At 43.0% G+C, this 288,358-nt stretch overlaps 2 protein-coding genes across 3 annotated transcripts; one reads left to right on the top strand and one right to left on the bottom strand.

The window, feature by feature from the left end:
- Positions 1-125,846: 125,846 nt before the first annotated feature.
- Positions 125,847-250,852, top strand: pde5ab (phosphodiesterase 5A, cGMP-specific, b). Of its 2 annotated transcripts, none has more exons than XM_055640523.1 (21): positions 125,847-126,282; positions 165,101-165,674; positions 167,278-167,367; positions 170,498-170,569; positions 172,882-172,971; positions 177,577-177,714; positions 180,535-180,602; positions 184,620-184,728; positions 184,848-184,932; positions 201,936-202,111; positions 206,421-206,480; positions 211,695-211,841; positions 217,717-217,842; positions 220,416-220,510; positions 224,491-224,578; positions 228,513-228,613; positions 235,466-235,543; positions 242,106-242,169; positions 245,069-245,143; positions 245,472-245,555; positions 248,011-250,852. In XM_055640523.1, the coding sequence occupies exons 1-21, from the start codon at positions 126,185-126,187 to the stop codon at positions 248,140-248,142; spliced, it is 2,550 nt and encodes an 849-aa protein (XP_055496498.1). In that variant the 5' UTR covers positions 125,847-126,184; the 3' UTR covers positions 248,143-250,852. The 2 variants fall into 2 exon arrangements, with proteins under 2 accessions (XP_055496498.1, XP_055496491.1); XM_055640516.1 differs by having other exon boundaries at positions 184,617-184,728.
- A 16,849-nt stretch (positions 250,853-267,701) lies between these two features.
- mad2l1 (MAD2 mitotic arrest deficient-like 1 (yeast)) lies at positions 267,702-275,491 on the bottom strand. Its single transcript, XM_055640505.1, has 4 exons — positions 275,310-275,491; positions 271,580-271,700; positions 269,901-270,004; positions 267,702-268,795 (listed from the first exon to the last, which is right to left on the bottom strand). Exons 1-4 carry the CDS (start codon positions 275,371-275,373, stop codon positions 268,623-268,625), a joined length of 462 nt encoding a protein of 153 aa, XP_055496480.1. The 5' UTR covers positions 275,374-275,491; the 3' UTR covers positions 267,702-268,622.
- Between the last annotated feature and the right edge of the window lie 12,867 nt (positions 275,492-288,358).

The following is a 288,358-nucleotide window of genomic DNA, read 5'->3' as shown; positions in this document are numbered from 1 at the left end:
TGTCAAGGGTTATGGGGAGAAGGCAGGAAAATGGGATCAGGTGGCAGGGATCACCCATGATTGAATGGCAGAGTAGGCTCCATGGGCCAAATGGCCTAATTCTACTCACATAACTTGTGAACTTGTGAACATGACCTTTGGCTCTTTCCTATACCCTCACAGAATATCTAACCCGTCTCTATACTGATTTTCTCGAACTCATGTGATTCAGGATGACCTTCTGAAACCCTCATCCTCCCTTCTGTTTGGCAAAGACTCCAGCTGCTCCTTAGTTCATGGAAGTTTTAGTATGGCCGATACAACACAAGTTAATTCCTCCACACATGACTGTGAGATCACAAGATGCTGCCTTAGGTCACTACATGGGAGACTGGTGGGGTGGATTTGGAGTTTGGACTGTATGCATCTTCTGCCCTGGGCGAACTCAAACTAGCAAACTGTTCGGGTAGTGAACAATTGTTGGGACCCGAAGTCTGCTGTAACCTGGGGAGGATCCCACTCTTCATTTTTTTAACCTCATCTTATTAGATTCATCTTTAAGTTATACAATTTCCAAACTTGCGAAGGTTTCAATGGTGCTTCATTATCACTGGGTCAATATCCTGCATCTCCCATCTTAGTAATGTTCAAATAGCTTCTCTATAAGAGCTACAAAAGTAAAATAAGTTACCAGCACCATGTCCTCTTGGGCCATAAGGAATGGGAACAGAACCCAGACTGGCTAGCTTACCACATAATACACGATCATGGTCATATTTGTCAATTGATGCTTGGAGTAGTTGTGTGTCTTGAGAACCATCCTTCAAAGATGGTAAAAGAAGGCTGTTTTGTATGCCTGGACTCCTAACATAACTATTTTCATAGAACACATCATGCTGGAGTAATGCAACGGAGCAGGCAGTATCTCTGGAGAATATAGATAGATGTTGATTACATTTCAAAATGGCCAATAAGCTAACTTCATCAAAAGATCATTGATAAATGTCAGATTTAAATGCAAAGAACTGCAAATACTTGTTTACCAAAATGCACACAAAGTGTTGGAGTAACTCAGCAGATCAGGCAGCATCTTTGGAGAGCATGGATATGCGAAGTTTTTGGTTGGGACCCTTCTTCAGATGACAGAAAAGGAGTTTTAACTCGAAACATCGCCTATCCATGTTCTCCTGAGTTACTACCTAACCTTCAAGTTACTCCAGCACTTTGTATCTTCATTGTTAAAAGTCAATCATGTTAGCTTTGGGTTTATTGACACTTATTATCTGGCTGAAATTGGTTGCATATAAATAGAAATGAAAACAAAATTCTCGAAAAACTTAGCAAGTCAGGCATTTCTTGTATTTTCTACTTTTATTTGATACTAGACCAAGTAGGACCATTGGGCCCCATTTCCCCAATGCAATATTCCATCACTCACATTTTTTATGTAAATGTGATTGGGGCCCATTTTGACGTAATTGTGAATGTAAATGGACGAATTTGTTTTTTTTGAAAATCAGGATCTTTTAATGTAAATGAGATTCGGGATTCCATTGTGACGTCATTGTGAAATTGAACGCGGCTGATGGGCACGGCAAATGAAAAAGTAATTTGAAGAATGATTTTTGTAAAGCTTAAAATGTTAATAGCGTAAAATAACCATCAATCTGAATGAAACATGTTTCATTCACATTACTGGATATTGGTGAGTAAGGTTGGCCAAAAGTTGCAGCGCTATCATGTACCATCTTGGCGGGGTTTCAGGATCTCACGCACACGCACGTATACAAACAAACAAACAAACAAGATGAGAGTTTTAGAAATATATATAGATATAGATATACAGCAATGTAGTTTTTTGATTCTGACTTTTTGATAATAGATAGAATTGGTTAAGTGCAGTCACATGCAGCAGGATGATGGAAGAGAGGCACCAATGCTGCATCCTGAGCAACAATATCAAAGGTTGCATACAAGTTGAGAAGGTCATGGAATGAGGATGGGGGTGGAATTTGCTTACAATATCTCTGAGGATCACATTAGTCAAATTGATTAAAGTCATTGAGTCTGAAGAAGGGTCCTGACCCAAAACATCACATGTCCATTTTCTCCGGAAATGCTGACCCATCAGATGAGTTACTTCAGCATTTTGTATCTATCTTTCGTTAGAATCATGTTGGTCCTATTGCCCAACTAGGTCTGACTGCAGCACTTTTAACACTGTTCTGGGAAAGATGATGCCAAAATTTTCATGAAGAATAAAGTTCATGTTTAATTATGTAACTGAGCATTGTTTCAAATAGTAGTGTTGCCATGTTTGAGCACATTTGAGCACTTTAGGGGAAGAAGGGTGACATATTTGTATTGGCGAGGGATTTATTGGAACAACATGATGATTTCAATCGGGTGGGCACAATAACCAAGAAGAGGAAATTGTTCATTAAATCAGGTTATACCAGGATCAGGAAGGGGACCTTGTTTGTCTGCAGTTCAGTCAGAGCATGGTCAGGGGAGCAGGAAATGTATTTCAATTCAGATTAGCTCAGATAGGGCAATAGGAGAGAAGAACTGGAGAAGGATGTGGCTTTGAACTGCAGGAGTAGGGCTATTTGGTGAGAGGTGGGTGTTACAAAGAAACATGAAAAGATTGTCATATTTAGTAACAGAGAAGTCCCCAGGATCCACACACTTGTGGAGCTGTTGGGAGACCCAAGGCTTGAGAATGTTTGCAATAAGACAATCTTAAGATTATGAGTAGCCACTCAGTTCACTAAAAGGTAATTTATCCTTCTATGCATTTTACACATCCTCCCTTCAGAATTTGGCTAACCTACTGTTTGCCTTTAGAGATTTTTTTAAATTGTGAATCTACAATTTTATTTTAAATTAAAAACTGTCGCTGACGTAATTGTACTTGGCCCTAAGACTTGGGGCAATTTAATAAGGAAACAGTCGTGGTTCAAGGTGAAAAGAAACATGGATATATGCTAAAAAAAAAATTGGCATCTTTTGCTGTCCAGCCTTTATTTCTACTGCCAAGATAATCATATATAATTGACTAAAAACTTGTGTTACATTCATTGCAGTTATATGAGTTAGTACGGTAATTAATGACTAGGGTGCTGGTTTAAAATGGTTTGATGGGAGGTTGTTCATTGAGCCAACATTTCATTGTGTCGGATCCAGGACTCAAAGGTGAATATTCCATCCACACAATTAGGTCTTTGTGTTCAGAGAAGTACCAGAGAGGACAAAGAGGCAATTGTTGTAAAGGATACTTCTGTAGTTAATAATGTGGGCTTCACTTAAAATAAAGTGCACAACTGCATTTTGTAAATTATTAAAAGATAAACTGAAATTCTGTGTCTTCCATCAGACTAATGAGTAAATGATACAAAGTTAAGAGCTGTGTCTAATTTCACATATCAGCCTGAGATTAAATAGGAAATGTGTTTGTTGGGCGATGATGACACCGGGCTCAACTGTGTTGCATTTCATTCATTGTTGAACAACGTGTCAGGCCAGCCAGGAATACCTCCTCTCTTTCCTTTGTTACAGTTCAATAGGTTGAGAGAGCAACAAAAAATCAGACATATTTGGAATCTTCTTAATGAAAATATGAATAGAATTGAAGACATTTTCAACCTGCAAATGCCTATGAAGGGGATGTCTATTACATCAGGCTTCAACTCAGCTTGGGATTTCCTTGGCCAATTGAGTGCTATCACTCAGAGACAAACCAACAATATGTCCAAAAAGGTACTGGTAGGGTTTGTACAGGGGCTCTCGCTGCAGTAGAAGGTCCAAGGGATATTTGGTCACACCACAAAGATGTCCAATGGCAGAAGGAAACTTTATATTTGCCCCTTTTCCATGTGCTCATGGGCCCCAGGCCTTTTGGCTACTGATTGCAAACATCTTCAGCTTTCATCCCTTTATCCACGTGGGACTGTCAGGTAGTGAGCCTACACGAGGCAAGGCAGAAGCCCAGCATGTTAACCTTCCAAGAGAGGGTTCTGGCACTTTATGCTGTTCAAAGGCACAGAGCAACTTAAAGGAACTTATCTGCCTAGACACTGGGACTCAATGGGGATAAAAACAAACCCAGAAATTAGTCCACTGCCGACCTTTCTACCTTCACTACCTTTCCTGCCGTGACCTAACATCGTTAAAAATGTGTTCTGGTACAATAATGCATGGAAATTCAAATATTTCTATTTTACTTCAGAAAAACACCTCAAAAAATGTTATTGCATTCACAGATTGGACAGGGTGCAACTCGTTGGAAGAGGGCTGATTCCATCAAAGCTTTCATGTTAGTCTGTTTATTGTAATACCAACCAATTTATGACATCTGTTATTGGTAGCTGCCTGGAGTGACAGGATTTAATAGTTTGTAGCCACAGCTTTAACAGGAGGTGTGTCTGTTGTAAAAAATCCAATATTATAAATCTGCATTAATACTGCAAACCCAGCATTACTGGGATGTCCCACAGCCAGTATTTCTGGCCTATTAAATGTTATTACATGATATTCCTATTAAAAGTCTGATCTTGGATGTGTGGGTTCGTGTGTTTGTTTGTGTATGATCACATCTTCGCGAAAAAACGACACGCTGACGGTAAAAACTCCCATGGAGTCCGAAATCGCCTTATCTGAAAATGTCATGCTTTATTTCTCGAGTTATTACTGAAAATGTTCAAAAGTCGGACAAAACTTTGAGATAAAAACAACTGTCTTTTGCTGCTGACGTCACAATGGGTCTGCTTGGTGCCGTCTTTCTCACGCTGCGAGTGACGTCCCCCTCCCCACCTCCCCCTCCCCCCCCCCCCCCCCACCCCGTTATTCAAAAGACGCAGAAAGAATGAGCAAGTTGGGCTCTGCACTCAAGCCGGCGAACTCGAAGTCCTTTGGTCTCCGGCCGGCCACGCCCCCCTCACTCGGGGTCCTCGGGTCGGCACATGGTGGGGAGGTTGTTGCTGCAGATTGGACCTGGGAATAGCAGAGCACAATAACCGGCCCTGTGGCCCACAATGTCTGTGCCATGCGTGGTACAATGATAACATTTTATTTACAGCCACGTAATCCATATCCCTTCATTCCTTGCACATGTGCTAAACCATAGTCTCCAAAATGCCACTATCGTTACCCCTGGCAGAGCATTCCAGCCATCCAGATATTCATCGTCCTCTGGGTAGAAAACATGCCTCTCACAACTTCTTTAAACTTGGCCCCTCTCTTCAAACTTATGAAGATTAATTCTAGACCCAAAATGTCAGCTCTACATTTTCTCCAGATAGAAACATAGAAACATAGAAAATAGGTGCAGGAGTAGGCCATTCGGCCCTTCGAGCCTGCACCGCCATTCAATATGATCATGGCTGATCATCCAACTCAGTATCCTGTACCTGCCTTCTCTCCATACCCCCTGATCCCTTTAGCCACAAGGGCCACATCTAACTCCCTCTTAAATATAGCCAATGAACTGGCCTCAACTACATTCTGTGGCAGAGAATTCCAGAGATTCACCACTCTCTGGGTGAAAAATGTTTTCCTCATCTCGGTCCTAAAAGATTTCCCCCTTATCCTTAAACTGTGACCCCTTGTTCTGGACTTCCCCAACATCGGGAACAATGTTCCTGCATCTAGCCTGTCCAACCCCTTAAGAATTTTGTAAGCTTCAATAAGATCCCCCTTCAATCTTCTAGCGAATACAAACCGAGTCTATCTAGTCTTTCTTCATATGAAAGTCCTGACATCCTGACATCAGTCTGGTGAACCTTCTCTGTACTCCCTCAATGGCAAGAATGTCTTTCCTCAGATTAGGAGATTAGGAGACCAAAACTGTACGCAATACTCCAGGTGTGGTCTCAGCAAGACCCTGTACAACTGCAGTAGAACCTCCCTGCTCCTATACTCAAATCCTTTTGCTATGAATGCTAACATACGATTCGCCTTCTTCACTGCCTGCTGCACCTGGCCCTTAACTCCAAGAAGACCAAGGAGCTCATTGTAGACTTCAGGAAGTCCAGAGGCGGCACGCACACCCCCATCCACATTAACGGGACGGAGGTGGAACGTGTTTCTAGCTTCAGGTTCCTGGGAGTCAACATCTCCGATGACCTCTCTTGGACCCACAATACCTCTACTCTGATCAAGAAGGCTCATCAGCGTCTCTTCTTCCTGAGGAGACTGAAGAAGGTCCATCTGTCTCCTCAGATCCTGGTGAACTTCTACCGCTGCACCATCGAGAGCATCCTTACCAACTGCATACAGTATGGTATGGCAACTGCTCTGTCTCCGACCAGAAGGCACTGCAGAGGGTGGTGAAAATTGCCCAACGCATCACCGGTTCCACGCTCCTCTCCATTGAGCCTGTCCAAAGCAAGCGCTGTCTGCGGAGGGCGCTCAGCATCGCCAAGGACTGCTCTCACCCCAACCATGGACTGTTTACCCTCCTACCATACGGGAGGCACTACAGGTCTCTCCGTTGCCGAACCAGCAGGTCGAGGAACAGCTTCTTTCCGGCGGCTGTCACTCTACTAAACAACGTACCTCGGTGACTGCCAATCACCCCCCCCCCCCGGACACTTATTATTTATTTTTTATTCAAATCGTTTGCTATGTCGCTCTTCTAGGGAGATGCTAAATGCATTTCGTTGTCTCTGTACTGTACACTGACAATGACAATTAAAATTGAATCTGAATCTGAATCTGAATCTGCATGCCTACTTTTAATGACTGGTGTACCATGACACCCAGGTCTCGTTGCCTCCCCCTTCCCTAATCGGCCACCATTCAGATAATAGTCTACTTTCCTGTTTTTGCCACCAAAGTGGATAACCTCACATTTATCCACATTATACTGCATCTGCCATGCATTTTCCCACTCACCCACCCTATCCAAGTCACCTTGCAGCCTCCTAGCATCCTCCACACAGCTAACACTGCCCCTCAGCTTCGTGTCATCCGCAAACTTGGAGATGTTGCATTCAATTCCCTCGTCCAAATCATTAATATATATCGTAAATAGCTGGGGTCCCAGCACAGAGCCTTGCGGTACCCCACTAGTCACTGCCTGCCATTGTGAAAAGGACCCGTTTACTCCTACTCTTTGCTTCCTGTCTGCCAGCCAGTTCTCTATCCACATCAATACTGAACCTCCAATACCGTGTGCTTTAAGTTTGTATACTAATCTCTTATGTGGGACCGTGTCGAAAGCCTTCTGAAAGTCCAGATATAACACATCCACTGGTTCTTCCTTATCCACTCTACTAGTTACATCCTCGAAGACATGATTTACCTTTCATAAATCCATGCTGACTTTGTCCAATGATTTCACCACTTTCCAAATGTGCTGCTATCCCATCTTTAATAACTGATTCTAGCAGTTTCCCTACTACCGGCATTAGACTAACTGGTCTGTAATTCCACGTTTTCTCTCTCCCTCCCTTTTTAAAAAGTGGAGTTACCCTCCAATCCTCAAGAACTACTCCAGAATCTAAAGAGTTTTGAAAGATTATTACTAATGCATCCACTATTTCTGGGGCTACTTCCTTAAGTACTCTGGGATGCAGCCTATCTGGCCCTGGGGATTTATCGGCCTTTAATCCATTCAATTTACCTAACACCACTTCCCGGCTAACCTGGATTTCAGTCAGTTCCAACTCATTTGACCTCTGGTCCCCTGCTATTTCCGGCAGATTATTTATGTCTTCCTTAGTGAAGACAGAACCAAAGTAGTTATTCAATTGGTCTGCCATGTCCTTGTTCCCCATGATGAATTCACCTGTTTCTGACTGCAAGGGACCTACATTTGTTTTAACTAATCTTTATCTCTTCACATACCTATAAAAGCTTTTTCAGTCAGTTTTTATGTTCCCTGACAGTTTTCTTTCATAATCTATTTTCCCTTTCCTAATTAAGCCCTTTGTCCTCCTCTGCTGGACTCTGAATTTCTCGCAGTTCTCTGGTAGATAAGCAGTTTGGCCTGCTGAGTAACTCTAGAATTTTGTCTCTATCTTTGACCCTCTGCTATTTCATTTTTCCATCCTGGGAAAAACATTCTGACTGTCTGTTCTATTGATGCTTCTCACAATTTTATATATTTTTACTGTCTCCCAGCAACCTTCGGTGTTTCAGAGAAAACAATGCAAGTCTGTCCAACCACCCACTGTAGCTAATACCCCCTAATCAAGGCATAACTCTGGTAAACCTCTGCTGCACTCTTCTCAAAGCCTCCACATCCTTCCTGCAATGGGATGACCAGTACTGCGCACAATACTCCAAAAGCGGCCTAACCAGTCCTATAAAGTGACACCATGACTTCCTGACGCTTATACTCAATTCTCCAACCAATGAAAGCAAGCATACCACGTGGCTTCTATATCACTCTATCTACTTGTGTTCCCACTTTTAAGGAGTTATGGACTTGGACCTCAAGATCCATCTTTACATCAATGCTGTTTATGTTCATGCCATTAATTGTATATCTTATCATTACATTCAATCTCCCAAAGTGAAACAACTCACATTTGCTTGGATTGTATAATCTGCTACTTCTCTACTCATTTCTATACCTTGCTGTATACTTGTGTCATCTGCAAACTTACAAACCCAGCCATCTATGTTTTCATCCAAATCATTTCTATACTGTATATCACAAACAACAGAGTCCCAGCACAGATCCATGCAGAGCTCCACTGGTCACAAACCTCCAGCCTAAATATTGTCCTTTCACCACACGCCTCTATCTTCTATCAATAAGCCAGTTCTGAATGCATATGACCAAGTCACTGTTAATCGTAATATTTGGCATTGTAATATTCTGATCAGCCTACCACAGGGAACTTTATCAAATGCCTTACTAACATCGATGTATACACCATCCTCCAGTCTACCCTCAACGGTCAACATAATCTCCTCCTCAAAACACTCAATCAAGTTAGTAAGACATGGCCTGCCATGTACAAGGCCAAGCTGGCTATCCCTAATTAACCCATTCTCTTCCAAATGGGAGTAACTCCTATCCCGAGGAATCCACACCAATAGTTTCCCTACCACTGATGTGAGACTAACCAACCGATAATTCCCTGGATTCTTTCTACATTCCTTCTTAAATAAAAGAACAATATTAGTTACCCTACAGTCATCTGGGATCTCACTTGTGGCCAGAAAAGATGCAAATAACTTTGTCAAGGCGCTTGCAATCTCATCTCTTGCCTCTCTTAATAATTTGGGATTAGATCCCATCAAGTACTGGGATTTATCCACCTAAATGCTCTTCAAGAGCCCCAGCACCTCCTCAAATACCCTTTCATATTAGTATTCTTCACTCTGATGTTGTTGTCCTCCATGTTCTTCTCCTTGGTGATAACAGAAGCAAAGTACTTGTTTAATACCCTGCATACATCCCCAGATTCCAAGCACAATTTTCCTTTATCCAGAAACAGTTCTACCTTCTCACTTGTTCCCCTCTTGTTTTAAATATGGGTACTGTATAAAAAGCTTTAGGATTCTCTTTAATCCAAATTGACAAAGCCAATTTGTGGCCCCACTTATCAGCCACGACTTATTTCCTTCTTCCTTTATATTCCCCAAAGATCCTGTCTGATTCCAACCTCTTAAAACTTGCATATCATTTATTTCCCTTTTTAACCAAATTTGCAACCTCAGTGTGTAGGAAGGAATTGCAGATGCTGGTTTAAACGAAGATAGACACAAAATGCTGGAGTAACTCAACGGGTCAGGCAGCATCTCTGGAGAAAATGAATGGGTGACGTTTTGGGTCGAGACCCTTCTTCAGCAACCTTTGTTCATACAAGGTTTACTTACTTTGCCATCCTTATCCCTCCTCCTTACTGGAACATGCCACGTCTGATTTTCAATCAACTGGCCTTTAAACACCCACATATAATATGTGGACTTACCCAATAACAACATCCCCCTGTGTACCATCCCGAGATGATGAGATCCTGCTCAATAACCCCGTAGAATGCCTTACTCCAATCTAGTATCTTCCCAAAAGGTTCTGGCGTCTCCCTATTCTAAACAATCTTAAAACTGATGGACTTTTGGAGTTGTGACACAACATTTCATTAGATTTGCTAATGAACGCTATAGGTCACAACAGCATGTATTGGTATTGATTTATTATTGTCATTTGTTCCAGGACACCGTGAAAATGTATGTCCTACATACATTATAACTTTGTTGGCAAGTTTATTGAGTGTTTGAATTGGGAAATAACTTTAACTTACTTGGTTTGGAATATTATTTGCTTACTTATTGCAAACTATATTTTTATGTGGTTATAAAAAAACACTGGCTAATTTCCAACTGTTTCTGAATTCCTGTGTTTAACTAGGTATGGTTTAAATCCAGCATAATGCTAAAGTAATAAGATATAATCAGTTACATTACAAATGTCATTAACTGTAATCATTATGGCTAGTCACAAACGAGTCTACAATTTTGAAATTTTGTTGGCTTGAACAATTTTCTCTTGTCCAATACCTTCTTGTGTTACACTGTTACCATGGATATGGAAGTCGTGTATCGTGAACTGAATATGAAACAGTTAGATAAAGAACTGAAAAAAGACCCATGTCAGAAAATGGTGAAAAAGCTCAGCTGGTTTAAACAGAAATAAACTTGCACTGTTACAATGAGACCCGATATTGACTTAATAATTTGGGATTAGATCATTGACTATAAACTTGCACTGTTACAATGAGACCCGACATAAGCTTGAGGAACCATACCTCATTTTATGTCTGGGAATGTTGCAACTTGGAGGGCTCAATACTGAAAACTATAATTGCAGATAAGTTATTCTTTCTTTCTATTTTTTTTATCAGGACTGGCCATTTGTACTTACCATTCATACCTTCCTTTTCAATATTCATATATTCTGGCCTGCTGGGCATGTCACACTAGGACAGACTACAACATCACCAGATTGCAACAGATGACACAGACCATTGAGTTTAGCTGTCTATTCAATGGTGATTCATTATTTCATCCAAATACAGATTGGATTTTGCGGCATGGTGGCACAGTGGTAGAGTTGCTGCCTTACAGCGTCAGAGAACCGGCTTTGATCCCGACTACGGGTGCTGTCAGTACGGAGTTTGTACATTCGCCCCGTCATCACACGGGTATCTCCGAGATATTTGGTTTCCTCCCACACTCCAAAGACGCACAACTTTGTAGGTTAATTGGCTTGGTATAATTGTGAATTGTCCCAAGTGGGTGTAGGGTAGTGTTAATGTGCAGGGGTCGCTGGTCGGTGCGGTCTCGGTGGGCCGAAGGGCCTGTTTGTTCACCATATCTCTAAACTAAAAAGATATTCTCTTTGTTCCATCCATTAGCCTCCACCATCATCTCTGCCACTTTATCTAACTTACTCTTTCCCTTTCTCAGTTCTGTTGAAGGATCTTTGACCAGAAATAGAGTCATAAAGTCATACAGCGTGGAATCAGGCCCTTTGGCCACACTGGTCAACATGTCCAAGACACACTAGTCCCACCTGCCTGCTATTGGCCCATATCCCTCTAAACCTGTCTTATCTATGTACCTATCTAATTGTTTCTTAAACATTGTGATAGTCCCTGCCTCAACTACCTCCTCCGTACATCCACATCCTACGTGTGAAAAAGCTACCCCTCTTCTCCCCTTCACCTTAAACCTATGTCCTCTGGTTCTCGATTCCCCTGTTCAGGGCAAGAGACTCTATAGCGTCTACCCAATCTATTCCCCTCAAGATTTTATACACCTCTATAAGATCACCCCTCATCATCCTGTGCTCCAAGGAATAGTGTCCCAGCCTACTCAATCTCTCCCAAGAGGTCAGATCGTTGAGTCCTGGTAACATCCACGTAAATCTTCTCTGCACCTTTTCCAGCTTGGCAATGTCTTTCCTATAACATGTCCAGAACAGAACACAATACTCTAAATGTGGGCTCACTAATGTATTATATAACTACAACATGGCCTCCCAATTTCTGTACTCAATACTCTGACTGATGAAGGCCAATGTGCCAAAAGGCTTTATGAACAACATATCTACCCGCCTTCCAGGAACTATATACCTCCACTTCTAGATCCCTCAGGCCTGGGAGATTTGTCTAACTTCATACATGATAATACTTTCAGCACCTCTTCGACCACAATAATGACAGTTAACTGTTAACTGTTCTCTTTCCACAGCTGATACCTGATCTGCTATGCATTTCTAGCAAAAAAAAAGTTTTAATTGCAGACTTCCATTTCACCCACAGTCTTCCCAGTACAGAAAACATACCGTATATTGGGTATACATGCAATGGGCAGCACAGTAGAAAAGCTAGTTAAGATGCTGGCTCACAGCACAATAGAACCAAGTTCAATCTAACCTTGGTTGTGTCTATGTGGAGCCTGTATGTTTTCCCTGTTATCTCATGGATTTCCTCCAGCTTCTCTGGTTTCCTCTGACATCCCAAGGATGTACTGGTTAGTAGTTCAGTGGCTGCTATAACGTATCCATGATGTGTAAGTAAGTGGTAGATTAATGATCAGGTTGTGAGAAAGTAAAGTGAATTAAAGAAAAAAATGGAATTAATGTAGGATTAGTATAAGAGCATGACTGATGGTCAGCATGGACTTGTTGTGTGAAGGGTCTGTTTCTATGCTATATCTCTTCATGACTTTGTGACTCCATGATGAGGTTATGAGGATTGTAAAGATGGAGTGAATGAAGGTGAAGATTGCTCAAAAATGATTGACCGACCTAAATTGGCTTGCTATTATGGGTTGCAACGGCTCAGCGATGCCCTTTTGAGGAAGGACCAACATTGGCCATTCCTCTGAACAATGTGACCTAATTTCCCAGACAATGACTGTTGAATGTACACAAAAATGCTGGAGAAACTCAGCGGGTGCAGCAGCATCTATGGAGCGAAGGAAATAGGCGGCGTTTCGGGCCGAAACCCTTCTTCAGACTGATGGGGGGTGGGGGGGGAGAAGGAAGGAAAAAGGGAGGAGGAGGAGCCCGAGGGCGGGGGGATGGGTGGAGACAGCTCGAGGGTTAAGGAAGGGGAGGAGACAGCAAGGGCTAGCAAAACTGGGAGAATTCAACGTTCATGCCATCCGGATGCAAGCAACCCGGGCGGAATATGAGGTGCTGTTCCGGTGTTGCTCACTCTGGCAATGGAGGAGACCCAGGACAGAGAGGTCGGATTGGGAATGGGAGGGGGAGTTGAAGTGCTGAGCCACCGGGAGTTCGGGTAGGTTATTGCGGACTGAGCAGAGGTGTTCGGCGAAACGATTGTCCAACCTCCGCTTAGTCTCCCCGATGTAAATCAGCTGACATCTAGAGCAGCGGATGCAGTAGATGAGGTTGGAGGAGATACAGGTGAACCTTTGTCGCACCTGGAACGACTGCTTGGGTCCTTGAATGGAGTCGAGGGGGAGGTGAAGGGACAGGTGTTGCATTTCTTGCAGTTGCATGGTGTTGCATTTCTTGCGGTTGCAGGTGTTGCATTTCTAATGCATTGACTGTTGCAAAACAATGACTGTTGAATTACTGGCATGGAGCGATTCCACCCAGTAATGTTTGTAATTGCAATCTACTCCAGAAAGAAGCAATCTTCAGTTCCATAGAAGTAAAACAAAACTACACACTCACAGGCTAAAACCTTAATGATGTTTCAGTGCAGAGACTCTCAGAGCAAACCTAGCAGCGCAAACCTGATTTCACATTTAATTGCGCATTATTCAGTAGTCAAAGGTTTCTGTTTATTATATGCTTAATTGCTATTGCCTCTCCATTATTTTTTAACTTCACAATCCAGGCCATCATTTGGATGCACCATTATGATAAGAGTTGGATGCACCATTATGAGGAAATGACTGTGTTGAGGAGAGTCTGTGTTGCTGAATACCATAACGTATGTTTCAGGAGTCTGAAGTAAATTTGAAAGACATGAGTCTCACACAGCCAATGGAGCAAAGAACTTCCATGTAATTTGATATTTAATCCCCATGTGCCAAAAATCATTTTACTTTTGGCAATGTTTTTTATGGACTTTATAAGAAGGGTTGAACATACTGGATGGTGGACAATTTTCCATTTCATATCTTGTGAAAAAACATGCACAATTCAGAAATGGTACAATGTTAGTATTATCTGTCTCATTTAACTGATCATATAAAAATAATGTCCAAAGTTTGGGTTATCATCTAATGCTCTTATTTTCATTTTTGAAGATTGAATCTGAGAACTTGCAGCTGTCCAACAATGCAAATTACCTTAAAAGAACCATGAAATCTCTGTTTTGTGAAAATCAAAAGAACCATGATGCTGGAAACCTGAAATGAAGCAGAAAATGCTGGAAAATGCAGCAGATCAGCAACACAGCAATCAACATTTTGCTGTCAACATTTCAAGTCTCCGATACATTGTCAGACTGGGAAATATGTTGTTGGAGAGAAGCTGAGGGTGGGAGAAGCGATGCAGAACAAAAGTAACGTCCGGGACAGCAGGGACAATGTCACATAGGTAGAGTTGCTCCCTTACAGCACCAAAGACCCGAGTTCGATCCTGACTATGAGTGCTGTCTGTACACTGTTATTAAGTTCTCCCTGCAACCGTGTGGGTTTTCTCCAGGTGCTCTGGTGTCCTCCCACGCTCCAAAGACGTGCAGGTTTGTAGGTTAATTGGCTTCGGTAAAATTGTAAATTGTCTCTAGTGTGTGTGCAAGATAGTATGCAGGGATCGCTGGTCGGCATGGAGTTGGTGGGCCAAAAGTCCTGTTTCTGCGCTGAACTAAACTAAACTAAACTAAACTAAACTAAACTAAACTCTTTCTAAACTGCTCTAAACTAAACTAAACTAAACTAAACTAAACTAAACTAAACTAAACTAAATACAGGTGGAGTTGGGATAGCTTAATGGCAGGGCTGCCAACATTGGGTGAGAGTTGAGAGTGAGAAATTGCGAGGGAGCGTAGCGACCGATGGGGGGAAGGGTGTGGGAGTGGGTGTTCCCCCTCCCATAGTAGGCTCCGGAGGCGACACCAACGCCCCCACTCACCCGGTCCGCTCCTGGCTCCGGGCCAGGGTTAAAACTCCATGGGCTGTGGACAGAGCGGTCGACGGACATAGAGCCGCCGGAGGTGAGGGTAGGAGGTGTGTGCCGTGCCTCAGGGGGGAAGGGGGAGGGGGGTTGGTGCTGGGACCACCGTCGCCGTGTCTCACCTATCACACCATCTGCATGGGAGAAACAAAACCACTTTTTTCCCCCCCAATATCATCCCGCAGACCGGTAGTTTGATAGCCCTGCTTTAAACCAATCCCCTAGTGCTTGAATCACATATCCTGGGAAAAAGACTATGCATTCACCTGATATTCCCCTCATGGTTTTTACTCAAGTCTAAAACAATTTTTGCTTTATTTTGAACTTTCAGCACCCGCAGATATTTGAGTGTGAGAAATTTTGTGATCAGCGTGAGAGCATGAGAATTTTGTGAAATGCATGAGTCTCACTGCGTGAGAGTTGGCAGTCCTCCTAATAATGCAAACATTTTATGCAAGTTCCAATTGTTTGGACAAAAATCACTTATTACTGCTTTATAACAGTTAAGTTACTTTAAGACCATTTCAGAAATGATGGCACTTAATAAACAATCAACTAACAAATTAAAGCAAACTAAAAATAAATAACATGTTCCCTTTCCTGACTCGACCTCATAAGTACTTTAACGCTGTTAACAGACCAAAGGGATATTAATCTCAAGAATCAAAATGGGGAAAGTGGGGGCAATTTTGCTTAAATGGTCATTCTAAGCCCATTCAGATCTTCATAGTCAGAGTTATACAACATGTACGTGGCTGGCCCAATTTGTCCATAATGATCAAGTTGGCATTCTGCGTGCCCAGGGACTGGCTGCCATTCCCAGATCAGCTTGTGTCCCAGGGACTGGCTGCAGTTCTCAGGTCGGCTCGCCTGCCCCAACCCTGCGAAAACAGATTGAAAAAAAACGTGGTTTTTCGGGTTACGGGGCGGATTCAGCCCGTGTGCCGTAGGTTGCTGTGTGTGTGAATTCCGTCTTCAGCGTGAGAATTGGCTGAAATGCGTGAGTGTCACGCTCAAAGCGTGAGAGTTGGCACCCCTGTTAATGGGGACATTAACCAGCACATTAGCTTCTTAGTTTGTGTAATGTGATGTTAGGCCAGACTTGGATAAGGTGGATAAAGGAAAACAAACCAACATGAGAACAGAACAGAAAATAGAAAATGCTGAAAAACCCCACATAGAACATAGAACATAGAACGTAGCAGGCCCGTATGAAGCTTTTCAAAAAGGAGGGTGGCATGAGAGGATTACAAAAATATTATGTGAAATAATGTGCGCACAGCGCACATCATAAGCACTAAGCCCCTCGCTGCCGAGGTCCAGGGGCCGCTTAAGGGCCCTGGTAGCTCTGGGGATTTAGATGCTCGCTGATGCATTCTGAGCCTTATTTTGGAGCTTTTTTGCACCAAATTTATGACCAATATTTCAGAAATAATTTTGGTAGAGTCAAGAGTAATGAGTGGGTGGAATGGGATGATTGGGGTCATTGTTGTATACATTTAAAAACATCAAGAATTGAAGTTGTCCTTGTTTTAATAATCAAGTTGTACTGTTGTAAAATGTTATGTAAAATGTTATAAAGGGAGCATGCAAAAACTGTAAAATACTGTGTTTTTGCAGTAAAGAAAACTTTTTTTTAGAAAATGATTTGGGTGTTGATTTGATTGCCTGTTACTGTTAGACTATGTTAGTGTGTGCAGTGCACCTTTAATGGTCCTCCTGAACAAACAACTTCACATCACATCAATTTCAACATGGAATAGTGATGTGAATACAACATTTAGTTCAACTTCAATTTCCATCATGAAAATTGAAGTCAAACTAAATGGTGCATTTACATTATTATGATCGCTTTCAAACAAACATATTTTACTGTCATACTATTATTATAACAAATTCTAGTTCCATGAACATAAACAAGATCACAAATCACATTTTGAATTCTCAAGCATAATGCAATTGTGAATAATTGCAGAGCTACCAAGTTTGGCTGAGCATTTCCATATTTTGATGGCTGAAAATCAGTATTGTGTTGGGGAGATCGGTATTTATCACATGAAAGCAATAGAACACATTACACAGAAATGGGATTTTTGAAAATGAGTATTTTGCATGCAATCTCATGTATTCTCAAATATCAGTATGGAATACTGAAAATTAGTACTACTGAATTGTGAATCCATTTTTGAAATGTGAATTTATAATTCTTGATTGTGATTCCATAACATATAAAAATATATAATAACATAACATAAAATTCACAATTCATCATATAGTTTACCAAACAATCAAACATGCTGGCATGATGCTGCATAATCATTCAGTTGCTCCTGGTAAATGTCACATAAAGGTGAGTAGCATAGTAAATACAATTTAAAAAAGTAACCCAGTGATTACTATACTGACTAGCATGACTATAATGAGTTCTTAGTTCACTGTCACACAGCACTCAGCATGCTGGCATGATGCTGCAAAATCATTCAGGCGCTCCTGATTGTATATTGCCATTCACCACTATTTCTACTAATGCAAGGGCATTTGTTGGCCTTAACCTATATGCCATCCCTGGTTCCATGAATATAGCACCTCAGACCAGTTTATCTAGCATGGCAGTCCTCAGTTTGTTAATGCTGTCAAAGCATGTGTCGTTCCACAGTACACTGATGTAGGTGGCTCTACTTCTACCTCTTCTTGCAGTGCCCTGCTTGGGCTCCCAAAGTGTGAGGGGATTAGCAGACAGTTCAGGGTTCCTCTCACAGACTTTGACAACACTCTTGGCAGACCAGCATATATTGCCATTTAGCCATAAATCACATTTTCCAGTTCCATTTTCCGAGAATGTAACTGTGCAAACCTAGTCACCACTTTATCCAGGTCATGGGCAAAATCATAGTGAATGTGCATTAAGGCGAGTGCATACAGCCTGTCATTGCTCATGGAAGTCCTGGTGTAGTGATGCAGGTGATGGACACTTATGGCAGACCTGCATATATTGCCATTTAGCCATAAATCATGTTTTCCAGTTCCATTTTCCAAGAATATAATTGTGCAAACCTAGTCACCACTTTGTCCAAGTTATGGGCAAGGTCATAGTGAATGTGGATAAAAGCCCTGTCCCACTGTGCAAGTTCACCCAAGAGCTCTCCCGAGTAAAAAAAAAATCAAGTCATACCGTAGTAGCTCGTGAGATTACCGTAGTAGGACCTGGTGTCCTATATCACTATTGTACGTTCATGATGGAAATAAGAATACTCAGTATATTCATTACCTTTGAATTGTAGTTTTGTGTAATCCTCCCATAATTTCTGAGATCCATTTCACAATATCTATCAGACATACAGAATATTGCAAGGTAATATTTTGCACAAACTCAGTTGTATCTTTCTATCTCAATAAATATCACAAAATATGCCATTGTTTCAGCCACATTGTGACAAAATATAGAATGTAGGTTATTTGTTATCAGTCACCCCCTTCCAGAAACAACAGTACTTAAAGAAATATATTTGTTTTACTAATTTACAAGCATGTACCATACATAGTCCGTTGATCCATATCCAGCATAATGCTGTGATAATTGCATAAAAGGTATTATTGTCTAAGAAATTTGGTGTGGAATGATAATCCATCTCAGTACTCATTTAGGCAAGTCCCAAGCTAAAAATACTTTTCCACCACCCCCAATCCCCCTCGCCCGATCTTCATTGAACCTACCATTTGACCAATATTTTACTCAGCTGCTGTAACATTTCCTTCCTATCAAATACTGTTTTATAACTCTCCCACCTGTCCACGTGGAAAGCTTGACTGGTTGGAGATGCTATCTAAATGCAATTTCTTGTTATTGACTAAGATAATTTCTTTGCTTTTGCAGAATATTTGTTCTGAGAAAATTTGAAAGCAACATAATAATCAATATACTAATCGCGTTAAAAAGGTTGGATCCAGCAAATATAAATTAAGATTATCTTGTATTCGAGGTGCATTGAAACCATGTTAAATGTCGTTTAACCTGTCATATTCATTAAACAAAGGAGTGATCTTTCACAAGTGATTCAACCGATGTGCAATTAACAACCTGCGTTATTGTGACATGATGGATGTCGTTCAAGTCGCTAAGATTTCGTTCGCTACAAAAATTTTGGAGCCCCGCGCGATGTCGCGCACAACTACAGTTTAGTTTAGTTTTAAATTACAGCATGGAATAGGCCTTTTGCTCTACAAACCCATGCCAATCATTGATCACCCGTTTACACTAGTTCTATGCCACCTCACATTTACACCCTACAACAATCCACATTCACTATGACCTACATATTAGTGACAATTTTATAGAGGCCAATTAACATATAAATCCACATGTCTTTGGGACACATGTAATACAGTATAAAGGCAAACCCATTATCTCTGGAACTGGTGCAGTGATGCTTCAGGGCACTCCCTTTATAGCAAGTACAATCTTTGTCAGGTAAAAATACTACAATTGTTCACAATACTCCAGAGGCAGTATCACCATGGCTCTGTACTGTTGCAATAAGGCTTCTTTGCAATTTCTATTCTTCTTGCAATAAAGGCTAACATATAATTTCCCTTCCTGATCATTCATTGTACCTGCATGTTGGGTTTTTCCAAATGGTAGGGCCCAGCGAGTAATGAGGTTAAGAGGCAGCTCGGACAATATTTCAATGCTACCTGAAGACAGCAGAACAGATTGATAAGCTGGTGAAGTAAGCATGCAGGATATTTTCCTTCATTAGCAGAGGCTTGTAATGTACTGTAAGCGTGGAGAGGTTATGTAAGGCCATTGTTGGAATATTGTGCACAGTTCTGGCCACCACATCGGAAGAAGGATGTGATTGCAATGTGAAGGGTACAAACAAGATTCCCCAGGATGCTGCTTGGGATGGAACCTTTGAGTTAATAAGGAGGGATTGGATCGGCTGGGATAGGTTTGGTTGGGCTGGATTGAACGTGTTTGTTTTCTTTGGAATGGAGAAGGCTGAGTGAGGACCTAATCGAGGTACATAAAAGTATGGTAGTACACAACCTTTCCCCAAAGCCAAGTACTCTGGATTAGAGTAAGGGGAACGAGAATTAGAGAGCAGGAATTTGTACTCTAGGTGGTATTTGGAATCATGCAAAGGGCCTGTTTCTGTGCTGTATATTTTTATGAATCAAAAATCTGACCATGAGCACAGGTTCCTTTGAACATCTACATTGTCCAAGCATTCAGCATTTTAAAAATGCTGTTCTTTTGCTCTATGCACCAAAGTAGATATCTTCAAATGCTTCCAAATTATATTCCACTTACTATATTCTTGCCCACTCACTGTAACTATTTATCTGAAGCCTTTTTTTGCCTCCTTCATATTCACAATCCCACCTAATTTAGTATCAATGGCAAATATTAAAGATCTGAGTCAGGTCATCCTTCAAGTTCCAAATGTAACAGAATAAATGGTAAGTTTATGGAACGCTATCAATATTCATACCCCATTATTTAACTGTTTAAACTCTAACATTCATCTGGTAAACACGTGTCGATGGTGAGATATATCATCCCCGAAAATCAGTTCCCAAAACCAAACACAGATCTCTAAATTGGCCTTGAATAAAAGTTTGCAAACTATTTTCTCTTTCTTGGATCCAAAAAGAATTATATCTTGTTTCCTCACTATATACGTCATCTCCAGCAATGTTTCTCACAAACTTAATCTATGTCCTTCTGTAAATTTTTACTCCAGTCTAAACAGAAATTTCTGCGCCTCCAAAAATGGTATAATCTGCAGACTTGGCAAAGGCTCTCCCTGTCTTCATCCAGGACATTGATTAATATGGTCAAAATGACAAGACTTCACTACCATGGGAAAAAACTTTATCATATCTCCTAAAGTGATGTTCATATTTTACCAACTCAACAATCAACTTCCCAACCAGTTACAAGCCAGCCCTGTGTCAGTCACAATCTAATGTTAAACAATTACCTCCAACTATCAGAGTTCCCTTTTCTGTTAACAATCTTTTCCATGCAAACTTATGAAACATTATCTGGAAATCCCTCTAGACAAATACATTGATGGGTATTCATCTAATTCATGAGCCAATAATTTACGGGAGTGGAAAATTGCTTTCACCCATAATTAGAGCAGCTCGGGCTAAGGTAAGATGTGATCAATCAAGGGGAACAAATTCAGAAGATTTTTGATAGCGGAAATAAAAAAATAGAACATTTTCATTTCCATTGGCTGAAGGTTGAGGAAGCAGAATTCCGATTATTAGCAAAAGAATAAAAAAAGACACAAAACTTCCTTTTTTAAGCATGTTCTTTGATAAGGAATGAGCTGCTTGAAAGAAGATAGACACAACAAGCTGGAATAACTCAGCAGGACAGGCAGCATCTCTGGAGAGAAGGAATGGGTGACATTTCGGGTCGAGACCCTTGAAAAGATGGTTAGTTAAATACTCAAAGAGAGAAACATTGGGTAATTTTGGGGGAAAGTTGGATAAATTAAATAGCTCCCTAAAGGAGCACACATAGGCAGGATGAGATGAAAGACATCCTTATGTGCTCCCTTACCATAAAAATAACCAATTATGATGCATTATTCATTATTAGATTTAATTCAGACTGTTTCCTTATCATTTTAAAACCCATTGAGGCCAAATTTAGGGTCAGCAGAAAGCCAGTTGTATTGGTTGTAAACCTTTAGTAAACCTCCCACTTCACATATTTCTCAGTGGGAACCTGAAAAATGAAGTCAATCCCATCACTTGATCTGTGAGGTAATGGAACACATGATAGGGCGGGACAGGCTCTGCTGCTAAGCCGCTGAAGGAAACTTTAACAACCTGCTATCTGAAGAAGGGTCTCGACCTGAAACGTCACCCAACCCTTCTCTCCAGAGATGCTGCCTAATCCAACATTTTGTGTCTATCTTTGCTGTAAACCAGCATCAACAGTTCCTTCCAACACATTTTGTTTGAACCTCACAAAGCTAGCTGTCAAAATGAACAAAAACAGCCAATGTATCTGATGTCTAAACAGTTTCAAAAATAAATAAAATATTCAACCTATTTAAAACATATTGAACAATTTAAAAAGCCAAATATAATTGCTAAAAATACTTAAACAAACTCAAGTAAACGATGGTACCCCACAATTAATGTGTTGACAATATCATCACATCCAGAAGTATTTCATACAATATGAAAAGGTTTTTTTTTAATTACATTTTATTCTATACATATTCAATATTCGTTTCCTTATCAGTGTTTTGGCGAATAAGTTTGGAGACATCACACTGTATCACTAGTGGTGCTGTTGGTAGCTATATTGCATAGCACTGATCTAACCTTTTAGACAAGTCCAAAGACTTACAAGAGTAAAAGATTTCACCGTCTCTTTTGGGACAAGTTGGATGATCTCATTTGAGCTCACAATGAACCAAATGCGGTCTGACCAATCATTAAAAGCCTCCAGAGAGGGTAGAACGCCGGCAGGGGGAGTCCATGAGGAGGAGGAGGAATGTTCAAGATGGGAGTAGGGGGGCATTATGGGAGGTTGCCAAACAGACAGGAGGCTGAGACGAAGGAAGAAGAGCTCAGAATCATAACGTGCTCGGGGGTACAAAGTTAAGGCCGCTGTTGAGGACCGACAGAGAGGGGAAGGGGGGTCATGTGGGATGGTTACAAACCTGACAGGAGGCTAGGGCTGGGGGTCAGACTCAGGCTCTGAGGAGGCAGAGTGGGAGGGGGAAGCATCACAAGTGGTACCATGGAGGGAGGATGGGAGCTCAGAGGGGAGAGGTTGTGAGAGGAGCTATAGAGGTGGGGCATGGGAAAAGCTGCGGTGTTAGCATAGGAAGAAGGGCAACAGACCCAGTGGTGTCGGTATTGTTCCCTGGCTTGAAGGGGGGAGCAGTAGGACCCAGGGGAAGCAGTGTGTCTGGCAGTTGTGAGGCATGGCCTGGAGATGGGCCTGGAACCTAGCTACATTGATGACCCTGGCATGCCGACAGCCAGTTTTCCCCCTTCTCTTCCCTGTGGCCCACCCTGATGAACACCCACTTCTCCCACTATCCTGCCTGGCTTCTTTCCCCTTCCCCAGTCCCCTTCCACCCATATCCCCTCTTCTGGCTTCACATCAAATTCCTCTTCTCTCCTTTTTTACAGCTTTTACCTCTGGCCTTTTCCAGCTTTCTCCCCCTAATACAATCAGTGTGAAGTAGGGCCTGACCGAGTATCCATGTTTATTTGAGTTTAGTTTCGATTAGTTTTGACCTACAGCACAGAAATAGACCATTTGGCCCATCGAGTGCAAGCAAACCAGTGATCCCCGCACATTAACACTATCATACACACACTTATAACCATATAACCATATAACAATTACAGCACGGAAACAGGCCAACTTGGCCCTTCTAGTCCGTGCTGAACACTTATTCTCCCCTAGTCCCATCTACCTGCACTCAGACCATAACCCTCCATTCCTTTCCCGTCCATATACCTACCCAATTTATTTTTCAATGATAAAATCAAACCTGCCTCCACCACTTCCACTGGAAGCTCATTCCACACAGCTACCCCTCTCTGAGTAAAGAGGTTCCCCTCATGTTACCCCTAAACTTCTGTCCCTTAATTCTCAAGTCATGTCCTGTTGTTAGAATCTTCCCTACTCTCAATGGGAAAAGCTTATCCATGTCAACTCTGTCTATCCCTCTCATCATTTTAAAGAACTCTATCAAGTCCCCCCTTAACCTTCTGCGCTCCAAAGAATAAAGACCTAACTTGTTCAGATCTTATTAAAGATGGGATAGCAGCACATTTGGAAAGTGGTGAAATCATTGGACAAAGTCAGCATGAATTTACGAAAGGTAAATCATGTCTGACGAATCTTATAGAATTTTTTGAGGATGTAACTAGTAGCGTGGATAGGGGAGAACCAGTGGATGTGGTGTATCTGGACTTCCAGAAGGCTTTCGACAAGGTCCCACATAAGAGATTAGTATACAAACTTAAAGCACACGGCATTGGGGGTTCAGTATTGATGTGGATAGAGAACTGTCTGGCAAACAGGAAGCAAAGAGTAGGAATAAACGGGTCCTTTTCACAATGGCAGGCAGTGACTAGTGGGATACCGCAAGGCTCAGTGCTGGGACCCCAGCTATTTACAATATATATTAATGATCTGGATGAGGGAATTGAAGGCAATATCTCCAAGTTTGCGGATGACACTAAGCTGGGGGGCAGTGTTAGCTGTGAGGGGGATGCTAGGAGACTGCAAGGTGACTTGGATAGGCTGGGTGAGTGGGCAAATGTTTGGCAGATGCACTATAATGTGGATAAATGTGAGGTTATCCATTTTGCTGGCAAAAACAGGAAAGCAGACTGTTATCTAAATCTAAATAATGGTGGCCGACTAGGAAAAGGGGAGATGCAGCAAGACCTGGGTGTCATGGTACACCAGTCATTCAAAGTAGGCGCAGGTGCAGCAGGCAGTGAAGAAAGCGAATGGTATGTTAGCTTTCATAGCAAAAGGATTTAAGTATAGGAGCAGGGAGGTTCTACTGCAGTTGTACAGGGTCTTGGTGAGACCACACCTGGAGTATTGCGTACAGTTTTGGTCTCCAAATCTGAGGAAGGACATTATTGCCATAGAGGGAGTGCAGAGAAGGTTCACCAGACTGATTCCTGGGATGTCAGGACTGTCTTATGAAGAAAGACTGGATAGACTTGGTTTATACTCTCTAGAATTTAGGAGATTGAGAGGGGATCTTATAGAAACTTACAAAATTCTTAAGGGGTTGGACAGGCTAGATGCAGGAAGATTGCTCCCGATGTTGGGGAAGTCCAGGACAAGGGGTCACAGCTTAAGGATAAGGGGGGAATCCTTTAAAACTGAGATGAGAAGAACTTTTTTCACACAGAGAGTGGTGAATCTCTGGAACCACAGAGGGTAGGCGAGGCTAGTTCATTGGCTATATTTAAGAGGGAGTTAGATGTGGCCCTTGTGGCTAAGGGGATCAGAGGGTATGGAGAGAAGGCAGGTACGGGATACTGAGTTGAATGATCAGCCATGATCATATTGAATGGCGGTGCAGGCTCGAAGGGCCGAATGGCCTACTCCTGCACGTAATTTCTATGTTTCTATGTTTCTATGTTTCAACCTTTCTCTGTAACTTAGTTGCTGAAACACAGGCAACATTCTAGTAAATCTCCTCTGTACTCTCTCTATTTTGTTGACATCCTTCCTATAATTAGGCAACCAAAATTGTACACCATACTCCAGAATTGGCCTCACCAATGCCTTGTACAATTTTAACATTACAATTTCTATACTCAATGCTCTAATTTATAAAGGCCAGCACACCAAAAGCTTTCTTTCCCACCCTATCTACATGAGATTCCACCTTCAGGGAACTGTGCACAGTTATTCCTAGATCCCTCTGTTCAACTGCATTCCTCAATTCACTACCATTTCCCATGCACGTCCTATTTTGATTTGTCCTGCCAAGATGTAGCACCTCACACTTATCGGCATTAAACTTCATCTGCCATCTTTCAGCCCACTCATCCAAATGGCCTAAATCTCTCTGTAGACTTTGAAAATCTACTTCATTATCCACAACACCACCTATCTTAGTATCATCTTCATACTCACTAATCCAATTTACCACACCATCATCCAGATCATTGATGTACATGACAAACAACAGTGGACCCAACACATATCCCTGTGGCACCCCACTAGTCACCAGCCTCCAACCTGACAAACAGCCATCCACCATTACTCTCTGGCATCTCCCATTCAGCCACTGTTGAATCCATCTTGCTACTCCACCATTAATACCCAACAATTGAATCTTCTTAACCAACCTTCCATGAGGAACCTTGTCAAAGGCCTTACTGAAGTCCATATAGACAACATCCACTGCTTTACCCTCATCAATTTCCCGAGTAACCTCTTCAAAAAATTCAAGAAGATTAGTCAAACATGACCTTCCAGGCACAAATCCATGTTGACTGTTCCTAATCAGACCCTGTTTATCCAGATGCTTATATATATTATTTCTAAGTATCCTTTCCATTAATTTGCCCACCACTGACGTCAAACTAACAGGTCTATAATTGCTAGGTTTACTCTTAGAACCCTTTTTAAACAATGGAACAACATGCGCAGTATGCCAATCCTCCGGCACTATTCCCGTTTCTAATGACAATTGAAATATTTCTGTCATAGCCCCTGCTATTTCTACACTAACTTCCCTCAATGTCCTAGGGAATATCCTGTCAGGACCTAGAGACATATCCACTTTTATATTTTTCAAGTGTCAGTACTTCCTCTTCTTTGAATCTCATAGTTTCCATAGCTACTCGGGTCCGGTAGGCGGCGCGACTCTCGTCAGCAGCGGCCTCTGCAGCCCATCCGCGTTTTTATTATTTTTTGTCTATGTTTATATGTAGTGTTTGTTTTCTTTTGTTGGGGTATGTGTGGGGGGGTGGGGGGGGGGGGGGAAGGAGGGGGAAACTTTTAAATCTCTCCCTGCACTGGAGACCCGACCTTTTCTTGTCGGGTCTCCGTTGTCGTTGGGGCTGCAATGAGGAGCGGCCTCCAACAGAAGAAGCCGGGGACTCTGGTGCCGACTCACCTCACCGTCGCGGAGCTGGCCGAGTCCAGAGCGGGTGGAGCGGTGGTGGAGCGCTGCGCTGCTGCTGCTGCTGCTGCTGCTGCTGCTGATTCGGAGGCTGCAACTGCGGGTCTGCGGACGGCGGCACCGGGAGCCCGCGGGTCCCTGGAGGGAGACCGCTTTTCAGGGCTCCTGCAACGGCGACTTCTCCCGCCCGAGTTGCGGGGTCGGAGAGCTCCTGGAGCGGGGCCTAACATCACCGCCCCGCGCGGCTTGGAATGGCCGCGGGACTCTGCGAGCGCACGCCGGGGGCTCTAACACCAAGACCCGGTGTGCGACCTCGCACCACCCGGCGTGGCTTTAATGGCCACGGGACAATCGCCATCGCCAGCCGGGGGCTTTGACTTTGACTCTGTCATCGGGGGGGGGGAGAGTGCAGTGGAGAGATAAGTTTTTTTTGGCCTTCCATCACAGCAATGTGATGGATGTTTATGTAAAATGTAAATTATGTTGTGTCTTGGGTCTATTTGTTTGTAATGTATGGCTGCAGAAACGGCATTTCGTTTGGACCTCAAGGGGTCCAAATGACAATTAAATTGACTATTGACTACTCTAGTTGTTTCCCTTACCTCACATAATTCAATATTGGTGAATACCGAAGAAAATAAATTGTTCAATATCTCCCCCATCTCTTTTGGCTCTGCAGATAGCTGTCCACTCTGACTCTCTAATGGACAATTTTATCCATCGTTATCCTTTTGCTATTAATATAGCTGTAGAAACCCTTTGGATTTACTTTCACCTTACTTGCCAAAGCAACCTCATATCTTCTTTAAGCTTTTCGAATTTCTTTCTTAAGATTCTTTTTACATTCTTTATCCTCCTCAAGCACCTCATTTACTCCAGGCTGCCTATAATTATTGTAGATCTCTCTCTTTTTCCCAACCGTGTCCAATTTCCCTTCAAAACCAAGACTCTTTCCAATTTTTACTATTTCCTTTCAACCGAACAGGGACATAAAGATTCTGTACTCATAAAATGTCATCTTTAAATGGCCTCTATTTCTCCTCCGCACCCTTCCCATCAAACAAAATGTCCCAATTCACTCCTTTTAAATCATTTCACATCTCCTCAAAATTAGCCTTTCTCCAATCAAAAATCTCAACCCCAGGTCCAGTTCTGACCCTTTCCATAATTATATTGAAACTAATGGTATTGTGATCACTGGACCCGAAGTGTTCCCCAACCTCCACCACCTGACCTGTCTCATTTCCTAACAGGAGGTCCAGCACTGCCCCTTCTCTAGTAGGTACCTCTATGTATTGCTGCAAAAAACTATCCTGCGCACATTTTACAAACTCCAAACCATCCAGCCCATTTACAGAATGTGTTTCCCAGTCTATGTGTGGACAATTTACAATTTTACCAAGCCAATTAGCGTACAAACCTGTACATCTTTCGGCGTGTGGGAGGAAACGGAAGATCTAGGAGAAAAACCACACAGGTCACGGGGAGAATATACAAATTCTGTACAGATGGCACCCAAAGTTAAGATCAAACCCGAGTCTCTGGCGCTGTAAGCTATCAACTTTACCACTGCGCCACCGTGCCGCTCCAAGATGCTACCTAACCCGTTGATTTACCCCAGCACTGTGTGTTTTTTAAAATCATACAGCAAACAAAATTAACCCAGTCAGAGTCTACTATCTATATCCATCCATTCTGTAAAACTTTCCTTCTACATTCTACATTCTCCTTTCTAACCAATCTATATTACTAAAAGTCTGATCTTGATCGCATTTGGCACACTGTGCTGCGATTTCCGAGAGAACGCCACCATCTATGGCCGTCATTGTTGGCCACCTTGCTCAGAGCCCCCTTCCGCTTTCCGGGACCGGAGGATTTTTCCCACTGATGAAAAATCAGAGAGATATTAATGTTTTTTAAATATTCCCCATTCTCTCTGCTGCCCCCCCCCCCCCCCCCAGCGGCAGGTGAGGGGGACTATAAAACTCAAAAGTGTACTCCCTCACTCAGTCTCTGCCAGACCCAGGAAGCGAGAGGGTCACAGCTCTCTGAGCTGCAAATAACACTGAACGCACGTCCACTCCATAGTGAGTCCCCTCGATGCGGCTGTAAAGTGGCTGCTGCCCAATTGCCTCGCCTTTTTTTAAAGTTTATGTTCGCAAAATGAATTTTGGTTGTCGGGTGGCTGCAGCTCAATTGTTTGCCTCGCCTGTTTAACAAGTTTGTGTTCACAAAATTAATTTTGGTTGTCGGATGGCTGCAGCCCAATTGTTTGCCTCGCCTTTTTAACAGGTTTGTGTTCACAAAATGAATTTTGGTTGTCAGGTGGCTGCAGCCCAATTGTTTGCCTTAGCTTGGCTTTTAAAATCGTTGCAACAGTTGGATGCCAGCCCAAGAATCCATTCGGCTCACAACCAGTGGAAACCAGTATCTTCGGCCCGCAAAACCCATACTAGCGCAACAACACCCCCCCCCCCCCCCCCCCCCCCCCCCCCCCCCCCCCCCCCCCCCCCCCCACTGGCAAGCAATACTGGAATTGGTGGAGAGGTGGAATATTGCGTTGGTGACCAGCCCTCCCGTGTGATGCTGGGACCCAGCGGGTCCCACTTAGTCTAGTATTTATTATTTTGCCATCTTGACTTGACACCATGCACTCTAGCATAGAATTGTAGAGTCATAGAATGATACAGTGTGGAAGCAGGCCCTTTGGCCCAACTTGCAACATGTCGCAGCTACACTGGTCCCACCCGCCTGCATTTGGTCCATATCCCTCCAAGCCTTTCCTATTCGTGTACCTGTTTAATTGTTTTTTAAACGTGGGATAGTCCCAGCCTCAACTACCTCCTCTGGCAGCTTGTTCCATACACTCAACTTTGTGCGAAAAAGTTACCCCTCGGATCCCTATTAAATCTTTTAGTCTTCACCTTAAACCTATATCCTCTGGTCCTCGATTCCCCTACTCTGGGCAAGAGACTGTGTTCATCGACCTGATCTATTCCTCTCTTGATTTTACACCTCTATAAGATCACCCCTCATCCTCCTGGAATAGAAAAATGTTTTGTTTTAGGCTGCAGAAAAGTGTGCAGTTCTGGTCACATTACAAGAAAGATGCGGATGCTTTGTAGAGGGTGCAAAGGAGGTTTACCAGAATGCTGCCTGTATTCCAGGGTTTCAGTTATAGGGAGAGGTTGGATAGATTTATATTGTTATTGCTGGAATCTCAGAGGTTGAGAGGAAACTTGATAGAAGTATATAAAATTATGAGAGGCAGAGATAGGGTAGACACGGAACCTTGTTCCCAGGGTGGAAATGCCAACACTAGAGGTATAAGGTGAAAGTTTAATGGAGATGTGTGGGGCAGGTTTTTTACATTGAGGGCAGTGGGAGGCTGGATTGCATTTCCAGGGATGTTGATGGAGGCTTTTGGAAAGGGACATGGAAATGCAGGGACTAGGGGGATATGGATCATGTACAGGTAGAATAAATCAGTTCAGCTAGGCATCATGTTCGGCACAAAACATTAAACGATTAAAGGGCCCATTCCTGTGCTGTACTGTTTTATATTCTATATTTTATGTAACAGAAAAATCTGGGAACACTGGTAAATGATGGACAGAATGGCAAAGAAGGCTTGCATTCCTTTATTGGGAAGGGCATTCAGTACCAAAGTGGGGATGTCATGATATAGTTATAAAAGTCGTTGATGAGACCACACTTGGACTACTGTGTACAGTTCTGATCATGAAAGAATGTCATTAAGTTTCAGAAGAGACTCACCAGATTTCACCTGGACGTTGGGTTGAGTAATAAGGAGAGGTGGGTAGGCTGGGAGGCTGAGGGGTGATCATATTGACATATACAAAATCATGAGGAGCATGGATAAAGTGAACACTCATCACCTTTTTCCGAGAGTAGAGAATTTGAAAACTTGAGGGCAGAGGGTTATGATGAAATGGGAGATATTTAAGCAGGACCAAAGGGGTAACATTTTCACTCAGCGAGTTTTAGGAACAAGCTGCCAAAGGAAGCTATAGAAGCAGATACAATTACAACTTTCCAAAGATAATTGGACAGATACAGTACATGACCATGGTACCACTTCTCATGTTCACTATTCTACCATACACTGACCTCATCTATTCTGAGTGTGTTGTCCTCATTTTGGGTCAGGTCTGATTGTCCTAGTCTCTGTCCCCATTTGACTCAAATGGTTCTAGTTACTTTCCAAACTATGCACTGCATTGTTATCCTTCTGGTGTAGGTAATACAGGTAGGATATATTTGTTGCATATGCACCTGCGCAAATATGTAGGCGCATGCACTCACACGCACACCCACACCAACATACATGCGTGCACACATGTGCAAACCTACACAAATACCCATACACATGCACACCTGAATATACACTAAACTTACCAATCGCCTGTCGTAGACCAACCACATTGAAGTGACAGCCAAGAAGGCACACAAAATGCCTCCACTTCCTTAGGAAACTCAGGAAATTTATCATGTCTATGTCAGATGCAGCATAGAAAGTATTCTGTGAAGGAAGGAACTGCAGATGCTGGTTTATACCACACATATGCCAAAGGAAGGGGTCTGATAGCCAGATGATTGGACAAAGGCCAGAAATGAAAAGACAAATGGTGTAAAATCAGGATAAAAGAAGTGGGAATTGTGAAGCCTAAGGAAAGAATATAGGTGAAAGGGAGAGAGGGTGCAGGAGGCAGCCTCGAAGCAGTCGTCAATGTAGCAATGAAAGAGGGGATAGTGCCAGTGTACTTTGCAACAAGGACTGTTTAATGTGACCGAACAAAAGGCAGGCAAAACTGGGGCTCATGCAAATGCCCTTGACTACACATTTAACTTGAAGAAAGTGAGAGAAGTCAGAAGAGAAGTTTTTGAGATTGAGGACAAGTTCTGCAAGGTGGAGGAGATTGTTAGTAGAGGGAAATTGATTGGGTCTCTGTTCAAGGAAGAACCAGAGTGACTTGATACCTTCCTGGTGGGGAATGGAGGTGTAAAGGGATGGTAATGATGAAACAATGGGAGTTGTCTAGAGATTGAAAGTTATCGAAGAATTAAAGGGACTATGAGGTGTCTCAAATGTAGGTAGGAAGGGACTGGGCAAGGAAGGATAAGATGGAATCAAGGTATTTGGAGATGTGATCTGTGATGAATGAACAGGCAGAAACAATGGGGCTGCCGGGCCGTTCTGTTTGTGGATTTTGGAGAAATTGTAGAGAGTTATGGATGTAGCCCAGTCCATCACATTGATTGGAATCCCCACCATTGACTCTATCTACACTTCACTCTGTGTCGCAAAAGCTGTCAACATAATCAAAAGCTTGTCCCATCCCGGTCATTTCTTCTACTCCCCATTCCTGTTGGGCAGAAGATACAGAAGTTGAGAGGGCGCAACACCAGACTCCCCCCTCTAATATTAGGCTTCTAATCAGTCCTTCCATAAACTAGGGTACAGTCAATAGACAATAGGACCGAGATGAGAAAATCATTTTTTACACAGAGAGTGGTGAATCTGTGGAATTCTCTGCCACAGAGGGTAGTTGAGGCCAGTTCATTGGCTATATTTAAGAGGGAGTTAGATGTGGCCCTTGTGGCTAAAGGGATCATGGGGTATGGAGAAAAGGCAGGTACAGGATACTGAGTTGGATGATCAGCCATGATCATATTGAATGGTGGTGCAGGCTCGAAGGGCTGAATGGCCTACTCCTGCACCTATTTTCTATGTTTCTATGTTTCTAATAGACAATAGGTACAGGAGTAGGCCATTTAGTCCTTCGAACCAGCACCGGCATTTAATGTGATCAGGCTGATCAACCCCAATCAGTACCCAGTTCCTGCCTTCTCCCCATAACCTCTGACTCCACTATCTTTAAGAGCCCTATCTTGCTCTCTCATGAAAGTATCCAGAGAACCGGCCTCCACCGCCCTCTGACGCAGAGAATTCCATAGACTCAGAACTCTCTGTGTGAAAAAGTGTTTCCTCATCTCCGTTCTAAATGGTTTACCCCTTGTTCTTAAACTGTGGCCCCTGGTTCTGGACTCCCCCAACATCAGGAATGTTTCCTTCCCCTAGTGTGTCCAAACCCTTAATAATCTTATGTTTCAATAATATACCCTCTCATCCTTCTAAATTCCGGAGTATACAAGCCCAGCCACTACATTCTCTCAGCATAGTCCCGCCATCCCGGGAATTAACCTTGTAAACCTACGCTGCACTACCTCAATAGCAAGAATGTCCTTCCTCAAATTAGGGAGCCAAAACTGCACATAATACTCCAGGTGTGGTCTCACTAGGTCCCTGTACAACTGCAGAAGGATCTCTTTGCTCCTATACTCAACTCCTCTTGTTGTGAAGGCCAACTGCCTGCTTTCTTCACTGCCTGCTTTTTGCTACCATAAGTGTATAAACCTCACACTTTTTTTCCGACACCATTTTAAACTTCATCTGTTTTTGCCATGTGGATAACCCACGCATTAAACCCAGCCTGTCCAAGTCCACCCTGCATTCTCATAGCATCATCCTCACAGTTCACACTGCCACCCAGCTTTGTGTCATCTGCAAACTTGCTAATGTTACTTTGAATCCCTTCATCTAAATCATTGATGTATTTTGTAAATAGCTGCAGTCCCAGCACCGAGCCTTGCACTACCCCACTAGTCACTGCCTGCCATTCTGAAAAGGACCCGTTAATCCCTACTCTTTATTTCCTGTATGCCAACCAATTTTCTATCCATGTCAGCACTCTATCCCCAATACCATGTGCCCTAATAATGTGGGACCTTATTAAATGTTTTCCGAAAGTCCAGGTACACTACATCCACTGGCTCTCCCTTGTCCATTTTCCTAGTTACATCCTCAATAAATTCCAGAAGATTAGTCTAGCATGATTTCCCCTTCGTAAATCCATGCTGACTCAGACCAATCCTGTTATTCAATCCAAATGTGCCGCTATTTCATCTTTTAATGATTGACTCCAGCGTCTTCCCCACCACCGATGTCAGGCTAACTGGTTTATAATTCCCTGTTTTCTCTCTCCCGCCTTTCTTAAAAAGTGGGATAACATTAGCTACCCTCCATTCAACTCGGATTCAACTCCCCCCCAGTGCGAACATTGGACTCTGTCTATGGAACTGGTTACTATAATGACGCAAACTATATTCTGCACTTTTTATCTTCCCCTCTGCTCTACCTACTGTACCAGTATTTGACTTGGTTGCATTTATTTATAGTATTATCCCATTTGATTGGCTAGCATGCAAAACAAAGTTTTTCACTGTATTCAGTACACAAGACAATAATAAACCTAAATCTAATCCTAACCTCTTTTTTCACCCTGGGCTTATTATCTTTTTAGGTATAACACTTTAGTCCCCTACATAGATCACATTAAGGTTAGATGTACCTAAATGGCTAACCTTGTAATGTAAATCCCAAAAGAGGATTAGGAAAGAGCAGGAACATAATGTTAGCATTAATTGTCAAGGTTGAATAATGGTTTTACGCTCATTACCTTTGACTTCAGATAGCTGACCAGACTAGTAAAGGACATTTATTTCAGGAACATCCTTAAAGCCTTTTCTGCTCCAGCACTCTAACTTCAGTTAATTAAAATATGGTAAGATTTACTGAATGAAGGTTAAAATACTTTGTCCAGAATTTGAACATAAAATCAGTTTAATAGTGGCCGGATTGGATTGTCTTCATTAAAAACATGTTGGCGTTTCTATGAAATGACATAGGTCCTGCTGAAACCTGCTATTGCATCACTGGGAGATGATAACATCTTGGGAGTAATGACATGCACAACCTCTGGCTCTCCTCTCTCCCCAAGTAAAGACAGTTTTTCCATGAACTAAGTAAGTGTTCTTGTAAATAAACTGAAGAATTTACAGATTTTACTTCTTAAGCGAAATCTTTATAAACTATCTTCCCTTTTAACAATTTAAACAATTCTCCTTGGTTATTTTAACAGATCTGTTGATAGATTTATTTTAAGAACATTAAGTAAATCAGTTAAATTAATGGAACACAATGTCATGCAAATTATGCAATAAAACTCAAACATCTTAATTCTGCAATTTCTAGGCTTATATGGTAATGTCGTGCTCATTTTCGGCTAAGACTGCTTGACATCATTCCAATATTGGAAAATGTCAAAAGACTCATTGATTTCTTAATCATTGAGATGGAGAAAACCTATTGAAAGTGCCTACATTGTCCTGATCCTTCAGACATAAAAGTTTTAAAGCCCCTTCTGTCTGCAATACCTCGTTTTATCATTCTGTCCTGATCTTGTTAAGTTTGTTTTATCAATAAAAACTCCTCTTGCTTCATTAACTGTGCCATCACACCATTGTCCTTTTCACCATCTGAGATTCACTCAAACTCAGTCATGTTCTCCTCAAGGCCACATTTATCATTCATCTCCTCAAAACCCCTTCCCCTTGATTTTTCAATTCTTAACAAATATCATTTCATCTCCAACCTCTTCCATCCCCTTGAAGGACTTGGAATGCACATCTGGTATAGAATGCCCCAGTGGTCACTAAGGATGTTTTTATACTGAAATTAATGCCTGCAAAATGATTCCCCATTGTGGAGCTTGTAACAGGGCAGTAACTGAAAATTCCTGGATGAATTAATTCATTATTGTTTCAACATTAGACTAATGTCAAACTCACAGTTTCTCAAAGAAACTAAAATCTCACGAACAAAGGACTTTGAAGCATGATGACAATTGACAGCTCTGTGTCAGTTGTCCATTTTACAGCATTCAGTTTTACTCTCCAACAGCTGGCATTTTTATTCCTGGAGTAAGTCTGCAGCCATAAAATTCTGAAAAGGGATATATTGTCCTTCAATAGAATTGAAAATCTGATGATTATATTGGGAGATGAACCAATATTGTCTATCTAATGATTCCATCTTTTTGAAGTCCAATACCAGATTCATGAACAGTTAATCTAGGCTCCTGTGCAATACCAAGGGAAACATTAGATCATATCTCTTTTTCAAAGTGGATATTAAAAGCATCTCAAATTGACATTCAAAGGGAATATTTCCTAATAATCTGGCCAATCTCCCGAACGATAAGTAACACATTTACTCAGCATTTATTCCTTTAATATTTATGATATGTACGTCGGCTAAATAATTATTGCTTTCCACAAACACACCTATAGCATTTAATTAGCTGAAAAGCACTTACAAATATACTAGATGTCATGAAATGCCTTATATAACCAAATAAAATATGAAAACGAAAATAACCGAAAAGAGTTAAGGAAGACAATTATTCAAATGTTATGTGCCTGGAAATAGATTATAAAGCTTTTATTTTGTTTTATTAGCTTCCAACTTCTCTACTAATAGCTGGAGGAATGACGACGATCATTGTTTTATTTTGATAAAGATTATTTTTTAAGGGCATGCATCATGAGCAGTTTTACAATGTGTAGTGATCACAAGAAAGCCTATTATAGACCTAATAGAGCAACAGTTCAGAAATCAGAAAGTGCAGCTCTCCATCAGGGACTTTGTTGCCCTGACAGAAAACCTCTGTGGTGCTCACCTATTTTATTTGCAAAAGTGGTTGTCAAGTAAATCACACAGAGGATGGTGGGTATGTGGAACGAGCTGCCAGAGGTAGTTGAGGTAGGTTCCATAACAACACTTAAAAGGCATTTGGACAGGTACAGTACATGGTACGTGGATAGATGAATCTCCCAATCAACCTTTGACTATGTAACCACCGAAGTTACAGAATCATGGAGTCATGCAGCACAGAACCAGGCTCTTCAGCATGATTTGCCCATGCCGAACAAGAAGCACCACCTACACTAGTCCCACCTTCTCACGTTTGACCCATATCACTCTTAACATTTCCAATCCATTGCGAAAGATTTCAACTAAATTTGAGACCCACAACGTAGAATAATTCACATCTGCAAATGTTGTATAAAATCCATTTGCAGCAAAAAAGTAATTGGTTCTAAATAAGGAATGAATAAGCAAATACAGATATGGCTACTTAGAGTCATAGAATCATAGAGTGATACAGTGTGGAAACAGGCCCTTCGGCCCAATTTGCCCACACCGGCCAACGTCCTGGCTACACTAGTCTCACCTGCCGGCGTTTGGTCCATATCCCTTCAAACCTGTCCTATCCATGTATCTGTCTAACTCTTTCTTAAATGTTGGGATAGTCCCTCCCTCAGCTACCGCCTCTGGAAGCTTTTTCCAAACCTCCACTCCCCTTTGTGTGAAAATGTTACCCTTCAGATTCCTATTAAATCTATTTCCCATCGCCTTAAACCTACAAAGGTCAAAGGTCAAAGGTCAAAGGTCAACAACTTTATTTGCCATTTGTGCTTACACACATAGGAACACCTGTGCGGCTGTTCAGGGAGTCAAGTCAAGTCAAGTTAAAAAGACACACAGAAGACACATAATCTATAAAAACATATACTTCTCTAGAACCAAAAAAGAAAGAAAATGCCTAAAACCCTATGTAAAGGGGAAAGTGAGAGCATTGTAAATTACACAAACCCTATATAAAAAGTGTCGATTGCATTGTAAAATGCACAGGCCCAGGAGACAATATAATATAATACAATATAATGTGCTATGAGGTAGGTCAGGACATCAGTTCATTTTGTTTTGGCCAAGAGTCTCACTGTGGCAGGGAAGAAGCTCTTAAAAGAGCGTGTTCTGTTTGTGACGATGCTGTCCGCTCGTTTGTGCCTGAGGTTGTATGTGCAGTTTTTGTGTTTGAGCAGGGAGTGAGCTGGATGTAGTTTGTCTCTGATGATTCTCTCTGCTCTTTTTTGACAGCGCTGTGTATAGATTGTATCCATGGAGGGGAGTTCCGTTCTGATAATCCTCTCTGCAGTCTTTGTGACTCTTTGCAGAGCATTCCTCTCTGTCTGTGTGGTGTTTCCATACCACACCGTGATGCCTGTGGTGAGGATGCTCTCTATCAGTCCTTTGTAGACCTGGGTGAGAGGGCAACAGTGCAGACCAGCTTTTCTGAGCAGCCTGATGAAGTACAGTCTCTGCTGTGCTTTTTTCAGTTCAGATCTGATGTTACTTGTAATCCCAGGTATCTGTAACTGTCAGCCCGCTCCACCACAGTCCCCTTGATGATGAGGGGCTGCAGGGGGGGTGGATTTTTCCTGAAGTCCATTATTATTTCTCTTGTCTTGTCTGTGTTGAGGCTTAGGTCGTTCACCTCACCATAGGCAAGAATGTCATTCACCAGACTCCTGTAGCCCGACTTGTCCCCTCCCTTGATGAGGCCCAGGATGGTGGTATCATCCGCATACTTAATAATGATGGTGTTTTCCTGGGTGGAGACACAGTCGTGTGTGTACAGGGTGAAATGTTTGGGACTGAGACAGCAGCCTTGTGGTGATCCTGTGCTGACGGTGAGCTCTGCAGACACCCTCCTTCTCATCCTCACCACCTGTGGTCTTTCAGTCAGGAAATCCAAGATCCAGTTACAGGTGGGAGTCGGGACGCCGAGGTCTGTCAGCTTCTCAGTCAGCCTGCCCGGGCGAATGGTGTTAAAGGCCGAACTGTAATCCAGGAACAGCGTTCTGACGTATGTTCCTCTGCTGTCCAGGTGTTGCAGGATGTGGCGTAGAGCAATGGCCACTGCGTCGTCCACTGAGTGGTTGGGGCGGTAGGCGAACTGGAGGGGGTCGATTGTGCCCGGGACCATGTGATTGATATGTGTGAGAACCAGTTTTTCTAGACACTTTATGGCAACTGGCGTGAGTGCCACTGGCCTGAAGTCATTCAGGGTGGATGGGTTTGGTTTTTTTGGAACTGGTACAATGGTGGAATATTTAAAAATACGGGGGACCACTGCTTGGTTTAAAGACAGATTGAAGATGTCTACATACACTCCAGTGAATTGTACTGCACAGGCCTTCAGAACTTTAGGAGGGACGCCATCTGGACCCACAGCCTTGTGGGGGTTCACCTGCCTCAGAGCTTTCAGGACCTGTGTGGGTGTCACCTGAAAGACAGTGTCCGTGGGGTTGCAGGGGGCTTTTGAGGGGGTGTCTGTGTTCAGTCTGTCAAACCTGGTGTAGAAGGTATTAAGGCTGTCTGGGAGGGTGACATCCTGGGGGTCTGTGGTTGGTACTGTATTCTTGTAGTTTGTGACTGCTTGGATTCCCTGCCACATACTGCGTGTGTTGTTACTTAGGTAAAAGCTTTCAAGTTTTTGGGAATAAGCCCTCTTTGCAGCTCTGATGGACTTCTGTAGCTCATACATACATTCTCTGGTTCTCGATTCACCTACACTGGGCAAGAGACTCTGAGCATGTACCCAATCTATTCCTCTACTTAGATGTACTATATCTTAATTGTTTAATCGACTTTGTTATTTTTTTCCTCCTTAACTCCACTGTGTGAAGAATACATTGGAATAGAAAAGGGAGGGATGGTCACTGAATTACTCAGTGGAAAGCACTTCAGAAAAAAAAAGTATTGATAGGACATTACACTATTGCCCGGCTTAGAGATTATTAAATTATGAACCTAGCAGAACATAAATAACTTGACAGAACATCCAGATACATCAAATACTCAAGCTGAGGACAATAATTTGCATACTTTCTGATTATTCACAAATGTTGTATAGATCTTCTGCAATTTAGAGGATTAACAAACTGACGAGTGAAATTAGATATTAAACAATTTGGGTTTCATGCTTTGATGTTACTGCGGTGTCTTCAGAAGTACCACTGATAGATGTTAATCAAAAAGACACATTGTGAATCGTTATGCAAAGTTGTGTCTTAGTCAGCATAGTCACAGAGCTATTTAGCATGGAAAGAGGCCCTGTGGCCCAACATGTGCACGAGGTGGTCCCATATGCCTGCATTAGGCCCATATCTCACTTAACTTTTTCTATTAATGTATCGGTCCAAATGTATCTTTGTCAAGAATAGTCTATCAAGGAAAGCAATTTGTTGATTCTCATTATTACATCAATACCATTAAGAGGCACTGTAATGGCAGTGTGTCAGTGGAATAAAATCTGACATTCAGACGCTTTAATTATGCATCCCAATCTGTTGTCGCAGGTTTCTTTCAAGGAATTAAAACTCTTCAAAAATAATTGCACTCCAAAATGAATTCACTTTGTTGATGTGGAAGTGCAGGTGCCAACAGATGGCCGGGGAGATTGTCTTCTGCTGTCTCTGATGCCTGTTTTCCTTCATATATTTTCCTCATCATGCAGAAACATAAAGTAGAGAAAAAGTCAGCTGTTCCTAGGATGATATAACTTTTTCTCAATCCAATGGCAGTAAAGCGAAAGGGAGCAAAAATATATAAATATTCATGGCAAAAATGCATTGGAGCAGAAATGTGTTTCCATTTCGAGTGAAAAAGTATCTTCACTTAGTATATGAAGTCAGCTTTCACAAGGCGGTTCATCAGACAAATATGAAAACTTCAATAGAAGTACAAGAAACTACAAATGCTGGAACTAGAGCAATAAGCAATCTACTTGAGTAATTCAATGGATCAGTGAGTGTAAAAGAATGGAGTGGAGCAGAGCCGACCTTAAGCCGATTGGACCGATTGCTCCCAATTGGGCCCCGCGAGTAAGGGGACCCCGCGCCACTCTCGGCTCGGGTAGGTCTCCCCTGGGTGGAGGGGGGAGAGATGGGCGGAGAGAGAGTAGAGGGGTGGAGGGGGAAGAAAGGGGTAGATGGGGAGGGGTGTATGAGGGGGAGTGGAGAAGGGAGAGGAGGAGGTGGGACGGTCCCTGACGGTCCCAGGGCAGCGCTCCCGCCCCTCCAGTTGCCGTGTTTCACGCACACAGCCCCGGCTGCAACCCTCTCTCACCCCAGGGAGACACGGTGAATAACACAGGGAGGGCCGGGCCGGGCCGGGGGTTGGAGCAACGTTTACAAACATCGGCCTCAGCTCACACCCGTCCGCCCGGACCCCGGTATTCGCTCCTTCCGCCGGCCCTCTCCCTTCTCTCCTTCTCTTCTTCCCTCCCTCCTTTCTCTTCTTCCCTCCCTCTTTCCTCTCTTTTCCCTTCTCATTCATTCCATCCCTTCTTTCTCTCCTTCCCTCCCTCGTTTCTCTACTTCCCTCCCTCCTGCCCTTCATCCCTTCTCTCCCTCTCTCCCCTTTTCCCTCCCTCCCTCACTTCTCTCCCTCCCTCCCTCCCTTCTCACCCTCCCTCACACACATCACTCACAGACAATTAACACACAAATAACTAAGTTAGGATGGGGTAGAAGCCCAAAGGGTAGGATGAGGCTGAAGCCCAAAATATAATGCCTGGACTGTTTTTTCACCAATGGTTATTGGTTTTCCAGGATCTATTTAATTAAATCACTTTTTTGTTCTCATTTCAGTCAATAAAACAAGGGGTATTGTAACTATGTACTTTTCAGAGGTGATCTACACATTTTCTTTGTTACTTGTAGGCGTACATATATGCAATTTTATATTAAAATGTAGCTTAGATCTGTTTGGTCCATTAACTCGCAGGTACTTTTGAAGCGCACATTTTGATTACTTTCCATTCTACCATAGAGATATAAAGTCTATAATAGACATTAATTATATTTCTATGAATCTACAGACCCTGGCTGGGAACTTGGGGCTCACCAAAACTGATCCCAATTGGGCCCCGCACCTCCTAAGGCTGGCCCTGGAGTGGAGGGAGAGTAGTGGAGTAGAGAGCTGGAGGCTTGTAGATGGATGCATTCAGAAGAGAAAAATAAGAGGTCAGATGAAGCCCAGTGAGGGGAAGGGAGAGTGAAGGTGCAGACAGCTGTTGGAGGATGATAAGCAGATAAAGGCTGCCAGTTATTTTACTGTTTAGCATGCTTATATTCATATGTTGTATCTTTGTTTGGTTAGCAACACAAATTTTAGGAACCCTTGCACTTGAACAATGGTTGGTCGCTTGGTTGTTATGGTAGAATGAGGGATATGCTTTTCTTGGCTTTATAGACAAAAATGGAAATCACGTCTACTGATGCTGAAGGCCCATCGCTGTTCGATCTGTAGCTAATCCAGTTCATCTTCAATATTTTTGGACTATATTAACTTTGAGGTGCATTGGCTAAGTTAACCAATTTGTAGTTTTATGTGAAACTAGACCAAGTGGGATCGTTGGGTCCCTGTCACACGGGAGGGCTGGTCACTGAACGCAATATTCCACTACTCACACATAGCCCCCAACTGCGCATGCACGGCTGACGGGCTCCTGTTGTGATGCCAAAGATCCCCGTTGTGACCCGAGTCACGGCAACCCTCCCCTAATGTGCCACGCCATCCCTCTTCCTACCCCTATCCTCCTCCATTCCACCTCATCCCCAGCACTTCCACCCCTCCCTCTTCTTCCCCATCTCCTCCTCCCCTCCCCAGTCCATCACTCACCTCTCCATCCCTCTCCTTTCCCCTACTCTCAGGCACTCCCTCCCTCTCTCCATAACCCCTCTCTCCTCCCTACCCCCTTGAAGTCATTGTGAGGTGGAAGCTGCTGTGTTTTTAAAACAGAGTTTTTTTAACGTGAATGAGATCTCATTGTGATTTCATTATTGGGTGGAACACTGCTGACGGGCAGTTTATGTAAATGAGATCCTATTGTGATGTCACACACTGCTAACGGCCAGTGCAGATGGAAGTGATATTTGTCAAAGTGGTTTTTGTAAAGTTAAAAATGTGAATAACCTGTAAAATATACCATCAATCTGAATGCAATTTGCCACAGCACACCACAGGATAATGATGAGTAAGGTGGGCCAAAATTGTAGCGCTCTTTGGTGAAGTTTCAGGATCACACTCATCACGCAATCACAGACACACACACATAATAACAAACAAGATGAGAGTTTTAGTAATATATAGATGAGTTATTATTGGGGGTACGTGCATCTTAAACTTTAATCAAATAAACATTATTGGTTGAAAGATATGGGACCATGTTCGGGTAAGAAAATGCAACAAGCAGAAGTTTGATGTTAGTTTCCTAAAATTAGATGAGTCATCAACTGGACGTACCTCTTCTGCAAATGCCTTAAGGAAATGTTTAAACGTCAGCCATCAGCAATTATGTTATTGCTCTGTTCATTTGGACAGATATTCAACAATTGCACAATTTGTATTATGTTTGCCTTGAAGCTATACAGTTTAATGAAACCCTCTTCCTCCTCCTCCCAACCACCACAAGTGCACAGGGTTGGAAAAATCATCTTCCCAGGAATTGGGCCATTCCTTGCCCCTCTGATGGTTCTCTGAACCATGTAACTCCATGTCCTATTCTGGATTTCCCCACACCCAGCTGGAATCCAAGGTCATCATTTAAACTGACTTTTGGAAAGACAAGCTGTCTTGCCAAACTCTGTTGAGTTAAAACTTGGCTGGAAACCCTAACTTCCAACTTTCCCACCCAAAACGCTGTCTCTTCCTATGTAATCCTCTTCTGTAAATATTCTGAGTTTTGCAGTAAAAACATGTTTTAATTGTGAAGTGATGAGAATGAGTAAATTCCTCACATTGTGCAGAGTTTGCTGAAGGCTATGGTATCTTATGATCTGTTTGCTGCAATCCCACCAATATCAATAGCACACATCGTCCAGGTTCTTAATCCAAAACTATGGTGGGCTATGGAGATAGCAAAGATTATGGTCAGGCAAGGTTAAAGAACAGAGCATAATTGGTCCTGAATGGTTGGAAAATGAGGAACCTTCAAAAGATGATAGAAGCCTAGAAAATGATGAGGGAATTTTATAGTATAGTGATGTAAAATGTATTTCTTCCAATGAAGGAATTGAGAACAAATGGGCATAATCTTAAATTTAACACTAGAACCATTTTGAAGTAAAATCAGGAATCATTATTTCATACAGAGGTTTGTTAGCAATTGGATTTTGCTTGCAAAAACATTGAGTCAATTCCAATTTTCAGAGCAGAACTGAATAGATTTGAAGGGTAAATATGTTAGGGGACATTAAATAAAAATGAGTCAATGGAATTATTATAGTTGAATGGTGGAAGAGGCTAAACATACTGTGTGGTCTCCTACTGTTACAATGATCCCGCCAATTTTAACTAGGTCAGTGGCAAACACTGCCGCTTACACTTGGATCTATGTTCCCCATTAGTTCCTTTTCATCAAATGTAGTAATCATGAGTTAGCTTTGAGATATCAATACCGACTGTCCTTAATTATCATGTTATTTCAGGAGAAATAGTAATTTTAGTTCATGTTGTGTTCAAAAACTGTTCAATGGTTAATAAACTGAGCAGAGTAATTATACAGCTGCCCTGTCGACCTCTGAACAACTTCCACATCAAATTAGTAATGTTGATGCAAAACACATCTATTGATGCTCCTGAACACATCATCAGTGATGTAACCTGGGGTCATTGGGTGCTTTGGGTCTTTCAACATCAGACCACGACTTGTGTTCAGTCGGCATTCGCTCCTCCCCATGGACCTTCTCTCCTGATCCAGAGCCACCGCGAGGCCTTCTCCGCTGCCTCTGTGGTGTTCTTGATTACTCTTCTCCTCTCCATTCCGTTGATGGCCAGCACACTCAAGGCTTTGTAGAGCGATTGCCCTGCAAAACCTCTGCAACCAACCACGATGGGCATACACCTTACCTTCCAGCCCTGCTTACGGCAGTCTATGACCAGCTCTTCATAATTGGTCATCTTCCTCTCGTGGGCCTCCTCCAGACGGTCCTCTCACGGCTCTGTCAGTTCCAACAAAATGTTATTTCTGGTCGCCTATGAGACCAGGAGGATGTCTGGCCTCAGGGTGGTCGTGGCAATGTGCTGTGGGAACTTCAGCTATTTCACCAGGTCCACAGAAAGCTGCCAGTCCTGCGCAGTCGCCAGGATTCCTGGCTGATTCCTGGCTACTTTGGTTCTTGGCAGCTGCACTCCAGCCTTCACGAAGGTGATCATCTGGGTGGTGGGCCGTGGTCGTCTGCAGCTGCAGATTCCAATGCCGATGGCTCCTGCAATGGGTTTAAGAACCTGGTCGTGATGCCAGGTGTACCGGCCCTGCCCAAGAGCCTTTGGGCAGCAGCTGAGGATGTGTTCCAATGTCCAATGTAATTATAATGTGAGGCCATAAGGTTGTGTTTGACTTCTGGCACCTACCTAACATATTTGGCATTAAGCACATTCTTGGTATGAGGTTGAACTCATTTTCCTTGCTGCTACTTAAATCTCTATAATTATCTGATGTTGGTATCGTCGCCCTCATTATTTCTGCAGCCTTCTGTAAAGAAACAGAACATTTTTGTATTTCTCTACCATTCCTTCAAAATATATTTTGTTTTGTCCTCATTTACTTATTTAAAATGTTTTTTTTTCAGCTTTTATGTATTTCATCTTCTGTTATTTCCATTTAGGTTACGTTTCTTCATACCCTTTGTGATATAATTAGTGTTTGACTACAATAGATTTTTATGTGGTTTGATTTTTCAGTCTGATTTCAACCTTTTTGTTTAAACCCATATTTTAATTATTCTTCTCCTTGGTGATCCCAAGAACTCAAGGCTTCGCTGCTCCGCATTTGTTAAATTATATAGATACAAGCCCATCCTACAGGGTGAGGTGCAAGAGACACCTGCCACCAACTTTACCAAGTAAACTGCTTCTTGGTCTTTCAGGACTGGTCGTTTCAGCACAGCTTTCAAGATTGGTTTAAACCAAGAAAGAGTCTGTTATGAAGCTTGAAAATTAACTTGGATATGTTGGTAATTGGTGCAGGGAAATATTAAGGATTCAAAGACATAAACAGTAATTCAATTTGAACGGAGAATCAATAATCACTCTGGCTTGCCTCCAACTCATCATGAAAATGAAAGTAGACAATGTTGATCCTATATGTACAAAAAGCCTGGGCGATCTTTCTGCCACTGTGGTAAGCAAACAACTACAATATATATGACAGAGATAGGCGGCAGTAGTTGTCTGAAATGACCCTAAGGCTAGCTGTTGAGAGATACAATTACCTTAATATCCATAACGAGTGTAATCAAGGATTGTGAATATTACTTTGCAGTCCCGCAGAATGTCACATATCTGAATGATGCCTGGCTTTGAAAACTTGAATCTGTACACACTTTGTTCCTTAGCTAGGGATGATTTTGTGTCTGAAAGTTCTGTGCATTTGGTCTTCAGAAGTAAACAGTTATGTGTCTCATGTTCCAGGGACCCTGACTCTTCCATAATCACCTTCAATGCTTTTGCACAAAGCTTCCAGTACGATAGTGCTGTCAGCTGTTGATCACTGAGGCATTGTGAAGGATTTGCTCTGGAGTTTATGTTGCTTACACATTGCATATATAAGGTATTGCATATTTAAAGAGAATACTGCAATAAACAACCCTTGCTGGTTTGAGCCCTTACTGAGAACCATGAGAAATGTTACAGCAGTCTGAAGTCAGTTTCAGACTCTTCAGAGTCTGATGTCTGCTGGCTGAATATTTTAAATAATGCAACATGCTGTGCTCCTTGTTTATCTGTGATTATCATTGAAAGGGAATGAAATATGTGTCGTGCTATAACTTTGTTTGACATAATTAAATGTGTGCCTGGTGCTGGACAAATTAATATGGATCACAACTGTGAGTGCCAGTATTGTGATTTGTACAATTTCACATGGAAATGTTCTTTAATGCAATTTCCTTTGGATAAAATCGACCTAGTATTACAGTGTGCTGAACAAGGAAACAGCAATACGTGATTTAAATTCTCAATAATTGTTCTTTGTGTACTAGTTCTGATTTTGGCAAAAAAAAAAAAATGATGATCATCTGGTTTGTAACATTATCACTGTGATTAATAGCAAAATTATTTTCACATTACCCAATACATATTTTTATAAAACAATGGAAACTAAACAACTGAAAGAGCCCAAAATATTCTTGTTATACTGTCAACTTTAGCACAATACACCATTTGAGTGCAAAGTTGACATTCATCAGGAATGGAAAGAGTACAAAGAGGATTTACAAGAATATTGCCAGGACTTGAGGCCCTGAGCTGTAGGGAGATATTGAGCAGAGTAGGACTTCATTCCTTGAAGGGTAGGAGGCTGAGGGGTGATCTTATAGAGGTGTATAAAACTATTATAGAGGTGTATAAAATCATGAGGGAAATAAATCGGATGAATGCAGTCTTTTACCCAGTGTAGGGGGGAATCAAGAACCAGGTACAGTGAAAAACGTTTTTTGTACACAGAGGGTGGTAGGTATATGGAATGAGCTGCCAGAGGAGGTAGTTGAGGCAGGTATTATAACACCAGTTAAAAGACATTTGGCCGGGTACATGGATAGGAATTCTTTAGAGGGATATGGGCCAAACATGGGCAAATGAGACTAGCTTGGTGAGACATTTTGGGTGGCATGGCCAAAATGGGCAGAATGGCCAGTTTCCATGCTATATGACACTATGACTGTAATGGCCATCCAGCAGATGGTTAAGCAGTTAAATGGCTCTGTGTTGGTATTGATTGAGGGTGGTGCATGTGAGTTCAGGTCAGCACAGTAGTTCAGCAGGTGGTCAGTCTGAAGAAGGGTCTTGACCTAAAACGTCACCCATTCCTTCTCCCCAGAGATGCTGCCTGTACCGCTGAGTTACTCCAGCATTTTGTGTTTAGCTTCGGTTTAAACCAGCATCTGCAGTTCCTTCATACACAGTTCAGCAGATGGTGCTGTCTCATGGCTCCAGTAGTCCAGGTTCAATCTGGGAAATTATTTAGCAACTTTAATTAGCATACGTAGTGGCAGGAGATTCAGGCTGAAGTTGATGGTTATTGGGAAAGAATAGGTTACAGGGAAGTAAGTGGAGGAATGGGATTGATGGAATAGCTCGGAGAGCTAAGATGAACTGAACGCTTTCCTTCCATGTGGTAAGAAAATACAACAAATATGGATATGCAGGGATTGAAGGGAAATGGATCATGTGCAAGTAGATGTGATTAGTTTAACTTGGCATCTTGTTCGGCACAAACATTGTGGGCGGTAGGGCCTGTACCTGAATTGTACTGTTCAAGTATCAAAGTTCTAAGAGAAACGTCATGCCACTTAAAGCCTAGTTCAGCTCTCAATGTTGCCGATAGAAATCGTTGGACAATGGTATGTCTAAAGAGGTTTTTCGTGACCCTGTGAGACATTGGAAGACATTCTTGGACAATTTGTCAGGATCTCACTTACATTTTATTACTATTTTTCTTGGATTGTTTCTCTAACATTGCCTAATGACAGTGAGTGTCCTTTGGACAGCTTGTGATCGTCTACAGGAGCATGCTCTTTGCTGTGCATGAATGAAAGGAGGAGAAAATGAGGAAGGGTGCCTGCAGGGGAGGTTTGGAGGGGAAGGGTTGGGTACATGAAACCTTCTGTACTGTACACTGACAATGACAATTAAAGTTGAATCTGAATCTGATCTGAATCTGCAGAAGAGGCAGGATAATGAGGAAAGCTTTCAGCAAGAGAAATAATTCACTCGACTTAGAAGATTTTGGGAGACTGCCCTTCACCATTAAATCCATTGTGCCCTGTAACACAAGAGTAAAATAAAAAGAGCAGGAATGGACCAATAAGAACTACGTCACTACTCAAAAAGATTAGGGTTGATCAATCTTGGCCCCCACACACACTTCCCACAGTCTTCCCTCACTCGCTGACTCTGGAATTTTGTCTGGAATTTACTCAATAACTTGGTCTCCATAGCTCTGTGGGATAGAGAATTCTAAACATTTGAAACCTTCTGAGTGAAGAGATTAATCTTTCTTCCCATCTCAAATGGCTGACTTCTTATTATGAAATTATGTCCCCTTGTTAGACTTGACTTTGCTTTAGACTTTAGAGATGCAGCGTGGTAACAGTCCCTTTGGCCCACCGGCTCCATGCTGATCAGCAATTACCCCATACACTAGTACTAGATAATCCAATCCTCTCAATGTCCACCCTGTCAGTCCCTTTCAAAATATTCTGTGTTTCAATATGATCACCATTTAATCTTTTATATTTTCACGAATATAAGTAAAACTTCATTTCATACATCATTTCATACATTAATACATTTCATACAAGATTTCATACATCTCATCTCAGGAGTAAAATTAGTTACACTTTTTTTCCCCACTGCATTCAGTGGAAGAATATCCTTCCCTAAATTGTAGTCTAAAACCATCCACTATATTAGATCCAGTCTCAAGGATGCCCTGGAAAGCTGTATTAAAACGTTCTTACTTTTTACTTCATACCCTATACCAAGTTTTTCTAATTACTTGCTGTGCCTGTGTGCTAATCCTTTATGTTACTTGCACAATAATACGTAGATCCCTTGTATCAATCCACTTAAATAATAATTCATTTAAATAATAATATTCTTATACATTCCTACTCCAAAATGGTTAGCTTTGCAATTTTGCCACATAATACTCCACCTGACAATTTCTGCCCCTCTCTCCTTAATTATCTCTATTTCTTTACAGGTTTTTTTGCATCCACCTCACAATGAATTAACCTGCTTATTATTTGCATCATCAGCAGGTTGGCTGCAGTATGCTCAATCCCTTCATCCAAATCATTCACATAAATTGTAAATAGTTCAGGTCCTGGCATTGAAGTTGATGACATGCTCCTGGTTACTGATGTCCAATCCAAAAATGTCCCACTTAACCTGGCCTTCTTTTCCTGTTACAAACATTGAAATGCTGGAAATGCTCAATGGGTCAGGCAGTATCTGGAGGACATACATCAGACCAAAAATTATGCATTAAAATTGTAAAAGAGAATAACAAGTTAGTTTTACATTACAGTGTGTGTGTGTGTGTGTGTGTGGGGGGGGGGGGGGGGGGGGGGGGGGGGGGTGGGGGGGGGGGGGGGGGGGAGATGACTGGACAGGACAAAGGGAATATTGATTTTCACACAGAGAATGGTATGCTCGTGGAACGCTTTGGCAGGGGTGGTGGTGGTGGCAGATGTTTTAGTGGTGTTTAAGAGACTTTTAAATAGGCATTTGGATATAGAAACATAGAAACATCGAACATAGTTGCAGGAGTAGGCCATTCGACCCTTCAAGCTTGCATTCAATACGATCATGGCTGATCATCCAACTCAATATCCTGTACCTGCCTTCTCTCCATACCCTTGATCCCTTTAGCCACAAAGGCCACATCTAAATCCCTCTTAAATATGGCCAATGAACTGGCCTCAGCTACCTTCTGTGGCAGAGAATTCCAGATATGCCAGAGATGGAGGGGTATGGATCATGTGCAAGCAGATGAGATTAGAGGAGGCCAGAGGAATAAAATGTTGATGAAATTATTCACAGGTAATTGGTGGTAGTTAGAGAAAGAAAACAAAAGAGCATTAAAGCATGTTCAGCATGTGGATAGTGCTGGTGGAGAGAGAAAAACAGATCCATTATTGCTGCTGCACCCGCTGAGTTTCTCCAGCTTTTTTGTGTAACCTTCGATTCTCCAGCATCTGCAGTTCCCTCTTAAACTCCATTATTACATATGGATATCCCTACAGTGGAACTGCCCAATTCGGGTGCCTTTCGATAACTTGGATTAGGCTGCATTTGGAATATTGTACATAGTTCTAGTCGCCCCATTACTTAAAGGACGTGGAGACTTTGGAGAGGATACACAAGAGGTATACCAGAATGCTGCCTGGATTAGAGCGAATTAAATATAAGGAGAGGTTGTACAAACTTGGATTGTATTCTTTAGATTGCCTGAAGCTGAGAGGAGTCCCAATTAAAGTACATACAAGTATGAGGGGCTTAGAAAGAGCAGTCATAAAATATTTCCCAGGGTGGAGCATCAAAGGCTAGATAACTTTAAGGTGAAATGGGCAAAGTTCAAAGGAGATGTCAGGGACAGGATTTTTACACAGAGAGTTGTGGATTCCTGTAATGCATTGTCAAGGGTGGTGGTGGAGACAGATACAGTAGCGGCATTTGAAAAGCTTTGAGACATGCATGTAGCTTTGCAGGAATGAAGGGGGTATGGATTACGTGCAGGCAGGTGACATTACGTTAGTTTGGCATCATGTTCGGCACGGACATTGTGGGCCAAAGGGCCTACTCCTGTGTGGTACTATTCTATGTTCTATGTAAATTGAGAAAGTGAATTACCTGAAGTTGGAGAATTCCATGTTGGTTCCAGTGGGCTACAAGGGGAGGTTTATACTGTGTAAAGTATCATGGACATCCATGTTTATACTGTGTAAAGTATCATGGACATCCATGTCTAATTGGAAGTGGGAGTGGAGAATTAAGGTGGCAAACAACTGGAAGCTTCCCTGAAAACTAATAATTGGCGGATGTCTTATCATATACTGTAAATGCATTACCTACAACTGTGCAATATTTTCTTATGCAGTAGCTTTACAAGTGGAACATTATTTATCAAAACCCAGATATATGTTACTTCTACCGGTTCCCCTTTATCCATTGTTAATTATGCAATAGCAAAGTTGTCAATCACATTTTTCCCTTTCATTAAACCAAGTTGACTGTGCTTTACCGTATTATGGTTTTCTTAATTTTTGGCTCTTACTTCTTAATAATAGAACCCAACATTTTCCCGATTAAAGATGTTAGGCTAACTGGCTTACAGATTCCAGCTTTAATCTCTTCCCTTTCCTGAATAGTGGGCTTCTTTTTATGAATTTCCAATCCTTTGGAACTTCCCCAGAATCCAAAGAGATTTGGTTGATTAAAACCAACAAATGTTCTAACTCTGCAGTTACCTTCTTTAAGACCCTTGTATGTCAGCCAGAAGATCCCACCGACTTGCTGGACTCTAGCCCTATCAATTTATCTCATACTTTTTGATTCATTTACAGAGATGGCTTTAGGTTCATTTCTCTCCTTAGTCCCTTGACTTTACGTTGTTGTTGGGATGTCTGCAGTGTCTATTGCTGTGAAAAATGATCCAAAATAATTATTTAGAGACTTTTCTCTACTGCCCAGTGTGGATTCCGCAGTCTCATCCTCGAAGAGCCCAATGTTTATTTTGGCTTCTCTTTTCCTCTTTGTAGAGTTTGTAATGATCTGTTTTTAAGTTATTGCTAGGTTACTCCCAAGTTCCATCTTCTCTCTCTATAATTGTTATGATCCTTGGCTGACTTATAAATATTTTATAATCATCTGGCCCGCATCTAATTTTTTTTACAAATTTGTATGTTTTCTTTCAACTTCTTTAAACGGCTATAGATGGTGTATTTTTCTCATGGTCCCTTTCTTTCTAATTGAAATATGGCTTTGCAGAGATTTGCAAAACATCCTCTGGCCATTTACCCTCTCCCTCCCAAATGCCCTTCAGCCATTCAGTGACATACCTGACTTTGAAATCAGGGTAACAACTTACCAAGACACAAAGTGCCCTAGTAACTCAATGAGTCAGGCAGGATCTCTGGAGAACCTGGAAAGGTGACATTTCAAGGCGGGACCCTTCCAGCATTGTGTGTGTTGTTTTGTAAACTAACAATTGCAATCTCCTGTTATCTATATTCTCCAGAGATGTGGCCTGACCTGATGAGTTACTCCAGTACTTTGTGGCTTGTTTTGTAAACCAGCATCAGAAGATCTTAATATCTACAAGCAACATACCATCCTAGAGTCATATTTGTGGCTGCAGATACGTCTGTTTACTCCCCTGATTATTGACTCCCCAATCTTCATTGCTCTTCATCTCCTCTTCCTTATATTCCTACCCAAATGCCCACACCCTTACCTCCTGTGCTGCTGGGCCGTCCAATATGAGGCTGATGTGGATCTGGCTGCCCAGAGGAACCATTGCTCTCACCTGTACCCTGCAATGAACAAATGTGTTATGACTGCATTGTCTGTGTTAGTTAAATTACTTGTAACACTCATTTTGTACACTGCAGATGAGGTAAGAATATATTTCAATATTACTTGCATTTCAACATAAGAAGGGCTGGAACTCCTCAATCCCAGAAGCATACTCACTCTGTACTCATGACTGCGTTGCCGGACATAGTGCAAACTCCATCATCAAGTTCACAGACGAAACCACCGTTGGGGGATGTATCACTAATGGGGACGAGTCTAGAAGTGAGTATAGAAGTGAGATCGACCGAATGACCAAATGGTGCCAACGCAATAACTAGGCTCTCAACACCAGCAAAACCAAGGAACTGATTGTGAACTTCAGAAGGGGTAGGATAGGGTCCCACAGTCCTGTTACTATCAATGGGTCGATAGTGGAAAGGGTAAAGAACTTCAAATTCCTGGGCGTGCATATTTCCAAAGATCTCTCCTGGTCCCAGACCACTGCTGCAATCATAAAGAAAGCACATCAGTGCCTCTACTTCCTGAGAAGGTTACGGAGAGTCGGTATGTCAAGGAGAACTCCCTCAAACTTCTACAGGTGCACAATAGAGAGCACGCTGACCGGTTGCATCATGGCTTGGTATGGGAACCTGAGTGTCCAGGAGCAGAAAAGGCTGCAAAAAGTTGTAAACACTGCCCAGTCGATCATCGGCTCTGACCTCCCTACCATTGAGGGGATCTATTGCAGGCGCTGCCTCAAAAAGGCAACCAGCATCATCAAAGAGACAAACCATCTTGGCCACACACTCATCTCTCTGCTGCCATCAGGTAGAAGGTACAGGAGCCTGAAATCTGCAACATCCAGGATTCCAGGTTCAGGAACAGCTACTTCCCCACAGCCATCACTATTAAACACAATTTCAAACAAACTCTGAACTATAACGGCTTATTGCACTTTATCTGTTTATATCTGTGTGTATATATATATATATTCTATGGTATATGGTCACACTGATCTGATCTGATCTGTATTTATGCCTACAATATTCTGTTGTGATGCAGCAAGCAAGAATTTCATTGCCCTATCTGGGACACATGACAATAAACTCTCTTGACTTGACTTGACTTGTCTATGCCTCGTTCTCTATTGCCAGAAAATGCCAATAAAAGAGAGAACCAAAATTCAATAGGATTGGGGATTCCAGGACTTATTAACTGTGTTTGCACGAGCTGCTCATTTAAACTCAATTGTATCTGGGACAGATTACATTTTCTTTTGCATTTACCATGGGTGTCCAAACACCAAATCCAGTTGGACCAGGCAGTGAATGTTATTGTATCATCACTTATATTCCGTGCCGGATTTACGTATAAGCTAGATAAGCTTAAGTTTGTGGCCTCTTGATCTAGGGGGGGCCTACTCACCTCGCTGCCTCACTGGACCCATCGAACCTTTGTCCCCCTCTGTCCCCACCTCAATGAGTTCCGCGCCCGCCGCGATGTGGAGCTCTTCTTCCATCGCTTCCGCCTCACACCATTCTTCCATGGGAACGAGTCCTCGCCCCCATTGATGATCCCTTTTCCCATCTCCAACGGACCCCCTCCTCTTGGACCCCATCATGGCCATTGGTACAATGAAATTTGAGGGTCACCATCCGATGTTGGAACTGGAGAACATTCTCAGCGGCTTGGACTTCCGAATTGGCCACTTCCTACCGGAGACTGCGGCTCCCGAAGTCCACAGGCTGAGCTGGGTGGAGATTCACGCTGGCAGTCCTTGGCAAAGGGTTCCCAGGGCTCTGCGATATAAAAATCAGCGCTGCCCGAGGCTGGGAGCTCCGCAAACCACAGTTCCATGATGTTGAAGCAGCAGGCCCAACACTCCAGAGCTTCAAATGGCAATCCAGGTAAGGCATCGCCCCCTCCGCGGTGAATCCAATATGTATTTTAAAACCAACTGTTTAATGACAACATACAGTAGGATCTAATAGTGTCACACAGTCACAGTCGGATAATCATGGTCCTCTAGTTGTGGGGGTGGGGGATTGGGAGGGAGGGGGGGCTCACAAGTGAAATAGCTTAGGGCCTCTCTTCATCTAAATCCTGCCCTGCTTGTATTGTGATACTGACTTCAAGTACTTAAGATAGGAGAGTTATTCTCATCTGAAGGACCATGACACATAGTTAATCATCACATTGCTGTGAAGTGTTTTAGTTAAAACCTGCAAACCATGGACCTTTCCCTGTCCTTTTCTCAATGTGTTAATCACAACACATCAAGGCATGAAAGATAAAATATACGTTATGCTGGTGAGAAAAAATGGAGGTGGTGAAATCACATGGGTACATATGGAATCTTGGCATTGTAATAAACTGCTGGATGAGAGTAAATGAACATTTTCATCAGTTATTTCTTCAGATTATTGCAGCTATGGCTTAAAATGCTCTTATCCAATACCAACATTTTTAAATGTAAAAATTTATTTCTTTTTAATACAGGCTGGCTCTGATATTAATGCAATATCAACTGACGAATTAATGATTGAGATTATTGCTTTTATTGAACCATGCTAGTTTAACTTCTACAGTCGTCTCACAAATATTGAACTTTAGCAATGCGCACTTAGTGGTCTGCATGAACAACTCATGATTATATCTTCACATGGTACTGTCAACAATGTATTTTGTAAACCTTGCACATGGTATTGTTTCAGCACACCAATACATTCAATGGACCAAGAATATGAAAACCAGTGCAATTGTGCGTTCAATGGACATAACACAGAAAAATGTAAATGTCTTCCCTGTGCCCTGATTGGATGTGCACCCATTTCTTCCTTTCCCCATCCCCCATCTCCTTTCACATATCTTCCTTTCTCTGGCATCACAATTCAGACCATTTCTATCCTTATCTCCTATCTCGCACATTTTGTCTCTTTATCTATGGCCTTGGTCCAAACATCTGCAATCAATAACCCCCTCACTTGTATCTACCGATTACTTGCAGACTTTTTCCTGCTCCAACCTCACTTACAACTTTCTCCCCCATATTACAATCAGCCTGAAGAAGGGTCCTGACCCAAAATATCACCTATCCATGTTCTTCAGATCTTGGTTTGTAGGCTGGAAAAAAGCTTTGCAGCAGCCAATCAAGTTAGGATGCCCAGTGATCCTGGATAGGTGGCTGTGTTTGAGGAGGGACCATAGAATTATTGTAGAAATGATCGTGACCAAGAATGATGTGGTACAAATGAATGGCAGGTGCAGGATGGTTGATGTTTTATTCATTTTATTCATCTTTTATGTCAGAGAGGATAGAAAATTAAATTGAAGTGCAGAGTAAAAGAGATGTTAATGAGAATAAAAAAAGACCTTCAGAATCCAGAATAGGTGTAAGTAATATACAAAGCACACTTGTACCACTGAGAAAGGGAAGAGTGAGTAACCTGTCAAAATGAAATTTGTAAATGCACCCTGTATATTATGATCACAATTTAATTGTGTTTCTTTGTTTTACAGTAGTGGTTCTTTTAAAGGGAAAGCAGTGGGATACATTGGATTGAGACACTAACTGGCAGGTTAGCTGTGACTTTTCAGGTTGATGGGTTACTATCATCTGAAGGGCTATGTCACATGGTTAATCTATGCAGAAAGTTTATACTGTTCTTGCAAATCTCATTAAAATAGAACTCAGGGGTAAAAGACATTCTCCAATCATCCTGGCCATGGTGACCTATATGTTAGCTAATGCACACTTCACCCAGTCATTAATTACATCATCCGGAAGTGGCGGCGCTGGTGAACGGCTGCGGCTCGCCTGCAGTCCGTTTGTTTTTACTTTTTTGTGTTGTTTTTTTCGTTTTGTCTAGTTAAGTTTTTGGTTTTTAGGTTGTGTTTATGTGGGTGGGGGGTTGAAACGGGGCTTGCTGTCTCTCCCTTCGGGGGAATGCGACTTTTTTGTCGTATCCCCCTTCTCTGCCTCTGTCTGCGCTGAGGCCTAATGGCGGAGCTGGCGACCTCGAGACTCCGGAGGCAGCCAGTCAGGACTCACCCTGGGCTCGCTCCCGTGAGGGCGGCCCAGCTCGGGGCTGGAACGGCGCTCCCGTGAGGGGCTGTGACGCTCCCGTGAGGGGCTGTGGCGCTGGCGAGTGGCTCTCCCATGAGGGGCTGTGGCGCTCCCGTCGGAGCAGCCCAGCTCGAGGGTGGAACGGCATTCACGTGAGGGCGATCTGGCTCGGGGCTGGAAGTGCCCCATCAGGACGGGTTCTGGCGGTGGGACCCGAGTCCGGGGTTCAGGAGCGGGCCGAGCTGCGAGGGACTGGAACGCAGCTTCGACCACCCCGGGCCGGGCGATCTGGCCCGTTTGCGGGGTTGGAGCCGGGGACTGTTTGTGCCATCACCCGGTGGGGAATCGCCTCAGCGCAGAGGGAGAAGAGGAGGGAAGAGACTGCAGCCCTAAGATTTTTGCCTCCACCACAGTGAGGAGGTGCTTGGAGGATACACTGTGGTGGATGTTAATTTGTGTTTAGTGTTGTTTATTATTGTATGATTGTATGTATGACTGCAGGCACGAAATTTCATTCAGACTGTAAGGTCTGAATGACAATAAAGGAATTCAATTCAATTCAATTCAACATTGTCCTATCTGGGACACATGACAATAAACTCTCTTCACTTGACTTGACTTGACTTATCTTCAGTTGTTACCTGGGAATTGCTGTAGCCCAGAGAACAAGAATGAATTAATAATGTACACGCCAATTATCAGAACCTCTTGGTGCAAACTTTCAACATGCTTTTGTAGTGTCCACTCTCATCAATCCCACTCCACACGTACATTGACCCAGTATATGCTATAAAGAATGCCAGAAAGAAATGCTGAGAAATTGCTTTATCTCAGATTTCAGATCATGGCATGGACCATTAATATAATGTGTTCATGGTTCTGTATATCCTATTTGATTATCTTTCTGCCTTTGAACTAATCCCGGATATCCATTATTTATCTGTCATAGTTAACACGCAGAGGCTGTGATTAAATGAGCAAAGAAAATTCAGACTTTGATGCACATTGACTTAGAAGTTAAGAGAGGATGTCTGCTTATTCTAGAAATGATCAGTTCATTTAATTAAATGTCTGGCATCCACAATAAATGTTTTTGGTCGAACCTTTTGTGCTAATGAACGTTTGGTCGGGCCAATCTGTGATAGCAGAGCCACTGCAATATGGTTGATCTTAACCTAGCAAGACATTTAGTCAAGGGTAATCAGAAATAGACAAAAATAATATGTAAAATGGAAGCAGGATTAGGCCATTCATAATAATCATCACTGATCTACCGAAGCACCACTTTGCTGCACTAAACCCCTATCCTTTGATTAGCCTAATGACCAATCAATGATGGTCTTCCTATCAGTGCCTACATTTCCTGAATGAATAAACAGTATCATCTAGCAACCCTGATGTGTCATTTTAATTTTCAATGAGCTGATGTCTCCAAAGAAACACAAATAGAAGCCACAAATGTATTATTTATTGGTCTATTAATTCCACTAACTGTGTTTCATAAAAATACAATAGGATTGTTATCGTATTTTCAGGTTTAACAATATTATTTATTCGTGATACTCTTACCATCTTATGGGTTAGTAAGAACTGTTTGAAAACCTCTTAAAATGTAACTAGTGACAAAATTAATTAATATAGCAAAATGAAAGCAATTGTATTAAATGATGAGACCTTAAAGCACTAGGTGGCCTATCATCTATACAATTACTAAAAGTCTCATCTTGACCACTTCCTGTCCACGTTGTAAATACATTTTAGAAAAAACGCTACCCTATATTGCTATGATTTTTTCACCATCTTACTCAGCATCCTCCTCTCCTCCAACCGCCCCAAGGTTTTTTCCGATCGGTGAAATACTAAAAAAGTTATGAATGTTCAAAATAATCGAAAGATCAACAGATTGGTCTTCTCACCTGTCATTCACCATGATGAAGGTAACGCCCCTTCCGGGGGGGCCAGGAGAATAAAGCCTCGGACGCCGGATGTGAGTCACTCAACCCAGAAGACCGTGAGGGAGAGTTGAGTCCAGAACTGTGAGTCTACGCCGGGAGTGAACTGAACTGTGGGTCTGCATTGTGCTGCTTGAACTGAATGGAAGGGTTGGGCTGCACTGTGCTGCTTGAAATGAATGGAAGGTTTGGTCTGCACTGTGCTGCTTGAACTGAATGTCACACTCATTCCAGATGGCCCGCTCACTGCGGAAGTACCGCTCCCACGCTCAACCATGTGAGTAGATTCAAGAGAGTTTTACTGTCATGTATATGTTGTGTGTGAGTATATGAGAGTGTGTGATGGATGGTGTGAATGTGTGTGAGAGATGGTGTGTGTGTGTGTGAGATGGAGGGTGTGTAAATGAGTTTGTGTGTGTGTGTGTGAGATAGAGTGTGTGTGTCTGAGAGATAGAGTGTGTGTGTCGTGAGATAGATTGAGTGTGTGTGATGGAGGGTGTGTGTGTGTGTGTGTGAGATCGAGGGTGTGTAAATGAGTTTGTGTGTGTGTGTGAGAGATAGAGTGTGTGTGTGTGAGAGATAGAGTGTGTGTGTCGTGAGATAGATTGAGTGTGTGTGATGGAGGGTGTGTGTGTGTGTGTGTGGGCCCACCAGCCGTGTGAGTCAACTACCAGCCCACCAGCCGTGAGTGAGTCAACTGCCAGACCACCAGCCATGAGTGAGTCAACTGCCAGACCACCAGCCGTGAGTGAGCCAGCCTGCCAGCCCGAGTGACCACCAGCCGTCTCAGTGAGTCACCTGCCAGACCAACCAGCCCTCTGGAGTTAGCTTTGCTGCCAGCCCACCATAGTAGCAGTGAGTTGGCTGCCAGCCCACCACTTGCCCCGAGTGAGGTGAATAGCTGGGGGACCATCCCTCCCGTGTGAACATGGGTTCTACTTCCGGTGGCGCTGGTGCCAGCAGCCTCCACCTACAGCCCAGTGAGCTTTATTTAGCCCAGAAAGTGTTAAGTGACTGAGCTGCCGGGGGATACTGTCCTTCGGCCCCTTCCTGGCCAGAGTGACTATTATTCTAGTCGCGTCCTCGGAGCTCCCCCAAGCCTACCACCTGGATTGGCGCCGCCTGTCTGCCGGGATCGACCAGCTCCAGCCGGTGGGCCAGCCAAGTGACTCGCGGAGCTGCCAGCCCACCAGGCCAGAGTGACTGAAGCTGGACCTGCAGCACCGACATCAGGCATGAGTGACTGAATGCGGGCTGCCTGACTAACAACGCGGGGTCCTGTGACTCTGCCCGGCTCGGACTGGGCTCAGGAGCTGCAGACTCCCACCAGGTGATCTCAGTGACTGAGAGGACCAGCCCAAGTATCGGGGTTCGGCGTCGGCGTTCCACCAACGGTCTGAGGGCCTGAACATCGGGCCAACCCGGGGCGGCGACTGCGGGTGCTCAGAAGGCCCCGACCATGGATGAACACGGAGGGGAGGCTGGCTGGACTATGGTGCCTTCCTCACCTTGGTGCCATTTATGTTATGTTGTGTCGTGGACTTTCTGTGTTTGTGCTTTTTTTAAATTCAATTTCAATTTTATTTTTAATATGTTTTATTATTTATTTATCATTTATTTATTTATTTTTTTATTTTTTTATTTTTTATGATACTGCCTGTAAGGGAAATTCATTGCGTTGTCTCAAATTGAGACACTGACAATAAATTTGAATACAATACAATACAATAAAATACAATGGGACCTAACGGGTCCCACTTAGTCTAGTATTATATAATTCCATTCTCTGGATCTTTCCTATAAGGTCTTCAGTGAGATATTAATATTTTCAAGATTGTTTTTTTTTTTAACCAACAGTAGCTCTTTGCGCACTTTTCTGCAGCCTAAAACAAAACATATTTCTATTCCTTGGCGCGCAAGAGTATAAGGGGTTATCTTAGAGCTCTTAAACATAGCAGAGGCAGGGGCTATGGGGAGAAGGCAGGAACGGGGTACTGATTGGGGATGATCAACCATAATCACATTGAACGGCGATGCTGGCTCGAAGGGCCGAGTGGCCTACTCCTGCACCTATTGTCTATTGTCTTATAGAGGTGTATAAAATCATGAGAAGAATAGATTGGGTAGTTGCACAGATTCGCTTGCCTTTGTTTTGTTTTGTTTCATTCCGCTTACATCTTTTGTAATCTGTTTACTAAATTTTGTAAGGTGTCCTTGAGAGTCCTTGAAAGGCGCCCATAAGTATAATGTATTATTATTATTATTATTAGAATAGATAAATCGAGAACCAGAGGTTTCAGGTGAAGGGGAAAAGATTTAATAGGAATCTGAGGGTTCACTTATTCACACAAAGGGTGGTGGGGGTATGGAACAAGCTGCCAGAAGAGGTAGTTGAGGCAAAGACTATCCCAACGTTCTAGAAACAGTTAGCAGGTACATGTAGGACAGGTTTGGAGGGATATGGATCAAACGTGGGCAGGTGGCCGGTTGCAGGTGGCATGTTGGCCGGTGTGGGCTAATTGGACCGAAGGACCTGTTTCCACACTATGACTATATAATTATGACTCCGTGACTCTAATTTGTGAATCTACAGTAAGTGTCCAAATCTAAATTCGAAGTCTTTAAAAAGTTATTAGTTTCTTTTCAGAGACTGAAACGGGTGGGTTCATAGGTTTTGTAAGTGATCATTTAATTTCACATCAATAGTGGAAATGCAAATAGATTACCAACCAAAATTAACAGATATTATCTGCCCTTGTAAGTCAATTGTTGGTAGGAATATAGTCATAAAAGGATCCAATAATTTTATAAGATAAACCTCTACATTTTGTTTTCAGAAAATGTGCAACATAGAACATAAAACATAGATCATAGAACAGTACAGCACAAGAACAGGATCTTCAGCCTACAACGTCTGTGCCAAAGATGATGTGCCAATGTCTGTGCCAAGACCATCACTGATCAACCTGCACATATCTCTCCATATCTCTCCATTCCATGCATATGCATGTGCCTTTCCAGAAGTCTATTAAATGCCACTAACAAGTCTGCTTCAGCCAACACCTATCCAGGCTCTCGCCACCCTCTGTGCCATGCACATTTCCTTTAAACTTTGTCCCTCTCACCTTCAAACTAGTATTTGATTTTTCCATCCTGAGAAAATGGTTCTGACTATCTACCATATCTATGTCTCTCATCATTTTATATACCTCTATCAGGTCTTCCCGCAGCCCCCGGCAATCCTAAGAAAACAAGCCAACTTCCTCCCTGTAGCTAATAGCTCCTAATCCAGACGTCATTCTGGTAAACCTCCTTTACTCACTTTCCAAAGCCTCCACATCCTTCTGGTAATGGGCTGACCGGAACTGCACACAATCCTATAAATGCAGCCCAACCAAAGTCCCAATGAAGCTGCATCATGACTCCCTGACCTTTATACTCAATGCTCTGACCTATGAAAGCAAGCATGCCACGTCTTTTTTACCACAATATTTATTTCTGTTGCCACTTCCACGGGGTTATGGACTTGGACACCAAGATCCCTCTGTATATCAATGCTGTTAAGGGTCATGTCATTAACTGTATATTTTCCCCTTACATTTATAAAGTGCAAACCTCACAATAGCTCAGATTAAACTCCATTTGCTATTTCCCCACCCATTTCAGTAGTTGATCTAAATCTCACTGTATGCTTTGACAGCCTTTCCTCAGACTTTGACTGACTTGTGCAGTCCCAGCCCAGATCCCTGCAGAACTCCACTGATCACAACCTTTAATGATAAATGATGATGATAAATGCAGATTCGCAAACTTTCCTTCAAGTTTGAAAGCATCTGTGTCTATGTGTAGCAACAATTTCCGATGTCGACTGCAGTCTGCCTCCGTTTGTTGTCTATGCATCGGCAATGTTTAATTCATAGATTTAAGGCTGCATTTGAAACCCTGATTATAAATAATTGTAAATTGCAGAGAGCAATCCAGCCAAAGTGCTGTTGCACATATTTTTGGTAAATAAAATAAAAGCTGCATGATTGCACTTTTCTAAAATAATGGTGCAACAGCAAATTAAAATATCTTCAGTGATGAGCTTTAAACAATTGTTAATATTGTGGGGAAGAGGCCCAGGTCCTTTCTCCTCACTACTATGTTTGTTTAAGTAATAATGCATTGCTCCAGGACTAAAGTGGTGGCGAGTGAACAATGTTATTGTCAAAAGTGACAAAGTGAAAGTCTGGAAGTGACAAAGTGCATCACGTGTTATATCTCAGTTTGAGGTTTACATACTGACTGACCTGATTCTGTCACAAAGGATTATTTTATTTTTTTCTAACTTAGGCATGAACTCAGATAAATGTCTCGGCACAGTTAGGTTTGCTGCATGTTGAAATCCAGAGGAATTATTTCCTCTGGCAGTACAATGGATAACATTGTTGTGTAAAATTCTCATGAATATTTAACAATTTAAGTTCCAATTATTACAGAGACATTTCAGTATCATAAGCAGGTCGAGCTGAATGGCCTTTAGCAGTTATATTTATTTCTGACAATTTTTCTTATATTATTTAAAATGTTAATTGGGTTAATAGGTTCAACAGAATACCATGCACCAAAGTCGTACACAAGGACATTTATCAGGTTAAAGCCAGAACTCTCCTTTAATGCAGATCTGGCTCTGTCTGCATCAATGGGATGGAACTGCAGTTTAACGTGAAATCTTGGTGTGAGCGCCTGTATAGTTAGACCATAAGACATAGGGGCAGAATTAGGCCATTCGGCCCATTGATTCTGCTCTGCCATCCAATCATGGCTGACCTATCTTTTCCACTCAATGTTATTGTCCTGCCTTCTCCCCATAGCCAAAGACCTATCAATTTCAGCTTTAAAAATACTCAATGACTTGGCTTTCACAGCTGTCTGTGGCAATGAATTCTATAGATTCACCCTCCTTCGGTGCAATAAATTTCTCCTCATCTCCATTCTAAAGGTACATCCTTTTATTCAGAGACGTGGCCCTCTGGTTCAAGAATCTCTCACATTCTCTTTAAGTCCATTCTATCTCAGATACTCAGACCAAGCTAGTTGAGAGCTGGATTGTAAAATAATGGAGGCCTAGCTAAGTTTAGTTCTATTAAATGAACCATGGTATTATAATTTCATGATCACACCAGGACAAATTTCACTCGATAATACTCACTAAGGAACACAACATTCTCAATGTCTGGCAGCAACAAATACATGAATAAACATTTCAGTGGTTGCAGTAGGGAGCTGTGACTTTACATAGCTTCTGTTTGAAAGCCTACACTGGCTTGACTCCTTACTGCAGGAAATATCCAAAGCGGTTCACAGATCTGTGTTCAAAAATGGAAGCTGAGACAAAGAAAGGCATGCAAATAGGAGAGACAACTAAACCCGGTTGCTGGACATTTTAACTCCCCTTCCCATTCCCACACTGACCTTTCTGTCCTGGGCCTCATCCATTGTCAGAGTGAGGCCAAATGCAAATTGGAGGAACAGCACCTGATATTTTGCTTGGGCAGCTTACAACCCAGCGGTATGAACATTGATTTCTCTAACTTCAAGTAACACTTGCATCCCCTCTCCCTCCCTCCAATACCCTAATCATTGTACGAGTTTCATGGCATCCTGATGAGTTTCATTGTCTGTACAGCTCGTTTTCAACCAGCCCACAGCTAACAATGGACTTCCTCCTTGGTCATCGTCACTTTTTTACATATCTTTCATTTCTTTGTTCTATATCTCTTTATATCGTCATCTATATCTCTCGTTCCCCTTTCCCCTGAATCTGAAGAAGGGTCTCAACCCAAAATGTCACCCATTTTTTCTCTCCAGAAATGCTGCCTGACATGCTGAGCTACTCCAGCATTTTGTGTCTACCTTCAATGAAAACCTTTGTCAGGAACAGGTGTTTAAAGGCGGGGGCAATGATGGAACAGTTTAAAAGGAGGAGAAAGAGGTGAGGGCGAGACACTTATGTAACTTAAGGCATTGGAGCTGGGAATGAATTGGAATTGTAGCAGAATTCAGTGGAATTTACAGAATGGCTGGAGAAAGTTAGAGATAGGAAAAGGGGAAGACATTCAAAATACCTAAAATGATGGATGAGATTCTGAAATATAAAAGAATGAGGAATGACAAGCTTATGTGAATCAGCAATGATGGACCTTGGATATGGCTTAGATATGGGCAACAGAGGATGTGAGGTCAGCCAAGTAGCAAAGGCAAAAATTGATTTTGAAAATAATGAGCAATGAGTAAAAGAGAAATAAACAGGCATAATGATAATATTTATTGATTTAAACCTCATCTCTGATTCAAACTGGAAACTGAGGTTTGTGCAGTCTGATTGATTATCTGAAAAATGGCACCAATTTATACAATGGTTTTCATTCTCCTGATTCAATGATCACCATCTAAGTCACTTATATTGTGCAGATGTTAAAGTGCACAGATGACATGAAAGTGGGTAGCATCATAGACAGAGAAGATAATTGTCTAAAATTGCAGCAGGATCTTGATTAGTTGGGGAGGTGGGCTGAGGAATGGGTAATGGTGTTTAATGCAGATAAGTGTGAAGCATTGGATTTGGGGAAGGTCAAACCAGACTAGGGCCTACATCGTGAATGGCAGGGCTCTGGGGAGTATTGTCAAGTAGAGGGATCTAGGAGTGCGGGTACATGGTTCCTTGAAAGTAGTGTCACTGGTAGATAGAGTAGGCTTTCAGCACATTGGCCTTCATCAGTCAGAGTATTGAGTATAGAGTTTGGGAGCTCCTGTTACCGTTATACGACATTGGTGAGGCCACATTTAGAGTAATGTGTTCAGTTTAATGCGAGCTGTAGGTCAGCTTCAGGTGGAAATTATGGCAGGGCCGTGTGTAGCTAAAGCTCCCAGAGCGAGGATGGAACAAGCTAGCAGAGGAGGTAGTTGAGGCAGGTACTGTCACGACATTTAAAAGACATTTGGACAGGTACATGGATAGAAAAGGTTTAGAAAGATATGAGCTAAACACAGGCAGGTGGAACTAGTGTAGATGGGGCATCTTGGCCTGTGTGGGCAAGTTGGGCCAAAGGGCCTGTTTCCATGCTGTATGAGGCTATGACTCTTTATGACTGTATTTAACAGGCAGAAAGTTCAAGGCAATTACTTTCATTGCAAAATTTGACATGTTCACATCCTTGAATTGAGGCGAACAGACGCCACATAACTAATTACAAGGGCAGCATTTTATATCCTTCATGAATTGTCCTTGGAAGATTGGTGGTGTCGAGTTTTTTGAAGTAAATTAAACCTTTAGCATGAGGGTCCAATTTGATACGAAGCACTGGAATTTTAACCCAACTATTGCATCATAATATTGGAAGAATCGTTAACACAAAGTGCAAGATTAGAGAAATGGAAGAGAACCTGGAAACAAACATGGATATATTTGCAAAGTAGTAAGGTGTGTAGAATTGAATGTAGGCAAGTAGGTTTGTTACCCTTGTCCTTCGGGGTAGAGTCACAGCTGTGGGAAATGTAGTTGCGGATTTGGTGGTATAGACAATAGACAATAGGTGCAGGAGTAGGCCATTTGGCCCTTAGAGCCAGCATCGCCATTCAAGGTGATCATGGCTGATCGTTCCCAATCAGTACCCCGTTCCTGCCTTCTCCCCATATCCCCTGACTCTGCTATTTTTAAGAGCCCTATCTAGCTCTCTCTTGAAAGCATCCGGAGAACCTGCCTCCACTGCCATCTGAGGCAGAGAATTCCACAGACTCACCACTATCTGTGAGAAAAAAGTGTTTCCTCGTCTCTAAATGGCTTACTCCTTATTCTTAAACTGTGGCCCCTGGTTCTGGACTCCCCCAACATTGGGAACATGTTTCCTGCCTCTAGCATGTCCAAACCCTTAACAATCTTATAGGTTTCAATGAGATCCCCTCTCATCCTTCTAAACTCCAGACTGTACAAGCCCAGTCTATCAGCATATGACAGTCCCGCCATCCCAGGAATTAACCTTGTAAACCTACGCTGCACTCCATCAATAGCAAAAATGTTCTTCCTCAAATTAGGGGACCAAAACTGCACACAATACTCTAGGTGTGGTCTCACTAGGGCTCTGTACAACTGCAGAAGGACCCCTTTGCTCCTATATTCGATTCCTCTTGTTATAAAGGCCAACATGCCATTCGCATTCTTCACTGCCTGCTGTACCTGCATGCTTACTTTCATAGACTGATGTACAAGGACCCCCAGATGCCGTTGTACTTCCCCTTTTCCCAACTTGACGCCATTTAGATAGTAATCTGCCTTCCTGTTTTTGCTACCAAAGTTGATAACCTCACATTTATCCGCATTAAACTTCATCTGCCATGCATCTGCCCACTCCCCCAACCTGTCCAAGTCACCCTGCATTCTCATAGCATCCTCCTCACAGTTCACACTGCCACCCAGCTTTGTGTCATTCTCCAATTTGCTAATGTTACTTTGAATCCCTTCATCCAAATCATTGAGGTATATTGTAAATAGCTGCGGTCCCAGCACCGAGCCTTGCGGTACCCCACTGATCACTGCCTGCCATTCTGAAAGGGACCCGTTAATCCCTACTCTTTGTTTCCTGTCTGCCAACCACTTCTCTATCCATGTCAGCACACTACCCCCAATACCACCATGTGCCCTAATGTTGCCCACTAATCACCTATGTGGGACCTTATCAAATGCTTTCTTAAAGTCCAGGTACACTACATCCACTGGCTCTCCCTTGTCCATTTTCCTAGTTACATCTTCAAAAAATTCCAGAAGATTAGTCAAACTTGATTTCCCCTTCGTAAATCCATGCTGACTCGGACCGATCTAGTTACTGCTATCTAAATGTGCGACTATCTCATCTTTTATAATTGACTCCATCATCTTCCCCACCACCGATGTCAGGCTAACTGGTCTATAATTCCCTGTTTTCTCTCTCCCGCCTTTCTTAAAAAGTGGGATAACATTAGCTACCCTGCAATCCACAGGGACTGATCCTGAGTCTATAGAACATTAGAAAATTATCACCAATGGATCCACGATTTCTAGAGTCACTTCCTAAAGTACCCTTTGATGTAGACCATCAGGCCCTGGGGATTTATCAGCCTTCAGTCCCATCAGTCTATCTAACACCATTTCCTGCCTAATGTGGATTTCCTTCAGTTCCTGTCACCCCAGATCCTCTGGCCACTACTATATCAGGAAGATTGTTTGTGGCCTCCTTAGTGAAGACAGATCCAAAGTACCTGTACAACTCATCTGCCATTTCCTGTTCTCCATAATAAATTCACCTTTTTCGGTCTTCAAGGGTCCAACATTGGTCTTAACTAATTTTTTCCTCTTCACATACCTAAAGAAGCTTTTACTATCCTGCTTTATATTCTCGCAGAGTATTTTGTAGATGTTATAGACTGAAGCTGAAAGAAATTAACGTTTACGGTTTCATGTTTTGATCATGAAAGGAATTAACATTTAAGGTAATAGACAAGGTAACAAGTGTTTAGTATGTTGAGTGTTTGCCTCTCTTCCAGGCAAATAAGCAATTTCATTCCTATGAAATATTACAGATGGTGGAAAGGCTTTGGGAGTGAGAGGTTCTGTCTCTCACTGCTGAACATTCAGAATCTAACATTCTCTTGAAGCCAGTTACTTAGAGTCATAGTCATACAGCAGGGAAACATGTCTTGCAACCCAACTTGTCCAAGGCGACCAAGATGCCACATCTCAGGTAGATCCATTTGTCTGAGTTTGAATCAAATCACTCTAAACGATTCCTATCCTTCTATCTGTCCAAATATATATTTTAATTTGGTTACTGCACCTGCCCCATCTCCTCTGGCAGCAGGATAGACCCACCACACTCCATGTGAAAATCCTACCCGAGTTCTGATTAAATTTTCCCTCTCTCATCATAAACCTAATCCCTCTAGTTCTTGATTCCCCTACCCTGGGAAAAAGACTGTGCTCAGTCACCCTCTGCACCTTATGATTATATACATCTTTATAAGATCACCCATCAGTCTCCTACACTCCAAGGAATAAAGTCTTAACCTGCCTAACTTCTGTTACGAGTCCTGGAGCATTCTCATCAATTTTTTCTGCACTTTTTCCAGCTTAATGTCATCTTTACTGCAGCAGGGTGACCAAAATTAAACACAATACTCCAGGAGCAGCCTCATCAGTGCCTGCAACATAACATCCAATTTCTGTACTCATCTGCTTCACTGCTGCTTTAGATCCCTCTCCCCTGCCAATCTAGTTTAAACCTTCACAACTAACACTAGAAAATCTGCTTGACAGCATATTGGCCTCCCCCCAGTTCAGCTGCAACTTTTCCCACTTATACATGTCACTTCTGGCCTGGAAGAGATATGAATACTTACCCTCTGCATCAACTCTCCATCAACACATTCATCCATCCTCTCTTCCTGTTCTTACCCTCACTAGCATGTAGCACTGTCCAGAGATTACTATCCTTAAACCTTTAGCCAAGCTCCCTATATTCACTCTGCAGGACCTCATCTCCATTCCTACCTATGCCATTTGTCTTCTGACCGCTCCCCCTCCCCCTTCAGAATGTCCCGCAACCACTAAGGGACATGCCCAACCCTGGCACCAGAGAGGCAACACACCATCCCTGGTGACTCATTTGCAGTCACAGAATCCCTTCTCTGTCCCCCTAACCATCGTTATAGCCCTGTTTGGGTTATATAATGTTTGGTCCAGGGGATTCCAAATGTTCCTACCTGCTCCCTTTACCTTTCCTGGTGGTCACCAGCTGCTGTCTGCCTGCATGTCTGGTGCGACCACCTGGCTGAAAATCCCATCCACTATGCTCTCAGCATTCCGGATGATCCTGAGGTTGTTGAGCTGCAGTTCCAGTTCTATCATGCCATCTGTCAGGAGTTGCAACCGGACACATTATTCACAAGTGTAGTCATCAGGAACACTGAGAGATTCTCCGATTTCCCACATCCTGCAGGACGAGCATACCTCTGCCCTGAATCAACTAATATTGCTTTGAGAAAATAGATTCTCCGAAATGGTGGCAGCAAATGCGGACAAATTTGTTTCAGAAATATACGTAAGCTCCAGATGAGATGTCAGAGAGAAGTAAATCTACTGTTCAATGGTTCACTTCTGCTTTTATTGTCACATGTGTGAAGTGCAAACACACAGTGAAATTCACTTCTTACAAACAGTTCAGTAAAGTATTGCCATACCCAAGCACATCCCCGATTAGTAAATTGTACAGTTAGTGGTCTACTGATCCTGCATGCAAGAGGCACCATGTTTTGGCACCATTTTCAAAGCCTAGTCCTTGCTCTATTTCCTACGGGCCTATGGCCCAGGCAAATCCCAGGTGTTGTGGGCCTCCAGCCGTTGCCTTCTCTTGGATGTGTGGATCGACCAGTGAACTGACATCCTCTTCTCGCCCATCCACCTTTGTTCCCCAGGGGTGCCTCCCGCAACCGACCTCAAGGGTCTCTTCTCCTTTTGGCCTTGCTCCTTACCAGTTGTGTCCATCATCGTCGCTGGCTCCATCCTCCTGGCCTCTGTTTCTTCATGGGACGAGGGGGGAGCCAGCTCAGCGGGCTCCCCCTTCCAGGCCATGGTCCATGGGCCTATGAACAGGGGACTGGCTCCGTGGCAACCCAGCTGGCCCTGGTCCGCCGGGGATTGTGTTCGTTTGGGAGGACCGGCACGGCAGCTTTTCCCTGCAGGCTGCAGCCCTCTGGAAGCTTTAGCTGCACATGGTCCTGGCGGAATTTCCACCCGAAGCCAACCTACAGGTCATATTAGGGGAGTGGTAACTAAACATAGGGATGGAAGATGGAGGCTAGAAATTAAATAGAAAACAGTAACAGCGACTGATGTTCACTCAGCAGGGCTTATTCGGTCAGTAAAGCAGCATTCTGGTTTGAAGCAGATGTGAGACCCTCAGGACAGTGGGCATATTACCAAAGTGCAAACTCACATTAAAGAAGTTTAGACACAAAGTACTAGAGTAGCTCAGCGGGTGAATTTATTGGCAAATACATGTAGGAATGTGGGGATGCTAATTTCGTCCACATTATTATTTAAACCAGAGACTTTTTTTTTCTTTTGATAAAGTCTGTCCAGTATTTTTGAAACTACATTGCTAAAAGCATGAAATGTTTAAATACAGCTCGTAACTACTTGTATGCAGTACTTAATTCATTCACCACAGACTCGCTACATGAATCCTTCTTTAAACTATCTAACGTGCACAGCAGTCAAATCATGTTGAGACCAACTCAGCTGCTATCACTGATCGGCTTGGAATACAGATGGAGGAAATTTTGACTCATCTGCTAAATATCAGGCTGGCATTATCGGCATAAATATGAAAGCTGATTCCATACTCCATTATCCAAGCAATTGCTTTGGGATAACATAGAAAAATAAAAGTAAACTGTAATTGACACAATATTTCATGCTGCCATGTCCCCTAATATTAGAACCAAAAGCACAATTTGAGTTGTAACTTTTCACACAAGAACTGTCACAGAAAACATTGGGGTAACATCACCAAAAAATATAATTAATTGAAGATTGCATGCTGAAGTATAATCATAATAAACATAATCATACTTTATTGGCTAAGTATGTTTTGCACCATACGAGGAATTTGATTTGCCATAAAGTCATAGCAATAAAATGCAACAATACACGTGATAACTCCCTAAAGGGCCTGTCCCACTTAGGCGATTAAAAAAAATGTGATCGACAATTGATTTCAATAGACAATAGACATTAGGTGCAGGAGTAGGCCATTTGGCCCTTCGAGCCAGCACCGCCATTCAATGTGATCATGGCTGATCATCCCCAATCAGTACCCTGTTCCTGCCTTCACCCCATATCCCCTGACTCTGCAATTTTTAAGAGCCCTAGCTAGCTCTCTCTTGAAAGCATCCAGAGAACCTGCCTCTACCGCCCTCCGAGGCAGAGAATTCCACACTCACCACTCTCTGTGAGAAAAAGTGTTTCCTTGTCTCCATTCTAAATGGCTTACTCCTTATTCTTAAACTGTGGCCCCTGGTTCTGGACTCCCCCAACATCGGGAACATGTTTACTGCACCTAGCGTGTCCAAGCCCTTAACAATCTTATATGTTTCAATGAGATCCCCTCTCATTCTTCTAAACTCCAGAGTGTGCAAGCCCAGCCGCTCCATTCTCTCAGCATATGACAGTCCCGCCATCCCGGGAATTAACCTTGTAAACCTATGCTGCGCTCCCCAAATTAGGGGACCAAAAATGCACACAATACTCCAGGTGTGGTCTCACTAGGGCTCTGTAGAACTGCAGAAGGACCTCTTTGCTCCTATATTTGATTCCTCTTGTTCTAAAGACCAACATGCCATTCGCTTTCTTCACTGCCTGCTGTACCTGCATGCTTACTTTCATAGACCTATGTACATGGACCCCCAGATGCCGTTGTACTTTCCATTTTCCCAACTTGACACCATTTAGATAGTAATCTGCCTTCCTGTTTTTGCTAGCAAAGTGGATAACCTCACTTTTATCCGCATTAAACTTCATCTGCCATGCATCTGCCCACTCCCCCAACCTGCCCAAGTCACCTTGCATTCTCATAGCATCCTCCTCACAGTTCACACTGCCACCTAGCTTTGTGTCATCTGCAAATTTGCTAATGTTACTTTGAATCCCTTCATCCAAATCATTGATGTACATGCTTCATTGATTTCATGCTCAACTCTTTCTAATAAGACTCGAATTGCTCACCATTGTGTTGGGACACAAAAAATAATCCATTGTCAGAGATAATAAACATTATTTGTAAAAATAGACCAAGATGGTATCGCGTGCACAACACAAGGCTCTGCGTCTCCACAGTTTTTGCAAGTTAGTAATTTTCTGGTTAATAATTACAGTAGTTTTCGCTCGGAACAGTCGAGCAAAGACTTCGTATGGCCGTCAAGAACCACTGGATCTCGGTCTTCTCTGTACAACCAGTACACTAGGCGACTTCCAACTACTGCCGGAGATCACCAGGACACCGCAGTCTAGTGTGCCAGCTCCGACAGGAAGTGCCCGGAGGCAGCGCAGAGACCACAAACAAAGACGTGGGAAGCGGGGAGGCTATCGGGCTCGGCTAAAGCTAAACCCTCACCAGCCAGCTCTGCCCAGCATTTTCCTCGCCAATGTTCATTCCCTGGTGAATAAAATCAATGAACTACAGCTGCGGATCACCTCACATAAACGGATCGCTGATTGCAACGCCATGGTCTTTACCGAAACATGGCTTAGCGACAACATCCCGGACAACGCCATCGAGCTGGATGGGCGCACTGTCCTTAGGGCCGACAGAACAGTGGAGGACTCCGGTAAGACCAAGGGCGGCGGGCTGTGCATTTATGTGACAATTCATGGTGTACGGACGTTGTTATGATTGGTAGTCACTGCTCTGCTGACCTGGAATAACTGATGATAAAGTGCAGCCCTTCTATCTGCCCAGAGAATTTACATCGATTGTTATCACTGCAGTCTATGTACCTCCGGACGCTAATGCCAGGCTAGCAATGGAAGAGCTGCAAGCTGCTATCAGCAAACAACTAAATGCACATCCAGAGGGGGCTTTTATTGTTGCGGTTTAACCACTCCAACCTTAAAACTGTACTCCCCAGGTTCCATCAACATGTCTCCTGTCCAACCAGAGGTCAGTCTGAAGAAGGGTTTCGGCCCGAAACATCGCCTATTCTCTTCGCTCCATAGATGCTGCTGCACCCGCTGAGTTTCTCCAGCAATTTTGTGTACCCCAGAGGAGACAATATTCTGGATTTAGTATACACTAATATTACTGAAGCCTACAAAGCCCTCCCCCTCCCCCACCTGGGACAGTCTGACCACCTCTCTCTGTTCCTGCTCCCCAAATACACACCTCTCATCAGACGTGTGAAACCAACCGTGAGGACATTGAAGGTTTAGCCTGAAGGGGCTGGAGTCTGTTTGCCACTCAGGCCACCTTTGACTCTCAAGTGGATATTAACACATACACCTCATCCGTTTTGGACTACATAAAATCCTGCACCGACAACGTCACAACCCACAAACAGATAAAGACCTTCCCCTAATCAGAAGCCGTGGATGAGCAGAGAGGTCAGACTCTTGCTGAAGGCTCGCGATGCTGCTATTAGATCAGGCGACGCTGAGAGATACAGCTCATCCAGGGCCAACCTGAAAAAGGGAATCAGGAGCGCAAAACCCAAATACAAACGGCAGATCGAGGAGCATTTTCAAAACAACTCCAACCCCAGACGCATGTGGCAAGGCATCAAGTCCATTGCCGACTACAATAAAGTTAACACCCCCCCCCCCCCCCCAGACAACGCCTCCCTCCCTGGCGAGCTAAACTACTTCTATGCTCGTTTTGACCGGGACAACAAAACTCCAGCCATCAAAGCTGCCCCACCCCCGAATTAACAACCCCTCAGCCTCTCCACCTCTGCTGTACAAGGCGCACTGAGCAAAGTGAATGAGCACAAAGCTGCCGGCCCCGATGGCATCCCCGGGCATGTGCTCAGGGCATGTGCTGGACAACTATCCCTGGTCTTCACTGACATTTTCAATCTGTCATTGGCCCAGGATGTCATCCCTACTTGCCTCAAGACCTCAACCATTGTGCCAGTGCCCAAACAGTCAGCTTCAGGGAGTCTCAACGACATCCGCCCAGTGGCACTCACCACCGTCATCGTGAAGTGCTTTGAGCGGCTGATCTTGGCTCACCTCAAAGCCAGCCTCCCCCCCCACACTGGACCCCCATCAGTTTGCCTACCGGCCCAACAGGTCTGCAGAGGACGCCATATCTGCGGCCCTACACTCTGCCCTGACCCACCTGGACAACAACAACTCCTACATCAGGTTGTTGTTCATCGACTTCAGCTCCCCATTTAATATTGTCATCCCCGCCAGCTTGATCACCAAACTCAGCGGACTTGGCATCACCACCTCCCTCTGCAATTGGACACTGGATTTCCTCACCAACAGACCACAGTCTGTTAGGATCAACAGCCTCATCTCCTCCAGTCTAACACTGAACACCGGCGTGCCACAGGGCTGTGTGCTCAACCCTCTCCTCTACTCCCTCTTCACCCATGACTGCATCCCTAAGTATGGCTCCAACGCCATCATAAAATTTGTCGATGACACCACGGTGGTAGGACTGATCAGGGGCAACAACGAATCAGCCTACAGGGAGGAGGTCCAGAACCTGGCACCCTGGTGTGCCAACAATAACCTCGTCCTCAACTCTATGAAGACGAAGGAAATCATCGTTGACTTCAGGAAGACCAGAGGTGGCAGACATACCCCCATGCACATAAACGGGACTGAGGTGGAGCGCGTCTCCAACTACAAATTCCTCAGGGTACACATCTCAGAGGATCTGGCCTGGTCCCTCAATACAACCAAACTGATCAAAAAGGCGTAGCAGCGCCTTTACTTTCTGAGGAGGCTTAAGAAAGCCCACCTGTCCCCCCAGATCCTGTCCAACTTTTACCGATGTACCATCGAAAGCATCCTGACCACCTGCTTCACGGTATGGTACAGCAGCTGCACCACAGCTGACAATAAGGCACTGCAACGGGTGGTGAAAACCACTCAGCACATCATCGGTGCCCCGCTCCCTGCCATGGATGCCCTCCACCACAAACGGTGTCTGAGACGGGCCGGGAAAATCATCAAGGACCCCTCTCACCCTAACCATGGACTATTTGCCCTCCCCCCATCAGGGAGGCGGTACAGGAGCCTCAGGTCTCGCACAAGCAGGATGAGGACCAGCTTTTTCAATAACACCATTACACTGCTGAACTCACAGTCCCGTCGCTAGCTATCTTTTATACTCACCCATTTGTATACATTTATTTAACTATGTACCAGTTTAATTCATCCACAGTCCACACATTGTTAACCAGTATTTTTATTTCTACTATCTTGCACTATGACCAGACGCTAAACTGCATTTTGTTGTACCTGTACTCGTATTTGTGCAATGACAATAAAGTTGAATTGAATTGAATTGAATTAATTTGCTTTCTCTCTATTTCTACTGATACCAGAAAGTTCTTTGAGGAATGTTGTATAATAAGAGGTGTCATTGCAAGTAATGGGATCTGTAACATTTATTTTTATTGCAGGGATGACTGTCATTGAAGGTCCCCCACAAAATCTACCACTCACTTAGATGCTAGTCACAATTTCTAGAGGTCAATTACCCTAGCACATCCCACGTCTTTGAGATGTGGGAGGGAATCGCAGCATCCAAAGAAAACCCATGCAGTGAATGTGCAAACACCACACAGATTGCACGCAAGCTCAGGGTTGAACGAGTTACTTGAGCTGTAAGTCAGCGGCTCCCTGGACTGTGCACTGTGCTGCCCGACTCCAGACTCCTCCGATTGGGAGGTCAAGTTGCAGTTGTATAAGACATTGGTGAGGCCACATTTCGAGTATTGTGTTCAATTCTGGGCACCGTGTTATAGGAAATATGTGGTCAAGCTGGAAAGGCGACAGAGAAGGTTTACAAGGATGTGGCCAGGACTAGAGGGTCTGAGCTATAGGCAGAGGTTGAGTAGGCTGGAACCGCAGCAGGATGATGGGTGATCTTATTAATGTGTATAAAATCGTGAGAGGAATAGATCATTTAGATGCACAGAGGCTCCTGTCCAGTGTGCGTGAATCAAGGACTGGAGGAAATAGGTTTAAGGTGAAGGGGAAAAGATGTAATAGGAATCTGAGGGTTAACTCTTTCACACAAAGGGTGGTGGGTGTATGGAACAAACTGCCAGAGGAGGTAGTTGTGGCTGGGACTATCCCAACATTTAAGAAACAGTTGGACAGATACATGGATAAGACAGGATTGGAGGGATATAGACCAAAATCAGGCAGGTTGGACTAGTGGAACTGGGACATGTTGGCTGGTGTGGGAAAGTTGGGCCGAAGGGCACGTTTCCACACTATTATTCTATGACTCTATGATTCTTATTTTAAACTTATCTAATGCCCTCTCCCTCTGCAGGATGGGAATTTGGGTGGGAATGTTCATGTCATTTTTCTCATGTTATTTTGTTTAAAAAAAACTTTATTGGTTCAAACAGTTATAGTACAATTGCTGACACCGTTGACTTAACAAAGGATTTATGAATTACTAGACCAAGTGCAGACCCGTTGGGTCTGTTCCTGCAATGCGCAGTTACGAGGGGAGGGGGCAGCCTGAGCCGTCACACACACACTAACCAACCTCGCAAACACGGGGGGGGGGGGGGGGGGGGGGGGGGGGGGGGGGGGGGGGGAGGAATGGAGAGCCGGGCTGCCAAATGAAGAGAGAGAGAGAAAGTGGCTTGCCATGTGGGCATTGTGACGTCAGCAGCTGGTAAGAGCTGTTTAGATTTTTTTTAATTGCGCTTTGTTTGCATTTTGTGATCAATTTAACTCAAAATCTGTGGAAATAATTGACCAAGGAGTGGATGTGCGAATGTAAAAGAAAAATCCCTAGAAAAATGGAAAACATGTTGACATTTTTGGGTCTGGTTTTCGCCGAGTAACGAATCAAAGACAAAATGCCGTACGCCGACACATACAGAGAGTTTTAAAAGTATACTAGATCACGTGCGGGTTGTGGGGGGGGGGGGTGAGGCGGCGGCATGCAGCGTCACACACACTAACTATCCCCCCCCCCGCACTCACGCTAATTACCCCCTTTGATATTATATTAATATATTAATTTGCTCTTTTTACCCCATAACCGCCCTACCTACTGACGCATAGCCCCCAACTTGCAGTCACATCTAGAGAGGAGGGGGGGGGGGTAGAGAGTTAGGGCAGAGAGAGAAGGGGCAGAGACAGAGACACAGAGAGAGGGGCAAGAGGGAGAGGAGGATGAGGAGGGGGAGAAGAGGGAGGGTGGGTGAGAGGGGAAAGGTGGGGGTGGAGGGGAGGAGAGAGAGAGGATGAGAGTGAGGGGGGAGAGAGGGGTGGAGAGGTGAGAGGAGGGGGTGAGAGAGGTGAGGGGGGGGGGTGAGAGGGGGGAGGTGGAGAGGTAAGGAGCAGGAAGGGTGGAGGGAAGGGGGTAGGGGAGTGTGGAGGGCAGGGGGGTTAGGGGAGGGAAAGTGGGGGAGGGGATGGAGGGGAGGAGGGGGGTAGAAAAAGAGGGGAGAGAAAGAGAGAGCGGGGGAGGAGGAGAGGAGGAGAGGGGGAGAGGAGAGCTGGGGAGAGGAGGGGGAGAGGAGAGGGGGGAGGGAGAGAGGGGGGAGGAGAGGGGGGAGAGGGGAGGGGGTGAGAGGAGGGGGGGGAGGAGAGAGGGGTGAGAGGAGAGGCGGGGAGGGAGGAGAGGAGGGGGGGAGGAGAGGAGGGGGGAGGAGAGGGGAGGAGGGGGGAGGAGAGGGGGGGAGGTGAGAGGAGAGGGAGAGGAGAGGAGAGGGGGGGGAGAGGAGAGGGGGGGAGGAGAGGGGAGGAGAGAGGGGGGTTAGGATAGGGGGGGGGAGAGGAGAGGGGGGGAGAGAGGGGGGGAGGAGGAGAGAGAGGGGGAGAGGAGAAGAGGGGGGGGAGGAGAAGAGGGGGGGAGGAGAAGAGGGGGGGAGGAGAGAGAGGGGGGGAGGAGAAAAGGGGGGGGAGGAGAAGAGGGGGGGAGGAGGAGGGGGGAGGAGGGAGGGGGGGAGGAGAAGAGGGGGGGGGGGAGAAGAGGGGGGGAGGAGAAGAGGGGGGGAGGAGAAGAGGGGGGGAGGAGAAGAGGGGGGGAGGAGAAGAGGGGGGAGAGGAGAAGAGGGGGAGAGGGAGAAGAGGGGGAGAGAGGGAGAAGAGGGGGGAGGAGAGAGGGGGGAGAGGAGAGGGGGGAGAGGAGAGGGGGGAGGAGGGGAGAGAGGAGAGGGGGGGGAGGGAGGAGGGGGGAGAGGAGAGGGGGGGAGGTAGAGGAGAGGGGTGGCAGAGAGGAGAGGGGAGAGAGGGGGGAGTGAGGGGGTGGGCTGAGAGGGGGGTGAGGTGAGGGGAGGGGGAGAGGTGGGGAGCAGGGAGGGGGAGGGGGGGGGTGGAGAGGGGGGGGGGTGGGGGGGATGGGGGGGGGGTTTAGGGGAGGGACGGTGGGGGGAGGGGATGGCGGGGGGAGGAGGGAGGAGAAAGAGAGGGGAGAGAGAGAGGAGGGGAGAGGAGAGGAGAGGAGAGGAGAGGAGAGGAGAGGAGAGGAGAGGAGAGGAGAGGAGAGGAGAGGGGAGAGGAGGAGAGGAGAGGAGGGGAGAGGTGGGGAGAGGTGGGGAGAGGGGGGGAGAAGGGAGGGAGGGGAGGGAGGGGGGAGGGAGGGGGAGAGGAGAGAGGGGGGGAGGAGAGAGAGGAGGGGGGAGAGAGAGAAAGAGAGAGAGAGTGCCTTTTTTTATTTCAACCCAAAGCCCCCCAAACAACCATTTGCAGGCAGTGCTTTTTTACTTTAACCATATTTTCATTTTCAAACCACATTATGGGTACTTACTCACAGTGGTGTGGACATGTGTTCAGTTTTATTCACAGCTCAGAGAAACATGACCCTCTGCCTTCCTCCATCTTGAAGAGACTGAATGAGGCACACCACTTCCTGGTGTTATAGTCCCTCCCCCCTGCCACTAATCAGCAGAGAGAATGGGGAATTTTGTAAAATCATTAATATCTCTGTCATTTTTTCAACGACTGGAAAAATCCTTGGCGCACATGCGGCGGAGGGGGGCTCTGAGCGAGGTGGCTAAAAATGACGGCCGTAGGTGGCGGCATTCTCTCGTAAATCGCAGCACAAATCGCCAAAATCGGTCAAGAACAGACTTTTAGTAATATAGATTCTGCATAGATCTGCATAGGTGTGAAAACCCCCAAACCATATTCAGGAGCTATTAACATTGAAATAATGTTTCTGCAGATTAACAGGTGCCATGGAAATTACATGTACACAGCTCAATTTGTCAAGGAAAAGCTGTATCAATCATTTTGATAATATACCAATTGTAACTTGAAATGAACGAGGTGTATCAAGAGTCAAAAGTGACATTCTTACTTGTTGCAGCTTTATATTAATGGAATAGCAAATAAATGTACAATAGACAATACAATAAATTATCAATGTGTAGGAAAGAACAGCACTTGCTGGTTTAAACCAAAGAGACACAAAAAGCCAGACTGAAGAAGGGTCTCCACCCGAAACGTCATCAATTCCATTTCTCCGAAGATGCTGCCTGACCCGCTGAGTTGCTCCAGCTTTTTGTATCTATTTCACAATAAATTATCAATTGCACTTGGTAATGCAACCTATTAAAAGTCCATAGTAATATGTTATAGTTAGGATTGTGCAGTGTGGACCATGGGTTTGATGGTTGATAGTTCTGATGTGATGGTATGCCAGTGCTGTTGGCAAAGTAGAGTTACTACTTTAAGTACACACATTTCATTACTGCTCAGCTGCAGCCTGTAAATATAGCTTACATTGGCATCTCAAGAAGGGTACATTTAACTCAGGGTCATTGGTTAGATGTGAGTGGGGGCAGTTTAGAGAGTTATATAAGACAACTAGACCAAGTGCAGACCAGTTGGGTCTGTTCCCCCAACGTGCGGTTGTGGGGAGGGGGGAGGAGCGGGGGGGGTAGGAGAGACGGGGAGGGGGAGAGAGCGGCGGGGAGGAGAGATGGGGGGAGAGGAGTGGGGGAGGGGGGGGGGGAGGAGAGGGGGAGGGGGGGGGGGGGAGCGAGGGGGGAGGGAGGGGGAGGGAGGGGGGAGAGAGGGGGAAAGAGGGGGGGAGGGGGGGGAGAGGGGGGGAGAGAGGGGGGGTGTGCGTGAGAGGGGGGTGAGGGGAAGGCGAGAGGTGGGGAGCAGGGAGGGTGGAGGAAAGGGGGTATGGTGTGTGTGTGGAGGGGAGGGGAGGGGGGTTTAGGGATGGGACGGTAGGGGAGGGGATAGAGGGGAGGAGGGGGGAGAGAGGAGGAGGGGGAGGGGGGGGGAGAGGAGAGGGGGGGAGAGGGAGAGAGAGAAAGGTGGGGGAGAGAGAGAGGGAGAGGGGAGGGGAGGAGAGAGAGAGAGAGAGGGAAGGTGGGGTCGAGAGAGGGTGGGAGAGAGAGCGGAGCGAGAGGGAGCGAGGGGAGAGAGAGGGAGAGAGAGAGAGGGAGAAGGGGGAAGGGAGGGAGCGAGAGAGAGAGAGAGGAGGGGGAGAGAGAGAGAGAGCGTGCCTTTTTATTTCAACCCAAACCCCCCAACACCCATTTGCAGGTATTGCTTTTTTACCTTCTATCCATATTTTCATTTTCAAACAACATTAAGGGTACTTACTCATAGTTGTGTGGACATTTGTTCAGTTCTATTCACAGCTCAGAGAAACGTGACCCTCTGCCTTCCTCCAGCTTGCAGACTAATTGAGGCACACCCTGGTTTTATAGTCCCTCCCCCCTGCTGCCAGCAGGGGCAGCAGAGAGAATGGGGAATTTTGTAAAATCATTAATATCTCTGTCATATTTCATCGACGGCAAAAATACTCGGCACACATATGGCGGAGGGAGGCTCTGAGCGAGGTGGCCAAAAATGACGGCCGTAGGTGGCGGCGTTCTCTCGGAATCGCAGCACAGATTGCCATAACCGGTCAAGAACAGAGTTTTAGTAATATAGATAAGTCAAAGGATCAGAATTAAGCCATTCGGCTCATTGAGCCTGCTCTGCCATGCAATCGTGGCTGATTTATTTTTCTATCTCAAGCCCATTCTCCTGTCTCCTCCCGTAACCTTTTTTGCCCTTACTAATCTAGAATCTATTAATCTGCGCTTTAAAAATACCCGATGATGTGGCCTCCTCTGCCATCTGTGGAAATGAATTCCACAGATTCACCACCCTTTGGCTAAAGGAATTCCTCCTCATCTGCATTCTAAAGTCAAGTCAAGTCAAGTCAAGTCAAGTTTATTTGTCACATACACATACGAGATGTGCAGTGAAATGAAAGTGGCAATGCTCGTGGACTTTTGTGCAAAAAGACAAGCAACCAAACAACCAAACAAATTATAAACACAATCATAAACACACATATTCTTTTACATAATAAATAATGGAAGGAAAAACGTTCAGTAGAGTTAGTCCCTGGTGAGATAGGCGTTTACAGTCCAAATGGCATCTGGGAAGAAACTCCTTCTCAACCTCTCCGTTCTCACCGCATGGCAACGGAGGCGTTTGCCTGACCGTAGCAGCTGGAATAGTCCGTTGCAGGGGTGGAAGAGGTCTCTCATGATATTGTTGGCTCTGGAGTTGCACCTCTTGATGTATAGTTCCTGCAGGGGGGCAAGTGAAGTTCCCATAGTGCGTTCAGCCGAATGCACTACTCTCTGCAGAGCCTTCTTGTCCTTGGCAGAGCAATTCCCAAACCAGATGGTAATATTCCTGGACAAGATGCTTTCCACCGCCGCTGTGTAGAAGCACTGGAGGATCCTCGGAGACACTCTGAATTTCCTCAATTGCTTGAGGTGGTAAAGGCGCTGGCTTGCCTTACTCACGAGTGCTGAGGCGTGTGATGCCCATGTCATATCCTCGGAGATGTGGACTCCCAGATATTGAAAACAGTTCACCCTATCCACAGGATCCCCATTTATCCTCAATGGAGTGTACGTCCTCGGATGATGTGCCCTCCTAAAGTCCATGATCAGCTCTTTCGTTTTTTTGATGTTCAAGAGGAGGCTGTTATCCTGCCACCAGAGTGCTAGATGAGCCACCTCCTCCCGGTAGGCCTTCTCGTCGTTGTCTGAGATCAGGCCCACCACCACAGTGTCATCAGCAAACTTAATTATTGAGTTGGAGCTGAACCTAGCCACACAGTCATGTGTGTACAGGGAGTACAATAGGGGGCTGAGGACGCAACCCTGGGGCGATCCTGTGCTCAGGGTGAGGGACTTCGATGTATTCCCTCCCAACTTGACTACCTGGGGCCTGGCGGTGAGAAAGTCCAGGACCCAGGCACACAGGGAGGTGTTGAGCCCCAATTCCATTAGCTTCCCGGCCGGTCTGGTGGGGACTATCGTGTTGAAGGCTGAACTGTAGTCTATGAACAGCATCCTCACGTAGCCCCCCCTCTGGCTGTCCAGATGGGAGAGAGCGGTGTGCAAGACCTGGGAGACCGCATCGCCCGTGGATCTGTTCGGACGGTATGCGAACTGCAACGGGTCCAAGTTCCGAGGGAGGAAGGCGCAGATGTGTTTCTTCACCAGCCTCTCAAAGCATTTCATGACTACCGAGGTAAGGGCCACCGGACGGTAGTCATTCAGACAGGCTGGGGAGGCATTTTTTGGTACCGGTACAATGATGGATTTTTTGAAGCAGGCAGGGACCACGGACTTGTCCAGGGAGAGGTTGAATAATGTAGTGAGCTCTGGAGCTAGCTGCATAGCACAGGACTTGAGTACTCGCCCCGAGATGCCATCGGGGCCTGCAGCTTTTCTCGTGTTGACCCGTGTCAGAGCTCTCCTCAGGCATGTCCTTTTATTCTGAGGCTGTGTCCTCTGGACCTATACTCTCCCACTACTGGAAATATCCTCTCTATTTCTACTCTATCTATTCCTTCCATTTTTTAGTGGGTTTCAATGAGGTCCCCCCTCGTCCTTCTAAACTCCAGCGAGTCCAGGCTCAGAGTCTTCAAATGTTCCACAAACATTAGTCCAATCATTCCAGGGATCATTCTCTTAAACCTCCTCTGGGCCCGCTCCAATGCCAACACCTCCTTCCTTAGATATGGGGCCCAGAACGGCTCACAATATTCCATATGTGGCCTGACCAACATCTTATAAAGCCTCAGCATTACATTCTTGCTTTAATATTCGAGTCCTCTCAAAATGAATGCTAACATTTTATTTGCCTTCCTTACTACCAACTCAACCTGCAAATTCATCTTTTGGGAACCCTGCACAAGACTCCCAAGTCCCTCTGTGCCTCCGATTTCTGAATCCACTCCCCATTCAGAACATGAGGGGGGATTGAAGTGCTGAGCCATCAGACAAATTCCACATTGTGTGCACTTCCAATCATCAGGAGTTCTAGTGAATATTGAGGCAAGATTGAGCACCATATTTGGTTAATCATTCAGATTCTACATTTCTGTAGATAGATATGTATCAAATGGTTTAATTGCTTTTCTAGTTAAATTCCTTTTATTGGCTAATTTCGAAATAGAACCTTCCAACTGTTGTGCTTTCATCTGTTTTATGAGATCATTCTGGCTCCAGGCTGCAGGGAGTTTTGGCAAGTCAGACATATCAACAGAAGTAACACATTTTGAAGTGCACTCAGCACTTCACACTGGCCAAAATACCCCAAAAGTGGTTCAATAAACAGTTTTTCCATTGTATCAAATTTCTTTAATTACTTAAGGGTCAATTTCAATGTCAATGCTGCATTCTGCATCAACACACTAATGACTCCAAAATGGGGTGAATGAACTCAATGGTCAACTCAATGACCAGCCCCAATGCCATTTTAGAGACAGCAGCCTTTGTACAGTCATACGCCCTCCTGTTAAACCAGCAGACCCTCTTTGCTATTCCAACTCCCATCCTCTGACATTCCTCTATCATTGGGAGCTCCACGTTTCCTCAGTTATCGATGCAGTCCCTGCTCTGGTCTGCACCTTCCCAAACCTCAAGTGTCCCCCTCCCTGATTCTTAGTCTGATGAAGGGTCTCGACCCAAAACATCACCTTTACCTTTTCTCCAGAAATGCTGCCTGACCTGCTGAGTTCAAATTCAAGTTCAAGTTTAAGTTGATTGGTCACATACTCAATTATACAGGTATAACCAGTAGTGAAATGCTTAAGTGCCTGTCCAGTTGTGCATGGTTCCCCACTTACACATAACCCACATAAAACAATACCCACATATAACACATAATAAATATGTACCCCATAGATACCACATAACCCACATAAAACAATACCCACATATAACACATACCCCATAAATATACCACATAACAAGTAGTGCTGTTACAAGCAAAGTGACAAGTGCCGTGGAACTCCTGTGATGACAGCATGTTCCATCCAGTTCAGTCCCATGTGTGTGTGTGTGTGTGTGTGTGTGTTTGTTACTCCAGCATTTAGTGTCTATCGTCTCCCCATCTAACCATTAATAGCTTAGATGGGGCATCCTGGTCACCATGAACGAATTGGACCGAGAGGTCTGTTTCCATGCTATATGACTCTATGAAAGCAAGTTTAGGATGGAACTGGTTGGATTGCAAGTTGAACCGATTAAGAGCAGTTTAATGGAAAGTGGACTCCAAAAATACATTGAAAAAATAAAATGTATGCTTCTATAAGTGAGGAAAGAAGCAGTATTTACCCAGACTTATCCTCTGTATTTGACCTGATCAATATTGTCCACAAGTATGTCTGACAAACTGCATCTAGTACTTACTTTGAAGCTGCAACTTGTCAATTCCACTTAATGGCCATAACAATCTTGTTGGCCCAAAATTAAGATTGATACCTACATCTTTCCTTGCACTATCCTTCTCAGTGATAGTAGCCAGCTAAGACAGACTTTTAATTGTTCAGCTTTCGTTGTGTAAATTTTCCAATGAAGTGCACAACTGAATTATATTTGAAGACAGGACCAAAAATCTGCAATTTTAATTTAACTTTTATTCTCACTTCCCCCTTCTGAAGAAGGCATTTGACTCAAAACATTAAATGTTTCCCTTTCCTCTGATGCTGTCTGCACTGCGAAGTGTTTCCAGCATTTACAATTTTGTCTATGATTTCCTGCATCTGCAGATTTTTCATTTTACATTTGTCTCCTCAGGCTTCATTGCGGCCACAACTTATTCAGCCGTTAGAAAATATTATTCCCAATAAAATTGCTCTTTTCCTTAATTAAATCAGTAAAAGTCCACTTATCTGATCTATGGCAGAAATGTGTGCATAACTGAAAGAAAACAAATTAAAGGTTGCAGAATCACTGCAAATTATATATTAAATGTAAATTTTTTCACCTTGGTGATTTGACTATTCTGGTGCTCATATCTAATTTGCCATTGGTTTAAGTATGTTTACGCATCGGTCCTCTTATGTCTCCATGTTACTCCCTCTCTCGGTCCCTAGTATACCTTGTTACCATCCAAATCCGAATCTTCCATACTCACTAGAATGTTTACTGTATGAGTAAAATATTATTGATTAAAGTGCGCAATGCAAACAGCTTTCTCCAGATAAACAGTAATTATAGACGAGTCAATGAAAAAATATTTTCATGTATTTTTTTAAAGAGTTCTGTTGGAAAGTTTGCAGCAATCAATTAAATTGAAATTGACAAAATATGATTTTATGTGCCAAGATGTTCATAATATGAAGTAGATAAGCACTCTAAAACACTGCAAGATCAAATGTTGAAATACTGAATGGGGAATAAAATATAATTAGTTTTTATTTTCAGGCCAATTAATTTTTTGGAGAAGATGAATATTTGTTTAATAATATCTTTGCCTGGCCAATTTTTAAATATATGAATCAATGAACCTCTAAATAGTTTTCTTTTCAATTATGATAAGAATCCCCAGAGTAAATGTTTTTTCTCATAGCTAATATGCATGTTCCTGCAATATTGCTATGATTCAAGGCAGTACATGGTGCAATTAGGGATTTTAGTTTTCATTTGGAGATACAGAGCGGAAATAGGCCCCAGCTATCCCCACTCATTAACACTATTCTACTCACACTAGGGGCAATTTATATTTATACCAGGCCAATTAACCTACAAACCTGTACGTCTCTGGAGTATGGGAGGAAACCAAAGATCACGGAGAAAACCCACGCGGTCATGGGAAAACGTACAAACTCCTTACAGATAGCACCCGTAGTTGCAGGCATAGTTAATAAATGCTGGTCACCTGGCCGTACCTAGATCCTAAAACATAAATAAATCATTGCAATTATGAGGTTATGTATATATATCTATATATCATATACTTATTAAAAGTCTGATCTTGTACTGGTGTATATGCATGTGTGTATGTGTGTGTATATGTGGTTGTCCTTACATCTTAGCAAAAGCACTACGTGGTAACGATTACATTTTTACATATTCCGATTGACATTTTTCCCGTAAAGCCCGGGACCACCTTATCTGAACATTTCATGCTTTATTTCTCGACTTATTCTCGACACATTACTGATTAAAAGTCTAAAAAAAGTCAAAAGACTTTGAAATTAAAACCACCAGCTTCAAATTATGACGTCACAATGGCTCAGCTAGTAGTGATCAGCCTCACTGAAGATTTCAACCTATATTTGACACGTTATTCGCGATTAAAGCTTTAAAAATGCCAACTTTCACAAGATTTTTACATATTCTGATTCACAATTTTTCCCCTCGAGGAAGAGATCACTTTCACTGAACATTTTTGCTTTATTTCTCGACATTATTGATTAAAGGTTAAAAAATCAAAATACCTTGATTTTTAAACAGACCAGCTTCAAATGATGACGTCACAATGGTTCGACTAGCAGGGGGAGGACAAATTGTTATTGCAACATGCAGGGCAAGTGCAATTGGATTTTTTTTTTAAAGATCATTGGTGAGGAAGGCAAGGGGAGTGCTGGAATCTTACATTCAGGAATGGCTTGAGTTGGAGGACCATACCTCCCGTGGGGCTACGGTTAGGGAACTGGTGTGTTGGGGGAGCAGACTGCACTTGGTCTAGTACACCTCTAAAACTCATATCTTGTACGTGTGTATATGTGTGTGTCTTTACATCTTTGCAAAAACACTACGCAGTAACGATAACATTTTTACATATTCCGATTCACATTTTTCCCCTCTAGGCAGAGATTACTTTCACTGAACATTTTATGCTTTACTTCTCGACATTACTGATAAAGTTTAAAAACATCAAAAGACTTTGAGTTTAAAACTACCAGCTTTCAATGATGACGTCACAATAGCTCTGCTTGGAGGTCTCACACACAGAATCTTCCACGCGCTTCGAGTGATGTCAACCCCTGATCCCCCGGGTTATTCACGATCCCCCAGGTTATTCGCATACACCCCCTCCCCCCCGGGTTATTCACACTCCCACCCGCCCGGGTTATTCACACCCCCCACATCGCCGAAAAGGTTGCCGCCGGTGGAACAAAGGACGAGCCCGGAGATGAAGTCGAGGCTATTGGAGTGTTTTTTTCCAGGCTTACGTTTCGGAGAAAATGTGTGAGACCAAGCATCGAAGCAATGTTGCTGAGGAGCTATGATGGCACAACAAACTAATAGGTCGCAGCTTCAGTTTCTCTCTGCACTGCCAGCGCGGAACCCCAGCTCAAAAAAGACAGCAAAAACCCACCTCCCCCCCCCCCCCCCCCCTGGCAATTCACTTCCCCCCCCACCCCGGGTTATTCACACTCCCCTCCCTTGCGGGTTATTCAGACACCCCCGCCACACCCTTCCCACCCCCCCACTGCCATCACCCCCTCCTTCTCTACCCCTTCACCCTCCCTCTCTGCCCCCATCCTCTCTGCCCCCCCCCCTCCCTCTCTGCCCCCCTCCCACTCTGCCCCCCTCCCTCCCTGCCCCTCTCTCTCTACCCCCACCCCCTCTCTACCCCCTTCCTTCACTGCCCCCACACCCTCACTACCCCCCCTCCTACCCCCCCTCCCTCTCTAACCCCTCCCTCTCCCTCTCTAGCCACGCCTGCTCAGTGGATAGGGTGGGGGATGGGGGAAAAGGAGCAAATAAATAATATTAATATAATATCATGGTGGTCCCACGGTCTAGTATCCAAGCTATGTATGTGTGTGTGTGTGTGTGTGTGTGTGTGTGTGTGTGTGTGTGTGTGTGTGTGTGTGTGTGTGTGTGTGTGTGTGTGTGTGTGTGTGTGTGTGTGTGTGGTGTGTGTGGTGTGAGTGTGTGATTGTGTGTGTGTGTTTGTGTGCGCGCGTGCGTGTGCGTGTGCGTGGGCGTGCGTGTGTGTGCGTGTGTGTGCGCGTGCGTGTGCGTGTGTGTGCGTGTGTGTGCGTGTGTGTGTGTGTGTGTGTGTGTGTGTGGGTGTGGTGTGTGTGCTGTAACCATCCATTTATCCCTCATGTGTGTGTGTTGTTTAAATCATGTGGGTGTGGTGTGTGTGTGTGGTGTGTGTGTGTGTGTGTGTGTGTGTGTGTGTGTGTGTGTGTGTGTGTGTGTATGGCAGATTCGGCCTTTGATTCCTTGGTCAGCCAGCACCACACGCTGAATCTCCGTCATTTTTTCCATTTCGCTAGCTAATTCACTTTTACATTCACTCATGCACTCCTCAAAACATTTTGACTTTTTTATGTACACTGTTTTTTAATAACATGCTCCCCCATTCACTCATTTTGTCGCCTCCTGCTGGCCAGCGACCATAACGGCTGCTGACACCCAGCTCTGCTCGAAAAACGCCAACATTTTTCCCTACCACTGGTGCCCGGCTCCGTCACGCTGTCTCAAGCCAAACATCGGATCTTCAACCGCTGCTTTTCGCCCTTGGCCGAAAAGCAGCGGGGGAACAGCCAGCGTGACAGAGCCGGCGTGTCAGAAGCGCCGAGGATGCCAGGCCTCACAGTCTCTGATCATTTCACAGTGAGTTCAGTTTTGGTAATCCAACACCCCCCCCCCCCCCCCCCCCCCCCCCCCCCCCCCCCCCAATGGTTAGCTTTAAAGAAAATAAACCATACATTTAAAAAAAGATATTCCTTTAAGGCACAAAATGTAATAGTGATTCATCTGTAGTTGATAAAGGAAATTAAAGTTATTGGATTAAAAGAAGAGACTGATAAAGTTTCCAGATGTAATAGTAGGCCGGAGGAGTCTGAGGGGTAACCTTTTCACACAATGGGTGGTGGATGTATGGAACAAGCTGCCAGAGGAGGTTGTTGAGGCTGAGACTATCCCAATGTTTAAGAAAGAGTTAGACAGTTACATGGATATGACACGTTTGGAACGATATGGGCCAAACACAGGCAGGTGGGACTAGTGAAGCTGGGACATTGTTGGCCGGTGTGGACAAGTTGGGCCGAAGAGCCTATTTCCACACTGGTGAAGATCAAGAATGTGTGGATGACACAAACGTTGGTAACATCTAAAAGAGGATGATGAATACTTGGCAATCACAGTTGATCTACTTGGAGGGGTAATTAGCGGCATGACAACAGTGTACATAGCAACAAAAAAAGCAATGGCAGAACAGTGAGATACAGACAGGGCAGCTAATGATTATCTCTATTCATGGATGTGTTATCATTACTCTTGTTACTGCCTTGTATAATGTATGTACACTTTATGCATCATTTATGTTCTGTGTAATGTTTGAGTGTGTGTGTCGGCGAGCAAGCTTTTCATTGCACCTGTACTTCATCGGACTTGTGCAACTAACAATAAACTCCACTTGGCCTGACTCACTGATAAATCTTGCCCTAATTGACGAATTTTGATTCCTGTTTCTCAGATGCCTTAAATTAAGAATCTTGATCCTAATGTTAAACTTCCTACAAAGCTACAATGTTTGCAATCTCTTTAAGCCCAATGACCCCCATGTGCGGACGTAGCATCGAAGGACGAGAAGCCAAAGCAAAGAATTAGAAGCCAAATAACCGAACGGAAACAAAGCCAAAAAGCCAACTAACCGACAGCGTACAAAGCCTAAAAGCCAACTAACTGAAAAGGTGGGATGCCTAAAAGCATACTCACTGAAAGGCTGCTTTTTCCCGAAACGCCAACTCAACGAAAGGCTGAATCGCCTACAAGCCAACTCATCAATTGGCCTCTCTGCCGAAAAGTCAAATAACGGACAAGAAGTTGCCGAGGGGGCGGGGCGGGACTTGTCAGCGATTGGTCCAGACTCCCGCGTCCATCACATCACTGGCCGGTGACGTCAAAGCTCCACTGTGGGGCTTAAGGTCAGTCCGAGGAGGCCCCCAGCTCCATCGATGGTAGGCTGCAGAACGACTGGAAATGCAACCCGGAAAATAATCGCATCTCCGGCAAGGTAAGAAATTGAAAAAAAAAATCCACCTCCTCCATCCCCCTCCCCCCACATAAAACAAACCGGACAACACTTACACAGACTTTTAAAACGTACTAAAAAAATTTTTAAAGACAAAAAAATAGGCAGATTGTTGGCGGGGCTGCCAATCGTTCGGTGCCCCTGGTGGTCAAATCATGTTGGTTAAAGTGACTGATTCAATGTGAATGATGTATGACATAAAATCATAGGGCTGCAGCTTTGCTTTATTTATGTATTTATTGTGGGAGAGAATCAGCCACAGTATGTCCAGGTCAATTCAATCAGTTCTATCGTCTCTCCAAAATGAGTGATATTGAATGAAGATGAAGTATTTCTCCAATTACTTAGATTTAGAGCATCTTTGGCCTACAGGAAATAATGTAGAAAATCTGCGAGTCATTTGAAACCTTTATTCCAAATTATGTTGATGCGGAATCCTGAAAAGGACAAATTAAATTAAATTCACAGGAAAAATTCCAAAATATGAGGATCATTCGATCATGCTGTCATTTGTGTCATCAAAAGTGAGTCATGGAACCTCTTTGATAATTAATTAGAGATGAGGAATTGTGTGACTTGAAAACTTGATTGTTACAATGATATATTTTGTGAACAAAGGTTTTATGATTGTAAGTCTTCTCAATGATTTATTCATTTTTGAAGTTAATTAACATAGCAAACATGTAATAAAGAATTAAAATGGCTTATGTATTTATTTCAAATGGAAATTCAATAGAGATTTAACCTTTTACTAAACTAATTACTTCTGGAAAATTCTGCCAAGGACTGTGGGAAAGGGTAGTATCGAGGAAGTCCTAAGTACTTTTAATGGAGGAAGAGAAAATAGTGATCTAATTATGTCATATTAATAAATAAAATGTTAAAATGATAGCAAAATAAAGAAAAAAAGTTTAATCTTTTTTTCTTTATTTTGCTATCATTTTAACATTTTATTTATTGATAAGGACCAAAGAGGAGAAAGAAAGTAATATAAAATTCATTATTTATTCAAAATGTTAAGGGAGGAGACTCTTGACCTGCAATTGTGATTGAAAGGTTAGTTAATGATTAGTTATACTACTTATTGTTCAAAAGTTTATTCAATTGTATTAATTGCCAAAATATATCAAGTTTCTAAATAAAGGAAGCTAAGGGCTGGGTGAAGCGGCGGCACAGTAGCACAGTGGTAGAGTTGCTGCCTTACCGTGCCAGGGAACTGGGTTCGAACCTGCCTACGGGTGCTGTCTGTACCTGGTTTGTTCGTTCTCTCTATGACCACGTGGCTTTTCTCTGGGTGCTCTGGTTTTCTCCCACACTCCAAAGACGTATTGGTTTGTAGGTTAATTGGCTTCTGTAACTTATAAATTGTTCCTAGTGTGGTAGGATAGTGCTAATGTATGTAATGCTCGCTGGTCAATTTCACAAACCTGGGTAGCCATAGCAAGTTCACCATATTGTGTTTCATATTAAGAATTCAACTATGCACTGCCTGAGTTCAATTGAATTGATTTAAACTCAGGTTTTATCCTCAAGAGGAGGGGCAAAGAAGGAGTGAAACAGAGGGCATAACATTTCCCCACACAAGCAGCTTAACATTTTCTGCCAAAGCTCAGAGGGCTTATTGGGTTTTTGTGGACCTTTCACCAAAGCTATGTGAAATGAGTGGGAGGACTATTTGGAAAATAATGTCCTGCTGTTTTGAGTGCATTGGACAGAGCATTTATTTTCACAAGATATTCTCAAAAAGTCTGAATATATTCATGGACTGCCAGATACCTAAGCCCACCTTGGCATTGCATTAAAGTTATATTCCACAAGATGTCAAACGCAATTGGTGTGACATGGCCTACATGAGTAGAACGCATACATTTACCTGGAATCGGCTTTTTGCTCCTTCAATTAAATGTCAAATTTTAGCTCACTACAGAGGGAAATTTGCATCACCGTAGAAGTGGAATAGATCAGTAACATGAGAGTAAGCAACTAAAAAGATTATAAAGCTAATAAAGCTACATAAGCTCATTTTATCCTGTTCAAGAACAGAATGAAATGCTACACTTGAAGAATTTCTCAGGCATTTGTCCACTGAAAAGCATCTGATAAAGAAATAAGATATAGCGCGTGGACTTTTAAACATGAGCAATGGATATTATTTAATGCATATACTTTTATTTTGAGTCAATGTTATGACATCAGGTTTTATTGTTATAACACTCATTTCAATGGTGACATATACTGACTAAAAGCCAACATTGGTTCCAACTGGAAAAAAGGCAAAACTCCTTCAACCCAATGAGTCACTCAAATTAAAAATGATTCAAAATACATGTAGCAATAAAAATTATTAATATTTATTAATGCTACAGTGCATGTTCTAGCATTGGTTGTGATTTAAAACTTTAAATTGTGGGAGAGATAAGAATGCATACACTTGACTGATTAATGAATATAGGAAATATATTGTCAAGCTTGAAAGGGCTCAGAGAAGATTTATGAGGATGTTGCCAGGACTAGAGGGTCTGAGCTATAGGTTGAGTAGGCTGGGTCTATATGCTTTGGAGTGCAGGAGGATGAGGGGTGATCTAATAGAGGTGTATAAAATCACGAGAGGAATAAATCGGGTAGATGCACAGAACCTCTTGCCCAGAGTGGGGGAATCATGGACCAGAGTACATAGGTCAAGGTGAAGGGGAAAAGATTTTGAGGGGTAACCTTTTCACCCAACGGATGGTGGATGTATGGAACAAGCTGCCAGAGAAGGTAGTTGAGGCTGAGACTATCCCAATGTTTAAGAAACAGTTAGACAGGTACATGGATTTTAGATTAGATTAGATTCAACTTTATTGTCATTGCACTTTTCAGTACAACAAAAAGGTTTAACCTTGCAGTCATAACATAGAATAAATAACAAAAAACACACTCAACACAGTTTAACATTCACCACAGTGAGTCCACCAGGCACCTCCTCACTGTGATGGAAGATAAAAGTCCCAAAGTCCTTGTCTCTTCCCTCCGTGCTCTCCCTCTGCGCTGAGGCGATCCAGGCTTCCGATATTGTGACCCCGATGATATGGCAAGTTTGGAACGATATGGACCAAACACAGGCAGGTGGGACTAGTGTAGCTGGGACATTGTTGGCCGGCATGGGCAAGTTGGGCCGAAGGGCCTATTTCCACACTGTATCACTCTATCTCGAGGACTCTAGTCCACTGCACTCGTCGTTGCTCAGCCGAACTCTCAGGTTCTCAAAATGGTTTTGAGATGACACCTACCTGATCATGACTCATCTTTATCTGAGCATAATGTATTTACTCCTCATCCCATGATTTCGAGATATACATGATCACAGAAGGTAAGTAGGTGCTGAATTGGTCGATTATTGAAACCAGAATAAAATATGTCACCATACCGATTCCATACAGGCAGCATTTCTACATAGAAGGAATGGGTGACGTTTCAGGTGGAGACTCATCGCCCTGACAGTGAATAGGTTCTGAAGAAGCTCTGTTGAAATATGTGAAAAAATATATCTATTAATAAACTAATCATTTTAAAATTTCTTGGAAAGGGAGACTAATATAGATTTTTTTTTACCAATCCCATCATTACTTCAATGTAGTAAATTATTTTATTTCCCACCAATCCCTGGAATAGAGACATAAAGCGCAGGAATAACTTAGCGGGTCAGGCAGGATCTCTGGAGAACAGGGATGGGTGATGCTTTGGATCAGAACTCTTCTTCAGACTGATTGTGGGGGGGGGGGGGGGGGGGGTGGGGGGATGGGTGGCAGGGAGAGAAATTTGGAAGGGGGGAGGGGAAGGACAAAGCTCGGCAAGTAATAGGAGGATACAGGATAGGGGGGTTATGCTCTCACTGCTCCCCCTCTGTGATTCCTGCTGCTCCTCTCACAGTTTGCAACCCTTCAATCCTTTTGTTAAGCTAATTCCTTTTTTGTTTACCCATTATGTTTCGTTTTTTCTGTATTAATTTGAGCTCCCAAAAGTGCAAGCACTAAGATATAATGTCTTCCATTCATATTTTCATATTCCACTTCATTTATTTCAACTTTAGGACTTTCCATATCTTCAATCATCAATGCTGGGGATATTTTTAAATAGCTCAACGGGTAACAGTGTAATTTCCTCCTAGTTGTTATAAGTCTCCCAATGTTTGCACCACTTTAAGATTTAGGTTCTATTTTCTACTTCTAAGATTTCATATGGTGCATTGGAAGACTTGACGAAAAATGTCGATGGGATTTTCTTTCCTCCAGAGCCTAAAATTTGGCAAAGTATCAATTCTATTTTACCCATGGAAAATCTGCTGGGATAATTTTAATCTTCATTTATGGTTGAGAGTAAGTTATTTTCTTTGTTCTTCGTATTTTTTTCCAACAAATAGGACAGATGTCTAATTACCTGATCCTCTTGCAGTGTTGGGTGTTCCAGTCTGAATTGTGCCATACATTCTTCCAGGCTTGCTGCCGATTATCATTTAATGAGGTTACATGCTTCATGCATCAGAGCATTGATGATTGAGTTATTTGACATAAATTTCCTGCTGTTCTTTGCAAATTTCTTGAAGGATGTAATTTCATCCGATCATTTTACCAGCCATGAGTCCAAGTGGGATTGTCTGGCTTGAAGAGATGTCAATTTTTTTCTTAATTTAGTTTTTGGATATTTGTGGTGTATTCAAGCTCATGCTCAATTCGGTCCTGTTGTCATGGTGATGATGCAACAGCAATGAAATTGGTTAGGAATTTCAAGAAAATTGAACCACTCTTGAAAGTGCAGTGGCTTTTTTCCATTATGATGCTGCGCGACTTCACAGAAGATAACATAGCATTGCAAATCCTATCTTTCCCAAGGGTAGAGCCAGAAGGTCTGTTCAACATGAGTTTAGAAGTTGCAGGGTATCCTAAAAATAGTACATTCTGCAGGTAAAATGTGCCTGTGGTTAAGAGAATGGATATTAAGTTAAGTAGCAGTTTGGTGTGAAGCTTCTTGGCTCCACCACTGCAGGGGTATTCATCTACATTCCTGCTGAAAGCCTTACATAAAGTGGTGAGGGGTGGCCCATTCACTCCAAAGTACCCAGCCATGAATAGTCCTTGTTGATATGATATTGGCATGATTAAGGTTTTGGTCAGTTGTGACTGTCAGCTTATTAATGGTGGAGGACATTGCATGACCTTAACAGTTATTGAGCCTTTTCTGGTTCAGGAAGGCCAGAGTCAGACATCAATGTAGCATTCACTCCCTGCTTAAAAGAATAACCCAACTTTAGAGGAAAGTCATTCACAAAGAAAATGAATGTCATTGAGTTTGTTTCCCTATGGAACTCTAACAACAATATACTGGGGCTAAATAACTGATGGTTTGCAAACAATAATCTCGTCCTTTGAATTTGATCTAATTCTCACCAATTACTGATATTTAGTTACCTTGATTTGGCTATGGTTCCTTGGCATCACAGTCACCTTCCTACTAAAGCATATGGCACAGAGAGATCTCATCGGACACCCGTTATCTCCTCTGACATAGATTGGAAAAGTGCAGAAATACTAGTTTTGAAATAACTATGTCCTGATAAAGTAACCCAATTAGTGGTGCTGTAAAAATACCAAAAATCAAAAAACTTCTGCAACACAGATTCATGCATGCTGCTTGGGCATTAGAAATACTTAGCATCTCCCCAAAAATCATTAAACGCTATTACAGATGCTGTGGAATGTAAATATTGTGGGGATCACATGTTGTAATCAGTGAGTGGGCCAACAATCAACAAAAAGTAATTGGGGTTTATATCTTGGATCATACCCTTACTTAAAGTTCTTCTTTAAAACTGTTCACAATGTGATAAGGAAGATGATCAATGCTAAGGAAGAAGATATTGATGAAATATTGAGGTCAAGACAGGCATTTTGGAAAACCAAAATGAAAATAAAGTTTTGCTCATTTAAATTGCTTTCTCTCATTATATTATCATCTGCTGAATGCACTGTCAGCAAGTTGCCTTTCAACAGCTGTTTCGTGGCGGGATGTTTAAAGAGAGAAAACTTCTCCTGAAGGGAGATTTCATCAATGAATTCTGGTATTGCTTCTATTTCAATTTCTCTTGTGATTGTTGCTAAAAATGGTTGAATGAAAAATAAATATTGCCCCCAGGCTTTTATATGACTCCCTGGAGGTGCTGCTGGCAATGATCAATGTGAGGAGGAAGAGAAGCAGTAAAGGACACTCAAATAAACCTCCATGAGAGAAGGCAATTTAAGTCAATTCTTAAAAGATGGAAACAAGCGTCACTGTTGTGTATGCCTTATTATGTTTGGTACAAGAGCAAATCAAACTGGTCCTTGTTTGACTGATTGACTACCGATATGCCGTTCTATAGGCAATAGGCTGTACTTGTTCACATGTTTCTTTGTTTATGTATGTGGACACCTGGTTCACGGGTACGTCAATTTTAAAATCACTTTTTAAAAATCATTGAACATAGAACAGTACAGTACAAGAACAGGCCCTTCGGCCCACAATGTCTGTGTTGAGCATAATGCCAAGTTAAACTAATCTCCGTTGCTTGTACGTGATTCATGTCCCTCTATTCCCAGCGTATCCATGTGTCTATCCAAAAGCCCTTAAAATGAAAATATCGTATATGCCTTCACCACCAGGCACCCATCACACTTAAAACTTTATCCCTTTCACTTTAAGGGCCACTCTCTGAATCCTCCATATTCTTCTTGTAATGGGACAACCAGAATTTCACACAATACTCCAAATGTGGTCAAAGCTGCAACATGACTTTCTGACTCTTTAAGGGCCTGTCCCACTTGGGCGACCTAATCCGCGAGTTCTGGCGAGTTTGCCCTCGACCCATACTCGCAGCATGGTCGACACAAGGTCGTAGAAGGTCTTCGTAACTCTCCTACATGCTCGAGAGTGGTCTCCGTGTACTCGAGGCCTCAGCAAGATCGCAACGTTTTTTCAATATGTTAAAAAATGCCCGCGAGTAAAAAAAGGTCGCCATGGAAAAAGTAGATACTTTTTTTACTCGTAGGTTTAGTCGTAGTAGGTCATAGTAGGTCGGCACGTAGGTAATCTAGGGTAGTCAAAGGTAGTCGAAGGTAGTCGTAGATAGTCTTCATCATAGTCGAACGGAGGTCGAAGGAGATCTCTCCACTATTCGGTGTTCAATTTTCCCGAAGTTAGTCGTAGCTTGTCGTAGCTAGTCGAAGCTGGTCTTCAACATAGTTAAAGGAGGTCAAAGGAGGTCTTCAACATGTAATTCTTTCAAAGTCTTCTAAACTCGCCAATTAGGTCGCCTAAGTGGGACAGCCCTGTAAGATAGATATAAAATGTTGGAGTAACTCAGGAAGCATCCCTAGAGCGAAGAAATGGATGATGTTTTGGGTTGAGACCCTTCTTCAGACTAAGAGTCAAGGATGAGTGAGACTAGAGATATGGAAGCGTATAATTTGAAAATGACAGATCAAAGCAGACGTTGAACAAGGAAATGTAGAATGGGTCATTGTGAGATGAGGGAAAGATGACAATGAGGCATACAATTGGAAAAATTAATCGGAGGACTGTGAAACTCATCAAAGAATTAAGGTGAGGGAGGGATGGAGAGAGAGGGAAAGCAAGGGTTACTTGAAGTTAGAGAAATCAATATTCATACTGAAGATAGACTCAAAAAGCTGGAGTAACTCAACGGGACAGGCAGCATCTCTGGAGAAAAGGAATGGGTGACATTTCAGGCCGAGGCCCTTCTTCAGACTGGTCATTAATAGTAAGATTAAACGAGAACTTACCAGTTTGAACCATTTTATGAGGAGTTACGATGAGCGATTACGTGAAGAAGGGCCGTCCGTCTGCATGCGCGTCAATCTTCAAAGCAGCGGTGTTAAATCACAGATAAAAAGAAGACCTGAGAATAGTAAGATTGTGAAGAAACTAGAACTTCCATATGACCTTGATAGTATGAGGGTGGGAGCGGTGGGCACGTAATCGCTCATCGTAACTCCTCATAAAATCCAGACCAAACTTCAAACTGGTAAGTTCTTGTTTAGTCTTACTATTTTACTTCGGAGTCACGTGAGTGACTACGTGAAGATTTCAAAGCTCTGTGATTTTACGCAGGTTACGAATCCAAGCGTCACACACTGAATGGATTGACCATGGATGCGTGTAATCATTAAAGCATTCAGACATTACGTAGTTAAGTAAAGACACTGATGCTTTAAATAAAGAAAAGTTTTTTAAAAATAGTTACCCCTCCCAACCTTGGGGGGAAACTAAGGGACAGAACTTAAAATGGTACGTGCAAACACCCCCAGTCCGGTTATGGGTTTGTTATAAAACCGGTGGACCGTTGTTTCATTCGTCCATCCTGCAGCCACTAGGATGTCGTCAAGGGGCACGTCCATAGCTCTTGCTGCCGACGTAGTTGCAGCCCTGGTGGAGTGAGATTTAACCATATAAATGTTCACTGCTGCTACCTCCATTACCTCCTTTGACCATCTGGAGATGGTTTGAGTTGACATCTTCTGGTGTTTTTTTTTATGGCTGATGAGGACCGATTGTTCTGAGCCTCTGAGGTTCTCCGTAACTCTCAGATAGTGGTGTTAGTATGTTACCACACACACAACCGTTGGTCCTCTGGATATGCCAAGAACTGGATCTTCATCCCTGGCGGCATTCCTGGCCTGCTCTGTTTTATCAGGTTCCTGATTACGAATGTTATGTTGTTCATATTGGTGGTCATGTAGTCCAACCGTAGCTTTTGCAGTGTCTGGACTCTTTGTCAGCATACCACCTTCAGGGTTAGTTATAGGCAGTCCCCACTGTCAAAGTAGGGTTAGTACTATGCTCACATCCCATGTGTCCGTGTACCTTGGCCTTGGAGGTATTAAATTGTAAATTACCTTCATGAATTTTGTTGTAAAGGGGTGCGTTCCTATCGACCCGTGCCCTGCTTCCAGCATCAGATAGGAGGAGAGTGCGCCTCTGGCACTATAGATTGCACTATAACTTTGTTTATAGTTATAGTACAGAGTTGATAGGAATTCCAAGACATCCGTTATCCGAACTGTGTTGTATTTGTTCGGACAGTCCTATGCCTTGAAATGGCCTCCTCAGAATCTGCAGACCAACAAGTTAATACGTTCATGTAGTGGATGATTACTCCCTGTAATTGCTGAGTCTCACGTTGCGAGTTGACCCAAGAGGTACTCCGAGTTAATACTCGTGGTAATAACGTACGATTAACGTATGGAACTCATGGACACAACCTAGAGACTCGTGGCGCTAACGGCAGGTACTCGTGAATCTTGTCAACTCTTGCAAAAAATCAAACATGTTTAAAATTTTCCACGAGTCAATTTTACTCTTGTGGTTAAGAATTGAAACATTTTAACTCGTTGTAAGAACGTAGTGGCCTGTGCGTTTACCTTAGTGTATCGTGAGTCTACCATGGGAACTCTTTAACTCAGCGGGCAGGCAGCAGCAGATTGTCGCTCCCTTCAGTTTCCCAGCGACAATCACCTGCCATAATGCGAGAGAGATCATGCACTGTTGTAGGTCTCCTTTGCACGTCGGTGTTTCTGTCTTTCTCCACTCATTGTTGGCCCTATCTGTCACCGCCCCCACCTACACCCCTCTGCTTCCCGGCCATGTGTGTGACCCCTTCCCTCCCCTCTCCAGCTCCCTGCCCATTGCACCGGCGTGGGGGCTTTGCACTGTCTTCACGTCGGCAATGCCAGCAGGTCAGTGCCAGTCGCCCCGGGACAGTCACTCCCTTCAGTTTCCTAGGGGGTCGGGACGGGACTGGAGTTGGGAGGGAAAGGTGGGGGGGGGGAGGGGATGGGTGGGTTAGGTGAGCAGGAGAGTGGGGTTGTTTGCAGTTGCAGAGGGAGGGGGCAAGGGCCGTACAGTTCCCAGTCTCAGCTCCTGTCCAGGGGGGTGGCCGGAGATGTCAGGACCAATGGGACACCAACCCCCAGGCCCACTGCAAGCACGGAGAACCCAGAGACCCACAGCCAACAGCAACTCCAGTCCAGCTCCAACTCCAGAGGAGGGAAGGGGTCACACACATGGCCAGCAAGCAGAGGGGTGTAGGTGGGGGTGGTGACAGATAGGGCCAACAATGAGTGGAGAAAGACAGAAACAGCAACGTGCAAAGGAGACCTACAACAGTGCATGATCTCTCTCGCATTATAGCGGATGATTGTCGCCTGCCCGCTGTTCCTGACGCTAAAGCCTTGGGATCGTTGCCCTTTGTGTTGGCGTGGAGGGGGAGGGGGGTATTGTGCTGTTTGATCGCCCCCTGCTATCCCAGGGACAGGGAGACACAGCGGCTTTTGAGACTGGTGGGCAATCACTTCCAAAGTGTCTGCCCACACAGTCAGTACACCTCTCCTACACTTGTCTCCCGCACTAAGATCATCCCGCAGAGAATGATCCCAGCCTAACCCAAGAGCCATGTCACCCCAGACAGATTAATGACGCCCCCCCCCCCCCCCACCCCAACCTCTCTCAACCTCAACTCACGCCTGGGCAAAAAACAGCTCAGGAGGCGAGCCCTGAGCTCCGTCTTACAACAATCTGATGTGCACATCCGTCCACATTCAAAGATTTAATTTCCCGTCTCCCCGCAGTGTGTAGACATGGCAGTAAATTCAATTAAAACATATCAAACCTGTGTGTTTCAAACAAATCATAAGTATAACTGCTCTGGCACTGGATGGTGCGCATTTTCCCTTTGTAGATCACATCAATAGATGCGGCCGCGCTGAATTATATCTTTAAAACAAAGCCACAGGATGGAGAGGTCTTCTTTATCACTGTTGCTTATTAAAACAAACTTTCAATCAGGATTGGCTCAAGAGTAACTTGGGAGACGAACTTGGAACATCGTAGAAATGACAAGTAAATGGCAAACTTGTCATACCCGTGGGAACTCGGTTAAACTCTTGATCATACACTTGCAATCTCGTACACAACCACGAGTCTTTCACTCGGGGTACCTCTTGTGTCAACTCGCAACGTGAGACTCAGATTTAACTGGGTTCACTAGGAGGTCCCTGCTCTTGGGTACAGCCATAACTGGCTGGACTATAGTTCCAAAATTTTTTGGGGATCAGGCTTGAGTAGGCCAATCTGGCACTACCAATATGCCTGTGGCTTAGTCTTGCTTGATTTTGGTCAAGCATCAGTTTGTGAGACAAATTGGCGGAAAACATACATAAACATTCCGCCCCAATTGAGGGAGAAAGCATCCACTGCCTTTGCTCCTGGATCCAGCTCGCAGGACACGTATCTGGGTAACTGATGGTTTATTCTAGATACAAACAGATCAATTTCTGGTATGCCAAATCGTGTAGTTATTTCGTTAAATACTGTTTGATTCAACATCCATTCTGTGTTGTTATCAAACATTCGTGATCCAGCATCTGTCACCGTGTTATATCTACCTCGTAGATAGACCACTGATACCCAAATATTCCTCTCGATACACCAGTGCCAAATGAGTTTCGACAATCTGTCGTAAGATACAGATTTTACACCACCCTTGTTAATGGATATATGCCACCGCAGTGGTGTTATCAATCTGAATTTGAACAAGCACTGGTTGCATATTGCTACAGAAAACCTTGAGTCCATATTGTGCCCCCAACAATTCTGGGTAATTGATTCCATGTGTTGGGGAATTACAGACTCCTGCTCATTCCATCTGCCCCCCACAACTCTAGACTGTGTTGGTGGCTTCCCATCCTTAGCCGCTTGCATAGGTCTGAAGAACCACCGATGGCTTTCGAGCAAAATTTCCCTTGAGCTTTCTCACAATCGTTATCCACCATAGTTATTCAACAATGGTCTCTGCTGGCAATCCATAGTTTTGCCAATTTGGCCTGCATGGAATTTGAGTGTTCATTCCTTTGCTCGCTGGAAATTCTGGTAATGCAAAGGCCCGTGACGTACTGCTGGGAATGCAGCAACTATTTGCCAATTACACTCGCTGTTTTCCTGATAGATGGCTAGTATTTGGCTGTCAGGTCATAGCAGGCTTAATTAAATATAGTTGTTTGCCCCTATGCAAAGTCACCAACATATTTACTGTTTTTGATAGTAAATTCTAGGTAATCAATTACCCTTGTAGGTGTCAATTTTGATTCAACTGGATGGATGAGGTAACCAATTCTTTCAAACAGGTTTTTGGTTTGCTTTGACTGATGCTTCTGCCAATTCTTGGTGACTCCAAAATGAAAATGTCCTCCAAATATGCATTTACTATGTGGTTCTGAGACCTTTGTAGACCCAGAATTGGTTTCCGTAGTTTAGTCAATAGTCTAGGAGCTGATGTTAATCCATTTGGCAGAGCCATGCCATCCAGTTAAACTTCAAATATCTCCTGTTCTTAGTGAATAGACACCGAATAGTATGCATCTTTGAGGTCGATGCATGCCATGTGACCATTTATAGGAAGCTCATATAAAATAGTTGTTAGACCATAACAAAAAATTGTTGTTCTGAAAGTCTGTACTGCACAAATGAGTTAAACCTGGATGAAGTGACATTCTCCATCTGTCACCTGGCCTGAAAGGCAATCCTGCCCATAATACTGGGTCTGCCTTGAAGACAACTCCGGTCCGAGTTCCAAGTCTCCAAACCTATGTATGTTGTGCAGTAAAAATAATCACATGTTATTATCTGTTTTTTATAACCAGATCTGAAATTCATGTTATTGTCATTTTGAACAAAAACACAAGAGTAAAATTACCAACATGTAACTGGTCCACAATCCCTTGTTTCAGTAAATCCAGACCCACCTACCTCCATGGCTACCGGTGGTCTTGTGGTAAGCCCAAAGGTCCCTGATGCGGGTTCCTTTTCTCTCCTTGATTGGGAGTAGGACTGATAGGAAGTGTGGATTCCATGTTTCTCCTGACCTCTGCTTGGGTCTTGGTCTGAAAACCTCATCATCCTGAGCCTGCCTTGTAGAACAATTCTGGCCATAATTCTGAGTGCCTTGAAAGACGACTCTAATCATATTTCCGTGCCCAGCTTTCAAGCTACCTCCGGCTTCAGTGAACCGCTTACCCCCTATGGAGGTGTGGGGTGTATTGTCACCTACTGATGAAGTTTTGCTTGTCGTTGGTACCTTGATTGGTCCGACAGCTTTGCTTCCTTCTTCTGGTCTTACCTGAAGAGAGGATTCAGCGGCTGGTTTCTTCAAAGTCACCCTGATAGCGCTGTTCCCTTGCCGGCATTTGTAGCGTGCGGATATTCTGCCAACTGCTGGCTCTTGAGGCCATATGCATGTGCTTCAGTATGTTCATACTTTAAATTCGAGATCAGTTACCTACTGATCACTCACACTCCCCTCCACTGAGAGTGAGATTTGTAGGCAGCCCTGAAAACAGATGCTGCCGCAGGCCCCTGAGGATACCTGCGCTGACATGGCCCCTCCAGCGGACCTAAATGAGATTCTTGCTTTGGGTCAGACTGAAACTGACCGTGAATGCTCCTCTCCTCAGAGCAGGAGACATTTGCTAGATCTCTATCCAGGGAAGCACCCAGTGGAACCTGGATGATTGCAGAAGTACTTCTTTTCTTTTGTTTGTATGGGAGCTTATTATTCATTTTATGTAAAGCACTTTGGTGTCAATGCGAGTTAACTTAAACAGTGCTATATAAGTAAAAGTTACTTACTTATTTCCTTTCTTCTGCTTGTCCCTGGGAAGCTCCCCCCCCCCCCTTCCCCCCTGCTTTTGTACTCTGATTCAGAGTGGTTTCTTCCATATGTACTTCCCCCTCCAATGGGGAAGACATTGGGCTGCCCCATGTGCGAGGCTCCCGGTACTGCCTGCTGTAGGCCCGGGCTGACACAGCTCCCTCCTTTGGAGCAGGTCATTGTTGGAGCAACTTCTCCAAAGGTTTGCTCCATGTGGGAGAGTCGTCCTCAGATGCTCTCCGTTGAGGGAGGGTATCCCTTTTCCCCGGACTCATCTGAGTCAATGGGTTTGTAAGACTTGCGGGTGGATTTTACGTCCCCCGGGACCACCACGGAGCTCCTCCTCCTGCTCGAAGTCTCCTGCTGGTTTTGCTGCTGGCGCTAATGTCGGGAACAAGACCGTCGCCCACTACTGGGAATGCTGCGGTCTTCGGCAGCCGACTTCCCTGCGGACCGTCTCCTCAACATCTGGGCCCTGAAACTACAAAAAGCTTCAAGCCCGAAAGAATGCAGGTAAATAGTTCAACTTTCCTTACCTGCCGATCCCGAACGGCTGGGAGGACGCAGTGCCTCTGCCAGTCCGTCGTGCGCGTTGCGTTCATACGTAATGACGCGCACGCAGGCGGATGGCCCTTCTTCACGTAGTCAGTCACGTGACTCTGAAGTAAAATACAATATTCATACCGCTGGGTTGTAAGCTGCACTTAACACTACGAAGGACAATGTTAACAAATGCATGGAATGCCTTATCTCCATATTTATCTTCAAAAGCATTTTTTTCAAGTTACTAGTCGGCTCTTCTGTCAAATTTCTTAATGGCAGTTGGGGCTGATGCATATGGGAGAATTCTATATGAATGTCGTTCCTGAATAGCTGCTTTCACAAGAGTGATTCCAATAAAATAATTACTCTCCAGTGCACTGACCAGAAATGATGACCTGCCTAGAGTCCTTCCCCCCCCCCCTCATATAAAATTCTTAAAGGATTGGACAGGCTAGATGCAGGAAAAATGTTCCCAATATTGGGGGAGTCCAGAACCAAGGTTTCCGGCAGTTATATTGATTTTCATTTACTGCTGTGCTCGTGATAGCCTCTTTTACCACCTTTGCTCAGACAACCTGAACCTACGATCTCCGGTTGTTAAACACTTTAATTATCCTTCCCATTCCCACACTGACCTTTCTGTCCTAGGTCTCCTTCATTGTCAGGCTGAGGCTAAATGCAAATTGGAGGATCAGCATCTCATACTTTGCTTGGACAGCTTACAGCCCAGTGGTATGGATATCGATTTCTCTAACTTCAAGTAACCCCGACATTCCCTCTCTCTATCGCTCCCCCAGCAGTTGCACTAGCTTCTTGTTTTCACCCAACAAACAGCTAACAATGGCCTGTTTCCTTTATCATTGTTACTTTTTTGCATATCTTTCATTCATAGTTCTTTATCTCTCCACATCATCATCATCTATATCTCTCGTTTCCCGTATCCCTAACCTATCTGAGGAAGGGTCTCAACCCGAAACATCACCCATTCCTTCTCTCCTGTCCTGCTGAGATACTCCAGCTTTTTGTGTCTATCTTCTTTACATAGTATTGTTGGGGAATCCTTTCTACTATACAATGAGCATACTTCTGTGTGAGTTTAGAAAAAGCATCAGATGGAGTGTTGGCTGCCATAAAGACAGCTTGTCATAAGGTATGCATTTTATGCCATATTGCCTCCCCCGCATACATCAGCAGGCATTATTCATGGATATACTATTACCTTCACCAACTTAGCATCTGATATAAATGATAGCACAAAAACTTGAATTATTTTAAAAATAATTGATCATTCAGAACTCGTCAGAGTCCCTCAATATATTTAAACCACATCCTAGGCTGTATTATACATATAGTTGAAAAAAACAAAACATATTTGGATTTTTAAAATCCCTAATGCAAGGAATAGCTTTCTCTGGATCTCCTTTTGTAGGTCATGGCACATCATTGTATGTCAGACAGAAAATTTTAAACGTGAAGCTCAAAAGGCACAAAACTGTCTGTTATTCACAACGAATTCAGTGTGGAAATTCATGAAATATTGCACTTTTGGATCATAATTCCTTTGCTGGCACATAAAGTGATGGATTTCAGCATTATCTCAATATAATAAAAATACATTGCTGATAATACCTCTGTTGGATGATCTATTTGTTGAAATTGATTCAATTTTTCTTGTAATCATGTCTCAATGCATGGTCATTCCAGCAAATACACTCAAATTAAAGTAAATTAACTATTCTTAAATTTATGAGGTTTTTCTTTCTTTCAAACATTTAACATCTTTACAAAATTAAATCTCGATTTGTTTAGCTTTGTTCTCAGAAAACTATGCTGTTAGTGATGTAGAACAGTGCTCACCAAAAGGAATGCAACATTTAAGGTGCCAATTCCTTTTCTTTCCTCGAAGCAAGAAATCTTTGCAAAATTATCAATGTGATAGGTGTCACGGGAATTACATCTGCCTGAAATAACAAGTGTCTGATCCAAGTACGAGGTTGCATTATATAATTCCCATATATTTTGTTATGTTTTATGATCCTAAAAATTTATCTGATATTACAAAATGCTCTGGTTAGTTTAAAGAGAAAGTTTAGAGAAAACGTGCTTATATGTTTTATGACAAGTTTAATCTATTGTTTGTAAACGTCACAGATTTATATCCTCTAGCAAGTTTGTGTTAAGACCAAAGCTTCTGGAACACTGAGTTAACCAAACTGCAGTGTCCATAATTCCAAGTTTACCTGTTCTTGCATAGTTTTCTGAAATTGCTACCTGATCTATTCCTGTAATTGCTAGCTGATCTGGTTGATTAGCAATGACATCCTGAATAGTGATTGGTGACAGCCTCATTCCTATTTCTATAATAAATCGAGCAATTGACTGGAAATTACATTGAACCTCAAAGGTGCCAGATCCACAGAGAACTTGTTTCCTAGTTGCCTTCCCATATTATGAATATATGGGTGCCAGTATCCACCCCTGACATGTTTCTCAAATGATAGGGGATGAGTTTGTTAAACTAGGAATGTGTGCGAGAAGAAGAGGGAAAAGAGGGAAAACAATACTACAGATGTGGAATATGAAATACCGGCAGTAAAATATTGAGGGAATAGGTGGCGGTGGGGGAATGGGAGGAAGGTGGGGAACAAATTAGAATGGGGACTGTTAAGACCGTTTTAATACCAAGTGTGGGAACAATCCCTATTCTTTAATCTAGTGCTTCCACATTGAATTCCACATTCCAAATTCACGTCACTCTTCAGTTAAAATGAGTTCACGGAAATGATCAATTGCAGAGTTTCTCTTCCAACCTAATTGTTGCACTATGAATGTTTGGCATACACGTGGATATCCACTTAGTAACTTAGTTGATCAGGTTATGATTATGAATTAAAGACTTTGTATTTGACTATAGTTGTCTTCGGTCACTATTTCAGCTTTTCTCAAGATACAGCTAAAGCAGTTGCTGAGATGTGCAGAAAACTGCAGGCAAAACTTCACTTGTTCAAAAAAATGATTATAAAATCAGATGAACTATGCAAAATGGGAACAAGTACCACATTAATCTGAGATCTAGCAATGGGCTTTGATTAAATTTGGAAGGATTTTGAGTTTGCATCAACACATACTTTATCATTCAGATTTATCTCCATAACCCAATTAGTAATATATCCAGATATTAAAATGCAAGTAAGAATAATAAAGTAAAATCACAAATATCAATGCCTCATTTCTTTCCATGAGGGATGCTACAGATATGCAACAGCTGTGAGCATTTACAATAATAACATGCAAGCAAAACAAGTAGTTTTAACCTCTTGATTTGTGCAGTTATTAATAAAGAAAGGTGATACATATATTGCATGGATGAGTTGCCAAAGGAAGTTGTATGATAACAAGCTTATGCTCACTAGTTTTAGAGGCCTCTACTCTGGGGAAAAGACTATGAGCATTCACTTTATCTATGCCCCTTAGAATTTTGTATACTTCAGTAAGATCAGCCCTCAGCCTCCTATGCACCAACAGATAAAGGAAGGCAGGTAAAATGACAGCATGCAAAAACATTTCAACAGTACATAGAAAGGAATGTTTAAATATATTTGGTTCAAACATGAGCAAATGGAACTAGTGTGTATGGACATCTTGCATGGTGTGGAACAAGTTGGACTGCATGGTCTGTATGACTATGGTCTACTGCAGTGAGAGTAACATGGGCAGCGAGATAGGAAGGGTGTTCCAGCCAGTGAAGCACTTCTAAAATTTTGCAATTGAGGAAATGTTCATGGAAATGGCGTACCCTAGCAAGTAATTATATTGCCAGGAGGAGTATCAAGGTAGTATCGTCATGAGAAGAGAACAGGTATTGTGGTAGCGCAAACAACAGAATTTGCAGTAGAGTAGTGGGAGTAGCCACATAAAAAAGACAGCAAATGTTGGAGTAACGCAGCAGGTCACAAAATTTCCATAGAGAACATGGATTGGTGACATTTGGGATTGGGGCAACATTTGAAAATGAAAAAAGATTAATGAAAACATTTTAGACATAAAATATGAATTCAAAAAATTAACTGTATTCTAAATTGTGCAGCAGAATTCAAGAAGCTCTTGGCTAGGCACATGGATATGCAGGGAATGAAGGGATATCGATCACGTGCAGGCAGAGAATTTGGTTTAACTTGGCATCATGGACATTGTAGGCCAAAGTGCCCGTTCCTGTACTGTACTGTTCTATGCTCTATTAAGATGTAGGTTTTTGGGAACTCTTCATAATGTATTCACCTTATTATTTTGGCAACTTCTCTGTTAATGTGAGTTCCTGAGCAACCTCTGTTACCATTCATTGTTGATTGTTGAATCAGCATTTGTTTCTCAACACAACCAATGCATGCCCATAATGGTAAATCTAATCTCTTAGTACTTTGTGTCCATTAATTTAAATGTGTTTAGTAGTTATTGACTTCCCAGCCAATGGAAATTGTTTCTCAGTGTTTACACTACCAAAACCTCAACATCATTATTGCAGCATCCTCTCTAAAACCAGCACCCACAACTGATCGAATACACTGTGCTTTAGAATAGCTACGTTTTCAACAAGCTCTGGGTCAGTTGTGAAGGGGAGCTGAGGAATGGCAAATGGAATTTAAATCTGACTAGTGTGAGGTGTTGCACTTTGGTATGTTAAACTAGAGCAATGACATTATAAATGGCGGAGACCAGGAAGGTTTTGTAGAACAGAGATGTGTAAAGGTGCATGGTTCTCTGAAAATGTCAGTTCACATGCCTAGAGTAATGAAGAAGGCTTTTGGCATTCTTGCCTTCATTGAGTACAGAAATTGGGGCAGTATGATGCAGCTGTACAATTCATTTGTGAGACCACACTTGGAGTACTGTGTACAATTCTGGTCACCTAGCTGTAGGAAGGATGCCATTAAGTTGGAGAAGGTGTAGAAGATATTCACCAGGATGTTAGTTCAACTTGCGGGCTTGAGTTATAAGAAAAGGCTGGATAGACTGGCACATATTTATTTACAGCATAAGAGGCTGAGTGGTGTCTTATTGAAGTTTACAAAATCATGAGGGGATTGGGTAAAGTGAATGCTCATAATCTTTTCCCCAGGGGTAAGGATTGTAAAACTAGAGGCTTAAGGGGAGGGGGAAGAGATTTAAGAAGGATCTCAGGGGGCATCGTTCACTCAAGGGGTACTTCATAGTTAGACCAAGGTGCCAAAAGAAACTAAAGAAGTAGATACAATTATGACTTTCAAGAGACATTCGGACAGATATATGGATATGAAAGATTTAGTGGGATATGGTCCAAATGCAGGCAAATGGGACTAGCCCAGAAGACTAATTTGGTCAGCATGGACAAATTTGGCCCATGTTTCCATGCTGTATAGCTCTACGACGCTGTGCCTTTATTTAAATATTTTGATCACAGTAGCTTAGAGATGGAACCAGATGCCAAAATCCCATTCTTTGAGGTGATAAAACCATATTGGGTTTGCCTACATGCTCTGATGTTTTAACTTCATAGAAAGTATTTTCCACACCATCTCCCTCTCCTGCTGCCTCTGCTGCATGTGTGGACCAATTATCAAAGGTTTCAGGCAACGTTCCAATCTTGGAGCCAATCTCCAGCTACGGGAGGATTTGATGGAAGGAGTCTAATGTGGCCAGGGATTTGGGGAGCTTGAGGAAAAACAGAAGGCTCATATACAATACCATAAAAGAACTCACTGATTCTTCATAGCTGCCTTTCTTCTTCAGCTGTGTAAGAAGGAACTGCAGATGCTGGAAAATCGAAGGTAGACAAAAATGCTGGAGAAACTCAGTGGGTGAGGCAGCATCTATGGAGGAAGGAAATAGTCTGAAGAAGGATTTCGACCCGTAACGTTGCCTATTTCCATCGCTCCATAGATGCTGCCTCACCCGCTGAGTTCTCCAGCATTTTTGTCTACCTTCGTCTTTCTTCCTCAGCTCTGGATTCATGCATCCTAGTTTCATTAATTGACCTAATTTTCCAACCCACTTCCTTGAGGCTGGTTAATTGCCCACTGATTTCCTATCTTCTAAAGTGGTTAAGCTGAGACAAGTTGGTGCAGGTTTCAGTTTTCAACATCTCATTGGACTTCACCCTATCAAATATTTGAGGATATAAGTTTACCCAAAGTCAAAATGGCAGATGCTGGATAATTGAAATGATAATTTAAAAAAAGAGAAGGCAGCTGGTAGAACTGCTGTTTCACAGTGCCCAGGTTTGATCCTGACCGCGGGTGCTGTCTGTATAGAGTTTACATATTCTCCCTCTGACCGCATTGGTTTCCTTTGGGTGCTTCGGTTACCGCCCACATCCTAAAGATATAAATGTTTGTTGGCTGATTGACCTCTGTAAAATCGCTCCTATTGGGTAGGGAGTGGATGAGAAAATGGGATAGCATAGAGCTAGTGTGAACAGGACTCAGTGGACCCAGTGAAGGGCCTATTTCCATGCTGTATATCTAAAACTAAAACATTTAAAACTAAAACTAAGACAGTGATGAAGATTTGATCTCTCTGAATGTTCTGTCCTTTAAAATCATGCACATTGTCCTGAATGCAATGGGATTTTCAAGGAGTGGGCCCCATGACAATCACTGATACATCTCACAGTCACGTTCCAATGTATTAAATACAATTCTGGGTTATTTTATTTTAAGTTTAACAGCACATGGCATTAAATGGCTTTATATCCCTGAACTGCACTTGAGAATCCTGATCCACAAACTATGCACTTGCGTGTAAAGTTAGTACCTGCCACGATGAAGAACCACTTCTTGGACGATACGAAAAGTGAGAAGCTAACATGGTCTATACTGGTGCCTTGTAATGAATATCTACATCAGGTTAATCTCACCATTTCACCTTGACAATCAAGGACACTGCCATTACGTATTCCTGACCAGCAATATCCCAGAGGTCACCACTGACCAAAAACTAGCCTCGACTAGGCCCTAAAGCTGCAGAATGTCAAAGGCTGGTATTTTTCAGTGAGGTATGCAATTTGAAAAGTCATTTTACCATGTACAAAGCACAAGGGCAGTTCTCTACAGCTCTTAAGGTGCTATGAATGAACTCTACTTACATCTTTCAGAATACTTCAAAGTCACTGAAGGAATCAGAGGACAGGGCATCATGGAATGGGAAATTAAGGATTAGTATGTCGAGATATGAAATCTCTGGAAGAAGTTAAGAGTCCTGAGGAAACAAACAGGAAGGGAGCAAACACCACTGAGCAAACTTTAAGGAGAAATTTCCCACAAATCAATAGCTAAAACTGGTGTTCTAATGCAAAACTGAAACACACCTCGGCTTTCAGGCTGCTACAGTCAGACACAAATATGTAAAATAATTTGACTGTGATATTTGACTGAGAGGTGCTTTACATGCTCCTTGCTACCAATTGAAATACTCTCTGCCTCAATACATTTGCATATCTTAAGCATGAAGGATTCCCATCAGATTTTCTGAAATATGGTCTATGGTCAGCCATGGTTATGTTAAATGGACACATTTTAAATAACATTCATTAATATAACATACAAAATCTTTGAGCTACTTGGAAGAATTTTAAACTGCAATATTCTGCAATTTTGTGGGTTTCATAATTATATAAATAGCCTTGACACAACAGAAGTAAAATTTACATGAAATTAACTGAATACTGCTTGTTCTTAACAAGGTGCAGCCCAGTTAGAAGAAGATGAGACTGGATTTTAAAACAATGGATGTGGTTACTCTGAACCAAGCCATCCAAAATATTATTGTTGTACGAAGCTATAACAAAAAGATCCTGTAAACTCTGCTTAGGTCATTCAGCACGGAAACATCATCCCATCTTGCCCATGACTCTATGACTCTAATCTATCTATGCCTCATCTATGCTACACCCAGGTTTGATCTATATTCCTCTAAACCGTACATTTTTGTCCAAATGTATTTTAAATGTTGTTATAATACCTGATTAATGACCCACCATCCTCTATGTGAAAAAGTTCCCTTTATGTTCCTATTATATCTTTCCGTTCTTGATTCCCTTACTTTTGGTAAATGATTATCCATTCGTCCTATCTATCCCTCTCATGATTTTATACTCTGTTCCTAAAAGCTCTTTCATGGACCAAATGCCTGAATTCTGCTTGTGTTTACATTGAATATGGCATATGGTGGAAAAATATTCAATGCATCATTTTTAAAATATGTTATTACTTTATTTCCTGACAAGATAGAAAGTTCGTCAGACCATGGGGTTTCTGCCAATTTTGGAGCAATGTCATAGATCTCATTTCCCAATTTACTTCATTGTCATCTGTTTTCTCACACATGACCATGAACAGCTCTTCCAACCCTTCCAATTCTCCTATGATTACAACAGCCAATTCACCTGATGACCAGCACATCTTGGAGAAGTGGGAAGAAACCAGAAGACATGGAAGTAATAAATATGGTCTCAGAAAGAGGGGCGGCATGGTGGCGCAGTGGTAGAGTTGCTGCCTTACAGCGCTTACAGTCAAGTCAAGTCAACTTTATTTGTCACATACACATACAAGATGTACGGTGAAACTAAAGTGACAATGCCTGCGGGATGGTGCAGAACAACAGAACAGAACAGAACCAGTATTTACATTTTTTTTTTTAAAGACACAACAGTAAATTAGTAAATTAGTCCCTGGTGAGATCAGAGTTTACAGTTCTGACAGTGCCAGAGACCAGTGCCAGATATGTTAATTAATGAGCTGTTGAGGATTGCCAAGAAATTATTGTCACGATGCAGAAATTAGTAACTCTTTGAGAGGCAAGATGTGGAATAATGTAAAGTTGACTATTACTCCCAGATCACAAAACCTAAAAATCCATGTTTTCGAACAGCACTTAGCCTCTGATATGAGAGTGCAGGAAAAGTGATCTCTGAAGAGGAAAGAGGACACAATGAGGCTCCATTGTGTTCAAGACAACTTGGGTGAGTATGCTGGTAGAGTCAGGCATGAATTAATGTGACCTTATGCCATTCAGCTCTGAAAACAGAAATTTTTTTATCTAACTGATAAATTGAAGAAAGTGGGGTACACCAAGATCGGGGCATCCTTGAACACCTGTCGACGAATGCAAATATTCAGACACAGTGAGAAGTTAGGAGGGCACAGGGCATATTTGGCTTCACTGTAAAATTAGTACTGAGGCAAGGATGAGCTGCTGTACAGGGCTTGGTTGTGACCCCATGTTGAGTTATGTTTATAGTGTGGATCTTCTTTTCTGAGGAAAGATGTTCTTGCCATTAAGGGAGTTCTATTAATATTTTCTTGATTAATTCCTGGGATTTTAGAACTGATGTATGAAGAGAGATTAGATTGATTATGACTATACTGACTGGTTGAGAGGGGCTCTCTTGAAACCTATTACATTCTAACTAGACTAGACAGAGAGAATGACGAAAAGAGAGAATGTTTATTTTGGGTTGAGAGTCCAGAATCAGGGGTCATGGCCTTGCAATTCAAAGTATACAAATAGAACCAAGATCTGGGTATCTTTCTTCAGCCAGAGGGTAGTACGTTTGTGATATTCTCCACTATGGAAAACCACAGAAACTTTAAACGTTCAAGAAGGAGGTAGAAATATGTATTCATGCTAAAAGAATCAAAGGATATGGAGAGTAAGTGGGAACAAGCCATTGAAGTGGATGATCAGCCATAATTGTGCAGAATGGTGAATGGCCCTCCCCTGCTCTGTTTCCACGATATGTTTTTAATGCCACAGATGATGAAAATCTGAAATAACAAAAACAATGATAAGGCTACGCAATGGAAGCCGAGTCCATCTTGAAAGAAGTCGTTTCAGATCATTGACATTCGATCAGAACCGGAAGAAGTTAAAGATACCCAACAGACATAAGAAAGTACCAAAGTATGTGCTTGTGCATGGGAGCAAATGCATGCATTTGCTGAGGGTAGGGGTGGAGGAGAAAGAAAATATGTGATAGGGTGGAAGACACGAGAGATTAAATTGACCAAAAAGATGTTAGCACATGACTTAATGGGATGGCAGGAGTGCCAGAAAAGAAATAAAGTATAGGTCATTATGGACTGTATTTGGCAGTCATGGAACCATTATTTGGAACAGATGTAAAATAAAAATAGTGGTCACAATGACATTTTTGAACTCATTGTTGAGTCTAGGAGGCTGCAGAGTGCCTAATGGAAAAATAAATATTGTTTCTGAAGTTTATGCTAAGCTTCTGTGGAACAATGGGAACAGAATGTTGGAGATAGAGAGTCATAGAGTCATAGAGTGATACAGTGTCGAAACAGGCCATTTAGCCCAACTCGCCCACACCGGCCAACAATGTCCCAGCTACCCTAGTCCCACTTGCCTGCGCTTGATCCATATCCCTCCAAACATGTCCTATCCATGTACCTGTACAACTGTTTCTTAAACAATGGGATATTCCCAGCCTCAACTACCTCCTCTAGCACCCCTCGGATTCCTATTAAATCTTTTCACCTTCACCTTGAACCTATGTCTTGTCCTCGATTCCCCTACACTGGGTAAAAGACCCTGTGCATCTTCCCGATCTATTCCTCCCATGATTTTGTATACCTCTATAAGATCACCCCTCATCCTCCTACGCTGCATGGAATAGAGACCCAGCCTACTCAATCTCTCCCTATAGCTCACACCCTCTAGTCCTGGCAACATCCTCGTAAATCTTTTCTGAACCCTTTCAAGCTTGACCATATATTTCCTATAACATGGTGCCCGGACTGAACACAATATTCTAAATGTGGTCTCACCAAAGTATAATACAACTGCAACATGACCTTCCAACTCCCTTTTTGACCACCTTATCTATCTGCGACTCGACCTTCATGGAACCATGCACTTGTACTCCTAGATCCCTCTGCTCTACAACACTACCCAGAGGCCTACCATTTACTGTGTAGGTCCTGCCCTTGTTTGATGTCAAGGGTTAGAAAATAGGATGCAATCGTTAGATATTTCCTTGGGTTGACAAGATTAATCACATGCTAATCACATCATTGACCAAACTGAAGTGCAAAGACAAAAAAATTGATATTCTTCCTTTCCTTGTTGACAATCTTTAATACTTGTATGTTCTTGAGTTCAATATATAACACTTATGATTTTGCAATATTTGTCATTCTTGGCTGTATATTAGATTTCAAATGCTTTAAGCACAAATAAGTATCACTTCCCGAAACTGCTATTCATCTGTCATGTTGGAATTTTAAAGCATTGATTCTTCTTTGAAATACTCAGGAAACCACTTTACAAAGATTTTAACATACCATAATCCTATGATATTGACTAAGTCTTCACCAAGCCTAGTTTGACCAGGGTATGTCCAACTTTTCTATGATGCATTCAGTTGGCAGCAGAGTGTGACAATAATAACTATTGTGGCCTCACAGCTTCAGTGATCTAGGTTTGATGCTCATCTCAGGCATATCTCTCATGCTCAGACATGGACATGTGGAGGTTCATGTTCTCTCCATAATCACACGGCTTTCCATAAGTTACTCTGGTTTCTTCTCACATCACAAAGTTGGACAGTGCTTGATTATTGCAAGTTATCCATTGTATAATAGGTATCAAAAGAAAAAAAGGGGATTGATGGCAAAATAACTTGCAGGGTACAGGGAAACAAGGAAAGAGGCAGAGTAGGACTGATGGGATTGCTCTGGTGGACACGATGGGCTGAACGACCTTCCTCCGTGTCAAGATAAATGATAATGATTGTCGAGGATGAATTTATTCTGCTATTGAGTGGGTCAGTTGGGACCCTGAGAAATCCCAACACTGTCTTGCTGAGTGTTGTTTTCAAATCTGAAGAGAAAGAAATAATATTATTTTAAAGATTGGATTAAAGAACATTGCAATGTGGAGCTTCATTATAGTTAGGTCATCTTGGAAGCTTGCCCAACTGACAGAAAGTATTCACTTGCAAAATGGTGAACTGCTTCTTATAGACAAATTGGGCATTGAGAACATGTAATCCATTGCGATGACAGTATGTACAGACATCTTGTAAGGGCATTCAGAATACACAATGGTGGCTATTTGTAATATCTTGGGCCCTGAAAAAAATCAGACTCTTAAAGAAAATGACAATGTTGTCTTGTTGGTACTGAGTACTCACAAGGAAATAAATGAAACAACTAACACTATGAGAGCAAGTGTGTTTTACTTAACCATATAACCATATAACCATATAACAATTACATCACGGAAACAGGCCATCTCGGCCCTACAAGTCGATGCCGAACAAACTTTTTGCCCTTGGTCCCACCTGCCTGCACTCGTACCATAACCCTCCATTCCCTTCTCATCCATATGCCTATCCAATTTATTTTTAAATGATACCAATGAACCTGCCTCCACCACTTCCACTGGGAGCTCATTCCACACCGCCACCACTCTCTGCGTAAAGAAGTTCCCCCTCATATTACCCCTAAACTTCTGTCCCTTAATTCTGAAGTCATGTCCTCTTGTTTGAATCTTCCCTATTCTCAAAGGGAAAAGCTTGTCCACATCAACTCTGTCTATCCCTCTCATCATTTTAAAGACCTCTATCAGGTCCCCCCTTAACCTTCTGCGCTCCAAAGAATAAAGCCCTAACTTGTTCAACCTTTCTCTGTAACTTAGTTGCTGAAACCCAGGCAACATTCTAGTAAATCTCCTCTGTACTCTCTCTATTTTGTTGACATCCTTCCTATAATTTGGCGACCAAAATTGTACACCATACTCCAGATTTGGCCTCACCAATGCCTTGTACAATTTTAACATTACATCCCAGCTTCTATACTCAATGCTCTGATTTATAAAGGCTAGCATACCAAAAGCTTTCTTTACCACCCTATCTATATGAGATTCCACCTGCAAGGAACTATGCACGGTTATACCCAGATCCCTCTGTTCAACTGTATTCTTCAATTCCCTACCATTTACCATGTACGTCCTATTTTTGATTTGTCCTGCCAAGGTATAGCACCTCACATTTATCAGCATTAAACTCCATCTGCCATCTTTCAGCCCATTTTTCCAAATGGCCTAAATCACTCTGTAGACTTTGGAAATCCTCTTCATTATCCACAACACCCCCTATCTTGGTATCATCTGCATACTTACTAATCCAATTTACCACACCTTCATCCAGATCATTGATGTACATGACAAACAACAAAGGACCCAACACAGATCCCTGAGGCACCCCCCTAGTCACCTGCCTCCAACCCGGTAAACAGCCATCCACCATTACCCTCTGGCTTCTCCCATTCAGCCACTGTTGAATCCATCTTGCTATTCCTGCATTTATACCCAACAGTTGAACCTTCTTAACCAACCTTCCATGAGGAACCTTGTCAAAGGCCTTACTAAAGTCCATATAGACAACATCCACTGCTTTACTTGATGTCTCTGAAAGTTTTGTATCTAGTGATGGATTCATACAAACATGGGGAACAATGCAATTGGAATAAGAGCACACCATTAGATACTCTGCCTCAAATCTACTTTCTTGGCTGATCTCCTTATCCACTGAAAAGCACAAAGAAACTGCTGATACTGGGAATCTTAAATAAAGTCAGAAAATACTGTAAATACTTTATAGAAGAGGTTAACCAGAATGCTGCCTGGATGAGCTATTAGGAGGTTGGATACATTTGGATTTTTTTTTTCTCTGCAACGTCAGGTGCTGACAGAAGTACATAAAATAATGAGAAGCATAGATAGGGTGGACACTCAGAACCTTTTCCCAGGGTGGAAACATCAAAGACAAGAAAGCTTAGCTTTAAACTGAGAGAGGCAAAGTTTTACAAATGTTATGCAAGCAAGATGTTGTTTTAGGCAGGGAATGTCAGATGCAAGGAACATGATGCCAGGGGTGGTGGTGGAGGCAGACACAATAGTAACGTTAGATGGTGTGGTGTCGGGAACACTGCCGGGTTCGACCGTGACCTCACTGGCACTTGCATGATATATTTTATCACATGATCTAGTGGTAAGAAAGCCCAAGACCACATGGGGGCACTGTCTTTCATTATCAAGGCACATGGGTGGTGGAACTGACAGTTGTTCCAGCAGCCTAGGCCTAGTCTTTGAAGGGGTAGCCCTGGCAATCTCAGGCTTCTCCCCGCAGTTCACCCTAGACTCAAGAGGAGGCGCTGGTGGTCTCAGGTTTGTCAGAGTACTCTCAGGTTTATCCTGCCACTCAGCTTTGGGCTTGGAGGCAGCCCTGGAGGTCTCTGGGTTATCCTGGTGGCCAGGGCCAGTCATAGGAGGTGCGGGGCCCAATTGGGAACAATTTTGGTGAGCCCCAAGTTCCCAGCCAAGGTTTGTAGAATCATAGAAATAGAAATAAAGTCTATTATAGACTTTATATCTCGATGGTAGAATGGAAAGTAATCAAAAAGTGTTCTTAAAAAGTGCCTGTGAGTTAATGGACCAAACAGATCTAAGCTATATTTTAATATAAAATTGCATACATGTAAGCCTACAAGTAACAAACAAAATGTGTAGATCACTTGTGAAAAGTGCATAGTTACAATAGTTTTAGTGACTGTGAAATGAAAAAAAGGTAATTGAATGAACTAGATCCTTGCAAACCAATAATTATTGGCAAAACATTTCAAGTTCAAGTTCAAGTTCAAGTGAGTTTATTGTCATGCGTCCCTGATAGGACAATGAAATTCTTGCTTTGCTTCAGCACAACAGAACATAGTTGGCATTGACTACAAAACAGATCAGTGTGTCCATGTGCCATTATATAAATATATACACACATGAATAAACAAACTGATCAAGTGCAAATAACAGATAATGGGTTATTAATGTTCAGAGTTTTGTCCGAGCCAGGTTTAATAACCTGATGACTGTGGGGAAGTAGTTATTCCTGAACCTGGTCATTGCAGTCTTCAGGCACCTGTACCTTCTACCTGAAGGTAGCAGGGAGATGTGTGTGTGGCCAGGATGGTGTGGGTCTTTGATAATAATAATACTAATACATTTTATTTTCGGGCGCCTTTCAAAGTCTCAAGGACACCTTACAGAAATTAACTGAAGAGAAAAAACATATAGTCGGAGAAAAATAAATAATAAGGACACCACCAGTACACAAATTAAAGACAGAAATCGCTCCAAAGACAAAAAAATCAAAAAACACAATGTGAAGAGAGAGCAGCGGCAGCTAAAGCACGCCAGCGTCCACTCTCCCTTCCGACAGCCATCTTAGATACAGACTAACATATTAACTTACACACAAAAAATAAATAAAAATCATCCCCCCACAGTGGATACCACTGTGGGGGAAGGCACAATGTCCAGTCCCCATCCCCAGTTCACCCAAAGTCAGGCCTATTGAGGCCACCGCAATTGCCTCCACGGAGGCCCGATGTTCCTGGCCGTTCTGGCCGGGTGGTGTTGCCCCGGTGTCGGGAGAGTCCTCACAGCAGCTGGGCCACCCGGAACGGCCGCTTCCCAGCTGGGGACCGCGGCTTCCGAAGCCGACAAGGCCGCGCCGGTTTGGAGCTCCCAGGCTCCCGATGTTAGAGTCGGCGCCGCCCGCTCCGCTCCGCAGACCCGCAGCCCGGAGGTGTTGATCTCGACGGTCACAGCTCACCGGAGCTCCAGCGCGTCGATCCAGTGCGGCGACCCAGGCAAGGCATCACCCGCTCCGCTCCGCGATAGCGCCCCAGCGCTGTGCCGCCAATGAAGCCAAGGTGCTGGGTGGTCCCCGCCAGGAAACGGCGCTCCACGCCCGCTGGTAGGCCGTGAGGACGGGTCGACGGGGCAGACTGGAGAAAAAGCTGCCTCACCGACCAGGTAGGGACCTAGAAGTAAGATTACCTCCTTCCCCCCACATTAAAAAGTCCATTTCTCCAACAGACGAAGCTCAGGACTTACTAAAAACTTTAAAAAAAAAAAGAATTGAACGGACGGCTGCTGGTTAGCAGCCGTTCCCCAAGATGGCTCCTCCTCGGTTGATGATACTGCCAGCCTTTTTGAGGCAGCGATTGCGATAAATCCCCTCGATGGAAGGAAGGTCAGAGCCGATGATGGACTGGGCAGTGTTTACTACTTTTTGTAGTCTTTTCCTCTCCAGGGTGCTCAAGCTGCCGAACCAAGCCACAATGCAACCGGTCAGCATGAACTCTACTGTGCACCTGTAGACGTTAGAGAGAGTCCTCCTTGACAAACCGACTCTCCGTAATCTTCTCAGGAAGTAGAGGCGCTGATGTGCTTTCTTGATAATTACATCAGTGTTCTCGGACCAGGAAAGATCTTCAGAGATGTGCACACCCAGGAATTTGAAACTCTTGACCCTTTCAAACATCGACCTGTTGATATAAACGGGACTGTGGGTCCCCATCCTACTCCTTCCAAAGTCCACAATCAGTTCCTCGGTTTTGCTGGTGTTAAAAACCAGTCCAGGCATTAAATTTTGGGCTTCAGCCCTATCCCACCCTTTGGGTTTCTACCCCATCCTAACTTAGTTCTGTGTGTGTGTGTGGGAGAGAAGGGAAAAGAGAGAGAGGAAGGAGGGAATAAAGGAGAGAAGGGAGGGGGGGAAGGAGGGACGGGAAGAGGAGAAGGGAGGGAGAGGGCCGGTGGCGGGAGTGGATGCCGGGGTACGGGCGAACGCGTGTGAGTTGAGGCCGAGGTTTGTAAACGTTGCTCCAACCCCCAACCCGGCCCTCCCTGTATTGTTCACCGCGTCTCCCTGGGGAGAGAGAGGGGTGGAGCCGGGGCTGTGTGCGTGAAGCACGGCGACTGGATGGGGTGGGAGCACATTTCTGGGACCGTGAGGGACCTCCCCCTCTTCTCCATTCCCCCTCACACCTCCCTCCCCGTCTACTCTCTTTCTTCCCCCTCCACCCCTCTGCTCTCTCCACCCTCTCTTCCCCCTCCACCCGGGGTAGATCTACCCGAGCTGAGAGTAGATTACTCCAGATACTAGAGCGGAGCTTTGGATTACTATAGCGTGGGGGCCCCCCTTAGGCGCGGGGCCCAATTGGGAGCAATCAGTCCAATCGGCTTAAGGCCGGCCCTGCTGGTGGCTCAGTCCTTGCTTCTCTGTGTGGGCACAGTACATATCCATGGACAGGAAGATGCTTAAAAAGTGGGATAACATTACCTACCCTCCAATCCACAGGAACTGATCCTTAGTCTATCGAACATTAGAAAATTATCACCAATGCATCCACAATTTCTAGAGCCACTTCCTTAAGTACCCTGGGGTGCAGATCATCAGGCCCAGGGGATTTATCAGCCTTCAGTCCCATCAGTCTATCCAACACCATTTCCTGCCTAATGTGGATTTCCTTCAGTTCATCTGTCACCCCAGATCCTCTGGCCACTACTATATCAGGAAGATTGTTTGTGTCCTCCTTAGTGAAGACAGATCTAGAGTACCTGTTCAACTCATCTAATAGGACCCAGCTTCAGATGCTGGGTATTGGCTTCTCATGATCAGTTAGCCAGTGATAGGGATCCGAGTGACACCCAAAGGAGGTGACGTTGTCACAATAGACACATGGATATGCAGGGAACGGGTGAATATGGATCACATGCAGTGAGAGAAGATTAGTTTAATTTGGCATAATGTTCAGCATGGACATTGAGCCTGTTCCTGTGTTGCACTGATCTATGTTTGATGTCATTTAGTATCAAAGGCAAAATAAATTCTGCCTTGCTCTCCATTGAAAGACTGGGTTTGAGGAATTGTTGTGCATGAAATGTGTGTATGCAGAGAGACAGTCAAAAACACACTAAAGGCAAGCACATAAGGGAATGCAGAACAATGGTGGTTGATGTTTTGGTCTTGGTTGGATGCATAAACATGTTCAACATTTTCAACCGTGGTTAAGTGAATAACAAAATGGTTAGAAACAAGAGATGGATGAAATGGGAACTGTAACCGAATGAGGAATTAGGACGATTCATATCCAATATATTTTTTCAGATTGCCCAAGTGAAATACTTTTCTCATTCTCTCCCTTGACATCCTCAAGGAAGTACCAGCTGGTGTGGGTCCTGCTGGTTACCCCAGGACCAGAGAACCAGAGAGGAGGATGGGAGGAGCCGGCAACAATGGACATAAGAGCAGGGGCGGGTAAAAGATGGAACCCCGGTCTTACCTTCCGTGCCCTCAAGGTAGGGTGCGGCAGGTACCCTCGGTCACAAAGGCGGAGGTGGCCAGGTGAAGACAGGGATGACTGTTCCAGGCCCTACAGCCTGGGATGTTGTATGTTCTGCTATATGTCAGCAGGCTAGTTGAACATTCAGGGAGTGCAATCCCTTGCACCAAATGAAAATCCCTTTACGTCTAATTCATAGAATATACAGTACAGATGCAGGCAATTAAGCCCAACTATTGGTGCTCCTGCTCCACACAAACCATATCCTATCCTTATAATCCAGTCTGCATAAATTTCTATTCCCTTCTCCTTCGTGCATCTAATCACCTTTATATCCATTCATATTATTTGCCTTGTGTATTCTTTGTGATGTCTTAACCACTTTCTGGGTAAAAGATGCTTTATCCATCAAGCCCTTTCATAACAATAAAGAACCTCATCATCCCGCTAAAGAAAGGCTTTATCCATTAGTTTCCTGCTGCAGATAATTTAGAATTAGTTTATGAGACTGAATACCAAAGTAAAAACGAGAAGGTCTGTAGTAAGACCAATTACAGAAGTGAAAGATAGCCTCCAATATTATGTTACTTGGAGAATATTCTGTAAATGTTGCAAATTGATAATCTATGTATGTACAAATTGTTTGAACATGTAATGAAATGGCAAATAGAAACTAATGGCATAGTGACCAAAAGTAAAATATCTAACTACTACGATTACTACGTAATTTGATTTATTCATATGTCCCTATAAGAGTATTTCAGGATTGGCCAGCTGGCATTCATGAATCACATATGTCTTTCCGATAGCGTGAAGTGTTGCCCTTTGCTTTCTTTAGCTGTCTCGTTCAGCTGTCAAAATTCCAAAGATGCAAAAGCAAGAATGCATACAAAGGCCATCAAAGAAAAGATTCCTACCATTCCCATTGGGGCACTCATATATTAATTTATTACAAAATATATGCAGTATTTCACACAATATATGCAACATATCCTATTGTCTTCACAGTTAAAGTTATACAACATAATGTTGAAATCTCAAGTAATGGCTGGTCATTTCACCAGTGGTTGCAATGAAGTAAACTATTTCATTGACAGTGCTTGACTCGAAAGATCGATAAAGTGTTTCTTACTAAACTCTATTAAAGTGTAACTGAACTTTACAATCTGAAATGATCTGCAATAATCGATGTTTTTGGTTTGTTTGCATTTATTTATTCTTTTTTTTTTCTTTTTTCCTCTCGGTAGCATTAACAAAATTCTGTGGTACAAAATTATAATCCATATCTTAATTGGATGGATATTTGAAAAAGGTTCCGATGAGTAATGCGGCCGATTTTATGGGTGAGATCCTCCACCATCTTCCCGATAATAACAGAACGGTCCGTCCTATCTTGATACCTGTCTCCCCACAATTAGTGTTTAAGAATAAGTCTGAAGGGTTTCGGCCCGAAACGTTGCCTATTTCCTTCGCTGCATAGATGCTGCTGCACCCGCTGAGTTTCTCCAGCATTTTTGTGTACCTCCCCGCAATTAGCCCCCGTTGTCTGCAATTATGTGCCATCTTGTCCTGCAAAAGAATCGGGAGCTATAACAATGTCAGTGATCTGGCTGTCAACTTGTGACCGAATATTGTCGATCACAACTGTCCGGTGTCATTGCCATATGGGTGTTTATCAACTCTCCCGGTCTCTTGACAAAATAATACGGCTCCTTCTTTCATCCCCAGCTTGCATTAAAACTGCAGTGCAATGTTGCAAAATCTCCCCTTAGTAGAGTCATGATTATATCATGTATCGAGAGCACAACGCACGTTTCCTTTAAGGGGTGCAGGTTCCTTTCAGCAGTCCAGGCTAGCTTTGTGTTGCTGCGGTTTGGAGCTACCCACCGGCAGAGTCAGTGCTCGCTGCATGCCGCAGTCATGCTCATTAGCAGACGGCATCATAAATAACGACCACAGGTTAATCCCACATCGCAATGTGCACGCCGTTTTCGGGGGCTACTGAATTTCATTCTTCATATCTATTTGTTGGCTGAGAGGTATTATTCATCCCATGGGCCTTGTACGATGCAGCATAAAATATGTCAAGGAAGGCGTCTGGGAACAATTACAAAGTTTAATCAGTCTTTATAAAAACATTAAAAACATATTATTGGCGAAAACGACACTAGCAGTTGAAACCAATGTGAAAAAACCCAGCATATTTATCAATGCAGTCAAACATGTTAGTAAAGTAAATATTACTGGAGCAAGTTATTTTCTTATAATACTAATACAACCAAAAATACAATACTTTGTTAAAAATGGCCGCTGTGTATAAGCATTTTTGTAAGAAAATGCAATAAAGGGAAAAATTGAGAACTCCTACGAGTCGTTGACTGGTATCGTTGCAAAGGTCTTACCCATGAACTGTTTGAAATGAACAATGATTGACAAATCAGAACAGTCACACTGTATGGAGTGCAGGAGGAGATTGGGGTTGACTGTGGAGCGAAATTGCCAGACGTGTTTTGGAGCTGTTCCTCGCTCTGCTGCTGCCCGGTGCCTTCCAGAACTTCTCTAGCCCCGGGCTACCCACCATCACGGAGAGGGGAGTGGATGGGAAGTGCCCCGGCTCCTGCGCTCGGCCGCGTCTCTGCAGCAGCGGCCACTGTGACTTGGGACTGGCTGCACAGGCTGCGATGTAAACTGGAGCAACCGGGGAGAGACTGACAGCCGGCGGCTGCTCCGGGCGCGAAAGGGTGGATGCCCTGGGGAGGAGTGGAGTGGAGGGAAGGGCAGCTGGTGGGTGGGGAGTCCCGAGGAGAAGAGTGACAGTCTCGGGGGAAATGGTTGCAAACCCGGGGAGAACGGCGAGAGAGAGAGAGAGGGAGTGTGTGTGTGAGTGATAGTGCGGCAGGGCAATGAGGGTGCGGGGGAAAGAGCGCCGGGGAGAGCGGTAGACCCAGAGCAACAAGGCGGGCGGTGCAAGTTGCACACCCGGCGGGAGCAGTCGGTGCGAGAGTGACACTTGAAGGAGTGCAATAGGGCTGAATTGAAAAGCAAACTGGACCATGGCGACGTACAGCCCCACCGACTACGAGCGCACGGAGGCTTGGCTTGATGATAATTTGGACTTTGCACATTCATACTTCGTTCGGAAGGCGACCAGGTAAGGAGAGCAAAACGAAAGACCTGCGTGCCTTTTTGTTGAAGGGACCCAATGCATGCGATCGGACGGGGAAGTGTGTTTCTGGAGAATTGCGTGTTGTGGAGCAGCATTATACTATATTAATTTGCATGTCCTTTTGGGATTGTTGTTGACAAGTTGATACGGAGCGCAGTGAAGTGACAACTTCATAAAGTTTGAACGGCCTTCGGGCAATGAAAGGTCACAGAAGGAAAATGTTGGGATTTTCCGAATCGATAGAATCGGCCGAGAAAAGAAAAGCCGAATAAGTGGCAATTAGTGGACAAACAGCCTGTTATTTGTCGCTTCTATTTGAATATAGGTTTTGGCGGGTACCAGTCGTGCCAGCCGCACAAACACAGAACGTACTTACTATTTCCTTGTTGTGTCGTGTGAAAAGTTGGGATTGTTTTACTTAAGCGAAGTATGATGATGATAACTGCATGTAATACAAAGGAGTCATCTTTCACTTTTTTAAACGGAAAACAGCTGCCATGTTAGAGTTAATAATACTTGGCAAGAATAATCCACGACATACTGCTGTTGACAGACTAGAATAAGATATATTGCAGTCGGCGCAACACGTCAAATTGAAATATTACATGATAATTGGATAAATTGAAAAACAAATGCAGGACGGTAATCTGAAATGAAAATGGAAATTGCTGTAAACACTCAACTGGCCAGACAGCGTGTTCAGATAGAAAACTTTGTAATAGGAAAAATCTTCCATCTGAAATATTAGTGGTGTCTCCCCTCTCCATAGATTCTACCTGACCACATGATGAAATTATATTTATATTTATTATATGAAATTTTACAGATGTAGGAAAGAGTAAGAAAGTTGATAATAATCATGCAAATAGTTTATGAATTAAAGTGCTAAACTCATAAATATTGTTCCAGAAATTATCAGAGCATTGATTTTTCTGACAGTTCAAAGCATATTCCTCAAATTTAAAATAATGTGCTTAGTTTACAAAGTTATCTTTTGTGATCTTATCAAATCGTATAATATTTGAACATTTTAAAACAGCAAAAAAGACAGACATTTGTAAATGGTTTATTCCCCGTAAATTGATTTTAAAAGTCTGCCATCTGATTCACAATTATTTTGCCCAGAGAACAAAATTATTACTGCTTTAAATATTGTGATGCTAGATGGAAAACATCAGCCCCAATATGAGCTGTCAGATAACCAGTTGTGTTCTCCAAGGTTTGGTGGTAGAAACATTGCTTTCCTTTAACATATTAATGTCCTGGGCAGCATTTCAAAATCTGCAGTTGGTACAAGGTTTTGAAATGTGGTGGACGTTGAGGAGAAAGAGGAAACCGACATGCCGATGGAATAGGTAGTTATGTGTTAGGATGGAATTTAATATGGGGGGGGGGGGGGGGGTGCAAGATAATATATATAGATTCACGAGGAAAATGTGGAGTGTGTTATGAAAGGACATCAGGTTCAAAATGACTTGCATATATTTGTGAATAAACTTGAATTTGGAAGGACATATTCAGAAATCTGTTAAAATGCATTGGACTCCTAGGCTTTATAATAATGGCAGATTATACAAAAGTAAGAGTAGCGTTAGTTTAGGCCGCAATGGGAGCATTGCACCCAGTTCTGTTTGCTGTACTATTCAAAGGACTTGAGGAGACCCTGGTACAGGACCAAAAAAATTCAGTGGAACACCCTCAATGACACATACATGGATAGACTGGAGAATTTGGAAACATTCTCCTTAGAAGAATTTGAGAGGTGATTTGATAGACATTACATTAAGTGAATTAAAAGGTGTGGTTTCCATTGGCAGAAGGCAGAGCTCGTGGCTTTAAAGCAAGTGGTAAACGAATGAGGGACAACATTAAGAAACGTTTCTTCAGGCAGCAAGTGGACTGAGTTGCTATTTACTGGCTAAAGGTTGATGGAAGCAGATGCTATCATGAATTCCAGAAGGAATTAGAAACGTATTTGAGGGGGAGAAAATTATGAGTATTTAGGAAAGAACCTGGAGAATAAATGTGACTGGATAGAAGTATCACCTGAAGATTGTTTATGGGTCAGGCATGAATGACACCAAGGAGATGAAGAGTGATTCAGTGGAAGTTCTTGATAGCACATGGATGAATTCAGAAGAAAGGGAATGAAGTATGGGGTAAGGATAAAGGTAATTGCTCCAGTCTTTGTTTATGTGGAGGGAACTACTGGAAATGGACCAATTTGTCACCACATGCTGCCAAAGTAAGGACTGATGGGATGATTAAAGGATCTGCCTTCCATAGTAACGCACCTGTGCTTCAGGAAATTATTTTCTAACCCGCCAAAAATTATATATTTTTTCTGTGATGTGGGTTTGAAATGTTGTGCTATAGACAAATTTTTGAACCTGATCTTATAAGGAATCTAAAATAACATTAGATAAGCTAATATTTCATTATACATTCTGGCATGGTCTAATTTTTTGCTCTAAGCCTCAGAAACTCATTTAGGTCATCAGCAGCAGGAATTTACATTGATAGAAAGAAGTATGCAAACGTGTATAATTCTTTATGCTGCAAGTAGTATGAGTAAGAATTTTAATTCGGAACCTGAATGATGCTCTTCAGAAGAAAGATGATGTCTGGATTTATCACGGTGCTATTAAACATTATGAAGGAAGTAGTCGTTGATAATACAAAATAGAATTATTTTATTTACACACCATGAATATCACAGCGCAGTGCAATTATAGAAGCAATTAACTGAACATCACTTAAGAAATTACATTTTACACAGAATTATTGGTGATAATCGTCTCTCCAAAGAAAAGTGACAAAAATGAATACAGTGTGTGTGTGTTGATTTTACAGTTCCTGATCATATTCCCTATTGAAATCAATGAAGAGTAAAATTGGTTTGCATTTGCTGATCAGTGAATTTTTATTAAATGATACCACTAAATAGATGTAGATGAAAATATGGGCCAGGGATTGGAAATGTGAAAAATAGTACATTATTATTACCTTGTGGGCCATTTAAACTCTAAGTCTTTGCATCATCAATTTGGAAAGACAAATAAATCATCACCGACCATATGGCATTTAGAAGCATTTTGAATTGTTTCTTGTACCTATGAGATAACACAGGACAACAGTGACAAAATAATGATATAGAAATCGGATGACAAAGTGGTTATATGAATGTGTAAACAGTTTTACCCAATATTCAAGGAATGCAATATTCAGTGAAGCACAATGAGACAGTACAACAGGCATTCCGTATATTCAAAATGTTTCAGTATCGAGAGTAAACAAAAGTGCTAAGATTTTCTCAGCAACTATTTGAGATTGAGTTACTAATCATGAAGTAAGAGCATAATCAATAATAGTTTGTGAAATTCTTAAGCATGGTATCGCACAATTGATAATTGGAATCAGTTAATGAACACAAGCAGAGAATAAGGTAAACAAGTTTTTCAAGTTCTGTGTATAACGAGGTACCGCACTTGCTCACAATCCACATCAATAATTTGGACGAGGGGATCAAGTATAATATATCTGAGTTCTAGTTCAAGTTCAAGTTCACGTTCATTGTCACATGGATCAATTGGTACAGTAAAATTTGAGTTAACATACAAAAAGTGAATACAGCCATATGAATAAAAAGAATACAATACACAATAGAATTTAACATAAACATCCACCACAGTAGAATCAACATTTCTCACTGTGATGGAAGGCAATAAAATTCAGTCCACTTCCTCTTTGTTCACCCGTGGTCGGGGCCAAGAACCCTCTGCAGTCACTGCTACGGACGGCCCGATGTACAAACCCTCCGAAACCCTGGCGTCAGAACGGATCAGAACACACTCTGCGGCTTGGAGCTTCCGAATCGGCCACTTCTTACCGGAAACCGCGGCTTCTGAGACCACATGTCCCGCTGGACGGAGCTCTAATGCTGGTGATACTCGGCAAGGGATCGCCCCACTCCGTGATGTTAAAGTCAGCGCTGCACTCGCGGCTAGATGCTCTGCAGACCACAGCTCCACGGTGTTAAAGTCAGCAGGCCCAACACTCCGGAGCTCCAACACTGGCGATCCCGGCAAGGTATAGCCCCACTCCGCGATGCTAATTCCGCGTTGCCCCTGCTGCTGAAGCTCTGGGCCGGTCTCCGGTAGGAAAGGCCGCGCCAATCTAGTTGGTAGGCCGCGAGGGGAGAGGGAGGGGGGCAAAGATGTGACATTGAGAAAAGACGCATCTCTGTCCAGGTAAATGATTGAAAAATGGTTTCCCCCTATTCCCCCCCCCACAACCCCCCACATAAGATTCCAAAGGGGCTGTCCCACTTGGGCGACCCAATCCGCGAGTCCAGAAGACTGTCTTTCGACCTTCAAGCTCGAGGGCACCTGCCTGGAAAGCCTTGAGCTGGATCGACCGTCAGCGTTGAAACTGCACACACACACACGCACACACACACACACACACACACACACACACACACACACACACACACACACACACACACACACACACACACACACACACACACACACACACACACACACACACACACACACACACACACACACACACACACACACACACACACACACACATCGCAATGGTGGGGGCCAGGGAAAGCGGGGGAGCGCTGCCTGAAATTCACACCCGCAATGAAGAAGAAGGTAAAACGCTGCACAGTAATGGTAAGTCCTTTAGAAAGCATGGGGTGGGGGGGAGAGAAGGGGATAGAAGCGGGATAGAAGGGGGGGAGAAGGAGTGGAAACACTTTTAAGAAGTTTAATAAAGTTTAGTGGGCATTTAACCTACCGGTAGGTCTTCCTTGGTCCTGAAAGCTCCAATGAGCCAATCAAAATGCCCGGTCAGCGAAGGAGATTGCTTACGGCTGCCCTCGACTGCCTGTAACTACTCTCACTTCTGGTTCACATGCTGAAGGACCTGCTTCAGTGCTGTATCTTGAAGGCATTCTGAGAATATTATTGAAGTGCTACTTTGATGGTACAACAGAACTGCTGCCTCATGGTTCCAGCAACTTTGGTTTAATTCCGACGTGATACTGTCTTTATGGAGTTTTCACATTCTTCCTATGACAGTGTAACCTCTAGCTGCTCTGCTTTCAACCTACATTCCAAAGACATACTGGTTGTTAGGTTAATTGGCCATTGTAAATCGTCCCTAATGTGTAGGTAAATGGCAGAATCCGGATGGAGTTAATGGGAATTAACAGGATTAATTTAACTGGGTGCTTTATAGTTATTGCGGTCTGAAGAGCCTGTTTCTATGTTGTACATCTACACAATTCTTTCATATGAATACTGTATTACGTTTGCTAAATAGGTTTTGCAGATTCTGTTTAGAATACAGAGATATGGTGCTCTGTACAGCTTTCATTAGGACCATTTTTGTGACATTAGTTCAGTTGTTCATTTTTTAGAAACTTATGTTAAAAAACACCGTGAGCCTCAAGAGATTGAAAAAGCAGCAACAAAAGTTAACACAACTTGGGATGCAGGCATTAAATATCACCACCAAAATAGTTATTGTAATTAGGTAGAACATTTGGATAAAGAAAATATTAGGTGGTAAAATTAGCACAACAGTAATCTCACAGCATTGAAGTTTTCATATAAGTATGGGCAGTCTTTAAGAATGTAATACAAACATCTTCATTCTGCAATCCAGATTTCCATACATTACAAACTGTTGTTCTCTAACCATCTTCATTGGCCTGAAATCATCCAAAACTTTGATGCCCATATCCAAACTTATGTCCTTTACTGTCAAGTGCTTGGATGCCGTACCTATCCAAATTCTTTCCCTTATTTCAAATCCTTGTTTGGCCTTGCTCCATTCTAAAATTAGAACCCCTTCCAGCATGATCACTTATCATGGTATGTGTTTTGCATTTATAATTTCTTCCACATTTCGTATTTGAGTTGCTTCTACGTTGCCAAATGTCCCTCCAGCTACAATACTTGCGAATTCTCTGCCTAGACCTCTACACCGCTCTAGCCCATCTCCTCTTTTAACACCCGCTTAAAATCGAGATTTTGATCCAGTTTTGTGTATCTAACCTGATGTCTCCTTCTGTGACTTGGTGTCAAATTATTTATTGATAGAACTCATGTATGTTGGAAGGTTAAGTTAAACGTTGTGTATGAATGCCTGTTGTTGAGTCTGGGGACTTACATCAGTGAACGAAAATGGTGATATGTTTTATGAGCTCTTATGACTTTTGGAGCGGATATATATTTTAAAAATGTTAGGAATCAGTTTTCTCCCAAATTATGGTGTTGAATAGACTGCCTCAAAATATATTTTCAGTCATGAACTTTGTGTCTCAAAACAAGTATAGTTTTTCTCACATTGTGATAAAATGCCTCAGTTGCAAAGTAGTTGGCACAACAGAAGCATCTTGGACCATTTTGCAAGGATGCTATAATTCGGTGTGACACTGGGGAAGTGGGGTGTTGGGACACTTTGGCAGAGTGTTGGAGGCTGCCCTTAAAATGACTCTACTCCAAGTTGTAATAAATCATAAAATAAGAGGCAGAGAGCAACGGACCAGAGAACCTCTTGCTTCATGGACAAAGACGCCTAAATAATAGTTGGGCAGTTCAGCAGGATAGAGTGGTGTATGCAGGGACCAGGACAATCCAGGTACATCTTAAATTGGGTGACAGTGGAGTTCATTTCTGGAACCAATCACTCACATCAACCCCAAAGAGCCATGCTTGGATGTAAGATGATGATGAACATGTCGCTGACATGGCTTTGAGAGGCATTCTGCAACATTCCATTTATCATAGAACATGGAAACATAGAAAATAGGTGCAGGAGGAGGACATTCAGCCCTTCGAGCCAGCACCGCCATTCATTGTTATCATGGCTGACTGCCTCAATCACAAGGATGTCCTTCCTCAAATTAGGAGACCAAAACTGTACACAATGCTCCAGATGTGGTCTCACCAGAGCCCTATACAACTGTAGAAGAATCTCTTTACTCCTATACTGAAATCCTCTTGTTATGGAGGCCAACATTCCATTAGCTTTCTTCACTGCCTGCTGTACCTGTAAGCCAACTTTCAGTGACCGGTGTATAAGGACGCACAGGTCTCGCTGCACCTCCCCCTTACATAACCTAACCCCATTGAGATAATAATCTACCCCCTTGTTTTTGCCACCAAAGTGGATAACCTCACATTTACCTATATTACATTGCATCTGCCACGCATCTGCCCATTAACTCAACCTGTCCAGGATTTGGCAACCTCCTAACATCCTCTTCACAGTTCACACTGCCACCCAGCTTTGTGTAATCCGCAAACTTGCTGGTGTTGCTCCTAACTCCCACTTCCAAATCGGTAATATATGGTAAACAGTTGCGGCCCCAACACCGAGCCTTGCGGCACTCCACTCGCCACTGCCTGCCATTCTGAAAAGGACCCGTTCACTCCTACTCTTTGCTTCCGGTCTGCCAACCAATTGTCTATCCATGTCAACAACCTACCCCCAATACCATGTGCTCTAATTTTAGTCACCAGTCTCCCGTGCGGGTCCTTATCAAAGGCTTTCTGAAAGTCTAGATACACTACATCCACTGGCACCCCTTCATCCATTTTACTTGTCACATCCTCAAAAAATACCAAAAGATTAGTCAAGCATGATTTCCCTTTCATAAATCCATGTTGACTTGGACTAATCCTTTTACTGCTATCCAAATGCCCCATTATTACCTCTTTAATAATTGACTCCAGCATCTTTCCCATCACCGGTCAGGCTAACTGGTCTGTAAATCCCCCGTTGTCTCTCTCACTCCTTTCTTGAAAAGTGGGATAACATTAGCTATCCTCCAATCCAAAGAAACTGACCCTGAATCTATTGAACAGTGGAAAATGGTCACCAATGCGTCCACTATTTCTAGAGCCACCTCCTTGAGGACCCTGGGATGCAGCCCATCAGGCCCAGGGGATTTATCATCCTTCAGTCCCATTAGCCTACCCAATACTATTTCTCGCATAATGAAAATTTATTTCAATTCCTCTACCCCCATAGATCCTCTGTCCTCCAGTACATCTGGGAGATTGTTTGTGTCTTCCTTAGTGAAGACAGATCCGAAGTACCTATTGAAATCTTCTGCTATTTCCTTGTTGCCCATTATAATTTCACCCGTGTCTGCCTTCAAGGGACCCACATTTGACTTTGCTACTCTTTTTCCCTTAACATATCTAAAGAAGATTTTACTGTCCTTCTTTATATTCCTGGCCAGTTTCCCTTCGTACTTCACCTTTTCAGCCCGGGTGCCAGGCTTTTATCCTTACCAAGTGCTAGCTCACAAGATACAAGATGAATTTAATTGTCACGTGTGCCAGATGGCACAGTGAAATGAATTCCCATACAGCCATACAATAAAAATAAACAGGACTCAACACACTATAGAATTCACACAAAACATCCCCACACAGCAGAACCAAAGTTTCCCACTGCGTGGGAAGGCACCAAAGTCAGTCTCTTCCCATTGTTCCCCGTGGTCAGGGTCTCCCCAAGCCCTCCACAGTTGCAGCTACGGGCGGCCCGATGTCCAGGACCGCTCGCCGGGATGATACAAGTCCGACGTCGGGGCTGCGGGACGTCCTCAGCGGCGTGGACACCAGAGTCGGCCCCCTCCTACCGGAGTCGGCGGCTTCCAAAGTCCGCAGGCCGCGCCGGGTGGAGACTGCTGCTGTAGGCCCTCTGCAAGGCGCCCCAGGACTCCACGGTGTTGTTCAGCGCCGCCCGCGTTGTAAGCTCTCTGCACCAGAGCTCCACGATGTTGCAGCAACGGCCCAACGCTCCGGAGGTCCAAACGGCGACCCAGGTAGGCATCGCCCGCTCCGCGTTGACTCCAGCGCTGCGCCGCCGTTGTAGCAGCCCTGGTCCGGATCCCGGTCCCCGGCAGGAAAGGCCGCTCCGATCCAGCTGGTAGGCCGCGAGGTGGGGGGCGAGGACGCGACTCGGAGAAATAGTCGCGTCCCCGCCAGGAAGAGACTGGGAAACGGTTTCCCCCTTACCCTGCCCCCCTCCCCCACATAGAAAAGTAAAAGTTTCCCCCTAAAACAGACTTTGGAATAACTAAAAATAATAAAAAAGATGGAAATGACAAACAGGCTGTAGGTAGAGGCTGCTGCCAGGGCAGCGCCCCTAGTGGAACTTCTGGGACAGTGAGGGAAAACAGGGTTACAGGCGTCTGTCGCATCAGGTAAGGCACATAAAAGGAGTTGCCTGCTTTTGGGCAGGAGGTAAAGAGAAATTGTTGTGGCAATGACTCCATTCTGTAATATTTTCCTGAGGAAATCACCAGAGGACCATGAGAGGTAAGATTTAGGAGATATCAAATGGGAGTATGCAGCATAATGCCTAGTGCCTTGTCTTGATTGTCTGATCTGTCAGGGTAGATGTAAAAGATGAGTGTGAAGGTGGAGCAGTTCATTTAACACAGTAGATGGTGCCAATTCAAAGGAAGATTGCTACTAATCTGGAGTTGACACAGGTGCATACCAACCATTATCAACACATCAGCAACACAGAACCTGATGGGTTAGATTTCTGGAATCAAAGAATGAGGCTATTCAAAGGCACTGCATCACTATGGGGTCTCAAGTTGAAAGCTTTGGATCTCTGCTAACCCAGAGGGAGTGACAGGGTAGCGTTCAGTTCCTGTTATCCAGCAACACCGTGTTGTCTCACTAGACTAAATTGGAGTCATGAGTGCGTCATGTACTGGGCAATGTTCCTTTCAGTTGGCAGCTATCTAGTGGCTAATGCTGCGGATATACAATCTAAGTCACAAACTATTGGTACACCATCATCTATTTAGTTCTTGAAGAGACACAACAGCAATTGGCGGAATACCATAGTCGGAGCCAGCAGAATCTGGATAATATTCTATCATTAGTACCATCATGGCGATCTGCCTCTCCCTCCATGGAGAGATGGAAATTTCACAACAACCAGGCAGAAAACACTTGAGAGCACTGCAAGGCAGGGTAAGACCCTTCAATCCAACAAATTATCCAAGACAGATTTTTAAATTATATATTTATATTAAATGTTGCATAATTTGTTTTATATATATATCTATATATATATAATGTTGCACAATTTGTTTTATATATTACTAAAACTCTCATCTTGTCTGTGAGTGAGTGTGTTTGTTTGCCAGCTTTTCATTATTTCAACTACGCCTAAATTGTGCATGATAGCACTACAATTTTTGCACCACCTTACTCACAATTGTCCTGTGTTGTATTTTCAACACGTTTCGTTCAGATTGATGTCATATTTTACAAGTGATCACATTTTTAAGTTCACAAAACCCCCCTTTGAGAAAGATTTTTTCCAATCTGCACTGGCAGTTACCAGCTATGACGTCATACCTTGCGGTTGTAGCCCTGCCCGCTACAATGTTACTATCCCAGATCACTGAGTCCTTTAGCAAGTACAATTGCATTTTGTTTAAATTTTACAATGAGGAAGGGTGAATTGGGGAAATGAGCTGGCCTGCATAGTCGGGGGCTATGGCTGAGTGGTGGAATATTGCATTGGGGGAACGGGTTTGCTTTGGAGGAACTGGTGAGTGGTGGAATATTGCGTGTGGGAACGGGTTGTGTTGGGGGACCAGGCCTCCCGTGGGGGCTATGGGTTCCAAATTAAAGGTCTCATATAAAAACATTAGTCATCTTTATTCATATTTTCTACAAAATAAAGCATATTTTAAATTTAAAATTTCATACGAAATGAAGAAACTGCAAAAAAAAAGGGTGGCCATGTTCAATATGGAGTGAAGAATGCATTGTACAGTAAATGATAACTGCGTTAGAATACAAAGCAGCTTTTTTCAGCTCCTGCAAAAACTGAAACACGAGTGCTTATTCTGCTGCATTCAGCATAATAATATATAAGGCCACCTTTCAGCTTTGAGGACATATTATGGTCAGTATCACCGGAGAATCATTGAATGGGGTGAGGGGGTGGGGAGAAGTGGAACTATTGTGTACTATTCCAAAGGGGTATAGATAGTTGACAAAGCTCACAAAATGCATTATATAAACATGTATTTAAATAAAATAAGATAAGGTATCAAATCAGTGGTCCATGAGTCACCAATCACTTTCAATGTAATACTGTGCCCCCACACCAGTGAACACACTGAGAGATCATGTTTGATTTTAATTTCCCTTGCATATCTTGGAACACACAAACCTTGTGGCTAGTTCTGGAGGAACTCAGTGGGTCAGGCAGCATTTGTGGATAGAAACAAATATTTCTGGCTGCTGGGTCACCCAGATATATGTAGTAAATTGATTGGCTTTGACTAGCTTTTCCAACATCACTGCCCCATTATTTTGTGAGCTGCTTGGAAAAATTACTAGATCAAGATATTATTAAAAATCAAAAAAGCTATTATGCGAGAAGTCTGAAATTAAATAGAGCAGGAAATGATTATAACAGGCAGCATATGTGGAAAGAGAAACCGTTACTTCAGGTCATAGACCCTTCATCAGAAAGTTACAAAAGAAGCTAATAGTTTTAAATTGCAGGGCGGATGGGAGAAGGAAATATATCTGGTCGGATAAGACGTGAATTGCCAAGATGTTCCAACATTTTTGCGTTGCCGTCTGATTCGTAAATTCATGGGGTAAGTTGGAGAGAAAATGAATAAACAGAGAGAAAACCAAATTCACAGATTATCACCGATACCATCTTTGAAAAAAGTCAACATTTGTACATGAAAAACGCCATATTACTGGGGCGGTGCGGTGGCACGGCGGTAGAGTTGCTGCCTTGCAGTTCCAGAGAACTGGATTTGTTCCTGACTACAATGCCAGAGAACTGGATTTGATCCTGTCTGTATGGAATTTGTACCTTCTCCCATGACCACATGGGTTTTCCCTGTGTGCTCCGGTTTCCTCCCACAACCAAAGACGTGGAAGTTTGTAGGTTAATTGGATTTAGTAAACATTGTAAATTGTTCCTAGTGTGTTGGATAGTGCTAATGTACAGGGATCTCTGGTTGCTGTGGACTCAGTGGGATGAAGGGCCTGTTTCCATGCTGTATCGCTTAACTCAACTTTAAACTAAAACTAAAACTTGATTAAAACCACTATAAAGATTAATTGTAATCTATCTTTAAATGGCTCGTAAAACCTCTGATTCTTCTTTTAGTTTTTTCTCTCCTATTTCTATTTATTTTAACATTTATTGTTGCAGATAGTTCTGAATTATTTGGTAATCTACTGCAAATTATTAATGTACACCTACAAGATAGACATTACTGATATACAGATTCAATTAATGGATGGTGTTGGTACCTTGATAGAGGGTGTCTTGACAGCTGCTGTCTGTCAACTTTAGCAGAATCTTATTCAGCTTCCAACATAAGATGTTGTTGCACGCATGTTTATACTGTAATAGAAATCACATTTGCTTGCACTAATCACCGCGACAATCTTACTTTGTCATGAATAATACTAGGTTAAGTTTTACCGCATAGATGTTTTGCATAATTTCCATATTTTTTGAGAATTCAAATTTAATTTCTCCTCATTCTTTTTTTACTATGCTGCCTTTCTGGCTTTTTGTTTACCAAAAGCTTTATTTGGTCTTAATTTTCGACTGAATAAGGAATTATGACAGGGAGTTATCTGCATTAATGTTTATTTCCACCTTTCTGACATGTGTTCCCGTTCCCATATGTATTGGCAATTAAAATTGCTGCCCCACAAATAGAAGCAATTGTTCATTTTCATGACAACAGACACAGATACGGATATCTGGATTGCTATAAAATTATTTCTTGCTTTTCAAGAATCATAATTGAAAATGTTTCTGCAGCATTAAAAACAATTAGCAGCAAGCATAGGCCAAATGCCCACACAAACTTTCTCAACCATTCAGTGAGATTACGTATAATTGTCCGAACTCATGTCCACTCTCTTAGTTGATTCACACGTTCCCTGACTTTCAAAAGATAATATAACTATTGGCAGAGGGATGTGTAGTCAGAATTCTGAATGTTAATCTTGCACAGAGTAGGCTTTATTTTTTAAATGTAAGTTTCACCAATAAAGTTTTTGAATTTGTATTTTGTTTGCTTTTAAAAGTCACGGAGAAAAAAAAACTACTGGTAACAAAGTGCTTAAAAACTGATGCTAAAACTCCCACCGAACACGGTGGCACAGCAGTAGAGTTGTTGCCTTACAGTGCTTGCAGCACCACAGACCCAGGTTCGATCGTGACTACGGATGACTGTGTGAGTTTTTCCGAGATCTTCGGTTTCCTCCCGCAATCTAGGTTTGTAGGTTAATTGTTACAAGTATAAATTGTCACTTACAGGGTAGTGTTAATATGCGGGGATCGCTGGTCGGTGCGGACTCGATGGGCAAAGGGCTTGTTTCTATGCTGTATCTCTAAACTAAACCAAACAATCAGGATGCGCCGTAATAACTAAGGTTCCTTGCATGACCTATTATTGATCACATAATTATGCTCAGCTTTCCCAATACAACTCCAAGGTTTCAGATATAAAAATATATGTACAAATTCAATAAAAGGCTCAACAGTATTTTGTTAATGAATCAATCATGATTTATTAAAAAAAATGTATGCAATTTATATTTATTTCAATTGTAAAAACAAAAGTATCAGATTTGTGTTGGAAGCCTCATTTTTTTGTGGGAACCAGAATAGAAGGTCAGCAAATGGAAGGACTGATAGAAAGGGAGGGGCTATGACCAGCAAGTCACAAAGGAAGGGAAGGCGGGAGAGGTAAGGAATATGGTGGAACTGATACGCTGAAGTGTGTTTATTTCAATGTAAGGATTATCGTAGGTGAAGTGGATGAACTTACAGACTGCATCAGTGCTTGGGTCTATCATGTTGTGGTCTTTACGGAAAATTGGTTGTGAGAAAGAAAGGACTGCCAACTCGATGTACCAGGGTTTCAGTGTTTCAGACATGATATGGAGCTAAAAGATGTGGAGGAGTTGCATTACTAATCAGGGAAGATGTCATGGCCATGCTCAGGGAGGACATACTGGAGGGATTGTCCTCTGAGGCAATATGGGTAGAGCTTGAAAATAAGAAAGGTACAATCATTCTAATGTGGTTATCTTACAGGCCTCCCAGTAGCCAGCAGATGAAAAACAGACAAATTGTGTAGGAAGGAACTGCAGATGCTGGTTTAAACCGAATGCAGACACAAAATGCTGGAGTAGCTCAGCAGGACAGGCAGCATCTCTGGGGAGAAGGAATGGGTGGTGCTTTGAGTCGAGACCCTTCTTCAGACTGATTAAAATTAAAATTAGAAAGACAGCTATGTACCGTACACAGATTACGGAAATGTACACATGACAGAAAAAGACAAATGCAACTGATTTGTTGTTGTAGTGAACGATTTTAACCTCCCCAATACTGGCTCAGTGCAAAACATTAAAATGGGGCTGAATTTGTTAGGTGTATTTAAGAGAGATCCTGAAACAGTATATGTCGAACCTGAGGAGGGACCATACTGGACCTTTTATTGTGAAAGAATCCTTCTTTTTACTTAAAGCAATTAACTGCCCATCCACTTCCCCTAATTCATCCATTCAATCTCCTCTGTACTTTTTTTCCCGTAGCATTGCCTAATATTCCTGCTCATTATTACTCTCACTATTACACTATTTCTGCTATATAAGTAAATAGCATTATAGTCACTGCCCATTTGATGTTACTTCCCAGCCAGGTGCCCGATCTCTTACCATTCTACATGTGAGATGCTTGTGGAGGCACTCTGCTTTCCATTGTATCATTTCAGGTACCTTCATAGTGGAAAAAATGGCTCTGAATGGACAAAGTCTTAATCGTCTCACCACCCACTGCCTGTGACCCACCTGATTCATTTATGGCCCATGGATTAACTTCTCTAAGCTTCCTCTCATGACCACCTTCAATCAGTCCTTCCTTTTCCAACCCTACAATTTGTTTACTCCTTTTCTAGAGAAGAATTTCACAGATATAAATCAATAAGTAAGATTTAATATTCTGAGATCTGCTTCACAGCAAAACTCCATACAATAGATACCATGGATTCAATTATTTTTTTAAAAGGAGTGTAGTTTTGATTTCCCAAAATATACTGCATGAAATTACCACCACTTCTGCAAGAGTCGGCACATAGCATCATCTCTGTTTTTATACCATCTTTTAATTTGCATTTCAGCACAAAGTACCTCCCTAAAACTCCCTTTCAAGACTGAATTGCCACATTTAATCATCCTTTTCATATATCAGTGTTTGGTGAAAGAGATCACCCTCTTGCCACTGCTCTGCACCAAAACGTGAGCGTCATGACATTTTAGCATCATTCTTCTCCTTTTGTTCATCACTGATTTTCCAGTGAGATTCACTGTTGTTATGGGCTTGGATTTTGTGATTGTAACATTGATGCTGTCAGCATTTGCTGCAGTAACATTTTGAAATTGGCAGTGATCGTAATTTTAATTTTACAATAACAAAAAATAGGCGCTGTACTCCAGATACATCTTGTATTTTTCTCTTTGTGAATTTTATATGTTTTCAAAGAATTGCTGCGGTAAATTATTCACTTTCATTTACACTCTTCATCAGTTGTGAGTCAGTTGGAAGCACTTTCACCTCTGTGTGAGAAAATTGTGGCTTTGTAATCCTTGATAATTTACTTGTACATTGTGGGAATTTTGGCTTAAATTTTTAGCGCTTTATACAGTTAGTTCTGCAATAACGCATTTCTCTTAACGCAAATTAGATATAATGTGGTTGATGATTTAAGGATCACTAACTAAATTGCGTGGGCATTATTGATTATAATGCGAGGTCAATGGGGAACTAGTGAACCAATTAAATGTAATTTTAGAAATTGACAGGCAGAAGAAAGTTGTCCTGACAAAAACAGTTTGGAAAAAAATATTTTTCCAAGTAATCTCCCTGCAGACACCAGTTACCATTGTCTCTTTAGAACACAGTTGTTAATTCACCGTGGCCACTGGAAATTACAAACAATGGCTTCTATTGATACTTGTGCAATAATACTCTATTATGTAATGTATTATGTTTTGTATTTTTAGCTTGCAGTAAAAAAAAATAAACCTTGGCTCTTAGAAATACCTTTAGTTTTGAAAATCCTGCTGTCATAAAAAATTGCAAAACTCCCAAGCCCCCGTCCTCCACTTCCCCATTGACACAATTGGCTTTACAAGGCGATTTTCAATAATGCGTTGTTTCTTAAGCCCTTGTCCCACTATGCGAGTTTGCCCAAGAGCTCTCCCGAATTTAAAAAAAAATCAAACTCGTGGTATTCTACGAACTCCTACGACCCTCCACCAGTATGTTCACAAGCTCCTATGAGTAAAAAGTATCCATTTTTTTCACCACAAGTTATTTTACTCAGGGACATTTTTCACAGTGTTGAAAAACTTCACGTGTAAAATAATACTCGTGATGAATAAAATGGATACTTTTTACTCATAGGAGCTCGTAGGAGCTCGTGAACATACTCGTGGAAGGCAGTAGGAGTTCGTAGAATACCACGAGTTTTATTTTTTTTTAAACTCGGGAGAGCTCTTGGGTAAACTCGCATAGTGGGACAGGGGCTTTAGGAATGCAACTATCAAGTTATAGCAGAGCTACCTGTTAAGGAAAATAAGGCATGTAGGATTCATGCTGGAAAATGTTGCTTTGATGAAACATCAGCCATATTCTTTTGGATGACAAACCTGAAACAAGGGGAAAATGCCCTACTCCTGTTTCTATTTCTTACACTTCTGCATTTTCAGGAGCATTAACAGAAGAAAGTGACCAGATAAGAAGGTAGTAGAGCAGAAAAAGTACAATTTAAGGAATGCACAGAAATGTGAAATGCAGAGAGTTTGAAGAAGGACATTGTGAGGTCACGAATTTGGCAAATCTAATAATGTAATGCAAAATAATGATGGAGAAAAGGACAAAATTGAAGGAAAAATAAATCTCAGTATTGTAGACTGAAGATTTCAGATAAATGGGGGATTAAGGCCTAAAAACAACTTAAATACAAGGATGTGAATCTTAAAATTGAAGTATTACTTAACCAGAAGGCAATGGAGGAATGCCAGTGTAGGATTGATGAATGAGCAGAACTTGGCATGAGTTAAGGTACTGACAACTGAGTTTTGGACGAGTTTATGTTTAAGAAGGGAAGAGAATAGGAGGCAGGCCAAGAGTATGTTAATGTAGTGAAGCCAAAGGTAACAAAAGCTGAATGAAATTTGTAGCAGTGAAAATAAGCCGTCTTAGTGATGGTACGTATAAATGGTCTGAAGTTGAACACTGGGCAGAAACTGCTAGGTGGGTTGATGGGAAGGGAGTTTGCAAAGGAGATCAATGACAATAATATATGGAAGAAATTTCACAGATTATTGGGAAGTCTTTGACAATTTAGAGATGGTGGAGTGAGGAGAGAAATGGTAGTATGGTAAAACTGTGTTGTCAACTTACATGTGGAAATTGACATGCTTTTGGATGAAGATAACTTGAGCCATGGATAGATGACCCTTGGGGAATGCTAGAGGTGAAGAACAGGAACAGAAAGAGAAACCATTGCAAATGATTCATACACCTTGATTGGATGAATACGACTAGAATTTAATATAGTTCCACTTAGATTCATGACATAGAAAAAACATCTGTGATCAACCATCTCAAATGTTGCAGGCTGAGAAAGCCAATGAAACTCATCTGGCATAATGATCTAGTTATACCAATGGCACTGCCTTACTACAGGTTGCAATCCTAAACATTGTCTTCTGCTGTAGAGAAAAATCCTGGAGAAACTCAGCGGGTGAGGCAGCATCTATGGAGTGAAGGAAATAGGTAACGTTTTGGGTCAAAACCCATCATCAGACTGATGTAAAAGTGGGGGGGGGGGGGGAAGAAGAAAGGAAGAGGAGGAGCCAGTGGGCTGAGGGAGAACTGAGAAGGGGAGGAGAAAGTAGGGGCTATCTGGAATTAGAGGTCAATGTTCATACCGCTGGGGTGCAGACTGCCCAAGCGAAATATGAGGTGCTGTTCCTCCAATATACGGTGGTCCTCACTCTGGCCATGGAGGAGGTCCAGGACAGAAAGGTCGGATTCGGAATGGGAGGGGCAGTTGAAGTACTGAGCCACCGGGAGATCAGGTTGGCTATTGCGTACAGAGCGGAGGTGCTCGGCAAAGCGATCGCCAAGCCTACGCTTGGTCTCACCAATGTAGAGCAGCTGACATCTAGAGCAGCGGATGCAATAGATGAGGTTGGAGGAGGTGCAGGTGAACCTCTGCCGCACCTGGAAAGACGGCTTGGGTCCTTAAATGGGGTAAAGGGGGGAAGTAAAGCGACAAGTGTAGCATTTCCTGCGGTTGCAAGGGAAAGTGCCCGGAGAGGGGGTGGTTCGGGAGGGAAGGGACAAATTGATCAGGGAGTTACGGAGGGAGTGGTCTCTGCGGAAAGCAGACAGGGGACGAGATGGGAAGATGTGGCGAGTGGTGGGATCAAGTTGGAGGTGGCAAAAATGTCGGAGGATTATTTGTTGTATGTGTCGGCTGGTAGGGTGGAAGGTGAGGACAAGGGGGAATCTGCCCTTGTTACGAGTGGGGGGATGGGGAGTGAGAGCAGAGTCACGGGGTATAGAAGAGACCTTGGTGAGAGCCTCATCGATAGTAGAAGAGGGGAACCCCCATTCCCTGAAGAATGAGGACATCTCTGATGCCCTGCTGTGGAACACCTCATCCTGGGTGCAGATGCGGCGTAGACAGAGGAAGTGGGAGTAGGGGATGGAGTCCTCACAGGAAGCAGGGTGGGAAGAAGTGTAGTTCAGATAGCCATGGGAGTCAGTGGGTTTATAGTGGATGTCGGTCAGAAGTCTATCACCTGCGATGGAGATAGTGAGGTCAAGAAATGGTAGGGAAATGTCGGAAATTGTCCAGGTGTATTTGAGTGCCGGATGGAAGTCAGTGGTGAAATGGATGAAGTCAGTCAGCTGTGTGTGGATGCAGGAGGTAGCATCAATGCAGTCGTCGATGTAGCGGAGGTAGAGGACGGGGATAGGGCCCCTGTACATCTTGAACAAGGATTGTTCGACGTACCCTACAAAGTTGCAGGCATAGCTTGGGCCAATGCGCATGCCCATAGCTACGCCTTGTGTTTGGAGGAAATGGGAGGTGTCAAACGAAAAGTTATTAAGGGTAAGGACCAGCTGCTCTAGATGGAGAAGAGTATTAGTAGACGGGGATTGGTTAGTTCTGCGGTCGAGGAAGAAACGGAGGGCTTTGAGGTGTAGAGTGACTGGACATCTATGGTGAAGATGAGGGAATGGGGGCCTAGACAACAGAAGTCCTGGAGTAGATGCAGAGCGTGTGAGGTGTCTTGAACTGAGCTAGGGAGGGATTTGACCAGGGGAGATAGGATAGAGTCAAGGTATGTGGAAATATGTTCCGTAGGACACTAACAGGCAGAAACAATGGGTCTGCCAGGATAGTCAGGTTTGTGTATTTTGGGGAGAAGGTAAAATCGGGCCGTACGGGGTTTGGGAACGATGAGGTTGGAAGCTCGGTCGGGCAGGGAGCTGGAGTTGATGAAGTCAGTGATGGTGCTAGAGATAGAGGCCTGGTGCTCGTCTGTGGGGTCATGGTCCAAGGATAAGTAGGAAGAGGTGTCGGAGAGTTGACGTATGGCCTCAGCCTTGTGGAGATCAGCACGCCAGACTACCACGGCACCTCCCTTGTCGGCAGGTTTGATCACCCAGTTTGGGTTGTTGCAGAGTGAGTGGAGGGCTGTACGTTCAGGGGGGGAGAGGTTAGAGTGGGACAGGGGAGTGGAGAAGTTGAGGCGGTTAATGTCCCGCCGGCAGTTTAAAATAAAAAGGTCTAAAGCTGGAAGATGGCCATGAGGGGGAGTTGAAGAGGAGGGGGTCCATTGGAAACGGGAGAAGGGGTCATCACTGGGGGGCGAGGACTCCTTCCTATGGAAGAACGCTGTGAGGCGGAGGCGACGGAAGAAGAGCTCCACATCGTGGCGGGCGCGGACCTCATTGAGGCGGGGACGGAGGGGAACAAAAGTGAGGCCTCTGCTAAGGACAGACCCCGTTCGGTATCAGATAGGGGGAGGTCAGGGGGGATGGTGAACACACGGCAGGGATGGGGGTTGGAGATGGACGAAGGCAGGTGAGTGGACTGAGGTCGAGGTGATGTCTGGTGGGGGGGTGGTGGGTAGTTGGGGAGAAGGGGCGTATGAGGACTGTAGTGTGGGTAGGGAAGAGCTGCGGTCACATGGTTTGAGGGGGAAGGGGAAGACCGAGTAGAACAACCACTGAGGTTCCCTGGGTTAGGGGGACTAGCACTAGGATCCAGCACAGTCAGACCCCGTGATGTAGGAGTCTGCAGCGTGGAGACTTCAGGCCCGGTGCTTAGCCTGGGACTCGGGTAAGGGGACGGCCTGCTGGAGAGCGGTGGAGTGGCGAGGGTCGGTGGAGTTGATGCTGGAGCCCCACGGGGAGTGGAGTCCGGGTCAGCGGGTGAAGCGTAGGAGGTTTTAGTCAGCGGATGCTCGGTGAGGCGGCGAGGTGCGGCAGGCTCGGTGAGGTGAGTAGGGCCCGGTGAGGCGGTGAGGTTCGGCGTTCCCGGTGTGGTGGCGATCTTCGACGGTCCCAGTGCGGCGGTGAGGTGAGTAGGCCCTGGTGAGGCAGCGTGGTTCGGCAGTCCCGGTGAGGCAGAGAGGTTCGCCGGTTACGTTATGGTGGCAATAGTCGGAGGAATCGGGGAGGTAGCGAGGGTCGGAGAGGTTTGAGTGAGTGAGGCCCAAAGTTTCAGGAGAGTCAAAGCGAGGTCCTGCTGGTGCCGGCGCATAGCAGCCAGAGTAGATCATAGAGCACGGAAGGAGAATTGCCGTGTATAGCGGCAGATAACCAGTCGGTATCTATAGTCCGGGTTGGGTCCGAACTGGGAGGCAGGTGACTGGAGCTAGAAACCATGAGGTACAAGATGGAGGCGCAAGCAAGTCCCGAGGAAGCAAACGTGGCTGTGGTAGTGGTCTGGGTTAGGATGTGATTGTAGAGTTGGAGGGAAGGGGGAATCACAGAGGGAGGGGAGTGAGAGAGGAGGTTGTTAAACTGTCTTCGGAGGGAGGAGGAGAACATCTTCAAAAGAGGCATACCTTGAGGAGATTTTTTATGGAGTGACAAAAGTAGACAAAATGCAGATGCTTAATTGAAGTAACAAAAATGCTGCAGATGCGGGGTGAGGTAAATTGAAGGTAGACAAAAATGATCTTCTCACATTGGATTACATAAGTGGAGAACGAATCACATCTTTGAGTTAGATGTGGCCCTTGTGGCTAAGGGGATCAGGGGGTATGGAGAGAATGCAAGTACGGGATACTGAGTTGGATGATCAGCCATGATCATAGTGAATGGCGGTGCAGGCTCGAAGGGCCGAATGGCCTACTCCTGCACCTAATTTCTATGTTTCTATGTTTTCTATGTAAGAGCTGTTTCAGTGCAGTGGCAGAGGTGGAAATCTAACTAGATGAATTCATACATGAAATTCCTGGAAAGATCAGTGCGAATCAGGGGCTGCATCAGCTGGGAGACGGGCTCACACTTGTACTTGTCCAACATTTCATTAATTTAAATACATGCAATATTTGCAGGCTTCATTGTTCAAATGCTTTCTACCCAGGAGGTCATCCAAATCGAAGAGCAAATGAGAAAAATGTGCCCCTATATATACAAGCTACTTACATTATTGACAACATCATGTTGAATGTGTTGGAAGTGACTCGCAGCAGATTCTCCTGATACCAGCATGGAGAGCAGTGATATTTAATAGGTTTTTCAATGTCTCACGCTATTCATTATCAACAAATTGTGTACAAATTGCCAAGGGTCGTTAAAACTACTCGGAAGAGTGATGGAACGACCTTGCATTCAGGGAAACCTAGGCAGATACAGACACAAACAACTGGTGGTGGGCACAAAATGCTGGAGTAACTCAGCGGATCAAGCAGCATCTCTGGAAAGAAGGAATGGGTGACATTTCGGGTTGAGATCCTTCTTCAGATTGAAAGAACTGGAGAAGCTGGTTTACAAAATAGGACTCAAAGTGCTGGAATAACTCAGCAGGTCCAGCAGCATCTCTGGAGGACATGGATAGGTGACATTTCAGGTCAGGGTTCATCTTCAAACCAAGCCAAATGATGGGAATCGCCCCATGGGGAAATTGAAGATAAAGACATTACATCACGTTTACCTGGTTCTTGATCATTTAAATTATCCTAGCACTAAAAACAGAATAACTTTGTTGCACAGTTTCTAGTTTAAATGTTAATATACTGTCAGTCATGTTATCAGAGTCTGATCGGTATTAATATTTAAGCAAGGATCCTGCTAGCCTCCAGCACTTGTCTTCTCACCCATGTAGATCACTCTTTTGAGATTACAATCCACAGCAAGGCAGCAGCATTGGTACAGGTAAATCATTATGAACTGAGTTAAATCAATCCTTTAATGCCTGGTAGTTTTCAGGTTCTGACTGACAGCTCTGCATTAACCAATTTTTAACTTTAGATTTGCATTATTCAGTTTTCTCCTTGTTTTTCATTTGTTTGCTGTGGTTCTAAAGCTATCTGGCCTTGAGGGCATTTATGCATCAAATAGTAAGTTGATTTTTCTTTATTTTCTCCCTGCTCCTTGCCGTTTTACTTTATGTAGATTTCTTAAACCTATAACATGTGATATTTCCTACGAGAAAACAAAGTTGTTCTATGCAGGCTGGCACTTTGGTAATTGTGGCCACTGCCAGAGTTGTATGACAGCAAACCCTTTTATCTAGTGAACTGGAGGTCTCGACATTTAGTGAAGCAGCGTTGATTCCGAAAATGTATAGATCCTATTTTATAATGAACGCTTACTTCCTTCTCAAACCCTTTCCTAGTTATAAATACTGTGGACTGAGGATTTCAATTGCTGGAAATATGCTACTGTGCATTCACTATTTATCCGTTTTCCTCCCCTTCAATATATGGTATTGATCTGCACTAATTGTATATCATCTTCAGATTTTCAAATCGTGGTATTACATATTTCTTAGAACTTGATGCTGTATATCAGCTTGTGGATAATTTGCCATCAATTGATATATCATAGTAAGATTAAATGAGAACTTACCAATTTGAAGTTTGATCTTTATTTTATGAGGAGTTACGTCGAGGGACTACGTGAAGAAGGCCGTCCAGGCGCACGTGCGTCAATCTTCAAAGCAGCGGTGTCAAAATCACAGATGATATATATACCGAAGCATAATAGTAAGCTACGTGATACAAACTTAACTTACCTTTGATCTTTATTAGGGAGGGAGCAGAGGGCACGTAGTCTCTCGACGTAACTCCTCATAAAATAAATATCAAACTTCAAACTGGTAAGTTCTCGTTTAATCTTACTATTTTACTTCGGAGTCACTTGAGTGACTACGTGAAGATTTTAAAGCTTCTGTGAATTCAGGCCGTAGATTCAATTCCGGCGTATTACTGTATTTTGATTGACTCTATGAGTGAAAGACAGTCAATAACATGCAACCATAACATTTGTTTAATCAGTTAATGGTTTATTTTATGATAAACATTATGTGTCCCATTTTAATCGCTGGGAACATTTAATACTGAATCCAAAACAGTACCACCAAATACACCAGGGTCTGCAATCTCTTTGTGGTAATACTTGTAAAACATCTTTTCATTTGCCCATCTTGCGGCCGCGAGGATATGGTCTATTGGAACGTCCAAATCCTTGGCCGCCGATATTGCCGCCACCCTGGTGGAATGAGATTTAAATTTGTCAGTATCAATTCCTGAATCCAATAGCACCTTCTTCAGCCATCTTGAAATTGTTTGTTTTGTCATTTTTTTGTGTGTTTTTTTATGGCTGATAAATAATGCGGATTCTAAACCTCTAAGGTGCTTGGTGGTCACAATGTAGTGTTTCAAATATGTAACTACACATGGTCTTTGATCTGTAGGATATGCTGAAAAAAACAATTTACACCCCGAGACTCCTGGTCTGCTCTGTTTTAGCAAGTCATAGACATAGAATGTAATTTCCTCTGTTGTCATTCCCATTCTGTCTACCCGTAATTTGTGTAATGTTTGTGCTCTTTGGGCTGATACTAAAGCCATTAACATGACTACATTCATAGTGATTTTGTCTAAAGACAAATTTGAGATGGGACTCCAATCCCTAAGTAGTGTGAGGACATCCCTCACATTCCAGATTTCCGTATATCTCGGTCTGGGAGATTTAGCATGTATCTTCATGTATCTACAAATCAAGGGGTGTGATCCTAGAACCTGTTGTTCAGATGTTCTCGATAAATATGCAGAGAAGGCACTCTTTGCAGTATTGATTACACTATTACTTAAATTAGCATCAAAATGTAATGTTGACAAGAATTCTACAACATCTGAAGTGTCTGCAGTATGGTAAGAAATATTTTGTGTTGCACAAAACTGCTCCCATTTCTTAATGTAAGAAATGTATTGCTTCTGGGTACTATCCCTCCAGGATCCTGTAATTACATCCATAGTGCGATCTGATAGTCTTCATCTGACATATGGCCTTTTTAGAATCTGCAAATCAATAAATCAATATGATCATGTAAAGGATGAAAATCACCAGTTACAGGGTGCACGAGTAGGTTTTCTTGTCTTGAGATATGCATTGCACTTATAGGTTCTGTCATCATTTTTAACACTAGTGGATACCATGGTTGTGTGGGCCAATCTGGAACCACCAACAATCCTGAAGCATTATCTTGTAGAAATCTACTGATAAGACAACAGGGAGGAAATGCATATAAAAACATTTTTTTCACAATCTTATGGAAAATGTCACGATTTAACATCCATTCTGTATTGTCATTAAATCTCTGTGACCTTGTGTCTGCAACTATATTGAATTTACCTGGTAAGTAAATTGCAGAAAGCCAAATGTCTCTCATAATGCAACAGTGCCAAACCATGTTTGCTAATCTGCCACATGCTTCTGACTTGATTCCACCCATATGATTGACATATGCTACTGCCGTAGTGTTGTCAATCTGAACCTGTACATGCAAATGTTGTATCTTGCAGCAAAGGGCTTTAAGCCCATGAAATACACTTAGTAATTCAAGATAATTAATTCCATGTGTCTCGAGCAAAGGTTCTTCCTCTGCATTCCATCTACCTCCACAGCTTGAGATGGTATCAGCAGCTCCCCAACGTAGTGCACTTGCTTCGGTTTGTAGGATGATAGCTGGTGATTCAACCAGAATTTTTCTGTAAGAACAATCAACATTTTTAATCCACCATTTTATATCATCAATTGCTGTGTTTGGTAGTTGCATGGGTCTATCAAAATGCCTAGAATGTCTTTTCATAGAAACATAGAAACATATTTTCAATGCTAAGACCTTTGCTCGCTGAAGTTCTTGGTAATGCAGTGGGCCAAACTGAACAGCTGGAAAAGAAGCAATTAGTTTGCCAAGTAGGCTTGCCACTTGACTAATTGATGGTTGTTTGTCTGAAATTAGTACGTTACAACCTTCAATTAGCTGCAGCTTTTTGTCCTTGGGTAAGGTCACTATCATGTGCTCTGAATTAATAGTGAAACCCAAGTAATCAATTATTTTGTTGGGTGTTAATCTAGATTCATCTGGATGGATAACGAAGCCCAAATTTTGAAATGTTAGTTTGACTTTTAAAACTGATGCTGTCGTTATGGCTTCAGTGTCTCCCACAATTAAAATGTCATCCAAATAAGCCATTATCAAATGGCCTTGAGCTCTTAACAATGCTAAGATTGGTTTTAGCAGTTTTGTAAACAATCTAGGGGCTGAGGTTAAACCATAGGCAATGCTTTGAATTGCCACAATTGATTCATCCAGACCAGACAAATTTCAAATATCTACGATCTTTAACATGCATGGCCACAGAGTAATATGCATCTTGGAGATCTATGCTTGCCATATAGCATTCTGTTGAAATTAATTGCAAAGCATTAGTAAATGTCTCCATTTTGAAATGTTTATACTGTACAAAAGGGTTGAGACTTGTAACGTCTAAAATGATTCTACAGCCACCATCCTTTTTTGGTCTAGAAAAAATACAAGATATGAACTGGTGGTTTTGATAAATTGTTTTCTCAATTACCCCTTTTTTACTCAATATGTCAATTTCTACTTGAATGATTCTAATCTCTTCTTTAGAGAAATAATGTATTTGTCTTGGAATATGTTGAGTAGGGGGATTTTCATTTTGGTAGAATTCAATTCTGAACCCCATTATATTGCATAGTATATAAGCATCAGATGCCATTCTTTTAGGAAGAATTGTAACCTTCCCCCATCTGTGAATAGGACACATCTGATATGTTTCTATTAGAACCAGAACCACCTACCTCAGGGTTTGCTGGTGTCACTTTTTGTACCTTGCCCCTTGTGGGAATACCATGTCCTCCACGTCCTGGGGTCATGCGCCAATATCTTGTATGCGGGTACGAGCGACTTGTTCCTTCACCAGTTCTAGCCACCCTTCGGTATGGATATTGCCTTCGTACTGTTCTGCCAAACATCGGTGGTTTCATCATACTGATCGTTTTTGATTCTTCGTTTAGAACTTTCAGTTTTTTGGCAAGCTCTTCTCCAAAGAGTAAGTATGGCAATTGTATATTTGATGGTTTACAGAGCCCTGCAAACTTAGGATGTATGTTAGATCTTATCGCAGTTTTACGAATACAGTTTATTTCAAAATGTGCATTACACATCATCCCCATAACATCCTGTTGTGACGTTGTCACATTTCCTTCTTCTGGGTCTCTGGCAAATGCCGTAATGCTTGACCCCATTAATCTTAGTACCCGCTGTAACCTCATTTCTTGAGCGCGTACTGCAGTGCCCATATAACTCCACACTTCACTGTTGACAGCTGGGACTACTAGCAGAGCGCAATTCTGCGGGATTTCATATTTGTTCACAATCTCATCCATCGTTGGTTCTTCCAAATGATGGGAAAGCAGGTGATTTATACTTTCTGCTATATCCTCTGGTAGAGGTTGTCCCTTGTGTCTGGGACTATAGAATTTTTGGGCCAGCCCTGGTGCATTACGTTTTTGTGTGGGACTCTGGTCTTCATATGATTCATTGTCAGAATATTGTGGATATTCCTCCTCATAATGAGTTTCACCTGGCATTTCTTCATCAGGTATTTCATGCACTGGCTCTCTGATAGACCTACGCTTCTTTGACCCTCTTTTGGGTATCTCAAACTCTTCCATAGAGCCGTATTCTGGCAGCCCACTTTTGGGTGCTGCTCCATATTCTGGGTCTCCTGTAGACCAACGTCTGAATTATCTTTCAGACATTTCTGTTGCTGGCTCATTGCTAGGCCAACATACATATTCATCATCATCATCATCATCAGGCCTTTCGGTCGCTGGCTCAAATCTGGGCCAACGTTTCCCAGGACCTCTCCTGTGTGTTCCATATGCTGGCTCTCCTCTAGGCCCGCGTTTTTTATACTCCTTCTGGAGTTTGCCTTTATAAATCATTTTACCCATGAGGAATTCCAGTCGATAAACTCTGTCTGACATGACTTCTGGTTCCGACTCGTCCGAGTCTACAGGCCTGTTAGTTTTCTTTTTGGCCTTGCTCCCTGTGGGTGTTTCAACGGGACTTTTTTCTCCCGTTTTAGAAGTAGTTGGTTTCTCTACCGTCGACTCTTTAGTCGGGCGCCCGCTACTCTCAGACATTTTGTCTTCTTGAGTGCTTACTGCGGTGCGCTTTCCTTTATTCCTCCCACCATTCTCCATATATTAAGACTTGCCTGTTCTCTGCACGCAGTCTCCACGGAGAAAAGCAGCCTGAAAGTGAAAGTAAAATACTTACCTTCAGGTTTTCTTTCACTCACCGCTTGGAGGGCTCCGTGCCTACTACTGCGGCCGCAGCGCAATGCGTGGACGGCCTTCTTCACGTAGTCACTCACGTGACTCCGAAGTAAAATTACTGAGATGGCTGCAAGAGGGCCAGGGCTGGGAACTGAATATTCAAGGGTATACCTCATATCGAAAAGACAGAGGGGGTGGGGTTGCCCTGTTGGTGAGGAATGAAATTCAGTCCCTTGCAAGGGGTGACATTGAAACAGGAGATGTGGAGTCAGTATGGATAGAACTAAGGAATTGTAAGGGTCAAAATACCCTAATGGGACTAATCTACAGGCCCCCAAACAATAGCCTGGACATAGGGCGCAAGTTGAATCAGGAGTTAAAATTGGCAAACGTAATGCTGTGGTTGTTATGGGATATTTCAACATGCAGGTAGACTTGGAAAATCAGGTTGGTACTGGACCCCAAGAAAGGGACTTTGTAGAGTGTGATGGATTCATAGAACAGCTTGTATTGGAGCCTACCAGGGAGAAGGCATTTCTGGATTTAGTGTTATGTAATGAACCGGATTTGATAAAGAACCTTGAGGTTAATGAGCCATTAGGAGGTAGTGACCATAACATGGTCAGGTTTAATCTACAATTGGAGAGGGAGAATCGGAGGTGTTAGTGCTACAATTTGAATAAATGGGACTATGGGGCCATGAGGGAGGAGCTGGCCAAAATTGACTGGAAAGATACGCTAGCAGGGATGACAGTAGAACAAAAATGGCAGGTGTTTCTAGGAATAATGCAGAAGGTGCAGGATCAGTTCATTCCTAGGAGGAAGAAAGATTCCAAGGGGAGAAAGGGGCGACCATGGCTGACAAGGGACGTCAGGGACAGTATAAAAATTAAAGCAAAGAAGTACAACATAATAAAGATGAGCGGGAAGCAAGGGGATTGGGTAATGTTTAAAGAACAACAGAAGATAACCAAAAAGACAATATGGGGAGAAAAGATGAGGTACGAAGGTAAGCTAGCCAAGAATATAAAGCAGGATAGTAAAAGCTTCTTTAGGTATGTGAAGAGGACAAAAATAGTTAAGACCAAAGTTGGACCCTTGAAGACTGAAAAAGATGAATTTATTATGGGGAACAAGGAAATGGCAGATGAGTTGAACAGGTACTTTAGATCTGTCTTCACTAAGGAGGACACAAACAATCTCCCTGATATAGAAGTGGCCAGAGGATCTGGGGTGATGGAGGAACTTAAGGAAATCCACAGGCAGGAAATGGTGTTGGATAGGCTGATGGGACTGAAGGCTGATAAATCCCCAGGGCCTGATGGTCTGCATCCCAGGGTACTTAAGGAAGTGGCTATAGAAATCGTGGATGCATTGGTGATAATTCTCCAATGTTCTATAGACCCAGGATCAGTTCCTGTGGATTGGAGGGTAGGTAATGTTATCCCACTTTTTAAGCAAAGTGGGGGAGAGAAAACAGGGAATTATAGACCAGTTAGCCTGACATCGGTGGTGGGAAAGATGCTGGAGTCAATTATAAAAGATGAAATAGCCAAACATTTGGATAGCAGTAACAGGATCGGTCCGAGTCAGCATGGATTTACGAAGGGGAAATTATGCTTGACTAATCTTCTGGAATTTTTTGAAGATGTAACTAGGAAAATGGACAAGGGAGAGCCAGTGGATGTAGTGTGCCTGGACTTTCAGAAAGCATTTGTTAAGGTCCCACATATGCAATTATCGGGCAAAATTAGGGCACATGGTATTGGGGGTAGAGTGCTGACATGGACAGAAAAGTGGTTGGCAAACAGGAAACAAAGAGTAGGGATTAACAGGTCCCTTTCGGAATGGCAGGCAGTGACTAGTGGGGTACCGCAAGGCTCGGTGCTGGGACCGCAGCTATTTACAATATACAACAATGATTTGGATGAAGGGATTCAAAATAACATTAGCAAATTTGCAGATGACACAAAGCTGGGTGGCAGTGTGAACTGTGAAGAGGATGCTATGAGAATGCATCTGGTGACTTGGACAGGTTGGGGGAGTGGGCAGATGCATGGCAGGTGAAGTTTAATGCGGATAAAGGTGAGGTAGCAAAAACAGGAAGGCAGATTACTATCTGTTGGGAAAAGGGGAAGTACAACGGGATCTAGGGGTCCTTGTACATCAGTCTATGAAAGTAAGCATGCAGGTACAGCAGGCAGTGAAGAAAGCGAATGGCATGTTGGCCTTTATAACAAGAGGAATCGAATATAGGAGCAAAGAGGTCCTTCTGCAGTTGTACAGTGCCCTAGTGAGACCACACCTGGAGTATTGTGTGCAGTTTTGGTCCCCTAATTTGAGGAAGGACATTCTTGCTATTGAGGGAGTGCAGCGTAGGTTTACAAGGTTAATTCCCAGGATGGCGGGACTGTCATATGCTGAGAGAATGGAGCAGCTGGGCTTGTACTCTCTGAAGTTTAGAAGGATGAGAGGTGATCTCATTGAAACATAAGATTGTTAAGGGTTTGGACACGCTAGAGGCAGGAAACATGTTTTCGATGTTGGGGGAGCCCAGAACCAGGGGCCATAGTTTAAGAATAAGGAGTAAGCCATTTAGAATGGAGACGAGGAAATACTTTTTCTCACAGAGAGTGGTGAGTCTGTGGAATTCTCTGCCTCAGAGGGCGGTTTAGGCAGGTTCTCTGGATGCTTTCAAGAGAGCTAGACAGGGCTCTTAAAAATAGCTTAGTCAGGGAATATGGGGAGAAGGCAGTAAAGGGGTACTGATTGGGGATGATCAGCCATGATCACATTGAATGGCGGTGCTGGCTCGAAGGCCCGAATGACCTACTCCTGCACCTATTGTCTACTGTCTATTGTCTATCATTTGCAGATCCCATATAACAGTGTAGGCTGCATTTGCAGTGTTTCATTGCTACAACCAGACAATTCTTGAATGCTGCCTCCCTTTGTTAATATTGGCTAAATCAAAGACACCATAAAAATGGAGGATCCCTGCACTTGTCAGAATCGCTTAACCCTTGTCAGCTGAATTTTAAAGGCTTTGATTGGCGCCAGCCAGTCTAGGCTCACACTGATATGCAGGATGGCACGGGGTCCAGGTGTACTCCCTGTTTCTCTTAAATTGATAATATGTATAGCAGTTTTGCAGATGAACCTTAAATGCATAATTTCTATTGGAACGCTGCAAAAGCATTGTAAACAGTATTCATAATGTTGCATGACGGCCATCCTGTTAATCGATAACTGGTCGAACTGTTGAGCCTTGGAGAAACTGTTTGAATCTCAAGGCACATGTTTCAATGTTTGTACTTGTTAGCTTCCTTCGAGAGCTTTCTTTCTTATACAATGCATTAGCCACTGTATTATTGGGTTAGGGAAATGTCTGTTATGTATGGGGTTAATCGATATCTGTAATTGGATTGTAAAGGGACCGCCCTCGTGTGGTTCGGCCCCTCAAAGTCCGGGGACCTGTAAAAGTCCGCTGCCACGAGGTCCAACGTCGATCTTCTGGGAGAGCGCTTAGGACTGCCCGACCTTCTAGTGTGTCTCTGTTTGAGGGAGGCCTAGAGGGCTTGATCAGGCAGATACGAGGATCAAACCCGCGGTGGTTAGGTATAGTAGTTGAACTGTAATTGTGTTTTGTCAAAATAAAGATTAGTTGCGCAAGGTACACAAAAATGCTGGAGAAACTCAGCGAGTGCAGCAGCATCTATGGAGCGAAGGAGATAGGTAACGTTTCGGGCCGAAACCCTTCTTCAGACTGATAGGGGGTGGCGGGAAGAAGGAAGGAAAAAGGGAGGAGGAGGAGCCCGAGGGCTGGGGGATGAGAGGAGACAGCTCGAGGGCTAAAGAAGGGGAGGAGACATCAAGGGCTAACAAAATTGGGAGAATTCAATGTTCATGCCTACCGGATGCAGGCTCCCCAAGCGGAATATGAGGTGCTGTTCCTCCAATTTCCGGTGTTGCTCACTCTGGCAATGGAGGAGACCCAGGACAGAGAGGTCGGATTGGGAATGGGAGGGGGAGTTGAAATTCTGAGCCACCGGGAGGTCAGGTAGGTTCTTGCGGACCGAGTGGAGGTGTTCAGCGAAACGATCGCCCAACCTCAACTTAGTCTCACCGATGTAGATCAGTTGACATCTAGAGCAGCGGATGCAGTAGATGAGGTTGGAGGAGATACAGGTGAACCTCTGTCGCACCTGGAACGACTGCTTTGGTCCTTGAATGGAGTCGAGGGGGAGGTAAAGGAACAGGTGTTGCATTTCTTGCGGTTGAAACGGAAAGTGCCTGGGGAGGGGGTGGTACGGGAGGGAAGTGCTTGATTCAGTGGTTTTTGACTGAAACTAGACTGGGGGGAAGCTTAGACTGATCAATTTACACCTTGACCAAGCAGAAGTAAAATACTTTTTTTCATTCTGTGACTTCCTTGTTATTTGCAAAATGCCTTGTTATAGTGACCAAAATACTTGTACATTCACACACTTACACTGGGGAACTTTCTCGATTTCAAAATTAACCCTTATATATTTTTTCCTGAGTTCCAATCTGCACAAGATTTACTGAAGACTGGTAATGTTGAGTCACATAAACATTTTTATTTGATAATTCTTTCAGTTATGCACATAGAAAATATTAGTAGTTATATTTTGTTACCACTGCTTCCGGAAAATTATTTAAAAAAATATGTTGTCAGCAAAATAAATTAAAATGACAATATTGGGCAACATGCCTTTATACATTATGTATATCACATATGGTTAACACATTTGAGAGCATATGGCAAAAATGATTATTTTTACTGAACACCATAGAACCGAGCAAGCTCATCCCTAAACTTCTAGACATTGGTCTTGAGGCCTCCATCCCCAACTGGCTTCTCAAATTCTTGACTAGCAGATATTTCATCCACCTGGACACTGGTACCCCTCAGGGTTGTGTGCTCAGTCCCTTGCTCGTCTTCCTGTACATCCCGTGACTCGACAACACCAAGCACAATGCCAACTCAATCATTACGTTTGTCGATGATAAAGATTTAACCTGGTGGATCTACAACAATGATGAGACAACAACAACAAAGAGATCAAGAACCTGGTGTCATGTTGTCAGGTCAATAATCTAGCCCCTGACATCAGCAAGATGAAAGACTCGGTTGTTAATACAAGGAAGTGAAGGGGTGAACGTTCACTGTCATCAACAACAGAGACACTGTAAAGATGGTTGACCAAGCTCCTAGACATTCATATCACCAGCAACTTGATCTGATCCCTTCTTACTGATGCGATGATGAAGACAGCGCATCAGCATATTTACTATTTGTTTGGTGTCTGGGATGATTGAGTACATCCATGAGGATTCTCTGGAACTACTGTTGCGTCAAGTATTTTGACGAGGTGCATCTCAGCCTGATATAGTAACTGTTCTGTGCTTGATGGTCTGAACCTGCAGAGAGTGGTGAGCACTGCCCAGTCAATAGACAATAGGTGCAGGAGTAGGTCATTTGACCCTTCGAGCCAGCACCGCCATTCAATGTGATCTTGGCTGATCATCCCCAATCAGTACCCCGTTCCTGCCTTCTCCCCATATCCCCTGACTCCGCTATTTTTAAGAGCCCTATCTAGCTCTCTCTTGAAAGCATCTAGAGAACCTGCCTCCACCACCCTCTGAGGCAGAGAATTCCACAGACTCACCACTCTATGTGAGAAAAAGTGTTTCCTCATCTCCGAGCCTTGCGATACCCCACTAGTGACTGCCTGCCATTCTGAAAGGGACCCCTTAATCCCTACTCCTTGTTTCCTGTCTGCCAACCACTTCCATGTCAGCACTCTACCCCCTATACCAAGTGCCCTAATTTTGCCCACTAATCTGCTATGTGGGACCTTATCAAATGCTTTCTGAAAGCCCATCATAGGCTTGTAGTCCATCATAGGAGTCCATCATAGGCTTGTCACTTACTTCCATCCAGTCTACCTTCATGGTGTATTGCATCAGGACTGGTAGAAGTATTGTCAAGAATGCCTGTCACCGAAACTATTTTCTTTTCCCTCTTCTATCTCCTGAGAGAAGATATGAGAGACTGAATAATTGGAAGTCCAGACTTAAGAATAGCTTCTTCTCCATTGCTATCCAATTCCTGTACCAATTATTTATTTCACATCCCATTCGCAGAGGCGTTGCTATAGATGGAATGGAATGGAATTATTTATTGTCACATGTGACTAAGCACCGTGACATTCTTCACTCGCAAACAGAATGTAAACAAATAGGAGCCACCTACGGCGCTGACAAAGTAACAAAGCACGCCTGCTCCTCATTTTGTTCTCCCCCCTCACGGGAGATTAATTGTTTAGATTTAACAATGACACAAAGTAATTCTTCAATACTTCACCAACATTTGGATTAGATCATGTTCTCAGATGCTACCATGGGACTTGAAATACAACTGTCTCTCATTGCTACCCGGGATCTAAATCCATGGGTGATTTCCTTTTCAGTGACCCACGCTCCCTGTATGGTTGAGTGGCGAGTGGACTCTGAGTGAGAGAGACCCCGGGAAGGAACAGGATCTCTGGTTGGGTCTAGGATTCAAGGGGTGGGTGGTGGAGGTAGGCCCTCATGGGCTAAGTAGAGGGAATGTATTTTTAAAATGAGGACTGGGCAGGCTGCAAAATTGTATACCTTTCCTGCTTGCTGATTGCTGCAGGGAAGTTTGGTGACATTTCCAAGCCGTGCCCTTACTTGTGTTGTTGGAGGTTTGTGTGTGGAGAAGTGAGGCCGCTATCCATCCACAAAATAAACACAGCTGATAAACATTAAGGGTTCCCCTGCCGGTCCCACGGGAAGATGGAGCATTGTTTATCATCGGCAAATGCCATAAGGTCACACGGCCACCTCCCCCGCCGTCGATGTGCAGTGCAGAGTTTTCCAGCAGTCCAGCTGGCTCAACCGAGTCAGAGATTTGGCAGCCCCGAAGACAAACAGAGCAGTGCACATTGCAGCCACAAACGCTCAACCAGGCAAAGATGGATCTTCAGTCGAGTGATCCCTCCCTGTAGGGTTGAGTCATGTAAAGAACAGTAACAATCCACTTACCTGCACTTATCCTTTTAACCAAGGTCAGCGACCCCATTCATACAAATGATCATGTTACATAACCAGCCATCTGGGCCCGCAGCTTAGGGTTTTTGTGCTCTGACTCTGGTCACAGCTCTGTGTCCAGCAGCTTTTGTGTTGCAATGCTCGGGTGCAGAAGGCAGATTTGTGCGCATTGTTGTTACCAGTGGTTCTCTGCAGAATCATTGGCTAGAGATCAGCATTTCACCTGAAAAAATGTTCTGCTAATATGCACCAATCTTTATGTCAAGTTTTTTTACATCAATCTTTGAGGTGTCAGCAGTTTGGGAAATAAATAGCAATTTAGTTCTGAACAAAGCACAATGATAGATACACTGTCGAGATGGTTGATTACTTGAAGCGTGTTTGAGTTGGGCTGAAGGTCTTGTTTGAGTGCTGTATGACTCTATGGAATCGTATGTGCAGTGGGGAGGTTGCAAAGAGGTTCAAACGCAGGGCCGCCACCTCTCACTCATTGAGCGTGAGACTCATGCATTTCGTACAATTCTCACGTTCTCACACTGATCACAGAATTTCTCACACTCAAAAAAAAAAAAAAAAAATAAAGAAAGTCACGAACAATTCAATTCGCCCAGAGCTTCCAGATCTCCTCCACACTCACCAATGAAAATAGCTTTCGGTCGGCGGGTTTCCCATAAAGAACGAGCAATTTGATTGGCTTAAGCCCATCGCATAAGTTTGACCTTCCACAGGAATATGATGAGATGCTGCTTTACAGCTTGCAACTTAAATGGTTTTGCTTCCATTTCACAAGAAAAGTAAGATGCAAATATATTCCTGATATCACTTGTCACATTACTTGTGGCAATACATAAGGACCATGCTAATTTTTGCGTGCAGTGGAAATGTAATTCATAACGTGGTCTGGGCTCAACTGGGCTGAGTCGCTCCAGAATCTGTGTCCTTTTGTGTATTAATCAGTTCCTTGTTTCTACATTTTGACTTGTCTATATTTGTAGCCATAACTTATGCAAACTTCTGGCGGAATTCAGTGGAAGTTTGCTCAGATTGAGAGGGACATTAACCTTGACACATTCAGCGATCAGCTCCAGTGCATCAAAAGAAACTTGGTCATTAGTCCAGTGGTTACATTTTTCAAGATTTACTTCTTACAGTGCTGGAGGATGTCACATACCATGAGTAAATATTGAGCCAAAGTGTCGCCAGTATTTTCTCTGCGAGGATGTGGATCAGATGGAATTAATCTTTCTGTTTATTAATTCCCAGAAGAAGTGAAGCAGCAGCAGAACTTATTTGGTGTTATAAAAGCTGCCTTAAACGATGTAACTTCAGTAATTGTTACATTAATGCCAGGCTTAAGCAGCATCAGAGGCTACATGTGTTGCATTTAGTGTTGCTGTTGTCCTGATAGAACATAGAACACAGAGAAATAAGGGCCTGTCCCACTTTCACGACCTAATTTACGACCTTTCTTACTCGTGGACATTTTTCATCCGGCTAGAAAAAACGCCCCAACCTACTTGATGCCACGAGTATCTATGACTAGCATCACGGCCTGCTACGACCTACCTACGACCTCCTACGACCTCGTGACGACCATGCTGTGAGTATGAGTCAAGGGCAAACTCGGCAGAGGTCGTGAATCAGGTCGTAAAAGTGGGACAGACCCTTTACTCTTCCTCTCTCCTGAAAAGAAGAAAGAAAAATAAATTTCGGGGCGCCACGGTGGTGCAGCGGCAGAGTTGCTGCCTTACAGCGCTAGAGACCTGGGTTCCATCCTGACTATGGATGCTGTCTGTACGGAGTATGTACGTTCTCCTCGTGACCATGTGGTTTTTCTCCCACATTCCAAAGACGTGCAGGTTTGTAGGTTAATTGGCTTCGGTAAAAATTGTACATTGTCCCCAGTGTGTAGAATAGTGCTAGTGTACGGGGTATTTCTCTCCCATCTTCAACACCCAGCCTCTCTCGTTGTTCTTTTCACTCTGATCTGACCAAAAGTCTTATCTTAAAGCACACAAAGCTCTGGAGTAACTCAGTGGGTCAGGCAGCATCCCTGGAGAACATGGATATGTCATGTCGCAGGTCAGGACCCTTCATCAGTCTGAAGAAGGGTCCACACCTAAAATATCACCTATCCATGTTTTCCAGAGATACTGCCTGACCCACTGAGTTACTCGCTTTCTTGTAAACAAGCATCTGTCATAGAGTCATAGTTTTACAGCGGAAACAGGCCCTTCAGCCCAACAGGCCCACACCAGCCAATATGTCCCATCTACACTAGTTCCACCTGCCTGCATTTGGCCCATATTCCCCTAAACCTGTACCTATCTCACTGTTCCTCATGTGCTGCACCTGTTGATCTACTGTGGAATGCAATTAGGAATGTAATTTAGCATAACCTTATTCATACCTAATGCAATTTAAAGCATAAATGTTGCATTCAAATGTAAGTTAAAAGACTCGCTACAGTATGCACCAAAGCGGTAGGCGGCGCGACTCTCGTCAGCAGCGGCCTCTGCAGCCCGTCTGCGTTTTTATTATTTTTTGTCTATGTTTCTATGTAGTTTTTGTTATTTTTTGTTGGGGGGTGTGTGTGTGGGTGTCTGGGGGTGGGGTGTGAGGGAGGGGGTAACTTTTAAATCTCTCCTTGCACGGGAGACCCGACCTTTTCTTTGTCAGGTCTCCGTTGTCGTTGGGGCTGCAACGAGGAGCCGCCTCCAACAGGAGAAGACCGGGGACTCTGGTGCTGACGATTCACCTCACCGTCGTGGAGCTGGCCGAGTCCAGAGAGCAGGTGGAGCGGTGGTGGAGCGCTGCTGCTGCTGCGGCCCGACCTCCGGAGATTCGGAGGCTGCAACTGCGGGTCTGGCGGACGGCGGCACCGGGAGCCCGCGGGTCCCTGGAGGGAGACCGCTTTTCAGGACTCTCGCAACGGCGACTTCTCCCGCCCGAGTTGCGGGGTCAAAGAGCTCCAGGAGCGGGGCCTGACATCACCGCCTCGCGCGGCTTGGAATGGCCACGGGACTGCGAGCGACGCCGGGGGCTCTAACACCAAGACCCGGTGTGCAACCTCGCACCACCCGGCGTGGCTTTAATGGCCACGGGACAATCGCCATCGCCAGCCGGGGGCTTTGACTTTGACTTTGACATCGGGGGGGGAGGAAGAGTGCAGTGGAGAGATAAGTTTGTTTGGCCTTCCATCACAGCAATGTGATGGATGTTTATGTAAATTATGTTGTGTCTTGGGTCTATTTGTTTGTAATGTATGGCTGCAGAAACGGCATTTCGTTTGGACCTCAAGGGGTCCAAATGATAATTAAATTGAATCTTGAATCTTGATCTTGAATTGCACAATTTCAAGCTGAAAAATACAAAAGCTCACTACCGTGTGTAGGGGGGGGACACCCCCCTCCCACACCGCCCTCCCCTCCATCGCTGCGCTCTCTCGCAATTTCTCACTCTCAACTCTCACCCAATGTTGGCAGCCCTGCAAACGGAATGTTGGTAAGTGAAGTGAGCATGGCGGATTGGAACACAAGGAGCTGCAGATGCTGGAATCTTCAGCAAAACACAAACTTCTGAAGAACTTAGTGGGTCAGGCAACATCTGGGGAGGGAATGGACAGGTGACATTTTGTGTCAGGACCCTTATTTTGACCCCCTTCTTCAGAGATTATGTCAGCAAATTAATTTTCATGTGATCGTGTGCTTATATTTCACAGGGAAATGGTCAACGCATGGTTTGCTGAAAGAGTGCACACTTCAAGTGAAACGGTGAGGGATTTAAACTCCGTGCATCACAAGGCCTGGCCGGAGCTTCTAACCCCAGGGACTCCTACCAGAAAAATCTCAGCTTCCGAATTCGACAGACCTCTCAGACCCATTCTTGTTAAGGATTCTGAAGGGGCGTTAACATTTGTCTTTGATTCCGACAAGAAGGATCATATGCCGTTAAAAGTTCATAAATCTGGCTGTGAGGCCACACCAGTCAATGATCAGTGCTCCAGACTTTTAGAGCTTGTCAAAGACATCTCCAGCCATTTAGATGTTGCAGCACTCTGCCACAAAATCTTTCTCCACATTAACGAAGTGATTGAGGCTGACAGGTATTCGCTTTTCCTGGTGCACGAGGACAGCTCAAATGAAAGGTTTCTTGTCAGTACACTCTTTGATGTTGCAGAGGGATCCACTCCTGAAGAGGCTTCAAACAACTGCATTCGGTTAGAATGGAACAAAGGGATTGTAGGATACGTGGCAGCTACTGGGGAACCACTGAATATTAAAGATGCATATAAGGTTTGTAGAGGTCTTTATTTACACCTGATGCAGAAATACACTTGATTACTCCATAAATCATTGATGGTGCTTTTCCTTCTTATGTTAAGCTCGACAGAGCAGTCTTACACATTTTTACATGGATTTATTTGCACAATCAAGGACTTTTTTTTGCCGTGGATAAAATACATGATGTCAGTACAATAAAATGGAACTGGAAAACTGCACAGAAATGTTAAACAGACCTTGGTGATTCAAAACATACTCAGGATTTAAATAAGAAAATCATAATATTTAGTTTTCATTTTAGTTTTCAGGAAGACTGATTCATCAACAATTACAAAATGGTAAACACACCAAAGAGAAACAAATGTCGTCAAACGCTCATCATGTGTTAACCCAATCATCCCCAGGATCAGTCCTGTAAACCTCCTCTGGAACCTCTCCAACGCCAGCACATCCTTCTTCAGATACGAGGCTCAAAACTGCTCACAATACTCCAAACGCAGTCTAACCAGTGCCTTATAAAACCTCACCGTTATAAACCTGTTTTTTATATTCTTTCAAAATAATAGTCCTCTCAAAATAAATTCTAAGTTTGCAGTTGCCTTCCTTCACCAACACTCCCAAGTCCCTTTGCACCCCTGATTTCTGAATCCTCTCCCCATTGAGAAAATAATTTACGCTCCTATTCCTACTACCAAAATGCATGACTCCACACTTTGCTGCATTATATTCCATCGGTCACCTGTTTGCTCACTCTCCCAACCTGTCCAAGTCCTTCTGCAGAGTCCCTGCTTTCACAACACTACCAGCCTTTCCCGCTATCTTTGTATCAGCTGCAAACTTGGCTAAAAGCCTTCAATTTCCGCATCCAAATCATTGATATACAACGTGAAGAGTAGCGACCACAGCACCAGCAGAACTCCACTAGTTCTGGCAGCCAACCAGAAAAAGCCATCTTTATTCCAACTCTTTGCCTTCTGCCATTGAGCCAACCTTCTATCCAAGCTGGTATCTTCTCTCTAATACCTTGGGTTTCCGTCTTCTTTAGCAGCCTTGCTCCCGGCACCTTATCAAAGGCCTTCTGAAAATCAATAACTTCAATAAATGCAGGTTTAAATTTAAGTAAGAAAATAACTGATTATTGTCTACATCTGTAACTGCCTTTTTAATTTCAAACCTTCTTCTTATAAATATAGTAAGTTGCCAGCACCAGCACCCTAGAAATATCGAGAAGAGAGTCCCAGTAAACAATGGGAAATAAATCTCCAGCACCAAATTCCATTTGTGAGCATCCATGCACTGCTGCATTGCAGATGATTATTTATAATAGGATTCTCCTTTTAAATACAAACATAATATCCAGGAATAAGTAATGAAAAAAAATATCTCCAGGGTTAAATATCCTTTTTAAGCAAGGGCTGCTGTATACTTGAGTCAAGTTACAGACTAAAGATTAATAAATACAAGGGTAAAAAGTCTATAATCTAGTTTAATTAATATTGCATGACAATTATTGTTTTGGTTTGGTAAATAATAGGCAATCTGTCATTTATTATTTACTATTGTTTCTGTATGCAATCATTGATGATGTCTTACAAAGTCTTCTATAATTCCACAGGACTCCAGGTTCAATGCCGAAGTCGACCAGTTCACAGGGTATAAGACACAGAGTATTCTCTCCATGCCAATAAAGAACCACGAAGGGGAGGTAGCTATCTATTACATTATGATTTCCGACCTATTTGTGCTGCTCTATTGAGGAGCTCAGAGATAATTTATATTACCTTCAGTAGTGCCTTCCGGTCTTGATGATTTCATGAGCTCATATCTGGAGCAGTGCAGAACATTCAGTGTGATCTTACCAGATACTGTATAGCGCCAATGTGATTTGTAGGGATTAACGCAGCAAACCCTGCAAATGCCCGGCAGGATCTGTTGGAATTAAGACCGAACATAGACACAAAATGCAGTAGTAACTCAGTGGGTCAAGCACCATCTCTGGAGAGAAGGAATAGGTGATGTATTGGGTCAAGACCCTTCTTCAGACTGAGAGTCAGGGGAGAGGGAAACTGGAGATATGATCAGGTACAAAGAAAAAAATGAATGAAAGGAATGCAAAGGACAAATCAAAGCCATTAATTGGAATAAGGATTAAATAGTAAATTTTAATTTGCTTTGTATCGCAGCATCCTACTTTTTATTTGTGCTGCCTTGCAGTATATCAATATGACAAGCAGCAAATCAACTACATCTATCTTCATTTGCTTTGGCAATTTCAATCCAATTTACAGTGTAAAGGTGATATTTTCCTTTTATAGTTCCAAAATGCAATATCTGTGCGAGGTGGTTCTTGCAGCAGTTCAAGGTGGCATGCCACCATCAACTCCATCAAGCAGTTAGGGATGGGCTGGAAATAATTATTGCCAATGGCATCCCAACCCATAAATTAATTTTAAAATGGTGCTGGTGAAAAGGGGATGATAATGGGGCAAATAAAGATCAACCAAAGATGGTGTAAATGGATGTAGAAATTGTTGAACTGATTGTAATGCTCAAGGACAGAGATATCAAATAGAAACGTGATGTAGAACGAAAATGAGTGTTGCCATTTCTTCAATTTTTGTCATTTAGATCAAGAAGCATTATCAATTCTGCACTGATTTTGCTGTTAATAAGTGCAGGTGAATTGAATGGTGTTTGGATCAAAGTGTTTGAAGGTGTATCCTTTTGGAGTACTATAAGATTAGTACAGACCCAAATAGTTTTGTATGGTTTTCCTACAATTGTCAAAGAATTGAAATATTCTTAATAATAACACCTGTAAGAGTATTGTTAGCTTTATTGTGGTGCTGGCATGAAGGGCCATATGGCCTACTCCTGCACCTATTGATACAGCATGGAAACAGGCCTTTCAACCCATTGACTCCATGCCGACCATTGACCACCCATTCACAGTATGTTATCCTACTTTTTCATTCACTCCTAATACACTATGGGCAATTTCCAGCAGCCAATTAACCTACAAATCCGTATGTCTTTTGGATTTGTGAGGAAACCAGAGAATTTGGAGGAAACCCACGTGGTTACAGGAAAACAGAACTCCACCCAGACAGCACCTGAGGTCAGGTTCAAACCCGGGTCTCTGGCGCTGTAAGGCAGTAGCTCAACCAGCTGTGCCATTGTTCTGATATCAAGTAGTGTGAGTTTCCAAAATTGATTATTATTGTTCCGTCCACAATAAAGTTTCATACAGGAAAGGGTAAGATTGATTTTTCTTTGACAACTTGAATGCAATTTGCAGCTGTACCATACAATTAAAGAATTGACCTGAAGAGGGGTCTCGACCCGAAACGTCACCCATTCACTTCACTCCAGATATGCCTGTCCCGCCCGCTGAGTTACTCCAGCATTTTGTGTCTACATTCACAAATTGTGCCGACTTTCATTTGTGTTTCATTGATTGCACAAAAGTTACCATTTGATTGAATCCAAATCTCACTTTGTTAAAATGTAAATTATGTAAGAGCAATTAGTTACAGGTTGCTCTTAACATCAAAATACCTTGATTCTCAATGAAATAAGAAAATATGGCATTTTTAGTTGCTTTCTGGTGATTTGTATAAGCCTCTCAATCTGAAAGAGTTAGCTACTATGTACTAACCAAGGACTATAATTGTTATCCTGTTCTGATAAAAAGGAAGGAGTGAGAGTTAGTTATTAATTGATTGTTGTCATATTTAAGCTTTCCTGGTATAAAAAGGCAATTGTAATGCATGATGGGATTTGGACAACTCCCATCGTGACAAGGGTTTTTTTTTAACTTAAGTTGAATAGTTCACAGCTCTCTTACAAGGTTTTTTCATGTAAGTTGAAGAGGTTAATCAGATAAGAAGGGGTCCAGAGGATGCCATTGGGATGACTGGCTTTTAGCAAAGAGTGAAAAACAATTCCATATTTGGAGGTGGCTGATGGTTTTTGCACATTACATCATGCAATTGGCTACTATGTACTGTCTGTACTGTATATAAAAAGGAAAACTCGTTAGTTTTTAATTGTTGTCATATTTCTTTTGGTGTAAAAAGGTGCTGCTGATGGGATTCAGACTTAAGTTAAAACTGAGGTTAATCAGATAAGAAGGGGTGTGAAAAACAAATCCATATTTCCTGATGGTTTTTGGTCTCTAGATTCAGACGTAAAACTGTTGCCTCACACCCGTCAGACGTTAAATTAAAGTTTTGTATGGTCTTAAGAATTTGTACTTTGTCTATCTTTTTAAGTGAACTTTTACAAATCCTCTAGGAAGTTGCTGATTTGGTGATTGTTGTGGAACAAATTGGGGTTGGGAAGAGAAGCAAAGAGGCAAAATGGGGAATGAAGAATGGCCAGGTCATTTTTTTCAAGGATGTGATGGTGAAAGGAACCTGTTTTGAGAAAGATTGATGTCCGGGGCTTCTGATCAGCAGCCCAAGTAGAGTGGTGCCCTTTTGTAAGATAAGTAAACCTCATACCTCAGGATATTACCTACTTCAATGTTTGCACACCTGCTATGTGAAGAAAATGTATGTGTGGCATCATGGTGCATGCCCAGTGGTTTCAATGTCTCTTCACTTTAAACTCAAGGGGAAGTTATATTAAATATCTAGAAATGTGCTTTTGTTTGTACAAGAGTAATGTGCGTACTGGTATGCTTTTAAATAAAATTAGTAAATAATTAGTAAATGTTATCTTATAATAAAATATTTCCAGGTCAATATATCCTTTGTTAATTTGGAACATTTGGTAGATTTATTACTAGCTTCAGCTATATTTAATTGCTGTACAACCATTTCTGTTTACAGGTAGTTGGTGTTGCCCAGGCAATCAACAAGAAATGTGGAACTCACGGAACATTTACCAAAAATGACGAAAAAGTAAGATGATATAATTTAAGATTATTTGCTCTTTCCATCCATTCAGACTATTGTGATTGACAATGACAGGTAAGCATATTTGATCTTACTGTCTGCAGGTTCCCCTCCATGATGCATGTTATTTTTCTGGAACTTTCTACCTTGCGGCACTCTAGGTATAACTTCAAAAAGGTGTGCACTATTTCAGGAAGTCAATTCACCTTCATCTTCAAAATAAATTAGGGAAGGCAAATACATTAGCTTTGGAATTGATGCCCAAATCCCAACAACAAATAAATAAATAATACAATGATAGACACAAAAAAACTGGAGTAATTCAGCGGGACAGGCAGCATCTCTGGAGAGTAGGAATGGGTGACATTTCAGGTTGGAAGAAGGGTCTCGACCCGAAACGTCACCCATTCCTACTCTCCAGAGATGCTGCCTGACCCGCTGAGTTACTCCAGCTTTTTGAGTCTATCTTTGGTTTAAACCAGCATCTGCAGTTCCTTCATACACATAATAAATAATACGAAACCTTTCATTTACTATTTACTATTGTAACATTAAACACTGAGTCTAATCATTTGAATTTATTGTTCTTTCATGGTTTGTGTATTTAAATTTGCAAATCCAGTTATCTAAAGACCATTTACATTCAAACAGAACTGCACCAGATTGTTATGCTCGAAAGAAGGTACTGCAGATGTTAGTTTACAAAAGAAGACACAGAGTGCTGGAGTAGCTCAGCGAGTCAGGCAGCATCTCTAGAGAACATGAATAGGTGATGTTTTGGGTCGGGACCCTTCTTCAGATTGAAGAAGGTTCCCAAGCTGAAACATCACCTAGCCATGCTCGCCTGAGATGCTGCCTGACCGGCTGAGGTACTCCAGCACTGTCATCTCCAGATTGATACGTTACTTCCCAGTTCAATGTGGTTTGAGTTAGAAAGGATCATAACCTTGGTATGCTCTTAGTTTCTGTTCTTGTAGATATTAGAGTGGCTGTGATTGGTATTAATGTGGACTTTCATCTCTATTTTTTCCTTCACCTCCAGGCCTGAAAGCAGTGAATTAACATAAGCTAGAGTTTCAAAATGGTGAAGGGCACTAAGTGATGATCTCAAATGGGGTCATTGATGTTGCTGGGAAATTTATCCCGGAGGTTCCTATTGCTCTTCTGGGTACTATGGTCATCATCATTAAATGATAAACAAGAGATTGTTTTAATCTATATTAATGTCGACATGATTCAACTGTGAGAGTATTGGCCTCTGAGTCAGAGAATACAGTTCAAGTTTCAGTTCAAAACTTAAATGTCGAATGTAGGGTAATGTTTTTGGTAAATGTGCCATCCTGAGTGGTAGTTAAGTCATATAATCTCAGACCAGAAGAGCAAAAAATGTTGCCCATTGTGCCTATGCTGGGTGAATGGAAATGTATCCCGATGCTAAGTAAGACATGGGATGCTAAAGTGAAATTGTGGTTATTTAATCTTCTTACTCAGCTGGATGTTCACAATATCTTCACAATATTTTACAAAAATTGAAAATGTAATTTTACAATGGTCATTCTGAGTGTTAGTTCTCTCAGATGTTGTGGTACAAAAAGTACACTGTAGAGTACACCTGAATATTTGAATTCAGCTGGCTATGAATTTTCTTCCTCTATAGGCAGGAGATTAGAGTCATCTTCATGACCAATATTCCTCACAAACATTGTGAAAAATAGATTCCTTCCTTTGATCTCTATCAGATTTGTGTGCAGATTTGCTATATATTATGTGAAATATGTTGAGATGCTTTTTAGATATGGTGAGCCTATAAACATGGAACTTTGATTTTTGCTTGAAATCTTGATAGACGATAGACAATAGAATAGTCATTACAGTCGTGGGAGAATAGTGATTACAGCATACCTTTAGTTATTGTTGGATGTAGTATAATTAGATTGGTTCATGTGTAGCTTGCTTCTATAGTAAAGCTGCTGTATCCCCAATTTTTTCAATCACCATGGACCATTATGCCACAGAAACTAGCCACTGACTGCCAGATTTGTCTGGACATGAATACATGCTGGAGTCTCTGTGCTAAATATGACATGCATTGGTACACCAGACTACTTATTCTGCACATTGCTAAATATGCAGACTAGTTAATCCAGCTTTTATGATTTATTTTACTGTGTAAATTGCTGAACAAATTGATTCCTTCTCGGTAATTCAAGATTTAACTTTGAATTATTTAAATCAAACAGGAGGAATTAGAAGGTTTTTCATAATATCAATATTTTCCTGATGATTGGTGTGCAGCACTAATATTCCAATTGTTTCAGGATTTTGCTGCCTATTTGACATTTTGCGGGATTGTCCTCCACAACGCAAAAGTATACGAGACTTCATTGCTTGAAAACAGACGCAACCAGGTAATTCCTAAACTGAGATGACATTGCAGTACCTCAGCATTAGTGCAAATGCTAGACATGGGCAATTGCTTGGGAAGGTGCAGTTGGGGAAGCTACACTAACAGTGGGAGAAGTGGGGTGGGACAGGAGGGCAGGTGAATTCCTGTAGTCTATTCTGTAAGATGCAAAACACTGGGAAAAAAATAATGGTCATACTCTTTCTCCAAGGTATCCAGCTTTTCTATTGAAGTTTTTAACGCTGTATCGAACCCTCATAAAAACATAATAAAAGGTGATCTCTGTGGAGAGAAAATCAGTTGCTGCCTGGTCTGCTGAATATTTTAATCATTTTATGCCCTTGTTCCTCAAACATTTGATCTTTTAGTTTAGTTTAGTTTAGTTTAGAGATACAGCGTAGAAACAGGCCCTTCAGTCCACCGAGTCCGCACCAATCAGCGATCCTCACAGATTGGCACTATCCTACACGCATTAGGGACAAGTTACGTCTTTGGACTGTGGGAGGAAACCAAGTTTCTCGGAGAAAACCCACGCAGTCAAGGGGAGAACGTACAAACTCCATACAGACAGCACCCGTAGTTGGGATCGAACCCGGATCTGCAGTAAGGCAGCAACTCCACCAATGCGCCCCAGGAATTTAAATCAACTATTGCTTTCCAAATGATTTTATCCAGTTACCTTGCATCTTCTGTCCACATTATAACAAATATTGCCTTTTGTTCAAAATATGAACAAATCACAACAGAATACAATCAAAAATATGTATTATCATTAGATGTGCTTCCTGGTCTTCAGTTAATATTAATTTTCCTCCAAGTACAAAGAGCTAGGAGATGTTAATTTAATGAAACTACTGTCTATTTTAACTCTTCCTATTTTTACCACTTTCCCACAAAAACAAAAAAGATAACACCACAACTGAGCAGCTAGATTAGCAGCTATATTTAGTAGTTTTTTTTATCAGGCTGCCGCTGGGCAATTGCACCAATTCACAATTTACATAAAATGAAATATTATTTTAGTTTAGTTTAGAGGTACAGCACAGAAACAGGCCCTTTGGCCCACCGAGTCCGCACTGACAAACGATCCCCGCACATCAACACAAGCCTACACACACTAGGGACAATTTTACACTTATACCAAATATACAAACCCAAGCCAATTAACCTACAAACTTGCACGTCTTTGGAGTGTTGTAGGTAACTGAAGAACTTGGAGAAAGCCCACGCAGTCACTGGGAGAACGTACAAACTGTATAGACAGCACCCGTAGTCAGGATCTAATCCGGGTCTCTGCTGCTGCTGCAAGCGCTGTAAAGGGCCTGACCCACTTACGTGTCCTTAAAACGTAAATTACGCGACCTCATGGTCGCGTTGAGGCGCATCGTATGGCCGTGCAAGGGCCGGTCCCACTTAGAAGCGTGGAGGGGTATGAACGCATGTAATCGCGCCCGACCTTCGCTGGACCATCGCAGCTCAACGCGACCATGAGGTTGCGTAATTTGCGTGCCAAGGACAAGTTAGTGGGACAGGCCCTTAAGGCAACAATTCTACCACTGCGCCACCATGCCACCCATTAGGTCCATTATTAGGACCATTTTCTTCAATCAAAATTCACTTTTTGGGTGGCATGTTTTTAGCTTTACTTTCTTGATTTGAACTGAGTGCCAACTATTCCACATAGTTTACTACAAAGCAAGCTCCTGGAATGAGAAAGCATTGCTTAGTTTAGTTTATTATTGTCAAATGTATCCCGGTACAGTGAAAAGCTTTTGTTTGCGTGCTATCCACTCAAAGAAAATATTATACATTAATTTAATCAAGCTGTGCACAGTGTCCACAGTGCACAGAAAAATGGAACAAGGGTACAACATTTAATGCAAAGAAATAACATTGAAGCCCAATAAAGTCCGATTAAAGAAAGTTGAAGGTCTCAATGAGATAGATGGGAGGTCAGGACTGCATCCTAGCTGGCGAGAGTACCATTCAGTTGCTTGATAATATCTGGGGACAACTGGTGCCGTGTGCAAACCTATAGATTGTGTTGGATTGGTATTTGTCTGCACAGTCGTCAGTGTGTCAGGAGAACAGTAAGGTGTTGAGAACTAATTCTTGCAAGAATTATCGTGGAGGATGATTTGTCACTTATCCACACAGATTGTGGTCTGTGGGTCATGAAGTCGAGGATTTGGTTGCAGAGGTGACTGCTGTCTCCAAGTTCCACAAGTATGGAGATGAGATTGGTTGTGATAATGGTATTGAAAGCAGAGCTGTAGTCTATGAATAGGAGTCTGATATAGGTGTCCTTCTTATCCAGGTGTTCCAGGATGAATGTCGGGCCAGGGCAATGGTATCAACCGTGGCAGTAGGAGAATTGCAATAAATCAAGGTTGCTTGGTAGGGTGAATGTGTGCATAACCAGCATCTTAAAGCACATCATGATTATAGATGACACCACTGGATGATAGTCATTAAGATATGAGATGGGGGAGGCACTGGCGCAGCAGCAAAGCTGCTGTCTTGTAGCGCAAGAGACCCGGTATCGATCCTAACCACGGGTGCTGTCTGTACGGAGATCATATGTTCTACCTGTGATCGCGTGGGATTTCCCCGGGTGCTCCGATTACCTCCCACACTCCAAGAGGTACAGGTTTGTAGGTTAATTGGCTTCAGTAATAATTGTAAATAGTCTCTAGTGTGATCGTTGGTTGGCGTGGTCAGTGGGCTGATGGGCCTGTTTCCATGCTGTATCGCTAAACAAAACAAAACTTGCTATTCTTTGGCACTGGGATGAAAGTAGTCTTCTTGAAGCAGGTGGGCACCTGAGAATGGAGTAGGGAGAGATTAATGATGTCCGTGAACACTCCTGCTAGTTGGTCCGCGCAGTTCCTAAGGATGCAGCCAAGGACAAAATGCATAAATGATGCAAGTCATTATTAATGTGCAACTTATTGCAACAGAGAGATAACCTCATGAAATATAAATCCCCAGTTGCTGAATTATCTATCCTATTCTGTCTAGGTTCATGAAGTGGCATCATGCCTTTATCTTGCCCCTCAGACTTCACAACGTTGCGGCATTTGTGTCTTTATTGCCCATTAGGCATGAAGTAGGCCTGGCCATGAATGGCCTGATCATTTCAAATCAATCTCCCAGTCAGAAAGTGAAAAAAATGGAAGTTTGTACCTTTAGGTAGTGAAAGTTGGTGCAGACTTTAAATATTTACTCTCTGTTTGCCATTTTTCTCCATTGATCCCGTTTTTCCCATCTTTCTACTTTTCACTGTGTCACTCACAATAACATTGTATTCTGTGATGTATTCTCAATTTTTGTTCTCCATTTAGTTTCAACGTCTTTAAATCTCATTGCTTAAGCTGCATATTGTTGGTCTCTTTTTCAACAAAGCCCCTTGTCCTCTTCTCAAGCAGACCCTTTGGACTAAGGATGACTTGCTTGTACTCCAGATTTGTAGGTTCTGCAATGACGGATGAGCCTAATGAGGAGCTTACAGATTTTGCCATGCTGCGATAAAATGAGTTTGATGGGGTAGGCCATAGGGGAGCATGTGAAGTGATGTTCCCCCAAAGAAATTTATACTTTAATTTTGTACACTCATCACATGTGGATTCAAGGTCTTCCATGGCATCCTGAATGTCACTTCACTACTTTGAGCGGGATTGAGTTTTGTCCATGTTAGAAACTCTGAGCAGGCCAGGCAGCATATGTGACAAAAGAGTCACAAAGTCTCTGCATCAGAACCTGAAAAGTTTGCTCTATTTTCATTTTCAAAGACGGCTCATCCGCTGAACATTTCCAGCATTTCCTGTTGTTTTCTTTTCAAATTTCCTGCATTGATTTAAAACAAAATGTCATAATGTAACTTTCTTTGCTTTATAACTTACTTTGAGATTGGGGCAAAATATACTGGGATGGTGTAAAGGAGCTGGTGAACAATTATGTAATAAGAGAATCATCCTGTTAATTTGCTGTCACCCAGAATTATTTTACATATGTAGCTGGGCATCAACATGGCAAGACTTGAACTTTTGAATCAACAGTGTCTAATTGCAGCACAGTTCCATTAAAGTTAACTCATTGAATATTGCTTGGTAACAATGAATGGATTATCTAATATGATAGGTTACATTTTATAGGTACTTAAATCACATACAGAACAGTACATGATAAGTTATCAACAAAAGGAACATGTTGCTGTTGACACAAGAAAGAGTGGTAGATTATTTTCAAACTGTCCTGAAGATACATGAGGCTAAAAATTATTCTGGTCTCTGTTATGAATATTGTAATAGCATCAATGAATCTTTTTTCACTTTGATTCCAAAATCATAAATCTTTTCATTTTCAATATTTCTACAATTTCATTAAGACGTTATGATCTGAAGAAACATTCCTAATGTGGTTAAAATATGCAGTGATGAATGAAACTCTCAACACATCACAATCTGATCAATACAGGGTATTACCTTCTCAAAAATGTTTGTATTGGAATGGAAAGAAAAAAAGAATAGTTCAAATTTGGTTAGAATTACATGCAAAAGAATAACATGCATTTTCAATGTATCAATAATGCTTTCTTTCTTTTCAAAAGGTTTTACTTGATCTTGCAACTCTGATATTTGAAGAGCAACATTCCTTGGAAGTAATTTTGAAGAAGATTGCAGCAACTATCCTGTCATTCATGCAGGCTCAGAGCTGTACCATCTTCATTGTGGATGACAACTCCTCTGTAAGCATCATAGTAGAGCTTATAATAAAAACCTTGTATTGTTTCTTCCTCGTTAAGAAAGGTCAAGAATATAATTCTTCAGCTGTTGAATTCTCACAATGTTCACCAAAATAACCTCAAAACTTACTATGAAGTTCTCTTGAACTTGTGCAATGGAACATGAACATGTTGAACATGTTTAGGGGCAAAATATTTCAACAGTCAGGTTGAGTTTGGTTTACATATGTTGCTAATATCAGTCAATAGACAATAGCCAATAGGTGCAGGAGTGGGCCATACAACACTTCAAGTCAGCACCACCATTTGTATAATCAGACTTTATCTTGCATTAAATGTTAAACCCTTTATCCTTCATCCACAATCTACCCCATTACAGCCTTCTCGCCATATCCCCTGACTCCGCTATCTTTAAGAGCTCTATCTAACTCTCTCTTGAAAGCTTCCAGAGAATTGGCCTCCACTGCCTTCTGAGGCAGAGAATTCCACAGATTCACAATTCTCTGGGTGAAAAGGTTTTTCCTCATCTCTGTTCTATATGGCCTACCCCTTATTCTTAAACTGTGGCCCCTGGTTCTGGAACATCGGAAACACGTTTCCTGCCTCCAGCATGTCCAATCCCTTAAAAATCTTATATGTTTCAATAAGTTTCCATCCTTCTAAATTCCAGAGTATACAAGCCCATCCACTCCATTTTATCAACACAGTCACAGTCCCACCATCCCGGGAATTAACCTTGTGAACCTACGCTGCACTCCCTCAATAGCAAGAATGTCCTTCCTCAAATTTGGAGCCCAAAACTGCACACATACTCCAGGTGTGGTCTCACTAGGGCCCTGCAGAAGGACATCTTTGCTCCTATACTCAACTCCTCTTGTTATGAAGGCCAACATGCCATTTGTTTTCTTCACTGCCTGCTGTACCTACATGGTTACTTTCAGTGACTGATGAACAAGGTCCCTCAGATCCCGTTGCATTTCCCCTTTTCCCAACTTGACACCTTTCAGAAAATAATCTCCCTTCCTGTTTTTGCCACCAAAGTGGATAGTCTCACATTTATCCACATTAAACTGCATCTGCCATGCATCTGCCCACTCACCAAACCTGTCCATATCACCCTGTATCCTCATAGCATCCTTCTCACAGTTCACACTGCCACCCTGCTTTGTGTCATCTGCAAATTTGTTAATGATACTTTGAATCCCTTCATCTAAATAATTAATGTATATTGTAAATAGCTGCGGTCCCAGCACCGAGTCTTGAGTCTCATGAGTTTACACCATAAGGTTGAAGCCACCCATTCCTTTTATCCAGAGATGGTGCATGTCCCTCTGAGTTCACCATTTTGTGTCTATCTTCACTTTAAACCTATGTCCTCTACGATGTCCTTTATGAAAAGTTCCACATTGTAAATCATGCAAAATATGTCATATCTGACATAATTTTTTTAGACTTTGGATTTGCTTGTTTTACTGCTTATCAAATCGAGGAATGATAGTCTGAGAGAACAGAAAATTCTCTATTAGGTATCCAGTGACAGTATATAATTATCTCTTGTTAGAAATGCCACAGAACCGTTGTAATTTTGGCCTCTCCCTTCGTTTCCTTGGCTATAAAACTGTTCACCATGTATCATATTCTTTCTCTTTCTTTTACTTATGCCACAAGCATAACATTTTGCTGCTGTGAATTCATAGATCTATGAAAAGTAAAATGAAGCTGCATAAGTAACAATATTCATTAACTAATCCTGTTGTCAGTGAGGGCAGGTGTTCAACCCTCTATGCAGGCTGACAAATGAGAGCAATTATAAGACAAAGAATTGAACAGAACGGAAATTGGATGCCAGAGGTTACATATGGTCAAACTTCCAGATGTTAGCTTTGGTTCATGCTTGTAAAATAGCATTTGGAATAATGAATAATGAATGGAACAAAACTAAACTTAACAGAAACAAGTGCAACATTACGAAAGTTTTGGTGTGTTTCATGAAACAAACTTGTTATTTAGGAGACTGCAGTGGAACTATAACCTTACAGAAAACAAAAAATGATTTGAAACCACATATACTGTAATTAAAATATTTTACTGGAACAAAATACATTTATCTTCAATAATACTGTTGTGTGCCACAGTGATTTATAATTGCATTATTTAGAAGCTCAGATATGTGACAACCAGGGAAAAGGTCAGGTATACTAAACAGTTTTGTCATGATTTAGGAAACTGGCATGTCGTAAATGCAGTTTGAACATTTGTAAATGAGAAAGTTTGTGTCAGACCAGAGATACAAGGACATTGAGATTAACAGGTTTCCTAAAATTTATTTTACTTTGTCATGGAAAAAAGACATTACACCATCAAAATAAAATAATTAGATTAAAATTGTTAGTTTATGATTTGGTTAGTAGTAACTCTACCCATGTCAGATCAATTACAGTTTTATTCTTCTAAATTGGTTTAATTATTTTCATTGATCTGCTTGATTAATTGATTACAGGATATCAGGTCAACCAGACCAGACTTAACAAGGACAATTTGTATTTAATATTCTTTAAATAACAGGAAGCATGGGTCTGAGGACATTTTTTCTTGATGTACTAAGACTGAAGGGAAAGGTTTGGCAAATCAATGTTTTACTTTTGTTTAACCTTTATAACAGTGTTTTAAAATTCCCTTAAATAAGGACTCAGCTTCCAGAGGTGGTCAGGTCTCAGTGTTTGGAGCGTGGATGTCATCATCCCTGTGATGGCTGCTATCTAACCAGAATTAATTTATTTGCGACATTAAAGATAATCTCTGTGATTTTAATTGCATTTTCAGGATTCATTTTCCAGTGTCTTTCACATGAATTCGGTGGAGCTAGAAGATCCAGCAGAGTTCCAGAGGAGGTAAAACAGTGCATCGTTAATGATCTTTCCTTGAAGCATAAAAACTGGGTTAGAGATGATGAAATTTGTTTCAGCAATAAACAGTAGCGCAGCTTTTATCCAATCACCCAAGCTGCATTTAAACCACAAATTGAATTTATTTTTACTCTATAAAGACCCTGGGGAAATCCAGTCATGGAAGCAATAAGTACATTTTGTTACTTGATCAAATAAATCTCAGTGCCCCAGATACTGTTGCTGAATTTTGAAACAAATACAAGAAATAATCATTGTCTCTCAAATAAAATATATATACGTATATTTTGTCCACCCCAACGTCATCTTTTATTTTCTTTCATCCATTTTCTTAGGTAAACAAATAAATTGGATATTCAAAAACTATTTAGTGTAATTAGAAGCAATTAAAATATAACTGAAACAGTGAAAGGCAAATGTTATAATGTTCAGATATGTTAAGTCTTATTGTATACTAGACCAAGTGCAGACCCGTTGGGTCTGTTCCCCCAACGTGCGGTTGTGGGAGGGGGAGGCGGCATGCAGTGTCATACACACTAACTATCCCCCCCTCCCCCTCTCACGCTAATTACTCCCCTTGATATTATATTAATATTATTAATTTTGCTCCTTTTACCCATAACCACCTTATCTACTGACACATAGCCCCCAACATGCAGTCACATCTAGAGAGAGGGGGGGGGGGGGTAGAGAGTTAGGGCAGAGAGAGAAGGGGCAGAGACAGAGACACAGAGAGAGGGGCAAGATGGAGAGGGGGGTGGAGAGGAGGAGAAGAGTGAGGGTGGGTGAGAGGGGAAAGGTGGGGGAGGAGGGGAGGCGAGAAAGAGGGTGAGAGTGAGGGAAAGAAATAGGGGGTGCTGAGTGGGGGGTGAGGGTGAGAGGTGGGGAGCAGGGAGGGGGAGGGAGAGGGGAGGGTGGAGGGAACAGGGTAGGGAATGTGGAGGGGAGGGGGAGAGTGGGGGGAGAGAGTGGGGGGGAGAGAGAGGGGGGGGGGGGGAGGGGGGAGAGAGGGGGGGAGGGGTAGGAGAGGGGGAGAGAGGGTGTGCTGAGAGGGGGGTGAGGTGAGGGGAGGGGGAGAGCTGGGGAGCGGGGAGGGGGAGGGAGGATGGAGGGAAGGGGGTATGGGATGTGTGGAGAGTTTAGGGGGGGGACGGTGGGGGAGGGGATGGAGGGGAGGAGGGGGAGAAAAAGAGGGGAGAGAGAGGGGTAGAGGAGAGGGAGAGGAGAGGGGGGAGAGGAGAGGGGGGAGAGGGGAGGGGGAGAGGAGAGGGGGAGAGGAGAGGGGGGAGAGGAGATGGGGTAGAGAGGGGGGGGGAGAGAGGGGGAGAGGGGGAGAGGAGAGGGGAGGGAGGAGGGGGGTAGAGGACATTTGTTCAGTGTCATTCAGAGCTCAGTGTGCCCTCCAGCTTGCAGAGTGATTGAGGCACACCACTTCCTGGTTTTATAGTCCCTCCCCCTCCCTCCAGCAGGGGCAGCAGAGAGAATGGTGAATATTTTTTAAACATTTATTTCTCTCTGATTTTTCATCGATGGGAAAAATACTCTGGTTCAGGAAGGCAGACGTGGGCTCTGATCGAGGTGGCCAAAAATGACGGCCGTAGGTGGCGGCGTTCTCTCGGAAATCGCAGCACAGTGGGCCAAAAGCGGTCAAGATCAGACTTTTAGTAATATAGATGTTAAATTTACAAAAAAAAAGATTAGCGAGAGGCAAAATCAAGACACATAAATTGGGTCAGAAAATAATGGCGTGGTGTGGTTTGATACTATTACGGACTCAGGATGAACTTTAAGGTAGTGAGATTCTCCCTTTCCTTTTTTATGTTATTCAAAAATAAACAGGAATTTGCATGCGTCAACTGTGAATTAATGCTGAATTTGAAGCAAAAATAACACCAGCATGTAAAGAACATTGGGTTCAATTGCACCAATTTTCAGATTGTACAGAGCTGTTCAGTTTGTTCCTGATTTGGGCGTCTGTATGTTGCAGTGTGGAATTTGGATAAGTGCAGATACCAGAGACATCCACTCCCATCACTGTGTTGAGGGGTTGAGCACACAAGCATTCTGAGCAGATGGGCCAGATGCACTTTGCCCCTGTCGAAAGCTTTACTCCAGCAATAGCTGCCGTATTTAGTGGAACTCCATCCATTTAAATGAGCGTTTGACGACACTTCACTCTAGTTTAGAAGAATGGGGGGGGGGGGGGGGGGGGGGACCTCTGAAATGTACAGAATAGTGAAAGGCTTGGATACAGTGGATGTGGAAATAATGTTTACACTAGTGGGAGAGTCTAGGTCTAGGGCATAGCCTCAGAATTAAAGGACGTTCTTTTAGGAAGGAGATGAGGAATTTCTTCAGTCAGCGGCTGGTGAATCTGTGGAATTCTTTGCCACAAAAGGCTGTGGAGGCAAAGTCAGTGGATATATTTAAGGCAGAGATAGATAGATTCTTGATTAGTACGGATGTCAGAGGTTATGGGTAAAAGGCAGGAGAATGGGGTTAGGAGTGAGAGATAAATCAGCCATGATTGAATGGCGGAGTGGACTTGTTTGGCCGAATGGCCTAATTCAACTCCTAACCCTTATGATCTTGTGACCTGATGAAATTGACTGGCTTATTTGAACAGATTCCTTAATTCACCTTAATATTCCTAGTTAACTAATCACCCTCAAAGCCATATTAAATTTAGTTTCGTCATTCTATTTAACTTACATTTTCAGTTTCATATGATCAGTTGTAAGCTGTCTCTCATCAGCAGACATGTCCATATGAAAAATTGAAATGGCCGGATGGAAAATTGAACCTTCAGGGCCAAGTACAATGAAGTGTGGCCAAGGGAAATGCACAGGATTGCAACTGCTGGCAGGCTAGAAGGAGCATAGACCAATCCATCATAAACTGCCAACATTTCCTTCCTTTAGTGACAGCAAATTCTAGATTACTGCATTTTAACTGCGTCTTGTGCAAATGCTAGATGTTACTCTTCATTTTATCCACTAAATTAGTTACATAATTACTTTATCTCATATTTCTATGGTAATTTCTTCATCCTTTTCCTCTGTTAACTGTGTGAGAAATGCATAGCGTGAGAATTTGTTTCCATCTTACTTTTGATTAAACCTACTCTAGCTATATTTTCAACATGAGTTCTCTGTTAGCATACGGGTGAAACATACCAGGTATTGCTGCTGCCTTTCAACTCCAGTAACCTAGGTTCAATACTGGCTTCCAGTACTGATGTGAGTGATGAGTTTGCGTTGTTCTTCCTGTGACTGTTTGAGTTTCCTCCAGTTTATTCCCCACATCACCAGAATTATGCGTTAGTAGGTTAACTAGCCACTGCAATTTGCCCCTTGTGTGTGGTAGAAGCTGAGCAGAGTTGAGGGAAGCGTGGAAAGAATAATATAAGATGAGTGTGTAAATAAGTATAAATGAATGTGTGATAGTCAATAGTGTTATGCTCCCCTGTTGGATTTGAGGAGGAGCCTGATGGACAAGTATAGTTGAGCCATCAGAGCTGATCAGCTTTGTGGAAGGTTGAGATGTCCATTCAGGAAATGGAAACTTCCATATGTTTGGAAAAGATTATGGTTTAAAATATTAATCATTCTATCTGAGTATGTACACTCATTTGAAAAGCCCTGTTTAAAAACTACTTGCAATACTTTAGGTAATCCAGCATAAATCCAACTGTAAATTGGATTTAGATTTACTTAATGGATGTAGAAATCATAAATGATGGTCAGGTGCAGGGCAGCTCATGGCTTCATCTGACTGACAAAACATTTTGGAAGGTAGAAGAGAGAGAAAGCACTGTTCAAATACATATATATTCATATATATATATATATATATATATATTCCTATTATATACATATATACATATACATATATATATACATATATACACATATATATATATATATATATATTTATCTCAGGATGGGCAGAACACTTGTTAACTACTGAGCCTGCTAACATGGATGTATTTGTGTTTAGCAGGAACTATGATGTAACCAAAATCAACTATATGTTTGCAAAGTATGCAAAAAACACCATGGAAACATTGAATATTACAGATCTTTGCAAGGACACGAGGTTCATGTGGACAGTAAGTGAATATTTTAATCCTGGACAACTTTTATGCAGATTTAGTCCAAAGATTATATAAATTAGTTACATTTGGAATATTCCTGGTAGCTTTTAACCCTCTTTTTATTTGCCTGATAGAATGAAAATGCAGAAAATACAAACAAGCAAATAAAAAGCTTGCTCTGCACCCCAATTAAAAATGGAAAGAAGAATAAAGTTATAGGTACTGGAGCTTCTCTGAACATTTTAATGTGCATTTTTGTTGCTTGTGTGTGGGGGGTTTAATGTACTTTTTCATTCATTCTATCAGCAATCTTTAATCATTCATTTCATACATTAAAAGATGTGTGGTTTGGATTCATTTGGGAGATAAATATTGGATTCTTCGTTCTCTGCTGTCTTATGTATTAATTTCACTGGGGTGCATTAATTATTGAAAACGCCTGTTTACTGCTGTTACAAAAGAAACAAGTTTACACTGGAAATTGGAAAATCAGACACTTTAAAATCTTTAAATTCACAGAGATTTCCTTGTCTGCAGATTGTTCTTACGTTCTATCCAACCCAATCTGTGTTCTTAGTACTGCTATTATTGAACTGGGAATTGGTGAAAATACAAACTTAATTCATTTATTGCTTTACTTCTAAATAACCATGCTTCTCTTTGAATTACATACATTATACTTTTTTGGAATAAGTAATTAAATTACAAAAATATCTAGAAAAAATGTAAATGCACAGTTATCATCATATGGATGGAGCTCAAATTCTGATCTGTATATAATTTCAAAAGGAGAACTTTATTTTAGTCCAGGTTGTTCCTATGTTAAATGATGATATAGATAGATGGATTGATGTAGATGTATGGACAGGGATATATATATATTAATATGAATGGGTGTAAAATAATTTAGATGCATATAGGTGGGCAGATCAGTGGATGTCGATGAACTGATTGGTTGAATTAATGTAGAAAAGTGGATAGATTCGCATGAATGCAAATTAATAGATGTGGATGGATGGATATTGATGATGGATCTAATAGATGGATATGGTTGGATTAGATTAACTGATTGGATTTAGTTGGGTAGACATGGATGGAATTTGATGGGTGAATATTGATAGACTAATGATGATACATGAATACTGACACATGTTGATACATGGACATAATTTGGTGAATATTGATGGACTGATAAAGATGAATGATATAGAAGGATGGATATTATGCATGTATATTAATGTGAAGATTTAGATGGACAGAGCTTGAAAAACTGTGATAGAAGATTGACACTTAAGCATGTAAATTGATGGATTAAGGTTGTTGGATACTGATTGATAGGTTTAGATATGTTGAAAATGATGGGAGGACATTGACAAATGGATTGATTATTTATTTTAAGTTCCTCATGTGCATTGAACCTGCATTCTTAACCAAGTTTGCCAAGTCATATGTACCTACCAACCAGGCAGCAAGCCAAATACTGTGCATGGAAGAACAAGCATTTGTCTATGTAATAAAAAAACATAATAGAGGTGTTCTTCAAATGGACCTTATGTACATTCCCGTTTGTCTAGACAAACCGTAACCAAGTCCTTAAATGACAATATTTTTAGAAAAATTGAGAAATGGCAGTGAGGGATCCAGGTAAAATGTAATTAATTTACTTATTTTAATGAATAGATGTTATTTAAGTCTGAATAATACATCCCGTGGCAATTTCTAAGTTATTATCACGTGGAGATTGCAACTGACACAGAAATTCTTGCCCCCTACGCCATGTCCAAATTTTATACATCCCTTACAGTGGCAATTTCAACACAAATTCAGTTTTGTATATTATCACGACAAATATTTGAAATGAACATTTATTGCTTGTGGTGAACTGACTTTGATTGCGTTTCTATTTTTTGAATACTCAACAATTTTGATTACTTTATGTAATGCATTCTGTACTTCAAGGGTAAATTATGCAGTGTACTAATGTCCTTGTCTCAAAAACAGCTTTCATTTAAAAACAAAAAAAAATATATCCGTTTCGGTGATATCAGTTGGGGAAGTGTAGGGTTGTGACAGGATGTCAGCAGTGAGGTTTAGGGTTGGTGACAGAAATTGGGAACTGGATTGATATATATGGAAAGATTCTAAGTAGAATTGTAGCAAAGGTTAGGTGTAGTCCAAATGTGGAAACAAAAAATTGTACATGCAGGTTAATACACAAAAGGGGACAAAATCCTAGAATAAAGGGCCGTCAATTACGCGACAGGCCGGTAGTGACTGATGTGCGACGGTCGCGTGCGTCATCATGCGTTCGCACAGACGTCTGGAGCGCGTTACGTCATTTGAAGATAGACACAAAATGCAGGAGTAATTCAGCGGGACCGGCAGCATCTCTGGAGAGAAGGAATGGGTGATGTTTCGGGTCGAGACTCTTCTTCAGTCTGAAGAAGGGTCTTGACCCGAAACGTCACCCATTGCTTCTCTCCAAAGATGCTGCGGGTCCCGCTGAGTTACTCCTGCATTTAGTGTCTATCTCCAATCGTCTTGGCCCCGCTCTTGGAGGAGGAGTGGGTGGCGGATCCGGATCTGTAACGGCCGTGAGCCCTAGGCCGAGCTCGGCGATCGCTTGCCTGCTTCTGCTGCTGTTGGAGGTGAGACGCTGCGCCGCGTCAGGGTGTCCCACTTGGCCATCATTTACGTGACAGGCCGGTGGCGCACGAAGATTTTATGCAGAACGAAATCCTGGAGCACTCCGCGATACCGCGCGCAACTTCACACTCCTCCATGCCACTCCATGCGCCCGTCCCACGCTACCTACACGCTACCCATTCGCTACCAGGTCGCGTAAATGGCGCGCAAATGACAGCCAACACAGCAGGTCAAGCAGCGTCGAAGATACACACATAAAGCTGGAGTAACTCAGCGGATCAGATGGCATCTCCGTAGAAAAGAAATAGGTGAGACACTCTTTCAGACAATATGGTCTCCAGAGATGCTGCCTGATCTACACTTTGTGTCCTTTTAGTGTTCAATAGTTAACAGCAAGAAAGTCCTTAAAATTGCTACATCAATTTGAATTGGTCCCATTGCTTCTTTAGTGCATATTAATTTGTGCATATGTGAGCATTCCAGTCTCGGCACATTGAAGTCGCACAGGTGAAAATGGATTCTTAAGTATAAATCAGAATCACATGAAGTGCTGTTTAACAAACTAGTTTCAGAACTGAGGAATTTTGATGCCAATAAAGACTAAAATCTATTTAATTCCTTATACGATCCTGAGATATGGATGATACAATAAGCAGAGGGTTTGATTAAACGCAACAATCTCTGGCAATTAATCAGCAACAGACCGAGATTGGGACAAGGCTATCACAAATCTGCTTCACTCAGAGCCAAGGAAATGTCCAAAGGTACCATAGTTATTTGCCATTGTTCCAAAGTTAAGATATATAATACTTGCAAAGGCATTATTGGTATAACTAGTGTAATTATTTGCATATAGAGTAGAAATAAGAACAATCAATTTCTATGCAGTTAAGAGGACAATGGAGCCAGACTTCATACATTAATATCAGCTGATCAATATTACCAAAATTCCTGGGATCTGCTTCAGTTATAATGTATGTTTGATATAGCTTTTAAATTCTGGAAACTCAAAGAAGAAAACAGAAAGCTAAGTGTCGCCAAAACTTGTATCAATTCAAGGCCCATTGCACTGAAAAGGACACGGTCCTTTCCAAATGTAAACGCAGGCTAAGGAAGGAGATTTGATCCTGTTTGCTTCTAGGCAGACTAAATGGGTTAAAATGATTCCTATTGTAAAATTGAAGATCACATCACAGATTGTGAACTGACACAACAAGAATCAACCACAGGAGTGGTCAGTGGCAGCATGATTAGGCACAATTCTCAATTATGCATTGGTGCCTTATAGAATAGAACATGAAATAGTACAGCACAAAAACATGCTCTTCGCCCCATAATGTGTGCCAAACATGATGCCAAACTAAACTAATATCCTCTGCCTGCATGTGATCCATATCCCTCCAATCTCTGCATGTGCTCATGTCTACAGTATCTAAACAAATGTCAATGCTACTATCGTATCTGCTTCCACCAACTCCCCTGGCAATGCGTTCCAGGCACCCACCAATCTCTGTAAAAGATCTCTTGCTCCACACATCTTAGAAACATAGAATATAGGTGCAAGAGGAGGCCGTTTGGCCCTTCGAGCCAGCACCACCATTCATTGTGATCATCGCTGATTGTTCCCTATTAATAACCCGTGCCTGCCTTCTCCCCATATCCCTTGGCTCCACTAGCCCCTAGAGCTCTATCTAACTATCTCTTAAATCCATCCAGTGATTTGGCCTCCACTGCCCTCTGTGGCAGGGAATTCCATAAATTCACAACTCTCTGGGTGAAAACGTTTTTTATCACCTCAGTCTTAAATGACCTCCCCTTTATTCTAAGACTGTGGCCCCTGGTTCTGGACTCACCCAACATTGGGAACATTTTTCCTGCATCTAGCTTGTCCAGTCCTTTTATAATTTTATATGTTTCTATAAGACCCCCCCCCCCCCCTCATCGAGGAGGAGGAGCCATCTTGGGGAACGGCTGCTAACCAGCAGCCATCCATTTAATTCACTTTTTTTTGCAGTTTTAGTTAGTCCTGTGCCTTGTTTGTGGGAGAGATAGACTTTTTAATGTGGGGGGAACGGGGTAACAATATATCTAGGTCCCAACCTGGTCGGTGAGGCAGCTTTTTCTCCGGGCTGCCCCGTCGACCCGTCCTCGTGGCCTACCAGCGGGCGTGGAGCGCCGTTTCCTGGCGGGGACCGCCCAGCACCTCGGCTTCGGTGGCAGCACAGCGCTGGAGCGCTATCGCGGAGCGGAGCGGGCGATGCCTTGCCTGGGTCGCCGCGCTGGATCGACGCGCTGGAGCTTCGGTGAGCTGTGACCGCCGAGATCAACACCTCCGGGCTGCGGGTCTGCGGAGCGGAGCAGGCGGCGCCGACTCTAACATCGGGAGCCTGGGAGCTCCAAACCGGCGCGGCCTTGTCGGCTTCGGAAGCCGTGGTCCCCAGTTAGGAAGCGGCCGTTCCAGGTGGCCCAGCTGCTGAGAGGACTCTCCCGACGCCGGGGCAACACCACCCGGCCAGAACGGCCAGGAACATCGGGCCTCCGTAGAGGCAATAGCGGAGGCCTCAATAGGCGTGACTTTGGGAGAACTGGGGATGGGGACTGGACATTGTGCCTTCCCCCACATGGTAACCATTGTGGGGGGATGATTTTTTGTGTGTAAGTGAATATGTTAGTCTGTGTCCAAGACGGCTGTCGGAAGGGAGAGTGTACGCTGGCGCGGTTTAGCTGCCGCTGCTCTCTCTTCACATTGTGTTTTTGATTTTTTGTCTTTGGAGCGATTTCTGTCTTTAATTTGTGTGTTGGTGATGTCCTTATTATTTATTTTACTCCGACTATATGTTTTTTCTCTCTTGTTAATTTCTGTAAGGTGTCCTTGAGACTTTGAAAGGCGCCCGCAAATAAAATTTATTATTATTATTATCCTTCTAAACTCCAGTGAATACAAGCCTAGTCTTTTCAATCTTTCCTCATATGACAGTCCCGCCATCCCACGGATCAATCTCCTGAACCTACGCTGCACTGCCTCAATCACAAGGATGTCCTTCCTCAAATTAGGAGACCAAAACTGTACACAATACTCCAGATGTGGTCTCACCAGAGCCCTATACAACTGCAGAAGCACCTCTTTACTCTTATACTGAAATCTTCTTGTTATGAAGGCCAACATTCCATTAGCTTTCTTCACTGCCTGATGTACCTGTAAGCCAACTTTCAGTGACAGGTCTCGCTGCACTCCCTCTTACCTAACCTAACCCCATTGAGATAATAATCTGGCCCCTTGTTTTTGCCACCAAAGTGGATAACCTCACATTTATCTATATTATACTGCATCTGCCACGCATCTGCCCACTCACTCAACGTGTCTAGGTCACCCTGCAACCTCCTAACATCCTCTTCACAGTTCACACTGCCACCCAGCTTTGTGCCATCCGCAAACTTGTTAGTGTTGCTCCTAATTGCCTCTTCCAATCAATAATATATGGTAAACAGTTGCGGCCCCAACACCGAGCCTTGCGGCACTCCACTCGCCACTGCCTGCTATTCTGAAAAGGACCCGTTCACTCCTACTCTTTGCTTCCGGTCTGCCAACCAATTTTCTATCCATGTCAACACCCTACCCCCAATACCATGTGCTCTAATTTTAGTCACCAGTCTCCCATGCGGGACCTTATCAAAGTCTTTCTGAAAGTATAGATACACTACATCCACTGGCACCCCTTCATCCATTTTACTTGTCACATCCTCAAAAAGTTCCAGAAGATTAGTCAAGCATGATTTCCCTTTCATAAATCCATGTTGACTTGGACCAATCCTTTTACTGCTATCCAAATGCCCCATTATTACCTCTTTAATAATTGACTCCAGCATCTTTCCCACCACCGGTCAGGCTAACTGGTCTGTAATTCCCTGTTTTCTCTCTCGCTCCTTTCTTGAAAAGTGGGATAACATTAGCTATCCAATCCACAGGAACTGATCCTGAACCTATTGAATATTGGAAAATGATACCAATGCGTCCACTATTTCTAGAGCCAACTCTTCTGCCATTTCCTTGTTGCCCATAATAATTTCACCCATGTCTGCCTTCAAGGGTCCCACATTTGACTTTGCTACTCTTTTTCCCTTAACATATCGAAAGAAGCTTCTTTATATTCCTGGCCGGCTTCCCCTCGTACTTCATCTTTTTAGCCCTTATTGCCTGTTTTGTTTCCTTCTGTTGTCCTGTGAAAGTTTCCTAATCCTCTTTGCTGTGTTATACATCTTTTCTTTTAGTTTTATTCTATCCCCAACTTCTCTTGTCAGCCACGGTTGCCTCCTACTCCCCTTAGAATCTTTCTTTAACTTTCCCCCTCTGACCTATTCTCTGACATTTCCATCTTGGGAGAAAAATAAATCCTTATTATCTACCCTATCTATGCCTCTCATTGATACAAATACATCGATAGATGCTCCTGAACACATCATCAGTGATGTAACCTGGGGTCATTGGGTGTTTCGGTTCTTTCAACATCAGACACCCTCACCCAGGCGACCGAGCCGTGGTTGATCAGACCACGACGTGTTCAGGTGGCATTCGCTCCTCCCCATGGACCTCCTCTCCTGATCCAGAGCCATCTCGAGGCCTTCTCCGCTGCCTCTGTGGTGTTCTTGATGGCCCTTCTCCTTGCCACTCCGTTGATGCCCAGTGCACTCAAGGCTTTGTAGAGCGATTGCCCTGCAAAACCTCTGCAGCCAACCTCGATGGGCATATACCTTGCCTTCCAGCCCTGCTTGTGGCAGTCAATGACCAGTTCTTCATATTTGGTCATCTTCCTCTCGTGGGCCTCCTCCAGACGGTCCTCCCACAGCACTGTCAGTTCCAACAAGACGATGTTTTTGGTCGCCTATGAGACCAGGAGGATATCTGGCCTCAGGGTGGTCGTGGCAATGTGCTGTGGGAACTTCAGCTGTTTCACCAGGTCTACTGAAAGCTGCCAGTCCTGTGCAGTTGCCAGGATTCCTGACAGATTCCAGGCTGCTGTGGTTCTTGACAGCTGCATTCCAGCCTTCACGAAGGTGATCATCTGGGTGGTGGGGCGTTCTCGTCTGCAGTTGCTGATCCCCATGCTGATGGCTTCTGCAATGGGTTTGAGAACCTGGTCGTGACGCCATGTGTACCGGCCCTGGCCAAGAGCCTTTGGGCAGCAGTTCAGGATGTGTTCCAATGCCCCCTTGCCTGAGCATTGCGGGCAATCCGGAGATTCCACTTTGCCCCAGATGAAGAGGTTCGATGGGCTGGGCAGGACATCATACACTGCCTGGACCAGGAACTTGATGCGCTGTGGTTCAGCCTGCCAGAGCTCAGTCCATGTGACTTTTCGGTCAATGGCCTGCTCCCACCTTGTCCAGGCTCCCTGCTGCCTCAATCCAACTGCTCTGGTACACCTCTCCTCCTCCACCACTGCCCTCACTTCCTCCTGGACCAGCCTGCTCCTCTCCTTCCCCTTGGCCTTGTCAAACTGGGGAGATGGGAAGATTCCCAGGCCTGCTCTTCCCTGAGTCATTGCTCCCACCAGGACTCTGTGGCGTATCCGGGACTCTGCTTGCAGCACAGCTTCGCCGGCTCTCCACTTCCTCCCAGTTTTCACCTCCACCCCTGCCTGAGCCACCTTGGGGTCACTGGAGTCCCTGTACAGCATCACCTCTCTGGCCCGAGTCACCTTGAACTCCTCCTCCAGGGACTTCAGGGGCAGCTGGAGCTCGGTGTTGTTTCCATAAAGGGCGATGCTGCTAAGGCTCCTGGGCAGTCCCAGCCACCTTCTGAGAAAGCTGCTGACTTTCCTCTCCAATCTCTCTACGATGGATATTGGGACTTCGTAGACAAGCAGTGGCCAGAGTATCTTTGGCAGGATACCATGCTGGTAAATCCATGCCTTCATAATGTTATACATTTTTTATCAGATCTCTCTTCAACCTTCAACAATGTAAATTTGTAAAACCTCTCCGATCTGCTAATACCCTCTCATCAGGTAGCATTCTGGTAAACTTATTCAGCACACTCTCCAAAACCAGTACATCCCTCCTGTAATGGGGTGAACAGAACTGCACACAATGAACTTATATCGCCTATACTCCAGCCCCCCACGGGCCTCCACCAGCGACTCCGCCGACCCTCATCTCTTCACCACCCACCAGCGGGCCGGAGCCATCGCATCTCCTGAGTTCCAGGCTCAGCACTAGACCCACAACCTCCATGATGCAGACTCCAACACCACGTGGCCTGACTCTGCTGGGTCCTACTGCTCCCCCACTGCTAGAGGGAACCTCATGAGTGATGGGTCTTTCCCTTCCCCCTCGTTTAACCAGGTTACCCCGACCACACCACACCCATACAATAGACCTCACGCCCCCTTCCTCTTTGAACACCCACCAGATCTCGACTCGCCTTTGTCCACTCCCCAGCTCTCCTTTGACCCCAACCCCCACCCTTGTCGTGTGTTCACTATCCTCCGACCTTCCCCTTTCTGATACGGAATGGTCTGTCCGGGACAGAGGCCTCACCTTCGTTCCCCTCCGCCCACCTCCACCTCATCGATTTCCGGGTCTGCCACAACGTGGAGCTTTTCTTCCATCGCCTCCGCCACCGTGCCTTTTTCTATCGGAAGGAGTCCTCACCATCCAGTGATGACCCCTTCTCCCGTCTCCACCGGTCCCCCTCCTCTTGGACTCCCCAGAACGACCTTCTACCTTCTCTTGACCTCTATATCTAAGTGCCGGCGTGACATCAACCGTCTCAACTTTTCCACTCCCCTTACCTACTCCAACCTTATTCCCACTGAACGTACAGCCCTCCACTCACTCTGCAGCTACCCTGACATTATAATCAAACCCGCCGACAAGGGAGGCGCTGTGGTAGTCTGGCGCGCTGACCTCTACCGGACTGGGGCCAGGCGGACTCAGACACCTCCTCCTACTTGCTTGGTCTGCCAACAGGCGGACTCAGACACCTCCTCCTACTTATCCTTGGACCATGATCGCACAGATGAGAACCAGGCCTTAATCTCAAACCATTACTGATTTCATCACTTCTGGTTGTTTGCCTTCCACGTCCTCCAACCTTATCATTTCCCAGCCATGCACAGCCCGTTTTACTTTCTCCCCAAAATCCACAAACACACCTGCCCTGGCAGACCCATTGTTTCTGCCTGCTCCTGTCCCACGGAAATGATTTCCAGGTACCTCGACTCCACCCTATCCCCGCTGGTCCAATCTCACCCGACCTATGTCCAAGATACCTCACATGCCCTTCATCTCTTTAATGACCTGCATTCCGAGCCCCCTCATCTTCAGTATAGACGTTCAGGCACTCTACACCTCCATTCCCCACCAGGAAGGCCTCAAAGCTCCGTTTCTTCCTTGACCGCAGAACCATCTAATTTCCCTCTACTTACACTCTACTCCGCTTAGCGGGACAGGTGGCGGAGGTATGTGTTGGGGAGCACTTCGGGTCCAGTGATCACAATACCATTAGTTTCAATATAATTATGGAGAGGGTCAGAACTAGACCTAAGGTTGAGATTTTTGATTGGAGAAAGGCTAACTTTGAAGAGATGCGAAAGGATTTAAAAGGAGTGAACTGTGACATTTTGTTTTATGGGAAGGATGTAGAAGAGAAATGGAGGACATTTAAAGGGGAAGTTTTAAGAGTACAGAATCTTTATGTTCCTGTTCGGTTGAAAGGAAACAGTAAAAAGTGGAAAGAGCCCTGGTTTTCAAGGGAAATTGGACATCTTGTTCGGAAAAAGAGGGAGATCTACAATAATTATAGGCAGTATGAAGTAAATGAGGCGCTTGAGGAGTATAAGGAATGTAAAAAGAATCTTAAGAAAGAAATTAGAAAAGCTAAAAGAAGACATGAGGTTGCTTTGGCAAGTAAGGTGAAAGTAAATCCAAAGGGTTTCTACAGCTATATTAATAGCAAAAGGATAACGAGGGATAAAATTAGTCCATTGGAGAAACAGAGTGGACAGCTATCTGCAGAGCCAAAAGAGATGGGGGAGATATTGAACAATTTCTTTTCTTCGGTATTCACCAAGGAGAAGGATATTGAATTATGTGAGGTAATGGAAACTAGTAGAATAGCTATGGATACTATGAGTATCAAAGTAAAAGTACTGACACTTTTGAAAAATATAAAAGTGGATAAGTGTCCAGGTCCTGACAGGATATTCCCTAGGACATTGAGGGAAGTTAGTGTAGAAATAGCCGGGGCTATGACAGAAATATTTCAAATGTCATTAGAAACGGGAATAGTCCCCGAGGATTGGCGTACTGCGCATGTTGTTCCATTGTTTAAAAAGGGTTCTAAGAGTAAACCTAGCAATTATAGACCTGTTAGTTTGACTTCAGTGGTGGGCAAATTAATGGAAAAGATACTTAGAGATAATATATATAAGCATCTGGATAAACAGGGTCTGATTAGGAACAGTCAGCATGGATTTGTGCCTGGAAGGTCATGTTTGACTAATCTTCTTGAATTTTTTGAAGAGGTTACTAGGGAAATTGACGAGGGTAATGCAGTGGATGTTGTCTATATGGACTTTGGTAAGGCCTTTGACAAGGTTCCTCATGGAAGGTTGGTTAAGAAGGTTCAACTCTTGGGTATAAATGCAGGAGTAGCAAGATGGATTCAACAGTGGCTGAATGGGAGAAGCCAGAGGGTAATGGTGGATGGTTGTTTGTCGGGTTGGAGGCAGGTGACTAGTGGGGAGCCTCAGGGATTGGTGTTGGGTCCTTTGTTGTTTGTCATGTACATCAATGATCTGGATGAAGGTGTGGTAAATTGGATTAGTAAGTATGCAGATGATACCAAGATAGGGGGTGTTGTGGATAATGAAGAGGATTTCCAAAGTCTACAGAGTGATTTAGGCCATTTGGACGAATGGGCTGAAAGATGGCAGATGGAGTTTAATGCTGATAAATGTGAGGTGCTACACCTTGGCAGGACAAATCAAAATAGGACGTACATGGTAAATGGTAGGGAATTGAAGAATATAGTTGAACAGAGGGATCTGGGAATAGCCGTACATAGTTCCTTGAAGGTGGAATCTCATATAGATAGGGTGGTAAAGAAAGCTTTTGGTATGTTAGCCTTTATAAATCAGAGCATTGGGTATAGAAGCTGGGATGTAATGTTAAAATTGTACAAGGCATTGGTGAGACCAAATCTGGAGTATGGTGTACAATTTTGGTCGCCCAATTATAGGAAGGATGTCAACAAAATAGAGAGAGTACAGAGGAGATTTACTAGAATGTTGCCTGGGTTTCAACAACTAAGTTACAGAGAAAGGTTGAATAAGTTAGGTCTTTATTCTCTGGAGCGCAGAAGGTTAAGGGGGGACTTGAGAGAGGTCTTTAAAATGATGAGAGGGATAGACAGAGTTGATGTGGATCAGCTTTTCCCTTTGAGAATAGGGAAGATTCAAACAAGAGGACATGACTTGAGAATTAAGGGACAGAAGTTTAGGGGTAACATGAGGGGGAACTTCTTTACTCAGAGAGTGGTAGCGGTGTGGAATGAGCTTCCAGTGGAAGTGGTGGAGGCAGGTTCGTTGGTATCATTTAAAAATAAATTGGATAGGCATATGGATGAGAAGGGAATGGAGGGTTATGGTATGAGTGCAGGCAGGTGGGACTAAGGGAAAAAAAGTTGTTCGGCACGGACTTATAGGGCTGAGATGGCCTGTTTCCGTGCTGTAATTGTTATATGGTTATATGTTATATGGTTATATGGTTAGCGGAGCTGGTCCTCACCCTCAACAACTTCTCCTTTGACTCCTCCCACTGCCCTCTGGGCACCCGCAAGAGCCCCAGTTATGCCTGCCTTTTTGTAGGATATGTTGAACATTCCCTGTTCCAGGTGGACACTGGCCCTATTCCCGAATTCTATCTCTATCTCCGTTATATTGATGACTACATTGGTGTTACCTCCTGCACCATTGCAGAACTCATGGACTTCATCAACTTCACCAATTTTCATCCTGCACTCAAGTTTACTTGGACCATCGCCAACACCTCCCTCCCCTTTCTTGATCTCACAGTCTCCATCACAGGAAATAAACAATTGACTGACATCTATTACAAACCCACTGACTCCTACAACTATCTCTACTACAGTTCTTTCCACCCTGCTTCTTAGAAAGACTTTATTCCGTACTCCTAATTCCTCCGTCTACGTCGCTTCTGTGCCCAAGATGAGGTGTTCCATACTAGAACATCCGAGATGTCCTAATTCTTTAGGGAACGGAGTTCCTCTCTCCCATCATAGATGAGACACTCACTCGTGTCTCCTTGGTACCCCGCTGCTCTGCCCTTGCTCCCCTTCCCCCTAATCGCAACAGAAACAGAGTCCCCCTAATCCTTACCTTCCACCCCATCAGCCATCGCATACAACACACAATCCTCCAAAATTTCCACCACCTCCAACAGGATCCCATCACTAACCACATTTTGCCATCTCCACCCCTTTCCGCAGAGACCGTTCCCTCCGCAACTCCCTGGCTAACTCATCCCTTCCCACCCAAACTGCCCCCTCCCCAGGTACCTTCTGCAACCGCAGAAGATACAACACCTGTCGCTATACCTCCTCCCTCGACTCTGTCCTGGGACCTCAACAGTCCTTTCAGGTTAGGCATAGGTTCACTTGCACTTCCACCAACCTCATCTACTGTATCTGTTGTTCAAGATGTGGACTTATACATCGGCGAGAACAAACGCAGACTGGGCGATCATTTCGCGGAACACCTTCGCTCAGCCCTCCTGAACCAACCCGATCACCCTGTTGCTGGACACTTTAATTCTCCTTCCCATTCCAACACAGACCTTTCTGTCCTCGGTCTCCTCCATTGTCAGAGTGATGCTAAATGTAAGTTGGAGGAACCGCATCTCATATTTCGCTTGGGAAGCTTACAGCTCAGTGGTATGAATATTGATTTCTCTCAATTCAGGTAGCCCCAGCATTCCCTCTCTCTCTATCGCTCCCCCACCGAAGTTGCGCTGGGTTCTCATTTTCACCTTACAAACACCTTGCAATGGTCTGTTTCCTTTATCATTATTACTTTTTGCATTTCTTTCATCGTTCTTTACTGTATCTCTCCACATCACCGTCTATATCTCTTGTTTCCCTTATCCCTAACCAATGAAGAAGGGTCTCAACTCGAAATGTTACCCATTCGTTCTCTCCAGAGATGCTGCCTGCCCAGCTGAGTTACTCCAGCTTTTTGTGCCTGTCTTCAGTTTTGTGTCTACCACCTGGAAGTTAAAATTTCTCTCCAGTGACCTCTCTGACAGTGGCAACAAAATGATAGAAGTGAAGTCGGACAAACTCATTCCTTATCTATCATATTGAAGAACACAAAGTGAAATAGAAACATAGAAACATAGAAAATAGGTGCAGGAGTAAGCCATTCGGCCCTTCGAGCCTGCACCACCATTCGATATAATCATGGCTGATCATCCAACTCAGTATCCTGTACCTGCTTTCTCTCCATACCCCCTGATCCCTTTAGCCACAAGGGCCACATCTAACTCCCTCTTAAATATAGCCAATTAACTGGCCTCAACTACCATCTGTGGCAGAGAATTCCACAGATTCACCACTCTGTGTAAAAAATGATTTTCTCATCTTGGTCCTAAAAGACTTCCCTCTTATCCTTAAACTGTGACCCCCTTGTTCTGGACTTCCCCAACATCGGAAATAATCTTCCTGCATCTAGCCTGTCCAACCCCTTAAGAATTTTGTAAATTTCTATAAGATCCCCCCTCAATCTTCTGAATTCTAGCGTGTACAAGCCGAGTCTATCCAGTCTTTCTTCATATGAAAGTCCTGCCATCCCAGGAATCAGTCTGGTAAACCTTCTCTGTACTCCCTCTATGGCAAGAATGTATTTCCTCAGATTGGGAGACCAAAACTGTACGCAATACTCCAGGTGTGGTCTCACCAAGACCCTGTACAACTGCAGTAGAACCTCCCTGCTCTTATACTCAAATCCTTTTGCTATGAATGTAAACATACCATTTGCTTTCTTCACTGCCTGCTGCACCTGCATTACTACTTTCAATGACTGATGTACCATGACACCCAGGTCTCGTTGCATCTCCCTTTTTCCTAATCGGCCACCATTCAGATAATAGTCTACTTTCCTGTTTTTGCCACAAAAGTGGATAACCTCACATTTATCCACATTACACTGCATCTGCCATGCATTTGCCCACTCACCCAAACTGTCCAAGTCACCTTGCAGCCTCCTAGCATCCTCCTCACAGCTAACACTGCCCCCCAGCTTCGTGTCATCCGCAAATTTGGAGATGTTGCATTCAATTCCCTCATCCAGATCATTAATATATATTGTAAATAGCTGGGGTCCCAGCACTGAGCCTTGCGGTACCCCACTAGTCACTGCCTGCCATTCTGAAAAGGACCCGTTTACTCCTACTCTTTGCTTCCTGTCTGCCAGCCAGTTCTCTATCCACATCAATACTGAACCCCCAATACCGTGTGTTTTAGGTTTGTATACTAATCTCTTATGTGGGACCTTGTCGAAAGCCTTCTGAAAGTCCAGATATAACACATCCACTGGTTCTCCCTTATCCACTCTACTAGTTACATCCTCGAAAAATTCTATAAGATTCGTCAGACATGATTTACCTTTCATAAATCCATGCTGACTTTGTCCAATGAATTCACCACTTTCCAAATGCGCTGCTATCCCATCTTTAATAACTGACTCTAGCAGTTTCCCCACCACCGATGTTAGACTAACTGGTCTGTAATTCCCCGTTTTCTCTCTCCCTCCCTTTTTAAAAAGTGGGGTTACATTAGTTACTCTCCAGTCCTCAGGAACTACTCCAGAATCTAAATAGTTTTGAAAAATTATCACTAATGCATCCACTATTTCTGTGGCTACTTCTTTAAGTACTCTGGGATCTCTTGCTATTTCCAGCATATTATTTATGTCTTCCTTAGTGAAGACAGAACCAAAGTAGTTTTTCAATTGGTCTGCCATGTCCTTGTTCCCCATGATCAATTCGCCTGTTTCTTCCTGCAAGGGGCCTACATTTGTTTTAACTAATTTTTCCTCTTCATATATCTATACAAACTTTTGCAGTCAGTTTTTATGTTCCCTGCCAGTTTTCTTTCATAAACTATTTTCCCTTTCCTAATTAAGCATTTTGTCCTCTTCTGCTGGACTCTGAATTTCTCCCAGTCCTCTGGTAGGCTGCTTGTTCTGGCTAATTTGTACGCTTCATCTTTTGTTTTGATACTATCCCTGATTTCCCTTGTTATCCATGGATGCACTACCTTCCCTGAATTATTATTTTGCCAAACTGGGATGGACAATTGTTGTAGTTCATCCATGCAGTTTTTAAATGCCTTCCATTGCATATCCACGGTCAACCCTTTAAGAATCATTTGCCAGTCTATCTTGGCCAATTCACGTCTCATACCCTCTCAAAGTCACCTTTCTTTATGTTCAGGACCCTTGTTTCTGAATTAACAATGTCACTCTCCATCCTAATGAAGAACTCAACCATATTATGGTCACTCTTGCCCAAGGGGCCACGCATAACAAGGCTGCTAACTAACCCTCATTACTCAATACCCAGTCTAGAATAGCCTGCTCACTCGTTGGTTCCTCTACATGTTGGTTTAGAAAACTATCCCGCATACATTCCAAGAAATCATATTCTTCAGCACCCCTGCCAATTTGATTCACCCAATCAATATGTAGATTGAAGTCACCCATTATAATTGTTTTACCTTTGTTGCACACATTTCTAATTTGCTGTTTGATGCCATCCCCAACTCCACTACTAATGTTAGGTGGCCGGTACACAACTCCCACTAGTGTTTTCTGCCCCTTAGTGTTTCGATATGTCTGATTGCAGTAGTACGTGTTGCCTGGGTTTCAACAACTAAGTTACAGAGATAGGTTGAATAAGTTAGGTCTTTATTCTCTGGAGCACAGAAGGTTAAGGGGGGACTTGATAGAGGTCTTTCAAATGATGAGAGGGATAGACAGCGTTGATGTGGACAAGCTTTTCCCTTTGAGAATAGGGAAGATTTAAACAAGAGGACATGACTTCAGAATTAAGGGACAGAAGTTTAGGGGTAATATGAGGGGGAACTTCTTTACTCAGAGAGTGGTAGCGGTTTGGAATGAGCTTCCAGTGGAAGTGGTGGAGGCAGGTTCATTGGTATCATTTAAAAATAAATTGGATAGGCATATGGATGAGAAGGGAATGGAGGGTTATGGTATGAGTGCAGGCAGGTGGGACTAAGGGGGAAAAAAAAGTTGTTCGGCACGGACTTGGTAGGGCCGAGATGGCCTGTTTCCGTGCTGTAATTGTTACATGGTTATATGGTTATACATCTTAATATGATTATAGTGATGTTGTAAATATTGTTTCTGACATCACTTTAATTCATCCGTGTGTTATTCCAGCCTCTGTATTTCCCATTTTCCAACAACAACATGAACTGAGCCCGTTGTACAACCATTGAAATTATAATATTTATTATCTATAATTGTTCTCTGCAGGTGTCTGCCAGCTAATGAACAAAATGGGTGAAACCCTTGACAAAATCAAGGCCTTCAATAAAAATGATGAACAATTTTTGGAAGCATTTGCCATTTTTTGTGGTCTGGGCATACAGAACACTCAAATGTATGAAGCTGTTGAAGTGGCAATGGCAAAACAGGTTGTGACACTTGAGGTAAGAGGCAAAAAGGAGATTTTAATTTTCATCAATACCTTCTAAACTCACCATTTAGTCCACCTTTATCCATTGAACTGATCTTCCTTTCCCTGGGCAGCATTTAAATTGATCGCTTGTGTAGAAATAGCGGGAGATATATTATTACAATTAATCATCAGCTACTTCAGGCTTCTTGAAGGATATAATCAGACACTGTTACTAATGTCTTTGTAACTGCCCGAACAAAATCTTTGATTCCCTTTCCAGTTCCCCTTCGACAAAACCCATAAAATATTATCTATATTCAGAAGGCTTGAGTGGAGAGACTAGAATTAGTGTTGTGGGGTAGGGTTAATAGAAACATAGAAAATATGTGCCAGAGAAGGACAATCAGCCATTTGAGCCTGCACCGCCATTCAATATGATCATGTCTGATAATCCAACTCAGTATCCTGTACCTGCCTTCTCTCCATGCCCCCTGATCCCTTTAGCCACAAGGGCCACATCTAACTACCTCTTAAATATAGCCAATGAACTGGCCTCAACTACTTTCTGTGGCAGAGAATTCCACAGATTCACCACTCTCTGTGTGAAAATTATTTTTCACTTTTTGGTCCTAAAAGACTTCCCCTTATCCTTAAACTGTGACCCCCTTGTTCTGGACTTCCCCAACATCGGGAACAATCTTCCTGCATCTAGCCTGTCCAACCCCTTAATAATTTTGTAAGTTTCTATAAGATTCCTCCTCAATCTTCTAAATTCTAGCGAGTACAAGCCGAGCCTATCCAGTCTTTCTTCACATAAAAGTCCTGCCATCCCAGGAATCAGTCTGGTGAACCTTCTCTGTACCCCCTCTATGGCAAGAATGTCTTTCCTCAGATTAGGAGACCAAAACTGTACGCAATACTCCAGGTGCGGTCTCACCAAGTAACATCCTTTTGCTATGAAAGCTAACATACCATTCGCTTTATTCACTGCCTGCTGCACCTGCATGCCTACTTTCAATGACTGGTGTACCATGACACCCAGGTCTCATTGCATCTTCCATTTTCCTAATCGGCCACCATTCAGATAATAGTCTACTTTCCAGTTCTTGCCACCAAGTGGATAACCTCACATTTATCCACATTATACTGCATCTGCCATGCATTTGCCAACTCACCCAACCTATCCAAGCCACCTTGCAGCCTCCTAGCATCCTCCTCACAGCTAACACTACCCCCCAGCTATGTGTCATCCGCAAACATGGAGCTGTTGCATTCAATTCCCTCATCCAAATCATTAATATATTTTGTAAATAGCTGGGGTCCTAGCACTGAGCCTTGCGGTACCCCACTAGTCACTGCCTGCCATTCTGAAAAGGCCCCGTTTACGCTTTGCTTCCTGTTTACTAGCCGGGTCTCTATTCACATCAATACTGAACCCCCAATACCGTGTGCTTTACGTTTGCATACTAATCTCTTATGTGGGACCTTGTCGAAAGCCTTCTGAAAGTCCAGATATAACACATCCACTGGTTCTCCCTTATCCACTCCACTAGTTACATCCTCGAAAAATTCTATAAGATTTGTCAGACATGATTTACCTTTCATAAATCCATGCTGACTTTGTCCAATGATTTCACCACTTTCCAACTGTGCATCTATCCCATCTTTAATAACTGACTAGCATTTTCCCCACTACCGATGTTAGACAAACTGGTCTGTAACTCCCCGTTTTCTCTCTCCCTCCCTTTTTAAAAAGTGGGGTTACATTAGCTACCCTCCAATCCTCAGGAACTACTCCAGAATCTAAAGAGTTTTGAAAAATTATCACTAATGCATCCACTATTTCTGGGGCTACTTCCTTAAGCACTCTGGGATGCAGCCTATCTGGCCCTAGGGATTTATCGGCCTTTAATCCATTCAAATTACCAAACACCGCTTCCCGACTAACCTGGATTTCACTCAGTTCCTCCATCTCATTTGACCCCCGGTCCCCTGCTATTTCCGGCAGATTATTTATGTCTTCCTTAGTGAAGACAGAACCAAAGTAGTTATTCAATTGGCCTGCCATGTCCTTGTTCCCCATGATCAATTCATCTGTTTCTGACTGCAAGGGACCTACATTTGTTTTAACTAATCTTTTTCTCTTCACATATCTATAAAAGCTTTTATAAATGCCAGTTTTCTTCCATAATTTATTTTCCCTTTCCTAATTAAACCCTTTGTCCTCCTCTGCTGGACTCCCAGTCCTCCCAGTCCTCTGGTAGGCTGCTTTTTCTGGCTAATTTGTATGCTTCATCTTTTGTTTTGGTACTATCCCTGATTTCTCTTGTTATCCACGAATGCACTACCTTCCCTGATTTATTCTTTTGCCAAACTGGGGTGAACAATTGTTGTAGTTCATCCATGCGGTCTTTAAATGCCTTCCATTGCATATCCACCGTCAACCCTTTAAGAATCAATTGCCTGTCTATCTTGGCCTATTCACGTATCATACTCTCTAAGTTACCTTTCTTTAATTTCAGAACCCTTGTTTCTGAATTAACTATGTCACTCTCCATCCTAATGAAGAACTCAACAATCTTGTGGTCACTATTAATGTCTTATAAAGGGCACTTTCAGCCAACAAACTTCCTTGATCTTGTCCTGGGAAGCGAGGAGTGTCCAATGAAAGGTTGGTGCCAGCTCCCAGCATGTAGAATGTAGCACGTGATCAAAACCTGGACCCCTAAAGATTCGAACTGTGATGCACTAGAGATTGGTGACCTTTACAAGATTACCGATTTAAGGTTCCTGGAATTGGTGATTCCTAGATCCTTTCCTGCTCCCTTTCTAAGGCAGGCATGTGGGGACGTGCGCAAAATAGAGTATGTTTGTTGAAACAAGGAACTGATTTACAAGATTCTGGTTTACAAAACAAGACACAAAGTGCTGGAGTAACTCAGTGGGTCAGGCAGCATCTCTGGAGAACATGGACAGGCAACGTTATGACTTGACTGTCTGAAGAAGGGTCCCGACTTGAAACGTCACCAGTCCATGTTCTCCAGTGTAAGTATGTGCTGGGGATATTCAAACAAGAATTCTACCAACTTTTCTTTATCAGTGGAAGCAGGCCTTGGTAGATGCATTACAATTCATGGCATTTACTTTTGAATATTAATTTAATATGTTTTGGAATGTGTATTTTTACATTGTTCATCCATAACTGATCCTTGAACAGGATGGCTTGCAAGGGCCTGTCAGAAAACAGGTAATGGTTATCAGAGCTTAGTTTCAGAGTCAATCAAGCTAAAAATGCCAGATTTCCTTGTTTGATAGGCTAGTCCTTTTAACAATTACTGTAATTACTTAATTGTAGAAATACCACCTTCCAGATAAAATGTCAGAGCGGTTAAAACTTCATCATCTGATCAGAAATACTTTCACTGCAATTTGAGGGAATTACTGTTACAAGATTCAGTCTTGCTGAATAATATTGGAGTACAAAACCTGGTAAATGATGGCAGAATCACCAACTTATCCAGACAAGTGTTCTGATCACATCACAGTGAAAAGAAGGTAATAACAAAATTACTTTCTCTGATAAAATTTTAATTCCCAATGTGGGCTACGAAAGTGAAGTGTGTCTGATGACAATAGCACATGTCACAAATGGGACCATCTAAGCCCAACTGGTACTTAAGAATTTTGCTGTTCCTAAATCTTGCCACCTATATAATTTTCACTGACCCTCCATAGAAATCAGGTGCATATTTTAAAATGGCAGTTTATTTTTTACTCGCTGTTGATTTAGGAACTGAACAGATCAAGAGAGTGGTTAGAAAGTGGAATAAATGGCATCAATATTTTTTTCATGAACAACCAGAAGACACATGGCTGGATCAGAATATGTTGCACGGTTTAGAGTGGGTGAGAGAAGCCACATGTTGAATATAAGTGTTCATGCAGATCACATTCAATATTTTGTCTCTATTCTGCAAATTCTGTGATATTTTAAGGGCTGGATATTGCTTGACCTGCCTCATGCTTCGTATTTGCCTCAAGCTGGATTTCCGCAGTTGGAGGCCTTGCTGTCTTGACAATCTCGCAAAGAGCAGCATTGGTGAATGGCTACTTAGCCTCAAGCAGAGATCCTGTCTAGGACAATAGTCTCTGCAGCAGCTAATACCGTCAGAAGCCTTTTCCCACTAGATTCCACTAAATTTAGAAAAGGTGGACAGTCATTTAAGTAATTACAAAGTATAAATTAAATTAAATATTTAAATGTAAGTAATTAAAAAATGCTATTGATTGCAGGCATTAGATATTAATGTGTTCAGAACATGTTTCTATGAACTTTTCAGGTACTTTCATATCATGCATCTGCCACTGAAAATGAAACTGAGGAGCTTCAGGTCACAGCGGTAAAAACACTTTTAATTTTACATTTGACATTCTATTATTTTGTATATCTTCAATTTAAAATTTTAATTCTGCATTGGTTGTTACCATATTTGGTAAACCTTTGATGTCCGGGCAGGTAAATTTTACAGAGTTCCAGCAGTATTATTAGTGTCAATACTTTCGCTCTTTCCAAGGTTAAACTAGAGGAAATTGTGAAGCATCCAAGCATGGATATGGGACAAGCAGCCTGTTAATGCATTGGAGAAGGTGAAGTAGCAAGTTAAAGGTTGATGTCATCAGTGTATGTGGAAATGAACTTTAATTCTGTGAATAATATCTTTTGAGGGAAATTCTAGAGAGACCAAAAAAGAGACAGCTGAGAATAGACCCATGAGGTACACAGGGGCGGATCTACTGTGAAACTAATGAAGCTTAAGCTTCAGGGCCCCTAATCATGCTCCCCTCCCATTGGCTCTCTCGGGCAATGCACCTGCGCCGCTCTCCGCGCTCGGCCTCGGCCCCGCCCCCCTGGTTGGGGTTTGGGGATTATAAATTGTGGGAGCGGGAGAGAGCTGGCGATTAGTCGAGGTGCAGATTAAGTGTGAGGTTTAGTTAAATTGAGGTGGGGTTAAGGTGGGAGGTGAGGTGTGAAGTTTATTTGAGGTGTGAGGTTTATTTGAGGAGTGAGGTTTAGTGAGGTACAGTTTAGTCGAGGCGAGGTTTAGTCGAGGCGAGGTTTAAGTGTGAGGAGAAGTTTGGTAGTGAGGTATTGTCGAGGCAAGGGGTTTAATGAGGCGAGGGGATTAGTCGAGGTGTAGGTGAGGGGAAGTGAGCGTAGGTGAGGTGAGGAGAAGTAGGTGTCTGAGCTCGGGAAGGGAGACCAAGGTGCTGCTGAAGGAGACGAGACCACTGCCTTCTGTGGGAGAGAATTCCCCAAATTCACAACTCTAGGCGAAAATGTTTTTTCTCATCTCGGTGATAAGCAAAGAGACATTTCAGGTAACATAATTTTTGTAAAGATTTTTTTAGCTGTATTGAAATATATAAGATTATTAAAGGGCCTGTCGCACTTTCCCGACTCCTTGCTGAGTTGAAAGGACCTTAAAAAAAAATCAAGATTTTTGTGATCTACAAACTCCTCCCAACTATCTTTTTACTCTTGGACTTTTTTGACATGCTGAAAAAAATGTTCCGACTTACCTGATGCCCCGAATACCTACGGCTGGCATAACGAGCCGCTACGATATATCTACGGACTCCTACGTACTCGCTACGGACATTCTCAGAGTTTGAATCAAGGGGAAAATTTGGGAGAATTTGTGAGTAACTCGGGAAAGTGGGACAGGCCCTTAAGGGTTTGGATACGCTAGAGGCAGGAATCATGTTTTCAATGCTGGGAGAGTCCAGAACCTGGGACCATAGCTTAAGAATAAGGGGTAGGCCATTTAGAACGGAGATGAGGAAATACCTTTTCACACAGAGAGTTGTGAATAGACAATAGACAATAGGTGCAGGAGTAGGCCATTCGGCCCTTCGAGCCAGGACCGCCATGCAATGTGATCATGGCTGATCATCCACAATCAGTACCTGAAAATGCAGGAGCTTGCCCCCTGAAACCCCGCCAGCCTGTCGTGGAACAACCCCATTGAAGAAGATAACAGTGGTTACCTAGACCTCGTTGCTGGTTGCGATGGGGCCCCATAACAGTTCAAGCTCCAGGGCCCCAAAAATGTAGGTCCACCACTGGAGGTACACGAGAAGAAGGAATGCATTTATTACCAATTATGTCTGAATTCTAATATTCACATGAAAGAATGTAATCAAGGAAGGGCCTTTCTGAACTATGCAGGGGTTGCATATAAGTGCTGGAGGAACCGAGGATCAGTCAGCATCTGTGGAGGGAATGGACAGGTGACTTTTGGGTCTGGACACTTCTTCAGATGGAGTCGTTTTGGAGGAGAGTGTTGTGATTGACTGTGAAAGGTTTCAGAAAGATTGAAGTGAGCAAGGAAGATCAGGGTCAATGAGGATGTTACTAGTGACTTTGCTTAAAGTTATTTCAGTGCTCTGTAAAGATTACCTATCCTGACAAGTTATCACACAGAAGTAAAGACTGGAGTAGCAAAAATTGTAAGAAATGTAGATAACCATTCTTTAGCATTTACATTATGTTCATAGAGTCATACAGTGTGGAAACAGGCCCTTCAGCCCAACTTGCCCACACTGGCCAACAATGTCCCAGCTACACTATTCCCACCTGCCTGCACTTGGTCCATATCCCTCCACGTATCCAAACCTGTCCATGTACCTGTCTAACTGTCTCTTAAACGATGGGATGGTCCCAGTCTCAACGACCTCCTCTCGCAGCTTATTCCATACACCCACCACCCTTTGAGTGAAAAGGTTACCCCTCGGATTCTTATTAAATCTTTTCCCCTTCACCTTGAACCTATGTCGTCTGGTCCTCGATTCCCCTACTCTGGACAAGAGGCTCCGTGCATCTATCCGATCTTTTCTCTCATGATTTTGTACACCTCAAAAGATCTCCCCTCATCCTCCTGCACTCCATGGAATAGAGACCCAGCCTACTCGACCTCTCCCTATAGCTCACATCCTCTGGTCCTGGCAACCTCCTTGTAAATGTATTTTGAACCCTTACAAGTTTGACAATATCTTTCCTATAACAGTGGGCACAGAACTGAACATAATATTCTAAATGCAATCTCACCAACGTCTTATACAACTGCAACATGACCTCCCAACTTCTATACTCAATACTCTAACTGATGAAGGCCAAAATGCCAAAAGCCTTTTTGACCACCTTATCTACCTGTGACTCGACCTTCAAGGAACCACACACCTGCACTCCTAGATCCCTCTGCTCTACAACACTACCCAGAGGCCTACCATTTACTGTGTAGGTCCTGCCCTTGTTCAGTGTCCCAAAATGCAACACCTCACACTTCTCTGTATTAAAGTTCATCAACGATTCCTCCATCCACCTGGCCAATCAACCCAGATCCTGCTGCATTTATTCACAATCATCTTCACTATGCAAAACCACTCACTTTTGTATCATCAGAAAACTTGCTAATCTTGCCCTGTGTGTTCTCATCCAAATCATTGATATAAATGACAAACAGTAATGGGCCCAGCACTGAACCCTGAGACACACCACTAGTCACATGCCTCCAGTCTGAGAAGCAACCTTCCACCATCACCCTCGATTTTCTTCCATGGAGCCAATTTGCTTTCCATTCAGCTATCTCTCCTTGGATCCCATGCGATCTAACCTTCCAGAGCAGCCTACCATGTGGAGCCTTGTCGAATGCCTTACTGAAGGCCATGTACACAACATCTACAGCTCTGCCCTCATTGACCTTTTTGGACATGTCTTCAAAAAAATCAATCAGATTTTCGAGACACGACCTCCCACACAAAACCTTGCTGACTATCCCTAATCAGACCTTGCCCATCCAAATGCTTGTATAATTTATCCCTCAGAACACTCTCTAGTAACTTTCCAACTACAGATGTTAAGCTCACCGGCCTATAGATCCCAGCATTTTCCCTGCAGCCCTTCCTGAAAAGAGGCACAACATTTGCCGCCCACCAGTCTTCCGGCACCTCTCCTGTATTTAAGGACGACTCGTAAATTCTAACCAGGGCTCCCCCAATTTCCTCACTCGTTTCCCACAATGTCCTTGGATATATCTGATCAGGTCCTGGAGATTTGTCTACCTTCATACACGACAGTACCTTCAGTACTTCTTCGACAGAAACACTGACTGCTCTCAAGCCACTTCCATTGACTGCCCTGAGTTCCTCCGTCCTACTGCCTTTCTCCTCTGTAAATACATAGGAGAAATGCTCATTGAGGACCTTGCCCATCTCCTGTAGCTCTACACAGAGGTGACCACTTTAATTCCTAAGAGGTCCCACTCTCCCTCTAGTTACCCTTTTCCCCCTTATGTATTTATAAACTATTTGGGAACTGTCCTTAATGCTACCCGCCAGAACTGTCTCCTGGCCCCTTTTTGCACTTCAGATCTCCTTTTTCAGTTTACTCCTTAGTTCCTGAAACTCCTCCAGGGATGCATTTGATCCATGCTGACTATACCTGTCCCATGCATCCTATTTGTTTTTGACCAACGCCTCAATTTCCCTCGTTAGCCAAGCTTCTTTACGTTTGCCTCATTTGCCCTTCACGCTAATGGGGACGTACATATCTTCAGCTTTCGTCAGCACACTTTTATAAACATCCCACTTGGCCGATGTTCCTTTCCCCTCAAATAACCTGCTCCAGTCAACTTGAGTGAGACCTTCTCTCATACCCTCAAAGTTGGCCTTACCCCAGTTGAGCATTTTAACACGTGGACCCTCTCCGTCCCTATCCATAACTATCTTAAACCTAATCGAACTGTGGTCACTGGTCCCAAGAGACTCCTCCACAAACACTTCATTAACTTGTTCTTCCCAATTTCCCAATACTGGTTCCAGCGTTGCCCTCTCAAGTGTGGGGGCCTCCACATACTGCTTGAGAAAACTCTCCTGAACACTTTTGAGGAATTGCACCCCATTTAAACCCTACACACTATGATTTTCCCAGTCTATGTTGGGAAAGTTAAAATCCCCTACTACAACAACCTTATTTGACCTGCAGCTGTCTGCAATCTCCCGGAACATTTGTTCTTCTAATTCCCGTTGACTATTTGTGGGTCTGTAGTAAACCCCCAACATGGTGACCATCCCTTGCTTATTCCTCAGTTCCACCCATATAGTCTCACTAGACAAACTGTCCGTAATGTCATCTCTGATCACTGCCGTGACATCCTCCTTAACCACCCTGCTCTTTTTTCCTCACCCCCGTCTCTGCTGAAGCTCCTGTACCCCGGAACATTGAGCTGCCAGTCCTGCCCCTCCCTTAGCCAAGTTTTCAGACATGGCTACAACGTCCCAGTCACTCGTACCTATCCATACCCTAAATTAATCTGCCTCACCCATCAGGTCCCTTGCATTAAAATACGTGCAGTTTAAACCAACCCTCTTTCCTCGCTCTCCGCCTATCACCTGCGTATTCTGTCCACTAACCTTTCCCACACCACCCTCCATACCAACTTCTAGCCTCTCACGTGCCTCTGTCCTGCACGAGATCCCAACCCCCTGCCAGTCTAGTTTAAACCCTCCCATGTAGCATTAGTAAACCTGTAAATGTTGCTTTCATTTTTTTTAAGGTCAAGACGGTTCCTTCTGCTCATTCACTTAAGCTACTTGATTTTAGCTTCAGTGATTTTGAGTTGTCTGAAGTTGAGACAACATTGGCTGCCATCCGGATGTTCACTGACCTGAATTTTGTACAGAATTTCCAGATGAAAAATGAGGTATAACTAATCTGTGTATCCACTCCTAAGCCAAATGATGAATACTATAATTTTAAGTTTTGGCTATAAGCACAAAGGAAGCCTTAATAATTTATTTTGTAAGTGGGATTAAAAAAGAATTTTAACGACAGTAAGAAAACGAAATCATTAAATTTTGAGCAATATATATCTTGTTAATGTAAGAACCAGATTTGATTAGAGAGAGGATGAAACAGCTTTCCATGATATTGAAGCAGAAATTTTGAAGGATGTCTAGTCTAACTTTACTCAAGATCAAACAGGTACAATTTATTGACATGTGCAGCCCTTTCATTCGACCCACTGGGTGGAGAAGTATTAGCTCTGTGCCTGTAATGGTAAATACTCTGATCCTGCACTTCTGTATTCTAAAATGGAGGTTGGGAATTTGACCATGAAAATCAGTGAAACCAAGGGTTCTGCCAATCTTATCAGTTTGGAATTTGCAGTCAGCAGCAAGCCAACCAATATAGAACATGGAACAAAGACCAGTACAGCACAGGAACAGGCCTTTCAGCCCACATTGTCTGTGCCAAACGTGATGCCAAGAAAAAAATAATCTCATCTGCCTCCAAATCTGCTTGAGTTTTCAGCTGGAACCTTGCTGAAACAATCCGGCCCAAGCTACAACTGTCAGGTCCTCTATTACTTGTGCCAGTATTTCAATAGCATCAAATAATGGCAGGAGAAGGTAGTTGGAGAATAGGTCCCAGCCAGAAACTAGTTGACAAACAAAACCTCTGACAGCCCACTAAACCAGTTGGCAAATTTCTGACATTCAGAAGCATTAAATAACTATTCAAATCTGTTAAAAATTATTCAATGTTGAAAATATTGATAAAACAAAAGTATTAAAAAAACACAGATACGTTTAAGTGAAATGAAATTATTTTAATTTACTTTTTAAATAATGCTAATACTTATCTGGGTAGATACCTCCCAGCTATCCTCCTTTCGAAATTAATGGAGAAGAACTCACTGCAGCAGGTTTAATTAATATGTGATGGTATCTAAAAGTTGCTGGCATAGGGAAGTGCTGCTGAAAATTTCCCGAGAAATCCAACTATTATTTGCCACTGAAAAATTAGAACCATATTATATTTTCTGAACCCTACTAGCCTTGCATGAAGCTTTCATTTAATTCCAAATCATCTGAAATGGAACAAAAGGGATTGTGGGATGATGTTTAGTATTGTAGTGAGCCAATGCATTTCTTTTGGTGAATAATCAGAAATAATTATTGAACAACAAAATAATTAATTTACCGTCAGATTTTCAAGGCTCAGCTTCTGATGAGTCATTACACATTTTAAAAAAAAATAGCCATCCTCTTGTAAGGGCTCTTTCAGGGCAAACTGACCTTTAAGCACATATAAAATTGAAAATAATATACAAAAGACCCGAGATATTTTATGCTGATTCAAATCAATGTCAAAATTATGGATTTGTTTTCACTAATGTAAAGAATCAATTGCAATCTTAATTACAACTACCTACTGTAGGTATGAAGGGGAAAAATAAATGCTGTTTACAGTAAGTTGCAGATTAATTACATTCTTTGGCAGTTTTCATCTCCCATCTTTCCCAATATGTAATGGAACGTCGATATAGATAAATTAATAATTATTAAAACGCTTTCACTGTGTGGATGTGTTTTTTTTGCTATTAAATTGGAACTGGTCTAATCCATTCTCTGCTAAGTAAAATCAAAACAGTACATAAATAAAGGGAAATGAATAACTTATCTTACCCACTGTAGCAAATCCTTTCAGCTTGAGACATGCTTTTTCGTCTTGTATTTCACATACACCCTTCATTCCAGAGCCCTGCATGCTGTGTTCCTAATATTTTTTGAGTTTGTAATGAAGATTTGTAGTTTTTCCCCCAAATAATTTCTTCTGGGAATGGAGAAAACATTTGATGCACAGTCTATGATGTCATTAACTGTGCAAATGTATCCGGGTAAACCTCAGCAATGCTGAGACGGTTCATGCCCAAAACTGGGTGGTTCATACCTAGTTTCCAAAATATTGCTCGTCGACTCAGATATACTGCCATGCATTTAAAAACATAGCAAAAATGGGTCCAATCTATAATATTTTTGGTGGGTAAATTCTCTGCCTCCAGAAAATGGGCGTCATGATTGTGTGTGCAAATAATTCACAGCTTTGTAGTCGTATTGCAGAAGTCTATGTGAATAATTTTAAGGGAATCAGTTCAGACACTTAATTACCACTCTCACCTCCCCCTCCCCCTCCCCCTCCCCTCTCCAACCCCACATAATTATTGTTTGAGAAGCTGGAATCTTTTGTAAGAAGTGTAGCTAAGTGATTGAGTTAATGAATCAGTAAACCAAAGACAAGCTCACTTTACCCCACAAGAGCTTTGATTTAAAATTTGGTAAAATAAATAATCTGGAAATAAAAAACTAACTTGTGGTAGAGTGGATAAAAAATTGGCTTGGCCTTAGAAGACTGAGGATAGTGATGAAAGGATGGCTTTCTAACTGGAGATCTGTGACTAGTGGAGTTCTGCAGGGATCAGTGCTGGAACCTCTGTATTTGTGATGCATGTAAATGATTTGGACAAAAAATATATAGGAGGCCGGATTAGTAAATTGGCTGATAACACAAAATTAGCAGAACTGTGGATAGTGAGAAATGTTTTCAAAGGATACAGCAAGATATCGATCACTTAGGAATTTGTGCAGAGAAACGGCAAATTGACTTTAGTCTAGATAATAGTGAGGTTTTGCACTTTGGAAGTTCAGGAGTTAGAAGATTATGTACTTGTAAATGACAGGACACTTAGTGTACTCAGTGTATTAATGTACGGAGAAATCAAGGGATGCAAATTCACAGCTTCATGAAAGTGGCAACACAAGTGGATAGGGTGGTGAAAGAGGCCAATGGTATGCTTATTGAGTTAAAAGTTGACCACACGCATTTAGAATATTTTATGCAGTTCTGGTCGACACATTATAGGAAGGATGTAGAGGGTTTGGACAAGGTGCAGAAGAGGTTTACCTGAATGCTGCCTGATTTAGAGGGTATTGGCTACAAGGGAAGGTTGGACAAACTTGTCTCCATTGTTTTCATGGAGCTTCAGAGGTTGAGGAATGACCTAATAGAAGTGTGTAGAATATGAGAGGCATAAAGAGGATAAATGGTCAGTCCTTTCCCCATGGTGGGAATGCCATAGAAGGGAATGTCAGATAACTTTAAGCTTGGAGGGAGAAAATTTATAGATTTACAAAGCAATTCTTTACCCAGTGTGTTAGCTGCCTAGAATGTGCTACCAATGGAGGTGATGGAATCAGACACAATAGCAATGTGTTGGTATTTTGGACTCGGTGGGCCAAGGGGCCTGTTTCCACGCTGTATTTCTAAACTTAACTAAACTAAACTAAGAACACCAACTTCTTGCTCTTTGCGGCAATCAGAATCAAACAAGGTAGACTGACAGAGAGGACAACTTTGCAGGTTGAAATATAAACTGCTTAAACACAGGGTGCCTAAGGGTGGTACAGCGGTGCAGCCGATGCTTCATAGTTTCAGGGACCCAGGTTCAGTCCTAACCTCAGGTGCTGTCTGTGTGATTTTGCACATTCCCTCACCCCAAAGTTGTGTGGATCAGGACAATGGTACAGCAGTAGAGTTAGTACCCAGTGCCAGAGACCCAGGTTCAATCCTGATTACAGGTGCTGTCTGTGTGGAGTTTGTACGTTCTCCCTGTGACTGCGTGTGTTTTCTCTGGGTGCTCCGGTTTCCTCCCACATTCCAAAGAGTCACAGGTTTGCAGGTTAATTGGCTTTGGTAAATTGTAAATTCACCCTAGTGTGTAGAATAGTGCTAGTGTATGGGGTCGGCACGGGGTGCCTAGTGCCTAGTGTGTAGAATAGTGCTAGTGTATGGGGTCGGTATGGTCGGCACGGACTCGCACGACGGAAGGGTCTGTTTCCGCGCTGTATCACTAAAGTAAAGTCTAAAGTTTCAGAGACATTTAGGCAGTCACATGATCAGGAAAGGAATGGAGGGATATAGATCATGTGCAGACAGATGGGATTAGTTTAATTTGGCATCATGGTTGACACAAACATTAAGGACTGAAGGACGTGATCTAGTGCTGAATTGTTGCATTATCAATGTTCTTGATGTTGATGAAACTACTGATTATCATAAAGTTCTGTCTAATTCACTAATGTTCATCAGGGAGGAACACACTTTTACTTAGCTGGTTCTATGTAAAGCCAGACACAGAATGTGGTTGACAGCCTTCTCAATGGTCTCGTTAGCCCCTCAGTTGTAGCATAACTGCTATTCATCAATTCAGGAAGGCAGCTGATATCTTCTTTTCAAAGACATTAATTTCTTTCTTTGCCTGTGATACCCACATCCCAGGAGGATTAAAGGGAAGAGCTGCCATATGGCAGCTATAACATTTATACGGATGTCTGCCAAGCTCATCTTTCCTGCCGGTGTCTGTCAAGGGACGGTGCAATTTGAGGACTTGGTATGAAAGATGTTCAATGGTAATGAAAGAGTTGGGGCTATTTTATATTTATTTTGATTCAAAGAGAAAGAACAAATCAGGTCATAAATACATTTTTTTGTCAGTATTTAAGCTCAGTATTTTTCAACAGTATATTTCTTTAATTTATCTTTTAATGTTGAAACTTTTTTTAATAAGATATTTTAATATTGGAAAATTTGGCAAAATAATTTTCAGAAAAAACAAAGTGAGTAAGGAATAGAAATCAGTTCAACAGAATTGGAATTACTCGGAGTGTTCACCTTTATAAAGTAAAAATACTACAATAGATTACGGTCACGTAAGCCAGACAAAGAGACATCAGTGGAAATTGAGAGGCAGATCTTGACGTTCACAAGAAAAACAGGTAGATAGCCTTTCAAGACCTTAATGGCTGCACACATTAACATTATTTAGCTCTGCCTCTCCCACATGGTTGATGTGTGTGAGGAAACTCCAGAGACATGTAACCACATCTGATAACCCGTGGGCAATCTTAGCAACAGAGATTGGGGTGTTTGTGGGATGTGTAATGGGAGTGAGCTGAGGTAAGACTGGGGGAAAGGCAGCGAGAAATGGTGGCTGGTACTTACAGTTGGAAGATACCATCATCTTTCATGTGGGTAGTACATCTGTAATAGCCACTTGATCATAGGCAGTTGGCAGAGTCCACGTCTTTTCACTGCTGTATCTCTCAACACCCAAACAAAACAAGGCAGCAACAAATAAATTAATGTTCAATTGTATGACAGGAGCTTGAGTTAATTATGTTACTAATCGTACTATTGCCCTAAAGACCAGATCAAAATGCCCATTATCCTTCTGCATTTAAGTAGTAATTCAGCTCATCAAGTCTAGCCCACCATTCAATCATAGCTGATCTAGCTTTTCCTCTCAACCCCATTCCCCTGCCTATTTCCCACAACCCCAGACACCCTTACTAATCAAAAATCTGTCAAGCTCCACCTTAAAAATATCAATTGACTTGGCCTCCATAGCCTTTTGTGGCAATGAATTCAACAGATTCGCCACCTTCTAACTAAAGAAATTCCTCCTCATTTCCTTTCTAAAGGTACATCCTTTTATTCAGATTTCATGACCTCTGGTCCTAGACTCTCCCACTAGATGAAGCATCCTCTCCACATTCACTTTATCCAGGCCTTTCACTATTCGGTAATCTTCAATTAGGTCCTTCCTTATCCTTCTAAACTCTATTTAAAGAAGAATTGGTGAATGGCAGCCTCATTGGCAGTCTGAGTTGATCCAAGTTGAATATTTTTTCTATAAAGCCACAATTGCATAAATAGTGAATTTTTCCCTCTCACAGGTTCTTTGCCGCTGGATTTTAAGTGTTAAAAAGAATTATCGAAGGCATGTAGCATATCACAATTGGAGGCATGCGTTCAATACGGCTCAATGTATGTTTGCGCTGCTGAAGTCTGGCAGGATTCAGGTTTGTTTCTTCCCGTTTTGTTTTTACATGCTGAAAACTTATTGCTGATTATTATTTGGGCTCAGCTATGCTTCGCCTTGTGTTACACCTAATCTGTAACAGTGAGGGTGTCCAGTCCAAGTTACTAAAATATCACAGATCCAACTGCATGGAAAAAAAAAATAGGATAAATTAGTGCCAGACTTTCCAAAAATGTAAGCAACTATTCTTAAAACCCTTTAACATGCCATATTTGAATCCTTAACTAACAGTGTTTTAGTAAGTACATTTGAGGAAATATAATTAAATTCGAGTGAGGTTAAAAATGTATGTTCTGATACTTTAAACCCTCATTATTACGGACCTCTTTATAATGGATTTTGGTTGTAGTGCACTGACCTACCGACCATCATCACCAGGCCAGACTATCAGCGGCGTGGACTGGAAGCACCCAGCGAGGCGGTGCGGGCTCCAGCCACTTCCACTCCGGGCTGCTGACCTTCACTGCCAGGCCGGGCTGCCAATGGCGGCCCACGTGGCTTTCCTGGCTGCTTCCGGGCGGGACCTACTTTCGCCACCAACGGCCCACATGGCTTCCTTGGTCACTTTCCAGTCACACCTGCTGCTGCCATCACCACCGCTTACCTGCACTCCTACCATCCGCAGACCATGACCAATAACTCCACCGATCCTCGACTCTCTACTGGTCGCCAGCAGGTCGGGATCGTCAACACCTGGATTCTAAGCCCAGTTTCAGATCGAGAGTTTGAAGACGAGTCCCGACCTGAAACGTCATCTATCCATGTTTTCAGACACGCTGCCTGACCTGCTGAGTTACTCCAAAACTTTGTGTTATTTTGGATCTCAAACTTAGTTATAGCATAAAATCGGCTACAACAGACCCTCCATGGTCCGTTATAATGAGGGTTTACTGTACTCCCAGAGCTATTTGTCCCACAATTTGCTCCAAATATGCTCATTTGTAAAATCAAATCAGTACTTCTACATTAAATTATTACCATTAAAATTACCATTTTGGAAATATCCCTTGTCAACCTTAGAGTTTTTTAATCTCTCTGTATGGACTGATTAACACCTTGTACCTTTTGTACCTGTTGACAACTGACCACAGTGTAGTTTAATGTCAATAACAGTAAAACCTGATAAGCTCCATGCAATTACCTCACTAGATTGAAATTCAAAAACATGTGAAGATGGGTTTACTTGTGTTTATTATGGAAAAGAATCATTAATTCTATCATTCAAGATCTAAATTCAGGTTGCAGTGGTGATTCACATTGTGTTAAGGAATGCGTTGCCTCCCATGGCATTAAGGCAGTCAGTCAATATACTGTAGGAAGTGAGGTAGATTTTCAGCTTTGGACCATAAGGTCGACAATGTATAGAACCATGGTACAGCAGGCAGTGAAGAAAGCGAATGGCATGTTGGCCTTTATAACACGAGGAATCGAATATAGGAGCAAAGAGGTCCTTCTGCAGTTGTACAGAGCCTTAGTGAGACTACACAATGGAGTATTGTGTGCAGTTTTGGTCCCCTAATTTGAGGAAGGACATTCTTGCTATTGAGGGAGTGCAGCGTAGGTTTACAAGGTTAATTCCCGGGATGGCGGGACTGTCATATGCTGAGTGAATGGAGCAGTTGGGCTTATACACTCTGGAGTTTAGAACGATGACAGGGGATCTCATTGAAACATATAAGATTGTTAAGGGCTTGGACACACTAGAGGCAGGAAACATGTTCCCGATGTTGGGGGAGTCCAGAACCAGGGGCCACAGTTTAAGAATAAGGAGTAAACCATTTAGAACGGAGACGAGGAAACACTTTTTCTCACAGAGAGTGGTGAGTTTGTGGAATTCTCTGCCTCAGAGGGCAGTATAGACAGGTTCTCTGAATGCTTTCAAGAGAGAGCTAGATAGGACTCTTAAAAATAGCGGAGTCAGGAGATATGGGGAGAAGGCAGGAACGGGGTACTGATTGGGGATGATCACATTGAATGGCGGTGCTAGCTCGCATGGCCAAATGGCCTGCCCCTGCACCCTATTGTCTATTGTCAAACAATTCTGATTGATTATATTATCATATTATCACCCACATAGTCACTACATACATTTATATCCATCAATAGAGTCAAGCATTTTTTCCTGTGTGACACAATGTTTTCAGTGTTTTGAACTTCTTCCTTAATTAAAAACTCATGGAATTGTATTTATTACTGATGCCCATGGAATTCTAAAAGTTAAATCTCAGGTTGAAAGGGACATCGGAACAATGGCTGAAAATATATGAACCAGAGCTTCTAGGTATTGTTCAGTATTCATTTTGATGTCTTAGTCTGTTTCTTGTTTTAATTCCAACTGCAGTTAGTATGGAGTTGCAAACCTTAGCAGGAACAAAACACTGAAAACAGTTCTGATCTGAAACTACATGTTGGATTTTTTTCCGTATTCCAATCAAACTGACAAATATAATTTTGCACATTTCTTTCTCCGCTTGTGAAACTTCCACCTACCCTTAAAAATATTGTATTATCTGGGATTTAATATTGAAAAGTTAAATTGTCTTTTTGTTACAGAACAAGTTAACAGATCTCGAGGTTTTAGCTCTCCTCATAGCAACACTGAGTCATGATCTGGATCACAGGGGAGTGAATAATGCTTTCATAAAGAGGTATTGACATTGCAAATGTTGTGAGTCAAACAATTTCCCAACAGTGACTGGATACTTGTATTGATGCTATTAACACTATACTGCAGTAGTTTGCTATACTGCTTCTGAAAAGCAGGATCTGCAGGTTTGTTATGTACGGTTTGCTTCCAGTTCCTCGTGCTGGTGAGAGCAGGTACAGGTAGATAGGAAATCTGAATGTGTGTCAGAGGAGCTGGTGTGGGAAGCAGGTATTTAGATTCTTAGACCACTGGGATCTGTTTTGGGGGAAGGGTAAATTGTACAAAAAAAGGACGGGTTGCATCTTAACAGGAGAGGGACCAGAATTCTGACAGACAGGTTTGACACTGCTACACACGTGGGTTTAAACTAAATAGTTGGGGGGAGGAGACAAACTGGGGATATAAGGATGGAGTTAAAGGGAAAGAGGATAAGAAAAGTTGAGAAAGACACCAGAATTAACAATAGACAATAGGAACAGGAGTAGGCCATTCAGCCCTTAGCCTAACGGGGCAGAAAGCTCAGGAAGGGATAGAAGAGTATGGCCAAGTGAAATAGGAATCAACGTGAACGGTGAGGGGAGTAATGGATTAAAAGTATTATATGTGAATACATGAAGTATAAGAAATACAGTGGATGAGCTTGAGGATCAGTTAGAAATTGGCAAGTATGATGTTGTGGGAATTACAGAGACATGGCTGCAAGAGGACCAGGATTGGGAACTGAATATTCAAAGGTATACTTCCTATCGAAAAGACAGACAGGTGGGCAGAGGGGGTGGGGTTGCCCTGTTGGTGAGGAATAAAATTAAATGGTGAGGAATAAAATTCAGTCCCTTGCGAGGCTAAAATCAGGTGATGTTCGGTCAGTATGGATAGAACTGAGGAATTGTAAGGGTAAAAAGACCCTAATGGGAATTATCTACAGGCCCCCAAACAGCAGCCTGGATATAGGGTGCAAGTTGAATCAAGAGTTAAAATTGCATTGTCACAAAGGTAATGTTACGGTTATCATGGGAGATTTCAACATGCAGGTAGACTGGGAAAATTAGGTTGGTGCTGGACACCAAGAAAGGGAGTTTGTGGAGGGCCTCCATGATGTACTGCTTGTACTGGAGCCTATCAGGGAGAAGGCAATTCTGGATTTAGTGTTGTGTAATGAACTGGATTTGGTAAGGGAACTGTAAAGTAGCCATTAGGAGGTAGTGACCATAATATGATAAGTTTTAATCTACAATTTGAGAGGGAGATAGGAATTTCAGGTGTCAGTATTAGTTGAAAAGTGGGGACTATGGAGCCATGAGGGGGGAGTTGGCCAAAGTTGACTGGAAAGACACCCTAGTACGGATGACAGTGGAACACCAATGGCAGTTATTTCTGGGAATAGTACAGAAGGTGCAGGATCAGTTCATTTCAAAGAGGAAGAAAGATTCCAAGGGGAGTAAGTGGCGACCATGGCTGACAAGGGAAGTCAGGGACAGTATAAAAATAAAAGATAAGTATAACATAGCAAAGATGAGCGGGAGGCCAGATGATTGGGAAACTTTTAAAGAGCAGCAGAAGGTAACTAAAAAGGCAATATGGGGAGAAATGGTGAAGTACAAAGGTAAACTAGCCAAGAATATAAAAGGAGGATAGTAAAAGCTTCTCTAGGTATGTGGAGGAAAAAATTAGTTTAGACTAAAGTTGGACCCTTGAAGACAGAAACAGGCAAATTTATTATGGGGGACAAAGAAATGGTAGATGAGTTGAACAGGTACTTTGGATCTGTCTTCATTAAGGAAGACACAAACAATCTCCCTGGTGTATTAGAGGCCAGAGGATCTAGGGTGATGGAGGAACTGAAGGAAATTCACATTAGGCAGGAAATGGTGTTGGGTAGACTGATGGGACTGAAGGCTGATAAATCCCCAGGGCTTGATGATCTGCAACCCAGGGTACTTAAGGACGTGGCTCTAGAAATCGTGGACGCATTGGTGATCATTTTCCAATGTTCTATAGACTCAAGGTCAGTTCCTGTGGATTGGAGGGTAGCGGGAGAGAGAAAACAGGGAATTATAGACCAGTTAGCCTGACATCGGTGGTGGGGAAGATGCTGGAATCAATCATAAAAGATGAAATAGCGGCACATTTGGATAGCAGTAACAGGATTGGTCTGAGTCAGCATGGATTTACAAAGGGGAAATCATGCTTGAATAATCTTCTGGAATTTTTTGAGGATGTAACTAGGAAAATGGACAAGGGAGAGCCTGTGGATGTAGTGTACCTGGACTTTCAGAAATCATTTGATAAGGTCCCACATGGGTGATTACTCAGAAAAATTAGAGCACATGGTATTGGGGGTAGGATACTGTCATGGATAGAAAATTGGTTGGCAGACAGGAAACAAAGAGTTGGGATTAACGTGTCCCTTTCAGGGGAGGGATAAGACTTTGCCTTCCATCACAGTGAGGAGGAGACTCACTGTGATGGATGTTTGTGTGAATTGTGTTGGTGTGTGGCTTGGTTCTTTTCTTGTATGGCTGCAGAAACCAAATTTCGTTTGAACCTCATGTGAGGTCCAAATGACAAATAAAAGGTATTGTATTGTATTGTATTGTATTGAATGGCAGGCAGTGACTAGTGAGGTAGCGCAAGGCTCGGTGCTGGGACCTTAGCTATTTACAATATACATCAATGGTTTAGATGAAGGGATTCAAAGTAACATTAGCAAATTTGCTGATGACACAAGCTGGGTGGCAGTGTGAACTGTGAGGAGGATGCTATGAGAATGCAGGGTGACTTGGACATTTTTGATTAGTGGGCAAATGCATGGCAGCTGCAGTTTAATGTGGATAAATGTGAGGTTATCCACTCTGGTGGCAAAAACAGGAAGGCAGATTATTACCTGAATGGTGTCAAGTTGGGAAAAGGGGAAGTACACGAGATCTGTGGGTTCTTGTTCATCAGTCAAAGTCACATAAAGTAAGCATGCAGGTACAGCAGGCAGTGAATAAAGCTGATGGCATGTTGACATTCATAGCAAGAGGAATTGAGTATATGTGCAAAGAGGGACCTTCTGCAGTTGGTCTAATTTGCATCCCCAGTTTTCATTGATTGGCACTCATTAAAGGTCCAAAGGTTCATTTATTGTCACATACACCAATTGGTGTAGTGAAATACAAGTTGCCATTGCAGCACATTAAAAAGAATACAAACATAACAATAGTAAAGACATTTAAACATAAAAACATCCCCCCACAATGGTTCCCACTGTGGGGGAGGACACAAAGTCCAGTCCCCATCCTCATGTCCACCTATAGTCGGGCCTATTGAGGCCTCCCCAGTCGCCGCTACAGGGCCCGACGTTACAGGCCTTTCTCGCCGGGTGATGATGCTTCAACGTCGGGAGAACCCTCTCAGCGGCTTGGGATGCCTGGAACGGCCGCATCCTTATTGGAGACGCGGCTTCCGAAGTTATTAGGATGCCAAGTTTTTTTTCATTCCATTAACTTTAGAATCCATCTCACCAGAAGGACTGCAGGGTTCAATAAGGTAGTTCAGCACAAACTTCTAAGGGGCAATTAGGGATCTTGTTAGAAACATAGAAATAGAAGGGGAGTTGAGTGAGAACAAAGGGGAATATCTGCATCGGGTTGTAAGGCAGGAGGGGTCAAATGGCAAAATGGGCAATGATAGAACAAAAAAGGCTTGAGATAGTGCACAGATGAACATGGGAATCGTTAAGTGAAAATTTGAACTCATTATTAAGCCTGCAAGGCTGTAATGTGCCCGACCAAAAGAGAAACCAAAAGAGAAACCTTTGCCCTTCTAGCCTAGGTATTAACATTTAATTCTAAGCAAAATAAAAGCTACATCAACCATGAAGCGTTACTTGCAGAAGAAACCCAATTTAAATCATTATTTCTTACAGACATTTTCTTTTTGGTAAAGTTTAGCGAAACAAATAACATGAATATCCTCTGTCTGATTGATGCTGTGTAGGAGTGAGCACCCACTGGCTCAGCTTTACTGTCATTCCATGATGGAGCATCACCATTTTGACCAGTGCGTCATGATACTCAACACTCCAGTAAGTGACTGACTCATTGTTTTTGTGTTTCATATTAATGAGTAAAGCTGATATTCTATTACCACGAGGGCTGGGGCTTTGTTTTTGCGCATCTATCCATTAACTTCAATAATTATTTCAGCATTTTTGGGAGATATTGCAAAAGTTATTTTAAAACAACTTTGGGTGAGTGGGCAGATGTATGGCAGATGCAGTATAATGTGGATAAATGTGAGGTTATCCACTTAAGTGGCAAGAATACTATGTGCAATTTTGGTCTCCGAATTTGAGGAAATACATTATTGCTATTGAGGGAGTGCAGTGAAGGTTCACCAGGTTAATTCCCGGGATGGCGGGACTGGCATATGATGAAAGAATGGGCCGACTGAGCTTGCATTCACTGGAAAATTGATGCAGGAAAAATGCTCCCGATGTTGGGAGAGTCTAGAACCAGCGGTCACAGTTTATGAATAATGTGCCTGACCCACAGGCGATTTTTCAGCGGACTGCCAGCGACAGTCAAGTTTCCGGCAGTTGCCTGAAAAACCGGGAATTGGAACAGCGACTATCAGAGTGGGACACACAAACACATGGCAAAGGCGGGGGCTAGGGCAAGCGGGGGGAGCGCTGTCTGAAATTCACACGGTGCAAAGCCAAGGTAATACAGACACACACTGCGATGAACAGGAAGGTTAAGACGGCAAGCACAGTGTTTGGTAAGTCCTTTAAAAGAGGGGGGAAGGGGAGGGGAGGGGGGGGGAGTAGGTGTGGAGACACTTTTAAGAAGCCAGACAACTTTTAATAAGCCAGAGATACAAAGCTGTGAAGTTTGGCGGACATTTAACATTACTGGTCCGTTATCCTTGGTTCTGAAAACTCTGCCTACTTTTTTGTTACCCAATGAGCCAATGAAAATGCCCGGTCAGTAAAGGCGATTAACTAAAACTACCTACGACTACCTTGACGACCCATAACTACATGGCGACCCCACTACAACCGCACCTATGACTACAGGATTATCGATTTTCTCCATGGCGACCAATTTTTGGTCACAGAAAAATTTTCAACATGTAGACCATACTGAGACCGCGATTAGTTCCCAAAATGCGGGAACTCCTCGCGACCATGAAGGAGATGCACCAGAGTGCACCAGCGAACATGTGGCGACCATATGGCGATCATGTGGCAAGCCCAGAGTCTCCTGCACTCACCTAAACAGTAGCCTAAGTGGGACAGGCCCATAAGGGGTAGTCCATTTAGGACTGAGATGAGGAAAAACGTTTTCACCCAGAGAGTTGTGAATCTGTTGAATTCTCTGCCACGGAAGGCAGTGGAGGCCAATTCACTGGATGTCTTCAAGAGGGAGCTGTATTTAGCTGTATTGTTAGGCATCAAGGGATATGGGGAAAAAGCAGGGTACTGATTTTAGATGATCATATTGAATGGTGGTGCTGGCTCGAAGTACCGAATGGCCTACTCCTCACCTATATTTCTATGTTTCTATGCGTTTATTCGTTTGTGTCACCTGTGAAAACCCTACAAAGATTACTTTCACGAGAGAGGTACTCATTAACATCGGACATACAGTACCTCCAAACATAGTTCTGGATTTCTCTCACTCGCTGGATTATTTGGACATACTTGTCGGCGGGGATGTGGCTGCGTTCAAGGTCTTGAGATGGAGGAGAACCCGTGGAAAGTGCTCTGGAGCACTCACCTGACTCTGGCGACGAGGATCACGCACACCACTCCCGAGCACATTCCTGGCAAACGTACGTTCTCTAAATAACAAAGTGGACGGGACTGCAACTCCTACGGCGGACAAACAAGGACTTCTCTCGAGCCGCTGCTCTGTGCTTCACCGAGACCTGGCTGTGCGAGTCAACCCCAGACAGCGCGCTGCAACTGGCTGGCTTCCAACTTCACAGAGCGGACTGCGAAGTGGAGGCAGCGGGGGAATCAAGAGGCGGTGGATTATGCTTCTATACCAACCAGGACTGGTGCAGTGCTGTCAAATTTCTGCTCTCCCAACCTAGAATCCTTCTTTATAAACTGCAAACCCTTTACCTCTCCGAGGGAATTTTATTCTCGCTGGAGTTTACATCTCCCCCACCCCCAAGCCTGCGTACGTGAGGCGCAAACGCAACTAGCTGACCAGGTAATGAGGGTAGAGAGTGACTTCCTGGACTCCATGGTCATTGTTTTGGGACTTTTTAATAAAGCTAACGTCAGCTGTGACCTTCCCAAGTACAGACATCATGTAACCTGCCCCACCAGAGGGGAGCGAACACTTGACCACCGTTACACGTCAATCAAGAACGCATATCGCTCCTGTTCCCCGGGCGGGTCTGGGTCTCTCTGATCATTGTCTAGTTCCACCTTATTCCAACCTACAGGCAGCAACTAAAAGCTGCTAAGCATGTGGTCAGAACAACGAAAAGGTGGACAAGCGAGGGCATTGAGAACCTACAATCCTGCTTTGACTGCACAGATTGGAATGTGTTCAGGGAAGCAACCACAAGCCTCGATGAATATACGGACACTATCATCATATGTCAGCTTTTGTGAGGACAGTTGCATTCCAACTAGGACCCGGACATGATTCAACAACAACAAGCCCGGGTTCACTGCAGAACTCAGACAGCTCCGACTGTCTAAAGAGGAGGCCTACAGGAGCGAGGATGCAGACCTCTACAGGCAGGCCAAGTACAAGCTGAGAAGAGGAATCAGAGCTGCCAAGGAAAGGTACTCTGAGAAGTTGAGGAGCAAGTTCTCAGCTAGTGACTCTTCTTCAGTTTGGAAGGGCTTGCAAGAAATCACCAGCTACAACAGGAAAGGCCCCCGCTTTTTGGACAATCGTCTGCTGACCAACGACCTGAATGAGTTCTACTGCACGTTTGACAAGCAGAAACGTAACCTATACGGCCATTGTAAAGTCTGTCCTCACCTTCTCCATCATGGTTTGGTTTGGGTCATCCACAAAGCACGACATCTGGAGGCTGCAGCGAATCGTCCGATCAGCTGAGAAGGTTATTGACTGCAACCTTCCCTCCATTGATGAACTGTACACTGCAAGGGCCAGGAAGCGAGTGGGTAAGATCATCTCTGACCCCTCTCACCCTGGCCACAAACTCTTTGAATCACTTCCCTCTGGAAGGCGACTCCGGACTTTCAAAGCTGCCACAGCCAGACATAAAAACAGCTTTTTTCCACGAGTAGTAGCTCTACTCAATACCCAAAAATCTGTAGCCTCCTTTTGCTCTGGTATTTTACTTAATTCACATGTTTAATCAATAATGTTTTATTATTAATGTTTAATGTTTTATGTGTCATTCCTAACTGTCACTGTATGTTGTTGCCACTTGCGGGCGGAGCACCAAGGCAAATTCCTTGTATGTGAATACTTGGTCAATAAACTTATTCATTCATTTCTATTATTCATTAATATTGCCAATATCACAAATTATTTTGTGCAGGAAAGAACTGCAGATGCTGGTTTAAATCGAAGATAGACAAAAAATCCTGGAGTAACTCAACAGGACAGGCAGCATCTCTAGAGAGGAATGGGTGGCGTTTTGGGTCGACACCCTTCTTCATACTGATGTCAGGGGATGGCACAGAACAACTTAAAGGAGCACAAGCAATTGGCCAGCATATTTGGTAATTGTTGACATTTGTGGCATATACAATGCACACTTTGCATTTTCTAACAAAGGCTGTTATGGTTGGGCTTTAAATTAATGTCCAATTTCCAACTCTCTGCTAAAACGGAAAAATAGTTAACATTTCAGTTAATTGATCTTGCAATCTGCATCTGAAATGGAACTCTATTTCTTGTACCCAGATGCTGCTTGACCCAATGAATGTTTCAAGCTTTTTTTGTTTTTATTTCACTTTTGCAGCATCTGTGAAATATTGTTTCTGGATCGAATCATTATTTTTTTGTTCCCTCCAGGGAAACCAAATTCTGAGTGGCCTTTCTCTGGATGAATATAAAACTACCCTGAAAATGGTTGAGCAGGCAATTCTTGCCACAGACCTAGCAGTCTACATGAAGTAAGTATTGAGAGAGTCATGGCCTGTGGGGAGCAGGTAGGAAAGTGGATAAGGAAAGTTGGCTCATCCATGTTTGTATTAAATGGCAGGGATGGCTCGAGGAGCTGAATGAACTCCTGTTGCTGTACCCAATAGCCTCAAGTAGTCAGGGTAGAAAGGTAGTCAATAAGGTAGAAGCTGAATTGCACACATTCAAGCTGAATTAAAACATAAAACATAGAAAAGTGCAGCACACGACAAGTCTTTAGATCCACGTCTGCACCAAACACGATGTTGAGCTAAACTAATTTCAGCTGCATGCATTTGATCCATACGCAGTATATTATTGAGCTTAAACTTTGTCCCTTTCATCTTAAGGATATGCCCTCTAGTCTTTGACATTTCCACCTGTGGAAAAAGGTTCTTACCCTGTTTGTACCTCTCATAATTTTATAAACTTCTTTCAGGACTCCACTCAACCTCTAACGTAGCAGAGAAAATAATCTAATTCTATCGAACCACTCCTCCTACCTAATGCCTCCTAATCCAGGCAGCATTCTAGTAAACCTCTTCTGCACCCTCTCCAAAGCCTCCATATCCTTCCAGTAATGGGGTGACCAGAACTGCATGCAATAGTCCAAATGTGTCCTGTCCAGAGTCTTATAAGCTGCATCATGACTTCCTGCACATACTCAATGCACTATCAAGTTGTGAAATCTATATCTCAAATTTCAAATCTGTGTTTCAGATAACAGAAGTAAAATTGTTGTCTGTATTTTATATTGAGTACTGTAAGTAAATTCACTTGTCTGTCTGTATAATCTGTCACAATTGTCCCTCACAATGTAAATATCAAACAATGCATCGTACAGATTAAATATAATAATGCCTTCTTAACAAACAACATTGCTGAAAATATTGGTTGCTGGTAGAATCTTAACCATGATAATATGAAATCTCCCTGCACTCTTTGAATAATGCAATGGTTTCTCGTGCATACACAAACCTCAGTACAAAATAAAGGGGCCACTTGAATGAAATGTTGAATGGTCCTATATTGGAGGAATTATAGGAAGATGAGAAAGAATTGTAGCAGGAATAAAGCTTGGGGACGCATCTGACAGCATGACCAAATAGTTAGATTTTAGAAAGAATTTTAGAAGTCACATGAGAGTGAGCAGATAAAGTCAAAATGTGTGAAGGTTTGTTTGCCTAAAAGGGATGTGGAATGGAGCATAAGTTGTAGGAGCAGAATTTGGCCATTCGGCCCATCAAGTCTACTTTGCCGTTCAATCATGGCTGATCTATCTTTCCCTGTCAACCCCATTTTCCTGTCTTTGCTTAACCCTCGACTCCCTTACTAATCAAGAAGGGTCGGGTACTTATCGGCGCCGCTGTTTCAGCACCGCCGTTTTTGATTGTCCCCCCGTTTAATATAAATGTAGGTTTCTGTTGTTCCCTATAAATTGTGTCATGAATTTTCCTATACCCAAAATAAAAATAATCAGCCGGTAACTATTCTTTATTCATCTAAACTTTCATCTTAATTAAGTATATAAGAATAATAAACCTGAAGCTAAACCAGTAGAATGCATTTCGAGACTTTGTAATAATTTACTGTCTACATTGTTAATGATTGCACTTAAAAAATGATTTGTTTTTACCCTCAATCTTCTGCTCTCTGCCTGGTTGTAGTGGTTTTGGGTGTGTTTAATGAGACGTTCTCATGAATTAGCAAAAGATCGGCGCCTCCAAACGGAACAGCGGTGCCGAAACGGCGGCGCCAAATGGCACCATTCCGATCAAGAATCTATCAAACTCCACCTTAAAAATATCCATCCACAGCCTTCAGTGGCAATTCAACCATCCTCTGACTAAAGACATTCCACCTCTCTCCTTTCTAACGGTACGTTCTTTTATTTTGAGGCTATGGCCTCTGGTCCGAGACAGTCCCAGTAGTAGAAGCGTCCTCTCCATATCCACTCTATCCAGGCATTACACTACTCGGTAAGTTTAAATGAGGACCCCCCCCCTCATCCTACTAAATGGATCATCATATGTTAATCCAATCATCCCTGCGATAATTCTCGTAAACCTCCTCTGGACCCTCTCCACGCCAACACATTCTTCCTCAGATATGTGCCCTAAAACTGCTCACAATACTCAAAGTGAGGACTGACCAGTGTCTTATAAAGCCTGAGCATTACATCCCTGTTTTTATATTCGAGTCATCTTGAAATAAATGCTAGCATTGCATTTGCCTTCCTTACTACTGATTCAACTTGCAAGTTAACTTTTTGGTAATCCTGCTCCAGCACTCCCAAGTCCCTTTGCACTTCTGTTTTCTGAATTCTCTCTCCATTCTGGACTTTCAAAAAGCCTTTGACAAGGTCCCACACATGAGATTAATGTTCAAAATTAGAGCACCTGGTAATGGGGGTAGGGTATTGACATGGATAGAGAACTGGTTGGCAGACGAGAAGCAAAGAGTTGGAATTAACGGGTCCTTTTCAGAATGGCAGGCAGTGACTAGTGGGGTGTTGCAAGGCTCGGTGCTGGGACCCCAGTTATTTACAATATATACTAGACTAAGTGGGAACTGTTGGGTCTGAGCTTCACACAGGAGGGCTGGTCCCCCAAAGCAATATTCCACCCCTCCACCAATTCCAAAATTGGTGGCCAGTGTGGGGGGGGGGGGGGGGGGGTTTCTGGGGTGCTAGTATGGGTGTTGTGGGCTGAAAGGACTCGTTTCCAGAGGCTAGTATGGACATTGTGGGCCGAATGGATTCTTGGGCTTGCGGCTCAGTCACTCAAGGCTGGTGGGCTGGCAGTTGACTCACGGCTATTCCTTCAGCAGTGTGCAAGGCCACCAAATTCGAGTGGATTCTTGGGCTGGCGGCTCAGTCACTCAAGGCTGGTGGGCTGGCAGTTGACTCATGGCTATTCCTTGAGCAGTGTGCAAGGCCACCAAATTCGAGTGCAGTTTCCTACCATTTCAAGCAGGGTGCAAGGCCACCAAATTCGAGTGGTTTCCTACCATTTCAACCATTTCAAGCTGCAAGGCCACTAAAGACAGAGAATCATGACCTCTCCCTCCCCCTTCTTGCAGAGACTGAACCACGCCAACACTTCCAGGTTTTATAGTCCCTCCCGCCAGAAGGGGTGTGGCCTTTGTGGCATGATTGACAGGAGAAAGAATCTCAACATATTTTAAACACTAATACCTTTTTCATGTTTCATCAATGGGAAAAATTCTCGGCACCTGATGAACGAAGGGGGACTCACCTGATGAGCGAAAGGCAACTTTAGCATTCTCAAACCAACTATTCAATTAAGCAAGGCAACTTTTGCATTTTCAAACCAAAAAACACTTTTAGCAAGCATTTTCAAACCAAAAACCATTTTACCAAGCATTTTCATCCCAAAAATCACTTTCAGCAAGCATTTTCAAACAAGAAACACTTTTAGCAAGCATTTTCAAAACAAAAAACACTTTTGCATTTTCAAACCACATTAAGGGCACTCACAGTTTAGTTGACATGTGTTCAGTGTTATTCACAGTTCAGACTGAGAGATGTGACCCTCTCACATCTTGCAGAGACTGACTGAGGCACTCAACACTTTTATAGGGTTTATAGTCCCTCCGGAAGGGGCGTGGCCTTCAGGAGAGATAATCTCAAAATGTTTTAAACATTACTAAGTCTTTTAATTTTCATCAATGGGAAAAATCCTCTTGTCCTCACCAGCGGAGGGGGACTCTGAGTAAGATGGTCAAAAATCACAGCCGGAAGTGGCAGTGTGTTTTCTAAAATCAATATACAGTGCAACAGGAAGTAGTCAAGATGAGACTTTTAATAATATAGATTAACGATTCAGACAAGGAAATTAAATGTGAAATCTCCATGTTTGCGGATGACACAGAACGGGGAGGTAGTGTGAGCTGCGAGGTGGATGCTATGAGGCTGCAGGGTGACTTGGATAGGTTGGGTGAGTGGGCAGATGCATGGCAGATGCAGTATATTGTGGATATATGTGAGGTTATCCACTTTCGTGGCAAGAACAGGAAGGCAGATTATTATCCGAAAGGTGTCAGATTAGGAAAAGGGGAGGTGCAACGAGACCTGGGTGTGCCTGTACATCAGTCACTGAAAGTAAGCATGCAAGTACAGCAGGCAGTGAAGAAAGCTAATGGCCTGTTGGCCTTCATGGTGAGAGGATTTGTGTTTAGGAGCAGGGAGGTCCTATTGCAGTTGTACAGAGGACTGGTGAGACTGCACCTGCAGTACTGTGTGCAGTTTTAGTCTCCTAATTTGAAAAAAGTCATTATTGCTATTGAGGGAGTGCAGCGTAGGTTCACCTGGTTAATTACCGGGTTAATTGATGGGACTGATATATGATGAACGAATGGGTCAACTGGGCTTGTATTCACTGGAATTTAGAGGATGAAAGGAGATCTTATAGAAACATATAAAATTCTGAAAGGATTCGACAGGTTAGATGCAGGAAAATGTCCCTGTTGTTGGGGGAGTCCAGAACCAGGGGTCACAACTTAAGAATAAGAGGTAGGCCATTTAGGACTGAGATAAGGTACAAAGGTTTCCACCCAGAGAGTTGTAAATCTGTGGAATTATCTGCCACAGAAGGCAGTGGAGGCCAATTCATTAGATGTTTTCAAGAGGGAGTTAGATTTATCTCTTAGGGCTAAAGGAATCAAAGGATATGGGAAAAAAGCAGGAGTACTGATTTTAGATGATCAGCCATGGTCATATTGAATGGCGGTGCTGGCTTGAAGGGCTGAAAGGCCTTCTCCAGCACTTATTTTTCTATGTTTCTATTTAGAAAATCGTCTGCGCCTTTATTCCTACTACCAAAATGCATGACTGCACACTTTGTTGCACTGTATTCCGTCTGCCAGTCCTATACCCACTCTCCCAACCTGTCAAAGCCCCTTTGCAGAGTCCCTGCATTCTCTGCACTACCTAGATCTCCACCTATCTTCAAATCATTAGCAAACTTGGCCACAATGCCTTCAATTCCCTCATCCAAATCATTAATAAACAAGTTAAGGAGCAGAGAATAGATACACTCAAATGGGAATGTGGAAGATCACTTTATTTACGACAAATTCATAAAAGGCATGTAGGTGTTAGATGATTTCCTTCGGTTATCATTGGGGGCAGAGTACATATAGAAGCTACCCATAATGGGATAATAGGGGTGTGGGACTTAGCACAAGAGAAGATTACTTTGGGGTTTACAAATGAGGAATTCCTGGCAAGGAGAACATTGGATTAGCCCCTTATCTGATGCATCAATGGGATAAATATAAAGTACATATGCTGCGGAAATAGAAGTATGGTGTTTCCAGATGAATTGAATGTTGAGTTTGGTTCCCACCTCATCGTTAAACATAACTAGACCAAGTGGGACCCGTTGGACACTATCTCCGAATGCGGGGGGGGGGGGGGGGGTAGGAGGAGGGCGTGGCATCGGTACTCACCCCAGAGACAGGCGCCTCCCGGGGCCAATCACCCCAGACAAAGAAAATTATAGAATTTATGGAGGCAATCAATCGTTCCCATGTTGGCGGGGGAGGGGACGGGGTTGCAGGGGCGGGGGGGGAGGTGGGGGAGGTGGAGGGTGAGGGGGGGGGGGGGGGGGAGCGGGAGGGGGGGGGGGGGGGAGGGGGGGGTGGGGGGGGGGGGGTCAAGTGTCAAGAGTGTTTTAATGTCATATGTCCCACATAGGACAATGAAATTCTTGCTTGCTTGGCTGTTGGGAAGAAGCTGTTCCTGAACATGGATGTTACAGTTTTCAGGTTCCTGTACCTTCTTCCCGATGATGGTGAAATGAGTGTGTGGCCAAGATGGTGTGGGTCTTTGATGATATTGGCTGCCTTTTTGAGACAGCGGAGGGGATGGTGTGGGGGTGTGCGAAAAACCCAGGGGTGTGAATAACCTGGAGGGGGGGGGGGGGGGGGGGGGGGTGTTGGCAGCCTTTTTGAGGCAGGGGGGGAGGGAGAGAGGTGTGTGAATAACCCGGGGGGTGAGAGGGCGGGGTGTGAATAACCCAGAGGGGAGGGGCAAGGGGTGTGAATAACTCGGGAGGGGGCAGGGGTGTGAATAACCTGGGGGGGGAGGGGGTGGGGAGTGTGACTAACCGGGTGGGGGGAGGGGACTGGGGGTGTGGCACTCGGCAGCTTGAGAGGCCAATGTGATTGGTGCACTGAGAGTGGCATTGTGACATCATCATTGGAAAGTCCCAGAGAAAGGCTGTGTGTGAGAACCGTTTTTTGCCTTTTTTTTAAGTGAATCGTCAATAACTTTTGAAATGCGAAACGAACCTGTTTATTGCGTCGACCGAGTTAATGTGTAATGATCTGTAAAAATGTCAACTCTAGCTCATAGCGTTTTCACGAACGCAGAGAAACACAAAGAAACACAAACAGAAACACACACGCACACACACACACATATACACACGTACACACACATACAAGATGAGACTTTCATAGGTATATAGACATGTAGGATTCACTTTGACGTGTTTAACCCACATGAATTAAGATTTTTTTTTTAAATGAAGAAATATCAATCTCATCCACAGTTTGACACCCAGTCAGATGGTAGTGTTGTGATTTGGGGTTATAGGTCAATGGAAGCTCTTTTTTTGAATGTTTTTTGATCTTTTCACACTTGGTTGTAATCTGGTAGAACAGACCTATATAGGATCCATTTTGGTAATATTCACAGAATGGGCCGGCTTTTCTACCAGGCTACTGCCTAGATGGTGGAATCTATAATAATGCAGAGAAAGAAGACCATGTAAAACATGTTATGTACAATCTAATGCTGCTACAATTAATATTTTTAGGAGAAGAGAAGAATTTTTTGAGCTGGTGAAAACCAATCGATTTGACTGGGAAGATAAAAGTCATAAAGAACTGGTAATGTAAGTAGCAATCTTAAGGGCCTGTCCCACTAACACGACTTTTCAGCGACTGTCTTTGACCTTCAAGCTTGAGGGCACTCGCTTGAAAAACCTCGAGCTGGATCGACTGTCAGCGATGAAACTGCGAGCTGGATCGACCATTTGCGCAGGCACACACACGCACGCTCACACACACACAAATACATCGCAAAGGCGGGAGACAGGGAAAGCGGGGGAGCGCTGTCTGAATTCACACCTGCGATGAACAGGAAGGTAAAAGACGGCTGGCACAGTTACAGTACGTCCTTTAGTGAGCGCGGAGAGGGGGAGGGGGCGAGAAGGGGAGAGGGGGAGAGAAGGGGGGGAGAAGGAGTGGAGTCACTTTTAAGAAGCCAGCCAACTTTTAATAAAGTTTAGCTGGCATTTAACATTACCAGTCGGTTTACTTACAGTTTTTTCTTTACCATTGACTATCTTCGATTACCTTCAATAGCCTTCGATTACCTACGGTAGCATTATGACCTATTACGACCTACCTCAACTAAACCTACAAGTAAAAAAGATTAGATTTTTTTCCATGGCAACCTTTTTTTACTTGCGGTCATTTTTCAGCTTTCTTAAAAAAACGTAGCGACCTAGCTGAGATCTTGCGTACTCGGGGACTACTCTCGAGCATGAAGGAGAGTTACAAAGACCTCCTAGGACCTCGTGTCAACCATGCTGCGAGTATGAGTCGAGGGCAAACTCTACTAAAGTTGCGAATTCGGTCCCCGCAGTGGGACAGGCCCTTTATATAACATTAATGCACTAAAATGTTATGCCAAAATAATTGTATTCAATTGTTCCTATAAGTGACTAGGATTTAAAAGAAAAATGGAGTAAATGCCATGTTATTGTTAGATTTTCCATGGTAATTTTCATTCAGTAAAACCCAGATATGCTTCTGCATGTGTTAACATTTAATAAACAGTAGGCCAGATGAAGAAAGCTAAATATGTCAACTCTTTCTTTTAATGAGAAACATTGCGAAAGGTAATTCATTAGAAAATATAGTAAACACAATGAAAAAGTACAAAGAGCATTGCAAGAACAAAATGCAGAAATTTGCAAACTAAGAGTGTTATTCTAATATCTGAAACAGTTCAACAAAATCTAACGTAACACGGTTGTCACATCATGCACCACCACCACCCCAGTTGTGTTCAATTCAACTGTTAGTAATTTAGGAAGGAATCATTGGCTATTTAAGAAATCTGACAACAATTCACCAGCACAGAAATTGGACTAGAAGGATCTAACGTTGTTAGGGCAACAAGCAAGTTGTTAGGTGTTGGGTGTAAATTGCCTATAGTGTGTACATGTGTGGCAGACATCTTGGGAAGATTGATGGAAAAATGGAGAACATGTTACAGGTAAAATGAGTGCTGAATTGGGATTGCCCCGAGTGTCAGTGTACACCTCCTTGTGCTGAAAAGCCTGTTTCCATGCTATATGAAAATAAGATTATGATAAAGAAGGTGGGAGAACAATGGATGTTGTATACTTACACTGTAGAAGACCTTCAGTAAGATGGAAACAACAGGTTAATTAAAAAAAAATCTAAAGCAAATGGAATTTAGAGAGGTATCATGGCATAGGATTGCTGATAAACAGCAAATAAGCATATTTGGGCCAATTTTGGGTGAGGAGTCTGTAGCTAGTGTGGTATAACAGGAATCAGTGTTGGAACATAGTTATTCACAATCAGTATAAATAATTAGAATTAATGGTGGTGAAAGTTTGCCCTCATTTGTTTAATGCACACTGAGGTACAATAACAAAACAAAAAAACCCTATGTTTTGCATGCTATGCAATCAGATCAAATAATGCTATTCATAAATACAATTGTTAAACTAAAGTACAATAGGTAGTACAAAGGGGAAGATAAAGAATACAGAATAAACTTCTCAACATTGTAGGGCACCAGTTCCATAGACCAAGTCCAATATCTGCAAAGAGGTACAGGTGAATCAGACTGTGCCGTAGCTTATGGTTGGACCATTCAGAAGCCTGATAACAAAGGGGAAGAGGCTTTTCCTGAGTCTTGTGGTGCATGCTGTTATCTCCTTTAACTTCTGCTCGACTGGAGGCAGGTGAAGAAGGAATGACTGGGACGCGTCAAGTTGTTGATTATTCTGGCTGTTTTTCCGAGGCAGCATTGTGTAGATGGAGTCAATGGTGGGGAGTCTGCTCGGTGTGATGGACTGGGCTCCATCCACAACTTTCTGCAACTTCTTGCAGTCTTTCATCACAGTCTGTTCCCAAACCAAGCTGTGATGTAACCCGACATGTAAGTGTGCTTTATTTAGTGCATCTGTAGAAGTTTGTAAGAGTTGTTGGAGACGTGACTAATTTCCTCAATCTCTTATGGAACGTCAGGCAATAACATTGCTGCCGCTTCAATGTGGTTGCTTACGACTGATCATTGGTAATATTAACTCCAAGGACCTTGAAGCTCTCAACCATTTCTACTTCAGCATCATTGATGCTGATTGGGGCACATTCTCTACCACACCTCCTGAAGTGATAGGTCCTTTTGTCTTGCTAACATTGAGGGAAAGGTTGTTGTCCTGACACCATGTTATTAAGTTCTCTATCTCTTCCTGTACTCTGTCTTGTTGTTTACAATGGCGTCATCTGCAAACTTATAACTTTAGAAGTAAAAGTGAAAATACATATTTCAAAGGGAAATGGAAACTTGTTTGGGAGGTATTGGACTGTGTAGATTGCACAATCACAAATTGTGTAGCAGTCAAAATGAACAGGACAAACCTGTTCTTACAGCTAATTTTCCACCTATGATAAACTGCACCAGTCTGAATTCGTGCTTCACTGATTATAAACCTACATGTATCATATATTTTAATGGAAGGTGTGGTTGCATGAATAGTGGGGCAATTGGAATAATAAGATAGAGCACCAATAGATGAAGCCAAAAACTTTAGTTTTATTAGGACTGGCATGAATCCAGAAAGTTGTGTTTACGTGGTTCTCTTATTTTTGCATTTGTTTGTGATTTTTGAGTTTGAAATTACTTCTAACTTTGTAGAGGCATACTTCCATTGTTTCTCTTTTTATATTGACTAGTCCTTTCCTTATAGTTCCCATTGATTCTTTTTTTTTTAGGATTTGTAATGTCTTTAAGAAATCCCATTGTATATCACATTCAATTACTTACTTTTATTTGGAGTTACTTTTATAGAAAGAAATACAGCGGCTGATTTACACATATCAAGACCCACAAAATAATACTGTAGATATACAACAGCTCTGAAGTAAAGGAAAATATGATACTTCGGGTTGGAACCCTTCTGTAGAATAGCTGAAAGATAGAGGTGTGGGGGGAGGAGGGGAACTTGAGGCAAGAGATGATCAGAACAAATCAGAGCCGGCAACAGATTACCTTGGGATGGGTAGAGTCCAGAATGGCCCTTTGTTAGCTCGAGGAAGATGAGAGTGCATTTTATACCATTTTTGTACTGCCAAACTAAACTCCACTTGGGTGCATCCCAAATGCCCAATATATGGCTCTGTCCTATACACCTCAATGGCAGAAGTCAGATCTGCTTGCACGAGGATAAACTGTCAAAAAGCGGCCAGCCCAGATAGAGTCCCTGGACATCGACTGGAATCATTTGCCAATCAATTGGCCACAGTCTTCACCAGTATCTTCATTTTCTGACTTCTGCAATCTGCTGTCCCCATCTGCTTTAAGGAAACCTTGACTTCCACCATCATGAAATGTTTAGAGAGGCTGGTTATCCGGTTATCCGGTCTACCAAGCAGTCTTGATCCACTGCAGTACGCCTACTGCCACAACAGGTCCAGAGATGATGCTATGTCCCTGGCCATACACTCATCCCTGCAACATCTGGATAAGAGGGAAACCTACATCACACTCCCATTCATAGACTACAACTCTGCCTTTATTACCATTTATCCCATCCAAGCTCGTCGCAAAACCCGCGGGACTCACCATTCATGCAACTGGATCCTCGACTTCCTGACCATCAAAAACCTCAATCAATGAGGATAGGGGACAAATCATCCTCAATTATAATCCTCAACACTGGTGCTCCGTAAGACTGCGTTCTCAGCCCCCTTCAATCCAATTCAATTTACAAATTTGCTGAAGGTGCTATCATTGTGGGCCGGACATCAAATAATGATGAGATGGAGTACAGGAATGAGATTGAGAACCTCGTGATGACACCCTTTGTCTCAATTTCAGCGAGACAGAGCAGATCTTGATCGACTTCAGGAAGCGAAGCAGTTCGCATACCCTGGTATGCGTTGATGGAGCTGATGTAGAGATGGCTGAAAGCTTCAAATTCCCAGGAGTCAAATCACAACTTGTCCTGGACCACCCATATTGAAGCAATGGCACAAAAACACACCAGCAGCTCTACTTCATTGTAAGGCTTAGGAAGATTGACATGCCCCCTACAACTCTCATCAACTTCTACAGATGTGCCGCGGAAAGCATTTTATCAGGATGCATTATAGCATGAATTAGGAACAGCCCCATCCAAGACCACAAGAAATTGCAGAGAATTGTGGATGCAGCTCAGACCATCACACAAACCAACCTCCCTTCCGTGACTCCATTTACACCTTGCGCTGCCTTGACAAGGCCAGCAGCGTAATCAAGGACTAGTCACACCCCGGCCACTCCCTCTTCTCCCCTCTCCCATTGGGCAAAAGGCATAGAAGTAACACATACGGTACCTCCCAGATTTTGTGACAAATTATTCCCTGTTGTGGTTTAATTTGAACCATCATCCCAACTGAACCATCCTCCCAACATCTACTGGCTTTATCTTGCACTAAACATTATTCATGTCATTCCCTTTGCCATGTATCTGCACACTGTGGATAGCTCGGATTGTAATCATGTATTGTCTTTCCACTAACTGGTTAGCATGTAACAAAAGCTTTTCACTGTACCTTGGTGCACGTGACTATGAACCAAACAAAACTAATCTCAGCGTAATATCCGAAAAAGCCTATTTCTAAAACTCTGGCCATTTGCATTAGGACTTCCATCTGCAACCGGCTTCTGGATTTCTTGATCAACAGACTGTAGTCAGTTAGAATTGGTCATTTAATTTCCCCCACCCTGACCAATCTTGGTCCTTTGCTCTACCAATCCACCCAAGACTATGTGGCCAAGTCCAATGCCAACTCAACGGTTTAAGTTCATCAATGAGAACACGTTTGCCGTCAGCTTTCCAAAAGCGATGAAATGAAGTAGAGGAAAGAGTTTGACCCCCACCCCCCATCAGTCTGAAGAAGTGTTTCGGCCTGAAACATTGCCTATTTCCTTCGCTCCATAGATGCTGCTGCACCCGCTGAGGTTCTCCAGCATTTTTGTGTACCTTCGATTTTCCAGCATCTGCAGTTCCTTCTTAAACACAAAAGAGTTTGAGAACCTAGTGTCAAGGTGTCAGGACTATAACCTAGCTCTTAATGTGTGCAAGATGAAAGAGTTGATTGTTGACGGAAGGAAGCAATTTTCTGTAGACCCATGGTTGTGGCAAGGTGCAATGCCAGCCTGAACTTTATCTTTGTTGATGCCACTGTTATTAGTAGGATCAACAACAACGATGCAATGAAATACAGTAAACAGATCGGGAACTCTGTGTCATGGCGTCAGGACAATAACCTAGCCCTTACATCAGCAAGATATAAGAGCTGTTGACATAATCAAGCCAGGGTGGGAGGGGGGGGGGGGGGGGGGGGATAGCACAGAAGAGTGTTGGGGTGCATCAGCATATTTACTTTCTCAAGCATCGGCGAAGATCTGGCAAGACAGAAAGATCTAGAACTTCTAGCAGGGGGCAGATGAGATTAATTGATTAATTTGAAAATCCTGAAGTTGCTGATTGAGTTATCATTATCCTTTTGAAAGTACAGCATAGGAAAAATCTCTGACTATGATGTTCATTTAAGCTAATATCATGTACATGGTCTATATCGCTTCATCACCTTTATGTTCATTTGCCGGCCTAAATGTGTCTTGAACATCACTATTGTAATTGTTTCTACCCCTCCACTGGCAACACGTTCCAAGTACCTCCCACTATCAGTTAAAAAACTGCCTCACAAATCTTTCTCAAACTTTCTCCCTCTCACCTTATATTATTGCCTTTAGTATTTGACATTTCCGCCCTGGGAAAAGACTCTACCTATCATCGATGCCTCTCATAATTGTATATACCTATTAAATCTTGCCTCAACCTCTGACACTTCAGAAAAAGCAATCCAAGTTTATCTAACTTCTCCTTGTAGCCACTACTCTTAAATCCAGTCAACATCCTGGTGAACCTCTTCTGCACCCTCTCCAAAGTTTTGACATCCTCCCTGTGATGAAGCAACTAGAGCGACACACAATACGCCAAAGATATTTTAGAATATTACCTGATGCAGTAGCCAGAGGAAATTGTTTACTATTTCTGTTTAAATGAGTGCAGAATGACAAATGAAAATGTGAACTTACTTCCATGTGTTTAATAAAATGTCATATATTATTAACATTAACAGGGCAATGTTGATGACAGCTTGTGATGTGTCTGCAATAACCAAACCTTGGCCTGTTCAACAAAAGGTAATGTGTATAGTATCTGTGTATAATCATATAAATATTAGTTTTAGAAACATGATTAATGGATATAATGGTCCAGATGTTGCTGGCAGCGCCATAGAAAAGTTAATAATGCTCCCAGTCATAAGCAGTACAGCAATTTCGAGCATGGGCAGATGAGATTAACAATTTGAAAATTCTGAAGTTGCTGATCGTTATCATTATCCTTTTGAAAGGACAATTTTATATCTGCCTTGAAATGGGTTGAATGTTTAGTTTAGTTTAGAGATGCAGCGCGGAAACAGGCCCTTCGGCACACCGAGTCCGCTCCGACCAGTGATCCCCACACATAATCACCAACCTACACACACTAGGGACAATTTACACATAACCAAGCCATTTAGCCTACAAACCTGTACGTCTTTGGCGTGTGGGAGGAAACAGAAGATCTCAGAGAAAACCCACGTGGTCACGGGGAGACAGTACAAACTCCGTACAGACAAATCTCTAGGACTGGACAATGTTATCCCCTCTACCCTCAAGCTCTGTGCCGAACAACTGGCACTGGTCTACACAGACATTTTCAATCGGTCCCTACAAACCTGCACTGCCCCTGCCTGCTTCAAAGCCTCCACTATTGTTCCCCTACCCAAAAAGCCAAGGATTACTGGTCTTAACGACTACAGGACTGTCGCACTGACCTCTGTAGTCATGAAGACCCTTGAAAGACTTGTGTTGGCCCACCTGAAAAATATCACAAACCCCCTGCTGAACCCCCTGCAGTCTGCATACCAGGCCAATAGATCTGTGACCTAGATCAGTGACGCAGTCAACCTGGGCCTGCACTTCATCCTCCAGCACCTAGGCCGCCAGGGGACCTATGCAAGGATTTTGTTTTGTGAATTTTAGCTCTGCATTCAACACCATTGTGCCTGAGCTACTACTCTCCAAACTCTCCCAGTTGACTGTGCCTGAACCCCTCTGTCAGTGGATCACCAACTTCCTGACAGACAGAAAGCAGCATGTGAGGCTGGGAAAGCACATCTCGGACCCGCAGACCCTCAGCATAGGAGCACCGCAAGGCCGCGTACTCTCCCCTCTCCTTTACTCTCTCTACACCAACGACTGCACCTCCACGGAACCTACTCTGTCAAGCTTCTCAAGTTTGCGGACGACACAACCCTGATTGGACTGATCTAAGATGGGGAGGAATCTGCCTACAGACAGGAAGTGACACAGCTGGCCTCCTGGTGCCATCGCAACAACCTGGAGCTCAATGCTCTTAAGACAGTGGAATTGATTGTAGACTTTAGGAGAGCTCCCCCTCCCCTCCCCCCACTCACCATCAACAACACCACAGTCACATCTGTGGAGTCATTTAAGTTCCTTGGAACCATCATCTCCAGGGACCTTAAATGGGAGGCCACCATCGACTCCACAGTCAAAAAGACCCAACAGAGGATGTACTTCACGCGGCAGCTGAGAAAACACAATCTGCCACAGGCAATGGTGGTCTAGTTTTATACTGCCATCATAGAGTCTGTCCTCACCTTCTCTAACATGGTCTAGTTTGGCTCATCCACCAAGCATGACATATCCGGAGGCTGCAGCGCATGGGAAATTAAAACCCATGTTTTCTTTTAATATATAAAAGTGGTTGAAAGTTGCTTTCAGGTCCAGCATCAGCCGAGAAGGTTGTTGGCTGCAACCTCCCCCCTCCCCCCCCCCCCCCCCCCCCCCCCCCATCGACGAAATGTACACTGAAAGGGCTAGGAAGCGAGCGGGTAAGATCATCTCTGACCCCTCTCACCCTGGCCACAAACTCTTTGAAGCACTTCCCTCAGGAAGGCAACTCCGGACAGTCAGACATAAAATCAGCTTTTTTCCACGAGCAGTAGCTCCACTCAACAACCAAAAGTCTGTAGCCTCCGTTTGCTCTGGTATTTTATTTAATTCTTCACATGTTTAAATTATAATGTTTCATTTTTAATTGTCTACTCTATATCGTGTTGTTACTTGCAAACAAAGCACCAAAGCATATTCCTTGTATGTATACATACTTGGCTAATGAAATTTATTCAATTCAATTCAATTTATTCAAATCAATTATTCAATTCAATTATTCAAATCAATTAATCTCATTTGGCTGTATAAATTGAATGTATTCTGCGTCATTTGTCTTCCTCTAATTGGGTAGATTTTGGCAAGTACCATTTATTAAATGAAGATCATGATGCCGCCTGATATTCCCGATCTTGCCAGTGTTACTGATTTTGTAAACAAGCATCTGCAGTTCACTGTGTCTACATTTTGCCAGAGTTACTGTTGAGCGAATTTTCGAAAATGGACAAAAACAGCCCAGGACAATCCAGCTTTTCAGTTTTCAGTAAACAATTGTGGCATGTTAAGCGCAGAAGGTTAAGGGGGGACTTGATAGAGGTCTTTAAAATGATGAGAGGGATAGACAGAGTTGATGTGGACAAGCTTTTCCCTTTGAGAATAGGGAAGATTCAAACAAGAGGACATGACTTCAGAAATAAGGGACAGAAGTTTAGGGGTAATATGAGGGGGAACTTCTTTACTCAGAGAGTGGCAGCGGTGTGGAATGAGCTCCCAGTGGAAGTGGTGGAGGCAGGTTCATTGGTATCATTTAAAAATAAATTGGATAGGCATATGGATGAGAAGGGAATGGAGGGTTATGGTATGAGTGCAGGCAGGTGGGACTAAGGGAAAAAAAGTTGTTCGGCACGGACTTGTAGGGCCGAGATGGTCTGTTTCCGTGCTGTAATTGTTATATGGTTATATGTTATATGTGTTAATATTGACCTAGTGCTGGATTAATATTCCTTGAGAAAAACAATTCCATCACAACCAGTGTTTCAAAGCAAACCAGCACAACAGACAATGTTGCACTGTTTTTCAGACTGCTGAGCTCGTGGCAACAGAATTCTTTCAACAAGGTGACAAAGAAAGAGAAGAGTTGAACATTGAGCCCATTGTAAGTATCAGATTTTCATTATTTCTATAAAATTACCAAAATACAGGTCGACATTTGTTTTGCTAGGTAGACAAAAGTGCTGGAGAAACTCAGCGGGTGCAGCAGTATCTATGGAGCGAAGGAAATAGGCAATGTTTCGGGCCGATACCCTTCTTCAGACTGGTGTAGGGTGGGGGGGGGGAGCCCATTTCCAGCATCTGCAGTTCCTTTTTAAACATTTTTTTTTGCTATCCTGTTTTGAAATCCAAATGTGTTTCTGTTTAAGTGACATGTACTAAATAATGATTGCGAATGATACATTAATTTTTTTTTTAATTTCCATTTGAAGGATTTAATGAACAGAGAAAAACGTGACCAAATCCCCAGCATGCAGGTTGGATTCATTGACGCAATCTGCATTCAACTATATGAGGTAATTCGTTCCAGTATTTCATACCAGAATTTTCATAGAATAATTTCTTCTCTATTTATTACTTGCTTCTGGATAGTATTCTCCCCCAAAAAAACCTCCTGATAAGTTCTTGTAAACAATATTTTTGACTTGGACAAATTAGGTGTGGGCCTTGATGCAGAAGACTGGATTTGAGCTTTCAGTTGTCAGTTTAGTTTATTAACCGAGGTACAGTGAAAAACTATTGTTGCGTGCTAACCGGTCAGCGGAAAGACAATACATGATTACAATCATGTAATTGTCAGTTCTTACAAGTCCTTAAATACATTGTTGCCTGTTCATTTTCTTTCTTTCTCGTCATATGATTAAACAAAACCAAAACAAAAGAAGGCTGAGGACTGAACTTATAGAGGTTTACAAAGCTCTGGTGGCACAAGCTGGGTCGCGATGTGAGCTGTGAGGAGGATGCTATGAGAAGCGGAGTCAGGGGATATTGTGAGAGGGCAGGAATGGGGTAGTGATTGGGGATGATCAATCATGATCACATTGACTGGCGGTGCTGGGACAAAGTGACGAATGGCCTATTATTGCACCTATTGTCTATTGTATAAAATCATGAGAGGATCAGACAAAATGGCTCTTCACAGATACTTTATTGTCTCAGCATATTTCCCTCAAGGTCACACCACATAGCCATGAAGCTATCTTCAGCTATGCTCTCACTAATTGTTGTCAATCACATGACCTTTTACTCCATGCTACTCAGTAACTCACAGAATTTATTTCCTGGGATAACAAAAGGACATGTTAAATGTAACCTTAAATTCCTCAAATAACTTAGAGTTACACATATCTCACATAATTCCTTCCAGAAATATGACAAGAAATTTGATTCTTGCGTATTTGGGTTGGCCACATTTACCTGATCTTTTAAATGTTGTTATGGTACCTGCCTCAAGTGCCTCTTATGGCAGCTCATTATATATACCCACCACCCTCTGTGTGGAAAAAGTTGCCTCTCAGATTTGTGTGAAATTGTTTTCCCTCTCACCTTAAACCTGTGTCCTCTGGTTCTTGATTCCCCTTCTGTAAAATATTCTATGCATTCACCCTATCTATTCCCCTCATGATTTTGTACATCTCTATGTTCACTGCCCAGCCTCCTTCCTTCCAAAGAATAAAATCCCAGCTTATAAATTCCTCTAGGGCCTCCGCATGATGGCAGCCTCTGCCTAGTCTGTCTGTTTTTCCATCTTTTTTAAATTTTTAGTCTGTTTAAAAAGTATGTGTTGGAGTTTCCTAGTATCTTTATGTGGGGGAGGTGGGTAGGGTAAGGGGGAAACTGTTTCCCAGTCACTTCCTGGCGAGGATGCGACTATTCTCCAAGTTGCGTCCTCGCCCCCCTCGCGGCCTACCAACTGGATGGACGCGGCCTTTCCTGCCGGAGACCGGACCAGAGCTTCAGCAGCTGTGCAGCACTGGATTCACTGCAGAGCGGACAATGCCATACCTGGATCGTCGTTTGAAGCTCCAGAGTGTTGGGCCTGCTGCTTCAACATCGTGGAGCTGTGGTTTGCGGAGCTCCCAGCCGCGGGCGGCGCTAACTCCAACATCATGGAGTCCTGGGATCCCTTTGCTGAGGGCCGCCAATGTGAATCTCCGCCCAGCACAGCCTGTGGACTTTGGTAGCCGCGGTCTCCGGTAAGAAGTGGCCGATTCGTAAGTCCAAGCCGCTGAGGGTGTTCTTCCGTTCCGACGTCGGAGTTCCATCATCCCGGCGAGAGGGCCTGAACATCGGGCCACCGTTTCGGCGACTGCGGGGGGCTCGAAAGGCCCCGACCACGGAAGAACATCAAAGAGGAGGATGACTGAACTTTGTTGCCTTCCCTCACAGTGGGAAACGTTGATTCCGCTGTGTGGGGATGTTTATGTTAAAGACTATCGTGTTCTGTGTTCTTTTTGTATTTGTATGGCTGTATGGTGACCCCAAATTCCCCTGTACCAATTGGTAAATGTGACAATAAATGTCTCTTGAATCTATACTCATGCTGTTGGGGTCTGGGAGCACTCTCGTAAATTTTCTCAGCACTCTTTGGACACCCAGGGTGTCCAAAACTGAACTTAATACTCCAAATGTGGCATCCCCACATCCCAACTTGTATACTCAAAACCTTGACTGATGAAGGCCAATGTATCGAAAGCCTTCTCAACCACCCTACCTGTGATGCCACTGTCAGGGAAGCTTGTACCTGGGCTCCTAGATCCTTGTCCTCTACAACAGTCCCCAGGGCCCTGCCATTCACTGTGAAATAGTAGAATGTTAGAAAATAATTATTCTAATCATGCCCAGAAATTTTTTTCTTTACACTTCTCTAATCTTTATCATTCTGATATGTAGTTATTGTTATAATATTTTAAAGTTTATTTGTACATCGCTGATTCATTACATTTGATTGTTGTTTATTTGTCTTTCTAGGCTCTGGCAACAATTTCTGAAGCTTGTCTCCCATTGCTTGAAGGCTGCAGGAATAACAGAAAGAACTGGGAAATGCTAGCTGCACAAAACCTGGTGAATGGAGAAAAGAAGGAACTGCAGATGTTGGTTTAAAACGAAGAAAGACACAAAAAGCTGGAGTAACTCAGCGGGACAGGCAGCATCTCTGGATTTCGCGTCAAGACCCTTCGTCAACCATTATGGTTTCGGGTCAAGACCCTTCGTCACCCATTCCTTCTCTCCAGAGATGCTGCCTGTCCCGCTGAGTTACTCCAGCTTTTTGTGTCTTTCTTAATTATCTACAGTATTTGATGGCCTATTGCGAAAGCTAAAGTTCAGTGAGAAATAGGAGTTAGCCTGGAGTAAAGTCTAGTAAATATTTTTTATTTAGTACTTCAACATCTTACTGGTGGTGTTATATCCAATCTCACACTGACATATGCTCTTATTTTCAATTTATTTTCTATCACTTGTATGATTACAAAATAACCTCCATCTTTCTGAATGTACCTGTTGGTTGCTGATGAATTAAATAAATAAGCAACCATGTCTTTTTACACCTTAAAAAAGCCAACTTACCACATTGACCCAATATTTTCATGTAGCAGGCATATTGTCAATGCTGAGTTTTTTTTAATTAATGTATAGGTCAAACACAAATACACTGGTCAAGGATTACTCATAATAATCTTGATAATATGACACATATTTGCACAATGATTAATCATTTTTCTAACTAACTGATTCATTATGGTTATTTCAATGGTCTGATTACTGCACATACACAGAATTCTTGTGGCGTTTTCACTGCATATATGAATATGCAATTTATATTTGATGCTTACCTCCGAGGAATAAAAGGAAAAAGTAGCAGTGTGGCCTAGAATGTATGTTTACACAGATAAGAGCACCTTTATTTGTTAACCAATTCATTGGCTCCATTGAACATGTTCTCATTTTATTTAAAAATATCAAGATTATGGTACACAAAATGATATTTATCTTTTGATCTTGCATGACAGGGGAAAGAAAAAGTGTGTGAAGCCACATTTTATGGCATTTCTAGTACGTTTTATATTGAATAGCATGTTATAACTTTCAGAGTATATATATTAATGTTTGCTGCGTGAATGTAAGTCAGGAGCAAAAGAGCATAAACAATTTATTTTGTATGTTGTAGCCATTGATATTGTTGGAGATACTTTTGCTCAGTGTTGGCACATATTTAGTTATTAATGCAAATTTAAGACAGATGTTAAAATAGTTTGAGCACAAGTTCACTAGTACTGTGCACCTGGTTTTGTGATTTTATTCCCATCCCAGGCTCCCTTCAATTGTGGTTTCCCTCGGGAAACAAGACTGGTAAAATCACAAATTCCTTTTTTATAAATTGCGACCCAACTAATCACCCATGTTTACATTATAAATCTGCACCTACCTGCAATCATTAGTTTTGTTTGCCAACGATAACATTCACATCAGCTAGGACTCCTAAAATTGTTAAGTAGGGTCAATTTCTAGACAACTTTCATAATTCTTAATGGATAAGACCACCTTTACTGGCTAGTAACTTTCCAGAGATACAAACCTGTTGTTAAATATGTAAGCTTGGGGACAGAAAGGCATTAAGTAATATAAATGTTGATGCATGGAGCACTCTTTTGTTTAAAAGAAGTTAATACGAAGCAGAAGCCTACTGTGTTACACCATCCTTCATAACCATGTCAGTCTGAATTGCCAAAGATGAAGAGTTTCTTAGTTTAGATAAAACACCAGGATTATAGAACTACTAAAATGTGAATAGTGCAATGATTGTGTGAAATAGCGCCCTTGCTAATACTTAAAGTGACATCTCTGCTCAAAACCAAGATATAAAACATGGTCCGAAGAAGGGTCTCGAACCAAAATGTCACCAATACCTTCTCTCCAGAGATGGTGCCCGTTGCTCCAGCATTTTGTATCTATATTCAGTTTAAACCAGAATCTGCACTTCCTTCCTACATATAAAACATGTCTATCCCTATTCATAATAGTTTGTTCTCCATTCTAGGTAGAAAATACTTAAATAAAAATATTACTAGATCATTAATACTATTGCATGAAGCTTCCATGTATAGTATATAAAAAATAACTTAGTTAGAAATCATAACCTAGATAGCTCATGGCTATTTACAAGTGTATGATTTAACACAGTGATCAGAAAAGCAGCACTGGAGAGGTTCACTCGATTAGGTTTAAACACTGGTCGTGAATAATATCTATAAATTTAATTTGTAATTCTAAAAAAAATCAAGGTTAAATTATTCTTGTGGCACATTCCTCAACAGTTCTACCGTTTTCAATTTTCCTGGGAATTTGGGTGAGAAATGTAATTTAAAAAGTCCACATTGATTCCTTACATTTTCTGATTATTTGTAGTCTTAAATTATTAACAGGGAACAATTGATTCTCAAACAATCACTAAGAGGAAGAGAAAAACGGTTGCAGGTGCAACATCAAAGGAAAGATTGGGTAGAAATGTTGGAATGTTTCATGAGGGTATCTTGAAGCGAGTCTGATAATGTGATCAAACAGTGTGATCAAATAGTTGAGCAGCTGTAAAGCTGCGGTTTTAAATATTTGGATGGACAAAAATTAGATACATATTTTCATAAAATACCTTCATATATATCAAGTTGTCAAACAGTTGTGTGTTTTCTGTATTCCCAGGGCACTGTAAAAATATCAGTACCTGATGAAAATGTCCATGAGATCAAGTGGCACACCATTCAGCTTTGTATTTTTAAGTCATAAAATTAGCAATAAATGCTGTTTGTTTATTTTAGATTTTGATTACTTATCACTCTTGAAAAGACTAAATTTCACTGAGTTGCGATGCAGTTAATGTCAGCATAGTTCATCAAGAATGATATTGTTCATATGTCTTCTGGTTACAACATGACCATGGATGGATGGCATGAAATTGATTCTAATTTAGCATTAACGTGGCGTCTTTTCTCTAAGAGGCCACAGTAATTCCTGGAAATTGAAGTAGCACATCTCAACATACTGTTGAAGCAAATGTAGATACAAGAAATCAGATTGAGAAAAGGGCAACCAATCTCGGCAGAAAGGATGCATTTGACCAGGTGTAATCTAAAGGATTGAGCAAAATGGAGGTCAATGGGATCAAAAGAGAATTGATAGTAAGCATATGTGGAAAAGCTTGCATATCCCTCATTAGTCATCTCAAAACCCATAGAACTAGAAATCGAAGCAAGTCATCCTCCACCTACGGGACAAACAATGAAGAAGATGAAGAAGATCTGACATGAAGGAAGGGTGTGATAGTTGGAGACTTGTCAATGCTAACCAAAATATTATTGGAGGGATTTCTCAGGTAAGTATAATTGGTCTAACCACCTGCATCACTAACCTTCACCACTTCCGTGTGAGTATTCAGCTTCAATCACAACTACTGTATAATGGAGCAAACTGGGGTTGGCCTGCATCAAGTTGAAGATTACAAGCAGATTTAGGCTGCGGTGGCAAGGACCACTTATTCCTTGAGTATGACACAATGACTTGTCAACGTAAATAATTCAGATCACATCTTCCCGACTATCTACATCTCCAGCTTTGATGAGGTCCCATTAAGGTCTTGGAGGCGAACATTGATCAGGAACCTAATGGGAACAAAGTAAAACATGCCCTCAAGAGATAATGTCTGCGATGCTTAAAAGTGGCTTACTTCTGATCTCCTTTCATCTAAGAGACTTGAGTAATGAGTCTGTCAGAATACCACTCACATAAATGGGAGCTGTTGCAACAACATTTAAGAAACATCAATATCTTGCATATTAAAATATCAATATCGTAAACATTAGAACTGCCTAATCAGCCTTTGCTACTGAGTTCACAAAACATTCCCTATATTGCAGATATTCAATGTATGAAATTGTAAAGTGTACAAGATTTACTGCAGAAATCAAGCAATCCCATTGCCCGCCAATCTAATGTCCCACTATATATTCCTCTCCTACCCCATACATCATGCTAGATTTATATCGCATAAATTCTTAGATCAGTATGTGGAATTATTTAGCTAATACCATAATAGGAGTACTGTTACATTAATAGTCTAATAATTCAAAACAATTCACCATCTTGTGTAAATAAGCAAACACATTATCAAATACCGATGATTTTTTAGCTGTTAAAGATTCAAAACAAAATAACACGAGTTGGCACTAATTTGGTATTTGATGTGAATGAAAGATGCTGAATATAAACCTGTTCTACTCATTACTTTTGTCTTCCTTGGGCATAAAAGGTGAACAATCTATTAACAAGGAAGGTTAATGCCTGTGAAGAATTATGCAAAGTTCCCTTGAACACCCCAGTGAGTAATGGGAAAGGCACCAACACCTTTGACCACAAGTCTATTGGGCAGTGGTCAGCATGGTGTGTCCTGTAAGCACTGCAGGCCAAGGATTCAATGGACACTCTGGCATGATTCCCTGAGCAGGCTGCCCAGGTTGCCTGGTGAAATGCCTCATTGTTAGACTCACCAACAACCACCAAGACCTGGCTTAGCTCGTGGTGAGAGGGGCCATCCCAGTTAAATCATTCATGCACTGTCAGAATCTTACTACCAATGTATGCTGCCCTCGGGATGGCTGCTACAGAGAGGAGACCGTTGCCCTTTGCAGTGTGGATTTGCAAAAAGAGTTTGGAGAGTGATGCAAGGGTACTCATCATGGTTCATCCCAAACAGAGGACTCTCTGATTTACGGACTGTTTCCAGGGACACATTCGGAGAAGGACGTCAAGTGTTGCTGGAAGATCATCAACTCGGTGAAAGATGCTTTTTGGTCTGCCCGAACCAGAGCGAGATGTCCGTCAGGGAATGGAGTGACCAATCCAACTCCAGACTCGCTGAAGCTTGGTGCAGCCAATGCCAAGGCTCGGTCGGGGAGGACAGGGTCCTCCTGCTGTGGGACATTGAGGGTCAGAGTCCAGTGGAAACACCTCTCAAACACGGGGAGGATAACACCCCAAGGAGCCACGTGAGTGGCAAATGTGTTCTGTTGAAGCATAGTTTGCGAACACTACCACATATTACACTAATAAATGTACAGCCACTGAGAATGTGGGTGGAATGTTTGCACTGCCCTTGTTTAGTATATATTTTTCATTTGGAATAAAGTCTATTTTGGGGGGAAATAGTATAAAAACTAGCATTAAACCTTATAATCAACAAAACCCAGGTTTTTTTTAATGAGTTAGCTTAGGCAAGAATAGAGTTTTACAGTTGGTGATACTGTCTTTGAACACAGGAGGATTCTGTTTTTCCATATTCGATTACCACCTACGGGCCTAGACTAGAAAGCAAGCAGATGTGATAGTCACATGGCAATAGTATATTTTGCCTACTACCAGGGGTAATAATTCACTGACTTCCATTACCTCAAATCCCAAAGGACTGGCAGCACTATGGAACTGCATCATCAAGTGTCTAGCAAATTCAAATAACACATCGTTTGGTTTTTGGTAGAGTAAAAGGCAAGATACATTCACAGCCATGTTTAATTTTCCTTTTAGTGAATATATTAAGAGTTACAGGTCATAAAAGTTCACAGGCTTCTGAGGAACTCCACCTAAACTCTTGTGTGGGAATACAATAAGATAGGCAGCTAATGGCTGCGTCAGATCCTGTTGTTTACGATGCGTCTCCATGTATTCTTGGCTGAGGTGGAAACATCCTTGCTACCGTCTTAGAGAGAGTGGGAGACAAAATGAAAAGGCAACCTTGACTAAGAGCTACCAATTCCAGCTGTATCAGTTCATTTTTTTAACCACAGTGACCTAAAGTAGACAAGCAAATGCAACCAGGAGCATGAATAATGAATAAGCAGAGGCAAAGCTCCCACAAATAATCATTCGAAAAATGAACGTGTGGTTATGGACCAACACATGTACATGTTCTCTCCAGATCTGGTCAACTTAAAGCCATGTCACACCCTTAACATTCAAAATGGAATTGTAATTCAATCTCAAGAGGTACGTGAGCCTTGTAAAAAAGGTGTGTTAAAAAAAGTCATTTTTTCAGTTGACCATTGTAGCCAAACAGCAGTGGGAGCAAGTGTGGAGCTTTAGTTTGTAAGGGCATTCTGCCATCAACCAGTTGAATAATAATTACTGGCCCCATGTCTCAAGGTGGGTGAGCACTGCACAACACATAGAGAGAGACGAGGTTAGGTCTAGACGGGCAATCGCTGGGATAACGTGCCATATAATTTCAGAGTTGATATGTACAAAAGTAAACACGTAGACCTGTTTTTAAAAGCTTTGTTCAGCTGGAGTAACAACCAGATCAGCATTTAAACACCGAGTGATGTGAAATGTGTGTTCTACAAGCAGTTGTCCCCACGTGCCTTAAAACCACCTCCATCGTGCCAGTGCCAAAACACTCCACTGCGGCAAGCCTCAACGACTTCCGCCCAGTTGCACTTACCCCCATCATCACCAAGTGCTTCGAGAGGCTGGTCCTGGCACACCTCAAAAGCTGCCTACCCCCCACACTGGATCCCTATCAGTTTGCCTACCGCAAGAACAGGAGTACGGAGGATGCCATCTCAACGGCACTTCACTCCGCCCTCTCCCACCTCGACAACAGAGACACTTACGTAAGAATGCTGTTCATCGATTACAGCTCAGCATTCAACACCATTATACCATCAAAACTGATCACCAAACTCGGTAACCTGGGCATCGACCCCTCCCTCTGCAACTGGATACTGGACTTTCTAACCAACAGACCCCAGTCTGTGAGGTTAGACAAGCACACCTCTTCAACCCTCACCCTGAACACCGGCGTTCCACAGGGCTGTGTGCTGAGCCCCCTCCTCTACTCCCTCTTCACCTATGACTGCACACCTGTACATGGTACTAACACCATCATCAAGCAGGTATGTTACAAAACCTACCTGAATCGTGGCTGAGCATCTGCCCCACCCCTTGTGTGTGATTTTGGAGCTGTTTGGAGGGGGCGGGTTTAAAACCCGATTTTTACTAGGCTGTTCCAATCGCAGATGTTCAGCCTAGTAAATCATTAACGGAGAATCGCTGCAAGACCCGGTCCCAAAAGCTATTATTAGTTTTATAGGCCTCGAATAGTAGATATAATAAATTTAAAAGCTCTCGTTCAGTTCGCAAGCTTTCGCAGCCCCAGGGTTTTATAAAGCAAACAATTAAAGGTATGTACCTTATTTTTACATTAAATGGGGCATGTATATAACCCTATAATTATAATTATCTATAACGAATAGCTCATTTTGGGCTTTTTATATCCCGCAGTATTTTTCTCGGCATTTGAGGGCACTAATCTAGCGCGCTGTCAACATTCTAAACCTGCGCGTTCACAGAAACCCACTAGAAAACCGATTTAAATGGGCATTTATTTACAGCAATTGAACACTAAATTCCTTCCATTTGGCCTATAAATTAATGTAAATTAGATATAAAAATCATGTTATATTGTGAATTATTTGTGAATAATCTTTGGACACTTAGGCTATTTAAAAATGTTAATCTTTCCTTAAGAAATGTGCTTTTGACTATCCAAGATCACAGCTTTTTTGTAATGCCCATTGAAAATCAATAGGGAACAAGATGCTAATTTCCGAGTATGAAAATGGTCATAACTTTTTTAATACTTGAGATATGAAAGTGAATTAGGTGTCAAATTAAACTTATTTTTATGCTTTATCTGATGGGATAAATTGCAGACTTGATTTTTTAAATCTCAAAATTTTGTAACATTGCTACATCAAGTATGCAGATGATACAACGGTGATTGGCCTCATCAGCAACAACGATGAGCTGCCCTACAGGGATGAGGTCCAGCACTTAGCAGCATGGTGCGCTGACAACAACCTGGCCCTTAACTCCAAGAAAGCCAAGGAGCTCATTGTAGACTTCAGGAAGTCCAGAGGCGGCACGAACACCCCCATCCACATTAACGGGACGGAGGTGGAACGTGTTTCTAGCTTCAGGTTCCTGGGAGTCAACATCTCCGATGACCTCTCTTGGACCCACAATACCTCTACTCTGATCAAGAAGGCTCATCAGCGTCTCTTCTTCCTGAGGAGACTGAAGAAGGTCCATCTGTCTCCTCAGATCCTGGTGAATTTCTACCGCTGCTGCACCATCGAGAGCATCCTTACCAACTGCATCACAGTATGGTATGGCAACTGCTCTGTCTCCGACCGGAAGGCATTGCAGAGGGTGGTGAAAATTGCCCAACGCATCACCGGTTCCTCGCTCCCCTCCATTGAGTCTGTCCAAAGCAAGCGCTGTCTGCGGAGGGTGCTCAGTATCGCCAAGGACTGCTCTCACCCCAACCATGGACTGTTTACCCTCCTACCATCCGGGAGGCGCTACAGGTCTCTCCGTTGCCGAACCAGCAGGTCGAGGAACAGCATCTTTCCGGCGGCTGTCACTCTATTTAACAACGTACCTCGGTGACTGCCAATCACCCCCCCCCCGGACACTTATTATTATTTATTCAAATCGTTTGCTATGTTGCTCTTCCAGGGAGATGCTAAATGCATTTCGTTGTCTCTGTACTGTACACTGACAATGACAATTAAAATTGAATCTGAATCTGAATCTTCTAATTAGTCTGCTAAAACAAAGTTTAGGCATCAAGATTTCGGTCATTCATTTGTGTCCGCAGAGAGGATTGCTAAGAAATAAATTTAATGTGTTTACACATTTTTGATTTAAGGTTGCAAAGTTGACCTTTTAGCAACAATAGTAGAATTTTTCAGAGATGTTAAGTGTTTTACATTCCAATTTGTGCACCTTTTAGTCTTAATATACACACAAGATATTATTTGAAGGATTATGGACATAACGATTGCAAAAGTATTTCATTATTGTTCCATTGTTTCAAATTTAAATTTATTTTGTTTGGAATGTTAAAAGTTAGTTTATCCTTAGTCAATTATAGTATAATGGATATTAGTAGTCATTATTCATATAATCAATGGGATAAGATATTTAAAAATAAAGAAAACTGCAGAAACTGGGAAATCTGAAATTAGAAAAACAGAAAACATTGGAACTAATTAACAAATTAGGTATTGGAAGGATTCCAATCAAAGGTCATAGACCAAAAGCATCAACTGATTCTCTCTCCACCAACGCTGCCTGATCTGTGAATTATTTCCACCATTTTCTGTTTTATAACAATTGCAAGTAGCTTTGCAACTGCTTCTTTATCCCCTTGTCCATCAGGCCAAATTACCTAGTTTACTTTCACCCTCAGCACAACTTGTATCTTTTTCCTAAGTGTTTATGGTTGGGACTTCTTCACAAGGTTCCCGATCTGAAATGTCACCTAAAAATAGAAGTGTCCCAACCCAAAATGGCACCTATCCCTATTCCCCAATGATGCTGTGTGACCGACTGAGTTACCTCAGCACACTGTGTTATTTTCACAAACCAGCATCTTCCGTCCCTTGTTACATTACTTTTTCTACCACTCTCATATTTCCACTAATGTTATCTCCAAAATTATCTTGCCCATTAGACCGATTTCATGTTCCCGTTAAACTGACAATCCATCTTCCGTCCTTGGCCACACATTTGTTGTCGACAAGACAATAATACCCTCCTTAATTAAATAAAGGCCCAACTCCATCCATCTTTGCAATCAATAACCATATTGCCAACATCCTTTTCCTCTCTAACAGTCTTTAAAACTATGTACATTCCCATACTTCATCTCATATCTCCCAGGCAACCTTCTTAGAAACTCTCCAGCCAGGTTTCAGTTCTTATGAATCTTAACAGAATAATCAATCCCTCTTAGATAAACACAAAATGCTGAAGTAACTCAGCAGGACAGGCACCATCTCTGGACAGAAAGAATGGGTGACTTTTCGGGTCGAGACCCAGGGTCTCGATCTGAAACGTCACTCATTCCTTTTCTCCAGATACTTAAGTCTGAAGGGTCTCGACCCAAAATGCCATCCATTTCTTTTTTCCAGTGTTGCTTCCTGTCCCGCTGAGTTATTCCAGCATTTTGTGTCTATCTTCAATGTAAACTAGCATCTGCAGTTCCTTCCTACACAATCCCTATTTGTCTGTTCTGAAGTTTTGGACAGTTGAGAACACTACTTTGTTCCATCACCACCAAGCTGCAATCATCTGCATCCATTCTAACTCACTAATCACTACCATATACAGTATTCATTAACAATGACCTCTTCCAACATCTGCAGGAGAATGGGATTAGGGAGAGACAGATCAGCCAGGATTGAATGTCGTAGTCTTGATGGGCTGAATGGTCTAATTCTGCTCCTATCACTTATGACCTTACGACTATCCGTTTTGTTCCAGAGATGCTGCCTGAGTTACTCCAGCACTTTGTGTCTACTTCTGACTCTTCCTTTTCCCTCTAGTCCTAATAGACCCTAGTCCTATTTCTTACACTCCATTTAAACTTAACAGGTTTTGTATTAAAAAAAATCCTGCCTGAAAATCCATCAGCAACGTCCCAAATGTGCCAGATGAACAATTTTGGAATAGCACCACCCAGTGGCTGAATCGCATTATTGTGAAATAAGAAACCACAGCTCAATATGTTCTAAGGTAGACAAAACTGCTGGAGAAACTCAGCGGGTGAGGCAGCATCTATGGAGGGAAGGAATAGGTGACGTTTCGTGCCGAGACCCTTCAAATGTTCTAATGATTTATGTTTAGTTTAGATCGAAGATAAACAAAGTGCTGGAGTAACTCAGTGGGGCAGGCAGCGTCTCTGACGAAAAATGTTGGATGATGTCTGGGGTTGGGATCCTTCTTGAGTCTCAAGGTCTTGACCTATGGCATCACAAATTGTATATATTTTGTATATCTTTGGGTTATAAACCAGCATCTGCAGTTCCATTTTTCTACATTTTAGCTCATATACTTGGGTACAATGTCATCCCGAACAAATATCTGACCCTTCTACTAAGGTGAAGTTTAAACCTACTCTCCATTTTCTTGTGATCTTAACCATCAGATCTCTTCACAACCTCGGCACAAGTCCATTCACAATCCTTCACTTCTATAATTATTTCAGAATGAATGCAGATGAGATTTACTAAAATAATGAAAATGTTTCTGAAGTCTGGCACCCAAAACTGGACAGAACACAGCAACTATGGGTGACCCAGTATTGCAAAAGCCTTACCACCACCTCCGTGCTGTTATAACTAATGCTTTGTACAGTAAACCCAGAGCCTCCAAGCTATTAATCACACTCAACTTGCTCTGAACTTTCAACAAATATTCATATTCTCTCAGTACTTATAACCTTTTTAGAAATATGCCATTCAATATTTTTCATTTTTATATTTCTCACCAAAACGTAACACTTCCATTAAATTACATCCATTACTTAGACACCATATCACCTTTAGTCCTTGTCTATTACTGACCGCCATTGATCACTACATCAAAGTTCTGAGTCATTTGCAGTTTGGGAAATTATTCCCTTTACACCCATCAAAGTCATTAATATAAAAAGCACGGCCTTAGTATTCGCCCAGGGGAACACCACAACACAGGTCCCTCCACTCAAAGATCTTTCACAGTTAACCCCCATTCCTGTCAAGTTTGATATCCTCCTTTCCTCAGCGGTCTTTAACGTTGAAGTGCGACACCGTAACAAAATGCCTTTTGGTAAAACCAGATACATCAACTACATTGCCCTTCAAAAAAAACATTGTTAAATACTTTGTTTTTAAAACACATCTATACTGGTTTTCTCCAAAATGTGCATTTGTTCAAGTGACTAGTAATTCCCAAAAATATTGCTTCTTGAACTTTTAAGTTCATTTTTGAGATTTGTATGTCACTGGCAAGGCTAGTGGTTACTGTCATAAGGCCATAAGGTGAACACATGTTGGGGCAGATGAGACAGTGAGGCTTGCAGAATGTGGGAGCCCAGGGACACAGATGGAACCTCTGGCTGCTACAACTGTGGCAAGTGCATCCAGCTTTAGCTCCTAAAGGACCGTGTTGGGGCACTGGAGAAGCATCTGGATGACCTCAGGACCATCCGGGAAAACAAGTTTCCTGGACAGGACCTACAGTGAGGTAGTCACGCCAAGGTTACAGGAAGAACCAAGGTGTGTGTCGGAGAGAAAGAGTGGAAATCGTGGAGTGCAGAAGACTCAGGTGGCTGTGCCTAATGAAAACAGGTACGCCCTCTTGGGAACTGTCCTGGGAGACGATCTTTCAAGTCCGAGCGGCGGACATGTCGGTGGCTCCAATCCTAGAGATGGGACTCAACCGGTGTCGGGCAGAGCCCTAGTGGTGGGTGACTCCATTGTCCGAAGAGCGGACAGGAGATTCTGTGGCGGCAGACGAGATGCGAGGATGGTCTGTTGCCGCAGGATGTCATGAGGCAAATTCTGAACATCCTCGAGAGAGAGAAGGTGAACAGCCGGCAGTAGTTGTGCACGTAGGCACAAATGACACCAGGAAGAAGAGGAAGGAGGTTCAACAACATGAGTTCAGAGAGTTGGGAAGAAGACTGAAAGGCAGGACTTCTAGGATGGTTATCTCTGGATTGCTTCCAGTACCTCGTGCTAGTGCGGACAGGGACAGGGAGATAGGGGATCTGAATATGTGGCTGAGGGGCTGGAGCAGGGAGCAAGGATTTAGATTTATAGACCACTGGGACCTCTTCTGGGGTAGGGTTGACCTGCACAAAAGGGACGGGTTACACCTTAACTGGAGGGGGACCGACATTAAGGCAGGCAGGTTTGCTAAGGCAACACGTGTGGGTTTAAACTAAATAGTGGGGGAGAGGAATTGGCAAATTGGGAGTCTAAAGATGGAGTTGAAGGTGAAGTGGCTACAGGAAACATTACAAAAGATTCTCGAATTAACGGGAAGGAAAGTTCGAGAATGGACAACAGAGGAAGGTCTGGGCCAATTGCAAGGGGGGAAGTGAATACGGAGGTCAAAGTACTGTATATGAATGCGCGAAGTATAAGGAATAAAGTGGACGAGCTTGAAGCTCAGTTAAAATCTGGCAAGTATGATGTTGTGGGAATTGCTGAGACATGGCTGCAAGAGGGCCAGGGCTGGGAACTGAATATTCAAGGGTATACCTCCTATCGAAAAGACAGACAGGTGGGCAGAGGGGGTGGGGTTGCCCTGTTGGTGAGGAATGAAATTCAGTCCCTTGCAAGGGGTGACATTGAAACAGGAGATGTGGAGTCAGTATGGATAGAACTAAGGAATTGTAAGGGTTAAAAGACCCTAATGGGACTAATCTACAGGCCCCCAAACAGTAGCCTGGACATGGGGCGCAAGTTGAATCAGGAGTTAAAATTGGCATGTAGTAAAAGTAATGCTGTGGTTGTTATGGGAGATTTCAACATGCAGGTAGACTGGGGAAATCAGGTTGGTACTGGACCCCAAGAAAGGGACTTTGTAGAGTGCCTTCGTGATGGATTCTTTGAACAGCTTGTATTGGAGCCTACCAGGGAGAAGGCAATCCTGGATTTTGTGTTATGCAATGAACCAGATTTGATCAAGGACCTCGAGGTTAATGAGCCATTAGGAGGCAGTGACCATAACATGGTCAGGTTTAATCTACAATTGGATAGGGAGAAGAGTAGATCGGAGGCGTCAGTGTTGCAGTTGAATAAAGGGGAGTATGGGGCCATGAGGGAGGAGCTGGCATAAGTTGACTGGATACACTAGCAAGGATGACAGTGGAACAAAAATGGCAGGTGTTTCATGGAATAATGCAGAAGGTGCAGGATCAGTTCATTCCTAGGAGGAAGAAAGATTCCAAGGGGAGAAAGGGACGTCAGGGAACGTATAAAATTTAAAGCGAAGAAGTACAACGTAGCAAAGATGAGCGGGAAGCAAGAGGATTGGGTAATGTTTAAAGAACAACAGAAGATAACCAAAAAGACAATAGGGGGAGAAAAGATGAGGTACAAAGGTAAGCTAGTCTAGAATATAAAGCAGGATAGTAAACGTTTCTTTAGGTATGTGAAGAGGAAAAAATTAGTTAAGACCAAAGTTGGACCCTTGAACCGAAAAAGGTGAATTTATTATGGGGAACAAGGAGATGGCAAATGAGTTGAACAGGTACTTTGGATCTGTCTTCACTAAGGAGGACACAAACAATCTTCCTGATTTAGTAGTGGCTGGATGATCTGGGGTGACGGAGGAACTGAAGGAAATCCACATAAGCCAGGAAATGGTGTTGGATAGACTGATGGGACGGAAGGCTAATAAATCCCCAGGGCCTGATGGTCTGCATCCCAGGGTACTTCTGGAAGTGGCTCTAGAAATCATGGAAGCATTAGTGATATTTTTCCAATGTTCTATAAACTCAGGATCAGTTCCTGTGGATTGGAGGGTAGCTAATGTTATCCCACTTTTTAAGAAAGGCGGGAGAGAAAACAGGGAATTATTGACCAGTTAGCCTGACATCTGTTGTGGGGAAGATGCTGGAGTCAATTATAAAAGATGAGATAGCCACACATTTGGATAGCATTAACAGGATCGGTCTGAGTCAGCATGGATTTACGAAGGGGAAATCATGCTTGACTAATCTTCTGGAATTTTTTGAAGATGTGACTAGGACAATGGACAAGGGAGAGCCAGTGTATGTAGTGTACCTGGACTTTCAGAAAGCATTTGATAAGGTCCCACATAGGAGATTAGTGGGCAAAATTAGGGCACATGGTATCGGGGGTAGAGTGCTGACATGGATAGAGAAGTGGTTGGCAGACAGGAAACAAAGAGTAGGGATTAACGGGTCCCTTGCAGAATGGCAGGTAGTGACTAGCGGGGTACTGCAAGGCTCGGCGCTGGGACCGTAGCTATTTACAATATACAGTGGCTTGCAAAAGTATTCATACCCCATGAACATTTCCACATTTTGTAACGTTACAACCACAAACGTAAATGTATTTTATTGGGATTTTATGTGATAGACCAACACAAAGTGGCGCATAATTGTGAAGTGGAAGGAAAATGATACTTGGTTTTCAAATTTTTACAATTAAAAAACTGAAAAGTGTGGCGTGCAAAAGTATTCAGCCCCCCCTTTACTCTGATACCCCTAAATAAAATCCAGTGCAACTAATTGCCTTCAGAAGTCACCTAATTAGTAAATAGAGTCCACATGTGTGTAATCTAATCTCAGTATAAATACAGCTGTTCTGTGAAGGCCTCAGAGGTTTGTTAGAGAACATTAGTGAACAAACAGCATCATGAAGCCCAAGGAACACACCAGACAGGTCAGGGATAAAGTTGTGGAGAAGTTTAAAGCAGGGTTAGGTTATAAAAAATAACCCAAGCTATTTCCCAAGCTCTGAACATCTCACAGAGCACTGTTCAATCCATCATCCGAAAATGGAAAGAGTATGGCACAACTGCAAACGTACCAAGACATGGCCGTCCACCTAAACCGACAGGCCGGGCAAGGAGAGCATTGATCAGAGAAGCAGCCAAGAGGCCCATGGTAACTCTGGAGGAGCTGCAGAGGTCCACAGCTCAGATGGGAGAATCTGTCCACAGGACAACTATTAGTCGTGCACTCCACAAATCGGGCCTTTATGGAAGAGTGGCAAGAAGAAAGCCATTGTTGAAAAAAAGCCATAAGAAGTCCCGTTTGCAGTTTGCCACAAGCCATGTGGGGGACACAGCAAACATGTGGAGGAAGGTGCTCTGGTCAGATGAGACCAAAATTGAAGTTTTTGGCCTAAATGCAAAACGCTATGTGTGGTGGAAAACTAACACTGCACATCATCCTGAACACACCATCCCCACTGTGAAACATGGTGGTGGCAGCATCATGCTGTGGGGATGCTTTTCTTCAGCAAGGACAGGGAAGCTGGTCAGAGTTGATGGGAAGATGGATGGAGCCAAATACAGGGCAATCTTGGAAGAAAACCTGTTAGAGTCTGCAAAAGACTTGAGACTGGGGCGGAGGTTCACCTTCCAGCAGGACAACGACCCTAAACATACAGCCAGAGTTACAATGGAATGGTTTAGATCAAAGCATATTCATGTGTTAGAATGGCCCAGTCAAAGTCCAGATCTAAATCCAATTGAGAATCTCTGGCAAGACTTGAAAATTGCTGTTCACAGACGCTCTCCATCCAATCTGACTGAGCTTGAGCTATTTTGCAAAGAAGAATGGGCAAAAATTTCAGTCTCTAGCTGTGCAAAGCTGGTAGAGACATACCCTAATACCCTTGCAGCTGTAATTGCAGCAAAAGGTGGTTCTACAAAGTATTGACTCAGGGGGGCTGAATACTTTTGCACGCCACACTTTTCAGTTTTTTTATTTGTAAAAAAAAATTTGAAAACCATGTATCATTTTCCTTCCACTTCACAATTATGCACCACTTTGTGTTGGTCTATCACATAAAATCCCAATAAAATACATTTACGTTTGTGGTTGTAACGTGACAAAATGTGGAAATTTTTGTAAATATGAAAACTTTTGTAAGCCACTGTACATCAATGATTTGGATGAAGGGATTCAAAGTAACATTAGCAAATTTGCAGATGACACAAAGCTGGGTGGCAGTGTGAACTATTAGGAGGATGCTATGAGAATGCAGGGTGACTTGGACAGGTTGGGGGAGTGGGCAGATGCATGGCAGATGAAGTTTAATGCGGATAAATGTGAGGTTATCCACTTTATGAAGGAGAGCCCTTCAAAGGGTCATCAACACCGCACAAAAAATCACTGGCTGCCCACTGCCCTCCCTGAAGGACATCTTCAGCTCTCGCTGCCTTGGCAGGACAGCCAACATCCTAAAGGACACTTCCCACCCTGGACACAACCCGTTCCACCTGCTGCCCTCTGGCAGACGGTACAGGTCTTTCAAAACTCGCACAAACAGACTCAGAGACAGCTTCTACCCCATAGCCATTCATGAACTTAACAATGCAAAATAAGTAATAACACTCATTCAACTGAATGGCTCTACCTCAGCTGCTATTGTTATTTATCTGTAATTTTTTTATTTTATTATATGTATGTATTTTTACCTTTTATTATATATTTAAACTGCTCTTGTGAATCGCACCGTGGGATTGACTTTTAAATTTCGTTGTACCATGTGCAATGACAATAAAGAGATTCATTCATTCATTCAGTAGCAAAAACAGGAAGGCCGATTACTATCTAAATGGCGTCAAGTTGGGAAAAGGGGAAGTACAACGGGATCTGGGCGCCCTTGTACATCAGTCTATGAAAGTAAGCATGCAGGTATAGCAGGCAGTGAAGAAAGCGAATGGCATGTTGGCCTTTATAACTAGATGAATCGAATATAGGAGCAAAGAGGTCCTTCTGCAGTTGTACAGAGCCCTAGTGAGACCACACCTGGAATATTGTGTGCAGTTTTGGTCCCCTAATTTGAGGAATGACATTCTTGCTATTGAGGGAGTGCAGCGTAGGTTTACAAGATTAATTCCCGGGATGCCGGGACTGTCATATGCTGAGAGAATGGAGCAGCTGGGCTTGTACACTCAGGAGTTTAGAAGGATGAGAGGATATCTCATTGAAACATACAAGATTGTTAAGGGCTTGGACACGTTAGAGGCAGGAAACCTGTTCCCGATGTTGGGGGAGTACAGAACTAGGGGCCACAGTTTAAGAATAAGGAGTAAGCCATTTAGAACGGAGATGAGGAAACATTTCTCACACAGAGAGTGGTGAGCCTGTGGAATTCTCTGCCTCAGAAGGTGGTGGAGGCAGGTTATCTGCATGCTTTCAAGAGAGCTAGATAGGGCTCTTAAAAATAGCGACGTCAGGGGATATGGGGAAAAAGGCAGGAATGGGACACTGATTGGGGATGATCAGCCATGATCACATTGAAAGGCAGTGCTGGCTCGAAGGGCCAAATGGTCTACTCCTGCACCTGACCAGAATTAGGCCATTAGGCCATCAAGTCTACTCCACCATTCAAAATTGGCTGATCTATCTTTCCCTCTTATCTGCATTCTCCTACCTTCCTCCCACAGCCTGATAACTGGACTAATCTAGAATATAGAATCTGCATAACTAAGCAGCAAGGTGACAACCACCACCTCTTTTCAAGCAAATGTTTTTTCCCCGATGCAGCCTTGTACCCGATGATACGATAATTCATTCACTCAAATAGGCCATATTAACTTTTCCTAGTGGTGGGAAGTGCACATTGGCTTTGAATGTTGAATCACACCATTAAGACACTGGTGTAGTGAAACTGAAGACTTGGGCAAAGTGTACAACTCCGTCTGCTGCACTTAACAGCATGTGCAAGTACACCAACATTTCCAGCCCAATTTAACCACAGTAAGCACTATGTTGTCAATCATTCTCACTGCTATTTCTAAGTCTTTATATTTGATGCTTGATTTTACCAACAAATCTATCAAAATGTCTCCGAAAGTTATACTAATCTCAACAATGCAGCTTATTAGGTTTACTGAATCATGACATCTGCTTGAAGTAGTAATATCTGAAAAAGGAATAGTTAGTTGATACATTTTTAAGGGTTAATCCAACTGAAATATAAAACTGAATATAGCACATTTGTTGGTGCTTATAAAATCAGTGGATATCCATCATCCTGTGCCATTTCAGCTTTAAAAACTGACGTTGAAGGACATGCTGAGTCCACCCAGAAAGCCAGCCTATAAAAGACACTGAAGTCATGTTCCACGCTTCTATCAGCCCCAAAGTTGGAAAAAACTCAGTATGCTAATCCTGCAGATGTAGTTTAAAGAAAATGCAGAATATGCAATCTATGCATGCACGAGAAAGGGAACATGCTGGTTGCATGAAAATTGCTCAGTAATCACTGTCCATCACACATTTCTATTCCATGTATAAACCTTAAAATACATTTCCAAACTATGACATACTGGCTTTTTAAAAGCCAAATCTTTTACACTGAAATCCTACATTTTAAAGCAAATTATTAACGTAAAACAAAAATGAAATCAAATGACCATACTCATCATCACATCACGCCAAATCTTCAGAGATGTTACTGTGATTTAAATGCTCTGCTCATGTATAAAAAGGTCTTTTCACTTATTTTGTAAAACACAGGAATGATGTTCAGTTTGAACTAATTTGCAATAAAAAAAGAGGCTATACATAGCCTCTGCTGGGATAGGCTACTAAAATTATTAATTCCAAATTTCTGTACAACTGTTTCGTTGTATTCTAATGGCATATCATCAACACAGTTGTGAGTTGAAGTCAAAGATTGAGGAGATATATGCTTACTAGCCTTTTTGAATAGATCCCTTATGCCCATTTGTTTGCATTGTGTAGTGAAATAAACAGATGATGTTTCCGATCTGAACTCAGGTCAACCTGAAACATCTGTCCATTTCAGATATGCCTGACCCACCGAGTTCATCCAGCAGTTTTTTTTGTTCAAGTTTCCAGCACCTGCAGTTTCTTATGTCTATGCTTGCATGTCTTCCTTCTTTCACACAGTGAGTGGGAATGAAGGTAGCAAAATGGCATTATAGTTTGAGCAGTTTTGTTGCTCACTTCTAGACATTTTTGAATCCTTCATAAATTAACCAAGACTTTCCTCAGAAATTTTTACCTGTAGCAGGAGAATTCAAGAGGCATAGATAGCAGGTAAAGTTTAACATACTTGCATTTTTAATATAAACAAATAAACATTCCGTTAGACTATATTAACCAATGATTTTAATTTATATCATGTAAAGATAGTAACAAATATGCAATAACAAAGAAATTCAATTACAGGTTGTCAAAGAGCACATACAACAGTACACTACATCTACTGCAAACAGATGTTTATATGACTGCAATAATTAAAGATTTTGGTCTGCTAGGAAGATTATCTGTTCCGTCAGAGAGGAACTGATGCTATCACCAGGTCTGCTGAAGGCACACTGGATTATTCAAAATCAATGAGAGTTGAAATGTTCTAGTCAAGTCCAGTGGCAGATGCCATCAACCTGATTCTTAATAATCAGACTAACCATACCATTTTCAAAACACAATTCTAAAATGATTTTTAATTAAACCAACCTCAGATCAATTTATAGATGAAGACTATATTTGCTTACTGGGAGGAAAAAAACCCCCAATATAAAACATGGATTTTGGTGGAGTGGAGAAGAATCAGTGAACTGAGATTACATATATTAAAAGCTATAAAAGCACAAGCAGTTGTACTTCCGCCTCGTCCTTCAGCACATGATTAAGAACCACCAGTCTATTTTTAGCTCCCAAACCTCTGAAATAAATGCCAGTCTACAAATTATCTCATTAAAACTCATCTCTAATTCAAAAGTTGTTAGTTACACATTGTTAAAACATCTACGAATTGTACAACTTGGGAAACAAAAGTTAAAGAAAATTCTTCAACTCTAGAGAAACTGCAGTTTTAAAATGGAAAAACAAATTAGACAAATATAACAGACAGTTGATACATTATCAAGAACACAAAAACTAAAGTGAAACCATTAAACGGTAGAACATCTGTATAAATACACAGTTTAATATACAAGGCAATTCTGTACATCACGCTTCATTAATAAGAATCAATTTTTTTGTACGCAACCAAACTGTTTACTTTGTGTATGGTTGTGGTGAAAGATCGCAGACGAACCTCTTCAGAATTGTTTATAAATTGTGGTCCCGATTCTTCCCACATTTCTGGTACTTCCAGATCTTTATCTGTATATATCAGTAGATCAAAAGAACCTGCAAAACCAAAAGTGTTGCAAATTAAAAATTTAAATAGATGGTCAGTACAGGCCCAAGTACAGACAAGTAGATCTCATCCTAAATTCCAGTGAATACAAGCCCAGTCGACCCATTCTTTCATCATATGTCAATCCCGCCATCCTGGGAATTAACCTGGTGAACCTATGCTGTACTTCCTCAATAGTCCAGGTGCAGTTTCACCAGTGCCCTGTACAACTGCAGTAGGACCTCCTTGCTCCTAAACTCAAATCCTCTCGCAATAAAGGCCAACATGCCATTAGCTTTCTTCACTGCCTGCTGTACCTGCATGCTTACTTTCAGTGACCGATGTACAGGTTGTGTTGCACCTCCCCATTTCCTAATCTGACACCATTCAGATAATAATCTGCCTTCGTCCGAGCACATTATCGCACACGTCATACAAGCCGTCTTAAATGACCATCTAAACTGTCATTTGGCAGCCTAAAAAGCTGCTGAGGTTGCCCGGCTGGCAATAGGGAAAAAAAGTTAAGCGAGAGCCCTGATATATGCAAGATTCTGAGGCAGATTGCTTCCAAACTCAAATGAAAACTTCAGACTAAGAAAAGCCTGACAGAACAATAAAATAAAGAATTACAGAGCACAAAGTGCTGGAATAACTCAGGGGGTCAGGCAATGTCTCTGGGCAACATGAACACGCGATAGTTTGTGTCAGAACCGTTCTTCAAACCAATTGTTGTAGGGGAGATAGCTGGAAAAGTGGGGATGGGACAAAGCCTGGCAAGTAATAGGTAGATACAGGCGAGGGAGTGTAATCGGCAGATGGATGGACAGAAATGAAAAGAAGACAGAGGGTGCAAGACAAGCAAGGAGAAGTGAAATGGGAAGCCAGAGGGAAGGGTGGGACAGGGGAAGAAGAAAGGGCAGGATAGTGGGGCTAAATCCACATCTGCAATTCTTTGTGTCTCCAATTATAGAGTATTGTTTTCACTCGACACTTGGAAACTAGCAAAAGTACAGCAATTAATAGTTCATCTTCAGTATTGAGTGTACTATGGAAAGATAATCAAATAACCAGTAACAAATGAAACAATTTTAATATAAATTAAGAATATTCACTTACATGCAGCATCGAGCAATGGCAGGAAAGTTACCGTGGCAGTGATTTGTCTGATGACGGACCGAATTTCATCTTGAATTGCTTTCTCTGATTTTTCCCTTGCTTCACTGCAATAACACAATTAGATTGAACAAATGAACTAGCCAAATAACATTAGTCTTTAAATCTCTGGTGTTCAATTTCAAATATTGAAACAATGCACCTTCTGAAACTACAAATGCCCTTTAACTCATAAATAAGAATGTTAAAAAGCTAACTGCCAAATTTATTTTGCCATTCTAGGTCTTGTTATAACCAACTTTGATAGCACTTAACATTTATCATGTCTCCATCATCACTGTGTTGTTGGCTTCAAATTCAATGAGACAAAATCAAACTCCCAAAATTACATCCATACTTTATTCACCATCTTGATCATTACATTTTTTGCCCCAATTCAAGTTATTTACATTTGAAAGCCTATTTCAAATACTTAGGGATCTCTGTTTAAAATGATTTAATTGTATTTCTGGGAAGTAATTATCTGATTTGAAGATTGAACTTGTGAAAACTCCAAGTAGACTTTCTTGGTTGAGGTTCATAAGTCAAAACTCTCATGTCTGTTAATAATGACAAATTTAGTTTTTCTATCAATCTGATCAACTTTCTTATTATGTCTGTCTTATTGTGGTTTGGAGTTTGGATGGCCATTTGCAAAAGCAAAGGAGTCAAGAGCAGGTGTTACTCTTGTGTTACTGACGGGTGCCATGAGTTATGGGGAGAAAGCCGGAGAATGAGGTTAAGATAGATCAGCCATGTTTGAATGGCGGAGTAAACTTGATTGGACAAATGACCTAATTCTGCTCTGATCACTTTTGAGCTTATTTTTGAGAAAACTATTAACGATGGCGTGGAAAAAGTTAAAGTAAGAGAACAATAATAATAGTGGGAGCAGTTATCAACATCAGCTAACATGGAGCCCAGCAAGCAAAGTTGGGTGTCAGCAGGTTAATGGATGGGATTGAGGAAGCAATTGGTTGTTCTGGTGTAAATAGTCAAGACAATGTACTCTGGGTGGGCAACGGTTCTGGAAGTAAAAAAATTAAATGACTCGTACAACCCTGGCTCTTTTTTACCTTTAAATCATGATTTGGAGCTATTGTTTTGATGTATAATTATTCAAAGAAAGCCGACAACAAAAACTCTCAGAACAGTAACCTCAAAAATCCTTGATAATGAGATGAATAACCAGAACTGAGGGGAAGAGTTCAGTCCATGCTTCACTCCACCCATCCCTGTCACCCAACACTTAAACATTCATAATATTGCATTGGTAACAAGTGAATTAGAATGTTCACTTGTCGGGGAATTGTATAAATACAATTACTGGCAATTAATACAAGAGCCAGTGTTTCCATATCTCACACTTGTATGTAAATGTGTAATATAGATTTGCCAAGTCACATTAAGCAATCTTCAGCTAACAGATAATTTATAAACATTATTTACTGGTTGACACTTATCTTGCATAACACATGGTTCCAGTTAAAAGGGATATTTGCAAAAGGTTCGCGGCAGTTCTGACCCAGGTGTATCAAGACAGATCTATTATCTAAACCACATTGGCAACAAGTAACCCATTTTATGATTAACTTAAATTTGCAACATGGAACCTCTAGTGTGGAATAGTTCTCAAGATTTACCTGTTTTCAGTCATGGTTTTGTCACACTCAATGTCGAACTGCCATCTTTCTAACACCTCATTGGTTTCAATGCTGTTGACAACCACCACAAGCCTTTGGACAAAGTGGTTACATAACCAATCTGAAACAAAAAAAATGGTCTTGCTAAAGTGGAAAGGAATAACAACAATAATCCAGAACCATTTTCTAACAGCAAAACACAAGCTTTTGGATTAACCCAGCATGTCAGGCAGCATGTGTGAAGGACAATGGACAGTTGATATTTCAAGGGCTGTAATGTCTGTCCTTTTCCTCCGCATATGCCGCCTGACATGCTGTTACTCCAATACTCTTTGCACAATATTCCACCATCCTAATCTTGAGATAACAAACTTTACAGTCCAGAAGCAAAACTATTAATGCTCGTTAATTAATGCTTGTTATGATTGAATGTCAATTTTAATCAAATATTATGTGGAAAAATTTACACCATCAAGAACTGGTTGTTTGAACAAAATATTTTCACATGCAATTATACGCAATAATCAAACACCATTTTGTTTGCAAGATTGGAGGTTTACAACTGGAGATATATTTTCCAAACTATTGATTCTTGATATAGCCCTGTCTTCAATACTGCAATTTACAGAAGTGAGAATCATAGCTACATAGCACAAAAGCAGGCCCCTAGGCCCAACCAAACTAATTGCCGAACTCCTAGACTTTCTGCAACTTGATCCTTGACTTCCTGACCCATAAACTGCAATCAGTAAGGACAGACGATAAAACATCCTCCATAATTCTCAACACCGTACCTTGCAAGCATGCGTTCTCTGCCTCTTACTGTACACTTCATGCTGCTTAGGGAAAGTAATCAAGGCCAGCTCATACTCCAGTCATTCTCCCCTTTCCCATGTTCCATCAAGTAGAAGATACAAAAGCTTGCAAACACATACCACCAGATTCAAGAACAGTTTCTGCCCTGTTGTTATCAGACTCTTGAACAGACTTCTCATATGCTGAGCATGCAGTCTCGATCTCCCAATGTAGCTCACCCTGGCCCTTGCACTTTTTAAAATCTGCACTCTTGTAGCTGTAACACTATATTCCGCACTGCTTGCCTTATCCTTTTCTGCACTTTACTTTCCAAGCAAATACAGTACGATTTGCCTGGTCAACACACAAAAACAAATGTTCCATTGCATCCGAGTACATGTGACAATAATAAACCAATATCATTATTTTTTCTAAACACTTATGACTGCGGACAGATTTTGCTCTAACTCCATTTAGAAATTTGCAGATGATACTACTGTAGTGGGTCAGACCTCAGAGTCAGAGTGATACAGTGTGGAAACAGGCCCTTCAGCCCAACTCGCCCACACCAGCCAACATGTCCCAGCCACACTAGTCCCACCTGTCTGCATTTGGTCCATTCCCTCCAAACCTGTCCTATCCATGTACCTGTCTAACGTTTTCTTAAATATTGGGATCAAACAAGCCGCAATTACCTCCTCTGGCAGCTTGTTCTATACACCCACCACCCTTTGTGAGAAAAAGTTACCCCCTCAGATTCCTATTAAATCTTTTCCCCTTCACCTGAAACCTATGTCCTCTGGTCATCGATTCTCCCACTCTGGGCAAGAGACTATGCATCTATCCGATCTATTCCTCTCATAATTTTATACACCCCAATAAGATCACCCCTCATTCCCCAAGGAAGGAATAGAGTCCCAGCCCACTCAACCTCTCCTTAGAGCTCAGACCCTCTAACCCTGGCAAGATCCTTGTAAATCTTCTCTGTACCCTTTCCAGCTTCACATCTTTTCTATAACATGGTGCCCAGAACTGAGCACAATATTCTAAATACAGCCTCACCAACGTCTTACACAACTGCAACATGACCTCCCAACTTCTATACTCAATACTCTGACTGGTGAAGGCCAATGTGACAAACACCTTTTTGACCCTATCTACCTGCGTCTCCACCTTCAAAGAACCATGCATGCACTCCTCGATCCCTCTGCTCCAGAACACTCCCCAGAGCCCTACCATTCACTGTGTAGGCCCTGCCCATGTTACACTTCCCAAAATCACCACCTCACATTTCCATCAACCATTCCACAGCCCACCTGGCCAATCGATCATGATCCTGCTGCAATTTTTTACAATAATCTTCATTATCTGCAAAACCACCCACTTTTGTGGCCCGATCAATAAAAAGAGGGAGCATGGAATGAAGATAGAGCTTAGTAGCATGGTAAGTAGCATCCCTCGATGTTAACAAAAGGAACAAACTGGCCATTGACTTCAGGAAGCGGAGTACATGATCCAGTTTGTTACAATAGTGCTGAAGTGCAAATGGTTGAGAGCATCATGTTCCAAAGTATAAATATCAAAAAAATGTTTTGATTCAATTACAACAGTGAAGCACACTAATGCCTCTGCATCTTGAGAATTCTAAGGAAAGTCTGCATTATCTCAATGACTCTTACAAATTCTTCAGATGTAGCATAGAAAGCATCTTATCGGGATGGATGAGAAGCACCCCACTTCAAAACAGTTGATGACAGTGTACCACATACAACATTATATATAATGTTAGAATGGATCAACATACTAGACTAATCAGTTTCTTGCATTCATCACCTTGTAAGATTTGTTGATCAAGCTTGCCTCACTTAATTGTACTATTTTACCCTTTCTATCTCAATGTTTATGATTTGTACACAATGACACTAGCAAATAAAACAGGAAGTTCAAGATAAAGAAAGTGATGCCAGAGACCAGAAACGTGTAGAATGGGCCAGCATCAGAAGCAGAATCAGGACGTGACTAATGCTGAGATCGGGAGCAAGAAGAAAAACAATTCACATACATTGTAGGTTGCACCTGACTACATACTCTTCTGTCATTAAATGGATTAAATGTTGTATTAAATATATACCTTCAAATTGCCAACCTTGAACCCAGTGGAAATAATGCATATCTTTAATCTGCCTTCAGCTGTCTCTAAGAATAATAATAGGTTTTCTAGTCTATATACATAATTTAGTCCCTTAAGTTTAGTCCCATAATTTAATCCTGTTAAGTTTTATCCTAATTCTTTTTAAGGGCTTTATATCGTTCATGAAATGTGATGATTTTAACTTGGCACAACGTCTCGACAAAATCAGCTCCAACATAGAGCAGCTTTATATATTTTAACTCAACCTTGGGGAGTTAACCAAAGTGATTTGGGAGCCAAAGCAGAAAGTGCGATTAAAGTACTTTGCAATTCATTCTGCCTGCACCAGTTCTTCAAAGTTGCAGTCAATACTATTAAGCAACCAATCCCCCAGTTTCATACAATGATCAGACTTTTGCCCACCATTACAGTACACCTGCTTCTGGAGCAAGATAGGTACCTGGATCAGCACTGGATCATCCATGGGATATGCTCTTTGATCACCAGATGTACCAGTTGTGATTACTCAATTTGGAGAACCATTACATTAAAACTTGTCAATTAGCTGATATCCTGCCAGGTTTAGGTTGTTTTGTGTACTTGAACATTTTACATAATTTCTTTCATAATAAGATTGAACCAAAAGTAATGGGAATAAGAGATTTTGGTTTGGTTTTTCACATCTATGAAATCCAAGGTTGAAAATGAAGTCACAACAAATTAGACCTAGCACTCAACTATTAAAAAACATTCTAGAAAATGGTCAAATTCCTGCAACAAAATTGAAAATGAATTAAGTAATACCTTTTAGCTGTCCAACTACATTCTTCAGATAATTGTTAAGGACAAGGTCTGTTGTAACAAGCATTGTAAGTCCATACTTCTGAACACGTGTGAAAGATTCTGGTGGGTAGATTCCACGTTGGTACAGAATACTGTTGATGCCATAAGCTAAAAAAACAAAACAATTCACCACATCTGTTAATCAAAGTCAAATCATTTATTCACTCATGCTATGAATGAGACCATGCATTAGGACGGAGGGGAAGGGAAGCAGGGGAGATTGCCGGTACACAGTAGAGACAGTTAATTGAGAGATGAAAGGTGAAACCAATTGAACTCTCTTGTTCTGTCCAGGCTAGGGGAGTAGGATTTTCTGTTCTGAACATATGTACCAGGAATACAGGAAATATCCATGGGGGCTCCATCACCTGTGGCAGAGGGGAAGTCACACTTCCAAAATAAAGAGCATCTCAGAACAGAGACCCTCATCTTGAGAACAGATGAGGCAGTGACTAAGTTGAGAAAGAGGGATGGCATCCTTACAGGAGGCAGGATTGAGGAAGTATGGGAGTTGGTGTTTATAGCAGATTCGAGTATATATCATGAGTAGCATACAACATAATGGTATGAACATCACATTTTTCAATCTCAGGTAACACACAGCCACTGTGCTCACCTCCTACACACACACTCACCTGGTTATCTCCACTGGCCGATCATCACCTCCCCATCTGTTTTCACATATTTTCTACCAGAGATATCCCATCCCCATTCACACTGCTTTATGCCGGCAGTCTTTCCTGTTCCCGCTCAGTCTTAATAGAGTCTAAATCCAAAATGTCACATTACACCTTTTCCCTCTAGAGGCTGATTGATCTGCTGAGTCTTTCCACCATTTGGCTCTGGTTTCAGTTACTAAATATTTTTTTAGTAATTTTGACCAATGTTTACAATACTATTGTTTCTGTAATCTTTCATGTCAACAGATGTTTTTTAAACTACAAGATAGCTTCCCCTTTTCCAGCAGAAAACAAATCTAAACAATCTTCAATTAATGACATAGGTTCTTTAACATTTATCTGAACAAATAAAATAACATAATTTCACTCCATCTGGAAAGCATTATTATTGTACTCTGCAGCTATGAATACAAAGTTAAAGGCAATACTTGAACTCAAAGCACACCTGACTCAAATGTTGAATGTCCAATCAAGTGAATCAATAAATTAAATGGAACACAATTATCTTTTTTTGTTCGCAACATCCCCAAGAGAATTATGTCAGGCTACAATATTATTCAATTTACTACTATTATACAATTTACAAATAACTTATATTTACTGGACCACAATGAAACAGCGTTACAAATGACATCCGATACAAATGTGACAACATTGCCTTAATCTAGCCTGCAACCCGAAACAAAGCTGACATAAATGTCCTATCCAATCTACAGATGAGCAAGATCATCCATTCCCAGTTTTAGACCTTAAGAGATAGTGTGGGAACAGACCGTTAACCCACTGGGTCTACGCTGACCAGCAATCACCTGGTAAACTAACACTATCCTACACACTAGGGGCAATTTTACAACTTACCAAAGCCTACAAAATCTGCACGTCTTTCCAATTTAGTGATAGCCAGTAAACCTTCAGTGATTTATCTTCCAAATCCTGCATCACTACATAGCACTACGTCTGCAAACGCATCAAATCCCTTATATACACTGACATTTTGACCCTACAATCACTCAGAGCCGTCCTGGATGTTATGCACTTGCCTGATGCACAGAAAAGGATTATAAGAAACTTCCTCATAGAAGCACCAGTTTAGTTCCATGTTCTTTCTCTCCACACAACTGAACTTTCTTTTTTTTCTTCTCGCAATTGCATTCAAGTCACCCTCGCTCCGCAATCGCTCCCAGTCACAGTAAACCAAGATCTGTATCCATTCATTTCTGGCCTCTTGTTCTTCTCCACCCTTCTGAAGTCAACACAAGAAGAAACCTCAAAGGCATATCCAATGTTCAACTGAATTCTAACCATCACTGAAAACAGACTAAAAAAGTCAAATGGCTGCCAAAGCAGGCATCCACATATTTGGCAGCTACCTGCATAGTGGAGGTTAAACTGGTTTATCAGTCATTATGTGAGCTTTGAAATGGTTCGAAAATGCCCCAGATATCAAAACAAGTGCCACAGCAACTCAGGGGGACCAGCAGGCCTTTTGGCCCATAATGTCTGTGCTAAACATGATGCTAAGACCATTACTGCACATAACCCAAACCCTTCCATTTCCTGCACACCCGTATGCCTATCCAAAAATGCCACTAATTACTGCTTCAACCACACCCCCAACAGTGCATTCCAAGAACTTACCACCCTCTGCAAAAAAAAAACATATCCCACAGAACATCTTTACATTTTGAAAATATTTTTTACAATAAAAAAATATTACAGTTTGCCCCTCTTCCCTGAAGGCTATGCCCTCTAATATTCGATCAGGGCAATATATTCAATTTTCCATCCTGGGAAAAAAGAATCTGACTGTCCACCATCTCAAGTCAAGTCAAGTCAAGTTTATTTGTCACATACACATACGAGATGTGCAGTGAAATGAAAGTGGCAATGCTCGCGGAACAACAAAACAACCAAACAAATTATAAACACAATCATAACACACATATTATTTTACATAATAAATAATAGAAGGAAAAACGTTCTGTACAGTTAGTCCCTGGTGAGAAAGGCGTTCACAGTCCGAATTGCCTCTGGGAAGAAACTCCTTCTCAACCTCTCCGTTCTCACTGCGTGGCAACGGAGGCGTTTGCCTGACCGTAGCGGCTGGAACAGTCCGTTGCAGGGGTGGAAGAGGTCTCTCATGATTTTTGTTTGCTCTGGAGTTGCACCTCCTGTTGTATAGTTCCTGCAAGGGGGCGAGTGAAGTTCCCATAGTGCGTTCGGCCGAACGCACTACTCTCTGCAGAGCCTTCTTGTGCTTGGCAGGGCAATTCCCAAACCCGTTGGTAATGTTCCCGGACAAGATGCTTTCCAAGATGCTTTCTGTCTATGCCTATCATATTTTTTATACACTTGTATCAGATCTCCCCACCGTCTCCAGCGTTCTAGAAAAATCAATCCAAGCCTGTCCAACCTCTCCATGCACCTCCAATGGGATCCCACCACTAGCCACATCTTCCCATCTTCACTTCGACTGTTCCCTCCACAACTCCCTGGTCAACATCCCTTCCCACCCAAACCACACCCTCCCCAAGTACTTTCCTCTGCAGCCGCAAGAGACACAACACCTGTCCCCATACCTCCCCTCTCGACTCCGTCCAATGACCCGGACAGTCTTTTCAGGTGAGGCAAAGGTTCACTTGCACCTCCTCCAACCTCATCTACTGTATCCGCTGTTCCAGGCGTGGAGTCTTGTAAATCAGCAAGACCAAGCGTAGGCTCGGTGATCGTTTCGCTGAACACCTCCCTCAGTCTGCCTAAACCTACCTGATCTCCCAGATGCTCATCACTAACTCCCCCTCCCATTCCTACACTGAGCTTTCTGTCCTGGGCCTCCTCCATTGTCAGTGAGGCCCAGCACAAATTGGAAGAAACTCATATTTTGCTTGGGCAGCTTACATCCCAGCGGTATGAACATTGACTTCTCTAACTTCATGTGGAGCTTGCTTTCCCTCTCTCATTTCCATTTCCTCCCCCTTCCCAGTTCTCCGACCAGTCTTACTGTCTCCGACTACATTTTATGTTTGTTTGCTTTGTTGTGACCTTCTCCCAACTAACAATGATCTATTCTACATTTTCTTTGATCTCCAATCCCTTTGTCCTGTTTTCACACCATACACTTCCTTATCTATACTCTTCCTTATCTATGTATCGCCCACTCCCCTGACATCAGTCTGAAAAAGGGTCTCGACCCAAAACGTCACCCATTCCTTCTCTCCAGAGATGCTGCCTGTCCTGCTGAGTTACTCCAGCATTTTGTGTCTATTATTCTAGTAAACCACCTCTGCACCCGTTCCAAAGCCTCCATATCCTCCCTGTAATGGGCAACCAGAACTGCATACAATACTCTAAATGCGATCTAACCAGTCATCTAAAGCTGTATAATGACTTATTCCTGATTCTTATACTCTGCAGGGGGAATGGACAGGGGGGCGTTTCAGATTGGGATCCTTCTTCCGTCCTGACCTGACCCTATCCATTCTCTCCACACATGCTATCTGACCCACTGAGTTACTCCAGCATTGTGTTTTGATCATGATTCCAGATACTGCAGTCCTCATCTCTGTTTTGCCACAGATATCATGCCAGTAAGGCTGTCAGCCAACCCTTGAAAAATAACGTTTATACCAGAAACCCACTGGAAGCATGCAGACAATGTAGATCATAACATTGACGCAATTGGCACAATTTCAGTGCTCAGTGATCACTAAACACCTTCTCTCAGTCTCATATGGATAAACACATGTTCAGCGACGGGTTTAACCTCTATATCACTGCTATAGGAAGGAATTGCCAACCAATTTGCTGGTTGACGTTTCTCCATATGTGCTTGAACAGGCGTTGTTTGATGCTTTTCAAAGACATTTCAAACCTAGAGGCATAGGCTTATGGTGAGAGGGAAAAGATTTAAAAAGACGTATGGCCAACTGTTTTCTAGAGGGATGTGCTAATATAGAATAAGCTGCCAGAGAAATACCTGTGCAGGAACGAACTGCAGATGCTGGTCTAAATCAAAGGCAGACACAAAATGCTGGAGTAACTCAGCGGGTCAGGCAGCTTCTCTGGAAAGAAGGAATGGGTGACGTTTAGGGTTGAGACCCTGCTTCAGACATATGTCAGGGGAGGGGGCGGGATGAAGATAGAATGTAGTCGGAGACAGTAAGACTAGTGGAAGAACTGGGAGGGGGGGGGGAGAATAGAGAGGGAAAGCAAGGGCTATCTGAAGTTAGAGAAATCAATGTTCATACCGCTGGGCCTGCGTCTGGTCTCACCAATGTAGATGTTGAAAGCGAATACAGTAGATGAGGTTGGAGGAGTGAACCTCTGCCTCACCTGGAAAGACTGTTTGGGTCCTTGGATGGAGTCAAGGGGGGAGATAAAGGGACAGGTGTTGCATCTCCTGCAGATGCAGGGGAAAGTACCTGGGGAGGGGGTGGTTTGGGTGGGAAGAGACGAGTTGACCAGGGAGTTTCAGAGGGAACAGTCTCTGTGGAAAGAAGAAAGGGGTGGAGCTGGGAAGATGCAGCCAGTAGTGGGATCCCATTGGAGGTGGTGAAGATGTTGGAGGATTATATGCTGTATGCGACGGCTGATGGGGCAGAAGGTGAGGACAAGGGGGACTCTGTTTTTGTTACGGATTTGGGAGGCGGGGGGGGGAGCAAGGGCAGAGCTGCAGGATAGCGAGAGACCCTAATGAGAGCCATATCTATAATGGAAGTGGGGAACCCTCGATACTTGGACAGGTACACAGATTGGAAAGGTTTGAAGTAATATGGGCCAGGTAGGTAAGTATGATTAACCTCAGTGAGATAACTTTGTTGGTATTGATGAGCTGCACAAAAGAGCATGTTTCTGTGTTGTAGAGCTGACTCTTTTTCACACCAACCAGCTGTTTTTCACAAAAGGACACAAGGTGCTAGAGTAACTCAGCAGGTCAGGCAGCATCGCTGGAGAACGTGGATAGGTGACGTTTCTGGTTGAGACCCTTCTTCAGACTGATTGTAATGGTGAAGAAAGCTGGAAGAGGCAGGGCAAAGCAATGTAGGCAATAGGTTGACACTGGCGAAAATATTTTTTGACAGGCAGATAGTTGGAACACAAGCCAGAGATAAGAATAGTAGGTGTAAGACAAGTTTGAAGAGTTGCGGATTATGAATCAGCAAGGGTGACGGAGGCGAAAAGTAGGTTTGGCACAGGGGAAAGGAGGAAGCGGGGATTGTGGGGGAGAAAGTGCAGGTTGGAGGTTACCTAAAACTGGAGAATTCAATATTCATACCATTGGGTTGTAAGTTACCCAAGGAGAATATGAGGTGCTGTTCCTCCAGTTTGCATGTGGCCCCACTTTGGCAAGACAGAAAGGTCACTGTGGGCAGACACAAAATGTTGGAGTAACTCAGGCAGCATCTCTGGAGAGAAGAATTTGAGGAGGTCAGTGTGGGAAAGGGAAGGAGTATTAGAATGGTTCACAAACAAGAGATCCTTTACGCCTTGGCAGATAAATTGTTTTTTTTTTCAGCTGTCTGGGTACCAGCTCTTGTAATTCCTTCCCTCAACATCACCACATCCTTTTTATTCCCCAACAGATCTCAATCGTTGTAATAATTTATTTTCTTTACCTTATGGTGCATTTAAAGGACACAACTGTAAAATATTTTACTACAAGGCTGCATAAGTTACTTTTCCCATATCTGCATTTATTGCACCATTACTAAAAACCTGGTGAATGGATAAAAACAATAATTTAAAGTACCATTCAATCTGGCATTAAATCTAAACAACTTATTTAGATAAATGTCAGACACAAAGACAGCATCTCTGGAGGAAAAAGGATGGGTGACGGCTGTGGAAGGGCCTCAACACGAAACATCACCCACCCCCTTTTCTCCAATTTCCTCCAGTGGAGGGAGCGAGGAGCCAGTGGGGTGGGGGGGCAAGAGAAGCTAGTGAGGGGGGGAGCTAGTGAGGAGGGGGAAGAGAAGCTAGTGAGGGGGGGGGGGGGGTGAAGCTAGTGAGGGGGGGGTGAAGATAGTGAGGTGGGGTGAAGCTAGTGAGGGAGGGGGGGTGAAGCTAGTGAGGGAGGGGGGGTGAAGCTGGTGGGGGGGGGGGGGGGGGTGAAGCTGGTGAGGGGTGGGGGGGTGAAGCTGGTGAGGGGGGGGGGAGAAGCTGGTGAGGGGGGGGGGGGAGCTGGTGAGGGCTGGTGAGGGGGGGGGGGTGAAGCTGGAGAGGGGGGGGGGGGTGAAGCTGGTGAGGGGGGGGGGGGAGAAGCTGGTGAGGGGGGGGGGGAGAAGCTGGTGAGGGGGGGGGAAGGAGAAGCTGGTGAGGGGGGGGGAGAAGCTAGTGAGGGGGGCGGGAGAAGCTGGTGAGGGGGGGGGAGAAGCTGGTGAGGGGGGGGAGAAGCTGGTGAGGGGGGGAGAAGCTGGTGAGGGGGGGGGGAGAAGCTGGTGAGGGGGGGGGGAGAAGCTGGTGAAGGGGGGGGAGAAGCCTGGTGAGGGGGGGGGAGAAGCTGGTGACAGGGGGGGGGAAGCTGGTGAGGGGGGGGAGAAGCTGGTGAGGGGGGGGGAGAAGCTGGTGCGAGGGGGGGAGAAAGAAAGTAGGCGGGGGGGGAGAAGCTAGTGAGGGGGGGGGGGAGAAGCTAGTGAGGGGGGGGAGAAGCTAGTGAGGGGGGGGAGGTGAAGCTGGTGAGAGGGGGGGAGGTGAAGCTAGTGAGGGGGGAGGTGAGAAGCTAGTGAGGGGGGGAGGTGAAGCTAGTGAGGGGGGAGGTGAAGCTAGTGAGGGGGGGGGGTGAGGTGAAGCTAGTGAGGGGGGGGGTGAAGCTAGTGAGGGGGGGGGTGAAGCTAGTGACGGGGGGGGGGGGTGAAGCTAGTGAGGGGGGGGGTGAAGCTAGTGAGGGGGGGGGTGAAGCTAGTGAGGGGGGGGGGGAAAGCTAGTGGGAGGGGAGGGGGGGGGGGGGAAGCTAGTGAGGGGGGGGGAAGCTAGTGAGGGGGGGGGAAGCTAGTGAGGGGGGGGGGGGAAGCTAGTGAGGGGGGGGGGAGCTAGTGAGGGGGGGGAAGCTAGTGAGGGGGGGGGGGGAAGCTAGGGGAGGGGGGGGAAGCTCGTGTGGGGGGGGGGAGCTAGTGGGGGGGGAGAAGCTAGTGAGGGGGGGGGGTGAAGCTAGTGAGGGGGGGGGTGAAGCTAGTGAGGGGGGGGGAAGCTAGTGAGGGGGGGGAAGGAAGCTAGTGAGGGGGGGGGGAAGAAGCTAGTGAGGGGGGGGGAGAGAGAAGCTAGTGGGGGGGGGGAGAAGCTAGTGTGGGGGGGGGGGGGAGAAGCTAGTGAGGGGGGGGGGAGAAGCTAGTGAGGGGGGGAGAAGCTAGTGAGGGGGGGGGGGCGTGGGGAAGCTAGTGAGGGGGGGGGGGCGTGAAGCTAGTGAGGGGGGGGGGGGCGTGAAGCTAGTGAGTGACGGGGGGGGGGGGCGTGAAGCTAGTGACGGGGGGGGGGTGAAGCTAGGGGGGGGGGGGTGAAGCTAGTGGGGGGGGGGGGGGTGAAGCTAGTGGGGGGGGGGGGTGAAGTAGCGGTGGGGGGGGGAGTTGGAATTGTGATACACAGCTCCCTGAGTGAGGTACTAGGGTGGAGGCTGCATCTTTACTGTTAGAAAGGAGCATAGATTAGAGAGGAAAGAACGAGAGGGAGGGGGTGGGGGAAGGAGACAAGAGAGAGCTAGAGAGACGTACCTGACGGGAGTCTCCTTGTAAGAGGGAGCACCGGATGTGGTGGAGCTGCCGCTGCTACTGGAGGCATCGTCGTGGTGCTGGTAGTAGCCGTTGGTGGCCAGACGGGGACTGCGGCGGGACATCCTCACCGTAGCACCACAACCCCGAGCCTCAGCCCGAGCACGGCACTGCGAGTCTTCCGCACTAAATGTGAGCAAAGAGAAAGACAATGTGAGGAGCAGCTCTGCACTGGGCACTGGCACCCTGCCTGCTGGCCCAGAGAGGGAGGGGGGAAACACATTACTGTCATCCTACACACCCTCCCTGCACATGGCAGAGCACATGGTATTGGGGGTAGAGTGCTGACATGGATAGAAAATTGGTTGGCAGACAGGAAACAAAGAATAGGGATTAACGGGTCCCTTTCAGAATGGCAGGTAGTGACTAGTGGGGTACCCAAGGCTCAGTGCTGGGACCGCAGCTATTTACAATATACATAAATGATTTAGATGAAGGGATTCAAAGTAACATTAGCAAATTTGCAGATGACACAAAGCTGGGTGTCAGTGTGAACTGTGAGGAGGATGCTATGAGAATGCAGGTGACTTGGACAGGTTGGGTGAGTGGGCAGATGCAGTTTAATGTGGATAAATGTGAGGTTATCAACTTTGGTAGCAAAAACAGGAAGGCAGATTATTATCTTAAATGGTGTCAAGTTGAGAAAAGGGGAAGTACAATGGGATCTGGGGGTCCTCAGTCAATGAAAGTAAGCATGCAGATACAGCAGGCAGCGTAGAAAGTGAATGGCATGTTGGCCTTCATAACACGAGTAGTTGAGTACAGGAGCAAAGAGGTCCTTCTGCAGTTGTATAGGGCCCTAGTGAGACCATACCCTGAAGTATTGTGCACACTTTTGATCTCTAAATTTGAGGAAGGACATTCTTGCTATTGAGGGAGTGCAATGTAGGTTCACAAGGTTAATTCCCGGGATGGCGGGACTGTCATATGCTGAGAGAATGGAGCGGCTGGACTTGTATACCCTGGAATTTAGAAGGATGAGAAGGGATCTTATTGAAACATATAAGATTATTAAGGGTTTGGATACACTAGAGGCAGGAAACATGTTCCCGATGTTCGTGGAGTCCAGAACCAGGGGCCACAGTTTAAAAATAAGGGGTAAGCCATTTAGAACGGAGATGAGGAAACACTTTTTCACACAGTGTTGTGAGTCTGTGAAATTCTCTGCCTCAGAGGACGGTGGAGCCGGTTCTCTGGATACTTTCAAGAGAAAGCTAGATAGGGCTCTTGAAGATAGAGGAGTTAGGGAATATGGAGAGAGGGCAGGAACTGGGTACTGATTGTGGATGATCAGCCATGATCACATTGAATGGCAGTGCTGGCTTGAAGTGCCGAATGGCCTACTCCTGCACCTATTGTCGGGGAATCTACAACTAGGGGACAGAGGCGTAGGTGACAGGAGAATGATGTTACGGGCAACCTCAGGGGCAACCTTTCCAACAGAGACTGGAGGGGACATGGAACGAACTGCCAGAGGAAGTGATTTACAGTTTTTTAAAGACGTTTGGTGAGGGATACGGATTGGAAAGGTTTAGAGGGTTTTGGGCCAACACAGGCAAATGGGAGCAGCCCGGGAAGGCTCCTTTGTCGGCATGGACGAGGAGTAGGGCTGAAGGGCCTGTTTCTCTGTGTTATGTCTCTTTCAATGGAGGGTGGGTGACCTGATACATTAATGGGGTCAGACCTGCAAAGCCGACAACACGTCTCCCGTTTTCACTTCCAGCATCTGCGCATTTTTGCTTTTCAACCAGATTTTGTTTCGAATTATGTAAATGAGATTCGGGATTCCATCGTGATGTCATTGACAGGCAGGGCAAGTGGAAGCGGCTTTAAAAGTAGTTTTTGTAAAGTTTCAAATGTCAATCACTTGTACAATACCTCATTAAAGTGTGCGGTTAGTTAATTCAGCGGTGAAGCGCCCCTGGACTCTGACAGCGCTGCCGTGGGTCGGTGTTTAAGGGGATGAGGCTGGGAGCTGCCCCCGGCCGTAGGGCCCCCAGTGCCGGGAGGGTCGGTCACCTGTGCGGGGCCAGGGATCCACACGACAGACAGACAGACAGACAGACTCACCGAGTGATGGTCCCTGCGGGGTCCGAGCGGCAGAAGCTGCCCTGCGGCGCCGGGAACAAGGAGCGGGAGCGTGGCCACTTCAACCACTCCCCTTCTGGTCGCCGCCTGTCCTCGCCGCACCTAGAGTATAGTATAGTTTATTAGATGATGGTAGATGGTGGTAGATGAGGGTAGGTTAGGGTGGGGTAGGTTAGGGTAGGGTAGAGTATAGGCTGAGCTGAGCTGAGCTGAGCAGAGCAGAGCAGACACCAGACACGACCTCCTCCAACGCCGTCTGTCTGTGTCTGTGTCTGTTTCTATGTCCCGCCCCCCGGTGCCGCTGCCCATTGTCTGCATCGTTCAAAATGCTACATTCTAGAGTGTTAGTTTGTGTCACGATTCCAACCCCCGAGGGTGGGGACAGGAACCGTGACAACTGCGGCACCAACACCCCCACGTTCCAACCAGCACCACCCTCACCTCCCCTCCCTGATCCCCACCTCCACACAATAGCCTCACTCTGACTATAAAAGATGAAACAGCGAGCGGCACATTTGGATAGCAGTAGCAGGATCGGTCCGAGTTCTTTGAGGATGTAACTAGGAAAATGGACAAGGGAGACCCAGTGGATGTAGTGTACTTGGACTTTCAGAAAGTATTTGATAAGGTCCCACATAGGAGATTAGTGGGCAAGATTAGAGCGCATGGTATTGGGGGTAGGGTACTGACATGGATAGGAAATTGGTTGGCGGACAGGAAACAAAGAAGAGGGCTAAATGGGAGGCAGTGACTAGTGGGGTATCGCAAGGCTCGGTGCTGGGGCCGCAGCTATTTACAATATGCATTAATGATTTAAATGAAGGGATTAAAAGGAACATTAGCAAATTTGCAGATGACACAAAGCTGGGTGGCAGTGTGAACTGTGAGGAGGATGCTATGAGAATGCAGGGTGACTTGGACAGGTTGGGTGAGTGGGCAGATACATGGCAGATGCAGTTTAATGTGGATAAATGTGAGGTTATCCACTTTGGTAGCAAAACCAGAAAGGAAGATTATCTAAATGGTGTCAAGTTGGGAAAAGGGGAATTACAACGAGTCACTGAAAGTAAGCATGTAGGTACAGCAGGCATTGAAGAAAGCGAATGGCATGATAATAATAATAATACATTTTATTTATGGGCGCCTTTCAAGAGTCTCAAGGACACCTTACAAAAATTTAGCAAGTAGAGAGGAAAAACATGTATGCGGAATGAAATAAATAGTAGAGACATGACTAGTACACAAATTAAAGACCGAATTCAATTCAAAACACAATATGAGGCAATTCAAGCACAGATGAAAAGGGGTGGGGACGTGGGGCTAAGGATAGGCAGAGGTGAAGAGATGGGTCTAGAGGCGGGACTGGAAGATGGTGAGGGACACGGAATTGCGGATCAGTTGGGGGAGGGAGTTCCAGAGCCTGGGAGCTGCCCTGGAGAAGGCTCTGTCCCCAAAACTGCGGAGGTTGGATTTGTGGATGGAGAGGAGACCGGCTGATGTGGATCTGAGGGACCGTGAGGGTTGGTAGGGGGAGAGGAGGTCAGTGAGATATGGGAGGGCCAGATGGTGGAGGGCTTTATAGGTGAGGACCAGGATTTTGTAGGTGATCCGGTGGGAGGTGGGAAGCCAGTGAAGTTGTTTGAGGACTGGAGTGATGTGATGCCAGGATTTGGTGTGGGTGATGAGTCAGGCGGCTGCGTTCTGGACCAGTTGGAGTCGGTTGATGTAGGTGGAGCTGATGCCAAGGAGAAGTGAGTTGCAGTAGTCCAGTCGGGAGGAGATGAAGGCATGGATGAGTCTTTCAGCAGCGGGAGGTGTGAGAGAGGGTCTGATTTTGGCGATGTTGCGGAGGTGAAAGAAGGAGGTTTTAATGACATGGCGGATGTGAGGCTCAAGGGAGAGGGTGGAATCAAAGATCACGCCAAGGTTGCGGGCCTGGGGAGATGGGGAGACAGTGGTGCCGTCGATGGTGAGAGTGGGGTTATTGATTTTGCTGAGTGTGGATTTGGAGCCTATGAGGAGGAATTCTGTTTTATCGCTGTTGAGTTTGAGGAAGTTATGTTGCATCCAGGTTTTTATAACTGACAAACAGGAGTTGATATGGGAGAGGGGGGGATTTGGTGCTGAGGGAGATCTGGGTGTCATCAGCGTAACAGTGGAAGTCCAGGTTGCAGTGGCGGAGTATCTGACCAAGGGGGAGGATGTAGATGATGAAGAGGAGGGGGCCGAGTACGGAGCCTTGGGGAACGCCTTGAGTGACTGTGGCTGTAGCAGAGGTGCGGTTATGGAGAGAGATGAAGTGGGATCTGTTGGAAAGGTAGGAACAGAGCCAGCTGAGTGCAGAACCTTCAATGCCAAGGTCCCCAAGTCTGGTAAGCAGGATGTTATGGTTCACTGTGCCGAAGGCTGCACTCAGGTCGAGGAGGATGAGGATGTTGAGGGAACCAGTGTCAGCAGAGGTGAGGAGGTCGTTGAGGAC

Source organism: Leucoraja erinacea, chromosome 1 (genome assembly GCF_028641065.1).
Source record: "Leucoraja erinacea ecotype New England chromosome 1, Leri_hhj_1, whole genome shotgun sequence".
NCBI classification, from domain to species: domain Eukaryota; kingdom Metazoa; phylum Chordata; class Chondrichthyes; order Rajiformes; family Rajidae; genus Leucoraja; species Leucoraja erinaceus.
The sequence above is the reverse complement of the archived record's forward strand: the minus strand, read 5'-3'. Positions and strand labels throughout refer to the sequence as shown.

Coding starts and splice junctions, on each gene's coding strand:
- pde5ab (XM_055640516.1), top strand. CDS start 126,185: ATGGCGACGTACAGCCCCACCGACTACGAGCGCACGGAGGCTTGGCTT. Junction 177,715..180,534: donor TTGTGGATGACAACTCCTCT/GTAAGCATCATA, acceptor TTGCATTTTCAG/GATTCATTTTCCAGTGTCTT. Junction 224,579..228,512: donor TCATGATACTCAACACTCCA/GTAAGTGACTGA, acceptor TGTTCCCTCCAG/GGAAACCAAATTCTGAGTGG.
- mad2l1 (XM_055640505.1), bottom strand. CDS start 275,373: ATGCTTGTTACAACAGACCTTGTCCTTAACAATTATCTGAAGAATGTA. Junction 270,005..271,579: donor AAAACCATGACTGAAAACAG/GTAAATCTTGAG, acceptor GTGTTATTGCAG/TGAAGCAAGGGAAAAATCAG. Junction 268,796..269,900: donor GCCATTGCTCGATGCTGCAT/GTAAGTGAATAT, acceptor TTGGTTTTGCAG/GTTCTTTTGATCTACTGATA.